The following is a 231,923-nucleotide window of genomic DNA, read 5'->3' as shown; positions in this document are numbered from 1 at the left end:
TAAGTTGAGCAAAAGCACAGTAGCAACAGCACATCCAGTGACCCTGGAGACTGGGTCAAATCTGTAGAAATGAGGAAATACTATTTATTTATTTCAGTTTATGGCCCTGTCCTTCATTATAGCATACCAGGATGCGTTGCAACCATTGAAGAACATAATAAGAACAGCATAATGGCCCATCTAGTCCAAAATCCTGTTCTCACAGTAGCCAGCTAGATGCCCATTTTGGGAAGCCCACAAACAAGACCCAAACAAAAGAGCACTCCTCCTATTGTGGTTTCCAGCAACTGATGTTCAGAAGCTTTATTGGCTTCTGTATAGCTAACATGGCTAGAAGCCATATTCAGTCTTATCTCCATGACCCTCCAGACCCTCCTATTTTCTAGGGACAGTCCTGGATTTACAGAAGCTGTTCCAGTTTCTGATTTGATCTTGCTTTTCCTTAGGACGTCCCTATTTTCATCAGAGAAATGTTGGATGGTGTGAAATAGGACGTTCCTGATTTCATCCGAAGAACATTGGATGGTATGGTCCTCTTGGAATTTGTCCAATCTTCTTTTAAAGCCATCCAAGTTTGTAGCCATGGGGAGCAAGTTCCAAATGATCTGCACGAAGAGTAACTTTCTTTTAGCTGCCCTGAATTTAAAATTCAGTGTGAGAAACAGTTTTAAGCAAGCCATGGTTACAGGAACAAGGCCTAGGTGCTCTCTTCAACGTAGGACAGGATCTAGAAGGTGCCAGATGGACCTCCATGGGAATGGAATTTCACAACTTTATCTCCCATCCTCTTGAGCTTCTGAGGGCAGAAGGTAGTTCTGTTGAGTTTAACACCAGAGAAGATAAGAAGGTGGTCTTTCAGATATTTGGGACCTAAGAAATCTAGAGCTTTAAACCACAGGTTTTTTTTTCAGCCAGAACTCACTCTCAGATGGGCACCACTGCTGTTTATAAGAGAACAAAGGAGGTGTTCATGGTGAGTTCTAGCACCTCTTTTTCTAGAAAAATAGGACTGCTTTAAACACTGTTTTGAGTCCACTGACTTGGGCACCAAAAAATGGCAATTGACTAATTGATTACCTTTTTTTTAAAAAAACTACCTTTCTCATGCCTCCCAGGCGTACAGAGTTGAGTACCTGGTTTAGGAGACCTTTCACACACATATACAGTATGATTACAACAACCCTTTGAGGTAGGTTGCATTAGGTTAGGCCAGTTTCACTTAGGGAGCTTCATTTCTCATTGGGGATTAGAACCATTTATTCTCACAACAGCTCTGTAAGGTAGGTTAGGCCGAGAGACAGTGGCAATGCAAAGGGTCACCCAGTGATCTTCATAGCACACCCAGGTGTCCCCAGTCCTAAACTCCCCCCCACCCCCACCGATCCAAGATGCCTAACAAGCTGACACACATACATCCCTAGCATATAGTTGATCTTTAAGATCTTCCAAGGAAACCTTGCTAGTTGGTCCAAAATCAGAAGACAGTCACCTGGTGACAAGGAAGCAGCCCTTTTTGGTGGTAACACCCACTCTGTAGAATGCTTATCCTTGTTCCTGAGGTTGGAGACAGTAATTCATAGAATCATAAAATCATAGAAATGGGACCAGGAGAGTCATCTAGCAATGCAGGAATCTTTTGCCCAAGGTGTGGCTCAAATCCACGACCCTGAGATTAAGTGTCTCATGCTCTACCAAGTGAGCTACTAAGGTATGCACACACCTCTCTCTCTCTCTCTCTCTCTCTCTCTCTCTCTCTCTCTCTCTCTCTCGGCCAAGCTTTCTTGGGCTCTGATTTTGTTGTGGTTGCTGCTGTTTTAGTATTGTATCAAGACCTATTTTTAAGTGTTTCTTAACATATAATTTAATACATAATTGTAAATTGCCTTGAGGCTTATGTGAAAGGCAATTCGTTATTTCTGCTTCTGTTGATTGATTTTATATTCTGCCCAGAGAGTGAGGCAGAAGTGCAGAAGAAAAACGTTAAGAGCCTGCCCCATCTAGTCCAGTATCCTATTTTCACAGTGGCTGACTATATCCCTGTAGAAAAGCTCACAGGCAGGACCTTTCGGCCCTGGACATCAGAACAGACAAAAAAAGGAAGTATTAATTAAAGGAGTGCATCACTGTTAACTTAAGGAATTTGCTGACAAGAGATATGGAGATAGCTTTAAAGGGGTCTGGACATATATACTAGTCATAACTAGCTATATACAGCTTCCAGGTTCACCCTGACTGGATACTAGTTGCTGCTGAGCACAAACCAGAGAAAGTTCTTGCCCTGTTTGTGGGCTTCCTGGAGGCACTTTGTTGGCCGCTGTAAGAAGCAAGATGCTGCCCAGATGGACTTTTGGTTTGGTTTCTTAAGTTCTTATCAATGGTGGTGGGGACTTTGGCCTTCCAGATGTTGTTGAGCTACAGCTCCCATCGTCCTTGACCACCGGCCACAGTAGCAGAGATGGGAACTGTAGTCCAAAAACATTTGGAGGGCACCGTATTTGCCATCCCTGGTCTAAACCACCTAAAAGGCATCGGATTAGGGGGATCTGAACTGCCTACTCTTGTTCATGATACAGATACCTGTGTTTTTTTACATAGAAATGGTATAAGGCTCTTTCTCTTGATTTGAAGAATAATTCAGAGATAATGGGAGTTGGAGGGCCGCAGGTTACCTGTCCTTGGGAACAGGAGGTAGCCGTGTTGGTCTGCTGTAGTCGAAACAAAATAAAAAATTCCTTCCAGTAGCACCTTAGAGGCCAACTAAGCACACGAAAGTTCATACCAATAACAAACTTAGTTGGAAGGAATCTTTTTATTTTGTTTTGGGGAAATCACTATATTTTAGCCAAACCTACTGAAATCACACACGTACACATGCATACCTGCTGCTTGGAACTCATGTCAAACATACAGAAGGGCCTGGTGTATTCTCTCTTGATTTCTTAAAAAAAAAAAAAACCCAGCCAATCTGTTCTTTATCTCTCCAGTTTCCCCTTAAGGCAGGGAGTCCTGGCTAGCAGCATGTGCACTAAGTCCAAACAAAATGTTAGCAGTAAGCTGGCGAATTGCTTTGGGCAAAGTTCAGAGTTCCTCTTCAGCCCAGCATCCAGCTAAACACTGCAGGGACAGTCAAAACCATTACAGAAAAAGATTAATTTCCTTTTACCTTGTGTTGAATGACAAAGTGCCAATCTTGACTATTTGCATTGTTTATTTCTATGGGTTGTGCCATTAATGCACCTAGCATAATGTTATATATAAAATAACTTGATATACAAAGTACCCCTCAATGACCCTGGTTCTAGTCCTTATCTTAAATGTGACCTGGAAGGCTATAAGTAAATAGCCTGCCCTCCTAATGCTGAATGTAGACTAGCATACTAATCTTTGCTACCAGCAAAGTTTGATTTTCACCCTACCCCCATAGGAAAGAATTGGGTTCCTCTTAGCCAATGGAATATTCTGCCAAAGGCAAAGTCATGCAGCAATAAAGCTGCTAGCACATTTGCAAAGCTAAGCAGGGGTCTGGTCTGGTTTCAAACTGGATGGGGAACCACGTGTTGTCATTTCTCACTAGGGTCATGTCCTTGCAACATCAAACTAAATGGAATAGCAAATAGACAGGATCTTGTAGGAAATAAAACAGTGGTATAAAGGAATAAAGGTGTTATTAACATTCACTCATCAAGGCAGACCTGGCTCCTCTCCTACAGAACAGTTGTCTCCAAATCGAACTTAAACTCCAGCTTTGCAATGGTTGGGTAGTTCATATCTCCGATGGAACCCCCTCTTTGCTTCCCAAGGAACAGCCGTATGCTTCTCTAAACCACACACCAAGGAATAGGTGAGAGGTTTCTGTTCCCAGAATTTTAAAGGAAGAGCTCAGCTTTTCTTGCAGCTCGGATCTCTGATCCCAGACTTTGTGTTCCATTAGGCTCCAAGTTCAGGTATACCTCCCTTTATCCTCTCTTCTGTTAGTGTGAGTACTGCGGAAAATTGTCACGCTCACTCTTCAGACTCAGATAATTAGGGACTCCTTTACTCTTTTAGGTCAAAGTGTATTTGTGCTGCATGATTTGCTGCCTGCATAGATAGATGATAGATAGATAGATGATAGATATAGATAGATGATAGATGATAGATGATAGATAGATAGATAGATGATAGATAGATAGATAGATAGATATAGATAGATTAGATAGATAGATAGATAGATAGATAGATAGATAGATAGATAGATCAGGAGTCAGCAAACTAAGGCTCTGCCTCTTTCATTTCATTGAATAAAACAACCTTTCTCTATGTCCTGGTGTGGGTGACTTCTTCATGGGGCATAAGGTTATGGATAAACATGTCTTTCATAATGGATGCATGTACTGACTCCAGCAAAATATTCCAGTGCTGCCAGAGTTCTGTGCTGAATGCACATGGACAAGCACGTGTGTTCAGACATGCACCTCGGACCAATGGAAGTTAAAGAGTATTTATGCCATTGATTTAATAGCTAATCAGAGGAAGATTTAAGTGGAACAGAAATCTTGCAAACAAATCCTTAATTTTCAGCATTTTTTTTTACTTACTACTCCAGAATATTGTTTATTTTGATGTCTGTGGACATACACATGTGCTGTCAAATCAAGGCTGTTTCAAGACAAACAGTGGATGAGGGTTGTCCCCCTCTTGCCTTGTTCCCCAGGTGTATCTGGTTGTCTTAAATGGAGGCAGGATTCTGCACCAGTGGACTTTATTCCAATCCAGCAGTGCAATGCTAGCCAACGTCTCTGTGCGTTTAAACCCATAGCTCTCATTTCCATTTGGCAGCTTAACTTGAATCCCCATGCTATGCTTTTCTAAACTATGTTTGTGCTCTAATTTCCTTTGAAAAATATGTTTTAAGAGATGGCACTGAAGACAGAAAAGGGGGAGTGTGTGTTCAGACCACAACAGAGTATGCAATGACACAATCACAACATTGTGTGATGCAATCTTTTAAGCAATGGGGATTTTTGCTCACTACTCTCTGTGTTTGGGAATGTTGCATTGATAATGATAACAGGGACAGAAGCCTCTGGGTAATGTAAAGAAATTGATCAGAACACCTTTTTTATATATATAAAAAAAGCATACACTGTCATGTGAAGTAGGTAATCTGACCCCTGCTGGTAGAAACGTGTAATGGAGCTGGGAGATAGCTGGAGGTTCAACTTCCAAGGTTTTCCCTCTATTAATGAAGAGAATAAGGTCACCTTGATGATAATGCAGTTGACCAAAGCATACAACTTTAGATCCTGGGGGAACTTGTCATCAAAGTGACTGAACTTTACAGGGATCTCAGGTGCTTGTCTGTGTTCACCACTGTCTTTTAAACCAAACCACATCTTGCTAATGGAGAGCTCCTGCCACCCTTAGGATTTCATTCATTTATATTCTATTTCAGTGTTATCTCCCTCTGTCTTTCTCATGCAGAGATATATGTATATATCAGTGGCGTAGCGTGGGTTGTCAGCACCCGGGGCAAGGCAAGTAATTTGCGCCCCCTAACCCATGGATTTGCGCCCCCTAACCCGTGGATTTGCGCCCCCAACCCTAACCCCCAGATGTTGCACCCGGTGCGGCCGTCCCCCCCCTGCACCCCCTACGCTACGCCACTGGTATATATATGTGTGGGTGTATCTCAAAATGTTTCTCTAAATCCATCTGATTTCCTGCACATTGTGTAATTTAATTCAGGTGCTTCAGGGTGAAAGGTGATGAAACGGGCCTGGAAGCATGAACAGATCCTGGCCATGTTCCAGCGGGAGGGATTTGCGGTGAGTTCAACATGCACGTGGTTTGGGGGTGGTGACCTGGGCTGCATGCAGCCCTTCCACATCCTCACCAGCTTTCAAAAACTTCAGGGGAACTTCAAATAGCAGCCTACAATATATTTATTTACCGCTTCACTGTTAAAAACAAACAGACAAACCCTCAAAGCAATCTACAAAAAGAATAAAGCCATGAAATTATCCGTTTAGAAACAGTAAAAAACAACAATTACAAAACTTTGTTATAAAGATCAATGATAAACTAATAACCAGATTAAAAACACATCTCCATCTTCCATGGGTCAAGATAGGCTTGCCTAAACAAAAATGTTTTCGGCATTATTTTTCTTTAAAGCAAGACTTCTTGGACTCTGCTCTGTTCGCCCTTTCTTCCTGCCCAGGGTTGTCCTGCCCTCTGCCTGCACCTCAGAGCTGGCTCATCGTGCACGGCTTAGCCTCTCTTGCTCTGCAGCAGCCCCTACGAGCTGCCCAAGGGAGGAGGCTGGCAGCAGCAGAAGCCATGGAGAGGCCATGGAGAGGCAGTGGGATGCTCCCTCACTGCTGCCACTGCTGCCGCCACCACTCAGGACGAATGCCAGCTCATCCTCCTCTCTGAATTCGGTGCTGGCAGGGAAAATAGGGACGTTCTGGGATCAAATCAGAAGCCAGGGTGGCTTTTGTAATTTTGTGTCTGTCCCTGGAAAATCGGGATGCTTGGAGAGTATGAGGAAGTTCCCTCACTTACTCTTTTATCTCCATGTGCTTTTCAAGGCACACACACACACACACACACACCACCCTCATTCTTAATTGCCCAGTCATCTGTACATATGCAAATTTACATCATGCGACTGTGGTCCGAGTCTTATAACTGCTTAGCAGCAGCCCCCTCCCCCGCCCAACACTGATGTTGAACTTCCTGACCATTGGCTGTCAATCTAACTGGTTCCATAGTGGTACATTTTGCTGCTACAAATGTCTTTGCAAAACAGATGACCCCCCCCCACAGCCTTTCACCCCTTCTGGTATCTGTTGGGGTGCTTTTGTTCCCCTATACATTACTATATCCACCCTCTTCCTAAACGGAGCTTGTAAAAAGATTTGCTGCTGCTCCTTCCAAAAGGAACCTGATCATATGAAAGGAAAACAGCTGGGAAGCCATAAATTTCCCCCTTCTCTCCCCCCCCCCCACGGTTGACAATGAATGAGAGTTATGTCTGGCGCTCTCAGCATTGACTCAGAAGCTGCATCAGCATTTGCTGTGGCAGAGAAGCATCTTCTGAATGAAGCCGAAGGAGAGGCAAAAGGCACAGAGAACAGAACGAGCATCTATTTCTATCTCTCTCTCTCTCTCTCTCTCTCTCTGTCTCTCTCTCTCTCTCCAACCACCCACCCCTGCCACCCACAGCACCCCAATACTACGGTGCCAGTGGAGACATCAACCTTCCTCAGCTCCGTGCAAGCTTTTGGCACTTTAAGAAGTTGTGAAAGCCAAGCTGATTACTCCCAATGACTGGTGCTCTACTTGGCGAAACAGAATTGCTCTCCTGTAAGTAAGCAAAGAACATCTGGCATTGCAGTTGATCAAGGTTTCCCTCAAAGCAGTGCTTCCAGGAGAATACTTAAGGGAATGTACAACAACTCGAGCCAAAACCATACTTAGAAAAGACTTGTTAGCAGACGAGTGTTGAGAACAGGTTTCCTATGCTCATCCACGCTTCCACTTATCACATGCCTAGAAAACATGGGTCCGAGTGGTTTCCCCCTTGGCCTGCTCCTTTCGAAGGAAAACCTACTCTTCAATGCAAAATCGGATAAAACATCAATCCAGATTTCCGTAACCACCATCGCTAGTATCCATAGTTAGCGTTATATCCCACAAATTTGTCCAATCCTCTTTTACAGCCATTCACCTGAGGGTGGCGTTTTCTACCAGATCATAGTCCTACCTACAGTAGAACTCAAGACAAGTTTGAATCCTTCTGTACTCTTCTTGGGACTTATCAACCTCCCAGGCTTCCACCCTCTTCTTCAGAAGTGGAGCGCCTTCAAGGAATAAATATCTGGCCTGGATCCTAACAGTCTTCCTGTTGGTAGCAAGGGAAAAATAGGTATAGAAGGAGAATTCCTGGATGGCAAGACCCAAATTTGGAGATGGTACTCTTTGGTGAGAGAGCCCCAATAGAGATTTAAAATTACAAAATATGCAGCAAAGCAAAGGGTGGAAATATAAGCTGTTAGACCTTTTAACGGGTGTGGACGCTGGTGGCGCTGTGGGTAAAACCTCAGTGCCTAGGACTTGCTGATCGTAAGGTCGGCGGTTCGAATCCCCGCGGCGGGGTGAGCTCCCGTCGTTCGGTCCCAGCTCCTGCCCACCTAGCAGTTCGAAAGCACCCCTAAGTGCAAGTAGATAAATAGGTACCACTTTATAGCTGGAAGGTAAACGGCGTTTCCGTGTGCGGCACCGGTGCTGGCTCGCCAGTTGCAGCTTCGTCACACTGGCCACGTGACCCGGAAGTGTCTTCGGACAGTGCCGGCTCCCGGCCTCTTGAGCGAGATGAGCGCGCAACCCTAGAGTCGGTCACGACTGGCCCATACGGGCAGGGGTACCTTTACCTTAAGCTAAAGTTCCCCTTCTCCCCAGCATAGAAAAATAGCACGTTTAGTAAGTTAAAAATGGTTTACTTACAAATTCTCCATAGGTCAGATTCATGTGCTTTTCCATTTAGCTAAGACCTCACACATTGAACTTCCCTGGTAGGAGAACAAAGGCTTGATAACCTAATCGATTCCAAGGTGAGCTATCCCTGGCAGGACAGGTTACTCTATGGTCTTAATTCCTTCACACATTCATAAGACTTAAGCATGTTGGTTATATGAGGCTGGTTACCCCACACTTTCAGCTCCACTTAACTCCCACATAGTTCATTGTCAGCAATGGCAAGTTGGCTGGAGAGGAGATGGGGCTGATTTCTCAAGGGAATCTGGTCCCAGGGCTGAGAAGCCCAGCTCAAGAGACTTCTTACAGGTGTGAGTACATGATGCTATTTATAATGGTGGAGAGCTGCAGTCAGTCGCTGTTGGCAACCAACAATGGACAATGGCCTTGCCAGAGAAATTATTGAAATTATAGAATGAAAATTGCAACGTGTGAGAGGGACTGAGCAAGTGAGGGTTGGAATGTCAGGGGCATTAGGGAAGGATTATTTTTCGAAGACACCATGAGAAAGGGACAGAGAGGGCATATACACAGTGGCCTTTTGCATATCCTTGGACAAACAGGAGGCCAGAATGAATAGATAAGGCAGCTCATTGCCATGCCTTGTGCTTGTAGCTATGCCTCGTGATGAACCGCCTCTTCGCTTATTTGAAAAGTATATAAATACCGCTGTTTGATATGCTTGTGTGTGTCACACCCTCAATACTTGCTGGTTGCTGAGGTTGTGGCATACTGGCCTTGCAGTGCCTAAATAAACATCCTGTTTTGCTGAGCTCTGAAGTCTGGATTTTATTGACTGTGCAGGCTGAACCCACAAGGTGTAAGGTATTGAACCCAAATATGTCCCCAACGGTACCAGTGTTGTTGAATGCTGAAGTGCAAGAGTCCCCATGTGCTGGCATTCCACCCACTTCCTTTGACACACTTATTTACACAAGCATTCCCCTCATCTCTTGACCCAAATCTCCTGTTTAAATTGCTGTTTCAATGTGGGGTGTTTTTCCCCCACTGTGATTGTGTCTCCCATTTTCCTGAACAGAGAGAAGTAGGAGTACAAATGTCTGGATTTTGTAAAGCTTAAAAGAAGCCTACTGCACAAAAGTAATAGTAGCATCAGTTGCTCTGCCCATTTTTTGTTGCTGGTAGCAGCTCTCTGGGGTTTCAAATAGTGGCCTTTCTTCATTTTGCTGGACATTGTACCTGGGGTGCTCTGCACACAAAGCATATCCTCTGTCATTGCCACTGAGCTATAGTCCCATTCAGTGGCGTAGTGTGGGGGCTGCAGGGGGGGCCGGCCGCACCGGGCGCAACATCTGGGGGGCGCGCGCTTGCCGCCTCCAGAGTCGCCGAAGAGCCTCGGGTGCAGGCTGTAGCAGAGCCCCATGTCTCGCGGAACCGACGAGCTGTGCGTGCGTCCGGGCTGAAGGCGTCCGGCAGGCAGCGGCTCTCAGCGCTCGCCGCAGTCCCCGCGCATCAGGGCCGCGGAGGGCGCGCCAGGCAGCCCCTCCTCACAGCCCCGCCACCGCCGCCACTGCTGCTGCAGCTGCTGGGCCATGTTGCATTTTCCTCGCCTCTCTGCCCTCCTCCTCCTCCGGGCAAGCGGCGTCGTTTGGGCGGCAGCGCCATCGGCAACTCGCCTCAGATCACCTGACACAGACCTGCCGCCGTCGCCGTGGCTACCTTACCGTAAATACCCCAGCCCAGGCAGCAGCAAGAAGAAGCTGGCAGCGGCGGCAGGTTAGGGGTTAGGGGCGCAAATTACTTGCCTTGCCCCGGATTAGGGGGCGCAAATTACTTGCCTTGCCCCGGGTGCTGACAACCCACGCTACGCCGCTGGTCCCATTCTACTGAGTTCAGCAGGTCTTATTCTCAAGGAAGTGAGCTTATGGTGGCGAGTTCATACACCTCATTGTTCTGATGCAGCATGATGGATTATGTAGTGTCAATCAGATGGGCCTTATGGAAATTGTAGTCAAAATGTCTGCATGCGCTATGCCAAGGGCATATAATTCCTTTGCATCAATTGTTCACTGTGATGTCTAAACAACAATAAAGATTGATGGACCTTTGGCTTCCTTTGTGAGCTTATTTATTTTGTGCCCCCCTTTAAAAATACACAATGTATGTACATTTTAAAAAAGATGTCATATGAGAAAGGACACTTGGTTTTTTGTTGCTATTGAACTGAGTTTGTGTTTATTTAATTTTACATGCGCAGTGCAAAGAGTGGGGGAAGTTCCTTGTGGTCGCTGGAGTCGCTTTGTGTTAAGAGGCATCAGTGTTATGTGTCTCCCTAGCTAACATTTTATTTGGGGTGGCTGCCCATCCCATCTCCTGTACTTTACGTAACCGCTGAGCATCGCATAAGGAGCCCATTTAATTTCTGACCTTTTGTCATCTGATCTTCCACTCATGCCAAATATCTGTGGGCACCAGAGGAATGCTTTCAACAAACAAAAACAGAAGCAGGGAAAACTAGCAAAAACTTCATCTTCTTTGGGTACATATGTATTTCGCCAAAGCCTTGGTCTACGAAGTTTATTTTTTAATATATAAATTTTATTTTTCAGTTTTAGAGATTTTTTTTACATACATACAAATTGAATAACTTCCCAATGAACACATTCCCTCCACCCCTTCTGTGGTTTCTTATAATTTTAATTTATAATACTGCATTTCCTATGTTTTTCCATTTATTAGTTACTCCCTACTTTGTTAAAGAAAAACTAGGGAGTAATGACCTCAATTGTATATGAAAACTTTTAAGATCTGCAAAGTTGAAAACTGCATACAAAACACTGAAGAATTCTGGTGGGTGGGGAGACAGGGAAAATAACAACAACTCATCATTATTTATTTATTAAATTTCTATCTCCCCCTCAAAACAATGCAATTTAAAATAAAGACATATTTAAAACATACCGCAGAGGCACAAAAGCTACATCTTATTTGTTGAGGGCGCTTGTACCCTTCTCCTCAAAGTCTCCCAGAATGGTTTTCATGCAATCAATTAAAACAAAGCTTTAAAAAACAACACACTAGCAAACAAGTCACACAAGGGGAAAAGAATAGGCTGGGAATGGAGGGGGTGGAAATCAAAACTCAGGCACCTTTTCTTAAACAGTTTTTCTTTTAATGAATAGCTGGCACGGTTAAGGGGCAGGAGGTACCCAATGGAGCTACTTCTTTGGCAAAGCAGATGGAATGAGCCTTGCTTCCTATCTCTCCCACTGAGATAGTTTGATGGAACAGCTGCCCCCAGGTGATGGTTGCTGGAGAGGTGGCCAATTCTTCAGTTGCTCAACTTCAGTTCTTTCATCTTGTAAAAAAACATGACTTGGAAGATTGGATAGCTAGACCGTGTTGGGAGCAGATTGAATAATAAAGTTGTTTGCATGATGAATTCGGCTCTCAGCATGCAGAATTTTGCTTCTTCTTTTTTAAATGCACCATCCATATAACCTTATTTCTAAGGTTTGAAATTACCAATATGTTTAGAGTAAGCAGTGCTTTTCAAGTTTGGGGACCCCAGATGTCATCAGACTACAACTCTCCAAAATTATGGGCGCTGTAGATGACAAGACACACCCCCCCTCGGCCTCATGGTTTTGGTCCAAAGGAAAGCAGAACAATATGTTTGGCATCAGCTTGGCTGCAGGAGTTGCCAGAAGGAGGCGTACAATGCGTCTTAGTGACTCCACTCAGATTGGCGTAGGGTGTACTCCGTAACTGCTGCTTCTCCCAAAGATACCTGCAAGGCAATGGGTACAGATTGTTCCGCAGGGTTTATTCCTGCAGCCCTTCTCACAAATGAATATAGCTGCAAGGCTGAAGATGTTTAGGATCAGATCACCACCATATAATTAGCTACCAGAGAACAGGTGAGCTCTCTTTCCTTTCAGCTTGGAAAGGTACTGCATGCTCTCCTTTGCTTTTTGTTACTCTTTATTGTTACTCAGCTTTGCAGAGGGAAAAACATCCTCAGTTTTGGGACATGTTCAAGGTGAAATGGGGGGGGGCATAGGTGTTTTAAGAGCATTTATTGGAATGCTGTTACTAATTACTCTGATAATGTTGTTGATCAAAGTGCAAACTAGTAAAAGTGCAAACTTTATCCTCTCTTGCTTTTATATTTCTTTATGCTTTGGGAACACAATTCTAGGCCCATTTCTTTGCTCGGCACAGTTGTCCCTGTCCATGTAGACCCTGCAACAAGAAATATTGACACTATTGAAGAATAAGCACCTGTGGGCTAAAACATGGTATGTATGTGTTTGTACATACCACCTCGAGGAGTACCCACTAACGGGGGGGGGGGGGGATGTTCTAGTCTTTTTTCTGCCTTTTACAGCAGTCTGGGAAAGCTGCAGATATCCGTGATTGAAGCTTTTTCTTTTTTTAGTGCATGAAGATAAAGTGTGACCAGATAAAGCAGCTGAGACAAAGTTGACAACAACAACAACCTGCATTCCAGCATGGTTTTTTTTAAAAAAAATAAAAATAAAAATAAAAGACTGATAATCTTCCTTCTTGTTTCCCATTTAATTTAATTGGGAGCCCTTTGTACTTCTAGATTGCTGTGCCAAAAAAGAAGAAGGGAAAGGGAAAAGATGGTCTGCAGCTGTGATGCTACTTAATACAGTGTAAAGGACATTTCTAGCTAGGATTCGGAAACCATTAGGAATTTAACAGTCTAGCTGCACTTGCAAAATGTTTCCAGTTACTGTTTTATGCTATCCCACTTCCATCCCTCCTCCTGCTCATCTTTTCCCAATGGCTGACAGAATTTCCTGTGACTTTTTTTGGGGTGGGGTAGAATCACCCTCCCTCTGTCCCTCTTCTTCCAAACTAAATGCAAAGTGGGTACCTGGACACCTTTCAATCTTGCTTCAAGCCTGGATACAGCACTGAAAACTCCCTTGGTCACCTTGGTCTGTTGGGGAAGTGCAGTTTGATGGTTTGCCTTGACCTCTCAGTGGCTTTTGATACCACAGTATCCTTTTGAAGTGGTTCTGAATGTTGGAAGTTAGGGGTACTGTGCTACAGTGGTTCTGCTTCTGAGGTGGTTTTCAGAGAGTGGGAACATGGGACTGCTGCCTGGCCCTTTGGGAGCTAAATTGTGGGGTTCCTTGTGGGGTTAGTCTTGTCGTCCCCCCATAGATGAAGTTACTAGGAGATGTTGTCAGGGGAAGTTGGATTAAAGTGATGACACTGTGCCCTATCTCTCTGCTGCATCTGAATCAGGAAAGGCAATTAAGTTGTTTCACTGTTTCCTGTAAGTGGAAATGGGCTGGATACAGACCAATAAATTGAAACTGAACCTAGGCAAGATGGAGGTACTGTGCATTGCAGACTCTCAACTCCAGGAAATAGGGAAATGACCAGTTCTGGACAGAATTGCACTCCTCTAGAAGGAGCAGGTGCATAGCTTGGGGTACTCCTTGATCCATATATATTGTTTGAGGCCCATGTAGCCTTGGCTATGACTAGGTTATTCCAGCTGTAGTTGGTTTGCTAGCTGTGGCCCCTCCTGAAAAGGAACGGCTCAACCACAGAGCTCCACACTCTGGTAACTTCCAGATCAGTCTATTCCAATTTGCTCTGTGTGGTGCTGCCTTTGCAGAAGGAGTTCAGAAATTGCAACTAGTACGGAGGGTATCTTGAAAGAGCTGCACTGATTGCCAATTTAAGGTTGTTATATAAAGATCTAAATGTATTTGACCCAAAATATCTGAGGGAGTGCCTTTCCCCACATTGATCTGCCTGGGTGTTAAGATCAGCAAGGAAACCCTCCATGTCTCATGCAGGTGGCAGTACATGAGAGGGGCTTCTTTGTGGTGGCCCCCAGGTTCTGGAATAACTTAACACCTGAAGTGCATCTTGCTTCTGACAATTGGTGAAGATGCACTTCTTTATCCAGGCCTTTGTTTGACTAGATATCTTCCTTTCTGCTGCATTACTGTGCACTGCTAGCCTGTTATTCTGTAGTTTAATTGCACGACTTTGACGTAATTTGTACTTATTTTTAATTGTTATTTTTAGTAATGTGCTCTTGGAGCATTTGGTGAAGGGCAGCCTATATGTCTGAGAATTAAAGAAATCTCACCACCTTTCCCCCTGCCCAAACCCACAAATAAGCCAGATTTCGCCAACTAACAGCAAGTTACTTTTAAAATTCAACAAGTTAAGACTGTGCCATCCAATAAACTAACCTCAAAAAAAGTAAAAGGGAAAAAAAAGTGTGCATGTGAAAATTCCACCCCCCCCCCCATTTGATCTACGTCTGGGAAGGAAGTAAATGCCGACACCAGAGACTCATTTTATTTTAATTATGCTGTTTCTTCATTAAGAGCTCAAATCAGGAAAGATCTAGTTATGATTTCAGCATAGCAATTGCTCTTTGCTGCAAAGGTAAGAAAATGTGGCAGATAAAAGCCTTTCATCCATAAACACCCTTCCCACAGCAATGGTCAACCTGCAACCTGATGGGACTTAGAGTCCAACCACATTGAGAGGGCCACAGATTTCCCATCCCTGTATTAAGTAATGGGGAATAATCCATGTAGAACTGAAAGGGTCGGCCTCAAGAACAGCTGGGGACTGGATGAGGGCAGACTGACACTGGTGGGGCAGTGCCCTAATGGGACAGCCTCCACTGTTATTTCCTTCTACTTCTGATGTTCAGTGGTAAGTGTCCACATCCATGTATCCAAAATGGCAGCACCCCCTTAAACATGAGGGGAGAATCCCAAAGGTTTGCAGAAGCACAGAAAGTATAGATTTTTTTGGGGGGGGGGAGAGAATCCCTAGAAGAGGAGGAGACAGTGAAAATTGCCTATTGAGGTTGAGCATACATTCAAAATGCTGACAGGGTTTTTGGGGGGGGAAGGGGCAGGAATGGAAAACCAGTTGCAGGATGGAATGGGGCACCTGGAAATACAAACAGAAGTGCTTCAAACACCAGCATTTTGTTGCAGGTCTCCCCTTGCAGATCTTATATAGAAGTCATTGGATATGTTAAAATGGGGGGGGGGGGGAAGCCATTTTCTGGCACTCAAAGATGCTACATAAAGCAGTGACATACCTGTCCAGCTGGCTCTCTTAAACATCACTTCACACATTTCTGAAAGTGTTTGCTTCTTGAGAAGTATTACATTTCACCAGAGTGTTCAGTCCCATGTATAAGAAAGATCTGAAGGGGTCCCCCCCCTTTAAACAGCTTAATCAACTTTGGAAGGAACAGGTCATTGTGGGAACTCATTACCAGCTCTGGTTGGGATCCAAAGGTTTATGTCGTCCCACGCAAGCCTGGTGGGATTTGTTTTTAATTTTACTTTCAGCAGCTGAACCCTCCATGTATCGTATAACAGAGTGCTTTTGAAACTCCCCCTAGTTTGAGTTTCTTTCTTTCTTTCTTTCTTTCTTTCTTTCTTTCTTTCTTTCTTTCTTTCTATAAAAGAATTTTGGTGTGCAGTATGGTGTCTGAGAAAAACAGGCTCATTTATTATGAGGAGATATATATAACATAAAGTCTGTAAATGGGGGTAAGGGCTGTAACTCAGGAATGAGGAACTCAGGAACTCAGGAAACACTTCATCTGTTTCATTTTACAAAATTTATATACTGCTTGATTTTAATGAAGCCTGAAAGCAGTTTACAAAATGAATAAAATAATAAAGCCAACTTTTTAAAAACTTCCAAAAACAATTGCAGTCAATGATAAGATACAAACGAGAACAGAACATTCTACATGTATGGATAGGCTTTCCTAAGCAAAGATGTTTTAAGTAGGCATTGAAAAAGAGTACACAGTGAGTACAGCTACCCCAACTAGGGTACTCAGGTCCGCATTACCTCAAGGACCACCTCTCTCCATATGAACCTACCTGGACCCTGAGATCATCCTCCGAGGCCCTTTTCTGTGTGCCTCCTCCGCGAGAGGTCTAGAGAACGGGGACTTCTCTGCAGTGACTCCCCATTTGTGGAATGCTCTCCTGAGAGAGACTCGCCTGGCACCTTTGTCACATATATTTAGGCTCCAGGCAAAAACATTCCTCTTCTTCCAGGCCTTTGGCTAATTAAACAATCTATGGCCTTTTAAGCTGTTTGTGGTGGAAGGTTATTGGTTTGTTTTGGTTCTTATTTTTATTTTGCATTTTGTGCTGTTTTTTAATATTGTAATTTAATGTTGTGAGCCGCCCTGAGATCTGCAGATGAAGGGTGTTATACTAATTTAATGAATAATAATAATAATACTACACAACTGACCAATTTCTTGGACAGAGGAATTTCTTGGACACAGCACCTCTCTCTTGCCAGGATTCAAGCTCAGCTTGTTCTTCCATGTCTGCCTCATCACTGCATCCAAACACTGATTCAGGGATTTCACAGCCTCTCCTGATTGAGGAGAAATAGAGCTGAGCATAATCAGCATACTGATGGCACCTCGCCCCCTAATGTCTGCTCTCAGTGACTTCCTATAGATATTAAATAGCATGGGGGATAAGATAGATAACTTTCCCAAAGCCACTCTCTGGACTTGGTCCTGAAGGAAGCAGAAGTACTATAACACACAGTTTCCTCATTTCCCATTCCCCAAAGCCAGTACAGGAGGATATCATGGACGATGGTATCAAAATCCAACAAGAGATCAAGAGGCAAAAGCAATAATCAACTCCTCCCTGTTCCACACTTTGCATGCAGATGGTTCTTGGGTCCAAACCCAATGTGATGGCCTGGGATTCGGACTCGGATGCTGAACCTGAGGGATCCCAGCCTGCACAGGATTCCCCGCCTCCAGAACCAGCTGAGCCATGGCTGGGGCATGAGCCTGAAGGGTCCTCACCTGTGCTGGATCCTCAGGTGCAGGCATCAGCTGAGTCCGCTCTGGCTCCTGAGGTGATGGAGGACCCATTGCCTGCAGGTGCTCCACTCTCAGCCCCATCAGGGGAAGCTGAGGTTGCCTCTGGGTCTGGTAACCCTCCAGCCTCTCCTGAGCTGCAGAGGCTCAGGGCAGAGAGGCGGAGGGAACTAAGTTCCTGCAGGAGGAGTGCTCGCCTCCAGGCCAGGAGAGGCGAGTCACTAGAGGATCAGGGCCGCCCTATGCCTCGGGGCAGATAAAAGCCGGACAGCCCCCGTCCCAAGTCGTGAGAGCAGCATTGTTGGTTGCTAGTTCCCTGTCCTGCTTTCCTGCCTGAGCTCTGGACCCACCCTGGCTCCCTGCTTGCATGCCTGTTCCTGACTTCACCCGACTCCCTGCCCTGCACCCAGCTTCAGCTACTACGGACTGCCTCCATGTTGCACCTTTGACCATGGACCGGACTTGGACCTCGCCTCTCAGGTAACCCACGGGACCAGTTAAAGAAGAGAAACGGACTCCTGTGTGGCTCGGATAATCCCTTCAAACCATGATCTATGTTTTAGGATGTAATTAGGTGATATCACCATTGATATCCTTGATTAATTTATGAGCAGAGGGCGATGTTTAGGTTACAAATTTATTGTAATGTACGATGGTGGTCTTTGTTTTTGTTTTGCTTTGGTTCCTGTTTGTCTTTTGTAAGTTTTGGCGGTTTTAAATTTGGAGGTTTAAGTATATTATGTTGGTATGGGAAACTGCCGTGTGACGGGCCAATGGCCGTAATAAAGATCAATCCAATCCAATCCACGGGACCAGCACACCCAGCTCCTTCTGCATCTGGGATTGTAGAGAAGCATTCCTAGTCAAAGTAGACTTCCCTGGATGAAACACAACAATTGTGTGACTTTGGGGTGTGGAAATCTCCTACGTTCTCCTATGTAGATTAACCTTGAATCTCAGAGGTTGCTCTTATGAGTGGAAGCACTTCTAGACTGTTTGGGGCTGAGATTCAATCACCTACAGCTTCCACAATTATATCTGATTGGGAGGTCTTGCAAGAAGCAGGGGAGCCCGACCCATTACAGCAAGTAGGGTGTCACTCCACCAACCTCAGTCTGCCTTCAGCCAGAGCTCCACCTACAGGATAAGCCATAGTTCAGTGGCAGAGTATCTGCTTTGTATGCAGAAAGCCCCAGGTTCAAGCCCCAGCATCTCCGCGTATGACTGAACTCCTGGAGAACTTCTGCTGCCAGTCAGAGTAGACAATACTGTGGGCCAATGGTCTGACTCAGTGTGCGGCAGCTTCTTCTGCCTGCCTTCTGACTTACACAACCAGTCCAGGAGACAGACTGCTTGCCAGCTTCCTCCTGCTTAATTTCAGTATTGCAGCCCAATAACTCTGCAGAGAAGAGGATGGGGGCAGGACTGGCATTAGTTGGCTCTGCCTGTTTCCATCTACCGCTGTCATCTCTGCCTTCCACCCACCCACCCAGTCCTAATAGGCAACAACCACTGCTGCCCAGAAGCTCAGACTTTTTGAGATGTGGTAAGTAATGGATGCGGGTGGTGCTGCAGTCTAAACCACAGAGCCTAGGACTTGCCAATCAGAAGGTGAGTGGTTTGAATCCCCGCGACAGGGTGAGCTCCCATTGCTTGGTCCCTGCTCCTGCCAACCTAGCAGTTCAAAAGCACATCAAAGTGCAAGTAGATAAATAGGTACTGCTCTGGCGGGAAGGTAAACGATGTTTCCGTGCGCTGCTCTGGTTCGCCAGAAGTGGCTTAGTCATGCTGGCCACATGACCCGGAAGGTGTACACTGGCTCCCTCGGCCAGTAAAGCGAGATGAGCACCGCAACCCCAGAGTCGTCTGCGTCTGGACCTAACGGTCAGGGGTCCCTTTACCTAACTAATGGGAACATGCACTGTGGAAGTGCAGGATAGCACTTGCCTGAGTGCAACATCATCTAAACTCCTCACAAACAAATCAGAGCAAGGGCTCAGCAAATAGTTGACACTGTCAGATCTCTCTGCAAAGAAAAAGGAAGAATGACGTGCCCCAGTGGTTTGGTTGGAATATTCCACTAGTTTTAGCAGGAAAGTACGGTATGTGTCTTTCTCTTTTTCAGCACCAGGAGCTGTTCACACACAAAAAAGTGAAGTCCTTATGGAGTTCCCCATAGTAATGACTTACGTTTTCATTTTTAACCCTTATGCACAGATTGATTTACAGATGCTACAGTGGCCAGCTAGTTCTTTGATTAATGCCAAAAGTGGTCAGGTGTACACAGGGGGAGCAACTCTATCCTTTCCTGTCTGAGTCCCTTGGCAGTTGAGGTTTTTGTAATCAAAAAAATGCAATTTGTAGTAATAGCTGCAGAACTTTTAGAAGAAGAGGAGGAGGAGTTTGGATTTGATATCCCGCTTTATCACTACCCAAAGGAGTCTCAAAGCGGCTCACATTCTCCTTTCCCTTCCTCCCTCACAACAAACACTCTGTGAGGTGAGTGGGGCTGAGAGACTTCAAAGAAGTTTGACTAGCCCAAGGTCACCCAGCAGCTGCAGGTGGAGGAGAGGAGACGTGAAACCCGGTTCCCCAGATAATGAGTCTATCGCTCTTAACCCCTACACCACACTGGCCCTCCAGTGTTGTGTAGATCCTAGAAGGAGGAAAGAGAGCATTTAAATAATTTGCACAAATTCAGTGCAGTCCTCAATAGACATCCCAGTGTGTGTCGAGTCTCATGGCAGGGAGGAAGATATGGATTTAAGAGGTTACCTGTACTTTAAAATGAAACATTATGTTTAGTGTATGGGGGGGGTGTTGGTGTTGGTGTGTATGCTGGTTGAGTCTGAAAAAACAGCAGTTCCCAGACTTGAACTGCCATGATAAATACATTAAAGCAGCAATACTAACCCCATTGTGGCAAACTGGATGCTAGACTGGGACACCTTTGGTTTGATCTGACAGTGCTCTTTTTAATTTACTGAAACTTTTCTAGAGCTCAAGGTGCCTTTCTGAAGGGGAAGCTGCTCTCTACACCCATTGCTCTGGTCTTGGTCCTTTCCAGTTGGGAAGCATATCTGGAGCAGTAATTCACACTGAAGGGCACCAGAAATAGACTGGCTAAAATTCTTACCCAGTCTCCAAACTAGCCTTTCCCTGCTTCGGTGCCCTCCAGAAAATTCTGGACTAAAACTCCCCTCAGCCCCAGTATGATGTCCACTGGTCAAGAATGGTGGGAAATGTTGTCCAACAGCATCTGGAGGCAGAGCCGACCCACCCCTTGGACAAGGTGTGGTGACTGCCTCAGGCAGCAGGATCCAAAGGAGGAGGAGATTCTGATAGGAGCTCTTTATTTTCTCTTTGTTCCTGGTGGTGATCTTCATCTGGAGGCAGAGCCGACCCACCCCTTGGACAAGGTGTGGTGACTGCCTCAGGCAGCAGGATCCAAAGGAGGAGGAGATTCTGATAGGAGCTCTTTATTTTCTCTTTGTTCCTGGTGGTGATCTTCATTCCCCTCTTCTTCCTTTTGTGGCTTGCCTCAGGTGCTAAAATGTTTTGGGCTAGCCCTGCCAGAGGACACCAGGTTGTGAAAGGCTGTGCAAAATAAACATTTTCAGGTATAAGAATGAAGCATGCCTCCAATTTTAACTCAGGGTTGGGGGAAGCTGATTTCAGAGATGAATCCACAGCTATCATAATTCTTCAATGTCTCAGTCCAGAGTAATATGTGTAGCTTCTGAGAGGCTAGTGCTATTGTGACAAAGCATTCTTTCCCATCATTCAATTTCAAACTTCTCTAACTGTTGAGTGGTCTGTGGGACCATTTTAAAGCAAATAATGGCTTGCTAGAAACCCAGAAGTGTTATTTCTCATTGGGGATAGAGGACTCCTGAACTGCAGCGTTATCAACACAGGTCAAACAGCTATTTCTCTTTCAAAGCAAGGAATTGAATGCACTTAACCTATACATCTCAACAGTCCTGATAAAACCAGGACACCCTGCTTTTTCACAGGAGAGCATGGTGCCCATTTTGGGCAGTGCAATCTCATGTCGCAATCTCATTCGGGGGGGGGGGGAATGCTTTTGTGGGGCTGCAATCCCACACAGCTCACGTGACTTGTGCAGGAGCACTGCCCCGGAAGACGTGCATCCCAGTTTTTTCACCTCAACATGTTTGAGGGTATGATTAGCCCCCACCCTTACTAAATACATAAAGTAATATCATACCATTTAAACACTTACAGCTTCCCCCAAAGAATTCTGGGAACTGTGGGTTCTCTCTCACAATTCCTAAAGTGGTTTATCAATCAATCAATCAATCAATCAATCAATCAATCAGTCAATCAATCTTCCCAGGGAACTATCTCTGTGAAGGGAAGAGAGGTTTCCTAACTACAGTACTCTCAGCACATTTAAAGACTACAGCTCCCAGAATTCTTTGGAAGAAGCCATGATTGTTTAAACTGGTTATAATACAATGGTACCTCGGGTTAAGAACTTAATTCATTCTGGAGGTCCGTTCTTTACCTGAAACTGTTCTTAACCTGAGGTACCACTTTAGCTAATGGGGCCTTCCACTGCTGTCACCGCGCCACTTCTGTTCTCATCCTGAAGCAAAGTTCTTAACCCAAGGTGCTATTTCTAGGATAGCGGAGTCTGTAAGCTGAAGCATCTGTAACCTGAAGTGTCTGTAACCTGAGGTACCACTGTAGTGGTGTAGATGTGGTCTTAATTGTGCAAAAGCATTTGAGGAGGCTGTGGTGAGTAGTGTGGCTTGAGGGGAACATGGCCCAGGGCCAGATTCAGAAGTCTGCATTTGACTTCTGGGTCTGAGGTTCCACTACTCCTGGCTTATGACAAGAGTGATTCACTTAGAACTATAGGTGAACTGGGGGGAAAAAGTGTCCCTCATTAATTATGGCCCCTGTTTTAATTCCAGCCTTTACATTTGTTCCCTTCCTAAGACATGTGACAGTGCATTAAAGTAAGATACAACTAAAAGGCTAACACTTCTTGAGAGAACCTTTCCACTATTACTTGTTGACATCCGCCTGTCTCGAGAGACAATGGAGTGCATTTCTGGGGGTGAACTCAAAATGCTGCGCGGGCAGCACCAAAGTGACCTCCACGGGTTGCAAGCCTGGGTAGTGTGCATGGAGATCCTGGACTGCCCAGATGACAAGACCCCACTCTCGGCCTTGCTGGTGTGGTCCAAAGGAATGCAGGGCAAGATGTTTGTCACCATCTTAGCTTCAGGAGTTGCTGGAAGGATGTGTACAAGGCGCCAACCAAACATCTTAGGGACTCCACTCTGGATTTGTGTGGGGGTTACTCCTTAGCTTTTTCTTCTCTCGAAGGTGTTCCATAAGGTTTAGATTAGAGTCTTTCTTCTCCTCGATGGCCTACCTTCCCCAGTTGACAAGTCCCACCTGCCCCTCATTTCCCTCTACAGCACAAGCAGAAACCGTGCCTGTGGACATGGTTCAGGTATTGGCAATGGCAATCAGCATTCAATACTTTAGTGTGTGAAAGTGCAGTCGTGTGGGGGGTATGCATCATTTACATTTTAAAATGTGACTTTTAAAATATTGTATAAGAATAATCTCAAATGTTTTTGAGTGCCAAAACATTTGAGTGAGTTTTTATCATACTGCATTGCCAAAAAAAGCATAGCTGTTCTATACATTGTATTGTTATTCATATTAACATATCCTATATTGGTGTCTGAATCTAACTTTTTAAAAGAAAGTTGGATTTTTCTTTTTGATTTTGGTTGAGAGTTTTTTAAAAATATGCAAAATGCCAATGAGATTGAGGGGTGTATGTGTGTGTGCAGTGAAATCTTTGCTAGATTATATTACCATATTGTGAATAGGCAGAGCTGTTTCAGTTGCCATAATAAAATGTAATTTTTCCACAAATCATGCAATCCCAGCTAGCCCTCCCTTCCCAAATCATTTTAAGAAGTGTCCCACTGAAAAATTTACAGTTCAATCCTTTACATGTCTATTTGGATGAGAGTCTCATGGTGTTCAGGTTATTGATTTCAGGTAAAAAGACTGTAGCCTCAAAACAGCACGAATCAAAGTATTAAACAAGTGCTTACTGTTATTTTCTGTTCATGCCAAGGAGGCTGAAATAGGCTCAACTTTGGCTAGCGTGGCCTGATTTGTTTTTCTGTAATGGCTTACCAAACTGAGCTTGGACTGGGGTTCATTTGGAGATTCATTACAAACTAATTGCTTTAGTGGTGTTTGGAGTCAAGATATTGCTGAGATCTGCGAACCATTTGTTGATGCATTTGTGAATGGTCAGACTCCTATTAAAGTTAATCAGCTTAAGCTTGCTTTGTGGTCTGTGGTCCCCAAGTATGAAATGTCTTAATGAAAGAGAAGTACTTTCCTTTGGCTGATTATTCTCCCACAGCTTTGAGCGAAACACTTTGTTAAAAGAATTTGTCTATATTTTAACTTTTCTGAAAAGAGGCAGTGGAATTACCTCTGTCTCACCAACCTTCATCCTGGTCTCAAACTGTCTCTGTAAAACTTCATCTCTGGTTTTCTTTCTAATGCACTAAATCAGGACATCTCTTGGCACCTTTCTTAGTTTTGCACAGAGTGAGTTGGTTCCGTGTGCCTTGTCTATCTCTCTTCTTAAAAACCGAAGTCCAAGCTTTATTTTTCTTTTTAATCCTGCCTAATGGGAATTAAATATAGGGAAATTATGAGCACATTAAAACCAATTTTAAAAGGCAGGGGAATAAAATAGCATTTTTATTTTCTCTTTCTAAGTGTGGCAAAAAGCATTTATTAAGTCTGTTTTGGTGAAGCGATCCAAGACCTGGAGACTGGAAAGCACCTTTTTCATTAGGAATGGAGTACATTTTCATTAGGAATGAATTTGTCACTCGCTCTGACAAATGAAAGGGTGAAATCTCACCCATGTTATATACAAGCATCTTATTAGCAGCACAAGTTCTTTTTTCTGGGGGGATGCAGGGGTACGCAAAACATTGTGTGAATCTAAATTTGGCCTCATTGAGGGGCAGTATTTCAATATGAGTAGGAAAATGAGAGTACCCCTAAACATTTTTTAAGAAAACCCCCCTGAGCTTATTTGCTCTGTTTACATGTATGTCTGTCTGTCTCCCTCAGTTCCACATTGATACATGTCTATATACAATGATGGTCAAGGAATAGCCAACTTCTGTATTTTGGGGTCCCCAAGATCAAAGGCAGCATGCAATACATTTTCAGCACCTACCCATAAGGGAAGGGCGCGGGGCTTCTGCAACCCAAAATGTTTTCAAGTGCAACCTTCAGGGACAGATTGTGTGTATAGCAAAGGTGTCAGAAGACTGCCCTGTGAGCCTGTCTTTAACTTTGCCTCTGCACATTCATACAGAGATAGTGCTAACCTACCTTAGCAGAACGTTCGTAGTTTTAAGTCCTTGATGGAGACAGTAGCTGACTCACTGATAGATGGAAGGGAGAGTACTTGGCCCCCAAGCAAGGAGGAGGAACGGGTCACAAATCTTGACTTGCCATGTCATCTGAATGTGGTTTGTTTCTTCAGGCCACAATCCTATGTTTGGGTTTAGTAGTGGGTCGTCCCACTTGCGCTGGTGGAGGGGGCGGCTGCAGTGCTTTGGAGGGGGGAGTGGTAGCATGCATAGCTCTGCTGCTTGTTCCTAGTGGTTCGTGGTTTATGGCTTCCTGTAATGTGCAAATGTGGTCGGTGCATTAAGGCAAGCCATTTGATAACTATGGGCATATGTTTCAGCTGATTTTAATACTGTATTTTTATAGCCCATACTGGGACCTTAGAGTGAAGCAGTGAAGAAATCTGATTAATTAAATAATATACAACACAATGCACACCTTTTATCTGTTACCATATGTCCACAAATGGCAACAAGAAAAATAAGATGAGTTTGACACCACCTGCTGACAGCTTGCACCCCCCCCCCAAAAAAAACCCTACTTGATAAGGGATGTGGCCCTTAACTGCCCATCCCTAATTGAAATGTCTGGGCAATGTTTTGAAGTCTGTATAAAAGTCCATATTAACCCCTAGAGAGCAATCCTAACTATGGACTGCTGGTGTAACTTACACTAGTGTAAATTACCCTTATCCAAACTCCATTCAGGAAGAATGTGGAAGAACTTGACTTGTAGCACCCTTTTTAAGGGCTATGTCTTGCCAGGTTGCTAGGTAAGGTGACTGAGGAAAGACGTTGTCCCTTCCCAGCTCTCGCAATACCCCTGTTTTGGCATTTGTGCAAGTTACACTGACTGAACCTCAGCAGACTGGTTTCAGAATCAAACCTTCTTCTTGGGGAACTCTGTGAATTGTCACTCTGATCTGAGGAATAGAGGCCTCCTAACAATTCTCAGTGCATTTAATAAATGTCCCATCAATTTGTTATCTCAGGATAGGTTTGCAGCATAAAATAACAACATCCAAAAGAGCATAGCAACCAACAGAATGAAATGGCTTAAAGTGTCCACGAAAATTAAACCTCAACACTGAATACTAAAGTTTGTACCGGTATATCTACTGTTCAAGGACACATTCCTTGAGCAGAAGCCTTTGAAGGTGCAGAGCAGGGCTGGCAGTGTGTGTGTGTGTGTGTGTGTGTGTGTGTGTGTGGCTTAGGCAGCCACCCTGAGACCTAAGCTTGAGTATTGTGTACAGCAAGCAAATCTGCAATGGATTTCTCGAGTCAAGCAGAATCTGACTAACGCGACATTCTCTCACCCACGCAAAAGTTGCGAGGGATTTGACTTCCGAAACTACACCACTCATCTTTAAGCTTACTTCTCATATGTAATAAATTCTTTAATTTGTAGTTTGATTACTGGCGCTACTCATCTTGTCACTTCAGTGCAACATTATCCTGTGCTTCTACAGAATATAAATTAGCGACATCTCTCCTCCAGACGGAAGTTTGATAAATTTTCTAACTGATATACATGCAGAGCAGAATCCTCCAGGAGTTGCCCAGAAGTGATTTAAATGACAAGATTTTGGACTTTATTATTACGATTAAGTTCCCACCATCCCTGCCAAAAGAGAAGTTTTTTATTTTATTTTATTTTTTGTCAACTCCTGCACAATCCCAGAGGGCTATAAGTAGTATTGTTTTATAGTGGTTTATTTTACACATATTGCTACTGGATGCAATCGTGTATCTAATATTTGTAGGAAGGAAATAGAGGTTGTGAATAATTTCAGTAGTAGTGCTTCTCCATGACAGCCATTTGTCTGGCCTTGTGCACTTTTGGATCAAGGCCCCCAGAGCTGTCACTGTGCAGCAGGAATGATGCTGTCATCTGTCAGAGTGCCAGGATAATGGACCCTCCTTGAGTTGACAAGTGAATTAGGTGATAACAAGACTCCTAAACTTGTTTGTGACAGTTTGGGATACAGTGAGGATGGGAGCCTGCGGGCCTCTAGGCGTTAGCGGACTCCGATTCCCATCAGCCCCAGTCAGCATGGCCAATGGGCAGGGGTGCTGGGAAACGTAGTCTAGCAACATCTGGAGGATTCTGTCCCTCTGGCACAGAGCAAGTGTGAGAGTGAGAAAAAATCAACAGAGGTTGGGCACCTTTTTCCCTTTCTTTCCTGCAGTTCCCACTTCAGACTAGCAGTTTCAGTGGCAACACTCCCCTGTAAAAATGTTTGCATTTCTAACGAAAAAGCTTCAGGTTTCTGCAATTAAGTTAGGTTAAAGCACTCATTCGTCCTACCACAACAAATCCACTTCAAAACAACAACAGGCTTTCTGCTATTGTGAAAGCGATAGTGCAATCCATTGAAAAGTGTGGGATGGTCAAATGATGAATGGGAAGATGCAGAAAGCAAATCAGGATGAATGCTCACCATGACTTTGCTTCACAGGGGCCAACCAGATGCTTTGGAAAGTCAGTAAGCAGGACCTGCGCACATCAGCACCCTTATGCACTTGCAATTCCCAACAACTGGTACTCCGAGTAGCTATTGATAGTCTTCTTGTTCCTGACTTTGCCTGATCTTCTTTAAAAGCCATCCAAATGGCTTGTGGCAGCGAGTTCCATAGTTTAACTGTGCATTGTGTTTAGTAGTATTTCCTTTTATCTGCCCTGAATCTTCCAACATCCAGTTAATTGGATGCCCATGAGTTCTAGTATTATGTGAGAGGGAGAGAGAAAAAACACATTTCTCTATCCACTTGCTCTACCCCATGTATAATTGTATACACCTTTGTCATGTTCCTCCTTACTCAATCTATCTTCAAATTTTAAAACTCCAAAAGTTGCAAAGCTTTCCTCATAGGGGAGTTGCGTTGACAACAATATTATCCTATCTACTAATTGCTGTGGGACGCGGGTGGCGCTGTGGGTTAAACCACAGAGCCTAGGACTTGCCGATAAGAAGGTCAGCGGTTCAAATCCCCACGACGGGGTGAGCTCCCGTTGTTTGGTCCCTGCTCCTGCCAACCTAGCAGTTCAAAAACACGTCAAAGTGCAAGTAGATAAATAGGTACCGCGCGGCGGGAAGGTAAACGGCATTTCCGTGCGCTGCTCTGGTTCGCCAGAAGTGGCTCAGTCATGCTGGCCACATGACCCGGAAGCTGTACGCCGGTTCCCTCGGCCAATAAAGCAAGATGAGTGCCGCAACCCCAGAGTTGGCCACAACTGGACCTAATGGTCAGGGGTCCCTTTACCTTTACCTGAGTGTAGATCATTTATGTCGTCAAAATAGCACTGCTCGTACACAAACCAAAGGTTTGGGCAGGTTTAGGAGAACCCCAAGTGACCAAAGAACAACCCGTTTTGGAAAAAATAAGGGGAAACAAAACTAGCCCAAGGGGGCGTTGAGCTAGCTCAGAATCCCCTAAACCAGTGGTTCTCAAAAGGTGAGGCATGGAGAGTATGGTAAATGTGCCAGGAAGATTCAAGGACAATCGAATAAACATTTAAACATTTCAATGTGGTATAGTATAGAATCGTATAAATATAATTTGTTTTTGGATGAACAACCAAAAACAGTATTCACACCTCAGTTCAAGAGCATTGGCTATTCTTCTACAGTTCTACATATTGTGGTGAACAGTGATTTTCAACTCTGACAAACATGAAAGATCAGAAAAGCATAAGGCTTCTTTGTGCTGATGAGGATGTGAGAGCTTGTTTGTCTCAAATTAGACCTAATCTAAATTAGATTACCCGGCAAAAGCAAGCTCATACCTCTCATTGAGTTTTTATACATACTTAAGGTACATACAGTGGGGGGGGGGAGTATTTGATCCCCTGCTAAATTTGCCCGTTTGCCCTGATGAAGAAATGACCAGTCCATAATTTTAATGGTAGGTTTACTGTAGCTGTGAGAGGCAGAATAACAACAGGTAAACCCCCAGAAACCCAGAAGACAAAAAATCAGAGATTGATGTGCATTATAATGAGTGAAATAAGTATTTGATCCCCTATCAACCAGCCAGGTGTCAGGCTACCTGGTATCTTCACTGTATGTAAGGAGCTGAGATTAGAAGCACCTTCTGTAAGGGAGAGGTCTTACCTGCAATCCCAGCTTATTACAGTACCTGTACAAAAGACACCTGTCGACAGAAGCAATCAATCCAGCAGATTCCAAAGTAGCCACCATGACCAAGACCAAAGAGCTGTCTTGTCAGGGACAAGACTGTAGACCTGCACAAGGCTGGGCTGGGCTACAAGACTATTGCCAAGCAGCTTGGTGAGAAGGTGACAACAGTTGGTGCAATAATTCGCAAATGGAAAAAACACAAAATCAAGCTCCCTTGGTCTGGGGCTCCATGCAAGATCTTATCTCGTGGAGTTGCAATGATCATGAGAACGGTGATGAAGCAGCCCAGAACTACACGGGGGGGGGGGGGGGGACTTGTCAATGATCTCAGGGCAGCTGGGACCATAGTCACCATGAAAACAGTTGGTAACACACTACGCCATGAAGGACTGAGATCTTGCAGAGCCCGCAAGGTCCCCTTGCTCAAGACAGCACATGTACAGGCCCATCTGCAGTTTGCCAATGCACATCTGAATGACCCAGAGGAGAACTACAATCTTGCATCTGTCCACAGGTGTCTTTTGTACAGGTCCTGTAATGAACTGGGATTGCAGGTAAGACCTCACCCTTACAGCAGGAGCTTCTAATCTCAGCTCGTTACATACAGTGAAGATACCAGGTAGCCTGACACCTGGCTAGTTGATATGGGATCAAATACTTATTTCACTCATTATAATGCACATCAATCTCTGATTTTTTGTCTTCTGGGTTTCTGGGGGTTTACCTGTTGTTATTCTGCCTCTCACAGCTACAGTAAACCTACCATTAAAATTATGGACTGGTCATTTCTTCATCAGGGCAAACGGGCAAATTTAGCAGGGCATCAAATACTCCCCCCCCCCACTGTATGTTAAGAGGCTTGTTTATAATATATTTTGGGGGTGTTTCATGTTACTATGTAGCTGCACTTTCTGGATGTCCCAAGATCACACTACAAAGTAGTTGTGTTGTCTGTTATAAGTCAAGCACTGCTGGGAGTTGCTTCTTTTTGTTTTCCAATGGATTTATCCAATTAAAAAATTGGTGTGGCACAATCAAATTTTTATTCTGAAAGTGTGGCCCAGAGAAATAAGTTTGAGAGCCAATGCCTTAAACACAGATTATTTTTTTGAGGGAAAACTGTAGGGTGGGGTGAGGAGACAAGGAATGAAACCCTGTAGGGTGCGGGGAGGGGTTCAGCTCAAAGGCCATATTAACTCATAGGCAGTTTGGGGGCACCCTATGACAGTCATGGGTAGAATCAAAGCTGAAATTGGAAAGGGCAGTGGCTCTGACTCTCTTGACTTTTTGAACAGTGGGCTACTTGTCTACCCAAGTCCCAGAAGTAAATTTCATTGAATCCAACAGGGCTTACTCCCATGTAAATTGGGCTAGGATTGCAGCCTGGGTTTTCTCGCTTGCTTGCTATTGCTCCAGTTCAAAGGTTTGGAAAGCTTTGCTTATCTGCTCATGTCAGTGGGAGTTTTGGTGGGAAATGAATGAAAACTCTTTCAAACCACACATGGCAGATAAGCAACTGGCAGATATCTCTCCCCCTCACTTTTCAGCAAACATTATTAGGGCAGGTGTGGCAATTACTGGGAATCTTGGAACTACCACAGGGAGGACTGGCAGGGTGAGAGAGGAGGGGTGTTAAATAGAGTGTCAATCCCAATGTGAAAGAATATTTAGATTATTGCCACATTAGGCTTCTCATAGATTTAAATTAGAATCGGATTAACCTCTGGCTTTGTAAGCACATGGGGTCTGGCAAATTCTACCCTGCAGATCACTTTTCTTCTCCATTCATAGGGATTTTTTTTAGCTACAACAGGGAATATGTTTAGCTATGGAAGTTAGAGGGAATGACCTAAGTGGCTGGACACCCAGGGAGCTGTTGTACCTAGAACATAAAAACAGAGGTCTGGCTTGAAAAGAGGCACTGGCCACTCCAGATGGGGAAATCCTCTAAAAAGAGGATTTAGTACTACAGTTTTCACTACCCATTGCTTTCCAACTTTTAGCAAGCCAAGGCAGATTTTTCTGAATATATTGCTCCTCTTATTCCCATCCCCTTAAAGATGTGAAAGAACGAAAGGTGTGCACCCAGAGGAGTCCACCTACCAAGCATTTCCCTGAGGCAATGTTCTACCCAGAACAGTGAGTCATGCAGGGTTGCAGCAGCAATTCTCAGCGTTTGTCTTGTACCTGTTTGGAAGATGGATGCTGGATTCATGGGCCAACAGAATCCTTATGTGATGGCTCTGCACATCAGTGTCTTAACAAATAGTGCTATGGATACAACCCTGCCTCATATTATAATAAAATGAACACTTAAAACCATTAAATATTTTATAATGAGTAATAAATCTTACAAAATACACATAATCTGTACCTATATCTAGCTTAAAGGTCAAGATAAAGGGACCCCTGACCATTAGGTCCAGTCGTGACCGACTCTGGGGTTGCGGCGCTCATCTCACTTTATTGGCCGAGGGAGCCGGTGTACAGCTTCCGGGTCATGTGGTCAGCATGACTAAGCTGCTTCTGGCGAACCAGAGCAGTGCATGGAAACACCATTTACCTTCCCGCCGGAGCGGTACCTATTTATCTACTTGCACTTTGACGTGCTTTCGAATTGCTAGGTTGGCAAGAGCTGGGACCGAGCAACAGGAGTTCACCCCGTCGCAGGGATTCGAACCGCCGACCTTCTGGTCGCCAAGCCCTAGGCTCAGTGGTTTAGACCACAGCACCACCCGCATCCCTATATCTAGCTTAGTTTGTTCAAAAGCACTTCCAGTGATGTCCTTTCATAAAGCGCAGTAGGCAGCCTTGAACCCATCACAGTTTCCCAGCCTAGACTTCCTTACAGGGTTGTTGTGAGGATAAAATGAAGAGTTCCTTGTTGGAAAGACAGGATATAACAGTAAATGTAAGTCCTGTAAACGTGTGAACCCTGCTACTGCTGTTACAATCTTAAAAACTGCCTCTAAACTTATTTGGAGGAAAGCTTCACTGAGCTCAGAGGAGCTTCCTTCCACCTGCACACAACTTGGCAGATATACCTTCCTCGGAAAAATATATTTGGTACGTTTATAAACTTTGTTGGGTCAGTAACTTTCTCCATAGTGCCACGCTCATTCGGGGTGACCTAACTGAAGTCTTATTCAGTTAGAATTTGACTTATATTTGGGTGTTGGGGCAAGCTAAAGTTCTGAACTTATTAAAAAACGTGCATTTTTCTAGCTGTGTAGTTTAAGCGTGGGTGGGGAACATGACAGATGAAAGTTTAACCCCATGGCATCATGCTTCGGTAATAAGGTTGTCCTATTGCTGCAGCCCGGTTCTCTTTTCCCAAAACACCTTCTGCGTGTTTATTCCCCCCCTCCCCCTGCATCCAACAGAATTCTAACCCAAGCGTGTCAGAAGAGGACTGCAACCGGGCATCCAAGGAGATCCCATGAATACACACCCCACGTTATCAGGGTATGCATTCCTAAATGCCGCTCCAAATCATTAATACGCATTGCCTCATCGGGAGAAAATCAGCTGGGGTGGTTTCTGCAAAAGTTCAGGTGTGCTGGGGCGCCAGACTAGACTCGGAGAGACAGGTGATTTGCGTACAAGCCCCTTGAACTCTGCGTGGGCTTGACTTCCCGAGCAAACACAGGTGGCGATCTGGATGCTTACTACGATCCCCGATCTTGCAAAGATGAAGATGATGAAGAAGAAGCGCCCTCCAAACCTGCCAGGGTCAGGTGGGCTGTGAGACGATCGCTCTGCAGCTCTTTACCTCAGCTGTGTGTTCTGCTATTACTTTACTACTGGCAACTCCACGAACTTCCCACCCTTTGTTTTTCCCCTATTTCCAGAGTGGTTTGTGGCTTGGGTTTTGTGTGTGTGCTCCCATTCTGCCAGGCGGGTGTTCTTTTTGAATGAATGACTTAACCGCTCGCGGCCAATAGGCGCTGGGCCCTGCTTAATATTCAGGAGCCCCTTGTCCAGTGGCAGGGCGAGGAGGTTGTTTTAAACGGCAGAGCCCCGCAGCCAATCAGGCCGCTCTCGTAGGAAGCCAACGCGAGGCTGAGCCACAGCTACTAGCGCTGAGTCTTAGCGCGTCGTGTGTGCGCCTCGCTCTCTTCCCTTGCATATCGCCTAGGTTAAAGCGAACAATACAGGTAGGTTTCGTGGAGCACTTTGCAACTTTTTTCCGGGGGGAGCGGCTGCTTTGCTAGCCCTTCTTTTTAATTTCCCCTTTTAAGAATAAAACAACGCGCTCCATTTTTAATTGGGGGAGGGAAAAAAATCTTGTGCATTTTTATTTTATTTCATTTCTCTTGTCTCTAAATATCCCGATCAACTTTTATCTCTTGCCTTCCCACCCACCACACCGTTCTTTAACTAGGCGTGGGAAATCAAGACTTGTCCCGAATCCTGGTGTAAATGGAGCTCGGTTTAATTTTTATTTATTTATATTTATTTTTAATGGGGTGGTGGTAGCAAAAAGGAATGGGGGACGGAGGGCGACGGCGCACGGCAAGGCTATATATAATGCATTCTCGTCTCTTACTCTGTAAGGGGGGGGGGGCGGCGGCGGGATAATAAAGATCCACACACAAAGTAGGTGCCGGGGCGGGGGGCACGCGTGGATTTTCCGCTGGTGCATTAACTTCCCCCGCATGGGCTGCGGGGACCTCCCGCTTAACGGGCATGCCAGCCCGGTTCCCCGCTTCTCCTCCTCCACGCGTGTCGCCTCCTGCGCTGGGCTCGCCTTCTTGGGGATCCGGGGGGGAGAGAGGAAAGTTGCCTTAGCCGTGCGCATTGCTGGTGCCTTGCTGTTTATTCTGCATTAATAATGGCTGTCGCTTGAGCAGCTGACAGGGATAAGCTCTGCGCGTCCCGGAGAGAGAAGGGATAGATGATAACACACATCTCTCTTCTCCCCTCGCCTCTTTATTCCTTTCAACTACAAATTTTTTTTTAAAAAAAATGTATATTTTTGTTCCTTTTCCCTCTCCACCGCGCCTTCCGACCCGTCCCGAACCTTTCGTTTCCTCCCCGTCTCCTTTTCCCCTGTCCGAAAAGGTGCCCCTCGTCCCCCTCCGACCGCCGCTAAGCCCCGGACCGTTTCCCTTTCGCCCCTTGCTACATTGCTTTTTGAGCTGAGCTCTTGTGTGCATTAATATGGCTGGCGTTTCGGTGGCACCGCTGAAGGAAGAAAGACGCGTAAAGGCAACAGAGAGGCGGGGAGGGGGAGCGGCGCTGGGAAAAAAAACCCCGTTGGGAGCCCCCAGAGCCCCCAAACCTTTCGCTTCCTTCCCCGGTCCTCCTTCTCTATCCGACCGTGCCCTTGGCGGGCTGTTTCGGGGCCGTTTTGGCTTTTTCCAGCACTTTTATCTCCTTGCGATTCGGCGCGGCTGTGTGCTGAGCCAGGGCTTGTAATGGCTGCATGGCAGTCTTTGTTATACAGGCTATTGCGCTAAGCAGGGACATGGGAGGAGAGGGGGGGTGGCTGCTTCAAAGCTGCTTTTCCCCCCCTTCCCGACCCCCGGGCGCCCCCAGACCCCCCTCATAGGAAAGAGCAGAGCTTTTTCTACAAGGCTGGCTTGTTTTGGGGAGCCTTGGTGCTTCGGTTTCCTTTCCTGGGGGGTTCATCCGAGCAGACGGGTGCCGGTGGCTTTGTTAGGGATAGCAGTCTCGCTGCCTTGTAGAGAAGCCATTTTAGCGAATGGAGCTGGCTGGCTATGGGCGAGGGGGGAACTCCATATCCCTGCCTTAGCAAAGCACCAAGACTATAGAGATAGCTATAGCAAGGGCAAGAACCCCGCCGCCTGCCCCAGCCCCAGCCGGCTTTGCCCCCTAGGGCTAAAGGCACCCCATAGGAGAGCCGAAGGGATTATTTGAGGGGTACTTTCTTTCATGAGTAAACATTACACAAAATGGAAGATGAATTATTGGTGTCTTTCGTGACCTGTCGTTTTCTCTCTCCCCCCTTCTCTCTTTTCACCCAGCTTACCGGAGCCACTCCAGCAAATATATAGCAATCCCAGGCATATCCCAGCTGCGTTCGCTAAGGCAATATAAGGGGCTTTTTAAAATGCAAGTTGTCCCAATGTAGTAAAGCAAAAAAGGAGGACGGGGGGGGGATTCCCCCCCCAATGACCTTGGGGGCGGGGGGAGTAAGGGACAGAATTCATTTATTTTTTTGAAAAAAGAGAAAGGAATAAAGAAACGAAATGTGGGTGGGTTTTTTTCCCTCCTTCCTCCGAAACTTTTTCAGATAGTCATGCAGCCTTTTAATAAGGGACTGAAATAGGATTTTTTAAATAAAAAAATCTTTTTTTCGAAGAAAGGAAATTTGAAAAAGGGGGTGTTGAGCTCTTTTTTTTCCTGGAGAGGAAGAAAATTAATTCCAACTTCTAAAGACAGCGTAGTACAAATAATTATTTTAAATACATTTTTTTTAAAAAAATATCACAAACAGTTTTTTCTCTCCTTTTTAACCCCACAAATGGTTGCTTTTTCAGGAAACGAGATGGGAAAGGTGCATTCATATCTAAAAAGTTAGCAACTGCTCTGGAAATTAAATAAACAGCGACCAACCTGACATCAAAAGTATGATGTTGCTTTACCAAGAGAGCCAGTCTTATAACTTGTGCTGTAATAAATAAACTCTTTAAACATATTTTAAGCTGTTTTTCGAGATATGGGTTTTAAAATGCTGAAGTGCCTACAGAAGATGCATGACAGCTACTCTGACATGAAATGCATTTTATTTTATTTTTAAGTTCTGAAGCAGTAGCAAGGGAGTTTTCCTACTGGGTGGGCCAGCCAAGGAATGCAAGTCACAACTATGTGTATTAGTTAACCCTTTTAATACTTTGGTATTATGGGCTAGATCACACATGTGCTTCACATTGGAAGTTGGGAAGCTGCCTTCTGTTGAGTCAAGTCCATCTAGCCCAGTGTTGTCTTCACTGGCTGGCAGCAGCCCTCTAGTTTTTCTGAATGGGGTGCATTCCCAGCCCTACCTGAAGATGCCAGGGATTGAACCTGGGACTTCCTGCATGCAAAACAGATGCTCTGCTATTGAGTTATGGCCCTTGATCATCAAATGTAAGCAAATCAGCTGGAAGTTGATACTCACTCAGGTGAAAATACCATACAATAACGATGTGTGCAAGCCAGCAGAGGACTTGCATGATGTCCATGTCGACTCAAAAAACACAACACAACTTCCCAGTGGACAGAAATGGGCACGTTTTGGCTGAGAACTTTTAAAAGTGGTGCGTGCATGCATGCATGAAAGTGCAAATACGCTTTGGGCAATGCAACTTACGTTTTCTTGCCTGGTATACGCAACATAAATCGCCTGTTGCGGTGGTAGGTGGTGATTTTTCCCAAATGTCTTTCCAGGGAGTAAAGATGGCTAAAGGTGACCCGAAGAAGCCGAAGGGGAAGATGTCTGCTTATGCCTTCTTTGTTCAGACCTGCCGTGAAGAACACAAGAAGAAGAACCCGGAAGTTCCTGTCAACTTCGCAGAGTTCTCCAAGAAGTGCTCAGAGAGGTGGAAGGTACTGTCTGCAAGACCCAAATTCTTATGCCTGCAATAAAGACAGCAGCCTAATAAGAGAAGAATGTGTGCTTCCTGCACTTTAAAACACACACACACACACACACACTTTCAGCTTTAGGAACAAAAGCAGCCTCCATTAATTCAACTCGTTAAGCCCCCACTTTGAGCTTTGTGGCACTTGTCTCAAATAACTGCAGAGAGATTTGCAGCCCAAGTCAAGAGGTCTAAAACCCTGCTTGAGTCATTGCTTTCAGCAATGAGTATTCATTGGGCATTGCCAGAAAACTTTCAAGCATTCTTTATATAATCTTAGAGGCTACAAACTTATAAATGAGAATTGAAGCTCTCAGGAAGCTGTATTCTGCATCCTCTGATTTTAAGGGTGGGAAGGAAACGTGGCCCTATAGGGACACTGGCCATGTTGGAGTTAAAGCCCTAAACATCTGGTGAGCACCATGTTGGCTACCCATGCTCTGTTTTGTCTGGAATGGCAGCATTTGCACATGTCTAGCTACAGCTGATCAGTCAAGAAGATGATCTTAAAATCAACATACAGTGTGCGAAAGGAGTAAAAAGAGGGTGCAAGCCACCATATCTAGTCTTAATTTGGAGCTTGCCTCCCATGTATACAAAGCATGCATCAGTGAGCTGGTAGTCCTACAGACTTGGGCAGGGGGCACTTGGAAGGTCATTTCTGTGTACACATAGCTAAGGGCATCTCAGCCAGGTTTTTGGAACATAGGAAATCTGCAGCGGAACACTAGCCTAGTGACGCCTACTTGGGAAGGCAGCAATTCTGCAGGGTCTCTTTCCCATTCAATAAATTTGTGCCTGGGACCTTCTGCATGCAAAGCAAATCTTGATATATGAACCTGCCTTTGTGGCTCTTTTGGGTGGGTGGGTGGGTGGGGGGAAGGCAGCTGAGTAACTGCCTGCATTTGCCTTTCAGACCATGTCAAGCAAAGAGAAGGGGAAATTTGATGAGATGGCTAAAGCTGATAAAGTGCGGTATGATAGAGAGATGAAGGATTACGGACCAGCAAAGGGTGGTAAGAAGAAGAAGGATCCCAATGCCCCCAAACGGCCACCGTAAGTAACTTCCTTGCATCAGTATACATACATAAACTTACTCCCAGATTTGTTAGGTAGCAAGATGCAACCTACATTCAAACAAAGTTCAGAAAGAAACAAGTAGATTTGGCAGTAGGAAGCCAAAACAGACCATTGGTCCACCTAGGCCAGTATTGTCTACACTGACTGGCAGTGGCTTCCAGGGTCTTTCCTAACCCTACCTGGAGATGCTGGGGATTGAACCTGAGACCTGAATGCTAAGCATGTGCTCCACCACTGAGCTATCCTCCCATACCCCCCGGGATATCAGACAAGCTACAATAAAGCACCTCTATTTTTTTTTTTTAACAAACCCTCTTCAGAGCTGGCTGCAACTTCTCACTCTGCTGCTTTTGGTGAGAGTTAACCCATTATCAACAACAAACTATTAGAAAGACTTGAGAGTTTTCAAGATAGTCATGCAACTGCTAATTTAAAAAAAACAGCAACAGCAACAAAGTTAATGCTTTTGAAGGCTGCTAATGCCTGATCACTTAAGCTTTAAATCTTGGCACTGAGTAGTTGATTGAGAGTGGCACCATTTGCCACTTACGTGACTATCTTGGAGGTGGGGAAAAGGAGCTTGAAATCTTGACTTCCCTTAGTGACCCTGATCTCCTAATTTTATTATTTAATGGCGCTCCAGAGTGTTCGGTGTGTCATAACATTTAATGCTTAACAACAGTCCTGTAAGATGAACCAGAAGTTGCGTCTCCATATGACGGGGTGGGTTAGGGATGCGGGTGCTGAGGACTAGTGACTCGCCAAGGCCCATCTAGTGAGGTTTTGTTTTTAAAAAGGTAGAATTTAAACCCATAAATTCCTAGCTCCTGTCTAGGTTATATCTTCTCTCACTGGTTTCGTTCTAGTCAAAGTGTTAGGGATTTCTGCTACCTCACCCCACAACAAATGCCCCGGGACCTATAATAGTGCGATGCTAAAACAGTGCTTATAAGGAGTAGCGCTGTCTGCTGTGGGTATAAGCCTCAGTCTCGTGAACTCCTCACTCGATTCTCTGCTGTGAGCAGGAAATGGGAAGCCTTTGCTTCCAGTCTTGCAGCAGCCATGTCCAGGGGAGCTGAGGGCCAGGGCTGCTGAGGGCCAGGGCTGAGGCGTGCAACGCTAAACCTCTGTAGTGTTGCGTCAGAACCAAGTAACTGTGGAGAAGAAGCTACTGTTTTTAAGGCCAGTTTTTTTGAAGTGTAGGTAAAAGACCCTTGGCCCACCACACCAGCTCTCAACTGTGGTTTGTCTTCTCCCTCCCACCCTCCACAAGGTCTGGATTCTTCCTGTTCTGTTCAGAATTCCGTCCCAAGATCAAATCCACTAATCCTGGCATCTCCATTGGAGACGTGGCAAAGAAATTGGGTGAAATGTGGAACAACCTCAGTGATGGGGAAAAGCAGCCTTACAACAACAAGGCTGCAAAACTGAAGGAGAAGTATGAGAAGGTAAGGCTCAGGTGGCTTCTGTCCAAAGGGACCCTTGTTTGCATTTGCTCCCAAAACAAAACTTTGTCTCATGGCAAACACTTCGAAGCAGACTTCTCCAACCTGGTGCACACTCTAGGTGCTTCATTGCACTACTAGTTCCCTTCAGCACTAGCTAGCACAGGTAGGAGGGCGCACTAGTTTGGCGAAGCCTGCTTTAGAGGTGAACTGCAGTGTCCCCAGTTTGGTGGAGTATTTTCCAACTTAACAGGGCATTCCAAGCCAGCTCCTTAACTGGGAACAAATTCCAGTGACATCTGCGAATGCAAACTTACCAGGAAAAGGTGCTTAAAGGCATCTCTCTTGGCTCCAAGGCCTTCTAGCACCGGCAATGTATGGTACGTTGGTCTTCATGTCACTGGAGGAAACCTAGGCTTTGGCTGGATTGGAATTAGCCCACCCCGTCCTGGAGGCTCAAGGCAGAAACAAATTACTGAAACGCTCCCAGTACTGAACATTTTAAAGCTTTCCTAACTTGCCCTGGCTCCTAGAAGCCAGTGTGCTGGTTTGCTTTTTTTAAAATAAAGTAAAGCTGCAACTTCTTTCTCCATCTCTTCTCCATCAGCCATCGCAAAGGAACAGTGATGGGCTGTGCTAAAAGGCTTGAAAGCTTCATAATTCTAAGTAAGAGAGTAGGAAAAGCCCTGTTGGATCAGGCATGTAGTGCAATATCCAGAGGTTCAACCAGATTCCTATAGGAAGCCTGCAAACAGGACCTGAGTCTCCACAAGAGATGATATTCCCAAGAGGTGGTATTTTAAAACATTTATTCCCCTCCTTTTTCTCTTCACGAAAGGGAGTTGCTCAGAGCAGCTTACAAATATAAAAGAAAGCATTAGACACAAGTTATCAAAGCTAAAAATGGCAGCAAACCCTCCACAAATACCAGCATTTGAATCAGTACAATTAAGCATCAACACACAATTCAAAAGCTTGGGGAGTGTTTTCAGTTGCTAGAAGAACACAAATAAATGAAGAGAGGTAAAAATTGCTTCTTGCCGCAAGGAATTCTGCAGATGGGGTGCCACCACATATGAGGCCCATTGCCCAACCTTATTTCAGAAGACAGTGGTATACAAGAGATGTGCAACAGCCAGTCTTAAAAGGAGGGGCAGATGCACACAAGAGACCCCTAGGAACAATGACACAATCTTGAATTGCACTTGGTAATGGATTGGTAGGGGAGATGGGTACATACAATTCCACATGTATTCTGTTAGTGAGCAGAGAACTGATGCAAAGTTCTCATCTGTTTTTTTTTTTAAACCCAAAAACCCTGTAAGGGGCTTTTTGGGGGGTCTAAGCTCTAAAAAGTTACATGCATTGGAAGAATGATGCAAGGTTCTTAGGCATATCAGTTAGGTGTAAAATTACTATGGGAGAGGTGTTCTGACTTACGCAGGTCAGTAAAGCTCTTAAGGGAAAAGCAGCAGTTAAGACAAGTTTCCAAGGCTATTGTTAAAAGCTTTTGGTTAAATACACACCATTTATATATAGCACATGGCTTCCCCCCCACAGAATCTTGCGAACTGTAGTTTAAAGCTGCTGGGGATTACAGCTCTGAGGGGCATGCTACAGTTCCCATGACTCTTAAAAGTGGTGCAAGTGTGTTTTTTTAGTATATGGTGACCGTGTGCAGAAGGGACCAAACATGAGTCAGGTTAAAGGGGCTGTGTCACATGTGTACACATACCTTACCTATCAAATCAGGACCACCAAAGCAAATCTCTTAAAGTAAACCAGTTAACACATTGAATTGGGGCAGGAAACATACCAGGAACTAAGCTCCCCAGAAAAAAAATATGTTTCTGTGGCTCTTACTCTAAACTTATGGCTCGCAATTTGGAGGTGCCTTGTGGCACCTCTTGTAAGCAAAGAGGCAGCGGGTGTCACTGATCACTGATCAACTTGTTCAGGGGCTGAGAGTTCTGGAGCATCTTTGCTCTCTTCTTCCTAACAATTAGGGCTGGAGATAATGCAACTTTCCTTAGCTCGTGTAAATCTGTTTAGTTGGAACAAGGAACATGTGGCTGTCCAGAGGCTGTTGCAGCCCCTAGCCAGCACACACCATTGTCAGGGCTGATGGGAGTTGTTAGTTGAACATCTTAAAAAAGGGGACCACTCCTCTTTTTTTGGAGGGGAGTTTACAGAATTTTGACACCGAATCTTGACTTCTAAAAAGCGCAGAGTGTGACGTTGCTAGCTAGATGCCTAGAGCTCCTTGGGTGAATGGGAGGCAGTCCATGCTGTGCGCACATCTCCAGGTGGAGTGGCATCTTGTGGGGGGGGGCGTGCAAGACGCTTGGGGCCCCTTGTTCAAGCGGCAACCCGCCCACTGTTCTCTGTAGGCAAGCCATTGTTTCTAAACGCAAGTGTTTATAGCCGCTAAGGACCACCACCAGCTTCCAGCTAAAGAAGTTGCAATGTTACAAAGTCAATCCTCCGTACTGATGGTTTTGTTGTGTGTGTTGTTGTTGTTTTTAAAAAAGATCCAGACCCACCCTGGTCATCTCCCCACCTCTTGCAAGATGTCCCATGGGTGACCTGTTCAATAGCGCTCTTACCTTCTTCCATGTGAGAGAGGCTATTCTGAGTCACTGTCCCACTTAAAGGGGGTTTGGGTGGGGGACACACCTGCTGATTATGCCAATGCCAGTGAAACTCACCCTCTTGCTGTTCCAGGATGTGGCTGACTACAAGTCTAAAGGCAAGTTTGATGGTGCAAAGAGTGCCGCGGCTAAAGCTGCTGCTGCAGCTCGGAAAAAGGTAGAAGAAGAGGAGGATGACGAAGAAGACGACGAGGAGGAAGATGAGGAGGAGGAGGACGATGAATGAGAAACTGTATAATATTTGTCTCCATGTGAATACCATAGAGTAGGGGAAACACCATTTGGAAAAAGAGAAAACAAAACAAGGCACCTGTTGCTTAAGACGGTGTCTTCATTTGCCCTTTTTATTAGGCTTAAATGACACAATTTGGATTCTGACCACGCCGTACGTAGCTCCTTTGGGGAAGGGAATTTCGAATAAAACGTGCTCTAAGGGGGGAAAAGAAGGAAGGAAAAAAGCTAAAAAGCAACCAAACCACAGTTTACGTTAAGTGGCCACGGGCGCCCTTAGGCACCCTGAAACTGTAACAAAGTTGTACATATTTCCAAACATTTTTGAAACAAAAACGAAACAAAAAAAAGTGGGAGCAAGGCGCTCTTGTGTTCTCCTCAACTCTGTGCACTTTCCTGTTGGTGTAACAAAGCATTTAAAAATGTTTCTCAAGCATCTTATTTTTTAATTTGTAAGGTGGTGTTTTAACTATATGGTTATTGGCTAGAAAATCCTGGGTTATAAAACTGTACATATCTATAGTTTGTAAAAACTAGACAGATTCTTGTGGTTCATGCTTTGAGCAGTGATGCCCTCAGGGTGGGAAGGCATATGACTAACTGAAGGTTGTAATGTTCTTCCACGGAGGGGTCGTGTCTCAAAGCACGCTCTACGAAATTAGATCTATTTACACTACAGTGGGCGTCCATTTAGCTTAAAGTTGTCTTTCTGTATATAGTGAAACTAGCATTCTGCGGCCATTCTTAGTTGTGGAAGGGGAGGGGGGGGACTTCAGCTGGCATGAGAAAATGTATGGAATCTTTTTTTTCTTTCCCTTTTTTTTAGTTAAGCGGGGTAGTTTTGAAACGGAAACTGTAGGTCTCTTCGTTGTCAGCTTAAAACGTGAAGAGAGGGCGCAGAAAACAAGTTCAAAAACACTCTGTACTTAAAAAGAGAAACAAATTTGCAAAAACGTTATGTTGGTTTTTTTTGTATGTTTAGAATGCTGAAATGTTTTTGAAGCAAAAATAAACAGTATTACATTTTTAAAACCTCTTGACAATATTCTAAAAATTTTCTGCTTTGAACAAGGTTCCCTGCAGCAGGAGCGGCAGCAAAAGGAAACATTAGCAGTTCTGGCAGCGTCAACCCAGCCAGTGGATCAGTTTAAAACTTATAGCAGATATTTTCCCCCACTTTCCCAAGGATGAACGTGAAGCACAGTTTCAATACTGGTCTAGGAAAGGTGACTGCTTGAGTTAAAGATGCTATGCAAGTTTGAGTCTCTTGCTCCTTTGTAAGTAGGAGGCTTGTGATATTAAATTGTGAGAATTACCACCATTTGGAAAGGTAGGTGACTAAGGGGGAGCAGATGTTTCTTTCTAGCTGTGTTGGGTACCATTATAGCCCAAATGCTATGCTTTGTAAATATTAAAATGTGCCTTTTTTGTCCTGTGTTTAAACTGTTTCAGACTTGTGGTGTTTTCCTGCCTTGTCCCTTGCCCACCAGCAGCCTGGGTATTGGTAGGAAGAATATTAGATGGCCATAAGTATTCATCGTTGAATCTTGCAAAGGCAGCCTTGGCCACCTTGGTGCATGGCTTTTCAGCACTTCTGCAAAGAGATGGGTTCAATGCTCTTTGGGTGGGGAGGAAGAAGGGTTGTAAGTGCTATGCTTGGTTGAGGAAGCCAAGTTACAGGATAATAACTCTGGATCTCAGCAATGTCTAGCGACCTAAAGGTTTACCCACACTTGCTGTACAGAATGAAGTTATTGGATGAGGATAATGTCACATTGGGTTACAGTGGGATGGGGCCACACTAAGATCCAGGGTAAGCTAGGCTCTTTTGGGTCCTATTGGAATCAGAGGAATTTAAAAAGACAACTTCTGTTGATCTTTGTGGAAGTCAAGTGCAGCTAACTTGGTCTCCACCCCACACATTGTATTCAGAGAAGGTTTGCTGTGCTTGGGTCACACCGAAATGAATAGGACAAGCTGGTCATGATTCAAATTCAGTTGGGTTTTTTTAGGGAGTCCCAAGTGCAACTAAAACTTCTGTGTCAACATTTAGCTGCTGTTCTGTTAAATTCTCACCGCTCTGAAGTAGATTTGGCTGAAATGGTGATGTGCCCAAGGCTATCCAGTTTGATTTAGGGCTGACCAACAATTTGAACCCAGCTCTTGGTGGCTGGAGTCAAACTACTACCGTATTTTTTGCTCTATAAGACTCACTTATTCCCTCCTAAAAAGTAAGGGGAAATGTGTGTGCGCCTTATGGAGCGAATGCAGGCTGCGCAGCTATCACAGAAGCCAGAACAGCAAGAGGGATTGCTGCTTTCACTGCGCAGCGATCCCTCTTGCTGTTCTGGCTCCTGAGATTTAGAATATTTTTTTTCTTGTTTTCCTCCTCCAAAAACTAGGTGCGTCTTGTGGTCTGGTGCGTCTTATAGAGTGAAAAATACGGTACTTTATTCTGCTTCTCTAGGTACACAGCTTTTAAAATAAAAGCAAGCGAACAGAGAATTCAAAATAAAATAAAATTGGAATTTAGTTTTAGAAATGCTTACTGAAATACATCTCAATAACCTACTTATTAATAGAGAGAGTCATTTGTACCACTCTTGGGAGAGTGTTCTGTAATCTGCGATGATCGGGAAGATCCTTTCTATTTTTCTCACTATTTACTCTGCTCTTCACCTGGGTAAAAGAACAGAGACCAAACAGAACTTCAGCTGAGCACCAAGCGGCTGAAAAGTCAACTTTTGGTGGTAGTTTGAAACTTGAAATTTAATTCCTGGACTCCACTCCTCTCTGTCCCATTCTTACCCCAGTAAAGTGTGCTAGCTACATGCATGTTTTGGGGGGTTTTCTGTGCAGAAGAGCCAGCGGCATATGTGCAGCTGGGAGTTCTATGAAACTGACCGCATTTGGGGAATCTGGAATCTGCCAAAGCTGGGGAAATGGTGTGTTTGTCTGTTTAGGGTGAATACATGTGCAATTCCTTTTCTTCATCTTGTGGAAGAATGCCACTGTATTCACACCACCCAAAATAAACTGGTAAAAACCACGCCATGTTCGTTTGTAGCTGTGGGTAGTTTTAGAGCTCCTACCTAGCATGGTTAAGACTGAGCTGCAAATAAGGAAATCTCCAATTCAGTCCCTGTTTTTGGCCATCGGCTTGCTAGAGTGTCTTGCCTTACGGCAATCTCACTCCCATCTGCTCTACGAGGAACTTCAATATGTGCTTATTTTATGATGGGGCTGTTTGTTGAATTGAACTCAACAGCCTTCAGGGATACCCCCGACATACCCTGATAGGAGTTGCTGTATTTTGGTACCTTCTGACATGTCAGAAGCCTCAGGTGATCTCATGGGGAACAGTCTTTGATTCCTCTTCCACAGTAGTACTGTAAAAATGAGGTGGAAGATTACAGAATGGGTTCCTCTACCCCCTAGCAGGCTATAACTTCTCCCACTTTTGTGGTTCAGGCTTGGTATGCCTCTAATTTTACAGTTCAGGCAGCAATGTGTTTAGCTGATTGCTAACATGTTGTTTTTAGTTTGATTGGAAAAAGCTTTGCTGCCCTAGTAATCAGCAGTGTGAAAAATGCTACCCAAGGGATCATCTAAGAAACATTACTTCTATCCCAAATGAATGACTCTTGGCGTATGTGGACACACCGCTCTGCGTGGGATGGTAATGCCCAGAAGTACACAAGCAGCAACTAAAGGCCAGCCCCATGTTTAAAAATAACAAGGCTGCAGCTGTATACTGGGTGGAATAGTGGGATGTGGGTGGTGCTGTGGTCTAAACCACTGAGCCTCTTGGGCTTGCCGATCAGAAGGTCAGAGGTTCGAATCCCTGCAATGGGGTGAGCTCCAGTTGCTCTGTCCCAGCTCCTCCCAATCAAGCAGTTCAAAAGCACACCAGCACAAGTAGATAAATAGGTACCACTGCGGTGGGAAGGTAAACGGCGTTTCCATGCCCTTTGGTTTCTGTCATGAGTTTGCATTTCGCCAGAAGCGGTTTAGTCCTGCTGGCTACATGACCCAGAAAGCTGTCTGTCAACAAACACCAGCTCCCTCGGCCTGAAGCGAGATGAGCGCCGCAACCCCATAGGTCGCCTTTGACTGGACTTAACCAGTCCAGGCGTCCCTTACCTTTGCTGGGTGGAATGAAAGAAAAAATCATGGGGAAAGAAGATGCTATTGAATAGGGATCAGTAAGTGCAGGGCCTCAACCCCTTAGAGAGGAATGAGGTTTGGAAAAATAAGCACCATGTATGTTGCCAGGTGACTTCAGAGGGTGGGATTTCAGTTGTCTTTTTCCAGCGGAACCAGTTGCTGACCCAAAACAAAAATCTCTTGTGATGGGGACGGGGGAATAATAAAAACTAGCGTTTCCCATGAAAAAGCAGAATTCGAAGCAGGATACTTTGTGTTTCAGGAGAACCCAATTTCCCTCCACTGGCCATGCTTCAGTCTATTTCAGGCTGTGTATGATTATGGGTCATTTCTAAAATATGGAAGAATTACTGATAAGAGGTGTGGATTCTGTAAAAATGCGTGGCTGGTAAGCTTTTGACACGGCTCTAAAGTGTGGGGAATCTTTGGCCCTCTAGGTGTTGCTGAGCTGCAGCCACAGCAAGCATGGCCAATGGCCAGGGGTGATGAGAGGTAGTTCAGCAACATCTGGAAGGTCAAAGTTCGCTACATCTAAATGATGGTGCAGCGCAAGAGTTGGAATGACTGCAAGCTCTGGGCTCAAAAACTCTTGACTTGAAACATATTTCAATGAGATTCTTGGCTAAGGACTGAATTGGTTGTCCATACATGGCAATACCCTAGTTTTTGGTTTATTGTGGTGTATGTGTTGGGAGATCTCTAGAGTGCATTGCACTTGCTGCGTGTTCCTCATTGCTTGAAAATCCTCCTCTTACTTTTAAGTGCTTGCAAACGTTTCTGCCCATCCAGTTACCTGATCTGTTCCTTTTATGGGCTTAGCCAATGTGGAATCCCCCAGATATTTGTCCAGATTCCATCAGCCCCAGTCAGTGTGGCCAAACAGTCAAGGGTGATGAAAGCCCAGCAACAGGTTGGGTGTCTCTGACTCAACTTCATACCTCTGCAAAGACCCTTTATTTTGCATGCTGCTTCTAATAATAATAATAATAATAATAATAATTAAAAAAATGGCAGGCTATCCTCTTTGGAACTAATGGCTGGCACCTAAATGCTGCCGGTTTTGAACTGAATGGAAATATATATATGGCTGGAAGGGACTGTAGAGATGGGGCTACCTTTGTATTGGAAGTGACAGGAGCAGCCTTTCACCTACATGATTCTATGGGAAAGACCTCCATAAAGCAAACAAAAAAGCCCCGTTTTATTCCATCTTCCCAACACTTCCTTACCTGTCAATTTTTGTGTTTTGCGCGATCTTTCACGGGACAGGAAAAGCCGCTTCTGGAAATCCAGCGGGATCTGGCAGACATTTAGCACTCATTACTGTGTTAATTGTTTCCGGGGTGGGGGTGGAAATCCCATTGCAACCCTGTTAACTCAGAAAATCGTGGGAGCTTTTTCGTCATCTTCCTTGCAGTTTACATATCATGCTGTTCCAACACCATAGAAAAAAAATTAGTGTGGTGTGCCAGCATACCGATCAAAAGCCACAGTTGCATGATGGCTGGGAATTGCTATCTGTAGCCAATCTTCTGTTCTCGGTGGGGCAACTTGCTTCTCCATGGAGTCACATCAATGCAAGTCTCGGGGCAGTGTGTGTGTTCTCAGTGACTTGTCATCCACACCTGTGCAATTAGAAGCCATTCCCATGCCAATTCTGTGTGGATCAATTCTGGGTCCCGAGTATCTAAAATATTGTCATCTTACGAACTTAACAGTGAACTTGTTGCTCCTTGTTCAGAAAATGGCATCATCCATGCACAAGCAGCATCAAGCTTGTGGGGAAGATCCAAGTTTTGCAGGAGAACAAAAATGGCGGGGTGGGGAGCCAAGTTGCTGGGGAGGGAGACGGTAGATGAAAGGGAGTCTGCTGGGAAAGGCCATGGCCGTCTGGAATCATGAGCATATTTTGCTGGAGGTCACACTCATCATTTCCAGTGTATGTATTTCTACTTAGCAACAATTATTTGCCACTTAGAAAAATGAAAGAACTATTAATTTTTTCTGCCCTGATACAGACGGGTAGGACCTCCTTGCCATAGCAATACTTTTGTTTTGCGATTGGCTGAGTGGTGCAAAGACTGGCACAACCCTCTACGAATAGGTTTTTTGCAATTACTCTTATTGGGTGGGTGGGACATGCCTTGAAATGCAATCAAGCAATCTGTTGAAGGAATTATCGGTTGCACAAAGAGGAATAAATATAGGAGGTGATGATGAGGGCAGGAGTTCCCAAACAATGTGTCACAAGTAGAAAGTGCATAAGGAACAGTGGAAGCTGCCTATATTTTTCTGATAAGCTTTCCAGAGTAGAGTTGAGGAAACTGATTAGCTCAAGTGGAGTATCTTTGACAGGTGGGTAAACCCACTTATCAATCTCTTGACATCACTATGACATCTCATGATACACGGGTTGCCACACCCATCTATCTAATCCATTGCTTGCCATCCTGTCTGAGCAGGGGAGAGGGAGGACTGAGCTCTTTTGCAGCACTCCCCCCACTTTAAATTTGCTCTTAGAGCATCTAGACTCCAGAGCCTCAGGCAAGAGGACTTTTTGACACCACCTGCCACCTGATTCCTTTAACTGGAGATTTTTGGGTTGAACCTTAGACTTTTTGCTTGTAAATTAGGTTCTGTACCACCAAGTGATCATCCCTATGAATGCCATATCTGAGCTCAAATTATCTTTTTGTAAAGGAGGCTGCTTGCTGTGCACCTGTATGAATAGTTGTTCTGTACTACCACTCTCTCAGTCAGTCACCGTTGGAGGATGTTAATTCTGTCCCATCTTTGCTTCAGGCATGACTGGAACATTTGCTTGGTCATGTAGTGGTGCTACAGAAGGAGAAGAAGGTGCCTGCTGTATCTCTGTGTGAGTTACCGCTCTGAACTTGCCTTCTTTCAATCATGCAATACACCAGGAACAGTAAGTTACATAGGAACATGGCATGGGGAACTTAATGGATATCTGATCATTCTTTATGACTTCAAAATAAGGTAAGCTAACCTGGCTGCATTTGGGGATCTGCCAGCTCATTCTGCTGGGTGCCTCAAAGCCCCATCACGATGGTACCACTTTGCAGGTGTAAGACTGTGGTGGGTCTCCCTTTTTAATTTTTTTGGGAAAGGCTGTCCCAGTGGTCAAGTGTCTGGGAAATGTCAGTCAAGGTGCATTTCAGAGGGGCATCTTGACACCTTTTTTTAAGAAGTTTATAGAACATGCAACTTTCCCCTGTTAATCATTTCCTTTTGTTCTTTGCAAACTTTGGCCTGCCAGCGTTATGCAAGAACCGGTAGCTGATTTGCTTGGAATCATTTTCATTTGAGCTATGGGAACCTCAAGAGACAGCTTAGAGATACACATAGCCCAGACGGTAGAAGCCCCTTTTAAGGTTCACCGTTTGTGCTCACGAGCTGGGCTGATCACTTTCTTTCTTTGCATTATTATTAGGCTTTAGCACACTTGAAATTTGACTTGGAGTTGTGGGTTGGTGCTTAATGCCAGAACAGGACTTTGGGGGCAGAAGTCCAGGGCCTCGCTCAGCAGAATGAACAGAGGGCCCTGAAATACAGCAGGCCTTGATAACCACAGGTTGGGTAACCAAGCTCTTGCTTCATATGGGTGAAGCAATGCATGTTGCCATCTAGACCAACTATCAAGTTCAGAGTGTAAAATAACCTGATTGCAGCACTGCTGGTGTTTTTTTTTGTATGGAGTTAAGTTTCCTTGGTAGAGGAGGTTAAGCTCTTGATAGCATAAAACTTGCTACTCCTTGAAATGCAAACAGGAAAATGCCTGCAGAGACTGCAGTGGTTTTGTAACACTTAGGTTTGCTGGGCATTCTCAACGATTCTGGTATCAAGTTGTCTCTTGGACAAAATAAGAGGGTGTGAAGGCAGGGCTAAAGGATGCACGATGCTCTGAATCTAATTTTCCAAGCCAATATGATTTTTAAAAGAAAGGAACAGTGCCTTACCCTGAGTTTGTTCGCACATAATGCTAAACAAAACTATAGCTTAGTAGTGTCACTGTACCACTGTTATAAGTCATGGTTTGTTTTGGTATGTTGTCTGAATCTGGGCTTGTAGTTTGTCTTGCTCCGGATAATCCAAGCTTTGTTCTTGGGTTTACAACCTGTAGTTTTGGAGGAGATGACAGTCTAAGCCACATCCATTGTTTAACTCTCAGCAGCAGGAGGAAGGATGAAGGAATATTGCAGAAATACTTTGTAGAAGAGAAAAGGCACCGAATGAAAATAGAAACACCTAAGAACCACAAGTGCAAAGTGTTTTTGGAGGGCTAGTTGTTTCAGTAATAGGGCACAGAAGTATTTGCTTTATTAAGGCGATCTCTTTCAGCAAGACAAAGTAAAATGCTGATGTTCATTTGCACGTGTTAATTTGCCTGCGTGTGATAATTTAAAGGTGTGCTATTGTCTAGTGCTGGGAGCCTAGGGGCTGATGGCTGAGGAAGGCTGGGAAGAGCAGAGGAGGTGATAAACTAAGAAACAGGAGACCTGGAAGGGGTTGGTGGTTTGAGGTGAGGACAGGACAGGACAGGAGGAGCATCTGGAAAACCATCATATATACAGGAACCAAGACCAGGGAGAGTTTACTCTTTACAGGGAAGGGTAAACAAATGTGATATTGAACGTTGCTGAACTTGTATTGAACCCGCAACCATATGGATTAGACATGGTGTATTTTGCAGGGCTGGTCAAAGAAGAGAATTCATGCACTGCCCAGAATACTCCTGGCTTGGGCTACTGTTCTGTTTTTACGACTTGGTAATATGCATGCATCTGCCCCCATTCATGAGAACAGAGCAAGCAGGGTGACCTCTGAACCTTCATGTGCAAAGTGTACATTTAAAGCAGAATTGCGTTAAACCACTAGAAACAGTCGTGGCTTCTTGGAACAATCCTGGGAACCCTAGTTTGTTACGGGCGCTGAGAGTTGTTAGGAGGCACCTCTTCCTCTCGCAGAACTACAGTTTCCAGCATCTACTCCAAGTGTGAATTCGTCAGCCATTATCTTTGGCTGCCGCTCTTTGTATATGACTGACTGTGTTGCCTAGCAGCCATCCTTATCCATCTGCCAATGTTCCAAAACAACAACAACAACAGCAACAACAACAACAACAACAACAACTGAGGGGGAAGGTTCTGGCCGACAGTGCTGGCTGTGGTGGATGGCCTGAAGTTATGCTAGACCAAAAAATCTTATGGAAGGGGCAGCCAGGCTGCACATGCTATATACATTTAAAAGCACATTTACCACCTTAAAATTCTGGACATTGTAATTTGTTAAGGGTTGCTGAAAGCTGTAATTCCATGAGGGGCAAACTGCAGTTCCCAGAATCCTTTGAGAGGAAGAATGAGCTTTAAATGTGCTTTGAAGGCCCCAGAAACCTGGTTTATTGTGCTTTATCAAACAGAAACTATTTTATCCATATTTACAGAAAGGCAACTGAGTAGTCATATGCCTCTATTTCACCTGGTTCTAACTGGCTAAATCCTCTGGAAGCTTTAGGTTCCCTTCCCTTCCATGATGCTGCTTTCAAGGAGGGAGTAAGGTCTTACCCACTTCCTAAATTGCACAAAATTTATTCAGCTGCCAGCCAACCCCTTAACAGGCCCTGGTAAGCAAAAGGACTAGCTTTGTTATGCCACAGCTACAAGAGAGAATGAAGTTCAGGAGCAGAACATGTGCTTTGCTTGCAAAAGTCTAAGGTTCAAATCCTGCCATCTCCAGGGCTAAAAAGAAAAAAAAAAACCATTGGAGAGCCATTGTTCAAGTGTGATCAATACTGAGCTTTATGAACCAGAAGTTTCCTATATGTCAGTTACGGGAAAATCTCTTGGCTCCGAGGGCCCAGATCCTTGCCAGAATTGGCCTCATGTGCTAAATGCATCTCAATCACCTGATGCTGCAATGATATCAGGTGACTTGGCGCTTTGAATTCCTAAAGCTGGGACTTCAAAGCACCTTGCTAAAATGGAAGGGGGGAAAAAAACCTTTGTTTTGGCAGAGGTTTCAGTGCAAAATCACTTCCTGATCACAAGTGATCTGCACTGAAACCCCTTTCTAAAACGCAGGTCTGTCCCACCCCGCCCCCCATTTTAGCAGGGTTGTTGTGGAGGCTAAGGGGTGTGTGTGCGTATAATGAATTGTGTATACGACAACAAGCTCTTTAGAGGAAAGGTGCAATACAAATGCAATAAATACATAAAAGATTTTTATAATCATTATTATTGTTGTTGTTGTTATTATTATTATTTATTTTATACCCTGCCCTTCCCAGCCAAGACCGGGCTCAGGGCAGCTAACGCCAAGTATAAAACAATTCATTAAAATACAACTTAAAAACAAGATTAAAATACAACATTAAAATGCAGTCTCATTTGAGGAGAAACTCAAATCAAAAACTTTTTGGGGATGAAAACGTCAAATCTTCACCAAGGTCAACTATCCAGGCTGGTCTTACGTGGGCGAGAAAAAAAGCCAAGGAAGTCCCCAAATAGGAGTTCCATCACAGAAGGAGAAAGGAAAAAGGATAGAGGGGAAGGGGATCAAGTTGATTCCAAGCCAAAGGCCAGGCAGAATAACTCTGTCTTACAGGCCCTGCGGAAAGAAATCAGATCCTGCAGGGCCCTGGTCTCATGAGACAGAGCATCCCGCCAAGCCGCAGCCATAGCCGGCCTGGCTATACCAGGCCTTATACCACCTTTCTTAGTAGTATCTCATGGCTGTTCATTCCTCCCAAGGAAGAGGTGTCCATAGGACTGTAGCCTCAGGTGAATGGGGTTCAGTCCTCTTAAATCTGTTATGTTTCTGTAGCTCTTTAATTCAGCACATATTGGAAGAGGGACGTTCTGAGTGGCCAAATCTTATCTAAAGCAAGTGCAAAACATTATCTTGCTCCTGTGGTTTCAAAATGACCCACCACTTTCTATGGACCTCTTAATAGTATTAAGTGCCAAGACTGATACTTAGTGCAAAGTGTCAAGTGTTTTCTTTCCTTTTTTAAAAAATGATCTTATCGATGAAACAATCTAGTGCTGAATCAAAGCTATGCACACGCTGTGCGTCCCCATTTCCATTGTATGTTGAGTGGCTGGGTACATTTGGTATTGAGTGACTGGGACACACACACACACCGTGTTCTGAAGACATTTCACACAGTTCCTGTGATATTAGGCTCTAAGGAGCACTTGGGTTGCTGGAGCACACTGAAGTGAGCTACTGCAGCAAGTGAAATATTGGAGCTGTTTAAAAAGGTGACCCCTTATCTCGCACACTGAAATAGCATGACCTACAGCAAGGAGCAGCTACTTCGCCTGCTGCGAGCTTGGTGTAAAATAACCCAACAGAGGACTCTTTCGTGCTCTCTGTGTGTTTTGAGGGTAAGGGGAGCACAAAATCATGTGGTGCTGGGTTTCGAATGAAGCAACTAGATGTGCTACCAGAGTGGTCCCTTCCAACTCTACATTTCCATGATGGTGGCTTTTGTTTTCCGCAAAGTGCATGTGCATTGCTGGCAGCCAACCAACTCTCGCTTGAGCTTGCCACTTTCGTCTGTCTCACTCTGGCATTCATGCCTTCTATTTCGTCTAATTAATTAAACCAAAGTACTGATATGAAAGGGACACGGGTGGCGCTGTGGGTTAAACCACAGAGCCTAGGACTTGCCGATTAGAAGGTTGATGGTTCGAATCCCCGCGACGGGGTGAGCTCCCGTTGCTCAGTCCCTGCTCCTGCCAACCTAGCAGTTCTAAAGCACATCGAAATGCAAGTAGATAAATAGGTACTGCTCTAGCAGGAAGGTAAACGGCATTTCTGTGGGCTGCTTTGGTTTGCCAGAAGCGGTTTAGTCATGCTGGCCACATGATCCAGAAGCTGCATGCCAGCTCCCTTGGCCAATAAAGCGAGATGAGCGCCGCAACCCCAGAGTCGGTCACGACTGGACCTAATGGTCAGGGGTCCCTTTACCTTTACCTTACTGATATGAAAAAAGAACCAGCTTAGCTCCTGGTGTAGTGGTTAAGAGCGATAGTCTCGTAATCTGAGTAACCGGGTTCGCGTCTCCGCTCCTCCACATGCAGCTGCTGGGTGACCTTGGGCTAGTTACACTTCTCTGAAGTCTCTCAGCCCCACTCACCTCACAGAGTGTTTGTTGTGGGGGAGGAAGGGAAAGGAGAATGTTAGCCGCTTTGAGACTGCTTAAAGGGAGTGAAAGGCGGGATATCAAATCCAAACTCTTCTTCCAAACAGTGATGAGAAGGTCTCTAGAGAGGAAGTTTATGGGGAGGAGGGAGAGACTTTATATTATTAATTGCTTCATGTGCACCCTGAAAAGGGCCATTGCTTCTGTATGCATCTGTTTTGCATGCAGAAGGTCTCAGGTTTAATCTCTGGCACCTTCAGTTAGGGCCTCAGTGGTGCACCTTTGGAGACTTCACCTAGGGCAAAAAGCATGTCTAGCTCCCCCCCCCCCCCGCCCAGCTACAGTTCTGCCCAGCCCTAAGTGAAGGTGCCAGAGATTAAACCTACACTCGGCTCTCAGCTAGAAGCTCCTTGAAGCTGTCAGCATGTGACAGTGGCCCCTCCCTGGGAATGGCTTTTGACTGGCTGGCTATACCAGGTGAGGGTAGCTGATGGGTCTTGAGCCCTTGGTCAGTTAAGGACTTTCCCTGCAAGCAAAGACAGGCTCCGACAGATTGAGCGAACAAGACCCAACAGTAGGTCCAATGGTCAAGAGGGCAGATTCTGCATGTGGTTTAGAGGGAAGTGAGGGGCAAAGGGGACTCACCCATCTAGGAAAAGGAAATGAAATATACTCGGGAGTCGAGAGTGGATTTCATACTCTTTACTCAGCTCATAGTGGTGAGGAGGAATGGAAATTCCCCCACAGTATCTGCTTTATATACATTATTTACACAATGGGCTGCACGTGATTGGCTAATTCCGGGATTCTCCTGTAGGCCAATCAGGTTGTGGATTCACTTCCACCTGGAGCTGGATTGGGTGGCTCCTGCAGACCAATCATACTGCTGCATTGTTCTAGGACCAGTCAGACTGCTGCATTTTGGATCCTATTCAACTCAGTACATAACAGGAAAGTTCTGGTCCTAAACTTCCGCTGCCTCGCAGGATATCTTTGGAAAAAGAAAAAAGCTAAGGAGTAAACCCTACACAAATCCAGAGGGTGGGGGGTTGTTATCTGGGGAGCCCAGGACCTCCATACACACTGCCCAGGCAGGCTTGCGCCCCCGTGGAGGTCACTTCAGTGCTGCTAATGCAGCAATTTGACTTCAACAAATGTGGTTTGTTACGGGGACAGAGTTGTTAGAAGACCCCATTCCTCAGTTAGAGTGTCAGTTTCCAGAGTTCTGGGAATGTTAGCTCAGGGAGGGGCATGAGGGTCTCCTAGCAACTCTCAGCACCCTAAACAAACTATAGTTCCCAGGAATTTTTTGACACTGCATTAAACGTAAGCTGCAGATGTGGCTATGGATGTTGCGACTGTTAAATAACTGGGAGTCAAAATGATTGCTGATCAGCTGCAAATCACCCCAAGGTAATCCAGGAGAACTTCTGCTCACTCCTGGCTTAGAGGATGCAGGCAGACTGAACAGCACACATAGCTCTGTCACCAACACCTTGCATTCAATTCCTACTTCCTACAATATGCTGTCTGAGGTAGCTGCTTCACTGTCTAACAGTAGGGCTGGTCCTGCTGCTGTCTGGAATTTGTACCCCTGCCCAGCTAAGGATGAAGTAGGCAGAGGTAGATCCCACCAACTAACGCCAGTTGTTTTGCGATGCTTTGCAGGATGTGGGAAGGGGAGAGATCCTTAGGAAGCCAGCATAAAGTGTAAATTAGCTGCCCAGCGGAGCACTTCTCTCTCCTCAGCTTGGAAAATGCAGCGTTCAGAAATGCCCAAACCAAGGCTCTGTAATGAAGAGGAGGTGGAGGGAAAATCTGCATATGGTGTGTGTAATGCCTTTATGAATTGGGTCTTTAATAATTTACATGACCAGTTTAATATGTTGAATACAAATTATCCCTCTCATATGCTGTGCTGACAAACATAAAAATGGAGTAATCAAAGGCGTAATAGCACTACAGCAAAAAGACATAAAATGTCACTAGAAGGCTTAGGATAAGTTATTGCAGGCAGAGTGTGGCTCTATGACTCCCTGGTGCAGTTGGATGCAGTGCAATTTCGTCTTCGCATTTTGCATGCGGGTTCAAAAAGCCACTGCAGTACAGTAATACAGCATATGTTTTCACATGCCGTCATTGATAACAGTGTTGGTCTTTTTAAAAAGAGAATTATTCTCTCTCTCTTTTATTAAAAAAGGCAAGAAGAGTGTCATAAAAACAGTAATTACAATGTTTTGCTTTGGCATCTTGTGGGTTGCAAAATAAAATAAAATAATTCCACTCCTATCTGCTAAGTGCATCCAATTCCCCCCTCCCCATGATTTGACGGATTTAGGAGTGTGGTATTATCTTGCCATCTTCAGGTAGTTGCTGAGAATTGCATGTTGCCCTGACAGCCGTCAGGAATGCTGGGGATGGCAGTCTGTTAACAGTGCAATGGGATGTGGGATGTGTTAGGGCTTTTCACAGTTTCACACATCAGCTGGGGGGAAATGTGTGAGTTATCCTTTCATCTCCCAATATACTGGAAACCTTTGTTCCAGGGACATAGGAATTCTAAAACTGTCTAGTCACATGTCCTTGGCTCCCACACAGAGTGCAAATTGTATTTGCTTAATAATAATAATAATAATAATAATAATAATAATAATAGCAGCAAGAGTTGGGTAGAATACAGAACTGTGGAGTTGGAAGGGGTCCCAAGGGTCATCTAGTCCAACCCCCTGCAGTGCAGGAATCTTTTGCTTAGTATGGGGATCAAACCCTGAGATTAAAAGTCTCATGCTCTACCAACCAAATTATCCGAGCTGTTGACCCGAGTCAACAGTGTGATGAAGCAGCAAAAAAAGCGAATGCTATTCTAGGCTGCATCAACAGAAGTATAGCGTACAGATCAAGGGAAGTAATAGTCCCACTTTATTCTGCCTTAGTCAGACCACACCTGGAGTCCTGTGTCCAATTCTGGGCAACACAATTTAAGAAGGATGTTGACAAACTGGAACGTGTGCAGAGAAAGGCAACCAAGATGATCAAGGGTCTGGAAACTAAGCCTTATGAGGAGCGCTTGAAGGAGCTGGGTATGTTTAGCCTGGAAAAGAGGAGACTGAGATGAGATATGATGGCCATCTTAAAATATCTTAAGCAACCTTGTTGTCTCCTGCTCCAGAGGCTAGGATCTAAACCAATGGCTTCAACTTACAAGAAAGGAGATTCTGACTAAACATCCGGAATAATTGTCTGGTGGCAAGAGCTGTTTAATAGTGAAACGGACTCCCTTGGGAAGTTGTGGGCTCTCCATCCTTGGAGGTATTTAGGCAGAGTTTGAGTGGCCATCTGTCATGGCTGCTTTAGTCAGTGGCGTAGCGTGGGTTGTAAGCACCCGGGGCAAGGCAAGTAATTTGCGCCCCCTAACCCCCATATGTTGCGCCCGGTGTGGCTGGCCCCCCCTGCACCCCCCACGCTACGCCACTGGCTTTAGTTAAGATTCCTGCATTGCAGGCGGTTGAACTAGATGACCCACTAGATGTTAAGACTTTGGGTCTATTAAGACCCCTAGATCCTTTTCACATGTCCTACTGGCAAACCAGGTGTCCCCCATCTTATATTTGTGCAGCTGGATCTTCCTACCTAAGTGTAGAACCTTACATTTATCCCTATTGAAATTAATTTTATTAATCTGGGCCCAGTTTTCCAGTAATATTGAATCCCAATTCTGTCTTCTGCGGCATTAGCTACCCCTCCCAGTTTGATTTCATCTGCTAATTTGATGAGAATCTTCTCAATTTCTTCACCCAAGTTATTCCGGGTTGATGAGGAACCATTAGTGAGCATTGTTTGGGTTCGTTCAGTCAACCAGCTACAAATCCACCTAACAGTTACCTCGTCCAGCTCACATTTTACCAGCTTCCTCGCAGGAATATAATGGATGACTTTATCAAAAGCCTTACTGAAATCAAGATACAGTATGTCCACAGAATCCCCCTGATCCACCAAGCTTGTAGCTCTCTATCCAATGGAAGGGAGGAGGGGAGAGTCATCTGGCATTACTTGTTTTTCAGAAACTTGTGCTGGGTCTTAGTAATCATAGATAATGGGTAATGAATTCCATACGAATTAAAGAGATCTCATTTTTTGGAAAGCATGGTTCTTCTCCTACTCATAGTAGTGGCATGTTATTTGGTAGTGTTTTGTAACAGAGTTGTTACAGACACAGAACAGGTATTATGTGGCACCTGCAGTAGTGCCAATTCTACTGATTGAAGTGGACGAGTTTGCACATGTGAGGTAAGGTAGTTAGGTTATTGCAAGACTTGGAATATCAGTGCAAAGTAGACAACAAACAAACTACCTTAAATAAAAAGCAAGCAACAAAATGAACAGGGTGCATATTATGTGAGCCCATGTGTTCGAAAGCACACATTTAATACACATACCTTTTGACATTTTATGAAATGTCATAAGCACATAAGTAGAGCCTGGCTGGATCAGACCGAAGACCCATTTAGTGCAGCATTTTTGTTTCCCATGGTGGCCAACCTATGGCAATGCCGTAATCGGGACATGAGTGCAATAGCATCCCTCCTGCTTGCGGTGTTCAGCAACTGGTAAAAGATACCCAAGAGGTATCTTTTATACTTCCTGCTGTTGCCGTGCTGTTACGATGTTTATCGTGTAGGTAAAGAAAAACCTTGTAGTGCTGTGTAATATTGGCCTATCAAACTGGAACCCCTTGTAAAACATGTCCCTGCATGCAACAGGTAGCCATTTATTCCTTCTTATGGGGAAGGTGCACACTGCCGTTGTGTGGAACAATGTTTTATTGCTCACTAAAATGGTTTATTATTAGATCACATAGTCATGTCTGAGAAGGAAACATTCATAGCTCCATTCCATAGTGATGTCTTTAGAGAGAAAGGGGGAAATTTCTCACTCAGCCCTTCGCATTCCTCCCCACAGAGTGTTGTGTGAATTGTAGTTTCCTAGCAGGAGGTGCCAGTGCCAGGCTAATTTGTGCCTCAGGCAAGCCTAACTAGTCCCACCTTGTCCCCCCAAATGGCTAACTTCAATTTTCAAAAACAGATGTCTTATGGGGGGGGGGAGGAAACCACAAAGCCTGAAACTTCTAAATTGATTTTAAATTGCAAGAATATGTAATACAACAGCCTTTTATTATCTTTCTCAAATATGAAAGAAAATGATTTAGCACACAAATCATTTTGAATAATCTTGTGATGTTAAGATTTAAGCCTCTTAGAAGTTTCAATTCCAGGCACATCAAAATTCACTTTGTGTGTCTTTCCTCTGCAAATTTTGCCACCCATTTCTCCTGGTCAAGCGCTGATGCTTGGGCATGTTCAGCTGGTTATAGTTGCCAAGCCAACTAGTCTCTTTTGCAACATTATTCAGCGCATGCAAGTTTTTATAAGGTTTGAGAAATTGCGTTCACCACTTGCCACTGACACTGGAAGTGTGAGGAAGATCCTTAGAGCAACAGAAACATTAGGCGCGCTATTCAGGAGTTTTTGTTGTAGTATGAAGACAAGCATTCCTTGAGGCAGCATGGACTTTGGAAGTCTTCGAGCAATTGCTATATATTCACGGTACAGATCTTCAGCATCAATATCTTTGTTTACATTATGCATCAATGGTTTTTACAAATTCTTGCAGGCCTTAAGTACATCTTCAGTATATATAATTTTTGAAGATGCCAAATAGAGGAAGCCAAATAGAGAATTACCATGGAATGCCAAGAACTCTGATAAAGCAATCAAGCATTCCATATATATATAGTTGGTTTTCCATGGAGCGGTTAGTCCTGCAGGAGAGCCACCAAGAGTGCAGTTGGATCCCACATTCCCAAAGATTAATCCCCTTTGGGTTCCGAGGTTCACAGAGCCTTTGTGTGACTCCCCCCCCCCCCCCCCGCAAAGCTCAAGGCTTCCCCAGAGGGCTAGCCTTGTGCTCCTTTCTGATGGCCACGACAGACCAGAAGTCCAAGCATTCCAATATTGGTTGCCAATGTTGTTCTTGCCTAACTTTCTGCTGGTTAATAACATCAGCTGTTCTCTCACCACCCACCGCTTTGATAAGTACAATTCAAGTTCTCTCCAGGTTTGATAAATGGTCAGAATTGTTCTCATGTGAAAACAAATTTCCACCAATGTTCTGACAGTCTTTCGAATCTGTTTGTTGCAGGTTTGATGCACCTTTTGTGTTTTGCTGAACAATTTACAGCAAAACAAAAACGAAAAACAAAACGCAATATCCTTTGAGATTGAATATATCAACCATTAATGGCACATTTCTTCACCATTTACTAGTCTCCCAGAGATATCACCTTGCCAACAAAGGCCCATATAGTTAAAGCTATGGTTTTCCCAGTAGTGATGTATGGAAGTGAGAGCTGGACCATAAAGAAGGCTGATCACTGAAGAATTGATGCTTTTGAATTATGGTGCTGGAGGAAACTCTTGAGAGTCCCATGAACTGCAAGAAGATCAAACCTCTCCATTCTGAAGGAAATCAGCCCTGAGTGCTCACTGTAAGGACAGATCCTGAAGCTGAGGCTCCAGTATTTTGGCCACCTGATGAAAAGAGAAGACTCCCTGGAAAAGACCCTGATGTTGGGAAAGATTGAGGGCACAAGGAGAAGGGGATGACAGAGGATGAGATGGTTGGACAGTGCTCTTGAAGCTACCATCATGTGTTTGACCAAACTGCGGGAGGCAGTGGAAGACAGGAGTGCCTGGCGTGCTCTGGTCCATGGGGTCACGAAGAGTCAGACATGACTAAACGATTAAACAACAACAGTCTCCTTTTCTAGTCTATAGGAGAAAATCTTCTTTTTAGTCTTTGGGGAGGGAAATCATGTGATACAACCTGCTGCAGTCCCATGTTGTATTATAAGCTGTTGCAAATTATCACTGCAATAGTTAAATCAGCCATGGCTCACTAGAAAAATGTAGACATTTTCTAAATAAGATTAATACATGACTGTAAGCTTTAAAATTAATATACAAATGCCCTTAATTGTATGTGTCTTCAATCAAAGGTCTGCAGAGTGGCAACATGAGAAAGGGCCTTTTCTGTGGTGGCTCCCCATTTGAGGAATGCTCTCCCCAGGGAGGTTCATCTGTCTCCTTCATTATACACCTTTTGGTGCTAGGCTAAGAGACCACAGGACCACAGCTTCCCTATCCTTGCTGTGCAGTCACCAAGTGGGGTTGGGCAAGATCATGGCTGAGGAACTTGTGTCCCTCCAGAATGTTGGATTCCAAGTACTATCAATTGCAACCAGCATGACCAGTGGTCAGGGACAAAAAGAGTTCTAGTCCAAAACAGGGTCATAGGTTCTGGAGGGTCATAGGTTCTTCAGCCCTGGGCAGTATAAACATAGGTCGCTTCCTCTTCCATGCTCAACTTCCTCAGAGTGGTCAGGTGAACAGACTGAGCTGTGATTGCACCTTCCTCTTGCTGCATGCTGACATGAAGTAAGCTGAGTTGTTATTATTTATTGATAATATTTATACACTGCTTACTATGCAAAATTCATAAGTGGCTTGCATAAAATCCAGTAAGGTCAGTACTAAAGAAAAGGGAAATCCATACATAGCATTGTAAGAATGGAAAACGAAAACAGAGAATCCATCAATAGAGCATTCAGTAAAGCATCAGTAAATAATGAAACAGACCAGCTTGTTGATCTGCTGGTTGTACAGCTAGGGCTGCTTGGCTGATTAGGATGATGACTTGGTCCAACAGGAGAAGCAGGGCTGGACAGAGAAAAGTGACCAGAAGCGGTGGCTGGCCGGCCTGGCAATCTGCTGTTGCAGCTGCCACCACCAGTCTTACCAAATTTTCTGGCCACCCTCCTGCACCGCTGCTCCTGGTGTGCATTCTTTCTCCTACTTCCTCTTTATTTATTATTTTGACAATTTATATACCACTTAATTACAACGCTTTCTAGGTGGTATGTAGGTAAGGTAAAAGTAAAGGCAAAGGGACCCCTGACCATTAGGTTCAGTCGTGGCCGACTCTGAGGTTGCGGTGCTCATCTCGCTTTATTGGCTGAGGGAGCCAGTGTTTGTCCGCAGACAGCTTCCGGGTCATGTGGCCAGCATGACTAAGCCACTTCTGGCAAACCAGAGCAGTGCACGGAAATCCCGTTTACCTTCCCGCCGGAGTGGTACCTATTTATCTACTTGCACTTTGACGTGCTTTTGAACTGCTAGGTTGGCAGGAGCAGGGACCGAGCAATGGGAGCTCACCTCGTCGTCGGGATTCAAACCCCCGACTTTCTGATCGGCAAGTCCTAGGCTCTGTGGTTTAACCCACAGTGCCACCCATGTCCCCTGGTATGCAGGTAACACAGCGCAATAAAAATAAAGGCTATAAAATCAGAATTCAGTTAAAACATTGCTGGAATAAAAAAGTACTCAGTAGGTGCCAGAAGTCCAACCAGGCGTGTTTGTTTGTGTGTGTGTTTGTGTGTGTGTGTGAGAGAGATCTGACCTCAAGTGGCAGGGAGTTACACACACACACACACACACACAGAGTTTTGGGCACAGAGTACTTGAAACCACTTGGTGGATTCAAGCTGCACTTCCAAGTCATGGCGATGCAGCTGCCTCAGGCAATTATCATTTTTGAATCCTGAAAGGGCACCATATATTTTTTGGTTATATAATTTCTGATTAACTTGTTTTTACTGCCAAGCAGATGTGCTTGTTGGATTTTCTTCCATGCCCAGGCTTGACTAATTTGGACCTTGATGTTGGGGAGAGGGTGGGATTTCCTGTTTCACTTCAGAAAGTGGGGGCATAGTGTGGGGACTGCTGAGGGGGGGGGAGTAGTGACCCTGGGCACACAGTTTTTGAGGGAGTGCAAACCAGGGCCCCCCAAACAGGTTTCCCCAGCCTGATGTTCCTCTCTGCCCGCCAAGGGCCAAGTCGGCTGGCCAGGCTCCCCTCTGCACAGGTGGGCAAGCAGCTCAGTGCTGCCCCTCTTTGCTCCGGTGATGGTGGGGTCATTCCAGCAGCATCAGTGGTGACGGCAGGGCTGGCATCCTCCTGCCCAGTGTGTGTGCGCCCTGCCTTCTCCCAGCATGTGAACATGCTCCCGCCCTGGGCACTGGCAACCAATGCTACACCACTGTCAAAAGTCAAAATATCTTGGGGAGATGACACGCTCACAGTGTTCATGGCAAACTAGTTTAGTCATAAAGTATTTGCTGTTTTTTATTGTTTTGTTAATCCCAGAAACAACGTGCCTGCAGTACCATCAGCAAGAGACTCCTCAGGCACACACAGAAAGCTCTGGGCTTGATCAGTTTCCTTAATAAAGTTCAGATGACTTTACACACATTGTTGTAAACCTCTTCATGCATGGAGTACCGGTAAATGTCAGAATGTGACGCATCAATGTCTAGAGCCGGCCACCGTCTGTTTGCTGTTCAGCACTAGGCGTTGGAAGGCTTGCATTCTGACAGTTAGTGCAACATCTCCATGCGGGAAGAGATTTTTAATTATGTGTGTAAAGCTATCAGAATGTTATTAAGGAAAAATTCATTAAACAAACAAACAAACAAACAAACAAACACATGCAACAGTTTTGCAGCCTGTTCTGCTTCAAAACATTTCCAAAGAGTAAGGAAACCTTCGGAAGGAAATACAGTTATCTATTCCCCCATTCCAGTCAAAGAGCAGAAATGAAAAGCTTGCTGCTGCCCTTTTTCCCAAGCTAGCGTGGTCTTATTTCTTCAGGGGAGCTAGAGGACTGCATATTGGCTTTCTGCCTTGTTTGGATAACAGATGGCAGATTGCTACTGCTTGCACCAGAATCTATGCTTGGAAGTCTTTGGCTGTGGTGTAGGGCATTTTCCTTCTTCGTGCAGGAGGAAAGACAGAATTGCAAAGCAGGAGTAAGGAACCTCAGGCCCAGCTTCTGAGACTCTGTTCCACGTGCTCCTTTATGTGCGTAAGATGTGTCATGAGGCAAATTGATTAATTCACTGCTGGGTGACAAGATGCACTCTTGAACTGGGATCACACCTCTTGCTTGCCTGGGTGAAGATTGAAGAGATGTGCAGATAGACACCTCTGGGTCTTGCAGGACTGGTATGGAGCTAACTGTGCGAAGGTAAGAGCTGTGTAAGTTGCTCCACCCAGTTTTTACCAGTTGTAAACCTGTGGTTTACAGGAGAGGAGAGTTGCTCCTGCACTCAGGGTCCTCTTTGCATGCATCCCACAGGGATCTGGGTAGCTGCTGTGAAAACAGGTTGCTGGGTTAGAGGCTCCCTGGGCCCTGATCCAATAGGGCTCTTCTTACGTTACACATGCAAGGCTTATTCTCTGCTTCCGAACGCCACAGGGACAGTTTGATAAGGTGGGGCTCAGCAGCATGGATGTTGTTTCTTCTGTTTCTTGTAGAATGACTTTGCTGTTCGTTGTCACTATCCTCCCCACACCATCGCTTGTCCCCCATTTATCTCTTCTGACCTATGCATTTTCAGCAATGCCTTTTAACAGAGCCTGCTGCTGAGAACATAATATGTTCTTGTGTACATCCATTACGCTCTCACAAAGCAATTTGTTCAGGGCCGTAAAGCCCAGTTCCTGTAATTGATGGAGCGGTTGGGCAGGGGGGGGTGTGTGCAGAGGGAGGATCAGCAATAAATTCCTTAAGAGGAAACCTCTCCAATAAAATAACAGTCACCTGCTCTTATCAGGTGGATTCTGATAATAAAAAATCAGCATTGGAAATGTTAAGCAGCCAGCCCACATTAGGGTCCCCTTTACAAGCACACTCCCTAATTAAGCGCTCAGGGTCTGTGAGTAGGGAGCGTGCAAATATTCTTCGCCTTAATTTCTCTGGCATGTTGGTGGCAGCTTTAAAACAGGATGCACGCTGCCAGGTCCTCATAAAATTTCCAATAAACGGTTCCAAATCAGTCACCGAAGTCACTGGTGGTGGTGGGAATTCAGTGGGAACTGTTATCATTTGCCTGGGAAAATGAGCCTACACAAGTTGGCTGTTAGGCAGCTCCGCACCCCCAGGTGACTTCTGGGGGCTCAAATGCTGCCGTAAGGTTAAAAAAAAAAAAGGTAAAGGACCCCTGGACAGTTAAATCCAGTCAAAGGCGACTATGGGGTTGCAGCACTCATCTTGCTTTCAGGCCAAGGGAGCCGGCGTTTGTCCACAGACAGCTTTCTGGGTCACGTGGCCAGCAGGACTAAACCGCTACTGGTGCAACAGAACACCATGACGGATGCCAGAGCACACGGAAATTCTGTTTACCTTCCCGCTCCTGTGGTACCTATTTATCTACTTGCACTTTGATGTGCTTTTGAACTGCTAGGTTGGCAGGAGCTGGGACAGAGCAACGGGAGCTCAATCCATCTCGGAGATTTGAACCGCCAGCCTTCTGACTGGCAAGCCTAAGAGGCTCAGTGATTTAGACTGCAGTGTGTCATAGGGGCATACCAGTGCTTCTGTGCAACCTGCTTGCCCTGTTTGTTCCCCTTCGTGTGGCAGGGAAGCTGACCATTCTTTTGATTTTCCCACAGTGCACCTGATATAGCCTTGCTTTCTGCCATTTGGAAAATTGAAATTGGTGTGCGGATTCTCAGACCCAGGCACTGCCTCCCGTCAAGGGAGTGTGAGTGTAAATCAACAGTCAGTCTCACTATTACAGCACTTTGCCAGGGACCTAGCATAGACCCTGCTGTTATGTATGAGGCCCCATATAAAGCATTGCCGTACACCTTTAAACAGTCATGAATCCCCCCCCCCAAAAAAAAATCCTACAAACTAGTCTGTTATTCCCCTCAGAGAACTACTACATCCAGAGCAGCTTCACAGGCAGTCCCTCTTTCCAGGGAATTCTGGGAATTGTAGCACAGATGAGGGGAAGAGTAGTCTTTTACCAGCTCTCTGCACCCACAACCAACTATAGTTCCTGGGAATTTTGGAGGGAAGCTGTGAATACTTTCAGCAGTATGATACTGCTTTAAATGCATAGTGCTAATGGGGCCACACATTCATACCCAACCTCTCCTCCAAGAAGCTCAAGGTGGCGTATACAGTTCTTCCCCTGCTCCATTTCATGTTCACAACAACCCTGTGAGGTAGGTTAGGCAGAGAGACAAGAGGCTGGGCCAAGGTCACCCAGTGAGCTTCATGGCTGAGTGTACATCCCTGGTCCCAGCTTCTGGTGCTGCTAGCCATCAGGGTCTCCCCTAGTTCCTTGGAGTGGCAAAGGTGGACAAAGTCTCTGGGCACAAAGAGGCCATGCTATGTGCTTCTTGCTAGATGTTTACCAGTTGGAAGGGACCTCGAAGGTCATCAAACCCAACCTGCCACCAATGCAATAAATCTGCAGCCAGGATCCCTGAAAGGTAGCCATCCAGTCCTTCTCTAACGGGGGAGAGCCTACCCCCTTCTGACGCAGCCACTTTTGAACACCTTGTACCATCAATAAATTATTCCAAGTGTCCATTCTTGCAATTCCAGCATATTGGTTTGGGTCCTACCCTCAGCATGGGACGCGGGTGGTGCTGTGGTCTAAACCACTGAGCCTCTTGGGCTTGCCGATCAGAAGGTTGGCAGTTCGAATCTGCATGATGGGATGAGCTCCTGTAGCTCTGTCACGGCTCCTGCAATCTAGCAATTCAAAAGCACACCAGTGCAAGTAGATAAATAGGTACTGCTGTGGCGGGAAGGTAAATGGCTTTTCTGTGTGCTCTGGCACTTGTCATGGTTGTTCCGTTGTGCCAGAAGCGGCTTAGTCATGCTGGCCCCATGACCCGGAAAGCTATCTGGTGGACAAATGCCAGCTCCCTTGGCCTGAAGTGAGATGAGCGCCACAACCCCATAGTCGTCTTTGACTGGACTTAACCATCCAGAGGTCCCTTACCTTTATCTTTACCTACCCTCTACAGCAAGTCTTCATCCATCTGATGCCCTTCAGTTGTTGTTGGACTACTGCAACTCCCATCAGGCACAGCCAACAAGCAAAGTTGATGGGGCTTGTAGACCAAATCATCTGAAGGGCACAAGACTGTTCCGAAACAGCATAAAACAAAATTGCTGTTTGTGTGTGCATCCCTCGGCATGTAACTTTCTGCCCCAAGTGTGTGTCTCTGACGGGAAGGAGCAACAGGGTACGTTCTTGCTACCTTGCCCTGTACGATATCCTGGCGGGGCAGTTGCCCGTTCATCTTCAGAGGAGGTAAAGTACTTCTTCAATTGATGGAATGGTTGATTGACTGTACTTCTGTGCTGCTTTTCATTCAAATGGATCTGAAAGCAGCTTGCAAACAATAAATAACAATAACAGAACAAAACAGAATGAAACATCACAAATCTGGCATAAATCATATGAAATAATTTACAAGTCATCATTAAAATGACTGCAATCTATAAACCACTATTAACAAAAATAAGCTAAACATAATAATTGCAGCAAAAGTCATGTTATATTATTAACAAATCAATACGGCATTTATCATCTGTTGGGATCCACCCCCAGAGAGGCTGGGGCAACCCAGCCGGATCGGCAGCATATACTAATACTAATATTGTACTACATACTACTACTAATAAGCCATATGAACAGCATTGCAGGTCTCTGTGTGATAACTGTATTTTTGTGCACATGGGGATGAGTGCTTTTCTTCCCTCAGGTAAAAGGGCCCTCGCCCACTGCAGAAGCTGTTGAAATATTTTTGCGTTAAGAGAGAGGAGCCAGGGAAGAAGGCAGGCAGGCAGAAGAAGAAGAAGAAAGGGAAGCATGAAAAAAACGGACAGGCCTGTTGTGAGTCCTGCCTCCACACAATTGCTCTCTTGTCTCCTTGCCTATGCTCTTTGCATTCCGCTTTTAAATGCATTCTCCTATGATGCGTCATGAAAAAGCCGAGGGAACGGGTAGCAAGCTGGTTGAAAAAGCTCTCCTCTTTCTCTAATTGGAGACAGATCTTGAAGACAAATGGAGCCACTGTCCTTTCTTGCTGAGGAGAAGGAGGAGGCAGCCATCTCATGTGACCAGCATAGCTTTCTCAGGCCCTCACAACTGGGCCATGTTGACAACCAGGACGCAAATTAAGTCCTGCAGTAAAACCCTTTGTCAGGCAATTTATGAGTGGGAAAGAGAGAGAGAGAGAGAGAGAGAGAGAGAGAGAGAGAGAGAGAGAGAGAGTTTCCCCTTGATTTATATAGAACCATGGCTTGTTTTAAGCTTTATATGCCAGCCACAACTTTTCGCACTAGGCCACAGTGTGCCTTTTAATATGAGTAACCTTCAGCCTGTGCAATCCAGCAGTCTGCTATCATTCAGATTGCAGAACGTGAGGGTTTGTGAGTGAGTGAGATGCTATCCATTCACTACTCTCCTTTCAAAAGTATAAACAGGCTTATTTTAGAGGCAACTGGCTCTTAGCAGTGCCTCCGATAACACCAGGCAGCTGGGAATCCTGAGAATTACTCAGAAGAATCCACAGAGTGATTTCTTCCTAAACAGTTTCCACCCTCTACCTCAGTGTCAAACACATGCACTTTCGTATCTCTAGCCTAGAAAATTCACATTTTAAAACATCTAATTGTTTTTTGCCAGTTGCATAACAATCCCTTCCATTGATTCCCAACCCCACCGACACAAATTAATGAAATAATTTTTGATCCAAAAAGCTACACATATGTCGATGTGCAGGATGGCAAATCTTTAGTCCTTCATGGACACTTCCAGACTGTTGCCATTTTAGGTTGGTGATTCTGTCACATAATTGCAAATTCAGATTGTGCAGTTAAAACTGATTAGGTGGTCTTACACGACAAACCTCCTTCTCCTGCCAAATACCTGACTTTTTTGCAGTAAGGAAAGTGATGGGGAAATGCAATGATAAGTGTGGGATAACTGTGATGCAACATCATCTAGCCTTCTCACAAGCAAATCAGAGTGAATGTTCATTGAATGGCCAGCAGGTCATCTGGAAGCACCTCAGACGTAGCTGGACTCCCATTTGTAATGGAATAATTCCATCCCTGAGTGTCTGTGGGCTTGTCCACTCTTGCTTTCCCCAGAAAAAAACCTGCTGCCCACCACTGAAATGGAACAAACGTCAGTTCCACCCACTCACCCCCATAGCTTGACATTTATTCTAATTCAGTGGTAAACAGTGAGTTTTTCCCAAGTAAAGCAGCAGGACAAATGAAAAGTCTCTTAGACACATGTTTTCTAGGCCTGGGTCAAGGGGAAGTGTGAACGAGCCCTCTGTCAGCTCTTTGAAACAAATACTAGGCTTAGGCAGAGGTCCTAACTGGACCTAATACTCCATTGTGATGCACAGACTAAAGCAGACATTGACAGCTTCTCTATTTTTGTGGGAAACTGGAAGTCAGCCTTCTGCAACCTCAGATGTGTCCCCCAGATGTTTTGCACTCCAACTCCCATCAGCCCCAGCCATCATTGCCTCTGGTCCAGGATGATGGGAGTTGCAGTCCAAAAACAGCAGGAGGGCACCAAGCTGAGGAAGTCTGGTGTATGTGCTATATCTCTCACATGCTATTTTCTATTTGTTGGGAGCAAAAGTGTAAAATAATAATAATTATTATTATTCTACGTCTTTATCAAAAGTTGGTGGATTCATCATCAGAGACCAGATAACAACAGTATCTCCTTGACCAACTGTTAGCCCCCTCTGTGTCTGAAAATTGGATTTGCAGAATCTGGATTCGAATTTCTGCTCTGCTAGGCACCCTAATGTTTGGCTTGGCCTGCTTTACAAGGTCGTTGTGAGGTTCAAAATGCTGCTCTCAGCTCTGTCCAGGAAGTGAAAACGAGGCAAACATTCCTCTGTTTAGCAGGAAGAATTAAATATTGAAGTTACTCTAGCAGCTAGCATGACCCATGACAGAGAGAAATCAGAGAAACTCTATGTATAATTCAGCCATCACCTTACCGACTCTTCTATCGTAAGAGCCTTTTGGAATGAAATACTAATTTGAAACATTTTGTCCTCAGTGTGCCGCCCACTGCGATTTCAGTGTGTCAGTTTGTAAAACTTCACATTAGAGCTGCTGTCGCTTCCTTTTAAACTCGTCCCCTTTTAAAGTGAACTAAATCTGGGTCATTCCAAAAAATTATTTCTAATGGTGCTAATTCAAACCCACCTCCATAGACCAGGGGTGCTTCAAGACTGTCATCTTTCTGTGGCATTCAAGTGCATAGTTATTTTCTGCAATTAAGGTGGAATACAGCACTCTGTAGCTCTGTCACAACAAATCCTCTTAAAAACGACAACACTGTCTTTTTGCAGTTAGGAAAGTAACAGGGAAAATGTTCCAAAAAGTGTGGAATTAACAAATTGTTAATTAGAAGGTGTATAAATGCCCCCAAAGAAAATCAGGATGAATACTAATCAATAACCACCCTTTAAACAAATAATAATGAATGCTCAATAAAGACCAGGCACAGGACAATTCTGGACTGAGACTATTTTCGAATGGGATTCTGGCAAATTCAGGTTGCACAATTATAGTTGATGGGAAGGTTTTTATTGCAACAAACTCACTTCCTCAAAAGATTAGATTTTATGCGATAAGGAAAGTGACAGGAAAATGCACAGGAATTTGCAACCCTTGCTTTGACGTAGTACCATCTAACCTCCCCGCAAACAAATCAAGGCAATGCTAATTAAATAGGCAACTTCATCTAGTCTCCCGGAAAATCAATCAGGATGAATGGATAAACAGGTGGTCTGAAGAAGCCCCAAACCTCAAGGGGAACAAACAGAGGAGTGTGGCTGTAGAATAATGCTTTACAAAAGCCATTCTCCCTAAAACGACATGCATCATTTCAGAAATCCTGAGCTATATTTTATCCTTTATAGTCTCATTAAATGTGGTATGTTTGGCGTAGAAGAAGAGACAATGGCAGATTTTTCTGTTTTGATTATGAATTGCTCAGTGAAATGTTATGCTTGTATACAATCAAGTACAATGTCTTCTCTAGTGGGTTTGTTTAGGGCAGGACTGGGCAAACCTGTGGCCCTCCAGATGATGTTGGACGCCAGCTCCCATCACCCCTGGCGATTGGCCATGCTGGCTAGAGCTGATGGGAGTTGGCATTCAACAGCATCTGGCTCCACATCCCTTGAATAGCCAAGGAATTGAGAGCCTCAACCTCAACCAACTGAGCTAACTGACGATATTATATACAAATGCGTTCCAAATGTCATTATATTTGTCCACACGAGGTGCACATCTATAAGCCGCAAGGGTCATCATAGCTTCCACCCATTGATTACAAATGGAGCCATACACTTATCTTTCCAGGGCATCAGTATCAGTTTGGCACCTTCATTGCACAGCTTTGTTGCATGCTGAAAATGCACCTCCTTACCTTGACCTTTTGACAGTTTCTCTCTTTTGTATTGATGGACCCACTTCTTCTGCTGAATGTATGTTGCTCTGTCCATTTTACAATTGCATCTGTTTTTATCATTGTTGTTTTCTATTGCTTGCAACCTGCCCTGGGACCTTGGGTGGGTAAGAAACCTTGCAAACAAACAAACAAACAAACAAACAAACAAACAAACAAACAAACTTGGAACTTGGAAAAGACTGCATGGCAGTGTGAGCTACTGTATCTAGCCCTGGTCGGCTTGCCCGGGCTTTTAGTTAGCTCAGATGCCTGTAGCGGCAGAACCAACATCTTCCCAGTCTGGCTACGAAGGCAGTGCTAGGGTTTTAGAGATGCACATGCCAAGTCGCTCATTTTCACAGGCGATTGCCCCATTGAGATACTGTATTTGTGAACTCAAGTGTTCCTCCAGTGTGTCTGTATATGACTGTAGGGACATTCTTTTCCTGGGAAATCTGCAGTTAGGGGAAAGGAATGTGAGGGCTACTGTCTACTGGAAGAGAGGGGGCTCATTGTAAGTTTCGGCCCAGCTCCACGTTGCATCGAGTTGGTGGTGAGTGTGCTAGCAGCAGGCTTAATTGTATGGGGTCTGCATTACTGCAGGGAGGACACACACGTATCCATGCAATGCCTCAGCACATGCGTCTCTGACCTGACCTGCTTGCTAGTTCAGCATCTCTTCAAGCCTCAAACTCTGCATCGGCCACCTGATTCTCTCTGCAGTTCTGCTCATCCCTTGGCCTTCCTGGCTAAGTTGCCATAAACCTTCTAGGGTGTTGAGCAGTTAAGAGACTGGAAGCTGGCAGGGTTATATTTTGAGACCCTGGATCTCTCTCTCTCTCTCTCTCTCTCTCTCTCTCTCTCTCTCTCTCTCTCTCTTTGTCCTCTCTGGTTGGCATCTGTCTGTCTTGAGAGACAAAGGAGGAGTGTAGCTTTGGGGTGAGGTCAAGCTGTTGGAATGTTGCAGCGCCTGCTTTGGCTGTAGAGACTGATACGGGAGAGGTATGCTTTGTTGCAGCTGGGGCATAGGAAGGCATGCAATTGTGCTGCTGCAGATGCACCAGGGCGTTTCTTCTCTAAGTGCTCCTCCCACTCCCCCCTTAATCAGAAGAATCCTACTGTTCTATTAACCCAGTAGGTTGGGGTAGGGAGCTTTTGGCCATCCAGATGTTGCTGATTGACAACTCCCAGCAGCCCCACCAAGGATGGCCAATGGGATGGTGAGAGAAGAAGGGCAGAGGTGTTCCTCACCCCTGCAGAAGGTTGAGGCAGCTCTTGATTCTTCAGCATTTTTATGCCAAGGTTAACTAGGGTACTGGGTAAGGATGAAGCCTCTCTAAAGCTGTGCTTCTCAACCTTGGGTCTCCTCCTGCTGTTGTTGGTCTACAGCTCCCATCATCCCCGACCAATGGTCCTGCTAGCTTGGGATGGTGGGAGTTGTAGTCCAGCAACAGCAGGGGACTCAATTTTGAGGGGAAAAGCTGTTCCAATGTAAGGGTGGGGAACCTCAGGCCAGTGTGCTGAATGTGCCCCCTCCCCAACCTCTCTGTCTGGCCTTTGGGACTCTCCCAAGATCTAGAACACACTCCTTTTCCATGGGCACAACACCTCTGCTCTGCATCCCCTTTGAGTGCTTTTGCTTTGTTGAAATGTGTCTTTGCACTCAGATAGCATTTCTAGCTTGCCTAAATGGCAGATATGGAGGGGGTGTTTGTGTGTAATTCAAAAACTTCCAGATTTTATGATGCTGGAACATAGCCTATTGTACAAAGCTAAGAGTTCCACCTGTTCTTCCACCCACTTTTGGCTGTAGCCCCTCCCACTTTGCCCTCTGGCCCTGCTCCCCATTGCCAGGTGGCACCCCCAAAAGGTTGCACGTGAGGGAATGTGGCTCCCTGGCTGAAAAAGCCCCTTAAACCTGCTGCGAACCTCCCTGGGGACATCAAGAAATCTGAAGGAAGGTCACGGGCAATATGTTCAGGGAAGGAGTTTAATTGAAATTGATTCAATGGCACAATCTGCTCAAGGAGCAGTTTAAAGGGTTTAGCAATGGCGCAAATAATGGCAGGGGTGAAACAAAGGTCAGCTAACGATTGCAAGATGCAGTCCGGCTTCTAAAAAGCGAGGGTTAGGTAGACCCCCCTCTGATGCAGATTAAATTGCGGCAAGCTTTCTTTATATGTATGTTGTGAAGGATTTGGGTTTGGACAGCAGAGATTTAAGACTGCTAGGATGAATGCTTTGATGTTCCTTAATGGTACGTGGTCCAGGCACATCTTTTGCCAGGGAAATTACAGGTAAATGGCCCAGAAAGACTAGGAAATACTTGGAGAAGCTGACTGACCCCTCTACCAGCACTTGCAATGAAGGGTGATGCAACCCAATCTGTATCTGTGCTGGATTTGAAATTGCTTTTACCTATGAAATGTATTTTATTTTTTACATATGGAAGTGTTTTTAATTGTTTTTTAATTGTCATAATTGTGTAAATGTTTTTATTGCGAAATTGTTTTGAGATATAGTCTGGGAAGCAATTTATAACTGTAAATGAATAAATCGTGTGTGTGCGCATGTGTGTGCGTGCATGTGCCTGCGTGCAAATATCTCTCCCCCAACGCATAACTTATTTTCTTAATCCATTCTTCTCCCTCTTTCCCCCCCAGTCAGTTCCAAAACTGAAGACTATGTTATGACTGCCCAGACTGTTTTTCTCCAGCCCCTACCCAAGCAGGTAGGGAGATTTCATAGCTAGTAGGCACCAGCCATCACAAACCAGCAAGGAACATCTTTAGTTTCACTCATTAGCACTGAAGGAGAAAACATCACCAGCCATCAGCTAAAGAAAAGCCATCTGAAAGGTCATGCTTAGTTGTGGTTGCCTAGGCAACAGGTACACAAAATCAAAAAGGCATTGGAGAGCTGTGAAAGAGGAATTCCTGGTCTCCCCCTCCCCATAATTTTAATGTCTTTCCTATTTCTTTCCCATCTTTTTTTATCTGCTCCCACCACCACCACCCCACCAAAAAGTTGCACTAATGTATGCTAAACTGTTTTCTCTGCCCTTCAACCTGGATTTTTATAGATGTTATTTTTCTTTGATTAGATAAGGATTTAGGATCAAAGGGAGGTATAAATAGCTGCTTACTAAATGGATCTAGATTTTGCGGGTATTGCAATCATTCAAACAGAAAGCCCTACAAGTTGGGCTAATGCAGCTCTGCGTGTCCTGTGTTTCTTTTACTGGGGTTGTTGGGGGAGGGGGAAAGAGACCTTTGATAAGATGTAAATTGCTTTTCTTTAAAATAATAGTTAACAGATAGATGCAGATTTTCCATTCATTTGGCCTTAAGTAATACTTTTTTTAAAAGTCTGCTGCATTCTGTGGTTTTGCATTAAAAAATGGATTAACTCCACATCAGATGAAAAGGACGCCCTTATTTTATTTTTCAAGCTTGCATCTTGGAAAATGTCATACTACGCAATTTGGCTACAATAGATTTCTTTAGATTCCAGTAGATTCCCGCCTCAAGTTATCTCCTGCTTTGCTGATATGGGTTGCCATATTTTGAAGAGCAAAAAAGAGGACACATTTGCTGACTTCTGCTTTTAGCACTATGGAAACTCTGCCCATGAAAAAGAGGGCATGTCCTGGAAAATGAGGACATATGGCAACCCAGATATAAAAAGCTGTTGTGCTTCTTTTTACATCTGTGTGGGTTGAGGTTGATCTGGAGGCTGCAGCTGGAGCAAGAATGCTGTAGCTAGGTTGCTTGTGGCTACTACTGCCAGCATGCAATTCCTTGCTTGTGGGATTTGCACTGGCAGCCAGTCTGCTACCGGGGCCAAGTTCAGAGTGTTGTTGGTATTGATATGAAAGGCCCTGTACAGCTCAGGACCAGGCTGCTTGAGAGACACTTTCAACCCTTATATAAGCCTAGTGGGTCACTGCAGTATGTGGGAGGGCTTCTCCTGCAAGTCCGAAAGGTATCGGAAGACCTTTTCACAGTGACTTGGGGCAGATCTTTCAGTGTGGCTGCCATTGTTGAGATAAGACAGGTGCCCATCAACTTAACTTTACAGAAACAACTGGAGATATTTTTGTTCTAATAATAATAATAATAATAATTTATTTATACCCCGCCACTCTGGGCGGCTTCCAACAGAATATTAAAATATAATAGTCTATTAAACATTAAAAGCTTCCCTAAACAGGGCTGCCTTCAGATGTCTTCTAAAAGTCTGGTAGCTGTTTTTCTCTTTGACATCTGGCGGGAAGGCATTCCACAGGGCAGCTGCCACTACCGAGAAGGCCCTCTGCCTGGTTCACTGTAACTTGGCTTTCTGCAGCGAGGGAACCACCAGAAGGCACTCAGTGCTGGACCTCAGTGTCCGGGCAGAATGATGGGGGTAGAGACACTCTTTCAGGTATACTGGACTGGCTTTTCCATGAGAGGCCTTTGCCATGGGCACGGTTTTTATCTAATGTTGCTTTTAACTGTTTTTGTTGTTGTTGAATTTTGTAAACTGCATGTGTGGAAGATGATTAATAACTAACAAGATACATAACCTGATTTCTTCCTAACTTCCACTCCAACCATGCATATATGCACCTGTGACTCAGGTTCATGCATCTGATGAAGTGCATTCTGGTCTGTGACCACATATGTGATAATAAATTTGCTAGCTTTTAAGGTGGCATTTAAGGGATGTGGGTGGCACTGTGGTCTAAACCACTCAGCCTCTCAGGCTTCCTGATCAGAAGGTTGGCGGTTCGAATCCCCACAACAGGGTGAGCTCCCATTGCTCTGTCCCAGTTCCTGCCAACCTAGCAGTTCGAAAGCACACCAAAAACTGCAAGTAGATAAATAGGTACCGCTTCGGCAGGAAGGTAATCGGTGTTTCCATGCACTGCTTTGGTTTCACCAGAAGCGGCTTAGTCATGCTGGCCACATGTCCCGGAAAGACTGTCTCCGGACAAGCGCTGGCTTTCTTGGCCTGCAAAGTGAGATGAGCGCCGCAACCCCAGAGTCATCTGCGACTGGACCTAACGGTCACCTTTACTTTTTTTTAAGGTGGCATAAGATTCTTTGTGGGACGCAGGTGGCGCTGTGGGTTAAAGCCTCAGCACCTAGGACTTGCCGATCGAAAGGTCGGCGGTTCGAATCCCTGCGGCGGGGTGCGCTCCCGCTGCTCGGTCCCAGCGCCTGCCAACCTAGCAGTTCGAAAGCACCTCCGGGTGCAAGTGGATAAATAGGGACCGCTTACCAGCGGGAAGGTAAACGGCGTTTCCGTGTGCGGCTCTGGCTCGCCAGAGCAGCGATGTCACGCTGGCCACGTGACCCGGAAGTGTCTCCGGACAGCGCTGGCCCCTGGCCTCTTAAGTGAGATGGGCGCACAACCCCAGAGTCTGTCAAGACTGGCCTGTATGGGCAGGGGTACCTTTACCTTTACCTTTAAGATTCTTTGTGGCTTTTGTAGAAAGGGGCTTTGCAGGTTCTCACCTCGGATTAAAAGGCAGGGGGAGATTAAATTACCGTAACCACTGTCCTCCTTAAAGCTTTGAGTAGGCATGTTTCTTTTCTTCCAAATAGCAAAAGAAAGCTCCCTGTCTCTGCTGTCACTCTCCCTTCCACCATGGTGTGTGTTTCTGTGTGGAGGCTGCCAATGAGAAGCCGAGATGATCAGACGCCTCTTTTAATGGATCCCACCCCCACCCTCTCTCAAATCCCCTGGTGATTGTTTGACAATCCTGACCTAAATTAGGAAGCCATAGTCTGCAGGAATCTTTTGCAGGATCCATGGTTCTGCTCCCCAGCAGAGATTGTGGGCTCTTTCTGATTTTAAACACACACACACACACACACAAGCACAAAAGAAGCAAACAAACACACAGCCTGCTTTACTTTCTTCTTGCTGGTCAATACATTGATTGACAGAGGGATTTCCCCCTGAAATGTAAGCTTAGCGTAGAGTGATTTTTTTAAGTGGCTGCAAACTCTAAATTTAGAGGTGGTAAGTGGAGGAGACCTGCAACGAAGGTCACATCTGCACCAAGCATTTAAAGTTCTCTTATACCACTTTTAACAGTCATGGCTTCCCCCCAAAGAATCCTGGGAACTGTGGTTTAATGCAGGGGCTGAGAGTCTTAAGAGACCTTTGTTCTCTTCACAAAGCTACAGATTCAGGCAGGTAGCCGTGTTGGCCTGACGCAGTCGAAATAAAATTTTAAAAATTCTCCAGTAGACCTTATAGGCCAACTAAGTTTGTTCTGGTATAAGCTTTCGTGTGCATGCACACTTCTTCAGATACACTGAAACAGAAATCACCAGACCCTTATATATAGTGGGAGGGTGGGGTGGGGTATTTCTCAGAAGGGTAGTAGGAGATGGGTGATTGGCTCAATGGGTATGGTAAACCTGTTGATGACTGTTAACGACTGCAATTAGTCCAACAGGAAAAAGCAAGGCATAGTATGCAGATGCATGTGTAATGAGACAAGAATCCAATATCTCTGTTCAGACCAGGTTTCTCCATAGTTTTCAGTTTGGAGATAAGATGTAATTCAGCAACTTCTCTTTCAAGTCTATTTCTGAAATTCTCTTGTAATAAGACAGCAGCTTTGAGATCTTGTATTGAATGTCCTGGGAGACTGAAGTGTTGTCCTACTGGTTTATCTGTCTTGAGAGCTACAAAGTAGTTTAGCAGTCAGTCCTTCTCCCCAGGAAACTGGGAATTGTAGCTTCATGGGGCTTTGTGACAACCATGGTTTGGACAGAGTGAAGTTAAGTTTTCCCTTCCTCTTTTTATTTATTTATTTATTATTTTTATTATTATTTACAATGCGCATACAACCACACATATACCAAAACTTAAATACAAACAATGCAGAAATGCCAACATAAATACTACATTTAAGTCACTTCCCACCATCATTATTTGTCATTTCTTTTTTTTAAAATGATATTTATTAAGAGTTTAAAGATTACAAAAAGAAAGAAAAAAATTAAACAAATGAAATATAATACAATACAAAAACAGAAACAAAAACACTACATAAAACATTGAATTAGTAAAACAAAACAAGAACAATTAAAAACACTTCCAATATTTTCAAGCTTATCTTTCATTCACTTGTTTCATTGACTTCCTCACGCCTCCCTTTTTGTATTCCACTTCAATTAACTGTTTCAGCAACTCCTTTCCATCTTCCTCTGTCATTTCTTTCTTTTTTTAATGTTCTTATTTACACTGCAATTTGTATGGCTCATCCTCGGTATTGTTGTTTTACTAATATTTTGTTTTCAGAGTCAACTTTACAAACTTAATCTAAACATATCAGTATGTTGTCTTTAGAACAGTGTTTGCTCATGTATTCTTCAAACCATTTCCATTGTGACCTTAGTTTCTGGTTTGTTTGATATCTTATTATTGCAGTTAATTTTGCCAACTCAATAAATTCTAAAAGTTTATTTAGCCAATCTTCCTTTGTAGCTATGTAGTTTCCTTTCCAGTTTTTAGCAAGTAGGAGGCTTTCTATATTTCTATAGAAAGAGGAACAGGACAAGGCTGTCCCTTATCCCTGTTACTGTTCATATTAACATTAGAAATATTAAATTCAGAAACAAGGAAGGAGGAAGAAATCAAGAGGATTACGTTAGGGAAAAGGTCCTTCAAGCTGAAGGCTTTTGCCGATGATATAATATTAACAGCAGAAGATAAAAAAAGCATCCCTAAAGCTTTAGAAAAAATAATAGAATTTGGTGAAGTGTCGGAATTCAGACTCAACAAAGCCAAAACAAAACTAATGGTCAAAAATATGCAGGAGGAAGAAAAAACGGATTTGAGAGAAATAACAGGATTGGAAACAGTTAAAAAAGCAAAATATTTGGGCATCCAAATTACAATGAAAAACATTAATTTGTATGAGGACAACTATAAAGAGACCTGCAAAGAAATAAGAAGGGATCTAGAAATCTGGTCAAGATTGAAACTATCATTCTGGGGAAGAATTTCAGTAATAAAAATGAATATATTGCCCATTTTTCCTCTTTCAGATGATTCCAATCATAACAAAAAAAAAAAAAGATTGTTTCGAGAATTGGAGGAAAGTTTTAACAAAATTGATCTGGCAAGGAAAGAAACTGCAAATCAGTTACAAACTATTGATGGGTAGGAAAGAGAGAGGAGGATGTGCGTTGCCAAATTTCAAAATTTATTATGAAGCTGAGTGTTTAATCTGAATAAAGGATTGGATTTTATTGGGAAAATTAGATATATTAGACCTAGAGAGCTTTGATAATATATATGGGTGGCACGCTTACCTGAGTTATGACAAAATAAAAGTCCACAAAGGATTTAACAACCATATTATCAGGAGGGCTTTATACAAAGGGTGGGCTACATATCGACCATTACTAGAACCAAACACACCATGGTGGCTGTCTCCATTAGAGGCTTTCGCGGTTAAAAAACTAAATATGACAGGGAACTGGGCAATGTATAGGCAACTATTAAAAGAAGAAGAAGACCAGATAAAATTGAAATTATTTGAAGATATAAGGCACCACTTCACAGACTGGCTTTAATACCATCAACTAAGCAACCTCTTTAATTCGGATTAAAAATTAGGCTTTAGAAGGAAGAATCAAAATTACAAAAAGTTGTACTAGGAAATAACAAAAAATTATTATCAAAAGTATATGATTTATTGTTGGAATGGAACTTAAAATATGATGTAGTAAAAGAAGTACAGATCAAATGGGCCCAAGACATCGGACAGGTAATATACCTAGAACAGTGGGATAGGCCTCTAAAGGCTGATATAAGGTTCACCGCCAAACCTTGCCAAAATATACAAGTCAAGGTGCAATCTTTGTTGGAAATCCAAGGAGGTAAAGGGAACCATGATACACTTATGGTGGGGTTGCGGAGAAATTAAAAAAAAAAAAATGGAGTTGTGTGCATGAGGAATTTAAAACATACTCAAAATTCCTCTAGAAAAAAAAACCCTGAGGCATTTTTAATGAGCATATTGAAAAGATAGGAAAGCATTATTTCTCAGGTTTTCCCCTCCTCATCCTGCCCCCATAGTCCCAGAGCTGCTTAAAGATAAAGGTAAAGGGGCCCCTGACCACTAGGTCCAGTCGTGACCGACTCTGGGGTTGTGGCGCTCATCTCGCTTTACTGACCGAGGGAGCTGGCGTACAGCTTCTGGGTCATGTAGCCAGCATGACTAAGCCACTTCTGGTGAACCAGAGCAGCGTTTACCTTCCCGCCGGAGTGGTACCTATTTATCTACTTGCACTTTGATGTGCTTTCGAACTGCTAGATTGGCAGGAGCAGGGACCGAGCAATGGGAGCTCACCCCATCGCGGGGATTTGAACCACCGACCTTCTGATTGGCAAGTCCTAGACTCTGTGGTTTAACCCACAATGCCACCTGCGTCCCTCAGAGCTGCTTAGGTTTCCCTATTTATATGGCAGAAAGTGTGCACGTCAAACGGTATGATTTGTGTAGAGGTACATTGATATTTTTAAGGCATTCCCCTTCCCCCCTTCTTATCAGCCAATTTCCTTTATTTGTACAGTGGTACCTCAGGTTAAGTACTTAATTCGTTCCAGAGGTCCGTACTTAACTTGAAACTGTTCTTAACCTGAAGCACCACTTTAGCTAATGGGGCCTCCTCCTGCTGCTGCACTGCCGGAGCACGATTTCTCTTCTCATCCTGAAGCAAAGTTCTTAACCTGAAGCACTATTTCTGGGTTAGTGGAGTCTGTAACCTGAAGCGTATGTAACCTGAAGCGTATGTAACCCGTGGTACCACTGTATTCCTTCTGTGAAGTATAAGGTACACTAGTCATTTATATTTTAAAAAATATCTTCCATCAATCAAAATGTGATTCACAATTTCTCCCCTACAGTGGTACCTGCAGCAGCAGTGTGGCACAGTGGTTAGAATGTTGGACTAGGACCTGGGAGACCAGGGTTCAAATCATCGCTTAACCATGAAGCTCCCTGGGTGACCCAGGGCCAGTCACTCACTCTCAGCCTAACCTACCTTGCAGGGTTGTTTTGAGGATGAGGAGAACTATATATGCCTCCTTGGCGGAAAGGTGAGACAGAGATGCAACAAACCAATACATATAGAAATCAGCTCAGCCCATCAAAAACCTGGAGGGAAAAAGGTAAGGCTTTGTCTGACACCGAAAAGATGTTAGCAAAGGCACCAGGCGGGCCTTACCAGGGAGAGCATTCCCTATATTCTTCACTTGTTTATTTTATTTCATTTCAGGTGAAATAAACATTCACCTGTTTATTTTATTTCATTTATTTCATTTCATTTATATTTAGATCGGGGCCCTCCAATCCTGTCTGCGGGGACACCCACTTTCACCAGGTCTTCGCTGCGAGTGATGCTGGGGTTCTCCACCTTTGTTTCCTTCATTTTCTTCTGCTGTTTGCGCTTCTGTGTGGTGTTTTATTTGTAATCCCTCCCAGGGCAGGGTCCTGTCCTCTTGTACTTTGCAAGGCACCACACACACTCATGGAATGATGCTGGCAATAGATACATAAGCAACACTTCTTTTTTGTAATTCTGCCAGGATGGACTGGTGCACTGTCATCTCAACAGTCAGGTGCAGAGGTGAGTCAAGGAGGCTAGAAAAGGATGAACAGGGTGGCCCCAGTTGGAGGAAGAGAGGTGGGTAGGGGACACTGGGGTAGGGGACACTAGGGCTTAATTGATGGAACCAAGCAGGCAGTGGCACGAACATTTAGGGACCACCAAGCAAGAGAACTCCCAGAAGTGCAAGCTGGATTTAGAAGAGGCAGAGGAACCAGAGACCAAATTGCAAACATGCGCTGGATTATGGAGAAAGCTAGAGAGTTCCAGAAAGACATTTACTTCTGCTTCATTGACTATGCAAAAGCCTTTGACTGTGTCGACCATGGCAAACTATGGCAAGTTCTTAAAGAAATGGGAGTGCCTGATCAGCTCATCTATCTCCTGAGAAATCTCTATGTGGGACAAGAAGCTACAGTTAGAACTGGATATGGAACAACTGACTGGTTCAAAATTGGGAAAGGAGTACGGCAAGGCTGCATATTGTCTCCCTGCTTATTTAACTTATATGCAGAATTCATCATGCGAAAGGCTGGGCTGGATGAATCCCAAGCCGGAATTAAGATTGCCGGAAGAAATACCAACAACCTCAGATATGCAGATGACACAACCTTGATGGCAGAAAGTGAGGAGGAATTAAAGAACCTTTTAATGAGGGTGAAAGAGGAGAGCGCAAAATATGGTCTGAAGCTCAACATCAAAAAAACGAAGATCATGGCCACTGGTCCCATCACCTCCTGGCAAATAGAAGGGGAAGAAATGGAGGCAGTGAGAGATTTTACTTTCTTGGGCTCCATGATCACTACAGATGGTGACAGCAGTGACGAAATTAAAAGACGCCTGCTTCTTGGGAGAAAAGCAATGACAAACCTAGACAGCATCTTAAAAAGCAGAGATATCACCTTGCCAACAAAGGTCCGTATAGTTAAAGCTATGGTTTTCCCAGTAGTGATGTATGGAAGTGAGAGCTGGACCATAAAGAAGGCTGATCTCCGAAGAATTGATGCTTTTGAATTATGGTGCTGGAGGAGACTCTTGAGAGTCCCATGGACTGCAAGAAGAACAAACCGATCCATTCTTAAGGAAATCAGCCCTGAGTGCTCACTGGAAGGACAGATCATTAAGTTGTGGCTCCAATACTTTGGCCACCTCATGAGAAGAGAAGACTCCCTGGAAAAGACCCTGATGTTGGGAAAGATTGAGGGCACAAGGAGAAGGGGATGACAGAGGACGAGATGGTTGGACAGTGTTCTCGAAGCTAGCGGCATGTGTTTGACCAAACTGTGGGAGGCAGTGGAAGACAAGAGTGCCTGGTGTGCTCTGGTCCATGGGGTCACGAAGAGTCAGACATGACTAAATGACAACAACAACAACAACAAGGGACTCTACGATTCTCTGTACAGGATTAAAACAAGAATAGCATAAAGAAGAGCCCAATTATCTCATTTTACTCATCAGATTAAGTACACAACCAATAAAGACCACATCCGTTTATTAACTGCAGCTAGATTAGTTATTGCGAAAAACTAGAAAACTTTAAATGCAAATCTTTTTGAAGCATGAGTTTTGCAAGCATGGGATGCTGTGCTTATGGACAAATTAACCATTTCACAAAAAGAATATCGATCTTGGGGGGGAAAGGACTCACACCTTCTGTACGACATAGTATCCTTTTATTGACTTTGTTAAGACAATCAAAATGGTTTTCACCCTCCATCGACTCATGGAACATGATGGAGAGACACTTTTATTTAATTGCCTTTCTTGAAACATCGAAAACTACAACCACCAGCCTCTGTTTTTCTTTCTTTTCTGTAAGCTGCTAAACTCTGTATTCATCGTACAAGTATGTTTTGTTGCTGGAAATTAAAAATCAATAATAATAATAATAAAGAACAAAAGAAGAAGGTGAGCTAACCTGCAGGCAAACCTTTGTCATAGCAACTTAAGGAAAGAAGGAAAAGACAGCATTTATGGGGCTGGCTTCCCCAATGGTGAGCCAAGGAGTGAAATAATTGACTTAAGGGGGATGGTAATTACACAGCTGATGATAGAGAGATTAACAGGGAAGAAAAACTGCTTTAATAGATCTCAGAAGAGCTCTAAACTGTTCTGAGTGAAGAGTTCTCCAGGGTTCCGTCCCCCCTCCCACCCAAGGCAATAGAATCCCCTAGGGCACCAAAGCCCCTTGGGAGAGGCTCTCACAAATTTTATGCTGAATAATAATAACAATAATCTAAGAGCAAGTTTGCTAAAGGCCACATGGTGGCGCCATCAAACAGCTTCCTTCCCAGGATAAACTCCTGTGTTCTGAGACTTCCAGCACTTTTGCTTGGTGAAATGTATATTCCCTCGGGGGCTCTGAAAGCTGCCTCATTCTTTTATGATCTGTTTTATGGGTTACCTCCGCCCATTCACGTCTTCTCACCACTGCTCTCCTCTCTCCCCCATTCAGCACCACAAAACAGCTCTATGGCCAAGTGCTAGAGCAATTATTAAGGCAATAGGTTTTTTTGTGTGTGTGTGTTTTAAAGAGAAGTGTATATTAGATTATGCTGAACAGCACCTGCAAATGAGAAACAAATGCTAACTTTCCTCTTCTGGGAGAGGGGGAGGGGAGGACTAGGTGCTAAATATAAGTGCCAGCATCCTGGGTGATGTGACCCGTGCTTTGAAGAAGAAGATAAACACTGGTGGTATTTTTAGCTGATGATTAATTAATGCAAATTAGTATCTGGGAGTGGAAGAGAAGTGGAAACAGCAACATGAGAACGAGAGAGGGAGCATGTGCTCAAGGGCATGCTGTGAAATGTGCCAAATTTCCTACAGACAATTGCGGGAGGGGAGGAGAGCAGGCAGGGTGCGGCAGCTGAGAGAGGGGTGAGGAACCTTTTTGGCTTACGTGGGGCAACTTTGACAGGTGCATAGGACCACCACCCCTGTCCATCATCTCATGCCATAATGAAGTACTGATAAGGACTGAGCGGAGAGTTCAGCCCTGATCTCTGCAGTGGTCTGAGCAGGATTTAACCAGTTGAAAGGTGGAGATGAAGCTGTTTTGGCTGTGCACACCAGATCCCTGATCACCCCATCAGCTAATCTCACCCACTTATCGAAGGGACGCTACTCGATTGACAGTTGGGCATGGGTTTAGAAAAATGGCTTTACGGGCCAAATTTGGACCCCCTGGGGACCAAGATTGGCCCATGACCAGAGGTTCCCCACTCCTCCTCTACTTGCGAAGATAAAGACTAAATCACACAGGTGATATTCAGACTTGTTGCTCCAAATTCATTGTGCCCATCCCTTATCTTCCTAAGGCCCACCATATTTATTGATCATTCATCCTGATTTCCTGGAACAAAACTTAGGCAGAGGTTAGATCATATCTGGACATTACTGAGCAGTTGTACTGATTTGTTCACAGGGTAGTCATATGGGCATTCCTTCTGATTCATTGGCACACTTTTCATCCCTGTCACTTTCCAAACTGCAAAAGTCCTTTTTAAAAAGTGGCTTTGTTACAGCAAGACAACAGAGGTCTTTAATCCACCTTAACTGCACAAACCTAACATTCCATAATGCACTAGACTCCCTCCTACAAAACACTGATAATCTGGAGGCAACCTTAAATGCTATTATGAGGGCTGCCCTGGTTAATTGGGCTCAAGTTTGTTCATGTGGAATTTTAATTCAAATATCTACAAAGATGGTAGGTGCCAAAACACTGTCTTAAAAAAGAGTTCTCCCTTTTTCTTGCACACAACAAAGTAAGTTCTTCTGAGATATGCCTGATGACACATACATATGTATCTAAAAATAAAAAGGCTGCTTTCCCCCCACTTTGGAATGTTTGTTTTACAAATATGCAAGTTTAATTGGTAGGCCGGTCCTACCATGAATCAGAATAATTCATCTGCCTCAGGTGGCAAATGCTGAGATTCAAGGAGTGGACAGACCTGTGTGTGCCTTCCTTCGCCCGCTAAACTAGCCTACTGCTCTCAGGTGCAGCAGACAACATTGCTAAGGAGAGTGTCAAAGGCCAATATGACTGGATTTGGTATGTGCAGTGGAGAGGCTTGCCCTTCACTTCAGGTAGCAAAATGTCTTGGACCAGCTCCTGTTAAAATTAATTTGGTTGGTTGAGCCACCCCAGTCTCATCTCACCATCTCACAAGAACAAAAGGAGAGCCCTTCTGGATCAGACCAGTGGTCCCACATCTATTCCAGCTTTTCACAGGGGCAAAACAGAGGCTTCTGGGAAACCTGCAAGCAGGACCTGAATGTAGCAGCGTTCTCCCCTCCTGCAAGTAGAGTAGGGCCAACCCAATCCAGAAATTTATCTCATCACCTTTTGAAACCATTTTTTTCGTATGGATAACAAAGGTACATCTAACATCTCTGTTTTTAGTTCATAGAGTCCTGTCTATAGGTCAGTTACATTTGGTGTTGAGACACTGGTGTGACTCGTTGGGAAGAGGTGGGGAGAAAGAGGTGGGGGGGGAAGAGGAGGTGGTAATTATTTTTCCTTCTTCTGCATTGTGCATGCGTGGGGTTCTTTGGCTGATGGGAGCCAAAACATCAGTTGAGGAAGGCTGAACTAGATGGATCTAGATGGATCCAGCAGGGATCTTATCTCCTCCAAGGTTTGCACTGGGTGGCACAGCTGCAGCATTTGGGTTTGCAATGCTTGCTTGTGTCGCAAGCTTGAAGGTCTGCTGGAATCCGAAAGGACGGAAAGCTTGAAAGAAAAAACCTTTTCTCCCTTTGCTTCTGTGGGCCTCTGTCACCAGAGCCGTCTTTCCCATAGGGCTTAGTGGTGCATCGTGCCAGGGCGCCAGCCTCTCAGGGGCGCCCCAGCAAGTGGGGGAGCTGTGCAGCTTTGCTGGCAGCCTCCCCTTTCCCTGCACACCTGCCAGCTGCGCCCTGCCAACTATAAGGCTGGGGGGGGGCACAGCTTGCCCCCCAAGCCTCCCAAGCATCTGTGGGGATCACTCTCCTCCCGAGATGGCTTGGGAGGGGTGCAACTTCACTCCTAAGCCTCTGCGAGGATCACTCTCCCGCAGTGGCATGGGGGAGAGTTGCGTCCCCCCGGATGGCTGGCAGTGTGCAGCTACGGCCACCCCAACACTATCCGTGGTAATTTGGGGGTGCTGGGTGGATATTTGCACCCCGGTGCCATATCGGCTAAAGATAGCTCTGCCAGTTGCCTTCAACTGAAGTTGCCTTCAGTGTCACTATTTACTGTGTAAGTATTCTTGTATCTGGTGCTGGATGTGCCCCTTCACTATTGATCCTCATCCTGCATTTCTCCTAGCGAGCAGACCTTTTGATTGCTACTCCATATTAACAAAACAAAAACAAAAAAGTTAAAAGCAATTGCATATAAAATGGTTAAAAACAACTGCATAATAAGGTAGAATCATAGACTCATGGGTCGGAAGGGACCCTGAGGGTCATCTAGTCCTACCCCCTGCAATGCAGGAATCTTTTGCCGACTGTGGGGCTTGAACCCAGGACCCTGTCATGAAGAGTCTTGTGCCCTACCAGCTGAGCGCTGCATGACAATAAAAATATATTAAATATATTAAAACAATTAAAACACAACCCTAAATATTAAAAAAAAACCAGTTTAAAACATCAGCACATACATAAAATCAATTCAGATTGAAGGCAGATACCAACTGAGATTTTAGAAGGCTTGTTGGAAGAGGAATATCTTTAGCAGGCATGGAAGAGTCAATATGGAAGGCACTTTGCCTCTATGGACAGCATTCACATTTCACATTATTGTTCCTGTTGTTATTGTATGGCCAGCCCCCTCCTCCAAGGAACTCAAGGGGGTGTGCACATGGGTCCCCTCCCACTGCCCATTTTCCCCTAAGAACAACCTTGTGTGGGCAGGTTAGGCTGAGAGGCAGTCCCTGGCCCAAGGTCACCCAATGAGCTTCATGATGGCTAAGTGGCGAACGACCAACACTCTTAACCATCCTGGCTCTCTCCCTTCCTTTCTGTGGCAGAGGAGGAACAGGTAGAAGTGGGAAAGCATATTTGAGCCTGCAATCCTTGCAGCTGGCTAGAGAGCAGTAGATCATCCCCAGCTCCGCGCAACGCGGAAAGCCTGCAAGGCGCACGGCAAACTAGCGTTTGCCTTATTCCAACAAGCTTCTCCAAAGTCCCCATTTTTACGCACGGCTCAAGGACAGGAAAGGAGGGCACAGCCGCGCTGTCCCAGGAGGGTAGCCCAAGGAGGCGCCCTCTGAGGTGGGAGGGTTTCCCGACTTATTCGACGCTCCTGGAAATAGGGGCGTGAGCGTCTGTGTGCGTTTTTGTCTTTTTTGCCAGCCCGCGAGAGACAAAAGCGCAACGTTTGGGTACCTCCTTCCCGGCGCTTCGGGAAAGGCAGGTGACGGGAGAAACGCCCGCCTCCATGCTACCCCGCGCAGTTTGAGACGCTTACCGAGAGAAGGGGAAGGCACAAAGGGGGAGGACCCGTCGCTCTTTCCAGGCTAGCTAAACTTTTGGAGTTGGGAACCGGGCGGCTCAGGCTCTGCAGGCGCGCCGCGGGCGGCCAGTCAGGAGCGGGTGATTCTTTGCCGATGGGGTGGGAGTCCCGGGGAGGGCTTTCTCTTGCTCGGGACCTGCACGGCGCGGCGGCGGCCGAGAGCGGCGGGGAGAGCTGGCGCGCGGAGAAGATGCGGGGAGAGCTGACAACACGCGAGCTGCCGGAATGCCGCTTCCACCCTGAGGCGCGCCACTCCCTGGCGTGCATCTTCACGATCGTCGTGGACAACATCCTGGGGAACGTCTTGGTGATCATGTCCGTGCTGAGGAACCGCAAGCTCCGCAACGCGTGAGGTTTTGGCCCATGGGAGGGAAGGGAGAGTCTTGGCTCCAGCCCGCTGATTAAGGGCCTCTTGCTAGGACAGGGAGGGATTATGCGGGAACCAGCACTTCCGAAGGCCAGCACGTGGTAAGGTGCCGGAGGGCGCGGGCCGTCTGTGTGGCCCTGTTAGGGCAAATGCCCCCTGCATTTCTGACCGCCAGCTGTACAAAAGTATGGTAAGTGTCTCATCTCTTGGTAAGACAATAATGTACATCAAGGGGAGACAGGTCATAGTGGTTTACTGCATGTTTACTGCAGTAGTTGGCTTTTAAAGTGTTTAAAGTCATTCGCACCTACTTGACTTTATAATCCTTGACAGAAATTCTGTAAGGGAGCCCAGGTTTATTATCCTCCACTCCCATATTACGGGATGGGGCGGGGCGGGGCGGGGAAGAGAGTTGAAGCTCAGAGTAAGGTTACCAGATTTCCCCCCCAATGAATCCGGGGACACTTTTCAACCTCAGTGGATTTTGTATGGGGGCTGATTTGTAAATGCGGGGACTGTCCCCGGGAAACAGGGACGTCTGGTAACCTTAGCTCAGAGGGAATTTCCTAGCGAAGAGCACAGCCGGGTTTCAAACCAAGGGCTTCCGAAAAACCCATAGCTGACAGCGCATGCCTATAGAGAAGCAATTCCCACTTTATTCAATGGGGGGCTGCCTGAGCCCTAGGAAGCGCATTTACGATTGCTCAAGGTTACAGGCACGTTTACTCAGAAGAAAACCCCAGGGCTCTGCTTTCGCGTACGGGTTTATAAGAACACCCAGGTTCTTCCCTCGCGGAATCCCGAGCATTGCAGTTTACTCCTCACGGAGTTACAGTTCCCAGCAGCCTTTCACAAACTACCGTGTCCAGGATTATTTGAGGGAAAGAACGTGACTTAAAGGTATAGGAGGGTGCATGCAACATCCCCGTGCAAACAAGACGAAAGAAGCACTATGCTGCTGCAGCAGCAGCTATCAGTCTTAAGTTGCCATTTGTCTATAGGGACCCCTCCTTTTAGCTTGGCCTGGAAGTTTGCCCTCCTTCTTGGAGTACTCAGTGCTAACCACACAAAAAAGATGTGCCTCCCGTTCTAGGAAAGGTCATAGCCCAGTCCTGGAGCACCTGCTTTACCTGCAGAAGGTCCCAGGTTCAATCCCTGGCATCTCCAGGTGGGGCTCAGAGAGATTCCTGTTTGAAACCTTGGGGAGCTGCTGCCAGTCAGTGCAGACAACATTAAGCTAGATGGATCAATGATCTGACTTGGTAAGGCAATTTTCTATGTTCCTTATGTTCCACTTTGGGGCTTCTTTGAGTGTGCACGTTCCGGTTCCTCATTTCCCTTTATTGTTGCCTTCTTTGTTCCCAAAAGAAAGTAGGGAGAAAGCACCTTTCGCTTAGGGCATCACTGTAAATTAGCCCACAAAAGTTTCTACCCCACCCCCAATTGCAAACCTTTTGGCAGAGGAGGGACACAGAGCTGCAGAATTGGAAGGAACCTCAGAGGTCCTCTAGTCCAACCCCCAGCCTGTGCAAGCAATCTACGGCTGATAGGGCTGCACTCCCAAACACACTTACTTGGCAGTACGTCTCACGAACTCAGTGGGATTTATTCCTCACTGTATATGTATAAGATTGTGCAGTTCCAGTTCATGCCCCTGAGTTTGAGCAGAGTGTTCCCCTCATTGTCTGGAGTACCATTAGGAAAACAAGTCTTCAGAGAAACCTCTGTGTGCCCAACCATCATTTCTGGTTTTTAGAAATAAAATCCTGCCTGCATGTAGGGTGAGAGCTGAAAAAAGGGCTTTTTAGAAGAAGATTTAGGCTCAGCACAGTCTAAGGACCCTGGATCTGTAGGAAATGTAATAGCTGGAACGCACAAGCATGAATTGCAGAGACAGTGCAATGCAGAGAAACATTTCCTGGCGTGTGTGCAATGCATCTGATCAGATCTTTAGACAGGGATGAGATCCCTAAGAGGGAACCAGAGTCTCTCGACTCCAACTTTCCTCCAATAATAAATTGACCATGAGATTGCTTTGAGGATGGCAAATCAGAGTAGGTGTGAAAGGGAACTTGTCGACAACAGCTTTAAAGTCTCTGTCTGGGTGCAGATGTGTGAGGGAAAACCAGACTGGTGGCAAATACCAAGAATGTTAATTTATTTCATTCATTTTTCTGTCTGTATTTATTTGATTTAACTAAGCTTAAGTACAGATGATTGAAATAATTTGCATATTCTTCCCCTGTTCATGCCGTCTAAACTTTCTTCCTTCTTGTGTTGAATTACAGATTGAAACGCCTGCGTGTATGTTGTAAAATGCCACACACATATGTCTGGCAGAATAATAACAACACTTTTACTCAAACTGACACTGAGGAGAAAGAAACAACAGCACCAAAATTAAACAATAAGAGTGAAATAAACAATTAAAACACAGACATGAAGAGCTTAGAAAGTTCTGCCTTAGGGGACAATTTTAAAGGCTTATGGATCACACTAAGCAAGCCAGTTTGTCTTTGTCTCTGGGATGGGGAAGTCTCAGCCCAGGCGCCAAATGCTCCCCATCTCGTCATGTGGCCCTTGTGATTCTTCCCAGGTCACAAACCCTACAGAACCAAACCCATTATCAGCCCTCACTCTCCTAGAGTAGTTTTCCCCCCTGGCTGGGAACAAAAATAAACCCCTGATACAGTGGTACCGGGTTAAGAACTTAATTCGTTCTGGAGGTCCATTCTTAACCTGAAACTGTTCTTAACCTGAAGCACCACTTTAGCTAATGGGGCATCCTGCTGTCGCCACGCCGCTGCTGTGCGATTTCTGTTCTCATCCTGAAGCAAAGTTCTTAACCTGAGGTAATATTTATAGGTTAGCAGAGTCTGTAACCTGAAGTGCCTGTAAACTGAAGCGTATGTAACCCGAGGTACCACTGTAATGAGTTGTACGTACCTGGGTGGAGGATAAAAAGGTGTGTGCCTGCTTGTAGAAACCTAACCAACTGTACAAAGGTAAATTTTGCATTGATTCCTCTGCCCATTTTTGCCTACTCCTGGCACGTTGCCTAGAGGAGAATGTGCTCTTCAATCTGAAAAGGTTCCTACCCTTGTTCTGTCCCGTTTGCTTTCAGTTCTCAAGGCTTCAGGAAGAGCCTAATTTTTGACAGCATGGCAGTGTCAGCCACCAAGGTCCTTCTCACAGTAAACTCCTAAGTAATTTGAAGAAAGGCCCATAGCTAACCAAGGAAACTTGTGTGTGCAGCATGCCTGTGTTTGTAATACACAGCTGAGCATCTCAGCACTGGAGAGTAGGACCCATTCTGCTAAGAAGGTGTGCCTAAGGTTGAAATCTCCTGGATGATTCAGGTTTTAAATCACCAGGAAGCACTAAAGAGCATGGGGCAGAGACAGGGAGAGAGAGAGAAAAAAACAGACATCAAGTGAAAGCAAAGAAAACAATGCGGGGGGGGGGGGGAAGAATTGTAGATCTTTGTTGATCTTTGGGTTTATTGAATGTTTCACTGAGTTGAGGAGCTTCAATGTGATGAAATGGGAACTTTACTTCTCTGCAGAGACACTGGCGGAGGACAGGGGTGCGGTGGGGGCAGTCCGCCCTGGGTGACATTGCCCCCGCCCCCTGGGATGCTCGCCCTGCCCCTGCGGGCAGCTAGCCCCACCCCTGGGTGCACAGCATGTGCGCCACTCCAGGTGCCGGAGCAGCTAGCTCCGCCTCTGCGCAGAGAGCCCTCGCTTGTTATTTTCCTCCAGCAACTCCTCCCACCCAGCATTTATTTCTTATGGCAAAGGAATAGCTTGTGGCAAAATTGTGTTTTTCTTCTCTTCAGCATCTTCTCTTGCTTTTCTCCTTTAAAAAAATAATGATAATAACAGAGCATATGGAAGGCTGCAATTGTCCCATTTGTACATCCAATAATGAGGCACTCCTCTCCAGTTTAAAAACCCTTTGGAGAGGTATATAATCAGCTCACTTCTTAGGAGCAGGGTTGGGATTTCAGACTGAAGTGCCAGTGTACCTTATCCTTCCTCAAGGGCAATTACAAAGTTCACATTGCTTTGTAGACTTTGAAAGGCACTGTCTCTAATTGCTTCGTATAGTTTTGTTTCCTGGGAACTTTATATGTGAAACTTTTTGAAGTTGGGTAAGTGTGAGGGGTTTCTTTCTTTCTTTCTTTCTTTCTTTCTTTCTTTTACTGAAGCAAAAGACAATTGAGCAAAACAGAGCAGGAGGTGCGGACCTTAATTCCCTGTGTATATAACATTGCTATTATTTATTACATTTGTTGGGAGCATTTTGCAAAAAAGAGTAGAAAAAAAGAAGGCTTTAACTGAACAAGAGGTTAAGCAGTGGATAAAAAAAACGATTAAAGCCAGAAAATTTAAAACAAGGTATAGTAACATAATAATGACAAGTCTTATTCATCCCACCCAAGGGGGGCAGCTTCCCCCTAGATCAAGTAAAACAATAGAAATATTTAACTAGCTAACCAATCACATCGGTTCTGCCCCCCCCCCCGCAATCAAGTCCTTCTCCCCCTAACAAAAATCCTGGCTATGCCCATGACTGCCATAGAGGCATCTGTGCTATACATTTGAAGCAGTGCCACACCCCTTTTGACCATGGGGGCTTCCACAAATAATCCTGGGAAGTATAGTTTGTTAAGGGTGCTGAGAGTTGTTAGGAGACCACTGTTCTCCTCACAGAGGGTCAGAATCCCCAGAGTTGCCTAAAAAGAGGGATTGATGGTTGCACCACTCAGAATCTTAGCTCTCTCTAAGTGCCGTTACAAACTACAGTTCCTAGGTTTCTCTGGTGGAAGCCATGACTGTTTGAAGTGGTATGTCACTGCTTTAAATAATGCCGATGGGGCCTTAGTTACCAAAGGCTTGAATGAAGGAAAAAGTCTTAGCCTAGTGCCTAAAACCCTGATAATGGTAATGGCAGGCATGTTTCCCTGGGGAGAGTATTCCATAGATGGAGCCACCACTGAAAAGGCCATGCAGCCACCCTCCATACCTAACTTGGGTGAGCCACACAGAGAAGGGCCTCTGATATAGACTTCAAGATCTGGGCTGCTTCACCTGGGCAACATTTATATCCTGCCTTTCCTCCAAGGAGCTTGCAGTAGTATACCTGCTTCTTCCCTCACCTCCATTTTATCCTTCAAGGTAGGCTAGGCAGTCACTGGCCCATAGTCACCCACTTAGGACCAGCTCAGCTTAGTTAGCTGAGCAGGTCCCAATTTAGCACTTTGGCAAGGGTGAAGAAGTGGGACTGATGAGAGCTGAAGTGGAATGACATACGAAGGTCCACAGAACCCCTCCATCCTTGCACTGTGCCACCTGGTTTCTCGTATTCTGTAATTATACACCAGCTATCAAGTCCAAGGGACGCAGGTGGCGCTGTGGGTTAAAGCCTCAGCGCCTAGGACTTGCCGATCGAAAGGTCGGCGGTTTGAATCCCTGCGGCGGGGTGCGCTCCCACTGCTCGGTCCCAGCGCCTGCCAACCTAGCAGTTCGAAAGCACCTCCGGGTGCAAGTAGATAAATAGGGACCGCTTACCAGCGGGAAGGTAAACGGCGTTTCCGTGTGCGGCTCTGGCTCGCCAGAGCAGCGATGTCACACTGGCCATGTGACCCGGAAGTGTCTCCGGACAGCGCTGGCCCCTGGCCTCTTAAGTGAGATGGGCGCACAACCCCAGAGTCTGTCAAGACTGGCCCGTACGGGCAGGGGTACCTTTACCTTTACCTTTTATCAAGTCCAGTGATTGTAGCATTAGAAGTTGCTTGGCCCCTTACAGTTTTTCCTCTGTTCTAGCCATTGCATCCAGGTCTGAGCACAAGTTCCTCTGTAAAATCTACAGCACCAGGGAAACGTGGGATTGAATCGCCCCCGTCCACACACACCCCGTCGCTTGTTGTCACTGCACTTGATGACTTTCAAAGGAGCGTGTGAACCAACAACCACTGAAAACAGTCGGTGTTCATTATCAAGGGTACAGCAACAGTAATTGCAATAAGTTACCAGAACCAGTAGGGGGCGGAAGGCATAAAGGTATCCTATTCCCTGGCTGATTTGTTCTTAAGTGACTACCTGTAGATTGTTTTCTCAGGCATTATTTCCTTCCTCCTTCAGTCGGTTAGCGCTGTGCCTTCAGTTGGTTACACTAATGACTTCATGATGGCCACATATCAGCTTGTACTCAGAATGGCTTTGTTTGCCAGGAGTATCACGCCTTCAGGTTATTTATTCTTTCAGTTAGCCGTCTTACCAGACTGTTTATTTCTGCACTTTGCTGCAACACACACACACACACACACACACACACACACACACACCAAACTCCAAAATTCATATTGTGTGTTTCAGAGTTCTACATTGTCCTAGGCTGGGCCTGTGCATGCAGCAGAAATGGACTGTACCACTTTGGATATTGCTTTGGAATCCTTCTCCCAACTGGGGGAGGAAACAATTACCTGCAAATTGAAAAAACACTGGGTGGTGGGGAACCCCCGGCTTCCTGGCCTTTTGGCTTCTGTGCTGGTTTTCCCTTTTTATGGGGAGGTTTTTGCACTGTGGAGTATCTGAAAGTATAACACACACACACCCTTTCCACCTGGGCTCCCCATCTCATCCCGCCTTGTTCTGTTGCTGCATGTGTTTAGACAAAATCCAGATAATCCCTGCAGTAATTACCTGGGAAAGTAGGCGAGTTTCCCTATCACTGTATTACAGACGGGGAGACTGAGGCTGAGAGAAAGATTCTGGTGAGGCTTGAATCTGGGGCTTTATTGCTCATGATCCCAGCCACTGCAGCAGACACAAGACTGCAAGGCAAGGTGAGAGGGAAGTTCTGCTAGGCCTGGCAACGGCCCATTCACACATACAAATCGACATTGGCTGCTGCAACCTCCTTGAGCAGCCCTTGGAAACTTTACATTTGTGCAAAAGAACTTTGTTGGAAAGGTGATCGAAAGTTCTGGCCCCACATGCAATTCGTCACTCAACATGGCAGTCACTGAGCAATGAGTCACTGAGCAATGAGAAGATTCATAGGTGAAGTCCTCAGATCGGAAGTGCTTTGTTTCTCTTGTTATTTGAAGTGGGCTTGACTACTAAACCAGAGGTTAAGGCAACCACCTGCTGCCTATTCACCCATGGTGGTTTGGGAGGCTCTCCATCCTAACTCCTAGTTTGAGTTGGTCTTTAGCATGTCACCTCCTCCTCCACATCCTAATTATATCTGCTGCACAGGCAAATAGGCTCTCAAGGTAACAATGAAGAAGATGAAGGCAGCTCTTCTCTGATATGTACCTGGCAACCACAGTTCTTATTTCCTGCAGTGCTCTGAAACACAATCAGTCCTGGGCACTGTAGACACTTGCAATGACAGCTGTGCATTAGAGTACTGGAAAAAGGGGCCAGGCACGGGCAGCAGTGACCCTTACCTGAGAATACTGCCTGTTCCCAAGTTTCAGTGGCCTGGGTGGGGAGAGGGAGCCCAGAGGTGGCTCTTGCACTGAGAAGCTGGCAGTAGCAATTCAGTGGCCCACCACACAGGTGAGTTTAGTGAGCAAGGATACAGGTGTGTGAAGATTGATGGGGAAAGCCCTGGCTTTTATGCCTATCTTTTAAAACTTGATACTCAGTTGGGGAAGGGGGAATACCCAGGTGATAACCTGGTCACTCTAGGTAGGGATTATTATAGAGCAGGTGGAAGTATTGACCTGGAAGAGGTTTAGATGATGGATATTGTTGACCATGGCCATGGGAAAGGGACGTGGTTGTGTGTTTTCTGCCAAGGAAAACACACCTTCCTCTCATGAGTTGAAGCTGGGCTGGCAAAGCCAATTATACTCCCTCCCCCTTTGTGTCATTGGCGTATGTAATAACTTTCCAAGTAAGATTCAGTTGCTTTTCTTGGCTGAGCTAAAGGAAAACGGATTAGAGTACATTCAGAAATAGTCACTCTTGGAGTTAATATTAAAACAACTGAAATGCATGCTGTCACTAGGTCGGAATATCCCATTACTTTTTCAGGACTTTTGCAGGCACCTGCTAAGCTTGAGATTGTTCTGGTAGCATCTGCCATTGAATTGTTCCTTTGCCTTGTACAAATTAAAACCAGAATGTGACAAGTTAGGAGGTGGGGTTGTGGGCAAGGCAGGTCCAATGGCTAACCAAAGATATCTTGTTGCCCCAGCGTGAGCAGGAAGATCCCGTGGTCAGCTGGGTTGGGGAGACTCAATCCAGAGCCTCAAGGTCTTCTGAGAAGCTGTGTGCTGCAGTTCAATGACTCACCACACAGGGGAGCTGCACACCGATCTGGCAGCTGTTAACAGTCATACAGTAGACCTGGAGGTGGAGAAGGGAAATGCCAGTTTGTGTGGAAGCCAGTTTGACTTTCTTGTCATGGACAGATACTTTCTTAATGTTGATTTGGATTGTTAGTGACTGGCTGAGAGGATATCCTGGTAACAAGGAGTTTGGAGACGAACCACAAGAGGGCCAAGGCTAGGCCCACTTCAATACTTCATATTCTGTCCCTGAATTGAAAGATGGGGAAAGGCAAGCTACATTCTTCAGGGGGCCAGGTTCAACACATAGGCTGCCAGTTGCTGACCCTTAGCAGAAATCTCAGTTAAATGCATCCCAGTGTTTATCACATTACAGTAACAATAACAAAATACTTGAAGATGCTAAGCTCTTTTAATTCAGAGAACTTTGGAATCTATCTTTCAAAAAATCCTTCATTTATTCAGATACTTAATTTTATTACATTTTGTATATTTTTATTCTTGGAGGAAAGCATGTTTGAACAATGCCTGATTCTAGAAGGGGGAGAAAATATTTAAAATTTTGTAGAAATGAGTTGGCAACTATGGGAATTAAGAGGCAGGTTTCCTTCAATGCCAGTGTGTTGGCAAGTTCAGTTCTCAGACAAAGCATAAAATAAAGCAGATCTGAACAGAGGAGGGAACAAGACGCTGCTAGACCTCAGGAATTCAGATCTACCTACCTGCTCTGAAATGCACAGTGTCCCTTTGTATAGGCTCTATGGTGATGGGAGCATCAAATAACCTTTTAATTGGACCTGCTTCTTTTAATAGTCCCATCCAGGTGGCAGTGAAAGCTGATCACCGTTTGCCCTTGTGATATCCTAAGAGCAGAGTTGTCAGCTGCCATTACTGCGAAGGGGAAGGGAGCCTGAATTGAAACATCACAGGTCAGCTGAATGGCAACAGCGGCATATCTCCCCCTTCCCTAAATTAGATAACTGAAAAGAGGAAATTTAGAGGAGAAACAGGAGTTGATTTTCACGCAAAAGAGCTGTGTGAGCTTAACTTTATGGCACTGAAAACAAATCCCTATGCAGAGCACATCCACAGAGCCACTCTACTCCTTAAAATTCAGAATGCATTTTTGTTTTCTTCATCTGGAGCAAGGCTGGGGGGACCCAAGGGCCACATTCTCAACAGGTCAACCTGTTGAGGGCCACATGCCTGTGCTGAGCGGGCCAGAGGCAAAAGTGGTCAGAGCTACTAATGTAAGCTTCCCCTTTGTGCAGTGCAGTTATACACAGAATAGCAGAATCGTAGAATTGGAAGGGGCTGCCAAGGACCCTCTAGTCCAACACCCTTCAATGCAGGAATCACAGCCAAAGGATCCCTGGCAGATGGCTGTCCAACTTCTGTTTAGCAACCTGCAACGAAGGAGAGCCCATCACCCTCTGAGGGTGTCAGGAGAACCCAAGCACTTCCCCCTCCTGAAGTTTTTCAGCAACGGGCGTCCAGAATCATCTCTGCCTCCAACCATGGAGGCAGAGCATAGCCATCAGGGCCAGTAGTCACTGACCGCCTTACCCTCCATGCATTTGTCCAATCCTCTTTTAAAGCCATCTAAGTTGGAAGCTATTGCTACATAAGGACATAGGAAGAGCTTACTGGATTAGACCTGTTTTCTCAGTGGCCTCCTTGTTTCGATCCTCCATCCAGAGAAGGCAGAAGCATCAAGGACACATCCCAGGCAGGCCAAAACCCTCAGGACCGAGCCCTGTGGGGCCACATTCAGGCCCTGGGAATGCTATTTCTTATCCCTCTATCACAGCTTCTGGGCTGCTCTGGTGCTGGAACTCCTGAGGAAGGTGGGGTGGCAAAGGCTGCGCCTGGTCTGAGATACACTCCTCTGTATTCCCAGCCTCTTCCTCTAAGGATGGGGAGTTGGGAGTCCTGGGTCATGTCAGCCGCCTTGAGAACTGTCATTAAAAGTGGATATAAATAACTCAAATAAACAAATGAGCAGGCACGGCGGCTATTTAAACCCTACCAATAATCCCCTGGAATCGCTCTCATCAAACAATGCATGCTAGTCCAGCGGTTTTCATGATGGGTAATCTTTTTATTAGAGGATGTTTGATTTCAAATCAATGTGCAGTCTGCAAAGCGGCACATACTGTTCCGGGGGGGGGGGGGATTCAGGTCCATTGAGAGGAGGTTTTCAGGAGGCAACACTAGAGAAAAGCGTAAAGATGGGCTTTAGCTCAGTGGTAGGGCAACTGCTGTGCATGCAGGAGTTTCCGGGTTCAGTCCCCATCATCTCCTCCAGGTAGGCCTAGGAGGGGCAATACTGAGCTGGATGGACCAGTGGTATAAGTCAGCATCCGATGTACCATATTATAAGGCAAGCAAGTCCTTCCCAGGATTGCTGAACAATGCTTCCTAATGAAAGCCTGGCTAGCAAATGTCAAAAAAGGGAGATTGGGGCAGAGCCAGTCTCACTTTGCATGGGGTTGGTGTCTACTTGCAGCCTCCAGTCATGGGCGCTTGGCAGCAGCAGTGCTTCTCTGAGAGAAGGGAATCCTCTGAAGATAACCAACACATTTCAAAGCTACAAGTATTGGGATTGTCAGCAGCTTGTAAGGAACCTAGAGCACTGTCTCTCTCTCTCTCTCTGTGTGTGTGTGTGTGTGTGAGAGAGAGAGAGAGAGAGAGAGAGAGAGAATTAACAAAGGCAAAAAAGTTGTTTTTCATTTCAAAAGCTTTCCAGTCCCTTGACCTTTCCGTAAATAATAAGCACCCCATTTTGAAAAGCGGCATATCCAGTCATTAAAATGCATTAAACTACTTTAAAGAGAAGGAGAAGATGCAACAGTAAATTTACAGGAATAGAACAAATGCTTGCCCTCTTAACAGGACCTTTGAAATAGTTTGCAGCACACCAGCAAGTCCTTACGGCTTCTCCAGAGAACTCGCTCAGGAAGAGAAGCCTCCTTTTTGTTTCCCAGTGGATGGCCCTGTAAGGACTTTTTCCTGCATGGGAAACCCATTTTCTACACAGAGGATTTCTTTTGTCCCTCTTCCCCCTTGGCATGGAGAGAAGAGCTAGAACAAGCAGAATTTTTATGGTCTGCTGAGAGTCCAGCAGGGGGTTTGACAGACCTAAATGTAGGAGTAGAATTGGGGGAGCAAGCTGGTTCCCCTTTAAGCTTTTGTATCATGTGCACAGCTCTCATTTCAGCATATTTGATGAGTTGATATCAGTCCAATGCCCCATTTCATGGATGATCTATGGCAAAGGTAGCCAATGTGTTGCCCTCCAGATCTTGTTGGACCACTTCTTCCAGCATCTCTTAGCATTGGCCAAACTGGGTGGCTTTGGTCCAAAATCTGCAGGAAACCATACTTGCTACTCTAGATCCATGGCATGCCCAGATCATGACTCACTATCATGGAATCAGTAGCGTGGCAATTGTTATCTTGGCTTGTTCATTATCATATGTATATATCCCACTCTTCCACCAGGTAGCTCAAGGCACCATGCATGGTTTCCTCTGTCCGGTTAATCCTCGCCACAACCCTCACACAACGTTTAGTGATCCAGAGTCACCCAATGAGCTCCATGGATAATTTGAACCTGGGTCCTCCCAGTTCTAATCCAATGCTCTGAGGCCAATGCCTGCTTGGTTCTCAAACGCCTTGGTACTCAAACAACTTGGAAGCCAAACACTGCAAACCCGGAAGTAAGTTTTCCAGTTTGCGAACTATTTTCGGAAGCTGAACGTGCTCCGTTTGGAGTGTTATGCTTCCAATTTGAGTGTTAAGCTGAGGTTTATCTGTTTTTACTATTTATTTTGCGTTTTTGTGGCTCTTTTTTGTTTTTGTGACTGTGTGGAACCCAGTTCAGCTACTGATTGATTGATTGATTGTGTGTGGCTGCAGTACATTGTTTATTGCTTTCATTTTATGGATCAATGGTCTTGCTAGATAGTAAAATTCATGTTAAATTGCTTCTTTTAGGGGTTGTTTTTAAAAGCCTGGAATGGATTAATCCATTTTGTGCTACTTTCTATGGGAAAGCGCGCCTTGGTTTTGGAACGGACTTCCGGAACGGATTAAGTTTGAGAACCAAGGTACCACTGTAACCTAAATTGAGCCTACACTGAACTTGAACTGAAAGCAGAATCCACACTTTTTAATTATAAGCTGACTTTTCCTCTAGCAGGGTTATACACTGTGGAATATTATATTTATATATATTTTTACCGAAGTGGTTCATCAGGTGGGGCAGAGCTACTCTAGTGTCTGAGTAGGTGGGTCACTGCTGCTTACCAGGTGAGGAGGTTGACACAGTGCAAATGATCCAACAGTAGCACTGAATGGGCTCTGCTGGTGCGTTTGTACCATGCAGGCATTCCCACATCGCCCTCCCGCTAAGCAGCAGCAGCCCACCTGATAGGAAGCTAGCAGAGGGGCTCTACCCCATCCATTGTGGTTTATCCCCTCGGCAAAATAGAATTTATTCCAGGTTTGCTGCAGCTACATTGCTGGAGTAAGACTGGAGGAGAAATTTGATGGTTCACATTTAAAGGTGACCTTGCCTAGTTCATGCTTCCAGAAACAATATGCAAACCGAAAGGCAGCCACCCTTCAAATTATGCACTTCTCTAAATTTTGCAATGCAGTTCCCTAGCCAAGTAATGAGCACAAAAATGCATATGCTAGGGTATACTTAAAAGTGCATTTTGTGTGTGAAAATAACATACAAAAATGCAATACTTTAGGGGAAATTGCTTTGCTAAAATGTGTATATTAGGCAAAATTGCACAGTGTATATTAGGACAAAACTGCACTAATATGTTGACTATTATTATTCTTTTTAATAATAATAATAATAAATTGATTGAATTCATTTATGAGGGACTAAAAAAAACCTGCAGATTGATGTGTACAAGTGAATTTAAGATTGGAAAAATGAGAAATGGAGAGAAACCGAAACTGAAGGATTCACCCATGCCTATGAGTAAAGCTGAAATACTGAAATCTAAAGCTGAAATCTACAGGATTTTTAACTCTCAGGTTCAGGTCTTGAGATGTTTTTTCAATATGATCCCCCTGAGATTTAGGTCCTGGCAACAGAATACTTTTGCTGTGCACTTGTTTTAGTTTCATCACACCCTAACTGTAGGATATATGCACTTGGTCCATCCAAAGATTGCATGTTTATGTGTACACCAAGACCACCTTAGGTATGTGCACCCAGAAAGGTAATGCATGAAGAGACGCTAAATGTGGCGTGCATTCGCGTCTTGTGTAATAATCCGCAGTCCAGAAGACAACACAATAGCAGCTGGATTTACCATGCTAGGAGAGATCCCACAAAGCAAAACAAAAGAGCATCAGGGTTTGATATTTATGTGTCATAATATTTTGACAATGCATTTCAAGAATGCTATGCTTGCTACTGGAATCTGCGCAAAGACTTGATTATTGCTTTTTATTGAATTTTAATGGGATAAATTGTTAAGTTTGGCTGAGTCACTTCTGCCTAGCGGGGTTGCCAGTCAAACTCTGGTGCTTTTGCACGGCTGTTTTTGTTTAGGGCTAATAATGCGTGAAGAGCAGGTTCCAGTCTTTTGCATTCCAAGACCAAAGCAAAGGCTTTTTATAGATATATCCATTTGCACAGAGGTCCATGGCATATTGGTCCTCATTACGCACATAACAGAAATAATCATTCTGTAATGTTCTGCTTTGGGTGCTGTGTAGGAATGACCAGATGCACACCTTGGCATCGCTGAGTGGCAAGAAACCACACAGCTTTATTGCGATGCATAGATCCAAAATACACAGTACAACAATGACATCAACAGTTATTAAGGCGTAAGAGTGGCCTTGCTAACCAACAGAGGAGCTTTAGTCCACATATACTGATTTCTGATCGTTACTGCCTGTGAGAGAAATTTTGAAACAGCCAGAGTAACAGTATCAGTCTTTTCCTCAAGGAACACTTTAACATAAAAGGATTCAATTACAGTTAGGTAGCCGTGTTGGTCTGCCTTGGTCGAAACAAAACAAAACAAAACAAAAAAATCCTTCCAGTAGAACCTTAGAGATCAATTAAATTAGTTATTGGTATGAGCTTTCGTAGTGTGCATGCTACTGGAAGGAATTCTTTAATTTTATTTCATAAAAGGATTCAGCAATTCCAGGTTGTTCTGTTAATATCGGTTTGATTAGAAGCTGTCTAAACTGTTTTTTTACAGACGACAGAGTAATAAAATGTGTTCCACACATTCAACATCCTGGGAACATGTGCACAGCTTAGCTTGGTATGGTATGCCAGCCAATCTTCCACTCAGCACTTCAGATGGAGACATTTAATCTGGCTTTAGAAAATAGATGGTGATAGTTTGGTACGGTCAGATACTTAAATTAGGGAGATAAACAGAAAACCCCGCAGATATTGTATTCCTAAAACAGATGAGCCACAGGTCACATATGAGCAAGGTACAAAAATACTTTACAGTCTTTGAAACATATTACAGTAAAGGTAAAGGACCCCTGGACAGTGAAGTCCAGTCAAATGTGAATATGGGGTTGCGGCACGCTTTCAGGCTGAGGGAGCCAGCGTTTGTTCACAGACAGCTTTCTGCGTCATGTGGCCAGCAGGACTAAACTGCTTCTGGCGCAACGGGACACCATGACGGAAACCAGAGTACACGGAAACGCCATTTACCTCCCCGCTGCAGTGGTACCTATTTATCTACTTGCATTGACGTGCTTTCGAACTGCTAGGTTGGCAGGAGCTGGGACACAACAGCAGAAGCTCACCCCATCATGGGGATTTGAACCGCCGATCTTCTGATCGGCAAGCCCAAGAGGCTCAGTGGTTTAGACCATAGTGCCACCCGCACCCCTGTATTACCGTATATAGAACCATTGCCACTATCGCCAACCTTAACTGCACCTACAAGTGTCCCTGTTTTCCAGGGACAGTCCCGGATTTACAGAAGCCATCCCAGTTTCTGATCTGATCCCGAAATCCCTCCTTTTTGTTAGGATGTTCCTATTTCCATCAGAGAAATGTTGGAAGCTATGAGCTACATGCTAGTATTCAGTAATGCAGGTTCAGATTTTGGATAAGCATGGCCATTTTGCCCATGCCCATTTTGCCCATTAAGTCTCTCGTCAGCTGGGAGGCATGGGGCATTATTGGCATGACAGCATAGTCTGGCAGGCTCCTGGCAGGGCCCCCTGGTTGCTTAGCTCTCTGAGGCCCAGGGCAAGTGTAATTGGTTTCTCCCCTAACCTGCATGGTCCTGAGGCAGCCAGTGAAAGCTCTTAAGCACTGGTGATAGTGTTTCGGTAGCTGCCGTGTTTTGCACCAGATGGAACTTCTGGACCAGGGCCAAGGGCAGCCCCACATAACAGTGCATTGAAACAATTGAATCTTGAAATTACCAGTGCATGAATCACCATTCCTGGAAACTGGGCGCTCCTGAAATGCCACAGGTGGGTTCTTTTAAGGGCTGTATAAAATGCTTAATATTGATGGCATGGAAGTTGAAAAATTCTTCCTGCCACAAGTGAGTGGAAACAGAATGTGCTTAAATTAGCACAACGTGAGTGAGTACTCTGCTGTAGACATGAGTCTGCCTGAGCATTTTCAAAGAAATGTGTGGAAATCCCCGAGTATATATATAATTAGGGGATTAGGATTCTATTAGTATCACTCTCTCTCCCTCCCTCTCTTTCTCTCTCTCACACACATGGATAAAGATCTTCAGTTTGACTAATATTATGATTTTATTGTTTGGAGAAAGGCAGGAGGTTCGGTTATTTTTGGTTTCACATCATTTCCATGTATTGCTCAATACCAAAGTAGGACTATGCCTTAATAGGAAGACTACACACACACACACACACACACACACACACACACACACACACAATCCTTTTAAGCCATCTTCCTAGTAACTGCCTTCTCTGTTGTCATTGTTGAATCCTCCCCAACTCTCTACCAGTAGCAGGATGAAAATGCACACCTTGATTGTACCCTGGATGGCTCTCTGTCCTCTATCAGGACTGCTGATAGATGGTGGGTTCAATGAGGCCAGAATCCAATTTGATTTATTGCCTTTAAGCTGCAGGGGCCTTCTGGATTTGGACTGCTGTTCTAGGAAAGTAGGCATTCCCTGTGTAAAATGATATTGCCAGTGACTGACATTTTGATTGTCTCTCAGCACTTGGGATCATAGAACAAATCTCAGTGGGTGATCGAAGGAAAATCTCTGCTTTCTATAAAAATAAAGTCACAGTCCTTTGTGTGCAAATTAAATTCTGTGCTGGGATAAAATGGGGATACACACATATAGGATAAAGCTCCATAAAATCTGGAAAAAGGCAAGGTTCAGTGATGGAGGCCATAGGTTCAGCCTCAGAAGTATTGGAACGACAACCAGGGAAACACAGTTTTGAATCCATATTCATCCTCCTAAGCATGAGACTGCACTTGCCCTCAGTGAAGTGACACGTTAGGTAAAGGTAAAGGTACCCCTGCCCATACGGGCCAGTCTTGACAGACTCTAGGGTTGTGCGCTCATCTCACTCTAGAGGCCGGGAGCCAGCGCTGTCCGGAGACACTTCCGGTCCCTATTTATCTACTTGCACCCGGGGGTGCTTTCGAACTGCTAGGTTGGCAGGCGCTGGGACCGAGCGACGGGAGCGCACCCCGCCGCGGGGATTCGAACAGCCGACCTTCCAATCGGCAAGTCATAGGAGCTGAGGCTTTTACCCACAGTGCCACCCGCGTCCCTCACGTTACCATGTGTTAAATTCTGTGCTGGCATTTCTGGCCTAGTGGCTGGTCTTGTGAATGTGTCAGGAAATGTCAATACGAGGCCCAGTGCGACAGAGTGGTTAGTCTAGGATTGAGGAGCCAGTCACTGTCCCTCAGCTGAACCCACTTCATAGGATTTTGGGTGTTAAATGGGGTGTGTGGAAATAGAATCATGTCCTTAGCTTAGGTTTTACTAAAGGCAAAAAGCGTTGATGCTTGAGCGTGCGTAGAATCTGGGACACATGTATCCTGTCTGCCTGGTTGTCGTTTTGAAACGGAAATGCTTCCTTGTAAAATGATCCCCATCTATTGCAATAGCACCATGACGATCCCATCATTCTTCCAAAAAAATTTCTAGCCAGTGATCACATGGACTGAGAGTGGCATAATGAGCTTATTAATTCTGAATAATACATGGTTTTGAAAGCTTCTGTCTAAAATGAGATGAGCTCTTTTATAGCGATGACCTAGCAGTACAATAAACCAAGAGAATTTATGGGGAATACTTTAACAGACAGAACAGTGGCTTGACCCATGAATAAATCAATTTGTTTGAATCAACTTGCAGGCTGGGGTGGGGTGGGAACAAAATCTGCAATGAGCTGAAAGTTTACAAGGTAGCATATTGGATAAATGTGTAGAAGGCAACAGCTGCTTCTTCAAACTTCAGCGTTTACAGCTGTGCTGCCTTTTTGTGGAATATGGAATCCAGTTCAGACTTAATGCCAAACAATAATTTGCCATGGTATCTTGAATAATGCTATCATCTGAGCCCACCAAATCAGGACCTGAAACCATAGTTTGTTTGAGGCTTGTCTGCAAATCACAGTTTCAGCTAACTGTAGTTTGGCATTAAGCTGAACCAACAAAACCATGGTTTGAGATGCTCTTCCAGCTGTTCTAGGTTACTGAGATTCATAGCGAAGTCAGTGAAGAGAGAGACTGCATAAACCATGCTTTACTTGGAACACAAATTATGGTTTGGAGTTCTACATGTAGAAAGTTTTCCCATAGTTTCCCCTTCAATACAAGCTGCTGCTTCAGGCTTGGTCACTCATTGCAAGCAACTGGTAGTTAGAGTAGTCATATAGGTTGTGCCCATTTGAAACCCAACCTGCCCCCCTGTGACTGCTGTTCACTTCCATGGACCTCAGCCTCACCTGGACTTTGCACACTTATTTATTACATTCATAATTTTGTGATTCCTCCCATGAGTTCAAGGTATTCATGTCCCAACTCTAAAATAAAATAAAATAAAATAATAAATACTATTCTGAGAAATAATACTCCAAGATAACACAACCAGCATAAAACACACCTAAAATGTAAATCCATATATAACAGTGCAGGATAACATCCTAGGATAACATCCCAGCTGCTGGTGAGGACACACCCACACACATATATAGTTTGCATTTCTCTGACATTTAGGTCATCTTGGGGACCGTCCTTAAAAGTAGCATCTCCTGACTCCAGACTGCAGTTACACATTTGAACTTTTTGAGTCCTAAATCTGTATATACGTGACTGGGAATTGTGTCTCACTCTCTTCCTGATTAATGAAAGAAGTAATAATACCAAGGTGTTCAAAATGAATCTGTTTCCTTTGGGTTTCTAAGGTGACATGTCAGTTTCTCCTTTATTGCTAAATCCCGAAGTTTGGTGCACCAGTTCTAGATATTTGGAACTGTAAGCCTTTTCCCATTGCTGCACCATCATTTAATTTGTTGCCACAAGCATAAACCTAATCAAGTCTTTAGAAGGTGCTTCTACATTACAATCAAAAGATACAGATAATAAGCATGGGCTGCAGCCTTTAAACATGTTCCCTCTGCTAATTCTATCCTTACACCGGCCCTGTGAGTTAGGTTATGACAGAGAAAGAGAGAGCGACAAGCCCAAAGTCACACAGTAAGATTTGTGGCTAAGGAGGGATTTATGTGTGTATCTCCCTGATCCCAGTCCAACATTCCACTACGCCCTTCCCTCTAACAACAGGAGTTGTACTTCAACAATATCTGGAGAGCCACAAGTTCCCTGTTCTGCATTATCTGGATGAACTAATTACTGGCAAATCAATGTTTTGGGCAGTGTTCAGCAGCAGTCCTAATAAAGGCTGTATTCTAGCAGAGCCAAAAGACACAGGTTGATGATAGCATGTTGGCAAGCTGTGCCCTCTGGGACTCACGCCTTGCTTTTCAGTGTCCGGTGGGTATCTGTTCTTTTTTTTGGGGGGGGGGGGGGTCCTCCGTTTAAGTCATTGGCTGAGTGTCAATGAAAACAGTTTATTCCATTGCCTTTAGCTTCTTGGTTGCCAGTTCCAAAGAGATACTTGGCTTGCTGCTTTCAACTGCTGCGGCATCTTGCTTGGATGAATGCGCTGGTGCTTTTCCTAAGCATATTTAAAAAACAAAACACTTCAAGAAACAAAACAATGTCTAAGTAATAATTGCTGAAAGCATTGCAGTGTTGATGGAAGGACAAGAGCCAAATTTGAAGGGCAGAAATATGTAAGCAACAACATCAAGAGGGATATTTCTTGCTTTTGTGGGTTTTATATCTTCACTTTATTGGACTGGCAGTGATGTCAGCCAGATGACTGTGTCCCTCTGTGAACTGAGAGCAAATCCCATAAAGAGAAGGGAATGTAAGAGAACAGTTATTAAAATTTGGTCCAGTAAGGTTTTGGTTGTGTGTGTGCTTTGGAAAAAATCCCGCAGTGAAGTCTTGTGGCACCTTAAATACTTAACAGATTTATTGTGAGATAAGCTTATTAGGGACGCAGGTGGCGCTGTGGGTTAAAGCCTCAGCGCCTAGGGCTTGCCGATCGAAAGGTTGGCGGTTCGAATCCCTGCGGCGGGGTGCGCTCCCGCTGCTCGGTCCCAGCGCCTGCCAACCTAGCAGTTCGAAAGCACCTCCGGGTGCAAGTAGATAAATAGGGACCGCTTACCAGCGGGAAGGTAAACGGCGTTTCCGTGTGCGGCTCTGGCTCGCCAGAGCAGCGATGTCACGCTGGCCACGTGACCCGGAAGTGTCTCCGGACAGCGCTGGCCCCTGGCCTCTTAAGTGAGATGGGCGCACAACCCCAGAGTCTGTCAAGACTGGCCCGTACGGGCAGGGGTACCTTTACCTTTACCTTAAGCTTATTTGGTGCCACCTGGTATTTTATGAATTCTGTAGTTGACTTGGCATGAGGAAAAGTGTGTGCGTGTATCTCTGTGTGTTTTTAACAAGGTGTCACATTTTTGAACTGCAATCAGTTTCAGAACTTGCTCTACCAAGTTAAACTGGGTGCACTTGCAGAAATTTAAACAATGCTAAAGAAAGGGGAAAAAACACATTTTACATCCAGGCAGTTTAAATGAATGTAGAAGTTCTATAGCCACCAATTTATATGTTACGTAAATTGAGTAAATTGCCTGAGGTCTCTTTCCTTGAATAATCTAGATCGCATCTGCACCACACATTTAAAGCAGTATCATACCACTTTAAATAGCCATGGCATCTCCCAAAGAACCCTGGGAACTGTAGCTGGTTGAAGATGCTGAGCATTGTTAGTAGACTCCCTATTCCCCTCACTGAACCACAGTTCCCAGAGTAGTTCCCATTTTTTTGGGAAACACTGTCAGTTTCCTCCTCTCTAGTCTCATTGTTGTCCCTTGCAGAACTCAGTAGGGAGGAGAATGGGGCAAAACATGCATTAGTTGGCTCTGCCTGTTGTTGGGCTTGGCTCCAGCTACTGTTTGGGCTCCCTGTTTTCTGCCCTACCAGCCACAGCCACACAAGACCCAATGATCAATAAGCTCCACCCACCTGTGGGGTGTGTGGGTGTGTGGAGATAAGGATCTTGCCTGGTGACTGGATCTGGTTCCCCACACCATTTTAGATGACTTCGTAAACACTGTGGCGTTTGCATGCAGTGTTATTTGTTTGCTGGCAGCTGTTAACAGTCTGGCAATGGCAATGACTGAGAGTTACTGCTATTCCTTCCAAAATGGGTTATACATTTTGTAAGGAAGTGGTTTTCTTATTTATTTTATTTTTTAAAAAACCATTAAACCAAGCTTGCTTAAGTGAGAGTTTGGGCCTGTTGCCATTTATGAAACCACAGGACTCGGTCCATCAGAACTTAATGGATGTGTTGAAGGAGTCTGCCTAGCTGAATTCTGAGTATCATTAAATAAGATGAAATGCTATAATCTGGTGTGCCAGGCAGCCCCCCAGAATTACACTTAATGCACGTTAACTTTCCAAGTGACGCTGCAAAGTAAAGAACTCTTAATTGGATTGTCTCGCGCTGGCAGCCAATGCATGCTGATCTGTTATAATGAAGACTTTGTGTTCTGAGAAATGTTTTCTCCTAGGACTGGAAAGTAGTTAGGCTTTTGGGACAGGCAATGGTGTTGCCATTACCATGGTTAAAATGAGTTTTAAAATATCCTTCCCCACCCCCACTCCTTTCCCCCCCTTTTTTTCGAGTTCTACACCCAGTTTTATAACCAATGATCTGGAATGGCTTGAGCAAAGATTTCCCAAACTTCTGATAGATGAGAACCAAACTAAACGACACACAGGAGATTTAGAAATGCTCTCTCTGCTTACAGCCCTGCCCCTCTGAACCTCAAACTAAATGTTAATAATTTACAGCCCACTGACCAGAAATAAAAAGTTATAGGATGTAAAATACAGAGAAAAGGGGGGGGGGTAACCTCAGAAAGCAATAATAGATTAATGGAAACAGTGATAATTTTTGCAACTTACCTGTTAAAAAACCAGAGCTCTCCAATAAAACGATCAGAGACTCTGAAGACAGGCCTGGGATGGTCTGTGTAATGGAGTATTATCACAGTTTCTCTGCCTCTCTCATCACCCCAGGATAAAAAAATCCAGTTTTTTTTTTAAAGTGCTGCTGATTCCATCTCTCTGTTATTACAAGGACAGTCTTGTTTGCATGATTTTTTGGTATATATATATGCCCTATAAACTTTTTGAGGGAAATGCATTGAAGCCTGCAGAGGGGGTGGGGACCCACTTTCCTGTATCTGGCAATAGATAGTCAGTTCAAATCAAGCAGCCTATTCTGAAAACCGGAAACTGGCAAACCTGGAGGGATGCTTTTTTGTTTGGTTTTCAGTTGAAAAGCAGTTGCGTGGAGCTCCTTGTTTCAGAGGACTGCCATGAGCTGCATATCCTCCTTCCACGCTTATCTTCTGTTCAAAGTCACCATCTCCAGGTTGCTTTTCACTCTGCAGGGGAAAAGACACAGGGATCCTGTTTCAGGACAGTTTTGAGTTGGGGAAAGAGGTGCAAGAAGCACCCTCAGCTCTGCAGCATCTCTGCAAGAGGAATAATGTAATGACGGAGTTGCACCTGGTGCAGAGATAGCATCAGAATCACCTGCCTTCTACACCTCCAACACAGGCAAAAGTAGATCTGTGGAACTTGCAGAGAAGCAGCAGAAAACACTCTTCCATTCTTTATAGCACACAGCTTTGGCTGAGCAAATAAAACTGAGCGAAGATATGGAATTAGCAGACTTAGGAGTCCTTGTTAGCACAGGTGTCTTTAGAAGCACCTTCATCCTTTATTTGAGCTTGTTGGCTTTATCTCACCATCTTCTTATTCCAGAGAAAAAATTGGGCACAATTTTTTGTGCACAAGGAGAATCATTGCTGAAGCTTGTTGCTTGTTTGTCTCTTCCTCCAGCTTCATATGCCTTGTTGGCTATTGATTCTTTTGAAGAGAGTTTGCATCGAAAGCAAGATATCATTACATTATAGGATGGGGTGAGAGGTTGGTTGGTTTAGACGTTACCTTTGGGTCCCCTCTGTAGTTTTATACCTGTAAAATGTTGAAGGAACTGTTGAAGTGGTCAAACCCGTCTCTTGGGCTTCATACACACTAACCTGTTTGTAGCACCAAAATGTAGTTTTTCCTTAATCCAGAATCGTTCATCCACAAGGTTGTGTGTGGTTACTTGATATGTCTTTGATTACGTTTCCCATACCTTTCCCTCCCTGCCCAGGTGAATGAAGAAAGAAGTGGTAACTGCAGTCTTGAGGTATGCCCTCCCACATCATTGGGCAGAACACATGTGTTTTCAAACAGACATGGTACAGCCAGTGCTACTTTTCTAGAAAAAGAGGTGCCAGAGCTCACTGTGAACTTCTCCCTTCTTCTCTTAGAATGGCAATAGCACCCACCTGAGAGGTGCCATTGCTGAGCTCTGGTGAGCTCCAGTTGGGGAAAAATACCCTGAGTACAGCGCAATGCAGAATTAATTGGCAGTGCACATTTATTTTTGTAATGCAACTAGTTTCTCTTGAAGCACTTTTCAGGGGCAAGAAATATGCAGTAAACCTAGAGTGTAGACTACATAGAAAAAAGCAAGTACTCAATCTCCAATGATTAGGTTATTCATGTCTTTTCCTCCCTACATACAGCCCAGGTGAATGAAGAAGGAAGTCATGATTGTAATCTTGGTATACACCCGGAGTCAACAGGTAGTTGAAGATACACCCCTACATTGCTAACACAGCCTAAATCTGTTTTCACTTGTTTTTTTTCATGGTCATATGGTAGGGCAGTGGTTTTCAACCAGTGTGCCGGGGTGCCTTGAAAAATGGTCAGCGGTGCCATGGGCAACATTGGCCTCCATCTCTCTCTCTCTCTTTCTTTCCCTCCCTCCTCTGATGCCCTCTCGTGTCTCTGCCTCCCAAAGGCTTGAACAGCTGTTTGTTGCAGCAGCACCAGCTATAAGCTCCACAGGCGAATGATGCCTCTGTGGCTGGCCAGGGGGTGCTGGTTGACAGGAGATGAGTAAGCAAGCAAGCAGAGGAGGGAGCCCAGCCAGCTAGTCCTCCAGCCCTTGCTGTTGGGAATGGACAGACCAGTGGGAGGCCAGGCAGGCAGGCACTGCGCTGGCCTTTCTTATGTTTGCTGTGTGGAAGGCCTGCCTGCCTGGGAGCTGAGTGCCTGGTGCTGATGGGGAGCCAGTCTGCCATGCAGGGTCAGCAGTGCCCACTGCTGCCTCCCAAGGTAAGGTGCTGGCCTCACGTTCACCTCTGGCCAGTCTCTGTTGGGCCACTAAGGCTGGGGGCATTTTCTTCCCAGGCCCCTGTGGGGCAGTGTGAGGAGGCACCTCTCTTTGGGGCAGGGAGGGGCAGCTCAGTGACCAGGGGCAGCAGCTGCTGCTGCCCGGAGGACTCCCAAGGAGAGGGGAGAGGAGGCTGCGGAAACCTTTCACAAGGGAGGGTGTTTGAATAAGGGTGAGAGGCTGCCAGCTCTGCAGGCAAGGGGTGACATAACTGGGCTCCTGAGCCCCACAGCAGTGCCTCCTCACATTGAGTGCAGAAAGAATGTAGGGAGCCGTAGACTCAAAAGGTTTGAAAACCTCTGCTGTAAGGTAAAGGAGAATCAATATGCAGCGAGCTTTTATTTTAGGCATGAAGCCAATTTCTCAAGAAGCACTTTTCAGGGGCAAAAAAGTATGCAATAGATCTTGGTTATATGTGGATTACATGGAAAAAAACAAGCACTTGATCCCCTTTGCTTCTAGAAAAAAAAAGGTTGTGTAAATGCAGCCTTTGTTAAGTTAATGGATGTAGCCAAGCCTATCATGTACCTCTTTGAGGGACTAAAAAGAGTTGACCGAGAAAAACTGTGTTGTCATAGAGACTACTTGCTTGAGATGCTTCCAGAAGAAAGGAGAAAGGCCTCTCCGCCACCTTCCATGGCAAGAGGCGATGCAAACCTGCAAGGTGTAGGAGAGTAATAGGCCAAGGATCAGTCTGGTGTAAACTCTTGCAGGAGTTCAGCAAGAGGACGTGCACCAGTTGGAAGCAAAGCAGTATGTCTAGCCCAAACCTTTTGCAGGTGCAAATGGCATCGAAATCAGATTGCATTTAACCACCTTTATACCATCATGAGCATAAGTCAAGATGTTGGCATCTGTCTGTCTTGGGAGGCAATGGAAGAGTGTGTCTTCGGGGGTGAAGTCAAACTGTTGGAAGGTTACAGTGCCTGTTATGCCTGTGGAGACCAATATGGGAGAGACATGTTTTGCTGCAGCTGGGGCAGATGAAGGTGTGTGGCTGTGTTGCTGCAGATGCACCATGGCACTTCTCCTCTCTGCGTTCCTTCCAGCAGTCATTTCTCCTCTGGTCACTGTTGTGGATACACAACCTGCCTTGTCTTCAGGTACTGTGGTTGTCTTGCAAGGGATTCCCACACAGCAGGGTTGATGTTGCCAGCCTTCACATGTCTGAAGATGAGTGTACAGTGCAAATGGCGTCTGAAGGAGCCCAGAGAGGCTTGACCTGCTTTCTGTGCTGAAACCAAAGCTATAACTTTGGCGAACCCTGGAAACCCAGTAGAGAAGCAGGGTCTGCTGGAGTGTTAATGTCATGAGCCTTCATACACTCAGTCTGCATATGTGTGTAAGTAAAACCATATACAGTGGTACCTCAGGTTAAGAACTTAATTCGTTCTGGAGGTCCGTTCTTAACCTGAATCTGTACTTAACCTGAAGCACCACTTTAGCTAATGGGGCCTCCTGCTGCCGCCGCGCTGCCACAGCACGATTTCTGTTCTCATCCTGAAGCAAAGTTCTTAACCTGAAGCACTATTTCTGGGTTAGCGGAGTCTGTAACCTGAAGCGTATGTAACCTGAGGTACCACTGTATCGCCAATGACACAATAGTCTCCAGTAACCTGCATTCCAAGGAAACCCAACCTCAGGTCTGTGCAGGCACCTCAAAAGTATCTCACTGCTTGGAGATTGGAGTGCATGCAACAGTGACATTCCTTGATTCAGTCCAGCTTTCCTTGCTTCAAAACACAGCTCCAAGCACATGAGAACCCTTCTCTTCCAAGGAACATTAATCCATGACTGGCAGAAAAGGCTTAACAGGCAGCCTAAGATTCTGGGTGGACTGTTTATGTGCAGGGAAAGTAGGGGGTGGGCAGTTTTCTTATTTAATGGTTGTTGCCACTTCAAAAAAGAAAAGAAAAAGAGGATGCTTAAGAGCAAGAGAAGGATACAGCTTTCCCAGCAAACTTTGCTTCTCTTCTTCACTGGACAATATGATCCTTGGCGGAAGATTGAGTTACTCAGAAAGGGAAACCAGAATCAAAGCCGGGGGCTTACTCCGCATGACTGACTGGCTGATCCCTAAAAAGGATTCCATTCTCAGTTCCTGAAGGCATGTTCCCAAGCTCAGCTTCTCATGTGAGCTTGGAAACAAGCTGGAGGTAAAGTGAGTTAGACTGGGCTTTCCCACTTGTAGAATGAGATACTGTAGAGAGAAGCTCTTGCTAACCTGGTCTCATAACTTGGTCTGTTACAGACTGTTTTATCCCGTGCTGCAAATGTGGAGAATTCTGTCTGCCCTGCCCTTGCAAGTAAGTCTAACAAAGTCACTGGCACGAGAAAATCTTTATCGACTCCTCTGCCCACCCTGTGCCTGCACTTAATTCACTTGTAACTACAGTACTAATATGCTTACAGAATGCATATATTGTTTTTCAGTGCTGTGCTAGCGCATAATTAAATCAATTACATACAAGCAATTTAGAATCAATATATAAATAGCAAAAACCCCTAAAGCCTGCTTTAAAAAAACTCTCACACAACAAAAATAAGCAAGATCAGTTGTAGATGACGAAAATAAGAAGTGGTGCAAACTCACAAATGCAGAAGGGCACAGAATGATATTCACTTGATTGCAAAACACCAGTACATCTTTTCAAACCATCTTCCCAAAGGTTGACTGAATGCATGGAAGAGGAGCAAGATTGCGGCTAATGAATGCATCTGAATACTACTTGGTGAGGAACAGACATTGAGCATGGCAAGATCTGTCAGAAGAAGAGTCAAGGCCAGGCATAGGCAAGCTCAGCCCTCCAGATGTTTTGGGACTACAATCCCCATCATCCCTGACAACCGGTCCGGTTAGCTAGGGATCATGGGAGTTGAGGTCCCAAAACATCTGGAGGGCCGAGTTTGCCTATGCCTGGGCAAGGCATCTGATCACCTTCAGAAGATGATTTGTCTTCAGCAGGATGAGGAGACAAGGGACAAGCTTTTCTTCTGTGCTTCCCTATCCCACTGAATCCTGGCTCCTCAAGGACCTTGGTCTCCTTCTCCAAATGCTTTGGGGACTCCCCCATTCCTTTTTGCTATGGCGGTGCTGGCCTCACACACACACTGGATTGCCACCAGCATAATTACTTTCCAACTTTCTGTGGAGCAGGAGAGGAACCCCCACCAGCGTTTCGGGAGCACAATACGTTCCGTGGAGCCCTGGCAGCCACCACTTTGTTATTGTCCACATTCACAGCCCTGAGTTCTCGCTGGAAGGACAGATCCTGAAGCTGAGGCTCCAATGCTTTGGCCACCTCATGAGAAGAGAAGACTCCCTGGAAAAGACCCTGATGTTGGGAAAGATGGAGGGCACAAGGAGAAGGGGACGACAGAGGACGAGAAGGTTGGACAGTGTTCTTGAAGCTACCAGCATGACTTAGGCCAAACTGCGGGAGGCAGTGGAGGACAGAAGTGCCTGGCGTGCTCTGGTCCATGGGGTCATGAAGAGTCGGACACAACTAAATGACTAAACAACAACATTCACACCCACTGCTGTTCCTTGTGACACATGAACCAAGACATCTGAAATTAGGCTGTGTAGATCTTTCATGTGCAAAGCACATGTGCAGCAGCAGCAGTCCAGCTATGTGTGTGTGTTACTGGCATGGCTCTTGACACTTACTGTAATATGAGAAACAGATATCAGAAAGGCAGCACAAGGCCCCTGAATACTTAACCCATCTCTCACTTGCGGAAACTTCTTCTGCCCTACCTAATGACCCAAAAGCTTCTCATTCCCAGCCATTGAGATAGATTGGGGTGTGTGTGCGTGAGCAAATGCTCCAGAAGGCATTGACCACTAGTAATGGGTTGGGTGGGAAAAGCTGTCATTGCCTTCTGCCCTAATAAGCCATCACCTACCACTTTCTGGTAGCTAAGGCAGGAATGTGGGACTCTGTGGGTTAAACCACAGAGCCTAGGGCTTGCCGATCAGAAGGTCGGCGGTTCGAATCCCCGCAACAGGGTGAGCTCCCATTGCTCGGTCCCTGCTCCTGCCAACCTAGCAGTTCGAAAGCATGTCAAAGTGCAAGTAGATAAATAGGTACCACTCCAGCAGGAAGGTAAACGGCGTTTCCGTGAGCTGCTCTGGTTCTCCAGAAGCGGCTTAATCATGCTGGCCACATGACCCAGAAGCTGTACGCCGGCTCCCTCGGCCAATAAAGCAAGATGAGCACCGCAACCCCAGAGTCGGTCACGACTGGACCTAATGGTCAGGGGTCCCTTTACCTTTAAGACAGGAATGTTGGGGGTTTGCATTTGCTGAATGACCTTCTGCCATCTGTAAGGGAGTTGTCAGGGAATGAGGTCTTGCACCAGCATGCTGTGCAGGTGCCAAGGCTCAAATATGCAAGCAGCTCCTCAGAGTGGAATCCCAAGTGATGTGTGAGACCGTGGCTGCTGACTGCTGCGTATTAGGACTTGAAGGGCCAGAAGACAGGGAGCCCCATGGTAGGTGGACCAATGGCAAGTGGAATGGGCTCATTCTAGTTTTGTCCCCTGCTGTGTTCTACAGGGGCAAAACAGAGACTAAGGAGGTGGAGGAAACTGACAGTAAAGGGCTGCCCCTTGTGGTGGTTTTTTTTTTTTTTTAAATGATCCATATTCTTTATTTGTTTCCACCGTTTTCCAAAACTGGTACAAAAATGAAAATAGCAAAGGGGAGGGGAATGCAGTCATGGGGGTTTTTGACATCGCCACCAGACATAATCGGCAAGATAGCTGCTTGTTTGAACAGAGTCCTGCAGCTCAGACATGACCCTTCCACCTCTGAAAAGAACCCCACACAGTCACCCTCTCCCACCCACCCACCCACCCACCTGCTTCATAAAAAGTCAAAGAGTTTGACACAAAACAAGCTTTGGTCGCTAGCAGTAAACATGGGAGTTACATTCGTTTTGTCTCCTAGTACACAATAATGTAGCCACGCAAGAAGTTGCCATCATCCCCCCCACCCCTCCCACCCCCAATATATTCAGTGCTCCCTATTCCACAGTGACCCTGAATGCAGACTTGGCACTGGCCTGACTGCAATGCACACGGCTTGCCCCTAATGCATAGTGTCCATCACTGTCTAAAATGGTAATGATATTGCCTATTCCAAGCAGGGATTTATTTGCAAGACCAAGCTGAAGAGTTTTAGAAACCATCTTGTCATTTAAAAAAAGGCCTGGGAGACTGACCTAAAGAATTTCCAAAACAATTCTGCAAACTAGTGGGTGGAAGAAGCTGCAATCAACATCCCCCCCCCCCAAGAACATTGTTCCTCTTGGCTTGCAGATAAATCACTGTTATTTCAGAAGTCCAATTCTCTCATTGGTTGTAGGAAGATAGGGAAATTCCCCCCACCCCTTAACCAAGGTGCAAAGGGGGTGCCCCCCTCTATGCCCCTCTGGTGCAAATGCCCACCACATGCTTTGGCTATTTCCCACACCCTCAAGTTTGTGAACAATCATCAAAAAGGAAAACTGGAAATAAGCCAGAAAGATTTACATAAGATATTTGCACATACTAAATATCGAAGAAGGGAATAGGGGGGAAACAATGCTACTGTATTTTATTTTATTTTTAAGATGGATACAAAACTAGAAGGGGTAGCATTTAAATCTTTGGACACACTCTAGGGAAGCATCCCTTTTCTTCTGGCAACTATATAAACCAATGCATTTGGCCTCATTGACACAAGGCATGTTAACCTGAGGCAGCCATCCTTGGTGGTCATGGAGAGGAAGCCGAACCCAATCCGCACGTTGAACCACTTACAGATCCCGGCGCCATGCAGGAGTGGCTGGCTCTCCTCATCTGGCTGGGGCGCAGCCACCTGCAAACTGCTGGTTAGAAACAGACCCCATTCTGCACCCCCAGTGGAAATGGTGGGCTCTGGCTGGAGCAGCCCCCCCCCTCTCCCTTGGGGTTGTTTTAAGGAAGAAACAGGCAGATGGGGTTTGACTAAGCACAGACTGAGGTTGGTGAGGCAGTGCTCCACTTGTAAACTTGGAATTTAACCTTTGTACCTGTTGTATAGTCAGAAAGATGGGTGACAGACACAGCCCTTTATTAGAGCAGTTAGCACTGCTCTAAGTCTCTGAACAACAGCGAAGCTGACTGCCTTATATAATGCTCAATAACTTGTAACACTAACGATTTCCAATGAACTACCCAATCGGTGAAAACAACTCTCAATCCTTCATTTGCATACTGGTGGCCCAGAGTGAGAACTGCAGCCAGTCTGAATACATAACAGCACCAAAGAAGAGAACTGCAACCTGTGCAGGCCAGAGTGGCTCAGGTGATACCCCCGGGGGCTGCCATCTTTTTTTTTGTGGTGGCCATCATCTGCCCCTCAGCCCTGCAAGTTCCTTGTCAAAATAGGGCATTCTGGGGCATTAAGATAGCAGCTGCTACCTTGATGGAGCTTTGAAGAGCTCCAGTAAGCTCCAGTAAGCCCCATATTTTCCAGGTGCTCAGCATTACCCAATACTTATGCCTCCCTTGATCCCAGAACTGATCTAAAAGGGAATGAGAAGCACGTGGAACATGCATCCCAGTACTACTCTGGGATGGCTCTGTGCTAAAATTAAAGACCTCTGTCTGGTTTGCATAATTCTTGGACTCAACAGAGCAAAATGGCTTCATTTTGTTTGTGTTGGGTTCCTGCCATCCTAAGCAGTGTTGCCTTGGCCTCCCAGTTATTCCCAAGTGGGGAAAAGTCCTTTTAAATACAAACATACACATAAAGGTGTTTAAATGTTTTGGACGGATGGATTAGGAATGGATTTCTATGCGAAATGAGCCACTTTGGTGGTTTATGCTCCACCACAGATGCTGTTAGTGGTTCAGGCAGCTTTAGAGGCATGTATTAATTTGAAATTGCATCCCACTGTTTCCCACTCTTAATTGTTTTAACTGCTTTTATGTATGTAATCTTTGTAGATGTAAATTGCTTTGGAATGCTTCATGGGAAGCAATTTTTCAATGAAAAGAATTATTATTAACAGAGCAGATGGATGGTGTATATTAATATATATCAGTGATGGCTGATGGATTATTCTTATTGTTAATGTGAGCTGACAATATTTATTCTTATGTTTTTTGTATTATTATTATTTTGTATAAATGTAAAGAGGACTTGGGTTGACTGATTCATGGATCTATTAGCATATCCATCCCTGATTTTTACAGATCTAATTTATTGAGTTGTTCTGAAGATAAAATGGTTATTACAAATAATTGTAATAGAGATGGGATGGGATGCACAGATGGGGTGTAACTGTGGTGGATTATCTTCTTTGCATGCAAAAGACCTCTTCTTTCAATCCACGTAGGATTGGAAGACACCCCTTTCTGAAACTGTTAAATAGTGGGAAAGATGGAGGAAGGACACAACTCTGCTGAATTCACAGCTCTTTATTACAGCAGTTAGAACTGCTCATGGAGTCAGACTGACTGCAGCCTAGCTGGCTGCTTTAAGTAACTTGTAACAGTAACAACTCCCAACTAGCTAACCAATCAGTGAGCGACAGTTCTCAATCCTTCATTTGCATTCTGGTGGCCCTGAGTGAGAACTGCAGCTAATCTTAATACAGTGGTACCTCTGGATACGAATGGGATCCGTTCCGGAGCCCCATTTGCATCCAGAAGCGAACGCAACCCGCATCTGCACGTCTGCGTGGGTCACGATTTGCTGCTGCTGCACATGTGCATGATGTCATTTTGACCGTCTGCGTATGTGCGAGTGGCCAAACCCGGAAGTAAAGCGCTCCGTTACTTCCGGGTCGCTGCGGAGCGCAAGCCGAAAGCGCTCAACCTGAAGCAACTTCAACCCGAGGTATGACTGTACATAACAGAAACCCGGAAGTGTCTAGACAGCACAGGCAACTCCCCCTGCTTTCATTGGGGATATGTTGTGGGCCTCTGCATGCATAAGTAAAATGAGCACCATCTAAAGCCTCTAAACACCTGTTTTTTTAGCTGCTCTCCATGCTTTGTCTTCAGATGGCCAGAAAGGACAGGGAACAATGCGTCTGAGCAATACAGCTTCCTGCCCAACAGCTGCCACAGTTGTGAGAGCTCCCACATGCCATTTTGGAGCCCATAAGTTTTTTTTTTTTAAAAAAAAGGAATTTAAACCCTTACTTCTTGAATTTTGGCTCGCTGAGATCCTCTTCAGGCTCTGGGGAGGGTCTCCTTATGAACCACGAGCACTTTTCAGCTCTCTCCCACCACTTCTGGGTTTGAATGCATTTATTTATTTATTTTGTGCCACCGTGCATGTGTGCATGAGTTGATTCCGCTCAAGTGGGGAGTTGCCAGTACTAAGCTAGATGGTCTCAGGGTCAGGCCGCTTCCTGTGTTCTGTTTAAAGGATGGTTGTAGCTTTCCGTTCAGCGGAAAATAATCTGATTTTTATGAGGACTCCTCAGAATTGTTATGAATACTTCTGCAAATGAAATAATATGTGAATCTATTATAAAATGTCAAAATAGGTCCTTGGCAAAGCTCAGAATATAATGAAAAAGGCCTATTTTGACTGACAGCTGATTAGAAAACCACAATTTCTTTTTCAGATTTTATGGCTGTCAAAATAATACAAAACTAGAGATTGGAAAAATCTGGTTGACAGGAGAGTAGCCAGAAATTAGTAGCAGAGATGTGCTGACTCACTCATCTGAGTCCAGCCTGGTGTTTGAGGTGATGCAGCTGTCTCCAATTTCCTTTGCTGGAATGTCATAATGTCACAAATCCAACTGAAAACTGAGCTGCTCTGGTTTGCCAGAAGTGGCTTAGTCATGCTGGCCACATGACCTGGAAGCTGTACGCCGGCTCCCTTGGCCAATAAAGCCAGATGAGCGCCGCAACCCCAGAGTCAGTCACGACTGGACCTAATGGTAAGGGGTCCCTTTACCTTTTTTTAAATTTGGGGAAAACAGGTAGAGCATTTGTTTTGCATTCAGAAGGTCTCAGGTTCAACCCCCAGTATCACCAGGTAGGGGTGGGAATGTCCTTCTGAAACCCTGGAGAGCTGCTTCCAGTTAGTGTAGATAATAATGAGCTGGATGGACTAATAGTCTGACTCTGTATATGGCAGCTTCCCATGATCCTAGTCCTCAGTGGTTCATCTGAACATTATGTTTTTGCCAAATATTGGCAATGCATCTGTAACGGGAAAATCTCAGTGTGAGGCTGCTCAGTCACCCAGCTCGTCGGGCAGAGCCCACGGGTCCCTGCGGAATAAAGGAAGGAGTCCAGCCACCAACCAGAGCAAATAGCTGTAGACCAAAGTTTATTGCGCAACAGCTTCAAAGAGGAATTTTGAACCCTGAGGATAGGGTGGCAATGACTTTTAAAAGTTTCCCACCATATCACAGAATACAGTTCGTTTAGCATCATTGATACATTATTGCCACATCACTGATATGTCACAAAAGGGGAGGGGTAGACAGGGGTTACACTAGTTTAACCTTGGCAAACATGTCCGGACAAGTCCTTGGTACAAGATTAGCATAAGCAGACACGTCAGGGCAAGACCCAGATATAAGATTAGCATGGGCAAACATCTCTGAAGTCCCAACACCCGAAGTACAATAGAACTTCCTTTGCATGTCTGCAGCCTGAGGCAAGTCTGGTGATGAGATTTGGCTTCCCTTGGAGACCAATGAGCCCAGCAATTGTCACCTCCGGGCATTTCCTGGGGTAGGAGGTGTGTATACATGTCTTCAAGCTTGGGGAGGTGGCAGGGGAAAGAGTCCTTTTTCCAAGGGCAAAATGTTGTTGGAATGGAGGAACTTGGCAAAGGTGTTGATTTTATATGATTCATAAAGCTAGGTATATTCCCTGACCTGTAAAGTCGAAAGGATACATTCAGGCATAATATTTGTAACTGTTAACAACTTTAAAGATATGCCCTGCCCCATAATTTCCATAACACATCTTTACTATTTGTCTGCTTATATATAATATGTAATGAGTTCAAGACATGATATGTAAAAGCCATACAAGGGTTATGTGGCTGCCCTTGATTGCAGCAGCCCCACATCTCCTCCCCACGTATTCTTCATAACATCTAGTAAAAGAAGACACATGGCATGAGTTCCCTGCCCACTCTAGGAGCTGCCAGAGACATGTGAAAGTCTCAGCACAATGATGCCACCACACCAGTGTTTTCTTCTGCTGGCTCATACCAGGGAGAACCAAGGGCTAGGAGAAGTGGGTCTGTTGCGGGCCTGGTGCCGGCATCTGACATGATCAGGCAGGTGCCAAGACCCATGAACATAGGAGAGGTCACTGGGAGCTGATTCTGGCTATCAATCTCCTCCCCCCCCCCTTTTAAAAAACCTTTTTACCAGGGCAATGTGTATGCCACAGAGAAACGTGCTGGCTGAAACTACAGCTGCCTACCATCTCCATTTCCCCCAAATGCCTCTGGAGCCAACCACATCAGGGGCCCGAGGCAATATAGGGAAAAGGAAGTTCCACTCAGGGCTGCTTTGCTTCTTACTATAAAGGGACCCTTGCTCACCACTGGGCAGAGGTGGGGGGGTATGGCTATCAGCCTAGCAATGCCTTGTTTGTCCCTAGAGATCCCAAAGATACTGGTGGGAAAACCTGCCTCCTCCTATGTCTTCAGTTACAGATGTCACACTTGTGGTTCCAAGGGATTTGAGAAGATACTGGTTTTAGTCCAGGAGGCAGCTGTGTTCTATCAAGATAAGCTTAGGTTTTACACCAAATGCATGTGACTTTTCCTAGAGGGAGCTGTTCCAGTTGAGATGGCCCAGCCCTGAAATGTTTCTAAGGGTGGGTTCCCTATGGAAATCTCCTGCAAGGACAGGGGTTATTTGCCTGAATTTAAGTATATTAAACTTGCATAGCAGTGATGAGCTGAAGTTTCTCGTGTGTGTGTGTGTGTGTGTGTGTGTGTGTGTGTGTCTGCTGAATCTAACTTCTGTTGGGCAAACCCCCTGGGAAAACAGTTCTAAAAACTTCTTAGCCAGTTCCAAACTTACATTGCCCCACCCCCTTCTCTTTTCCTTCCAGTTATCATCTGGCAGTGGTAACTAGGAATATTCACAACATCCCCTGCCCCTGAATGCCTTCGGTGCTGCTCTAGTAGAACCACAAGCACACAGACGTTGGGAAATGCAATCTTCCCAGGGCACGCGAGTGCTCACTCTGATCAACAGGCGCCCTGGGAATTACATGTTCCAAGGCTCCCTGCATGTTGCATGTTGTAATGTGAATGCTCAGGAACAATGAGTCCTGGGGCATGTGGTCTCTGAGGGCTCATCCAGATTTCTGCTTGTCCTGCCACTTCCCCTGGGGAAATGTAATGTAATAAGAGTAGCTGCAGTTCTCACTCAGGGCCACCAGTATGCAAATGAAGGACTGAGAACTGCAGCTCACTGATTGGTTAGCTAGTTGGGAGTTGTTATTGTTACAAGTTACTTAGTATTATATAAAGCAGCCATATACACATGCAAGTCTGTCCAGGAGTAGTTCTAACTGCTGTAATAAAGAGTTGTGAATCTAACAGAGCTGTGTCCTTCGTCCATCATTCCCACTATTTAACAGGAATCCTGTCCCTTAATGCTGAATCAGGGAAGCATCAATTGGATTTCCCCTGATTGACGCTTGCTCCAATTCAGTGCTACAGAGCAGTTTTCCCAAAGGAAGTGGCAGGGACAAGTGGGAAACTGCTTGATCCCATGCCTTCTAGGCACGGGAGAAGCAGAAGTGTGGGTAAGCCTTAAGATGCCTGTTGCAAATAGTAAGCCAGGCATAGACAAACTCCAGCCCTCCAGATGTTTGGGACTACAGTTCCCATCATCCCTAGCTAACAGGACCAGTGTCAGGGATGATGAGAATTGTAGTTCCAAACATCTGGAGGGCTGGAGTTTGCCTATGCCTGGACTAAGCTCTTAGAAGCCCTATAAAACAACATTCCCAAGTGTCCCTGGCATTAAGATGTTACCAGTGCAACACTGAAGACACCAGAGAAAGAAAGACTCATTCCCTGTATGGGGCAGCTGCATATTCCTGCATTGCAGGGGTTGAACTAGATGGTCCTCAGGGTCCCTTCCAGCTCTACAATTCTGTAATTCTTTGATTCCAAATTCTAAGTACAAGAACTTTTTTTGGGTGGGGGAGGGAGGGAATGCTGCTCGATTTGTAACACAGCTGAGCAGGAAAAGTTCATATGCTGAGAAATGTAACTGTGAACTCAGGTGACAGCATTATTTCTAACCTTTAACACTTTCAGAGTTCAGAAAATTACATTCGCTTTCATTGTCTGCAGCCTCTGCAGGTCTGCCTGCCCTATCAGTCCATCATGAGGCACATAAGACACATTGTGGTATTCCTGGGGAAGACTGCCATAAGTTATGCAGCAGAAGTATTTTCTAGTCCTTGCTTCTAGAGAGCTTCTGCCACTTGGGGGTACCCAGCAGTGGGCAAGATCCACCAGCAATCTGACTTAGGGCTCATGCAGTCTTGTTGCTTTCTCCCAGGGAAACACAATATTTACCGCTGAATCAGAGCAAACGTCAATGGGGTTTTCTCCCATATTGTTACGAAAGTTTCTTGTCACCCACAGTTTCTGCCAAGCAGCAGCAAGATTCCAGGGATTCCATGCACTCAGCCAGGATTGTCGTTTCCATTGGAGGCTAGTTCCTTTAAGAAATATGGGGTTTATTTTAAACATATTTGCACGTAAAGTCTTCAGTAGAGGGAGTGCAGAACATTATACCCCAATAATATCTCTCATTGTCCCTCTCATAGCTTCAGCAAGCTTGGCTCCAGAGCTGCAGTCAGTCATGGCACCTGGTCTCTCGGTGCAGCCTCTCCAGGTAAAGCCACTTCTGCCCACTTCCTCCTCCTTGTACCCAGAACATCTTTAGATTTGAAAAAGGACACCTGTTTTTGTGACATCATGACCCCTGTCACCTTGGCAACCTCCCAGATCTCCTGGTTTTGTCCACTCCTCAGAGTGGTAGCTTTCTGCATTGCCAAATGCCCTTTCAATGGCCCAGTGCTTCTCCATGGCTTTGCACTTAGCTAGCCTGGCCAGGCTGGTTTGCATAAGCTAACCCAGGAATTCCTAGTATGGCACAGTTCTGCAGCTTGCATTTCCCCCCCACCCACATGTGCCAAATGTTATCTAAATACTAAAAGGTAAAGTTAAAGGTACCCCTGACCATTAGGTCCAGTCACGTACTACTCTGGGGTTGCGGTACTCATCTTGCTCTATAGGCCGAGGGAGCCGGTGTTTGTCCGCAGACAGCTTCCGGGTCATGTGGCCAGCATGACTAAGCCACTTTTGGCGAACCAGAGCAGATCACGGAAACACCGTTTACCTTCCCGCCAGAGTGGTACCTATTTATCTACTTGCACTTGACGTGCTTTCGAATTGCTAGGTTGGCAGGAGCTGGGACCGAGCAATGGGAGCTCACCCCATTGCAGAGATTTGAACCGCCGACCTTCTGATCGGCAAGCCCTAGGCTCTGTGGTTTAGACTGCTTTTTATTTATTACAACCTTTCATTAACAGACTCTGGTACTCTAGATCTATGGCATTACCAGCTTCTTACAGAAGACCAGAAACCGTCACTGACTGCTGGTTTGGAGTTAAGCTTGCTGAAGTTATGGGAGGGGCAACAAGAGACACTATTGGGGCATAATGTTCTGCACCCCCTCCATGGAAGACTTCAGGTGTTAAATATGAGTAAAATAAACCCCATATTTCTTAAAGACATTAGATTTTGCTGTGCCTCAATTTTCCCAGCAGAAACACAACCCTGGGTGAGTGCATGGGACCCCTGGAATCTTGCTACTGCTTGCCAGAGATTGCAGGTGGTGCAGAACATTCACAACCATATGGTCATTCCAGACTCTCATTTGAGCAGAATTTATAGAGAGTGTTGTCAATGCCAAGTGGACTGCTGTAGCAAACCTTCATCGTTATGTCAGCTTCTTGCGAATGCTCCTTGTCTGCTGCCTTCAGTCATTCTGATGGTGATGGATGGCATGTGATCCCATGAATTTAATGGTTGCCTCTCAAGTGACAAGTACTTCCTCAGTGCCCGTGCTATGTACTAGGAAATCTCACATGCCAGACTCACTTTTCTCAGTGTCCGTTGACAGACTGCAGTGTTTGAATAAGAAAGAGCATTATCATCAAGTGGTTGTGAATCTCTGCTTCTCGTTTGCCCTCTGGCAGGTTAAACATTTGCAGTGTTACACTGGATGCTGTCAGGGGTTTCCTCCGCCTTGAACAGGGAACTGTGAGGTCCGAGGTTGAGGCCTTTGTTTGGTGAGTTCTGCCAAAGGCTCAGACCTCTGTGTCCTCATCATTGTGGAACATCCTCTGTGATTGATTAGGAGGCTGAATGAAGCCTCTGGATTGGTCAGGCCTAGGATAAATACTTGAAGAATTGTATTCTGCCTATGCAACAGAACAGTATCTTGTGCCTGCTCTACTTCTGGCTACCAGATTGGAAAAATTTGCCTATCCTTTTGATAGTGACATAGACCAGAGCCCTAGAAAGTCCTCAAATGCCACCTCCCTGGTCACTGAGCCCAGGGCATTGAGCAGGAATGAATGAATGAATCTTTATTTGTGTCAGCCATCAGCCATAGCAATAAAACACCAATACAATATACAAAGAATAGAAATCAAAAAGTCAATTATATAAAATACACTTTAGGGTTTCGAATCAATAGTCAAATAGTGGATCTTTTTCTGATTGCCCCAGCTAAAAAACCTTGCAGCCTTTGCTGTCACCTGCTCATCTGAGCAGGACTTTAGGGCAGAAGTCTACAGCTCCACTCAACGGAATGAGTGGGAGGGCCTGCTAGTGTAGCAAGCCTGACTTCTTTATTACTTCAGACAGCACAGTATGTTGGGTCTGCCCTGGAAAAGCCTAATTCTCTCTACACTCTCCTGAACTTAACTCCTCCTGAGCTGGGCTACTTCTTCTCTCTCAGCTTGCTTCCCTGGCAAGCACCATAGCTCAGTGGTAGAGCATCTTCTTTGCATTGAGAAGGTCCCTGGCCCAGTCTGTGACACCTCCAGGTAGGGATGGGAGAGGCCGCTGCCTGGAACCCTGGAGAGCTGATGATCAGAGTAGACTTGGTTGAGCTAGAAGGGCCCTGTTTTCTCAGTATAAGGCAGCTTCCTACGTCCTTATCCATCTGCACACCCAACAGCATAAGATCGGAACTGTTGTGGCTTCCTTGTTGTTGTGTTCCCAAACAACGGAAGAAACTTTATAGTTCTTTCCCAGCTGAATACTTGAAATGTGTGGGCAGCAGGAAAGTGAAGATCAGTGATGGGAAGGATCTGGAGATAAATATGTTTTCTGTAGATTTTTCAAAGTTATAGTCCACAACAAGATTCTCGTGTTTATCTTTCTGGGGCTACAGGAGCATATGGCAGGCTTATTTCTGTCTGTATGCCAAATTCTATTATCTGTTTGCAGAACACTTTTATTGCCTCCCCAACCATGCTAAATATTTACTTTTCCACTTTCTTAGCTTTTACCCCCTTTGCTTTCTTAAACTCAGTTGACCTTTCTATATATTTTTATTAGCTCTTGGCCCGCATTTTTCAAAACCTGTGTGTGTGTGTGTGTGTGTGTGTGTGTGTGTGTGTGTGTGTGTTTACAAAACCGGTATGGCTTCTAAATAACAATTTCAACTCAGAATTTATATTTTCAGATTCTTGGAATGGATCCATTTGGCAAGCCAATGGAAGGAATCAGAAATACCCAGCTGGAGTGATCTGGGTGCCCAAGAGAGTGGAGGAATTTGCAGTTGATTGAATTGATCACTTTGTATTGAGTAGAATTCTTCCCTACTCCTGCCCAAAATTACCACTACAAAGCTATATTCCCATAACAGTGCATTTCTCATCTGGCCTCTTCATTCCACAACTTGAAAGTCAGAGAAACAAATACCATACAATTTTTATTAGCTGCTACCAGTTTTAAACCAGTGGCTGAAGTTTAAATCTGGTGCAATTTTATGCTTCAGAACTCTTCTGTAAGCTGGTGGTGTGCCCTGAAAGCTGGGTCAGATGTTCTTTGGATATTAATATTTACTCAAGCCAGGGGTTTAACTATTTCTTCATCTCTCTCCCCACCCCCCACCCAGGCAATATCTTTGTGGTCAGCCTGTCTGTGGCAGACCTGGTGGTGGCTGTCTATCCCTACCCTCTTATATTGACCGCCATCTTCCACAATGAATGGACCATGGGTGACATCCACTGCCAGATCAGCGGCTTCTTCATGGGCCTCAGCGTGATTGGCTCCATCTTCAACATCACAGCCATCGCCATCAACAGGTACTGCTACATTTGCCACAGCCTCAGGTATGACAAGCTCTTCAACCTGAAGAACACCTGCGGCTACCTTTGCCTGACGTGGCTGCTGACCCTGGTGGCTATCCTGCCAAACCTTTTCGTGGGCTCCCTGCAATATGACCAGAGGATTTATTCATGCACTTTTGCTCAGACAGTGAGCATGTCGTACACCATCACTGTGGTGGTGGTCCATTTCATCATCCCTCTCTCCATCGTGACCTTCTGCTACCTTCGGATCTGGATCCTCGTGATCCAGGTCAAGCACCGGGTGAGGCAAGACTGCAAGCAGAAAGTGCGTACGGCTGACGTGCGGAACTTCCTGACCATGTTTGTGGTCTTCGTCCTGTTCGCAGTGTGCTGGGGGCCATTAAACTTCATCGGCCTGGCGGTCTCCATCAACCCTTCGAAGATCATCCCGCAGATTCCAGAGTGGCTTTTTGTGGTGAGCTACTTCATGGCTTACTTTAACAGCTGCCTCAATGCCGTGATATACGGCATTCTCAACCAGAATTTCCGAAAGGAGTACAAGAGAATCCTCCTTGGTCTCTGGAGTCCACGCCTGCTCTTTCTCGATGCCTCAAAAGGTGGGACGGAGGGGGTTAAAAGCAAGCCATCCCCAGCTGGAACAAACAACAACCAGGCTGAAATTTTATTGTAAATAGAAGGACTATTTTTTCCGCTCTGTCCATATGCACTATGTAAAGCTCATCTTCTACATGCTATCACAAGGGCCAAATTTGACTCGTACAAATGGTTCCACCACCTTCTGTCTCATTCTCTCTCTCTTCAAACAATGGGCTTGTCATTATGCTTTGTGAGAGTCGGCTTATGGTTTCCTAGGTTCTGCTGAGAAAGAGCATACACTTTTGAAGCAAGAAGCCTTCTTTGGCCACCAGCTTACAAGGTTGCCTTGAGGCAACTGCCTTAAGCTCAACTGGACCCTTTTATCCAGGCCAGGACTCTCTGCTCTGGCTGACCAAACTCTTCAGCATCTGGGGCCAAGAGGTCTATCCCACCCTTTCAGCAAACAATGCCTGGGATTGAACCTTCTGCGTGCAATGCATGTGCTCTGCCACTGACCTGTGGGTTTATCCTCTCTCAGCATTAGTGCATGCACACATGTCCGTGCACGCACACACACCTCATTCACATTCCCACTGAAGTCATGGATTTGTGTAAAGATTTGCAGGATGATGCTTGCCTGTCTTGTTGTTCTCTTCAATGCTGCTTTCCACAGTGTGCCTGATCAATTTGGGATGCATGTGCTGCACATATGCGATGACTCCCTAAGACAAGAAGCATTCCAAGAAGGGTGCATACAGCCTTGAGAATGTGCATCCAAGAATTTGGGGGGGGGCAGACTGCATTGTCCTTCTCTGTAGTGTTCTACCGACAGATGTGCCACGCTCTGCTCCTTCTGGTGTGCCTCTGCTGGAGTGTGCAAAAGCTCTAGGCCACATGACCAGCTTTGCGCTATATTAGATTACTGTATGTGTTAACCAGTGTTTTGCCACCAACCTGATGATATATCTCCAGCAATTCTTCTTTAAAGCTTAGCAACAAAGAGCTGTGTCCTTGCCAGGCTGGATACATTAGTGTGTCATGAGATGGCTGCTAATGTGGCATGCAAGGTGAATTACAGACCATTAAGGGCTCATGTAACCTCACGGCAATCATCCTGGAAGGAGGCTGCCCATTGGGCTTCTGTATGAGCCACTGTTCTCAGCTTTTCCAATACAGAGGGATGCCCAGAACAGTGGCTTGTACAGTAAAACAGTGAGGATGAGCCCACCTGTAGAAAGGTCGTTTTATTTGTATATGCTCTTAAGAACAAACCTTTTGCAATGTATTATGTAAGTGTGCCTATTTTTTAAGGAAATAGCAAAAAAACACAAAAAAGTATGCCTGTGCTGTTAAAAATTGAAGTGTCTTAACCAAAAAGCAGGGCAAAAAGCAAAGCAAATCAGTTTTTAACCTGCGGTTGATGGGTTGCTATTTAAATGTGAATACAGCAGTGACATGTTTAGAACAGCAGGATCTGTGGTAGTCCATCAGAATGTACCTATTCCTCTAGTGTCTAATTCAGCCTCAGTGGCGGAGGGAAGAGTCAATTTAGAAAGTCTGAAACAAAAAGCAGCTTTGTGTGGCACAGATTGGCTGGCCCGTTGTGATTGTCTGTTCCCCTAATACTTGGGCCATGTTTGCACTTGGAAAACAAAATAATGCCACAGATGGATGAATGCATATCTGCATGATTGTCCATGCACTGCATGTAAATATAAAGGAAGCCAGCCAGTCATCCCACCAAAGGAATGCTGGAAAAGACAAGACCAAGGACTGGGCTGGCATATGATTTGCTGGTATGAATACCTAGCACGACAAGTTCCAGAGCTGGGAATAATTGAGGTTCACTGGCAGCTGAGGGTTATGCTGTGGGTTCTCTCTTTATATCCAGGGTGAGGAATCTGCAGGTGTTGCTGGACTCCAACTCCCATCAGCACCAGCCAGGACAATGAATTTCTAGCATGCTGTAGTCCTGGCAACATCTGGAGGTCATTTGTCTTACTTTCTGTGATGTGTGTCTTTCTCCTAAGCAACACTGTGCCCTCTCTCTGCAAGCCCAGGTATGGGTAATCCTATCATTTGGGAGAAGTCTAGCTAGCTCTGCAATGTTTAATCAACAAATTGGTTGAATTAATCAGTTGAGATCAATTCTGATTGACAAAAATCAGAAATTGGGGAGAAATCAGAAATTGGGGAGAAATTGCTGTAAAATTGGAAAGCAGTTATTTTCCCATAGGAAGAAATGTATATTAGGAGAAGCTCACACACAAAAAAGGCTGATGAATTTTCATGAGGACTTTTCTTTTAAAGCAGCTCAAGCTGATGTGGAAATGTGGAGACTTGAGAACGAGGCTGCAGAACTGAAGAACAGAGAGAAACTCAAATTGACAAATTTGCTGGTACTCTACCCTCAGTTATAGGAAATTTATGAATATGGCATTGCTACAGAGGTTTGGATTTTTAGAGTGCAGAAAAAATAATGGTAGGGCTCTACCTCACCTTAGACTTATAGAATTGTAGAGTTAGAAGGGACCACAAGGGCCCCCTGGCCCAACTCCCTACAATGCAGGAATCTCTTGCCCGACCAGCCTCCCCTTTGTCCATATAGATATATAATCTGCAATACAGCAGTCTTACTAAAACTTGAATTTTGAACTGGTTTACAGCCACACACACAAGGGCAAACTGCAGGTGATATTAAATACGTCTTATCTAGCCTGCATAATGGTGTATTTGTTTTTTGTTTCTTTAAAAAATGCAATTTGCCTCAGCAAGGGGTGATAATTAATGGAACCAGAGGCTGAATGAAGGGGAGACTGAACCCTCCCCAATGTAATTCAAACAGAAAGGACAATTATAACAACAGACAAAAATTAAAATATGAAAACCATAAAATAGGCATGCAGAATGAGTAGTTGCACATGAGTCAGAATAGCAAAGTCTAAGTAAAGACTGTCAATTTCATCAGATTATCAAGTCTAGTTCCAGATTTGACAGGCTTGTGACAAGGATTGTCTTGAAAGCAATGTTGTATATGTTGTAAAGAATTTCAAATCATATAAAAGGTGTCTGGAGAATCTAAAGGTAAAGGTAAAGGACCCCTGATAATTAAGTCCAGTTGTGACTGACTCTGGGGTTGCGGCGCTCATCTCACTTTACTGGCCAAGGGAGCCAACGTTTGTCTGCAGACAGTTTTCCCGGGTCACGTAGCCAGCATGACTAAGCCGCTTCTGGAGCAAAGGAATGCCGAAACCAGAGCAGCGCACAGAAAAGCCGTTTACCTTCCCGCTGGAGCGGTACCTATTTATCTACTTGCACTGGTGTGCTTTCAAACTGCTAGGTTGGCAGGAGATGGGACCGAGCAACGGGAGCTCACCCCGTCGTGGGGATTCGAACCACCGACCATCTGATCGGCAAGCCCAAGAGGCTCAGTGGTTTAGACCACAGCGCCACCCATGTCCCTGAAGAACCTAGACCTTGTTAAAATCTCAAATTATGTGTGATTTTCTCCATTACATCTATATTCCAGAGTGAGTGGCATCAAACGCCCAGTGTCAGATTTTGGGCAGGTTTCCACTGAGTTGCAATTACTATTTGTGCTGCCAAGATAATATATAAGACCCATTCTTTCTGACAATATATTTACATTGGTATCCACAAAAATATTCAATAACATTAGATTTTGGCAACAAACAATAGTTTCTTTAGTAACATCTATTATTTCTGTCAAAATCAAATTCCAAAAATCTTACACAAATGGACATTCCTACCCTAAATGACAATATGTACAAAGTTTATTGCAACCCCTCCAACAATTAGGTGATATAGAAGAAAACATTTTTTTACCTTTGCAAAGGAGTGTGATACCATCTGTGTAATAATTTTAAGAAAAAAACGGAAACAGATTTTAAGGGTCATAATTCCCAAATTTTATTCCAATCCTTGGGAATACAGTCATACCTTGGGTTGAAGTAGCTTTGGGATAAATATTTTCAGGTTGCGCACTGCGGTGACCCGGAAATAACGGAGCGTGTTACTTCTGGGTTTTGCCGCTTGCGCATGTGCAGACGGTCAAAATGACATCATGCACAGAAGCGGCGAATTGCAAACTGCGCATGCGCAGACGCGGGTTGCGTTCGCTTCTGGAAGCGAACGGGGCTCCAGAACGGATCCCGTTCGCATCCAGAGGTACCACTGTAATTTGTGTGCCAGTATCTAGTTCCCATATCTTTTTAAGTTGTTCCATAGATCCATAAGCTAGAGTACAATTTAGAAACTAATCATTCCACCTCCATTGTGCTTAATAAATTTTAAAGTTGCCTTAAGAGTCTCAAAGCTTGTATTTTTAAATGTTCTTTTGTACTAAAAGTATGAATTTGATTAAAATCTAGTTTGTGTAAATGTTTGACAAAGTTAATGTTATCAGGTTAATAGATATTGGTTGATTATTTGTATATAAATCTTGTAATGTGTCTAAACCTTTGGATTCCCAGTGTTCAGATTGCCTCGCGGGAAAAAAATCTGGGTGGTACGATAATAGGATTAATGGAGACATAATAGGTGCAAATTTACATTGTTAGATTGTCCATATTTGGATAGTACAATTAGTAAATGGATTTGTTAAAGAGTTCAATTGATTTGGTTTAAGATCTTTAAATGCAAGAGTTTGTTAATGAGAGATGTTTGGAAAGTTTAATTTCAGTGTCTATTCTGTGTTGATTCAGTTCCCCTTTTATTATATATAATAATTGTCTCAGTTGAAATGCAGAGCAGTAGAAATATAAATTAGGTGTACTCCATTCACTGGATTTAGGTCTGCTTAATAAAAAAAAGGATTTACCTTAATCTAGGTTTTCGGTTTGGGAAAATAAAAGTCATTATTGTAAGTTGCTGTGTTTTCAATAATTTATAAGGTTTGGAATAAAAATAGAAAGCAAGGTTAAAAAAACCTTTTGAGAGATTTTTGGTTGAGAGATTTTTGGTTTTCCACATTTTTATTATATGTTCGTAATTGGATTATAGTTCATGTGAAATAATGTTTGCATGTGTGAACTGCTAAATTTTAGGTCCTAAATTTATTTTTTAAATGGTTCATTTAGAGAAGTTGACTGAGCAACCAGGCAGAGAAACCAGATAGAAACCAGATTGCATTGAGTTAGAAAACACCTCCTTTTAAGCTAGTATTTGTGTGGAAGGGAGAGAATGCCTATGCAGGATTTCCCCCCAAAGTCAATGCCAATTTTAGAAGAAGAGTTCTGCTAAGGACTTCAGTAGAGCTAAGAAAGGAAAGAGTTAGATTCTTTCTCTACCCCTGGTCTGATAACTACAGCCCTCCTGGCTGATGCAATCTAGCTTTGTTTTGGTTGTGTGTTTTTTAACCAGGCAGGTTCGAATGAGATTTGTAACTTAAAAATTCTGTAATACAGTAAAATAGTGACTAAAGAAATACAAATCAGATAAGTGGAATATGGATCCTCTCTTAAAAGTAATTATTAGCCCTTACAGACTGTAGCTCCTCCTAGCCTTTCATCCCGGGAAACCTACCTTTCCCTGTCTCTCACCCAGGGCCCTCCATAAATCATCCACCACCTCCATGAGTATACAATTTATAGACTTTAATAAAAGGCCCCAGACATGGAACTCCAGAAGAAGAAGAAGAAGAAGAAGAAGAAGAAGAAGAAGAAGAAGAAGAAGAAATAGAGAGAGAGAAGGCAAAAGAAATATTAGAGAAAGATACAAAAAGAAAACTTTTGATGTTCCACCTGCCAGCTACGTAAAAGAAAGAAAAGGGATTATTAAATGCAAAGTCTCATTTAGAAGCAATTGATGTTTGGGCCTTCTGAAGAGCACTGCAGCTTGTTTGAATCAGAAGTGAATTGCCAAATGACTCTTTGGCAGCTTCCCAAACCCATCAGAGGCTGAGATATAAGAGCCCTCATTTCGCTCAATAGCTTCCTCTAGGTGTGAGGTCAAACCGAGCCAAAAGCTGGAAAGGTTATTGCTACAAGCCAGAGTTCCATGGGGCACAATCATAGAATCATAGAACTGCAGAGTTGAAAGGGTCATAGGCCCAACCCTCTGCAATAGAGGAATCTCAGCAAAAGCATCCCTGACAGGTTGCCACCCAACCTCTGCTTTAAAACTTCAGAGGAGGGAGAGTCTACAACCTCTTTCCACTGTCAAAGAGCTCTTACTGTCGGAAAGGTTTTTTTCTGATGTTTAGTCAGAATCTCCTTTCTCAGAGATTGAAGCCATTGGTTCGAGACCTACCTCCAGAGTAGGAGAAAACAAGTGGTCTGTTTTCTCCAAAGTTGATTTCCCCTCAACATATTTGAAGTAGCCTCTTCTGTGTGTATCCTGTAACTGCTGGAGCAGGGCTTCTGTATATCATACCCATTAGTTACAAAGTGGAATGCACAATATGACAATGCAGGTTTTTTTGCTGCATCTGTAAGAGCCAATGCTTGTTTGTTCGGAGCACTGTGCTCCACCAAGTAAATGCGATCTTTAATTCATCTCTAGCACCCACCTTTTCTAGGAATTGTGCCAAACAATTGCAGCATCTCAGGAGCTGGTCACCACCAAGTGGTCTGAACAGCATACATCTCAGGACACATCAAGTAGTAACCAATTGATTTTTATTCAGAGTGCGCCTATTAAAATTAACGGGCCTAACTTAGTCATGCTCATTAATTTCAATGGGTCTATTCTGAGAAAAACTATTCTGAAGTATCACAGTAGTAAGATGATATACATCGTTTTGTGCCAGAAGGACTTGGGAGTTGGAAATGGCTGGCGCAAGGCACAATAAACCAGTGAATCTTTATTATTAGGATCACAGATCAGCCACTAAGTTATAATCAACAAATACAGTTTTACAGCTTACAGGCCAGCAAAAGACTATGTAGAATTAACAGCACAGCAAAGTGCTAGGAAGTGTGTCTTTGTGTTGTTGCACATTCAGTCACACTAGAATGGGTTGCTAAGTGCTCGTGCAGTTGGCAAGGAGATTTAAGCATCTGGTTTCCAGTAGCACGTGCAGATGCACAGAAGTTTGCCACTTTGGTGGTGATTTAATTAGTGGAGTTTGACAGAAAGAGGGAAGGGTTAAAATTATCAGATCTGCCTGGAGGTTTGGTTTAAGCAGGTATAATCAGTACTTTTTTCTGGGGAGACGCAGGGGTACACATAACCCTCCCTAAACATTTTGTGAATCTTTGTACTTTTGTCCATTTACTGTATTTATTTCCCCCAATTTGAACTATAAAATGGTTGTTTTCTTGAGTCAAAATGAGGGTACCCCTAAACATTTTTTAAGAAAAAAAGCACTGGGTATAATATATAAGGAGTTATTGTCCACATTAATATGAACAGTATAATAACACGTGCACAACTGTTTCAATGCACGATCGACTAAGACCAGACACATTGGTTGCAAGGAATGCATGAGTATCTCCCATCAAAGCAGAGGGTAAGGTGCTAAAGTGTGTCAGAGTAAAAGCTCTACAGCATAAGACACACTGCCCTCATTTGTTCAGGAGATGAGATTCCAGTTGCTTTGCTCCTCCCTGGTCATTTTGCTGCAGTGCTGCACTAAACCATGGTTGGCTTTAGCATGCCATCAGAATCTGGGTTCATAGTTTAGCTCTCCCAGAAAAAAACATTAGGTTTGTGGTTTGTCTGGAGACAGATCAACCATGAGATTCAGATGACATGCTGAACTAAACCATGGCTTATCTCAGTGCAACACAGTGGCAAAATGACCTTGGATTATTTTGATTGCAGCTCTACCAGTCTACAAAGGGGCTGCAGAATGCATTTCTTAATTTCAAAATCCGATTGTGATTGCTCAAAACAAGGAGACTTAATTTCTAATCCCCAGGGAGTCCAAAGTCTACTCCAGGTCCTTGGACCTTCCCACCTTGAAGCTTGGGTGGTCATGCCTGCACAACTTTTCTGTGAATTGTGGATGAATGGGGATCAGAGTGGCTCTTGGCCCAGTTGCCATGTGGATGCATGGAATCAACGTTCGGGAGCCTGCTCAAAGCACCAAGTATAGGGCAAGCCCCTTGAACAGCTGGTTGTCTGGCATGCAGGAAGTGCTGCAGAAAGCCCTTTGCAAGACCAGTGCTCAGCACTTGCAAGGTCCCGAGCACAGGGCTTGCAAAGCACTTTGCACTCAGCACTTCCAAAGCACTCAACAATCCACAGGCTGTCACGCAACTGGGAAGCACTTTGCTTTGACTTGTGTTGGTGATCTGATGTTGTTATGATGTCAGATGACTGACCAGCAGGGCATCCCACCCATTTGTTAAAGGTTGGCCGAAAGGGGTGGGGGACATAAATATATGGCCTCTTGGGCAAAAAGGATTCCCCACCCCTGATGCGGAAGCACCCTCAAAAAAGGGTGGTGGGGTGAATATCTTGCAGTTAATGTCGGCCAAAGCTGGTGAGAATACATTTGTGTTAACTTAACCTCAAACTCTGTTGACATCTCCGGAGAGATTTGCACAGGTCCACCCAGTGCTTTTTGCACAAGAACCCAGTAAGCCTTAATTGTTAATTAGACTCCAAAGAGCCTAGTGATTTCAGGTTAATTTATAGCTAGGACTGCAATTTGGAATCAGTTCTTGCTTATTGCTTGTATACCAAGAAACCTGATTTTCCTTAGCGCTGATTCTCACACACAGGTCACCTTTATTTTCTCCACCTGGTTAGTGTGCTCAGAGGTAGGCAGATTTGTGGTGATCTGGACTGGTACAGGGAGACAGCCACAGAGACACCATTGATCCCAGCACTTATTTCTTTACTGATAAACAATTACACGGAACAAATAAGCACGGCTAACATGTGTGAAATGGTCCATAAATGCCCTTTGCGTAAAACTGCTCAAAATTTTATCTATTTTTAAATTAGCGTTACAAATGAGAAAGAACAAATATGTCACAGGGTGAAGGTAACTGTATCACACTTTTTCTTAGAGGATGCTGATGACTGTTATTTGGAAGATTTTTAAAAAAGAAACAGGGGGGAACTATATATTGATCTGCACTGTGAAAAAAAATAGGAAAATGAAATTATATATTGATGTTGTGTCTACCTGAATACAGATTGTTGCCTTCAAAGTGTGATTGGTGGCTTTGTTAATAAAGATATATTTATTCCTTTTACCTAGCATGTGTCTGTTGCCTGTATTTTGTGCCTTTGGGATTACTGCTGCATTGATACAGGGGAAAGAGCCATTTGATTTTAATTCAGGGGGTCATCATCCTCATTTTGAGCAAATGCTTCTCATATACCTCCTCCCTCCTCCCCAAGAATGGGGGGGGGGGGGAGAAGGTGCATAACACTTCACTTTTCAATGGATGATTCCAATCCTATTTGTGGATTTCTGTCCTTAAAAAGAAATTTTATGGTAAAGACTAGTTCATTTCCAGTTCTTAGCCTGTGTATAGACAATAGCACCCCAGACTGCAGATGGGGGATAACCTAATATACCTCTCTGCAGAACAATACCCTCCGCATAAGACAATAACATGCCAAGAAGTTCCCAAAGAGAGTGGACAGACTCCCAAGTCTGAACTGGTACCATAGTCCTTTCAGGATGAGGAATCTAGAGTTACAATAGAGATGTTTCCAAATTACTTTGGAAACTGAAGCAGGAATGGAAATTGCCAGTTATTGCTTATTTGTCCCATCTCTAGATCGGAAATCAATCCTGCAGGGATCTTTGTTTGCTGCTCCTGCTGCTTTAGTTCACAAACAATGCTATGAGATTAACCACACTGAGTGGGCCAGAATGTGGTCTAAACCCCCCTTTAAATCCATATCAACGAAAAGGAAATAACTCACTCTAAAACTCACCTACAGGTGGTACCTAACACCAAGAAAACTAGGGCTAATACACCCAGGAACCTCAGCAAAATGCTGGAGAGTGTGCACCTCCACAGGCACATACCTCCACATGTGGTGGGAATGCCCCAAAATCCAACTATTCTGGACAACAGTCATAAAAGAAATATGCAAAATAACTAAGCAGGTATTAGAAATAACCCCAGAACTGGCCCTACTAAACATCTTCCAAGATAATAATGCCCACTCACATAACAAAGAACTCATAACCCACATACTCTCAGCAGCCAGAAACACCATAACCAGACACTGGAGAGACCTGTCAGGAATAAGCATGGACCAATGGTACCAAATACTATGGGAAACAGCCTTACTAGAAAAATTAACCAATAAACTGAAACTGACACGGGGACAAATAGAAGAAGACGCCTTCACCCTGGTATGGCTCCCCTTTATCACATACACAGCCCAACAAGACAACAACAAGAATCCACTGACAGCATACAAATCAATATGGCTAACCTGATCGAAAAGACCCACCCACCCCACACATACATGAAAACAAAGTTCACCACAGCCAATCACAAATGAACAAGCACATGCTAGGCCAACCCCCAACCTCTCTCAACACCAAAGGAACACAAGCGAATAGCAAAGAGAACCTGAACAAACGACGCTGACACAAAACCCCACACATACATTAAGTAGAATAGAAGCATTGCCACCCCACCCCACCCCACTCACCATGCCCCCCTCCACCTCTTTCCCTTTTCTTCCGAATGTAACACTAAATGTCTCAACAAATGAAACTGATCTGTAAAAAATGTAATTTGTAAAACAGAGACATTGCACATACTTTTGTAAACCAAGAAATCTTTAATAAAAATACATTTTAAGAAACAACTGCAAAATACCGGTATATAAAATATTATGAGTGCTGTAACACTCAACTCATCAGGAAATCAATTAAAATTTAACAAAATAAAAAGAGAAACAGAAAAGAACAATGCGTAATTGTGGACATCTCCCACTGTTTTTATTGTGCTGAATAGCGTAATGATAATCATGTAAAAAATTTCTCAGAGGCTGAACTGCAGCAGAATGGAGACAGCTCTACATGAAAATGGTCCAGAGCAGAAATCTATACCTTCTTATATCAAGTCATGAAGCCTGTAAGGATCTGGTTTGAGTTGACACAGAAGAAGGGAGTAGAGAAAGGGGCTAAGTGGTGGGAACCTGGGTTGGAGGTGGGGAAATCTCCCCTTCCCACCCCAACTTCAGTTGCTTTGGAGGTGGGGAGCAGGGATGCCAGCTCTCCCCACCCACCTTCATGTGGACTGGAGAGCTCCGTGGAGGATCATGGGAGGGGGGGTGATGAGGTGAAGGGTGAGGTGGAGCAGAAGCCGGGACAGAAAGGTGCAGTCTTGTCTCCTATAGTGAGGCTCTTTTGATTCCTCAGTTTATTTGGGACTTCAGAAAGCATAGAGTGAGGCCAGGAGACCTGGTATAGGAGTGCCAGCCTAGCCCCATGACCGTGGGTGCCTGGGGCAGTGTGTATGGCCCTGGCACTGAAATTTGTGGGCGCCCGGCCCCTTCAGGGGGAATTTTGTGGGTGCTCGGGCACACAGGGCCCCAGGGAGCAGGCACCTATGACCTGGTAGCACACCAAACATGCAGAACGTTCTGGCCTTACAATGTACATATGGAAATAAGAGACAGGAGCAAAAACCTCAATCCCACACTTCCCTCTCTGTATGTTCAGTCAAGGCATGCAGAGGACATTTACAAGGGATTTTTAAGCAGCTCTGTTTACTCAAGAACTGTGATTCCCTAATGCTGTCTCCAGGTGTCACTTTTAATTTTACTGTTCCATTATGTTCAGTGGGGCTTATTCCCAAGGATTGCACCCTTGGTCTTTTTGCTGCTAGTTAAATGGATTGTTTCTGCACTCTCACACACAAGGCAGGTCCTCAGATCTTGCTGGCTGCCAGCTAGAACCTCATTAAAGTTGTATCGAGCAATTAAAAAGGGATTGTAGCCATTAGCATTTATGAATATTTACAGCTGATGGCATTATGTAGCTATTTCGGTGTGAATGTTGAATGTTTTAATGATCATGGAGTTTGCTTTAGTTCTTGCGAATATATTCTGTTGATAAACTGCACTGCGAAGAACAATAAACATAAAGGTGGAGATTTAAACTGCACTTCAAACGTTGCACTCCGACCACTCACCAAATTATACAGTGTTTTAAAAACACAGCAGATCAAGAAAATATTATTCATGTCTATCCAGTTGTTTGAATACCAGTTAGGTCAGCCTTCTATCTGGAGCATTCCAGGTGTTGCTCATCTACAACCCCCATCAGCCCCAGCCAGCATGGCCAATGGTCACAGATGATGGGAGTTGTCATTCAACAACATCTGTAGGCCTGGAAGTTCCTAACGGGTGTCCTTCCTCAACATTCCATTCTTATTTGAGATCTAGGATCAAGCTCAATCCTTCTCAGGCTGTTTTTTTTTTTAATTTGCAAATGAACGAGCACCTTGAATACATGGGGAGTCACCACCCTTAAGTCTGCAGAAATAATAATAATAATAATAATAATAATAATAATAATAATAATATCTTTATTGTCATTGCCCCCTCTCAGGGACAACGAAATTTACTTGGCTGCTCCATCCACCCAGGTAGGGCACTCCACACAAAATCACAAACTTGTCTGTCAGCTTTGCCCAGTTTTGCTGTCCTGATGATCTTCAGATGACTTCTGTATTACATCTTCATCCCCATTTGCACAAAGCTTGCATAAAAGACAGACTATATCTGGTCTTTATAGATTTGTCTGCAGGCAAGTTATGCAAAACTACACTCATCCTGATTTGCTTATGGAGGTGGTTATATGTCTTCCTGTTAATCATTAATTCATGCCACATCTTTCAAAGCATTTCCCCATCACTTTCCTACCTGCAAAAACCTGTTGCTTTAAAGGGGGGGAGTTGCAGTAGCATGACTGAACACTTTAATCTACTTTAATTGCACAAACCAAAATTCCCCAATGTGGTCGAATACTTCGCACAAAATACTGACAGCCTGGAGGTGTCACATGTTTGCTATTAGATATAGGAATAATGAATACTTAAGTTTGGATTCCAAACCTTCATTTGTCTTCCCCACTTTTGTAATTTTCCTTTGTGTATTACTGCAGGATAAACAGTAGCATTATATAATCACTTGCCTTTAATACAATATTTATTTTGCCTATTTACTACCTTTTAGGAAATCCAAAATTGTTCTATGGTTATGCTAGATGTCGAACTGTTCAATTATAAGACTACATAACAGCAGGGAACCTGCACAAGCAACACTGACACAAAACCCCACATATATTAAGTAAAATAGAAACATCACCACCTGATCCCACCCCTAACCATCTTCCCTACCACCACCTCTTTTCCCCTTTTCTTCCTAATGTCTCAACAAATGAAACTGATCTGTAAAAAAAAAAAAAAGTTACATGGAAAAAATTAGAAGAGAGAGACATTGCACATACCTTTGTAAATCAAGAAAATATTTAATAAAAATACATTTAAAAAGATAGAGTTATAAGAATACATGTTCCTAAGATTTGCATATAACACCAAACTGGGAGGGGTGGCTAACACCCCAGAGGACAGGATCACACTTCAAAACGACCTTGACAGATTAGAGAACTGGGCCAAAACAAACAAGATGAATTTTGACAGGGAGAAATGTAAAGTATTGCACTTGGGCAAAAAAAATGAGAGGCACAAATACAAGATGGGTGACACCTGGCTTGAGAGCAGTACATGTAAAAAGGAACTAGGAGTCTTGGTTGACCACAAACTTGACATGAGCCAACAGTGTGACGCGGCAGCTAAAAAAGCCAATGCAATTCTGGGCTGCATCAATAGGAGTATAGCATCTAGATCAAGGGAAGTAATAGTGCCACTGTATTCTGTTCTGGTCAGACCTCACCTGGAGTACTGTGTCCAGTTCTGGGCACCACAGTTCAAGAAGGACACTGACAAACTGGAACATGTCCAGAGGAGGGCAACCAAAATGGTCAAAGGCCTGAAAACGATGCCTTATGAGGAATGGCTAAGGGAGCTGGGCATGTTTAGCCTGGAGAAGAGGAGGTTAAGGGGTGATATGATAGCCATGTTCAAATATATAAAAGGATGTCACATAGAGGAGGGAGAAAGGTTGTTTTCTGCTGCTCCAGAGAAGTGGACACGGAGCAATGGTTCCAAACTACAAGAAAGAAGATTCCACCTAAACATTAGGAAGAACTTCCTGACAGTAAGAGCTGTTCGACAGTGGAATTTGCTGCCAAGGAGTGTGGTGGAGTCTCCTTCTTTGGAGGTCTTTAAGCACAGGCTTGACAACCATATGTCAGGAGTGCTCTGATGGTGTTTCCTGCTTGGCAGGGGGTTGGACTCGATGGCCCTTGTGGTCTCTTTCAACTCTATGATTCTATGATTCTATGATAAGATATAAATGATGTTTAATATATATATTTTAATGAAAGCTGGCTTATCTAGGAAGGGATACAAAACACAGAAAGTATGCACTTACACTCAATTCTGTGAGAGGTCTAGGCTTTAATTATTATTAAAAGCAAGCTCGCGGGCAGTATCAATGCCTGTCAACAGATATTGGAAGCAAAGGATGATTTAATAATCCAAAGGTAATTAGAGAAAAACAAAAGTATTGCAGATGGCTTGCTATGGAAGCCATTTCAACAATGATATGAAGAGACAAAAGAGAGCTTGATGAATGAAAATGGGCTCAGTTGTGGTATGGTGATGAATTTAGATGCTGGCAGCAGCCCAGCTGGACACATATATGAGCCTTATTCACTTTCATCACTGGGCACCCGTGGCTTTAGCATATCACTTTCTCCCCCAAACCTGCTCTTTGGGGGACCTTTGTCCCATAGATGTTGCTGAACTACATCTCCCATCAGCCCCAGCAAGAATGGTCAATGGCCAGGAATGATGGAGGTTGTAGTTCAGCAATATCTGGAAGGCCAAAGGTCCCCCACACCTGCTTTACCGTAACAAGGGGCCTGCTCTCAGCACAACTGTACGGCTAGGCAAAAGGCTTTACTCTAAGCAGAATGTTCAAGCTGCTGGCCCTTCCAGGAGGCAGACTGATGCAGCCACTTTGAAATATACTTGGAGTCGAGAGTGGATTTCATGCTCTTTATTCAGCTCATAGTGGTGAGGAGGAATGGAAGTTCTCCCCAGAATGTCTGCTTTATATACATTATTTACACAATGGGCCCCACGTGATTGGCTAATTCCAGGGTTCTCCTGGAGCTGGATTGAGTCTGTGGACCAATCAGACTGCTGCATTTTGGATCCTATTCAACTCAGTACATAACACACTTCAAGCAGTGGAATCCAAGTAGCATGTCCAAAGAAGCAAGGAAAAGTGGTTGGGTTGGGTTCCGGTGAGATTTCATGAGAGCCCTGTGAAATTTCATGGGAGTGCCTTACATGTGTCCGGGGCAGATCTTTGAAGTTAATGAAAGCTTAAGCTTCAGGGCCTCTGATCTCAGAGGGGCCGCAGAAGCTACTTGCTTAACATTTTTGGGTCTAGTAGACCCAATTGGAGTCACAATGAAATGAGTGAAACTGATTCATTTTGTGTTGTATATATTTCAACAATCCCAAAGTTTGACAGTCAGTAGCACAGATGTGGCAAAGTGTGATGATCAGCCATGGAACAACCCCATTGAAGAAGACAACAGTGGTTGCCCAGGCCTCACTACTGCTTGCAAAGGGGGTCCCCAAGACAGTTCAAGTTTCAGGGCCCCCAAAATGTAGTTCCGCTGCTGCTTGGGTCTCAGGAAGGTTGCATGAGAACTCACCAGACCCTGGAAGGAGCTGCTATGCGACCTCAGTGCTTTGGCGGGGTGGCAACTCACAAAGCAACACCTTCCTGTTTCACCTTAGGTGGCAGAATGGGCTGGGCTGCCCTTGCCCTGGGGGAGCTGTTGAGAGTGTAAGCACTGTGTACCACAGGTGTATCTCTGTCTCCACTTGTGCAGTGACATTCATACCATATCATCGGGTTACTCAGATGTAGGGTTGCAGCTGATGATTGGTCATCAACACCTTTGTTCTTCTTAACAGCTTCTCTCCCAGCAGATACCTCATCTGGAAAAACCAGCTTAGCCTTCATTTTTACACTGCTAAGCCATCTTGCACTAATATTATTTCAGGGCTCCTTGGGCACATAGGAAGCTGCCTTATAGTGATTCATACCATCAGTCCATCTAGTTCAGTATTGTCCCCACTGACTGGCAGCAGCTCTCCAGCATTTCAGGCAGTGGACATTCCAGCCTTACCTGGAGACACCAGGGATTGAACCTGGGACCTTGTGCATGCCAACCAGATGCTCTACCACTGAACTACAGCCCTTCCCCTGACAGCAGCCCTGTATGGTAGGTCAGTGTTATTATCCCCAAGTGACCAATTTCTTGAGAGTAGGTCCAGCTGAACACAGTGTGACATATTTACAAATCAACAGGCATAGGATCAAGACAGTTGCTTGCTTAAATCCAACTACTGTATCCACAGCTGAAATTATTTTTGAGCTAGGAATTTCAAACCTCACATTCTTAGCTACTACTCTGCACCAGCTCTCAGTGATTCATTGTGTATACGCACAACATTTATTACAGTTCGTAGAAAGTGCAGAGTTAAATAATTACCAAATTAGGCTGATTCCTCCCCACGCCTCCAGGCTGTCTAAAGGCCACTGTAACTATTCCTGTGTTTTGTATGTTCTTTACCATAGTCAGAATGTGGTGTTGAACCATTTGCTATCTCATCTCCTATTCAAATATTTGGAACAATATCTCTTCCATAAGTTCCCTTCCAGAAGGGATCAGAGATCAGAGTGGAGATTGTAGGCTCATTTATTTCCTCTGTAATCCAGTTCATGGTGTTTGTTGGAACGATATGAATATCCCCCCACCCCTCCCAAAAAAGATCCAGTGGCCGAGCTGCAATGCTTTTGCTGTTCCTTGAGTTATGCATCTGTCATATTTAAAAAGCGTAATTCTTTCCCTCTCGCTCTCCTCCTCCTCCTATGAAGTATGACCTTAAAGGTCTACCATCACTTTTTTCTTCTGATGTGTCAGCAGCTAATGTTTCAGACAGCCAAAGGTGAAACCTCATTCCTAAGACAATGTCAGCTTTGATTTCGCTGACTCCTTATATGAGCATTGCTTCAACCAACACCATCAAATATTTGTCTGCTTTTTCTTTTTCTTTTTTGCTGTCCCAAAGAGTTTGTTAACTGAGTTGCAGAGAACTGTTGCTTGAGGGCTGAGCCATATTAATTACAAATAAAATTGCCTTGCGCCAGGGCAGAAAACGACACAGATTAATTTGTAGAGCAGTTTAGAAGCAGCATTCTCGAAGACGTCTGCTCTGCAAAATACTGAAATCAATGGGAAAGATAGAGCAGAAGAACACCAAACATCGAATGCCCATTCAACACACGTCCAAAGCAGATGGCATCACCAAAAAGAATCATGGGAACAGTAGGCAAGGGAAATGGTAGCCCCTGTGAGGGGAAAACTATGGTCCGGTCCCCAGCATTCTTTGTGGGGGAAGCCATGTGCTTTGAAAATGCACAGAATGTGCTTTAAATGTATAGTGTAAACCTTTCCATAGTTCTTGCATAAGGAGAAGGCTGGGTTTTTAAGGTGGTTTCATACCAGAGTTATCAACCATTGGCATAGCATGGGGAAAGCAGAGGAGCGGTTGCCTTGGACACAACATTGTTAGCAAAACTTGAACACCCTGTGCTGCCTCAATACAGCTGCGTGCTTCTGTAGCTGGTCTCTACTGAAAAAAGCTTCTCCAGGCGAAGCAGTACGTGACATCTCCAGACCACAGAACAACTCCTCTTTTCTTGTTTCTGTGGCTGCGATCTCCTGGGTGACACAGACACGATTAGGCAATTGAATGCGCATGTGTACTCTGCCCATTTTCCTCCCTCCCACCCCCGCTCTGTGCGCTGGCAACCCACACTTTGCCACTGGTACAACTACCATTTGGAGGGAGACCTTTTTGCACAGGCCATTGCCGTTCCACATACAAACATACTCAGACCCTGGGATTGGCATCTGACCCTCTCTGTGGGTCTCCTTCCAAGGGTGCTCAGAGGGTGGTAACATGAAAATTGGCCTTTTCTGTGGTAGGAAACTCCCCCACCCCCAACTTGCAGAATGATCTCCCTAGGAAGCTGGACTGGCATTAACTTTGCCAATCTTGCAGTGCCAAGCAGAGACATATTATTCTCTCAGGTATTTGGACAGCACTGGTGGTCAGGCTGTTGGGGTTTAGGCTGTGTGGAAGGTATGTATGTTTTGTGCTGACTGAGGTGCTGATTCCCACCCCCCTTTGATGAACACTTTTAGTACTTTGCATTGTTTTATTGAATGCATTTTGAATTTATTACTGCGAAATGCTTTGGCATACCCTTGGGTGTGTGAAGTGATGAATACATATTCAGAGTATGAAGAAGAGTGCAGAAAAAGAGATGATGTGTGGCAATTAATAAAATAAAATGAAAGTGTCTTCCTGGGTGTAAATTGACAGTTATTCTGGAGAGCTGGTTTTCAACTTGTAAGGTCCAGCAGCACTACCACCCTGCACAGAAATCCAGAATCGGGTCCCATAATGCATGTTTAGGGTAAAGGCATGTCCCAGGTGTGAAAATGTTTAAGACTGCTGCTCTAGATTATTTGACTTCTTGGTTAATCCAACTCTGAACACCTCTAGCATTTACAATTTCCTAAAAGCTGAGCAACAGAATTTTAGTCAGGGACACCCAGCGAAAGGAACTGACAACAGATTCAGGATTGACCAAGAAGAAAATGCTCCTTTATGCACCACAAAGTAGCACAGCACCAAATTCAGGCTCTATGAAGGCTCCCATCATAGAATCATAGAGCTGGAAGGGACCCTGAGGGTCATTGTAGCCCAAGCATAGGCAATCTCCGGCCCTTCAGATGTTTGGGGCTACAATTCCCATCATCCCTAGCTAACAGGACCAGTGGGATGATGGGAATTGTAGTCCCAAACATCTGGAGGGCCGGAGTTTGCCTGTGCCCTCGATAATCACAACCATGCTACCTCAGTCACACACCCTTCTTGATTATTTTATAATTATACAACAACAGTTAGAGATGTATTGCAACGATCAGTGTGTCTCTCCATGTGCTGCCTCTCAGCTAGATCTATTTTCTGTGTTCCTGCAAGGGTAAATGATTTGGAGTGCTCTAATATCTTATTTTGGAGTGGCTTCAGTTGTGTTTTCCTTGAAGTTCCATTGTACAGAACAGAACTTGCACACCATTCCCTGGAAACTGAAGCACCTTGTGTTGCCAGTGGTCTTAAAATTCTTCGGAGCATATAGAACAACCGCTCCATCGTGCTGCACACATTCTCCAGAGTGATCCTAGGAACCAATCCTCAGTGGCTGACTCACCTCCTTTCACTCTGATTGGCTCCAATCAGCACAAAAGGTAAGCTCCCCTTTCAAGCTGACTGGGTGGCTCTGGGGCATTGGAGACCATGCTGCAGAAACAGTAATGCATCTTTGAATGCTCGCAACCCCAGACCACTGCACCTTTGCTTGTGTGGCATGGATATGGAACCAGTGACCCTCTAGATGCTACTGGACTCTAGCACCCTGCATCTCCGGCCAGGGATCAGGGATAATTGGTGTTGTACTTCAGCAACACTTAGAGGGCCACAAGTATCCTCTCCCCTCTGGTTTTAGTGGAAGAAGGTGAAGGGCTTCTCAGCTGGGAGTTTGAATGCTTTCTGGAGTTAAGACAATATATGATACCTCTCTAAATTGCATCTGTTTGGTGTGGAATTTATGTGTGACATCACTTCTGATGGGCTTGGCTCTTGCCCAGATAATGTCTTTGTGATGGATAAAGCTGCAGTTGTCACTTTGGGCTTGTGACAGAGGATTCACAGGGACTGTTCAAATCTCTAAATGAGTTTTGAAGGTAATGAGCAACATAAAAGTTTTAGGAGGGTCATTTCCTTCCCATTGCAGGTTTTGAAATAGCGTCAGACTAAGAGAGTGGCTGTTGTCTCTAGGAACCAGAGCCAGAATGGGAGCAAAAGGTAACAAGTACAAAAGATAATCCAAAGAAGTTGCTTTATTGCAGGTCAGACCTTGGGTCCACCAAGTATTGTCTACAGTGAGTGGCAGCAGCCCACCAGGATTTCAGACAGAATTATATTCCAGCCCTGTCTGAGGGTGCCAGGGATCAAATCTGGGACCTTCCACATGTTCTAAACTGAATTATGGCCCCTCGGTTAAATCACAACAGTTACACCCTCCATCAGAGTTGAGCAACAGCGAATTAGTGCAGTGGATGAGGGTCAAACTAGATGTTAACAGACACAGTAGCAATCTCTCAATGGCTAAAAAGTAAGAAAAACTCCAACTGGAAGTGGAAGAAGGGAATGAATGCACAACCCTTTCCCTCTGATTATTTTGCATCTGAAAATTTCCCTTCCCCAGTTGCTTTCCCACCCACAGAGGAATATAGACAGCACCAATAGCTTTTCCATCAAAGGTGGAACAGCAGCTTAAGTGTGTGTGGGTGTGTTTGTTTGTGTATTAACAATTTGTTTCGCTAAATATAATTATTTTTAAATCTCAGAGCAGTGTGCAATGAAAATACCAGTGGAAACGCAAACAACATTAAATAAAACCATTTTTTTAAAAAAACAGGCTATAAAGCAAGATTGAAACACAGACATGTGCCACCGATACAGCTGAGCAAAATACAAAACAAAAATAAAAAATTTAAGTGTCCAATGCAACTTGGGTAAACATTTACATTTTTGAGAAGCAATGAATGGTGATTACTGTTTCTTCCTCACTAATTATCCAAAGGACGTGGATATGCTATCACTAAGGAGCCTCACTTCTGTGTTGTTGTCACGAAGTGACAATCTGCTTGTCGTGGACCAACCAAAAAGGCCACATTCACAACACACATTTAAAGAGCCATGAGATGCAGCTTGTTGAGGGTGCTGTCTACAGAGTTGTTAGCAAACCCATTTGCCTCTCAGAGCTAAATTTGCTGGACTTCCCTGGGAAGAAAGTTTGTTAAACCCCTTTGGGAACTGGAAGGAGAACAGAAGTCTCCTAACAACTCGCAGCACACTGCAGTTCCCAGGATCCTCTGAGGGAACCCATGACTCTCAGCAGGCTCTGCTCCCTGCCCCTTCTCAGGCTTTTTTCGTTGTGCATCCTGGAACAAGAGAAGAAAGAGCCATGTGGCTTGGCTCTCAGTTCAGCAAATGCTGTAAGTGAACTGAATCTCTCTGAAAGGAGATTTTATAGCCTGCATCTTTGCTAATCCAAAGATTTCATTCTCCTTTTTGTAAGGACAATTTTCCTGCCCCTCCCCCCATATAAAAACTGTCTGGAGCAACAACTGAATGGGGCGACTCTTGATGACATATACATAACACTAGAAGCTTGGTTTTCTCTTACTGCCCAGGTCCCAGTGAAGGCCTACTTGCCCCCTTTCCCAGCTAGGCCTTGCCAGATGGGTCTTCAGAAAGGAAAGGAGAACTTGAGATAGGAAAGGAAAGTTAACATGCAAAGCTTAGGGCTGGGCCTTCTGAAAATACATGATAAATTTGGGTTTCCTTCCCACAAAACTCATCCCTCCTTATGTTACTGGACTACAGCTCCTAGCATTTCTGACCAGTAGGTATGCTGCCTAGGATGATGGAGTTCAACAGTATTTGGCAGTCACCCCATCCCTGCTTTGCATTTTGTGCGGCGGAGGAGGTGGAGAATAAAATGAAAGTGACATGGCGACTCTTGGTGATCAAAAGATTTAATATTTAAATTTTCCGTTTTACAATTTAAAATACTAATTTAAACATCCTTAAAATATCAATGACTTCTCTTCTTCTCTTTCCATGATTCTTTTTGCATATCATAAATCCCTGGATATTTTACAAAAACTAATCCATTCAGTATTCCATTATTGCATCCATCAAAACTTATTTACACTGTTGAATTTATCTTAATGCTGCCAAAGTTTTCAGGTATACACAATTTCCTCCCCCCATATATTCAATAAACGTTTTCCACTCTTCTCTAAACGTATGTTCTTATTGTTCTCTTATTCTATATGTTAAGTCTGCAAGCTGTGCATATTCCATCAGCTTAAGCTGCCATTCTTCTTTAGTTGGGACCTTGCTCATTTTCCATTTTGGGGCTAAACACGGGCCGCAGGAGTGGCATACATAAATGACCTTTTGACACCAGGGAATTTTTAGTCCGAATTATCCCCAACAAAATGTTTAAAAGTACTTGCTTACAGGTTTCCTGCAGGTGTCTGGTTGGCTCCTGTGAGGACAGGATTCTGAACTAGAATTGGCCCAATCCAACAGGCTATTCTTACGTTCATACCTGTAATTGGCTAAGCACCTCCCCCATATGAAAATCAGTGTGTCTCCTATTATAAGCACTGCCATCTCCACCTGTGGCAAAACGTGAATGAGTTTCTTTTCCATGCTAATGGCTTCTTTCATACACTACTTCTTTCCCATAGGAAATTTAGAAATTACAGCAGTAGTTAAGAGTTGGCACTAAAGCTCAGTGCTATAAAACATCTTTGTTTTTTAAAAAACCCAACTTTCTAAACCTGTTTCAGTCTGGATGACAAATATATATCATTAAGCGCGATTAAGATTTCGTGATGGCCTATGCACCACGCTTAATTGTCCTGCGTTTATACTTTCCATTTTTATCCCATTAAGGCCAGGGACTGTGATTAAATGGCACTAAATTAACTCCAAGGCTCGTATGCCAGGCTGTGGACCTTCCTATGTTTTAATACATCTTCCTGTTTTCTAGCAATGTATAAGCGAATCCCAATTTTCATTTCTGTTTTGTGCAGCTGGGTCGGTGATGGGAATTCAAATGAATTCTCTGGCATGTATATTTGAATTCTTAGTAGCCAGGGACAATGGATCATATGATTTCTCTTCCAGTAATTTCCCACAGCAGAACAGATGAGGAGGTACCATTTGGGGGATGATGCCCCCAGAGCAATGGGCAAAGGATATGCAGGATATATTAGGTCCTGTATTCCAGAGTAGTATAAAGCACTTACAAACTGAGGCATTGTATATACGTTTGAAACAAGAGCTGCCCTTCCCACAGGCTTACAACATAAAGATAGACATAAAATGCATTAGGGAGGAAAGGAAAGGAGTGTGGTGTAGTGGTTAGAGTGCTGGACTAGAGTATGGGAGATCTGAGTTCAAATCTCCACTCAGCCATGAAACTCTGGCTTTGGCCAGTCACTTCCCTCTGCCTAAGGGAGAAGCCAAGTAGCACTGGATCTCTGACAGGCCATTGGGCAGGGCTGTTTGGCCTTGACCTCTGAAGCAATGCAGCTGAATGACCATTGAGAGAGAAGCTGTTCTGGAAAAAGAGGAGCCAAGTGGCAGTTAGCTGCTGCCAGGCTGATGGAGGGGGCTCCTCTGCCTCACCTCCCCATTGCAACCTATTGGGCATGTCGTCGAGGCAAGCTATTTGGGGACTGGTGGCACCAAATGGCAATTGGCCAAGCCAGTGGAGGGGGAGATGCTTTCTCACCATTGCCAGGTGGGATGCTTGCTGAAAAGGGCAGTTTATTTGGGACAGGAGGCCAAAGGGCAGCTACATCCTAATTTCAAACAGATACAAAACTAGGAAAAAGAACATGAGAAGAGCCTTCTGGATCAGGCCAGTGGTTCATCTAGTCCAGCTTCCTATTCTCACTATAGCCAACCAGAGGCCTGGGAGAAATCCCCAAGCAGGACTTGATCAGCAACTGGTAGTCAGGAGCATCACCACCTCTGACCCTGAAGGCAGGGCTCATGGCCATTGATAGCCTTGTCCTCCATTAATTTGTCCAGACCTCTTTTAAAGCCATACAAGTTGTTGACCATCACTGCCTCCACTGGGAGCAAGTTCTATAGTTTAAATTATGAAGGATGACTTTCTTTTATCTGTCCTGAGTCTTCCAATGTTCAGATCCATTGGATGTGCTAGGTGAGGGGAGAACAACTTTTCTCTACCAACTTTCTCCATGCCATGTGTAATTTTGCAAACTTATATCATGCCATCTGCCACTCATTCCCACCCCCCTCGAAACTAAAAAAAGTCTCAAATGCTGTAGCCTTTCCTCAGAGGGGAGTCATTCCATCCCCTTGATCATCATTGGTTGCCCTTTTCTGAACCTTTCCCAACCCTGAAAATATCTGCCTGGAGGCCCAAACTGTACACAGTATACCAAACACAGTCACGCCATAAACAGGTGCAACAGCATTATGATAGCAGCAGGTTTTATTTTCAATTCCTTTCCTAATGATCCCTAGCATGGAATTTGCCTTCTTCATAGCTGCCACACACTGGGTCAACACCTTCATCAAGTTATCCACTATGACTCCCAAGGTCTGTATAATAAAATTACAAACTGGAGGAGGACAAAATCTATCACCAAAATAAATGGGACACTTAAAAGAGAAAGGAGGAGAATATGGTAAGTTTAGCGACTATGTGTTGTTGTTTTTACTAGCAACAGACAGGGAGTGATAAGGGGGAGGAAAAGAATAAAGATGTGATGTCTAGGGAAATACTTGGGGTGGGGGTGGGGTGGGGTGGGGGGTTAACAAGAAAGAAAGAACCCACAGCAGAGACCAAAGAAGGGAACATAGAGAAGAATCAGAGATGAAAGATAAGCAGGAGCTGCTAAGAGAATGAATGTGGTTGAATGTGCTTAAATTGAATAGGAAAAGGAAAAGATAGTGAAATCAAACAGAAGGAGGTGATGTTATGTATTATTCAGCAGTTGTTAACACCACCAAATATGCCTATCTGTCTATGTTAAAAAAATGCTGAGGCTGTTGGATGATAAAAATTGTCTGCATCCCTGCTTTTAGGACAGGTGATGTATTCTCTCCTTGGTCCATTTTTTACTTGGATTCATCACCCAGCTTTCCTCAGAGCTCAGCTTACGTAGTTTACAATATGAAGATACAGTTCCCTGTCTCTAAAGTATTATGGTCTGATATAATATGCCAGCTATGTTGATATGTGTGCTATTATTTGAGCGATTTCCATTAATGGCAATGCTGTTTGTCTTCTAGCAGCTCAGCAGGTATCCATGATGGATGATTTCTGAGCTTCACTCAACCTTGAGGATCTTTCTTCATCATGTTTGATCTGGACTATATTTATCAAGTACTTTTTTCTATTTTAAAAAAGCCTCCTTTCTGAACGGAGCTCATACTATTTTATCTTCACGATAACCCTGTGAGGTAGGTTAGGTCAACATGCCCCTGTCTAAGTTCCCTGTTTGCACAGAGCTTTTATGTGCACCCACAAATGTGTGTGCATTTTTTAACTCAAGAAAAATTGAGGTTGTGGGTGAAACACAAGTACCTATGGACATTTCATTCTTCTGTCCAATCCTTAACGCCTTGCTTTGCTCCTAACCTCCTGAATCATGACTCCTGAGCTCTATGTCTGCTGCATGGCTCCTTGCCTGAATAATGATCTCTTTCTTACTTCCAAGTAAGAGTCTCTGTCTGCCTGTTTTGGGACAGAGGAACCAGGACGCAACCATTATTTAGCCTTTGGAGAAGATTAAAGTAGACACATGAAAGCTACCTTCAAGTATCTGAAGGGCTGTTACACAAAAGATGGAGCAGGCTTCTACTCTGTTTTTCCAGAAGGCAGAACTACTGCCAACAGGTGGAAATAGCAAGAAAGCTGACTTTGATGAAACACTGATGAAACTTCCAAACACTAAGAACAGTTCAACAGTGAAACCAACTGCCTTAGAAGGTTCTGGGCTCTCCTTTGATGAAGGCGCCTTAAGCAGAGCCTGTTATCTGTTAGAATGCTGTCATTTCATACTACATTACAGATTCCTCACTGAGCAGGGGTTAAACTATATTACCTCTAAGCCCCTTCCAAGTCTAGGTTACTATGACTCTGTGATTTCGGATGCATTGGAAATGGGTTATTTTGCATTGATCCAGTAGGAAATTAAGAGTCATCTGACTCAAGTGTGGCCATATAGATTGTGATGACTCTTTTGTTTTGAATTTTGCCAGGGTTCCAGCTTATTAGCTCTAACATCCTCCACAGCGCAGAATCAAACTCTATGAATAATACATGGGATCCTGGGAGGCAGCTGTGAAATCCAATTAGTTTAGCTGAAATTTGCATATCAATCAAGGGCAAAATATTTCTTGCTCAGCTGCTGCAGAAGTAGCCTTTTAAGAGATTCAGGGCGCACACTTGTAAATTCTGCAGGCAGTTGTAAATAGCAATAGCTTTATTTAAACGCTGGGAAAATTTAAAAATATACACAAGTCATCTGGGGGAGGAGAAACCTCTGCACTGGATGCACAAGTATCAGTTGTAAATTATGAGCTCCCAGGTGATAGCTGAGAGCCCAAGGGTTGGAGAGATAGTGTTCCCAGGTGACAGCCAGGTGCATGGAGTGAGTAAAGGTAAGATTGGTGCTAAAGAGTTCTGTCCTGAGGAGAAGTTAGGAGTGGAGTCATTGTGGCCCTAAGTGAGAGGGTGGGGAGATAGATGTGTTGGTGAGGGTGTTTGTTATGATTTAGTGCCTGGAGCCCTGGATGGCATCATTCTTACCTCAGTTTGTTTGGATCTTCAGTTAGGAAAAGGACAATGGCTTGCTCCAGAATTCTGCTCACACAATGACCAACTAGATGCCTCTGGAAAACCCTCTAGCAGGATCTGAGAAGAAGAAGAAGAAGAAGAAGAAGAAGAAGAAGAAGAAGAAGAAGAAGAAGAAGAAGAAGAACAAGAACAAGAAGAAAAACAAGAACAAGAGGAGTTTGGATTTGATATCCCGCTTTATCACTACCCGAAGGAGTCTCAAAGCGACTAACATTCTCCTTTCCCTTCCTCCCCCACAACAAACACTCTGTGAGGTGAGTGGGGCTGAGAGACTTCTAAGAAGTGTGACTAGTCCAAGGTCACCCTGCAGCTGCATGTGGAGGACGGAGACACAAACCCAGTTCACCAGATTACAAGTCCACCGCTCTTAACCACTACACCACACTGGCTCTCTCTACTCCAGTGGCTTCCAGCAACTGGTATTCAGAAGCATTGCTACCTCTGACTGTAGAGGCAGAGCACAGACATCCAGGCTAGTAGCTATTGATGACCTTCTCCTCCGTGGATTTGTCCAATTGTCTTCTAAAGCCATCCAAGTTGGTGACCATCCCTGCGTCTTGTGGAAGTGAGTTCCACAGTTTGTGTACTGCATGAATTAGGGTCCCCCCTTTGCCTGTTCTGAATCTTACAGCTTCACTGGAAGTTCATGAGGTCTAGCATTATGAGAGAGGGAGAAAAACTTTTCTCTATCCACTGACAATTTGTTGATGATTTGTTGGCTGGTACCAAGCAGTTGGGACGTGGATGGTGCTGTGGGTTAAACCACAGAGCCTAGGACTTGCCGATCAGAAGGTTGGCGGTTCGAATCCCTGTGACAGGGTGAGCTCCCGTTGCTCGGTCCCAGCTCCTGCCAACCTAGCAGTTCAAAAGCACATCAACATGCAAGTAGATAAATAGGTACCGTTCCGGCAGGAAGGTAAACGGCGTTTCCGTGCGCTGCTCTGGTTCGCCAGAAGCGGCTTAGTCATGCTGGCCACATGACCCAGAAGCTGTACGCCGGCTCCCTTGGCCAGTAAAGCGAGATGAGCGCCGCAACCCCAGAGTCGGTCACGACTGGACCTAATGGTCAGGGGTCCCTTTACCTTTACCAAGCATTTGTTTTGCATGATATGGGTTGAGGGAGTGGGGGATCCAAGAGTGCACTGACGTGATTGCATGCTGTGGGAAGGGAGGGATTGTGTGATAAATGGTAATAAAAAGTAGGGACCAAGAAGTAGTGTGTGCTGTGGGACTTACTCCCTAGTAGTGTGCTGAGGATGGCCGCCTAAAGCCTGCATCCCTAATTCACTCAGCTAATGTTTATTTTGTATCATTTGCCTCCCGTCCTGGAAAGCCAGACCAGCAGGTGTCCGAAATTATCCCCACCCCAGACTTTTTGTTTCATTTGTTTGATAATTGGGGGGGGGGGTGGAAAGTTGGTGAGAGCACCCTTTAATCCCCTCGCTTCTGAAATTTTTCCTTTGGCTCTCGCCCTGCGATGAGATTTTGCCGATTTGCAGCACAATTGAAATCCAAGATCCGCTGGGATAAGTGAGTTTGGATTTGGCAAATCTTGGGCCTTCCTAGATCAGCCAGGGTTCAGTTATACCTACACTGGTGTAAATTCCTCATGCTCACTGAGGCAGAGATACTGAGTCCCTCTTGACTCAGTTAACAAAACATACAGCAGCATAGGTCTCCCAAAAAGCCCGTGTTGGTGTGGGGCAAGGTAATGGTTAGACTAATTCCAAACTCTGTTCATTACAGCTATGTGGCCTAGTTCTAAATCCTTAAAACTCAGACCCACACTAATCTGATTGCTCAGTCAGGGACTCATAGTTGGAATTTGAAATAGAGTATCTACGGTAATCCCAGCCTAGACTTTGCTGACTTCCTATAGTTAGGATTCATCAGTTACATGTTTTTTGCTTGCTATGGACATTTTATTGTACTCTATGGTAATTTTAATACGCTGTTCAGCAGAGCTGTTTTTCTAGAGATAGAGGTGTCGGAACTCACCATGAACACCTTCCTTGTTCTCTTATAATGGCAATGGTGCCCACCTGAGAGGTGCAGGAACTGAGTTCTGGCGAATTCTGGCTGAAAAAAAGCCCTGCTGTTCAGCATTTGGGGGAGGTTTTGGGTGAGAAAAAGGTGTTATATGAATTAATTGGATTAGTAATTCTAATAATACTGCAATGTAGGTTTTCCACACATGCTTTGGGTTTGGGGTGTGACTTTGCTCTGTACTGATTATGGTAACATCACACAGACACTCCTTCTCCATGCAGATTTACAACAGGAAAGCTTCACAGTGATATTGTGTAGGCAATCCTAAAACCATCCTTTGGCCATTTATAAGACCTTTGGCCGTTTATAAGACCTGGCTGTTTTCCAGCAGAAGGAAAATGAATTAGTTTCAGCCCAGTTGCCTTTTCCCCCTCCCCAGTAACACACAGAAAAAAGCTTCTTAACATCCCTACAGGGCTTAGCAATCTGAGCCAGAGGTGTGTGTGGGGGGGCGGGGGGGGATAAAATAGAGATGGAAAGGTTCTGCAGAGAAAGGTCAGCTGTTGACTTAGCATGCTGGCTGATTGTCTTTGACCCCAAAGCCTTGGTCTGCTTTGTTTGGTGATGTGGACATGGTACATAGAAGGCTTTCTGGAAAAGCAGACCAGACATCAGATTCAGAACTATGAATCTGTTATACACTCAAGAATGATAAAGCAACTGAAAAATGGGAGGCAATGGCTGTGTCTGTTCTGCAGGCACTTTGGTAGAGCATGAGACTCTTAACTTCAGGGTCATGGGTTCAAGCCCCATATTGGTCAAAAAGATCCCTGTACTAGATGACCCTTGTGGTCCCTTCCAACTTTACAATTATATGATTCTATGACTCTGTGCATTTGTGTGTACTGTGATGAGGTCTGAGAGCCGGTGTTGTGCAGTCAATAGAATGTTTCACTACAGACTCATCCTCACTTCCATTTGTCCTGTCACTTTCCCTTTGGGGAAAACCCGCTGTTTACTGCTGAATTGGAGCAAATATCAATTGGGTATTCCCCGGACTGAAGATTTAGCACTAAAGAGTGGGTTTTCCAGGGGAAATGATGCGGCAAAGGTAAAACTGCTCAGACTCTTGCCTAGAAAGCACAGGGGGAAATGGCAAACTGCACGGACCTGTGCTTTCTAGGCACAGGACAAGCAGAAGTGTAGACAAGTTCTGTTATGTACTGAGTTGAATAGGATCCAAACTGCAGAAGTCTGATTGGTCCTAGAACAATAGGATCCAAAAGGCAGCAGTCTGTTTGGTCCTAGAACAATAGGATTCAGAATGCAGCAGTCTGATTGGTCCTAGAACAATGCAGCAGTATGATTGGTTGGCAGAAACCACCCAATCATGCTCCAGATTGAAGTGAATCCACAACCTGATTGGCTTAGAGTAGAATTCCGGAATTAGCCAATCATGTGCAGCCCATTGTGTAAATAATGTATATAAAGCAGATACTTTGAAGGGACTTTCATTCATTCCTCCTCACCACTATGAGCTGAATAAAGAGCATGAAATCACTTTGCGACTCTGAGTATATTTCACTGGCGACGAAGGTGGGATCCCGCTGAGCTGACTGCCACACACAGCACCGCAGCACCGCCACCTGCCGCACCGCTGCCTCGCACCGTATATCCAGGCTTCAGCTCCGGGACACAAGGAACTCAGAATGGCAACCAACAGCAGCTTCTCGCCGTTCAACCCAGCATCTGGAGACTGGGAAGCATACGCCTCCCGTTTCACCTTCCTCCTAGAAGCCAAAGGGGTCACCGATGACGAAGACGCCAAGAAGAGGGCAATATTCTTCAGCGTCTGCGGAGAGGAGACATTTGAAATCGCCCGGGCTCTCCTTGCGCCTGAAGACGTTGCTACTGTTCCATACAAAACAATAATGGAACAGCTGAAGGGGCACTTTTCGCCACAGCCCTCAGTGGTGGCTCGTCGAAATGCCTTCTACGCAAAGCGGCAAGCCCCTGGGGAAACCATAAATGGGTTTGTGACCTCTCTCCGCCAAGCCGCCCGGTTCTGCAACTTCTCAGAGCTGGAGAACATGCTTCGTGACCGCCTCGTCGGTGGCCTGAGGGATGAGAAGCTGCAACGACGCCTCTACGCTAAGAAGAACCTAACGTTCCAGGTCGCTCTGCAGGAGGCCCTGGCAACGGAAGCTGCCAAGAGGTCGACGCAAGAGGCACGGCCGAGCCAGCCGTCCCAACCAAGGGTACACCACGAAGACCTCATCGACGACACAGGATCTGACAGGGAGGAGGTGCACCGAGTACAGCAGTGCACTCAAGCAGCCCACATACCACAACTGCCTCGACGAGAAGGAGGGAACTGCGCAAGCTGTGGAGAAAGTCACGAGAGGAGGACCTGCCATTTCCGCAACGCAGAGTGCAGGCAGTGCAGAAAATCGGGACACATTGCCCGGGTGTGTCGGGCTCAGCCCACCCGACGCCAGGCATCAGATGACCAATCCAAGAACCCCAGGTCCCGGGGTCCAACGCACCAAGACAACTCGACGGAGCTCACGGACTTCCAGGTATACCAGTTGCCCCACCCCAACGTAGAGAAAATTTATGTAGAGGTACAGATAGAGGGGGCCCCATGCCGCATGGAGCTTGACACGGGTTCAACTCTATCCATAATCTCGGCAAGGACCTTAAGGAAACTGTGTCCTACTGGGGGTCCCAAACTCAGGCCGGCCCCATTCACCCTCCGGGACTTCCAGAAACGTAAGGTCCCCACAATGGGGGTGGGGACCTTCAGGGTGCAATACCGAGGGCGGACGCGGCAACTGGACTTGCTTGTGGTCAAGGGCCCCTACATTAGCTTACTGGGATTGGCATGGTTTGGACCACTGGGGCTAGCTGTCACCGGGGTGAACCACACTAGCTTACAAGTGGACGTGGACGCCATATGCAAGGAGTTTCCGGGGGTTTTCGATGGGAAATTGGGACAGTATACGGGCCCCCCCATTGCTCTACAGCTTGACCCCGCAGTACGACCGGTCAGGCTCAAGGCCCGCCGGGTCCCGTTCGCCCTGAAACCCCGTATAGACGAGGAATTGGACCGGCTCATGGAGCAAGGAGTGCTGGAACCGTTGCCTAATGCCCCCTGGGAAACCCCAATTGTCACACCCGTCAAGCCTAATGGTTCAGTCCGCATCTGCACAGACTACAAATGTACCATAAACAAGGCCCTCACGGCCCATGCATACCCAGTGCCAGTGGTCAGCCATGTCCTTGCCACCCTGGCTGAGTCGAAAATTTTTGGCAAGCTGGACTTGGCCCAAGCATATCAACAGCTGCCAGTACATGAGGCCACAGCAGAGGCACAGACGATTGTGACGCACAGAGGAGCATTCAGGGTAAAGCGGCTGCAATTCGGTGTCAGCGTGGCACCAGGCATATTCCAGAATCTAATGGACTCTCTCCTTAAAGGGATTCCTGGCGTCACCCCCTTCTTCGATGATGTGTTGATTGCTGGGCCCACACCAGAGGAATTTGAGGACCGCCTCCGCACCGTTCTGCACCGCTTCCAGACAGCGGGTCTCAAGGTGAAGCAGGAAAAATGTCTACTAGGAGTGCCCCAGGTGGACTTTCTGGGATTTATGGTGGACGCAGAAGGGGTCCACCCGACTGGGGACAAGATACGGGCCATTTGTGATGCCCCAGCGCCCAAGAACAAGACTGAACTTCAGGCCTTCTTGGGACTATTAAACTTTTACCATTCCTTCCTTCCCCACAAGGCGGCGGTAGCGGAGCCCCTACACAGACTCCTGGACAAGCAGGCCCCTTGGGTTTGGGGCCAGCGCCAGGAGGCCGCATTCCAGGCAGTCAAGGACTTGCTTGTCTCAAACTCGGTCTTGGCACACTTCGACGAGAGGCTGCCGATGGTGCTAGCATGTGACGCCTCGCCCTATGGCATTGGCGCTGTCCTGGGACACCAACTCCCAGATGGAAGAGAGGTACCGGTGGCATACTTTTCCCAGACACTCAACACAACCGAGCGGAACTACTCACAAATCGACAAGGAGGGTCTGGCAATTGTGAAGGGAGTAAAAAAATTCCATGATTTCTTGTACGGGAGGCCCTTCACCGTGGTGACTGACCACAAGCCGTTGCTTGGCTTGTTTGCCCCCGAAAAGCAGACCCCCCCAAGTGCTGTCTCCTCGCGTCTTCAGGTGGTCAATTTTCCTTGCCAGCTACCAGTATGCACTGATTCACCACCCTGGGAAGGCGATGGGCCATGCGGACGCCCTCAGCAGGCTACCACTACCGGAAACAGGCCCCGACCCAGCACCTGCACAAGAGGTCATGAGCCTGGAGCTGCTTCCCAACCGCCCCATTCAGGCACAAGAAGTTGCACACCATTCCAAGAAAGATAGGGTCATCTCCCGGGTCCTGGACTGGGTGTGGAGGGGATGGCTCAGCAGCAGCCCCGGGCCAGAATTCGCCGGCTACACAACCCGCAAACATGAACTGTCGGCCCACAAGGGGTGCCTGTTATGGGGAAGCAGGGTCGTTGTTCCCCAGCCGCTCCGCAAAAGGGTCCTCACAGCCCTACACGAGACACACCCAGGGGTAGTAAGAATGAAGGCACTTGCCAGGAGTTATGTGTGGTGGCCGGGGATCGACGGAGAGATAGAGGCCTGGGTCAAACACTGCCAGGCCTGCCAAGAATCCCACCCAGATCCCCCAAGGGCCCCAGCCCAGTCCTGGGAGTCCGCCCGAGCACCATGGGCACGCCTGCATGTGGACTTCGCTGGCCCCTTTCAGGGGAAAACATTCTTCATAGTGGTGGACTCCTACACCAAATGGCTGGAAGTCGCACTGGTACCGTCCACTTCTACTCCGCAGCCATCCGGGTACTACGCAGGCTGTTTGCAACCCACGGGCTCCCTGACACTCTCGTCTCAGACAACGGGACTGCATTTACGTCAGGAGAATTCCAAACCTTCACAGCGCAGAATGCCATCCGCCACATCCGTTCGGCGCCATTCCACCCTGCCACCAATGGCCAAGCAGAACGCATGGTGCGGACCACCAAGGACACCCTTCGCCGCATGACGCAAGGGGATTGGGAGTACCGCCTTGCCACATTCCTCCTAGCACAGCACAGCACCCCAGCTCAACGACTGGCCGGAGCCCCGCTGAACTACTAATGGGTCAGCGCCTTGCAATCAGATTGGACCGCCTTCACCCCGATAGAGCTCAGGATGAGGTAGTGGTGGGGGAAGGCAGGAACCCCCGGACCTTCGAGGCCCAGGACCCAGTGTACGCAAAGAATTTTGGGGCAGGCCCTGCATGGGTACCCGCCACAGTCACCAGGGTCACTGGCCCCGTGTCGTACGAGGTGCTAACAGATGGGGGGCAATGCTGGCGCCGCCACTGCAACCAGATACGGCGACGATTCCCGGGAGAAAACCAGGAGGAGGAGGACAGGTCAGAGGAGTCCCAAGGGAACAGTGGGGCAGTGAGGCCCATAGAGCAGGAGGGGCCAGCAGGAGAGGCAGAATCAGTAAATAGAGAGGACCCGCGAGGCCGAAAGGACACCGGAACCAGAACCATGACTGAGCGAGCCGGTTGCGCCAGACCAAACAGCCCCATCACAGCCAGCATCCTTGGAACACGAGCCAGAACCTGAACCCCGGACCAGGGAACACCCCAGGCCGCAACGCACACGTAGGCCGCCAGCATACCTTGAGGACTATGAATGCGACCTCCCGGGCAGGACTGGAACTTAGAGGGGAGGGGTGTTATGTACTGAGTTGAATAGCATCCAAACTGCAGCAGTCTGATTGGTCCTAGAACAATAGGATTCAGAATGCAGCAGTCTGATTGGTCCTAGAACAATGCAGCAGTATGATTGGTTGGCAGAAACCACCCAATCATGCTCCAGATTGAAGTGAATCCACAACCTGATTGGCTTAGAGTAGAATTCCGGAATTAGCCAATCATGTGCAGCCCATTGTGTAAATAATGTATATAAAGCAGATACTTTGAGGGGACTTTCATTCATTCCTCCTCACCACTATGAGCTGAATAAAGAGCATGAAATCACTTTGCGACTCTGAGTATATTTCAAGTTCTTAGGTGGGTCAGATCCAGGTTTGAATGTCGGCGTGCCCATGAAACACTGTGGGGTAACCTTGACATAGTAATAATAAGGTTGTTCCTTTGAGGCAAACCATCCTGAGGCAAGCAGGCCTGCAGAAGGCATGAAATAAACATGCAAACAAAAGCAATAACAAATAACGGGAAAAGTTATTTGGAGGACTAGTTTGACATCTCTTGACCATAAAGCGAATGACTGTGAAGTCCATTGGTCTTTAAGGGTGAGCCATAACTGCTCTTGAGTAGCAAGTGGCCACCACTGCCTGCCTCTTACAGTATGCAGCTCTAAATTATAACCATGCCATTAGCTAATAATGAGTTGGCATGTATATTTTGCTACCCCAGAACCGTGAACGGAAAGGAATGGAGGACTTGCATCCCAGTAAGATTCTCTAGCTACTATTGCAGTTACTAGCTATTATTGCCACATTAGCACCATACATTTAAAGTACATTTAAAGCACACACTTCCCCCCACAAGGATTGGGGATTTTATTTTTTCAAGGGTGCTGGGAATTGCAGTCTTGTACTGGAAGTAAACTACAGTTCCCAGGATTTTTGTGTGTGTGCGCGCGCTATAAATGCATGGTGTGTATGCATTCTGAGTAGTACTATAGCACCGAGCACTATTACTGTCATACTATATTATCTCTCCTCTAGCCAAACCTGCTGCAAACCTAGCTTTTACAACGCAGGGCACTTAGCCTCTACGAAGACCTGTGCTGTGCTCTACAGGGAAGCTGTCACACACACAAAAGAACCATCATGTTCTACTAAATTGCCAATTCTCCGTTTTGAATTACCTTCTGAACTTTTCCTCCTCACCCTAGCAGGGGCCTGGAGACAAGAAGTCTGCTCTCTCTTGTCAGGCTCTCCCGCCTGAGCCTCTTCTGACATGAATCTGAAACATCTAGGCATTCAGCTTAGTCTGAGGCAACATCAGAGCCAGTGAGGCAGGGAAATAAGACCAAAGATATTTAAAGGACATTTTCTGTGTTCTGTTTCACTCTTCTGAGCTGCTACCCTGCTTAATCAAAAGTGTGTTTTTGATTAATCAAATGCCTTTTTGAGGTGCTGTGCACATTGAATTTACCTGCACATTGCATCATTCCCATCCCACACTATTTGTCAATAATAATAATAATAATAATTTTTATTTATACCCTGCCCTCACCAACCAAGGCCGGGCTCAGGGCGGCTAACAAGCAATAATAAAAACAAGTTGAATGAATACAACTCAAAAACAAGATTAAAATGTAATTAAAATATTGAAACATTAAAATATTAAAATGCAGCCTCATCACAGGAGGAGAAAGGAAAAAGAAACACAATCTGAAACACATCCTGTGGGAATTGTTATAATTCATTGTCTGCCGAGAATAGACTTCTTTTTCTAGAAAGAAAGGTGTCAGAACTCACCATGAACACCCTCTACCTTGTTCTCTGATAATGGCAATGACTCTCACCTGAGAGCTGCAGGAACTGAGTACCAGTGAGTTCTGGCTGAAAAAACAAAGCCCTGGACTTCTCAAGCATTTGCTATGTACATGTGTACACAGAAAGAACTTCCTATTGAGGCCACTCCCTCTTTTCATGTTTAACTTGTTTGTGAACAAAACAGGCAAAACAGGAAGCAGCATAGTAACTTAGCTGCCTCCGTATCCCATTATGTATCTTCTGTATAAAGGCAAAGGCCCCCTGGATGGTTAAGTCCAGTCAAAGGTGACTATGGGGTTGCGGTACTCATCTCACTTTCATGCCGAGGGAGCCGGCGTTTGTCCACAGACAGCTTCCCGGGTCATGTGGCCACTTCTGGCACAACTGGACACCCTGAAAGAAATTAGAGTGCACAGAAATGCCATTTGCCTTCCCGCTGCAGTGGTACCTATTTATCTACAGTGGTAGCTCAGGTTAAGAACTTAATTCGTTCTGGAGATCCGTTCTTAACCTGAAACTGTTCTTAACCTGAATCACCACTTTAGCTAATGGGGCCTCCCGCTGCTGCTGCTGCTGCTGCCGCGCCGCCAAAGCACGATTTCTGTTCTCATCCTGAAGCAAAGTTCTTAACCCGAGGTACTATTTCTGGGTTAGCGGAGTCTGTAACCTGAAGTGTATGTAACCTGAAGCGTATGTAACCCGAGGTACCACTGTACTTGCACCGGCATGCTTTCGAACTGCTAGGTTGGCAGGAGCTGGGACAGAGCAACAGGAGCTCACTCTGTTGTGCAGATTCCAACCGCCAACCTTCCGATCAGTAAGCCCACAAGGCTCAGTGGTTTAGACCATAGCGCCATCTGCATCGCCATCTTCTGTATATCAGTATATTAACACAACTCTGTGTGTGTGTGTGTGTGTGTGTGTGTGTGTGTGTAACACAAAGGACTTAGCTATACCGCTGCAAATAAAACATTTTAAGTGTGTTTTAAGTGCAATATACAATGTGGCACAGATTGCGATGGTGAGCCTTATGGAAAATTAAATGCATTTTTAAAAGCGCTTTTTTAAAAAAGCATTTTCATAACGGTTTTTATATGTGTGTAGATTCCATCTTAGTGCCTGTAGAAACACTAACTGAGCAGAATAGAGAACACAATTTTTGTTGTGCACTAGTTTGAAAGCATGTCAAACTGTGTGTACACGGATAGCTCCTGCCACTTTGGGTGATGTTATCGTACAAATGTGTGCACAATCTCAAATCACTATGTACAAAAGTGCACCAGGGAAACCTCCCCTCCCCCAATGCCAAGTGTGTGGACAGGCTCAATATCTGGAAAACAAACATTTTTAAAGAAAAGGGGGGCAGAGGGGCAAATGATTGTGGCTGAATCTGTACCAGGGAAACCTGCAGTCTTCCATATTTTGCTGGCCTCCCTTAGTGACCAACTCCCAGTGACCCTGGGTCGCAAAGCTAACCCAAGACATTTTAACACCTGAGTTGGTCCCAAAATGGCACGCTCCCCCCTCCAGGGAAGAAGGTGTGAGGGAAGATCTACATCAGGAGAAAGCGGGGGTGGGGAGGGGGCAATCAACCTGTCACCTCACCTTGCCTTATGGGTGAGCTGTCCCTGCTGGGTTCCATGCTATCTGAGAGGGATAGTGTTCCTGGCTAGCACAGAGTGAATCCTCTACTCATGCCTACTCTCTCCCTTTAAAATCCACAGCTGCTATTAGACAAAGGATGAATAATATACCCACCCATTATCAATTAGCTGCCAAATTTTCCTGTGGTCTCTTTAGGTAGTGAGGCAGATCAAGCATGAGGGTGTTAAGATACAAAGAGGCTATTATGGCAGGTTTATGGAACAAGTTCTAAAGTTTACTAAAACAGGAGGAAAATATGGATTATTTTTTTTTAAAAAAGAAAATGTTGCGTATGAAAGCAACAAAAGCCCAGAAGCAGAACTTGCTTGCAGGCTGGCTAATGATAAAAATGTTGCAAGTTGGTCTTATGCTGCCTGCCCAAATATTTCATCATCTCTTCCCTTTTAAAATATGCTGCTGTGTTTATTATTGAATCTATACTCTGTGAATGGAGAAAGGGGGTTGGGGAGCATGGATAGTTAATAGCATTTCTCGATTTTAATGAAGGAAAGTCAATTCACCTTGAAGGAAATTCCCCTGGACTAAATGAGATTGAGCTATGTGTTCTCCCCTGAGAAATTCCCCATGGTAATTTCATTACAGAAAGAGATTGTGGGTTTTTTTCCTGGTGTGTGTTTTTTTAAACCCTCTCAAAGTCAAACTCTACTGCAATTGTTGTTTGAGCTTGACACAGATTGTATGCATTACTCTGTAGTGGATTTCATCCACTTTCAATGAGCTTGAGAAGTCAGATTTCAGACTGTGATACTGAGCAGCAACATTCATAGAGTAAAAACAGAATACAGTGGTACCTCAGGTTACAGACGCTTCAGGTTACAGACTCCGCTAACCCAGAAATAGTACCTCGGGTTAAGAACTTTGCTTCAGGATGAGAACAGAAATTGTGCTCTGGTGGCGCGGCAGCAGCGGGAGGCCCCATTAGCTAAAGTGGTGATTCAGGTTAAGAACAGTTTCAGGTTAAGAACGGACCTCCAGAACGAATTAAGTTCTTAACCCGAGGTACCACTGTACTTGAAGATAATGAGATAATAGTAAAAATAATTTATTTTTTGTACCTGCCCATCTGACTGGGTGGCCCCAGCCACTCTGGGTGGCTTCCGATAGAATATAAAAGAACACATAATACACCACACATTAAAAGCTTCCTGATACAGGGCTGCCTTCAGATGTCTATGGAAGGTTGTAAAATTATTTATCTCTTTGACATCTGGCAGGAGGGTGTCCCACAGGATGGGCGTCACTAGCGAGAAGGCCCACTGCCAGGTTCCCTGTATGGTGATACGACCTGCACGTGGGGTTCTCTGATAATACATGGGATTCTCAGTGCCTTTACTTTTTCTTCTCTCTAGTTTTCCACCTAGGCTTCCACTCTTATTTAATCTGGAAATGGCACCCTCCATTCTCTCACTTTTTATGGAGAAACCAGACCATGTAACTGCTAGCCTCCTGCACCTCAGCTTTGTTCTGCATTTCTCGAATTGCATAAACTAAGCGATGACCTCTTTTAAATGCATGTGTCTATGAAACTGTTCAGTGCTCTATTCACTGACTGGCAGTGGCTCGCCAATGATCTCAGACTGGGATCTTTCTTACTCATACCTGCAGATGCCAGTGATTGAACTTGGGGTCTTCTGCATACCAAACATGAACTCCTGTGCTACAGCAAGAAAGAAAGAAAAGCAGTAAGTCAAGCCCTAACCTTCACCCATCAATAACAGGAACAGGCTCACTAGGGTAGGGTTTCCCAAATGTGGGTCTCCAGCTGTTTTTGGACTACAACTCCCATCATCCCCAGCTAGCAGGCCCAGAGGTCAGGGATGATGGGAATTGTAGTCCGAAAACAGCAGGAGACCCAAGTCTGGGAAACCCTGCACTAGGGGACAACCAGTAGCACCAAGACCAGTGTAAATCAATAAACAAGATTAAAATTCTGTATAAAGAACTTGGGAAATAAACAGGTCTTTGCTGGGTGATGGAAAGATGATCAGGTAGGTGCCTGATGGCTTTAAAAGAAGATTAGATAAAATTCATTGAGAATAAGGTTAACTTTGGTTGCTAGCCATTTCTGCCTCCACTGCTGGAAGCAGAATGCTCCTGGATACCCTTTGTTGAAAATCATCAGGGCCCTGTTGCCCTCAGGGCCTGTTTGAGCATCTGGTTGGTCACTGTGTGACCAGGATGCTGAACTAATTGTCCTTTGGCCTGATCCAGCAGAGCTCTACTTAAATTCTCAAGTGTCGAATTTAATACGATAGCAATGCCCAATCCCAGTTACTAATCAGGCAGCTGCATACTGAGTTTTCCAAAGAGTCTTCAAAGGCAAATCTAACAGCCACAGTTTTGCTAACATAAGCAGAAGGGAATGGCCCTAATGACCTTTGAATACTAGTGTGATGCTAATCTACAGTGTTGCATCTCTTGATATTCAAGGAATCCATTTTATAATCCAAACTGATAATGGGCTGCAGTATTCCAGGGAAGCTAAATCAATGCTGTCAACAAGAAAGCCTCTGAATACAGAGAGGATTATAAGAGATTTCCTTTACACAGGCTGGGGATTTGGAACTGATCTATCACCTCAGTAATTTCCAATGTTATGCCTGCAATCGTATGCAGTCCTACCTAATAATAAATCACTTTGAACTTAGTGGGTCTTATTTCTGCATGATCATGGGTAGGATTGGGCTGTATGTCCCCAGTTGTTGTGTTCTTTTACATTATATTCTGAATGTCCAAAATCCAAATGCAATGCCATGTTTTTTTTAAATAAGCCTTTCTCAATCTTAGGTCTCCACATGTTGTTGGACTACAAACCGCATCATCCCTAGCTAACTGGACAAGTGGTCAGGGATGCTGGGAGTTGTAGTCCAACAACCTCTGGGGACCCAAGGTCGAGAAAGGCTGTTTTAAATAGTGTTATGTGGTGATCAGCACCATGGATAGCACTGTGGCATAATAATAGACTCTTCCATGCCATTCTGGTGCTATATGATCATAGAGATAAACAGTTTTCATCTGTGGTGATATGGGTAAGGGAAGGGTAGCTGCATGGTTTGGGCAAGGAAAGCTCGACGTGATACAGGAAGGAACATCAGCAAAGCATTTTGGAATGAGTGTTCCCAAAGAAAGGTATCTGAAGAAGTGTGCATGCACACGAAAGCTCATACCAAGAACTAACTTAGTTGGTCTTTAAGGTGCTACTGGAAGGAATTTTTTTATTTTGTTTTGACTATGGCAGACCAACACGGCTACCTATCTGTAACCCAAAGAAAAGCATCGCACAAATGTTCCATCTTGCTCTCTCTCAAATAACTCACAAGAAGCTTTTGTGACCATTAAATTTAGTAGAAATGGTGGCTTTAAAGTAAGATTAGACAAGTTTGTGGAGGATCATGGCATTAAATAGCTGTTAGCCATGATAGTTGCATGGAGCGTCCAACATCAGGAGCGGTATGCCACTGAGTAAGTGACTGGAGGTGGCAACAGCAGGGAGGGCAATGATTTTATGCTCTGCTGAAAAGCTTCTCAGCAAGCATCTGTCTAACCAGCTATGGGAAATGGGTGGCTACACCGACATAGCTTTGTCAAGGCTACTCCTTTTGTTGGCATCCGTCTGTCTCAGGAGACAATGGAGGAGTGAAAGCTTAGCCCTGAGATCACCACCCTTAAACACCCTGCTGGTGCCCAGCAAGACCCACTGTCCGTTTTTGTCTGCATTTTATTTGTTTTGCGGTGTATATTGGTGCTTTGCCTGTTTATTAGGTTCTGCCAGTTTTTTGTCTGTCTTGTGGTTCTTAGATTTCCTAATATGCCCCCAGACCTAAAAAGTCGAGGAGCCTTGGCATAGGCACAAGCAGGTGCATGGACATTCTCATTACAGACAATCAGGGTAACTCCTGGGTGTCTAATTGTGGGGCCAGACAAGGTGCCCAACACTGGGAGCAGGGCCAAGAGCAGCGCCCCGCTGCTCTGCACTTGTCTGATGTCCCCTTCCACCTTAGGATGCTATTAGCTCCAAGGTGGGCTAATAAAATCCCTCAACAACTGTTTGAGGTTTTACTGCAGGACTGGGGGATGCTTTTTAACCCAAGGGTGACATGCCTTCCTAAGCAGCCTTCAGAGGGACACAGTGGTGGGTGGAGCGAGAGGCAAAAGTGGGCAACGGACATACTGTTAATTTTACCTTTCTGAAGTAGGCTGATTCCTAGGCACACTCACACACCTTTCCCTGTTCTCCACCCAGACAAGAAAGAGTTGTTTTCATAGCTGAAGAACAGGTTCCACCCAAGCAGAACAAACAAAATAATACTTGAGGTGTGAAGAAGTGGAGGCTGTTACCTAGGAAGAGATTTGAGCGCCAGACAGAGGGGTCTGGAGGGCCACATCTACACCCAGGCTGGAAATTCCCTTCCCCTGCTTTCTCTTGTACATAGGAATAGGGATAGAATCATGGAGTGGGAAGGGACCTTGAGGGCCATTTATTCCAACCCCATGCAATACAAGAGTATGTTTCCTTTATTTTCTGTCCAATCACAAAGTTATGTTCATTATTACACAGGCTTCAAATTCTACATGCAAGTTATTTTATAATTTTCATTCTTTGACGAAACTTTTAAGCTGGCAGGAAAACTGAGTCGAAAAAAGATTTAAAACTTGGATTGGTTAAGCAACATGCTTTTTTGTTTCAGCAAAAACCTGTACTGAAATTGAAAGTGTTGTTTTGTGAAGCACAGTACCAATAAATTGGTTCTTGGTCATGTGAGGCCTTTATTTTCTAGTCTTGCATCACATAGTTTTTTTGGGGGAAAGAGAGGTTTCCGCACAAGTGCTAACTCAGTGCCCAAGCAATGACATATATTTATGGGAGGTGATGGCCATTGTAAAAATGCTTCCTAGCTGTCTACAGCCTTCAAAGGAACCACAAGCTGAACAAACACAAAAAACAGGTTGTGGGAGGAAGGGGGACTTTTAAAGAGTAAGCATACTTCACAAGGACAACATTACTATTATGGTTACTGCTTAAAAGCAAAGTTTGTCAATCACCTGATGACATAATTTTTATTGTATTTTTTGGCTGCATTATTTGATTTCAAAAATGCCTTGGGCCCCACTGTGATCCTGATCAGAATCCACCCCACCTATTTGCAGTGGGAATAAAGTGCTGCTGGCGGCAATGGCTCATTCCTCCCGTCATACATCTGTGGTTGCCGGGTTCCTGTCCCAAAACATGACAGCAACTCTCACTTGAAAGTAAGGAAGGAATATTTATTCAGGTGAATGGCAGCACAAGCTCAGCAGCAAGCATGGAAAGTCAAGATTCCAAGGCACATGAACAAGGCAAGAAGTTCACAACCAAATGGAAGCTACAAAGTTGTCCCAACAGTAGACAACCCCTTTCCCTCCCAGCCTTTAACAATGAAGCAGGGTGGATTCACTTATTAGGCTTTCTCTCACTGGATTCTAGACACATCAAAGAAGCATTTCAGTTAAACGCGTTGTAAACTTTGTAAGAGAAATTGGCAAAAACAGAACTCCCATAGCCCCATCTGGTGTCAGAGTGTTATAATGTATATACAGCGCATATGAAGCGCTTTTTCTTTGCCAGTGTAGCTGAGTCCCCTGTCCCTAGGGTTCTGCGCTACAGACTACTCCTCAGAGTTGCAATTCCTTGCTACCCTTAATAAATGGCAATGTCCTGAATTCTTTGAGTTGGGGGAGTGTGCTTCAAAGGTATGGTATACCTAGCCACAGTCCTGATCTATCTTCCCCACCCCACTTTTCCATGCTGGCTACATACCAACCAGCAACCAGGTACACAGGACTGCACTACATGATGAGCATGACGACTGGCTTGACCTTGAGAAAGCCAGTAGTAGCCAGTGCTGCTTGTGGGGGAAGATGAATCCCAGGACAGGAATACAGGAAGCTGCCTTATACCAAGCCAGACCATTGGTTCATCCAGCTCAGGAATGTCTACTCTAACTGGCAGCCGATCTCCAGGGTTTCAGGCTGGGTTTGGGGTTGAACCTGAGACCTTCTGCATGCAAATTAGATGCTCTTATTACTGAGCTACAACTCTTCCCATAGCTAGGGGGCTGGCCGAGGGCAGGCTGAGATTAGTGGGGCATTGGCCTAATGGACCAACCTCCACTATTTGTTCTCTTTCCTTTTTTATTTATTAAAAAAAGGTTATTCAAAAAAGATTTATTCAAAAGTAACAATACAGTTATAATACATTTTCAATCAATACATTCCTCTCCACAGACAGCTCTGTGATGATGATAGCATTAAAATATCCTGTTCTTCTTCAATAAAAGAGAAAAGCGGAGACACGATCTGGTCTCCCTTCTTTCCCCATCTCATTCCTCCCTAACCCACTCTTTTTAGAAATGTAGTTAGATTGTACACAAGAGGAAGTACCGTAGATGCTGTGCAACGTGTACCGGACATCAAGCTATGTGGTGTTTGAGGCACCATAAACCCCAAGTTCCTGATGTACAGGCTGATAACTTGACCTGGAGGTCCAGCCAATTTCTTTTGAATCCAGTTCTAAGGCACTATTAACACACTCCCCAGAGCACCGAGAAGTCTCTTTGAGTTCCAGCAATGTCATCTCTGAGCAAGCAATAATAGGAGTAAAGAGTTAGAATTGTGATGTCCGCCTAAAGTGTGCTCTGGTTGGTGTATGGGTTGGGTCCAAAGGGTGACGGTAAGCTATACTGCGGCCCTAAGTGGGACTTTCAAATCAGAATGCCAAAGGTGGGGCCTGAACAGTGGGACCTTGAGCTGGTGCAGCATCTAGGACACCATCCCCTTCCCTTGTGAGTAATGCTGCTTTAATACTGCATCAACCACACTGACTTGTTTCCCAGTTGAATTAAGAAAGGAGCTTGATGCAACTTACTCTCATGTAGGTAAGTAGACAGAAGACTGCAGGCAGCAGACATCATTCACCAAAGTAGAAATCACAGCAATTGCTCCAGGGGCATACAGTGGGCTTAAAGGCTGAGTGAGGTTTTGAACCCAGGTCTCCTAGGCCCTAACCTGTACATTGCAGCACCTCTGTAAATCACAGTACAATATACCATATTTTTCCATGTATAACATGCCCCCGTGTATAAGACAACCCCTATTTTTGGGGACTCAAAATTAAGAAAATAGGGGGAGATTTCCCAGAGTTCTTAAGCTTTTTGGGGGGGATTGCCCAGAGTTGTTGAGCTTTTGGGGGGGATTGCCAAAAATCACTCACCCCCAATTTTTAACATTCATTTACAGTAAAAAAACCTTGTCTTATACACGGAAAACTACAGTACTTAGAACCCTTAATGAACTACAGCTCCTATAATTCTTTGAGGGAAACCATTACTGCTTAATGTGGTATCATAGTTGGATTATGCCTGGCATTGACTCTGGCTGCAGCTCCTGTTGGCTCCTCTGCCTTCCAACCCACCGGTCCTAGTGATCACCAGATACCACTGCTGGGAGCTGCCCATTGCTGGCCCAGTAAACCCAGATCCTGGGTCTGAGAATTATTGCTAAACTACCAGTTTTAGCCCAGCAGCTAAAAGTGATTGCAAAATAAGCATTTCCATATTATTGTTATTATTATTTCTCAGAATTGCTTTTTTAAAAGAGAGCAACAGAGGTGGAAAGTCTTGAATGCTATCAAGAGGGTGCTGAAAATTTCTCCTTTCTTTCCTTCCCCTTTTTTTTTTCTGAAAGAAAAGAAGTGCTTGGAAGCAGAAGGTGCATTTTGAAATACTGCTCCTGTTATAGTTGAGTAGGTCTCTCCAGCATTGATATTCATAAGTCTTTTTGTGTCTGTGTACCCAGGTTTCATTTCATCATATTTCTAATTGCTTTGCAGGAAGTTGTGCATCCATAATGCCTCCAGCTGCAGGTTTTCTTTTAGGAGGAAAAAACATATATTGCAAAATGTTAATGATTACCTCCATGCCCCCACTCCCAATTGGCTAATTTTAACGCAGTTGGTGGGCCCCAGCTACTAGCAGCAAAACTGGAACATAGGAAGCACATTCATTCATTCTGTATACGATCTTTCATTCAAAGATCACAGGGCAGTTCACAACATAAAAAGTACAAAATGAGAACACAAACTACAAAATAACATAATAAAACCAAACCAAACCATTAACCTCCCTGCCAGAAACACATTTAAAAGGACATAGAATGTTAATCAGCCAAAGGCTCAGTTGAAGAGAAACGTTTGAGCCTGGCACCTAAATATATTTAATGAAGGAGCCAGACGAACCTCTCTGGGCAAAGCATTCCACATACTGTATGGGGAGCCACTGCAGAAAAGGCCCATTTTTGTGTTGTCCCACCCCCGGGCCTCAGATGATTATTTGCAGGGTCCAGGTAGGTTCATGTGGACAGAGGTATTCCTGGGGGTATTGCGGTCCTGAGCTGTTTAAGGCTGTATAATGCAAAACCAGCACTTTGAATTGGTCCAGGAAGCTAACTGGCAGTCAGTGCAGCTGGGCCAGGATCGGTGTGATATGTTCAAACCATTTTGCCCCGATGAGCAACCTGACCGCTGATCTTGCACCAGCTACAGTTTCCAAACCCGTTTTCAGGTAGTACCAGTAATCTAACCTAGAGGTTTCCAGAGCATAGACAACAGATGTTAGGCTATCCCTGTCCAGATAAGCGCACATCTGATGGAAGGCACTCCACTCCATTGGGTTATTTAGCTCAGTATTGTTTTCACTGACTGGCAGTGGCTTACACGGTTTGCTTTGAGTTAATCACCCTGCCAACAAAGGTCCGTATAGTTATAGCTATGGTTTCCCAGTAGTGATGTATGGAAGTGAGAACTGGACCACAAAGAAGGCTGATCACTGAAGAATTGATGCTTTTGAATTATGGTGCTGGAGGAGACTCTTGAGAGTCCCATGGACTGCAAGAAGATCAAACCTATCCATTCTGAAGGAAATCAGCCCTGAGTGCTCACTGGAAGGACAGATCCTAAAGCTGAGGCTCCAATACTTTTGCTATGTCATGAGAAGAGAAGACTCCCTGGAAAAGACCCTGATGTTGGGAAAGATGAAGGGCACAAGGAGAAGGAGACGACAGAGGGAGAGATGGTGGGACAGTGTTCTCGACGCTACAAACATGAGTCTGACCAAACTGTGGGAGGCAGTGGAAGACAGGAGGGCCTGGTGTGCTCTGGTCCATGGGGTCACGAAGAGTCGGACACGACTAAATGACTAAACAACAACAACCTTGGTAAAACAAACAAACAAACAAACAAACAAACAAACAAACACCCTCTTCCTGTAGCCTTCTGAGAGCAGTACTAATGGGAAACGTCCCAAAAGGTATGGGAGCCAGGCCATGTTTATCTGACAACAGAGTAGGCATTATGCATTGCTATTTGGCAAGGTGCCAGGACCTTCCTGTAATTCCCACCTCATCTTGACACGTGCTGCTTGTTTTTCATTTTTCGTTTTGCTCCCCACAACCTATAATGCTGGCATGCAGCCATCTTGACCTGCACTCAGTTTGCAAGATTAACGAATAAAATTGTGGCTGCAAAAGCAAAACTAATGATGAGAAATGTAGCCAGTGCACGGAGGAAGCAGGGCAAGAGAGGGGTATGTAAATAAATGTCAGGCTGAGGTATGAGGAGCCTGCAGACATTTAATCAGAAAGGGAAAACACTGCTACGATAAGAATTACCTTGAGTCATTTGTGACAACGTACAGTCCCCGTTGCTACACAAACACATTGAAAAACAAATGTGGTGTGGTAAGAAAATCAGGAAGAAATCTCTGCATGGGATAAGATCTGAGAGTATATGATGCAGCTATCCAGGCCTGGCGTCAACACCTCCTGACACTAGCAGGCACCTGCCAGGGCTCCAGGGCTCTTGGAAGATCCCAGTGATGCCAATGCCAATTCTGGGGTTCCCACTCCAGGTAGCAGACAGTTCATACCCGCCAACATTTCTCTGATGAAAATAGGGATGTCCCATTCCATAATGATAATTTTACTATTTATACCCCACACACTTTACTGGGTTGCCCAAGCCACTCTGGGCAGCTGCCAACATATATAAAAACATAATAAAATGTTAAAAAAAACCCAAAACTTCCCTATACAGGATTGCCTTCAGATGGCTCAGGGGTTGGATAATTCCATACGTTTCTGCAATGAAAATAGGGACGCCCTAGGGAAAGCGGGACATTCCAAGATCAAATCAGAAACCGGGACGGCTTCTCTAAACAAAAAATGTCCCTGGAGAATAGGAACACTTGGAGGGTCTGTTATGAGCTGTCATTATACATTTCCCCAACTGCCCTGAGGTGCCTAGGCATACAGATAGCAAGCTGAGTATGGAAGCCCCAGGACTCAGAATTGTAATTAAAATGTAACATTGAATTTATTCTAGAGTGAATCAGAAATCTCCCAGAAAGTCAGGACTCTTTCGACCCCAGTTCCAGCCCTGCCAATGTTATTGTCGCACACTTTGATGACATCACCTCAAGCCATGGGAAAGTAGAGGGGGAGACTTGCTACAGATCTATCAGCATTGCAAATTTAATCAACCTTAATAACAATCAGATGCTTTTTCGCATCCAGCAGGTGACAAGCAATTGCTTAAGCATCAGTTGTTGTTGCTTGTCCTTCTTACAGCAAACACAAACAGGAGCTTTGATTAAAGACTTCAGTCTTTTTCCAAGCCAAACTTCTCTTTAGGAATTAGTGTCAGGTTGCATGCATGCCATAAAGCACATCGAAACCACTAAGAATCCTGAGAACTGTAGTTTACTACTTGGAGAGCTACCATTCTCAGCATTCTTGATCACCTACAGTTCTCAGGATTCTTTTGAGTGGGTATGACATGCTTTTGATGTCCTTTAAATGTATGGTGCATACATATCTGAAGACTAGGAAGAGAGGGACCTGAATTTAAGTCTCCACTCAGCCATGAAGCTCACTGGGTGATCATGGGTGGGTTACTTTCTTCAAGACAAACCCATCTTACTTGATTGCTGTGAAGATTAAAGGACTGGAGGGGAAAGTGTGTATGGTGCTTAAGCAAAGGTGAGATAAACAAGCAGTAAATATCCTTCAAAGAAAATCAACCATCACTTCCTGGGACATCTGTTTCTTCTATCGATTTACCAGAATGATAGATCCTTCCCTTTTATATTACAGTGATAAGAAACACAACATATTTTCTTTTACGTCTGCTTATGAAATTAGTCACAAAACCTAGTATTCTGCTTTTCATGTTTCTGGGGGAATTTTAAAATTTATTTTCTAGGATCATAAAATTGTGTGGCTGGAAATGACCGGGCTGGTTTTGATAGGCACAGTAACAAAGGCAGGTTCGTTCTTCCCCACACAACATTCCTAGATCAACCCAGATAATGGAAATGAGAGCAGGGATAAGCCACATTCCAGATGGACAAATTCAAAAGAGCAGAAGGATCAAAAGCATCCTATTTCTAACATCCGCAGAGGGACAAGTGCAGAGCAGGTTCTAGCCTGTACTAAATAGCAAACATTCTCTCTGAGATTGCTTTCAAACAGAAATAGAAGTATCTGTCCATTTTGACCCTGTCCGTTTCTCATTTTTCCAGACTTAGATGTGGTTCTCTGCAATTTGTGACCCCCCCCCCGCCATTCTCATTTTCATATAGTTTTAACTTATGTACACTTTTTTGCAAGCTGTTTCCCCATATACAATGCATTTTGTTATGCCATTTTCCATAATACATTGTTTAATGCATACTTTCCCCTAATATTTTTGTACCCATAGTTTGACCGGACAACTACATCACAAAATTTGGGTTACACAGAATTCTAAAGGATAGCTGTGTTTTCGTTCATGTATTATTTCACTGTGATTTTTTTTTGTAGATTCACCATTAAATGCAAACTGAATCAATCTCTCCCTCACCCATACTTCCAGACCACCTGTTTAGAATCAAAGAATCATAAAATCTTAGAATCTTAGAACTGGAAGGGACCCAAGGATCATCTAGTCCAACCCCTGCAATGCAGGAATCTCAGCTAAAGCATCCATGATAGATGGCCATCCAACCTCTGCTTACAAACCTCCAATGAAGGAGAGTCCACCACCTCTCGTGGGAGTCTGTTCCACAGCCAAACAGCTCTGACTGTCAGAAAGCTTTTCCAAATGTTTAGTTGGAATCTCCTTTCTTGTAACTTGAAGCCACTGGTTCGAGTCCTACCTTCCAGAGCAGGAGAAAACAAGCATGCTTCCTCTTCTATGTGACGGCCATTAATATATTCGAATATGGTTTTCATATCTCCTGTCAGTCTCCTCTTCTCCAGGCTATTGAGGATTCATTCTGATTTGTTTGTGAGGAGGTTAGATAATGTTATGTCACACTTTCTACTGCACCTCCTGTCACTTTCCCTATGGGGGACGGGGTTTGTTGTATTGTGCGGGATCTCAAAATCAACAATCTACAACTCCCTGGGGAAGCCATAACTGTTGAAAGCAGTATGATACCACATTGCATGTACAGTGCAGATGGGGCCTATGATGCTGTTGGCATCCATCTGTCTTGAGAGACAGTGGGGTGCTACTCTGGGGTTAAAGTTACACTGCTGCATTAGTAGCACCAAAGTGACCTTCCCAGGATGCAGGACTGGGCAATTTGTCTGGTGGTCCTGGGCTGCCCAAACGACAAGGCCCCCCTCTCGGCCTCACTGATATGGTCCAAAGAAAAGCAGAACAATATGTTTGGCACCAATTTAGCTGCAGTTGTTGCTGGAAGGATGCGTACAAGGCACCATCCAGCTGCCTTAGGGACTCCACACCAGATTTGTATAGGGTTCACTCCTTAGCTTTTTCTTCTTCTGAAGATATTCTGCAAAGCAGCAGAGGTTTAGGATAAGAGTTTTCCTTCTCCTAGATGGGCTACCTTCCCAGGTTGATGAGCCCCATCTTCACCACTGTGAAGAAATTGCCTTCTTGACCACTGGTCAAGATATTGGTCTTGTTTACTCAATCTGCCAGAGCCTGTCTTTGCATGCAGGAGAAGTCCTTAACTCACCAAGACCCACTGCCTACGGTCAACTGGTTTAGTCGGCCAGGGTGTGGCTGCTGTGGCATGATGACAGCTTCCAGGGGCCTATGATACCGACAGATTAATTATAATCATTGAATCACAGAATAGTTGAGTTGGAAGGGACCACAAGGGCCGTCTAGTCCAACCCCCCGCAATGCAGGAATGCATCTGAATAAGAAGGGATGGCAGGCATTATTAAGGGAGGAGGAAACCTAGAAGAGAGGTTCTGGGGCAGCCTACTTCAGTGAGGAGCTAAGTGGCAGAAATATAAATAAACCTAAAAGTGTGGCTGGGGATGAAAAGGACCATAATCTTGAATAACCAGTTGGCTTTGAACATACCAGACACAGTGGGACTCTTAAGGTACTTGAGGAAATAAGATACATTAACTCTGATCCCTACTGCCTTTGTTCTCGTGCTCACAGAGCTACAATGGCCAGAGTTCCTTAAGAAGGGAGTGACTTTATTTAAAAGCTGCAGAAGATCCACACTACAAGTTCAAGTGTACTGAGGTCAACAACTGAGAAACAGCACATTACATAAAACCTATACATTTCCCACCTTTACAACGGTTATTTTCATAAAGCTTACTTAAGATTTTATTTGGAAAGGCTGCTACGTACCTTGGAGAATATGGCGTTTTAGGTATACTGGGAATTTAATGCCTTTTGATCTATTATATATCTGAGTTTCAAAAAGACCACTCTCGTCTGAAGCCACGGATTTACGAAGTCTTCCCCCATTTGTAGAGCAAATATTTTGATTCAATTACAGGGAGAATATATTGTATTGTTCTAAGGTCTGGGATATATTTGCGGTGTTTGTTTTAACAGCTTTCTCCCTTTTGCAAGAAAAATCCACACCAGTCCTCATCTCTTCTTCCTCCTGAGTTGCTTCAAGAAATGTTTTAGCTTGGATATGCCAGATGCAGAAAATTCCTGGAACCAAATCTTATGCCTCAGTAATATTATTGTAAAAGGATGGCAACTGTACAAATCACAAAACACCTTCTGTTGGTGTAAAAAGCAGCAATGTCACAGTAGGCAGCCAAGAAGAACAGATCAATATTTGTGTATGTGGTAAGAGAACTGTCTGTTTTCCAAAAAGAAAATACAATATTAGGAGTTGGGACTTCACTCTGAGTACTTTGCGCTATATGTCACAAGCTGTTTTGATTTTCAGGGGGAAGCAGTTAGCAGTGGGAAAAGAACATCCAGGGACTCACGAACTCTGCTTTCCTGGGTACTTGCTTTAGATTTCACATTTTTACCTTTTTTGTGGAGTGGTGTGTGTGTGTTGTTCTTCCAAATGTGTTTTTGTGTGTGGTTGAATTTATTAATCCTGAGGGTTCTATCCAATGCTCAAAATGATGCATAGGTGGTATTTAACACCAGGAAAATTAGCGAAAATGTATAGAAGTGCTTCTAATGTTTGCTGGAAATGTAAGGAGAAAGAAGGCACATTCTACCATATGTGGTGGACGTGCAAGATGACTAAAGCATTCTGGGAAATGATTCATAATGAGTTGAAAAAAATGTTTGAAATAACATTTGTGAAAAAAACAGATGCATTTTTGTAAGGCATTTTAGGTACAGAGATTCTGAGAGAGCAAAAAAGATTATTCATGTACACAGGGACAGCAGCGAGAATACTACTGGCCCAGAGATGGAAAGAAGACGAAGTTCCAGCCAGAGAGGAATAGCTGATGAAGATGATGGACTATGCCGAAATGGCAAAAATGACTGGGAAAATCAGAAACCAGGAAGAGGAAATTTTAAGGAAGGAATGGGAAAAAATTATAATGTATTTAAGAGAACAGTGTAAACAACTAAAAAACTTTGGCAGGATTTGAGTAATGCTTGTAATGTGCAAAAAAAAAAGAGGAAAATGGACAATATACTTTTAAAAATTAGAGAAAATAAGATAAGCAGATAGAAAATTGGATTGATAATGATAACCATGGAAGGGCAGAGGGAAGTCAAGGGATTCAGAGAATCCTAAATGAGGAGGTGATGGATGGATGTGAATTTAAATTTGTTATGTAAAAAATCAATAAAAATATTATCCAAAAAAAATAGACCCACTGAAATTAATAGACTATCTCAGGTCCATTAATTCCAATGGATTTACTCTGAGTAGAAAGTAGTTGGATGCAACCCTTAAACATCACCATGGAACATCACCAATTTTGGAAATGATTGGTCAGATTTGTGACTCTTGGGCTGCTGAAATTTTGCTTATATGCAGATAGAGTTTAAGCAGCAGGATTGCAGCCTGCATAATTACTTTTAAGAATGAGGGTAGTTTGAATATTGAAATATTCTGATATTTATATATACACCAGTATATATCATTAGAAAGAAACATACACATGTATCTTCATTTACTGGTCTTCCAAAATATGCTGTCCTTAAGTTAGGGCTTCTTTGTCATACTTAGCTTTAAAATGGGAAGTAGTCAAATTAATGGAGAATCATCTATGAATGCCCACTGGCATTTACACATGGAACCTGCAACCCAGTGTTGCAGCATAAAGTCTCCTCTTCAGAGTTGCAGCCCCCCCCCCCCCGTGCCATGTTCCAGGATTATGTTCCTTGCATTATTTCCATTCTCCCTTCTAACAGGCAAAGTATTCTGGGACACATGAACATACTCAGACCCCTTTGTACTGTTGCCGGGGGAGTGGGGAGTGACCTTAGGGAAGGATTTTGGCACTTACATAAAATTTGGGTTTCCCCTCACCTTGCAGACACCTCTCTTTTGTTTCTCAGAGTCCCCATTTTGACTGTCAAACCCTGTGGTTCTCAAACTATTTTTCTCTGGGCTACACTTTCATAATAAAAATCTGCCCACACCAAAGCAATTTTTTAATTGATAAGATATGCATTGAAGGGGAAAATCACAAACAACTCCTAGCAGTGCTTGATTTATAACATGGAACACAACGACTATATGATAGGATCATGAGACATCCAGAAAGTTTGAAACAATGCAGCTACATAAGAACAAGATTCATTCCCAAAATGTAGTTACAAACGAGCATCTTACAAATGTACCCTCAGTATGTATACAAACTCAACGAGCGGTGAGATACTCTTGCTTTCACTTTGAAAAGATACCTATCTATATTCGGCAAATAAAGCATTTTTTTAATGCTATACCATACTACATTGGAATTTTTATGTTTCTTTAATTGTCCTTGAATCTTATCACCACACTTGCCATCCTTTTCTGCCACAGTAATGCAGCATGCCACACCCTTTTGAGAATCACTGGGCATTGGCACTCAATGCTTGAGCTTGCTGTTAAAGGGAGGGGTAATAAAAAGGGATCTCTATGTCAGATGATACCTCTGAATGATAGATCCTAGAGGACAAACTGTGGCACAGGGCTCACGGTGTGCATTCAGCTTAATCCAGAGGGACTCTTCTTCAGTCATTTAGCTCATTACTGCATAAATGTTCCATCCCCTTGCAAATCTTCTGCTGCCATTGGAAAATAATAGACAGGAGTGTTAACTTCCAGCAGCGGGGAAAATAATTCTTTTTATACCACCTTTGATTCTTCCTTCTGATTTTGTCCTGGCTAGCAGCATGATGCAACATCGCTGCAACATGACTGCCGTTGACAAACATGCTCAGCTCCTTGAGGAGAAAGTCAGTCAAGGAAGTCATATAAAGTGAAGGAAATGTGTGGACCGCCTTGACTCACCATCAGAGCCAATGAGCAGAAGAAATCTGCTTGAAAAGCCAACAATGTTCTCTGCTGCGCAGAAATAGTTTCACTGATCAGGATAGAAGTTTAGTGTCAGTCGGTAATGAATGGATGGCTGGGGAAAAGAAATAAAGAAAGTTGCCTTGCCTTATACTGTGGCCACAGTCTCACCATATATCTAAAGCTCTATGTTACCACTTCAGTCAAAGATTTCTGGAAGCAGTGGTTAGGAGACCCTTATTTCCCTCCCAACTACAACTCCCAAAGTGGTTTAACAGGCAAGCCCTCTTCCCAGGAAATTTGGGGGATTGTGGTTCTCTGAGGGGAATAGGGTCTCCTAAGAACGCTCAGCACTCTTATCAAAATGCAGCACCCAGAATTCTTTGGGGGAAGCTGTGCTTGGCTGGATCTAGACACATCAAAATAGAAATTCAGTTAAACACATTGTAAACCTCATATTGGGAAATCACGTTGGCAAAAGACAGGACTCCACAGTGCCATCTGGTGTCACCGTGTTATAATGCGTACAAAACACTTTTTCTTTACTAATGTAGCCGAGTCCCATGTTTGAAGTGGCACCACAGTGCTTTAAAAGTATGGTATAAATGTGGCCTGAGTCAAACTCACTGATTGATCTAGCTTTGTATTGTCTATAGTGGCTGGCAATGATTCTCCATGGCTTGAAGCAGGAGTTTCCCCCAACGCTACCTGAAGACACACCTCTTTACCCTGGCCTTTGTCCAAATTACATTAGCCACAAGCCATAGGTATTCTGTAGTTTCTTGAGAAATACTGCTGCTTGGTGCATTATCCCTCAAACTAGCTTCCATCCAACATAAACTGCAGTTAAGCTGAGGTGTGAATCATAGCTGTCAACCTTCCCTTTTTTTGCGGGAAATTCCCTTATTTCAGCACTGTTTCCTGCTGCTTCCCGCTGCTATCCCGGATTGTTAGATATCCCGTAGACTGTCCCCGGGACAAGTGAGACTGCTGATCCCTTATTTTCGAGGCTGCTGATCCCTTATTTTCAAATCTGAAAGTTGGCAGCTATGGTGTGAATATTTGAGATACCATTGTACATGTGCAGCCAACAACTTTGTTGAAAAATAGTTCAGGGGGTTGCAGACATGGGGAAACAAATCAGGTAATGCACATTTGATGAAGACACCCCTGCCTCTCTCTGATGTGTACAGCAATGTGAAAATGCAACTTAAATAGCAGCATGAGTGGAAACAACCCCACTGTATTTTTGCCACTAATATGCACAAACCCTGATTTAATTAAAACGCTTTAAGGAAGGGCTCTCTTCTCAGGGATAGAAAATGTGCTTGTTTATTTTCATATCCCTCCTTTTTAAGTTGGAAGCTTACAAGTAGATGACCACAGCAAAAAAAAAAATAAAAAAAAATAAAAATCATTTTGTTTTTTTTAAATATTTGTCTACAGTGTACAAATAATCAGGGTCTAATTGACTTCAAAAGCTTCTCTGTAATATAGAACAGTGGGTCATTTTCTAAAGTGGGTTTTGAAATTTGTTTGCCTCTTAAGACATGTTCTGCAGCAAAACATGTTGTTGTTCAGTGTTGTGGCTAGTTTCAAATCTCTTATTCCTATAATCTGCAATGGAAGGATTTAATGGTTTATTATTAATGTCTGCTGAGCGATCCTATTTTGTACAGAGATAATCTGCTACCCTCTTTGGCACTTTGAAGTTCAGCCTTGTAGGAAATTAGTTTGTCGAACAGATGAGGATTCAAGTGCTGCAGGTAAGATGTCATTTGCAACCCCATTTGAGACTATATTGGACAGATGAAGTAGATACAAAGAGCTGTCTGCATTTAGAGCTCAGGGTCACTTTCTACCAAAGACAGCTTAGGGAAGTACTCCCACAAATATCTCTGTAATTGGAAACAACGGTACTACTACTTCTTCAAATTCAGTTGCATTAGCATTCCTCAGACAGAAGAGCTTTTGCTTGAAGATGGTAATAACATTGCTACTTCTTAAACTTTGGCTGTTCCTTATTTTTCAAACAAGATTTTCAGCCTGATGCTATGTTTGTTTACTTGGAAGAAAGTTCCACTGAGCTCAATGGGAATTATTCCTAAATAAATGTGTTTAAGATTATAGATATACACTGCAATATCATACATGCCTACTCAAAAGTAACATCCATTGTGTTGAATGGGACTTTTTCCTAGCTAAGTGTGTTCAGGAGTGCAGCCTGAGGAACATAAGTTAAGAACACTGAGGTTTATTCAGGATACTTTTAAAAATGAAATGTCCTCTACTTTTTTTCTTTCTTAAAATTTTGTTAGGTTAATTTTTCTATACAGTGGTACCTCAGGTTAAGTACTTCATTCGTTCTGGAGGTCCGTTCTTAACCTGAAACTGTTCTTAACCTGAAGCACCACTTTAGCTAATAGGGCCTCCTGCTGCTGCCGCGTTGCCGGAGCACGATTTCTGTTCTCATCCTGAAGCAAAGTTCTTAACCTGGAGCACTATTTCTGGGTTAGCGGAATCTGTAACCTTAAGTGTATGTAACCTGAAGCGTATGTAACCCGAGGTACCACTGTATATAAAATCTGATGACTGTTTGCACATTGCAAGTAGCTGTAAGCAATACCCCAGGTTCCTTGCTGCTTTGAAAAGAATGTTACAGATTGCACGTTAAAAACCTTTTCTCTAGAAAAACAGGCCCGTTCACCTTTAAATATTCTGCTCTGCCTCCACTCCTAACTTGTGGCTTTTGCAGGTGCTCACACAGTGCCTTCAGCCAAGGGGTGTGAACCTGTTGCCAACCAGATGTGGTTGGACTGAAACTCAAACTCCCATCAGCTCCAGTCAGCATGGCCAATGGCCAAAGACAACGGAAGTTGTAGACTAACTACATCACATTACCTAACCCTTTATGTGTGATGCTTTTCGTGCCCTTAGTCTTTGTTGGGTGGAGTGGACCTGTAGACCTAGAGATATTGTTGGACAGCAACTCCCATCATCCCTGAGCACGACAGCTGAGGCTGATGGGAGCTGGAGCCCAACAACACTTGGAGGGTCCCAGGTTCCCCATCCTTGCTTGGAAGGGGCTATCTTAACTTGGCTCTCTTTCTCTCCTCTTTAGTTGCGCTCCTTCAAGTGGAGTGCCAAGATGAACTCCATCCTCTTGTAAACCATCTGCATGAAATTCCAGATTGTTTGATGAGACCTCTGTCTAACATCTGTCACAAATGCAACCAGGAAAATCAATAGCAGCAAAGAGAAGGGTCAATAGAATCATAGAATTGTAGGGTTGGAAGAGGTCAGTGAGGGTCATCTAGTCCAACCCCCGGCAATGCAGGGATAGTTTGCCCAACATGAGACTCAAACCCACAGCCCTGAGATGAAGAGTCTCATGCTCTACCCACTGAGCTATCTGCCAAAAAATCACATCACTGATTTAATCTCAGTTTGACAAATGTCAATGCAACTCAGATCTCAGAGCCGCATTGACATTTGGCCAAATAAAAAATTAATTTGTGCCAGAAGAAATTAGAGGAGCTGCCAAAAGCACAGATACACCAACCAAGCTCTAGAAACACTCCGTAACAGAGTGTCAGCAATGATCCTGCCTCTTTGTTCTTGTCTCTGTTCAAAATAAATTCACCTTTGTTCCAAAACGAGCTCTGTTACGTCAGCCAGGTAGATGCCTAAACAGGGGTCATGTGGAAAATTTTTGAGATCTATAATAAGCAGCTGATGGCATAGGATAACCAGGTTCCAGTAACCAAAAATGGAACAAAAGAGCTATTCTGAACCCTTAACAGAGTTTCATTCAGCAGAAGCTGCCCCAGCATTCTCAGCATCAGACAAATGGTTGGCTTCATGTGAACTTTTCTGAACGCTATGGGGATGCTTTATCACCTTTGGATCTTCCCCACTAAAGGAACATAGGAAACTGCCTTATATCAGTGGAACTGTCAGATCATTGTTCCACCTAGTTCACTATTATCTATATTGACTGGAAGCATCACTCCCATGGGTTTTGGACAGGGAGTTTTTACAGCCTTACCCAGAGATGCCGGCAATTGAAATTGGGACCTTTTGCATGCAACACAGATGCTCTACAACTGAGCTATGGACTTAACCCATCTTCAGGGGCATGAGCTCCAGCTCCTTTGCCCCCCCTCTATATATTTGGAGTTGGGGCTGCCCCCCATGTCCAAAAAGAGCAGAGGCGAAGCACAGAGCAGAAGGTGGTGCAGCTCCAGTGGCTGGCTCCTTCTCCTCCTCCTGCAGTCTCCCACAGGTGTGTGACACAGAGCTGAGCTAGAAGCAGGCAGAAGCTGGTAGAAGCCAGAGAATTAGAACCATGCATGATTTCTGCTTAAATCTAAGGCTATGACTATGGGAGAAGCAATACCTTCTGGGGTGTTAATGCTGTGAGCCCCTCTATCTTAGGATCAGGTTGTATATATGTGTAAATATCACACAGACATATCACATAGACATCACAATGTCCGCTGTCCTTCACTCCAAGGAAACCGAACCCGGCGTAAGTATCTGGTAAGTATCTGGGACACCTGCAATCGCACACCACTCAGAGATTGGGGTGGCATGCAACAATACATTATCTTTCTGCCCATGAGGCTTCATCTTCCCCAGCTTTATAAGCAACAGAAAACCATTGCTCAAAACAAGGCTGCAGGAAAACATGGCTTAAGTGCGCAGTCATTATACACAAATTATGTTTACTTTGCAGTTGTTGCCTCCCACCTGCTCTTCTGGAAATCTGGGCTATAGAAAGCTTACAGGTGGGTGGGAGACACCGCCAAAGCTTTTAGTTATGTTCTGAAGACAAGTCAACAACAGGAGGTTAGCTACTTGCTTGCAAGTGTCATTTAGGTCAAACATGGCCGGAATTGCTAGTAGAGTGGTTTGCCATTTTTGCAAAAGGACACGGCAGGTTTATATTTATATGAAGACCTGTTTCCTATTATCTATTCTGCCCTAGGGCTGAAACCCAGCTGGCATTTCCAACTAGCTCAAATCACATTTACTTTGTTGCCAAGTGCAGGTCCTTAATGGGCTGCTGCACTTTAACAAGTTGTATAAAAGGTTGGCTTTTGCTAAATGCATTTTTTTCTTGGCACTATGTGCTGCAATAGTAGGAAAACATGGAGCTATCTATCAGATTGTGCAACCCTTAAAGGTTCCAGAGAATTCTCAAGGTTTGAACCCAATTTTTTTTTCATCAACTGCATTTTCATGTACCATATACTTGCTTTCTTATGTTTCCTTTAATATGCAAAACAGCATATTCTTACTGTCCATCACATTTTACTATCAGTCCAATTTAGAAACCAAGGTGACCACATATGTATCACCAAAAGAAGAGTACACAAACTTGCATAAAATAGTATATGCTAATTAATTTTATATATGCAAACTTAGAAATAATGGCTGAAATTTAACAAGAAACAGACTACATCTCACCATAGCAAAAAAGGACTGTGGTCAGGTTACCTGTCTGCCTGCTCAGAGCTGTATCCAGCTTTCTCTGTCCACTAGGGGAATTAGAACATTGCACAACACAGGAATCCAATGCAAGAGTTGTGCCCATGGAAGCTCATTGCCCAATAAACTGCGCAGAGATTGCAACCTGCTTATGCATTCTCTTGTGCAGCTGGTACAATACATTTCACCACTGTAACAAGCATGCTGCTGAGCGACTTTAACTTAGCGCTACAGGATACAACTCTCAGTCCTCTGTCCTGAGAGTAACAGTTGATGGGCAACTGCTGCTGCTCTCCCTACTATAGGCACCAACTCTATGGGGTTGAGGACAGCTCAGCCCCCCCCCCCAGTATGTCGAGATAGAACTGAGCCTCCCCAATCTTAAGAGGCCAGGCCCTGTCCATGGTGGTGGTGGAGGGCCCTGTCGTGCCTACCCACAGCAGCAGAGGTCCGCCCCGGGCCTTGTGGCCTCCTCCCAACATGCATGGTGTCACGTGTGACATCACACACACACACACACACACACACACACACACACGCAGCCAATGTTATTCCCCAATGTTGTGTGGAACTCGGTGCCTCAGATTACTCTTTATCTTGACTAGACAGCCCTTCAGAGAGAGGAGCAGGAGTGGGCAGACAACAAGGTTGTTGAATCAACTTGGGGTTTTTTAACTGGAAAACTGCAACTGGAGCCAGGTGCAAAAAAACAAAACAAAAAAAAAAAAGGTGCAGGAGAGCAGATGTGGGCGAATAGTTAAAGTACAGGGTAGGTAAAGGTAAAGGGACCCCTGACCATTAGGTCCAGTCGTGGCCGACTCTGGGGTTGCGGTGCTCATCTCGCTTTATTGGCCAAGGGAGCCGGCGTACAGCTTCCAGGTCATGTGGCCAGCATGACTAAGCCGCTTCTGGCGAACCAGAGCAGTGCATGGAAATGCCGTTTACCTTCCCGCTGGAGCGGTACCTATTTCTCTACTTGCACTTTGACGTGCTTTCGAACTGCTAGGTTGGCAGGAGCTGGGACTGAGCAACGGGAGCTCACCCCGTCGCAGGGATTCGAACCGCCAACCTTCTGATCGGCAAGTCTTAGTCTCTGTGGTTTAACCCACAGTGCCACCCATGTCCCTCTAAAGTACAGGGTGCCTCTGAGCAAATGCTCGGCCCAGGGTTTTGTTTTCAGTACCAAAACTGAGTTCAGACCCATCACACAAAACTTTCTTCATCTCAGCAGCTTAATTTAGCAACAACAGAAATCAAAAGCTTAGAATGCACACTCCCATTGCTAGTTTTTAAAGCAGCGCTCACCCTAAGAATGGTATGTACACTTGAGATAACCACTGTGCATGCTCAGTGGAGCGTTTAATGAATGTTGTGGTGTTATTTGTGCAGAATCAAAAGATCTACCTTCTGCATACCCTAGAAACGTACTATTATAGCATGTGGGATGTTAGCATCCAAAATGCATATGTAAAGGGTTAATTGCAAGAGCTGTAGAATTCTGTGCTGTCATTCACCTGAGACAGTTATGCCAGTTGGTATAAACAGTCTTAGCAGTTAGAGCAGCAGGTATGTTCTGATGTGCTGCTGTCTGCCTCAGTTAGTTAGTCTGCAACAGTTTAATCTACGGAAGACGTATTAGCATTTTAAAAAACATCCACCTGCACAGTATAATTAATCTGCAACTGCAAGTACAGTAAGTAAAAGCTGCATGTTCTTTTAAACTTTAAAAGAGAGTGTCTTGCGTAGTTTTTTAAGGAGGGGAAAAGAGAACTAATTAAAGGGTGAAACGAACCAGGGCTATTTTTCGCATACTTTGCAAATGGGAACCAGAGTCTAATTCCCACAGTTACAGGATTGGTGGGTCAGACTGCATGATTTCTAAGGGTCCCTTCCAGATCTATGTTCTTGTATCTGTGGGGTTAGAATAAGAGGAAACATACTAAACCAGTCAGACCAGTTTCTTTGTAAAAATAATTCTTTTAGCTGGCCAGTGAAGAACCACCCTTTACGTGTCCAAAGAGTTTGCCCTGTTGCCATAGAGACAAATGGAAGTTGGAAGTGGCATCAACTTGTAAGGTAGAAGAATAATAGCCACAGTTTGTGTGGGGGTGAGTTTGACTGAAGCTTGGGAGTGGAAAGGAAAAAGAGGATTCTTCTGCTCTGTGCTTGACCCAAAGCAATGATCTGGGGAACTCTGTGGGAACCTAATGGGGAATCAAGATCTATTGGAGTGTTAATGCTGTGGGCCCTTCCTTCCGTGGTATGCTCAGGTTATATATGTGTGTAAATAAAACAGTACCATATTTTTCTGTGTATAACATACGCCCCATGTATAAGACGACCCCTTTTATTTGGACTGCAACAAAAAAATTGGGGGAGGAAATTGCCCAAAGTTGTTGAGCCAATCGCTCTACAACCTGCCCACCAATGCAAATTGCACACATCACTGCAGCTGCCAATCGTATGAATGCTTGCTGCCCAAAGCCCACCTGCACATTCAACAGCCGATTGCACCCATGCCTCGCCGATGCCGTAAATAGCCCGCCCAATTGATGCAGCCACACCCAATTGTCAGCAGACCTTGCCACAGCAACCAATCACACCCCCAATCGGCGCTGAAAATCTCCTGCTGACTACTGCCACCAATTGCCCATCCTCTCTCTGCTATCTGTGTATAAGACAAAACACAATTTCTGACTATTATCTCTAAGGATAAAATTGTTGGGATTCAAGCCTATATAAGTAGAAGCTGGCAACTCTCCAGGCACCCGGCTTGATCTCCTGTTGACCTCCCTGTCTGCATTCCTCAGCAAGATCCAGGCAGAGGTCACGATAGGCGATCCTTCTCAGCGTGAGAAAGGGGAAAGAGATAGACAGAAACGTATTTACATGCCTTTATTTCTGTCTTTGCAGCATTACAAAAAACATGACTGCTCTCTTCAAGCTCCAGCAGTCGAGAGACAAACACTTCCTGTACTTCCTGGACAGGAACAAAAGGAAGAGCTCATATTACACTCTGAGCTAATTCCGGTGCTTCGCACTGTGAATTGACTGTCCCTCTGTTTCCCATGGACAGTCCCAACATCATGTGATGTATTCAAGCTAGCAGCTCGCAGCTGCATTGCTTCTATATCGTAACAAAAATATTGTCTTATATTGTCTTATACACGGTAAAATACGGTATATTCTAAAGACATCACAGTCTACACAGACTTCCATTCAAATGAAACCGAACACTGGATAAGCTGTGGAAAACATGGAGTATCTCACTGCTTGGAGATTTGGATGCATACAACTATACTTTCTTCTGGAAAGTAAGACATATGGATATCCTAACAGAGACATTTAATGCTCACTTGACCCCCTACTTGTGCTATCCCTTGGGACACCATCTTATTTTCCCCGACCCTGTTCCAGTGCCATTAATACCCACCATACCAGAAAAAGCCAATTAATCAACATAATCTCTGTCTTTCAGTCTGGGGCTGTTATTTTTGTTTTGACACCCCTACTAGCAAATACTATGAATCACTTCATTTTTATTACCCCACAAAACCATTGCACTCAACCTGTTACATCAAGTAAATGCAAACTGGACTTTATAGAGAACTAAATGCATCTCCAAAGAACATTCAATTCCACATTTCGTTTAATTTACGGATGTGGCTGAATGTTCCCTACCTGAAAGGGGAGTAATTTATGAGCTGGCATTAGAATGAATGTAAATGGGATAGATGCTGGTTTCTCTTTCTTTCTCAGAATTACAATTTAATCCACCACGTTGCTTCAGCATGTTAGTTAGCTATAATTTTAAAAAGAGAAAACATATTAAAACTATATCTTGTCTGCGCTTTTCAACGCTTGGTTGCTCGGCTAGTTTCTGAGAAATGATCAGACAACCACTTAACTCCAGCCACAGCCAAAACTAGGGCAAATTTAGAGTGGCTCCTTCCCACACAACTCTCAATATCTGCTTTGTGCTGTAAGCATTCAAGCGGCAGGGTGGATCATGCTCAGATTAAGAACATAAGAGCAGCCCTGCTAGATCAAGCTAGTGGTTTATCTATTTCAGTGTCCTGTTCTCACAGTGGCCAACCAGATGCCCACAGGCAGGACCTGAAGGCATTCCTGATCTCCCTTTCTGTGATTTTCAGAAGCTGCCATTTAGAAACATAATGTATCCAGACTGGTGGGTTTGTTCCCCCAGGTATTCTGCAACTGCCATGGGAGAAGCAAGACCCTCTTAGGGTGTTAATGCTGTGAGCCCTTCCATCCTAGGCTCAGGTTGTATCTATGAATAAACAAACTATAAATCCTAAAGACACCTCTGTTGTCCCTTATTCCAAAGAAACCGAACCCTGGGTAAGCACCTGGAACCTCTGGAATTTTGTACCACTCAGAGACTGGGGTAGCATGCAACAATGTATTTCCCATTTGCAATGAAAAGGCCTGTCATAAAATCACACTTTAAAGATATTATCACAGAGGCTCTAGTCTTTGTTATTAAACTGCAGCAATATTACATTTCCTAAAGTATAAAGGTTGTTTTATTGAAATTACTTGTGCTGGACTGATTCTTTCCAGAAATAATTCACTGGGCATGTAACTAGACTGATGCAGATGGGGCGTAATAAACTTTCCTGCGCATGCCAGGCTTGATGCAAAGTTAAAGATTAGTGAATAGAATGGGGAAAGTAAAGCTGGAGATAATAGGGAGAAAATAGAGAGGCAAAATTCAGTGGCCTTTCAAGGTGGGACTTAAGCTGATTTGAGTGATCTTAACCTCACTTACCTGGAAGCAGGGAAGGGAGAGTCTGCCAATTTCAGTTTATGCCAGTTTTCCATTTTATATACTGTATGTTAAATTCACATTAGTGTGAAGTTCTCCTAATACACTGGTGCCTCTGGGTGTGAAAGGGATCCATTCCAGAGCCCTGTTCGCATCCAGAAGCGAACCCGCATCCGCTCGTGCCGCGATTCGCTGCTTCTGCACATGATGTCATTTTGACCGTCTGTGCATGTGTGAGCGGCGAAACCCGGAAGTAACATCACCACAGCACACAACCCAAAAATACTTATCCCAAAGCTACTTCCACCCAAGGTATGACTGTATGCACATTTGTGTGCAATTTTGCCTCGTGTGCCCATTTTCGCAGTGCCATTTATCCTAATATAATGCATTTTGTATGTTTGTTTCATGAATGTGTTCACATTTTGAACACATTTCACGGCTGGAGAACAGCACTGTAAAATTCATATAAGTGTAAGTATCAATGGAGCACTGTTTCAGTTTGTGTATTTATTTTAATTTTCATAAAATGTGAGTTAGGCAAGTCTGCCTTTAAATGCAAACTGAACTGAACTGAATTTCCCTCCTGCTCTTACCTGAATTCAATGTGATTTACGTCTGAGTAGGCATGGTTAGGATTGCTCTACAGGTTCTAGAACCAATTTTTCAACATCCGCACCACACGTTTAAAGCACTATTCTACCTCTTTAATAGTCATGGCTTCTGCCAAAGAATCCTGGAAGAGGGACTGATTGTTAAATTGCTCTGAAAATTGAAATTCTGGAAGGAGAAATTGAGCCTCCTAATAACTCTGAGTCCTTAACAACATACACATCCCAGGATTTTTTATTTTTTATTTTGGAGGGAGGACAGCCAAGACAGTCAAACTGGCATAATAGTGCTTTGAAAAATGTATAGTTCTCCAGCAGATGATGATGACAACGGTGATTTTTACCCCCCGCCCCCTTCTCCATAAGGCTCCAGAGCAAATTACAGTAATTTAAAAATGTGATGTTAATGAAGACTTTTTTCTATTCCAGCAGGCATCTTAACTGAATTCTGATTTTATAAGTTATAACTGTATCCCTCATTTTTTAACTAATTGTACTCGACTTAGAGACAATTGCAATTAAGCAGTATATATATATATATATATATATATATATAGTCTAAAGTAATAATGATAAAGTTGTAAAACAAACATGAATAGGGTGGGTACTAAAACATCTCCCAGGTGTTCCAGTAAAGAGGGCTCGGGTAAAGAGAGACAGCTTCAGCATGCAACAGAAAAGTACTTAATAATAATAATAATAATAATAATAATAATAATAATAATAATACTTTTCATGTATATATACATTACAACAATTATTCAATCATAATTTTAACATTTCAAACTCTGCCTCCCTTACCCCTCTTTCTGTGGTTCTTTACATTTCTTTTCATCTTCCCGCATACTCAAATTATCTTAACATATTCTTTTATATATTTTGAAACTGCAGGTTTTTACATTAATCCTGCCAATTTCTTGATCTGTTTACAGTTTGTTTGTAAATACTCAATAAACCATTTCCATTCCTTTCTACAAAAAATTGTTATCTCGATTTCTTATTCTCCTGGTATGTTTTGCTATTTCTGCGTAGTCCATTAACTTCTGTGTCCATTCTTCTCTTGTTGATACCTCTTCTTCCTTCCTTTTTTGGGCAAATAACATTCTTGCAGCTGTGGCTGCATACATAAATAAATTTCTATACTGTTTCGGTGGTTTTGATCCAATAATTCCCAAAAGAAAAGCTTCTGTTTTTTAAATAAATATTATTTCAAACATCTTTTAAAGTTCATTATATATAATTTCTCAGAAAGATTTAACCTTACTACAAGACCACCACATATGAAAAAAGGTACTGTCTTTCCCAGCACATATTCAATTTGGATTTATACATTTTTGCCAATCTACTAGATGTTAGGTATCATCTATATAACATTTTCATATAGTTTTCTCTTAAACTATAACATGCTGTAAATTTTAAATCCATGTTCAATAAATGTTCCCATGCATCCATTTCTATATTATAACCAATATCTATTGCCCAGGGTATGACTGAAGATTTCACTTGTTCATCCTTTGTCTCTCATTCCAATAACTTCTTATACAGTTTAGACAGCACTTTAACATTTCAATTTAACAGGTCTCTAGTTGTGATGTTTCTTCCCCAACCCCCTGCTTTATATCCTTTTTAAATACTTTATTCAGATGATGATATTGTAACCATGTTGCTAACATCTCTGGTATTGACTGAAACAAAAATAACACCCGTGGCAATACAGTGGTACCTCAGGTTAAGAATTTAATTTGTTCTGGAGGTCTTTTCTTAACCTGAAACTGTTCTTAACCTGAAGCACCACTTTAGCTAATGGGGCCGCCTGCTGCCACTGCGCCACTGCTGCACAATTTCTGTTCTCATCCTGAAGCAAAGTTCTTAACCCGAGGTAATATTTCTGGGTTAGCAGAGTCTGTAACTTGAAGCATATGTAACCCGAGGTACCACTGTACATTCATTTTAATGGTCAACACACTACCCAATAATGAAAGTTTCATTCTACTCCCTATTTGCAAATTCCTTTTAATATCCTCCCAAGTTTTCAAGTACAGTAGAACCTCAGCTTATGTTATCCTTGGGTAACATAAACATCGGGTTGCAAAGTGGCAAACCCAGAAGTATTTTTCCAGGTTTCACAGCTCGCATATGCACAGAAGTGCTCTACACGCAGCACAGAAGTGTTCTACGCATCGTGTGCATGCGCAGCCACTGTCTATCGCGCTACACATATGCGCAGAACAGGCACTTCTAGTTGCAGAAACCTTGGGATCTGACAGGAGCTCCGGAACAGATCCCATCCACAACCAGAGGTACCACTGTAATTATCTTTATACAAATTTATATTCTTTGCTGTTAACCACATACCCAAATATTTAATATTGTTTTTGATCTTTAAGCATGATAAACTTTGTAATTTATTTTTACTCTCAACCTTCCTATTTTTTACCAGGAGTTTGGTTTTATCTTTATTAATTTTAAGACCTGCTATTTCTCCGAATAAAGCTGCCAAATGCACCCCTTGCATTGCAGCTTCGATGCTCCCAGTGGCTGTGTGAAAAGTCTCCTGCCATATTTGCCCTTTTAGAAACCAATAAACACATCAAGACTTGACACCAATGGTTGGTGTTTATAATACACTGGCTTGTGCAGCCCATTCCTCTATAAGGTCATGATCCACCTTCTCCCTAGGGTTTTGGAAACTGCTGCTTGACTCCAACTATGTCTTCTTAGGAACTGGGATGAATTGCCAGGTGGGATGATTGACATTTATTGGAGCAACCTTCTTGCAAAACAAACAAACCTGATTTGGGCAGCCTGCAAAATGTATTGCAAGAGGAGGAAGAAAGTCTGTGGCTTCGTTAGAATTTTCTAATTTTCACTCCTTTTAAAAACTCTTTGCAAACATCAACACATGGCTTGCTACCTCTCTTGAGATACTGAGGGAGCAATGGAGATTCCTGCCTTTTCAAACAAGCTGGCCTTCATTTCCTTCTTAGCAGCTCCATCTAGAGGACCTTAGAGGCAAGACTACAACCAGGATAAGACAAGCAGTTACCAAACACCCCACCCCACGGCACTTGAAAACTACTCATGGCCTTCTCAGAGCACAAAATACCTGTTGCAGCAATTGCAGTGTCTTGTGCTATATTCTGTATGGTTTTAAATGTATTTAAATTGCTTCTTTTGTTCATTGTACTACAATTTACATTCAACAGAATTCAAACCGTAATACAGTCGGACCTTGGTTGTCGAATGCCTTGCAACTCGAACGTTTTGGCTCCCAAACGCCACAAACCCGGAAGTGAGTGTTCCGGTTTGCAAACATTTGTTGGAAGCCGAATGCCCGACGCGGCTTCCGCTTGAGTGCAAAAAGCTCCTGCAGTCAATCGGAAGCCGTGCCTTGGTTTTCAAACTGATTCCGTTTGAGAACCAAGGTACAACTGTACAATAAAATAGGATGGATTAAAAGAAGCAATACAAGTACAATTAAAAATTGATATTGATATTTAAGGTGGACATGCTGTGGACTGCCTGAACAAACCTCATAGACTACTGGTGGTCCATTTACCACAGTCTTGGAACGCCTTGACTAGGACTAGTTTGGGCAATAGTACAATATATGAAAATTAGGGTGTTTTTCCCTATTAGGAGGAAATACAGATATATGAAAACAGGAAAATGCTTGCAACACCCAAGCAGCACAATCCATGTTTATCCAGAAATATGCCCCAATGAATTCCACTTCCCAGGTGAGTAGAGAATTGCGCCCAATCATATTCCAAGGATTCATGCCCAAGCCCCACCTACACATGTATGTACAAGCACACACACAGATGGGTGTAGCCGGGGAGGGAGTAAAACAATAGAAATATTTAGCTGACCAATCATGCTGGCTATGCTCATGCACACACACACACACACACACACAGAGAGAGAGAGAGAGAGAGAGAGAGAGAGAGAGAGAGAAGGCTCTACTCAACCGTTATAAGTTTTACTGCCTTTGTTTTCTGACTGATGTATGGAAATACACATAAATCTGACCTTTGGAGAGTTTCTAAGTAAACCATTTTAACTCACCAAGCGTGTGGTCTTTTTCTGTACTAGGGAAGCGGGAAACTTTGGAAGTAACTCAGAAGGGCATATTTTAAAGGTCTAACAGCCTACATTTCCACACTTTACTTTGCTACATTTTGTGATTTTAAATCTCTGCTGGGGCTTTCTAACCATATAGTGCTTGCTCCAAACCTGGATCTAGGTAAACCAGAGAATTCTTGTTTTATTTTACCATATTTATTCTTTTCCTTTTACCATAAACCAACAGATGCAAGAGAGGGACAGGGTAAGTGTCCTCTTCGTACCACTGTAATCACATGCAGGGGAATGCCTCAAAGGGGCTTATTACATCTCATAATGTGGTCATTATGCTTCTGTTAATGCAGTCTGGTGGAAGTTTTTTGGCTGGTATATTCTGCTACATATCATTGATGCAGTAATAGTACTTTAGTGGTGGGTTTATACTGGGACATCCACACATCATTCCTCTTTATAAGTTGGTCTGTGATGCTTCCCCATTGTTATTGTATTATTGCCACTGGGAGGGTTATTTTTGCACTACGGCACAGCAGAAGCAGGACAAAATAAATACAGAAGACCCTTGGGTTATGTTACTCTCGAGTAACGTAAACTTTGGGTTGCGAAAGTGGCAAACCCAGAAGTATTTTTCCAGGTTTCACCACTCGCTCATGTGCAGAAGCGGCGCCTCTGGCTACGGATTTTATGGGGTGCACACGGACTCCCAGAACAAATTATATTCGTATCCAGAGGGTCCACTGTAAATAGATAGATAGACAGATAGATAGATCTTCTGTGGTATAAAAACTGGACTTTTTTTACTGGAAGTTACAGGACTGAAACAAGTTACGCTGATTGGAAAGAAAGTAGTGTGTCCATCCCAAAACCTTTGCAGGTCCAAACAGTATTGAAAGTGTGATGGCAGGTAACTGTCCCAATACCATCATGAGTACAAATAATCATGAATGCATGGATAACAAGGACATCTGGAGGGCACCTGAGATTGCATTAGCTTTATTTGCAGCTGCATAACACTGCTGGGTTATATTCAAGGTAATCATACCACTGCGAAAAGCATCTCTCTCCCATCCTATACATATGCCTTTGATTTGTTCTCCCTAAATGCAGGGCAGTGTGGAAGTGAAGGAACATACCTCTCTGCCTTTTTTCCTGTGTTGTCTCTGATGAAAAAGCACTTTCTAGGCAGGGTTATTACAGTAGTAATATCAAGGAAATTTTATGAAAAGGGAAACAATTCTTAGCATTTTTATTTTTTTTCTACTGCCATTACAGAAGATGACAGCTTCAGAAAACGGCTCACAGGCTTCTATTTTCAGTTCTGATATACAATATGCTATTTGGATAACCATCGCATACACAACAGTCTGTATGGAGAAGCAATCTTACTAAAATATGAAAATAATTGCTAATTATTTTCCTATTTCCAGTTAGATTGTTTCTCTGTTAAGACTGATGTACAAGAAATGTCTCATTCCAATGCTTTTCTTGCTGGTCAGAATTGATCTTTGAAAAGCATGCAACCGTTATTTTCAGTATATTATTTACTCTGTTGGCAGTAAAACATTTGCTGCTAAAGTAAATTATTTCAGATGGAGTCTTCAAATCATTATGAAGAGTGCAATTAAAACCCAGGCCCAATTAGCAAACTAAATGTACACTGCTAATCTAGCTTGCATATATTTAATTCCTTGTAATTCCAGATCGCTCTGAAGATATTATTATTTTTTTAAAAAATTAAAAATTGGCAAGTGTAAATAACTGACCTGTCGCCACAATGATTAATAGCTTTAGAGCAGAGGAGGGGACGTGGATCAGGTTGTTACTACCTTCGTGCCATGTATTTCAGCTAAGTAAAAGAATCACCCTGATAACGCAGTAATTTCTATACACTGTGCCACAATAAATAAACGTAATGGCTTTTAAACGGGGATAATTTGACTGATTATGTTGCTGGTTTATTGGCTTTGGCTTAAGCTGTCTTTTGATTTCATTTCATATGGCGTATATATCCCACCTTTCGTCCAAGGAGCTCAAGATGGCATAGTTCATCCCTCCCTGCATTTTCTCCTTACAACAATGAGGTTAAGGTGAGAGACTGTGACTGGCCCATCTCCACCCAGTGAATTCCATGGCTGAATGGGAATTGGAACTCTGGTGTCCCAGGACTGAGTCTGACACTCTAAATACCTAGACCACACCAGCCCTCAGTGCCTTTTGCACTGTTGCTTCTTTTTGATACCCCTGCAGATATGGGAAAATAATATCTGGGATACAGCAGTGTCTGAACATCTCACCAGACACAGGAAGGCAACTGAAGGTATAATGAAGAGAAACACCTTCCGTTATGTACCGAGCTGAATCCTAGAACAATAGAATCCAGAATGCAGCAATCTGATTGGTCCGCAGGAGCCACCCAATCCAGCTCCAGGTGGAAGTGAATCAGCGACTTGATTGGCCTGCAGGAGCAGCCAATCAGGCTTCTGGATGAAGTGAATCAGCAACCTGATTGGCCTAAAGGAGCAGCCTGGAATTAGCCAATCACACAGGGCCCATTGTGTAAATAACGTATATACTGTATAGCTAGACTTTTGGGGAAAGATTCATTCATTGCTACTATGAGTAGAATAAAGAGCATGAAATTCACACTCAACTCCAAGTATATTTCACCTTCCAAGAAACGTGGACCCTTTCTTTAACTATGTTAATGACCAAAACCAAGATCTTGTTATACCAGCAGCTCAGTCTTCTCAGTGGAGAGGTTACATTAACTAATAGATTTGAACACTGAATGTGTGAGCTTATGTCTAAAGTTAATGGATAGAACAAACACCATAAGATGTACTGCTGGATAAGTGTTTAATGGTTCTTGTACTATTATTATTTTTAAAAACCCAGTAAATATTTGTTTAAGAACATCACATAGTTATAATTCTGTGAGCTTAAATTGTGTTGTGTTGTTAATATTGTGATTTTATGGTTATCTTGTCATGGTGGAAGATGCAATTTCAGTAAGTGTTGCCAAAACTCCCTCTTTTGCATAACTATTCAAGGTGTCAAAGCCCTGCCTTCTTTTGCATCCAACCACCTAGCTGCTTAACCTTTCCTCTAAAGCTGGGGTGCTTAATGGAGCACCCTCAGGCATCCTCCTATGACCTAGGCACACCTCCAAGGCCATACTCCCAACTACTTTTAAATGAGTATATTGGCTTTGCGGGGGGAGGGGGTTGTTTGCTTGGGAAGCTGCCTGTTTTGGGGGAGATATTGCCAGTTTTTCTGTCAGTGTTTTTGTCTTTTGTGGGGGTGTAGGTATTTTGCCTGGGGTTTTTTTGGGGGGGATGTTGAGCATTCTTAGGTTTTATTATGTGAAATATGTATTTACTACAGTTTCTTAGGTTTCCAAATATGCCTCCAAGGTTCAAAAGAGCCGTGCTGTTAATTGCATTGGTGTGTTTCCACCCTCCACCCCACTCAGAAGCAGGGCCATTTAAGCAATTGTTTTATTTAGTACATTATCAGACAATGTTCAGTGAGCAGAATCTGCCTTCCAGCTTCTGGGCTTTGAAAGAGTAACTGTTATAATTTCACCTGCACAGTAATGGGTATCACTACATTAATTTTTTTAAAAAAAATAAAAACATGCCAAGAGCAACAGCTTGAGAGAAGTTTATGGGCTGGGATGCATAAAGGAATTAAGTGAGTTCTAAAATGACTGGGAACCTAAAAGCTTTCCATCAAAGCAGGCTCATTCACAATGAAGAGGGTAATGCAGATTACTTCCACAACTTGAACTGCATCCACTTGTATGATTAATAAGAACACTATTGATTGTTGTCTTAGCATTTCTTGTACTGATGGCTCTTTCATTTGGCAACAGAACATTTTGTTATGCTTAAAGACAAGCAGAGAAGAGGCTGAAGAATCTCAGCCCTGATGGAACTGCTTTTAAAGGATGTTAAGTAACTTCCTCCTCTCAATTTTTACTAAAGAAGAGTGCTTCTTAGCAACTCGGAAAAGTGGTTGCTCATCACCAGCTTTGTAAATAACATTCACAAGCAAGTTACTAGCAGAGTCTTAAGACAAGTTGCCTGTGCATTTCTACATTACGACTTAAAGCTGAAATCCTCTTTTGTAAAGATTAGGAGTACGTGAATATTTGTTGTTTAGTTGTGTCCGACTCTTAGTGACCCCATGGACCAGAGCACGCCAGGCACTCCTGTCTTCCACTGCCTCCTGCAGTTTGTCAAACTCATGTTAGAAGCTTATATGTGAATATAGGAAGCTACATGATACTGTTACAAAAGTTGGGTCCCTCCCTCTCTCTCTGCTGAGTGGTGGCAAGAGCCTATGGTGCTCCAAGCACTCCCCCAGAGTCTGTGGTCCTTTGGAGAATTAAGACATAGAGGAGACTGTAGTAGCTTTAAGAAACATGGTTTGTTCACCTCTTTACACCTGAAGTCTGCATAGAGGGAGTCCAGATCTTACAGCATGGTCATTTCAAGAGGGACTTGTCCCTGCAGCAGTGCACCCTGCCTTCAGCCAGCCTGCGCCAAAATGGATCCCAGTCTCTTCTTCTTTCTCATAACCCCTTGCTACCAGTCTACCTTTTCTTGTCACCTCAAACACAACTTTCCAAACCCCTGTTTCTGTTCGCACCTCAGGGCAGGAGGGGAAGGACAGTGCTCTTGCATTGCCAATGGTCCTCTTTTGTTTCTTAATGGCCCCAGCCTGGCCAGGTCGTTTTGCATAGACTAGGCCAAGAATTCCTCTGAAGTTTGTATTTCTCCCTTCACGTTACAAATCATCAAAAATCCACCACTGATTAATTTCTTGGGTTGCTTTGGGGGGGTGTCCCCCTCCCAAATCTATAACACTACTGAATTAGACCACTGGCCCATTAGCTCAGTCCTGTCCACATGGACTGACAGCAGCTCTCCGGGATTTCTGAACCGTCCATCCTAGCATTGTCTGGAGATGATGGGACCTTATACCTGCAAACCAGATGCTCTATCACTGAGCTAAGGCACTTCCCCAAATGTTGGAGGGCATGCTTGAGCTCCATGCCAGGAAATGCTTCACTTGCTGCTTTATACTGAGTCAGATCATTGGTCTATCTAGTCTCCTAACTCCTCTCAATACCCTTAAACTCCTGGGGCAGGGGGAGTCATGGCTGTTTAGTGGTGTAACTCTGCTTTAAATGCATAATGCAGATGGGGCCTGGGCTAGACCCATTTTGCCTGAAGAGCCTCTTCATGGGTGTGTGTATTCTGCTATGCATCTAGACCAAGCATGCCCTGTTGAATGAAATGCTACTTGAACCACATGTGGACTGGTTGAAATTCTTTCAGGAACAAAGCAACCCACTTGACACATACACTTATCTATGCCACTTACTTGCTGTCTTCTGGCAAGGGGCTTTGCAAAAAGGTCACATTCTTATGAAATATAATTACTGTATGATATTGCACTCTAATCCTAATTACAAATGAATTATTATTTGTAAAGGCACTTGGCACGCAGCACAATACCAAAATAGAAGACAATCCCTGCTGGCAGGCATGCCTGTTAAAATGTCACAAACATTTGCAGAGAAATGTCACAGTCTGTACCTCTTGCATCTCATGACCTTTTGGCCTCACTGTTAACACACACACCCCTCCCAGCTATACATATGTGAAACCTGCTAGGGTCTATGGAAGCCTCTGCCAGCGTATGTGGTGCTCTGGCACTGCACCCAGCTCCTCTGTATAGTCTTCCCACTCTTAACAAAATGTACAGTTCTGATCTGGGTTTCAACGGATATTTCTATAGCCTCCCTTTATTCCTGCTGCCACCACAGATTCTATTTATCTTAATATTCCACTCACAGCATAGCCAAATATGAGACATGTGGTATAACACAGTCATTTGTTAAACATCAATAATTGAAAAGGTTTTATAATTACTTGGTGTAAAGTAGAGGTTCACAAACTTATTTGGCCTACCGCCCCCTTTTTAGAAAACAAACTTCAGCACCCTCTTGGAAATCTACCTTCTTTAAGCAAACTAATAAAAAGATGCGGCAACAAATTTGCGCTTCCTTTAGGTAACTATATTTCTACCTGTGTCCTACACATAGTAAAGAAAGATGTTGTTGTAAATAAGACACCCTGAAGCTAGAAGAATCCATGGGATGGACAGGAGCAAAGTCTGCTGGTTCAGTCTGATCTGCCCCAGGGGCAGGGCTGGCACCGCAGCCCACCACCCATTGGCCAAATAGGCAGGCAAACTGCAATCCAATTCCTGGGCTTGAATGAAGCCAAAAAGAGTTCACCCTAGGCTGGGAAACACACACACACACACACACACACACACACACACCCCAGCATGACCGCTAGATCCATGGGAGGTGTTGTCACCATTCCACAACAGATGCCCGACCTGGCAGTAAGTGTCATTACACAATAGATGAAACATATTTTTTTCCCTAATTTCTCTTCTCTTCTTTCTTTATGCTTCAATAGCCCCCTTATTTTTATTCAACGCCTCCTGATTGCACCTGAGGATACTACCGCCCCCTGAATCATTCCAGCGCCCCTGGGGACAGTATGGCCCACTTTGGGAAACACTGATGTAAAGCATATGTTTCAGTTTATCTTGTTACCTTGTTGTTTATACAAAATGGCTAATACACTACTAATCCTATTTTAGATAAAATAACTTTCCTCCCCATCCACCACCAACTCTCAAGCTATCAACCACCCACTCCCAAACTCAACTCCAGCTCAACTGACTCCAAACTCAACTAAACTGAGCCTCCACTGTCTTGCCATCAGTAGTCAGACTTGCTTTATAAACTCCAATCCAAACACCATTCACGACCAACATTCCAAACCCACCCTCTCTCGTTCTCTGCCTAACATTTTCCTTACTTCCTCTAATATACTTACCTGTACATTAATTGCTCTATTAAAACACATGCACACAATTATTTAGTGGTGTCCGCCCTGTGGAACGCCCTCCCATCAGATGTCAAAGAGATAAACAACTACCTGACATTTAGAAGACATCTGAAGGCAGCCCTGTTCAGGGAAGTTTTTAATGTGTGACATTTTAATGTATTTTAAATCTTTGTTGGAACCCACCCAGAGTGGCTGGGGAGACCCAGCCAGAGGAGCGGGGTACAAATAATAAATGCAATCCTAAAAAATGTTTATTCCGAAGTAAACCCCATTGAGTTCAATGAGAGCTTACTCCAGAGGAAGTGGTTTAGGACTGAAGCCTAAAAGAGTACCTTAATAGACTTGCAGGAGAATCATATAGCCATCCACACAGAAGTAAGTTACATTCTGTACAATGGGGCTTCCAGTGTTAGGCTGCAATCCTGTGCACATTTACTTGGGAGTCACCCCCCCCTTCAATACAGTGACTTCTGAATTCATTGCATATTCTAAGCATTTTTGCTGAGAAATCTCATTGAGTTTAACGGGTCTTAGGTTGCAATCCTCACCCCACTTACCACATAGTAAGCCCCACTGAATTAAATGCAACTTATTTCTGAGAAGACATAGGACTACAACCTTTCTAACTAGTAAGCGTGCCTGAGGTATAGGTTCACTGTGTGCATAACGTACTATATCATTCACATTGGGACGATGGTTGCCAGGTCAGGAGCATCCCAGACCCTGAGATTTCATGGCCCAAACCTGAGAACGAGAGTCAGGCCCCAGTGATGCCACTAAGCATGATTATATTAAGTATTAATCACAGTCTCTGATAGCATGTCATTCCAATAAGAAACACAAAATCAAATACAAATGAGCAAATATGTCACAGCCTGGAAATTAAGATCCATAGCAAAAATGGATCTACCCAGGTCCAGCTGAAGTGAGGGGATCATTCCTTCTGAGCCACTTATAGAGCCTATGCTTGCCATGAACGGTGCTTGTGAACAGCTGGTGCTAATGATGCAATTGGCAGTCAGTACCTTATGCATTTAATTTCCTTCTGAGCTGACTAACTATACCCTCCTCACAAAAACTTATGCCAGAACTTCCCAACCCAAAGTTTTATTTTCTTCTGCCTCAGAGGCAGCCCACACCTCTCCTGTTTTCTCCCTTAAATGATTCACCTCATCCCCACTCCACTCCACTCCACTCCAAATGAAAATAAATAATCAATACCTCCTCCAGTCCAGACTTCAGTTTCCATGGTCTCTCAGCATTCTGGTCTCCCCTGATCAATCTTTCCGCTTGCTTCCTCCAGCTCAGTTGATAAAAACAAAAGGCCATCCAGGAGTTGCTGTGGGCGGCAGAGGCAGCACAGCTCTTGCTCTTTATGCGCTCCTCTCACTTCACACCAGGTGCCTATTAGCACTCATGGCTCCCTCCACTGGAGCCCATTTTGATCACATTCGAAACGTACCCTTGACACCCGCAAGCAAACACCAGCTGACTGCCATGAAGAACATCTTGTACTGTGGCTATTCTTATTGTAATTATTTGTATGTTTTTAATAGATTTTAGATATGTATACTATATGCTAACTTAGCAGTTCAAAAGCACACCTGTGCAAGTAGATAAATACATACCACCACTGCGGGAAGGCAAACGGCATTTCCATGCACTCTGGCACGCGTCGTGGGGTTCCATTTGCGCTAGAAGTAGTTTAGTCATGCTGGCCACATGACCCAGAAAGCTGTCTGTGGACAGACACCAGCTACCTCAGCCTGAGTGCCATACCCCATAGTCAAATTCGAATGGATTTAATCATCTATGGGTCCTTCACCTTTACCTTTTAGATATGTATACATTTGTTATTCTATCAATGTCTTTAATGGTTGGTTGTTTCTGAGTTTTCAGTGGTTCTCATTTTTGTCTGTAAGCTTCCTTGAGTCCTTTCAGTGAAAACGGCAGGGTATACAGTGGTACCTCGGGTTAAGAACTTAATTCGTTCTGGAGGTCCGTTCTTAACCTGAAACTGTTCTTAACCTGAGGTACCACTTTGGCTAATGGGACCTCCCACTGCCACTGTGCTGCTGCTGCCCGATTTCTGTTCTCATCCTGAAGCAAAGTTCTTAACCCGAGGTACTATTTCTGGGTTAGTGGAGTCTGTACCCTGAAGCGTCTGTGTTATGTATTGGGTTTAAAACATTTTATGTTACAAGGCACGTTCTAACCAATCGTATAAGCATTGGTAGACGAACGTTCTAATGGCAAGTAAGTGCATGCACTTTCAACTGTCAACTGTCAATGGTCAGTTCATGCTCGTTATTATTATTGTATTGTCCAGTCAGTTCGGTTCTTGTTTTCCTATGAGTAAGCTGTTGTCACTGACAAATGTTGAATAAACGTAGTTGAGGAACTTATACTGCCTTGGACTTCTGACTTTTTCTGAACATTTAACATTGGCGACTAGGATGGGATAGATGAGCTCCCGCTGGCTGCCAAAGGCCCAAGACCGCACCGCAGCACCGTTGCCTGCAGCCTCACAGTAAGCGCAAACTCACCGCCACGCTGGACTCAGCAAATAGTCGCGGGAACGAGACCGCGCCTGCTGCATCTTCGCAACCACGCACAATCACACAAGTGACTGCTCCTGTCCGAAAATGGCCACCAGTCATAGTCGGCTGCCACCAGACTTCGATATGAGCCATCCTGCAGAATGGCCGCAGTGACTCCGCCGAATAAGGAGCTACGTCCGACTACAAAGCTGCTACCGACAGTGCTGGGAAGTTCCGCCATCACTCTACTGGAAGGTCTGATGGCACCCAGGGACATAGAGGCATGCACTTTCAATGAGCTGACACAGGCTATGACAAGACACCTCGCGCTTCAGCCAACTAAGAACCACTGCTGCTACGACTTTGCGCACAGAGAGCAACAAGCACAAGAGTCAGTGAGTGAATACATCGCAGTGCTCCGGGCGATTGCGATGTATTGCCAATTCGCTGACATCAAGGAACGACTTCTCGAAAGGTTCATCAGTGGCGTGCGAGACAGCCGTCTCCACCACAAGCTGCTGGCAAAAGACAACATCACGATGATGGAAGCAATGAATACGGCCACTGCCTTTGAGAAGGATAACACCCACGAGGCAGCCCACAGCCCACGTACCGAAAAGAGAACTCACCGCACCCAGCGAGACGGGTCATCTTCTGTAGATTCCTACAATGAGGATGTCCACCGAGCTTTGGACCAATCCGACCGACACCACCGCTCCCAAGCTACTAGAGCATCGTCGAACCAACGACGTGCCAGCTGTGGAGAAAACCACGAGCAGGTTTCAGGACGCCACATGTCGCCACTGTGGGAAGACTGGCCGCATTGGTCGAGTCTGCCACTCCAAGACCTCCGGAGCACGACCCAAGCAACGTGTCCACGAGACCTACATAGAGGAGGAGTTACAGTCCACCTCTCTAGCTAGGGTACTTCAACTTCCGTTCCCGGGGTCCAAAAAGCTTAGGGTACAACTCAAGATAGAGGGAACCCAGGGGTAACTATGGAGTTGGATACTGGCTCATCCTACTCCATAATATCTGCTAAGACTCTGAAAGAGCTTTGCCCTAATGGTGGTCCTCATCTCCGCCCGGCCCCCATAGTGCTGTGGGACTTCCAGAGAAAAAGAATCCAGCTAAAGGGGATGGGCACCTTCAAGATCCAATTTAAGAAGTACACCAAGAATTTGAACCTCATCATAACTGGAGGCCCATTCACTAGCCTTCTAGGCCTAGCATGGTTTGGGCTGTTAGGCTTAGGTATTTCAGGGCTTAATCAGATTTCCCCAGGGGCAGATTTCAAATCGATCTGCCAGGAGTTTCCATCAGTCTTCGATGGAACCCTGGGCCTGTACAACGGACCCCCGATTTCCCTATGGCTCAACCCCATGGTGCAACCTATTTGGGTCAAGGCCCATAAAGTCCCATCTGTGCTTAAACCCAAGATTGATGAGGAGCTTGATCGCTTAGTCACCCAAGGGGTCTTAGAGCCGGTAGCTTCGGGAACCTGGGAAACTCCACTCGTCACACTGGTTAAGCTGGACGGCTCAGTCCGTATCTGTGGCGATTACAAATGCACCCTGAACCGGGCCTTACAGGACCACATGTACCCAGTTCTGGTGGTGAGCCACGTGTTAGCAAACCTGGCTGGAGCCAAGATCTTTGGGAAGCTGGATTTAGCGCAAGCTTATCAGCAGCTAACTGTTGATGAGGCCACCGCAGACGCCCAGACAATCATGACTCATGGGGATGCTTTCAGGGTCAAACACCTACAGTTTGGAGTTAGCATGGCTCCAGGGTTATTTCAAAGTCTAATGGACCATCTCCTTAAAGGCATCCACGGAATCACACCGTTTTTCGATGATGTGCTGATAGCCACATTGTAGAGAGAGGACTTTTCTGCCAGATTACGGATAGTGCTCCAACGGTTCCAGGCGACAGGACTTAAGGTAAAACAGAAAAAGTGCCTGTTGGGAGTGAGCAGCGTGGATTTCCTGGAGTTCCGGGTTGACACGGACGGCCTTCATCCAGCAGAGGACAAAGTGCGCACCATTTGCGATGCTCCAGAACCAAATAGCAAGGCAGAGTTACAAGCCTTCTTGGGACTTCTTAATTTTTACCACGTGTTCCTGCCACACAAGGCAGCCGTAGCTGAGCCTTTGCACAGGTTCCTGAACAAAAAAGTGCAGTGGGTCTGGGGCCCTCGACAGGCCAAGGTGTTCTAAGGGGTCAAAGACCTGCTTGTGTCCAACTCAGTGTTGGCACACTTCGATGAAATGCTACCTGTGGTGCTGGCTTGCAATGCTTCCCCTTATGGGGTAGGCGCAGTACTGGGCCACCAGCTTCTGGGTGGGAGGGGAAGCCCCAGTGGCTTACTTCTCCCAAACTCTCACATTGGTGGAGTGCAACTATTCCCAGATTGACAAGGAAGGTTTGGCAATAGTTAAGGGAGTCAAAAAGTTTCATGACTTCCTTAATGGTCGGCCTTTCACTATCGTTACTGACCACAAGCCACTACTGGGACTCTTTGCGCCCGACCACCAGGCACCCCAGATGCTTTTGCCACGATTATTGCACTGGTCCATTTTCCTGGCTGGTTACCCATACTCGCTACAGCACTGACCTGGGAAAGCCATGGGTCACGCAGATGCACTCAGCCGCTTGCCGTTGTCAGAGAGCAGCCCTGACCCTGCTCCTGCCCACCAGATCCTGTGGCTGGAAGACTTAACGGACCAGCCCTTGCATGTGAAGGACACTGCCGCTACAACCGTGAAGGATTGTCCCACATCTCGGACTGGGTGGGGAGGGGGTGATCCGGGAAGCCGGGTCCAGAATTTTCATGCTACACAGCTTGCAAGGACGAGCTGTCTACTCACTGAGAATGCGTGTTATGGGATAGCCGTGTCATAGTCGTCCCCCCTCCAATTAAGGAAAAAAGTCTTAGAAGGGCTGCACATGTCTCACCCGGGGATCATCCGGATGAAGGCATTGGCCCATAGCTATGTGTGGTGGCCAGGCATAGATGTGGAGATAGAGGGCTGGGTGAAACATTGTGAGCCCTGCCAGGTCTCCTGGCCAGATCCACCCAAGGTACCATACAGTCCTGGGAGTCCACACAGTCCCCATGGTCCTGGGTGCACGTGGATTTCGCAGGGCCTTTTCAGTGCCAACACTTCCTAATAGTGGTTGACTCTCAGTCCAAGTAGCTTGAGGTGGTGCCAACTTCAACCGTGTCCGCTAGAGCAACTATAAACGCGCTCAGGAAGCTATTTGCGACACACGGCTTGCCAGACACACTGGTGAGCGATAATGGGACCACTTTTACTTTGGTGGAATTCAAAGAATTTGTAACCAAGAATGGAATCTGCCACATTTGTTCCACTCCTTTTCACCCGGCCACTAACAGCCAAGCTGAACGCATGGTCTGTACTACCACAGATGCGCTTAGGCTGGACTCTCTGGTTAGCGGAGTTCTTACTGGCCCAACACATCACCCCAAGCGCAGTAACCGGCCAGCGGAGTTGCTTATGGGGAGGAGGCTCATTACCCTCCCTGATCAGATGCACCTTGATCGGCCTCTTGAGCAACGGCCATCCACTGTGGTGCAGGGGGCTCCAAGAGGGTTCTCCCCGGAGGACACTGTGTTATGTCCGAAACTACGGGCCTGGACAGGGTTGGGTCTCTGGTATCATTGCTCGCTGTACAGGTCTGGTTTCCTACGAGGTAGGGTTGGAGGGGGGACTGGTTTGGAAGAGACACCTTGACCAGATCAGAGTCAGGGCACCTCCGAACACGGAACTTCAAGCAGAACCAGAGAACAGAGAAATGGGTACTTCGGGAGATTCTGTGCCCAGACCAGGGTGGGAACCGGATGGGTTGCTGGTGACTGAGTTACCCCAGCAGAGCGACTTCAGGCTGAAATCCTCAGAGGCTCCATCGGCAGTGACCCCTTCGGAGTCAGCCTAGCTGACCGCCCCACTCAGACCGCGGGTACCGGAGGAACCTCCTGAGTCACCCACTCCGACACAGGAACTGCGACGGTCCCAGCGGGAGTGGAAAAGGCCAGTACACCTTGATGACTATGCTTTTATGTAACAAGGCACGTTCTAACCAATCGTATAAGCATTGGTAGACGAGCGTTCTAATGGCAAGTGCATGCACTTTCAACTGTCAACAGTCAGTTCATGCTCGTTATTATTATTGTATTGTCCAGTCAGTTTGGTTCTTGTTTTCCTATGAGTAAGCTGTTGTCACTGACAAATGTTGAATAAACGTAGTTAAGGAACTTATACTGCCTTGGGCTTTGACTTTTTCCGAACATTTAACAGTCTGTAACCTGAAGCGTCTGTAACCCAAGGTACCACTGTAAATATATAAGAACAACAGACACCTTCACTCATCTTCAGTGGCAAACTGCATGCTCCAGCACCGGGGGGGGGGTGCGTCCCGGAGGCATGGCGTGCATCCCGGGGGCATGACACCCGGCATAGTGGGGGGGGGTGCCCGGCATGTGTCCGGGGGGGCGGCTGCAATGGTACCCCCCTCCCCAATGGTGCAGGGGGCGGTGCGCTCCTCCTCGTTCCTCCGCCAGTGCTCATCTTTTGTTCTCCATTTCTTCACAATCATGCCCCAACTTCAATATCCACCTGTTTTTGTTGATTGGCTTCCAAAGCTAAATGCCAACCAACTGACATCCACAAACCTCAGCCTGCTTCAGCCTTGAGGCATCTACGTACCTGTTTCTGAATGCTGACTTTACCAGCTTCCACCCACTAACATCTGCGAGGTCCATCATTAGACATCAACCAGCTTATGACCATGGATTATCAGATGCCTTCAAGACGTGATCCTGCTCAGCAAGTGAACTTGCCTTATTATTGCTCCACAACATCCTGCAACCAGATGTTTGCCTCCATCCACCTGCTCAGCAAGTGAACTTGCCTTATTATTGCTCCACAGCATCCCATAACCAGATGACTACCTCCATCCACCTGCCAGTTCACCTTACCCAAGTCGAAGAAGACTGGGCAACCCTGACTCTTACAACCGTTTCTGCTGTGTTCTGTTGGAGAAGAGAAAAAGGCCCACCTTTATATCCACTCAGTTGCCATGTACAGTTATGATGTCACAGGTGGTCTGCAACCGACGGCAACCCTGGAGGTGCATCACCATAATCTCCTGAGGTTCCACAATGGTGGGTGCACCTCAGCAGGGTTGAATTCATGTGCTTGTTTAATATTAAAAAATATAGACCAACCTTCATCTCTACAGATACCATGGGGGGGTGCACCACTAAATGGTTTTAGGGGATCATTTCAGCACAAGGACCACATTCCTCTGTAGGCAGACACCACTGCAACCCCCCTCTGAGGGTCTGTGCAATAATTTGCAACTGGCTCTTGCTGGGTTGAAACTTGCACAGTCTTCTTAATAATAATATAACTAAAATGTCAGGCGCTCTCACCTACCAGGATATACAAGCTCTCCTCCTGCCACCTGGGAGTGGCCAGGCAAACCTGGAGAATTCAGTTCTGGCAAGCCTAGTTGTGTTACACACACACACACACACACAGAGAGAGAGAGAGAGAGGTTGAAAACATGGGAGCCAAAAGGCTATGAAAAGAGATACAGCCTGACAGTTATATGCAAGGCTGATATTGTTAAAAGCCACCACAGAGTGTTCTATTAATGCTTATTATATCGTATTGCATAGTAGAGTGTTGCACAAACATAGCCAATGTGATATTAGGCCAGTAATTAGCTGTCAGCCTACACCACAGAGTTGCTATAAGGATAAAAGGGGCTAGGGAACAATATATGCTACTTTATGAGTTTCTTGGAAGAAATGTGAGACATAAATGTCCTAAATAAATAATACAGTTGTGATTACTTTTTAATCTTATGGCTTTGATTTTATGCAGTGTTAACTTCTAACTCTTCATAACATCCACTGTTTTGAGGCATCTAATCATAAGCTTGCATTTTTATTAAAGCTTATATGTTTAATCAGGGCTTGTATTTTAAGAATGAGCTTAAAGATCTTCAACTGTTTCATGCCAGGCAGAAGACCAGCTGCCTAAAAACCTTGGCAAGATGTTTTTCTCCTAGACAAGGGCCCCCCCTGATTTATAGCAGAAAACAATTCTCAAAGTCGTAAAAAGGGAATTACAGGCTGAGAGCCAAGGTTACACTGACCCTACAAATTAAGGGTGGATAAATAGTAAAATGAGCCATATCTTCTTCCTAAGGTTAAAAAGGTCAAGAGCAGTGAAAAAGCAACTGGTCTGGCTGGCAGAAACAGAGCATTTTTGGGAAGTCTTTTCTAAAGCTGTTTCTTTCTTAAACTAAGATCCTTTTAAGATTTCTTTTCCTTTTAAAAGGTTATTTATGTATTAAATATATTAGCTTAAATATAATTATGCAAAGGATTTAAGAAATGCTAGATTCTTATTTCATATAGTTGTAAGAGTTGTAACTATCCTGAAATTAAGTCAGCCACCAGCCCAACCTCCTGCCAGACAGGAGACGCCATCGAGCACTCCTGATATATGGTTGTCAGGCCTTTTGTTTAGAAACCTTCAAATGAAGGAGATCTCTCAATGTTGATGTGAACTCAAAATCCTTGACATATGTTTAAGATAAAAATTCAAGATTAATCATCTGTTTTGGAAGGCAATAGGGCAAGGAGGGCAAGAGGTGAGCTGGTAATTAAGATTCCTTGTTGAGACACATGTAAGATATATTACTACTTATTTGTCATTTATAGATAGAAGAATATATAGCTTTTTGATTTCCATAAAAGGGCAAGAGGAAATGGGTGTATCTTTTGTGATTGGTTGTAGCAAACAGCCAATAGGAATTTCAACCAGGCTGATTGGACAGAGGCAGCCACAGGAGGAGCAAGGGGGCTGGATTAAGGAAATATAAGTGCCGGCCAGAATGGCAAGAGGCCAGGCCAGAGCTTGGTAACCATATACCACTGTGCCTCATATTTATTTGTCTGACAAATAAATTATTTGTCTGACAAATAAATTACTATTTTAATTTCTCTATTGCTGCGTTGAATATTTCATTCCAGCTAAGCGTTAACCACAAGCAGGGTGCTACAGTTTTAGTAATAATTGTTGCTGCTAATTGGATGTTTTAAGAGCTTGATTTTAATTGTTACCTGCTCTGGGAACCCCATGTTGAAAAGTGGCAAGCCTGCTCAGACATCTAATTTTTTAATGCACTGTTTTCAACTACATTTTGGCCAATCTGTTATATCTACCATTTTAAAATCTTTTTTATTGCTGTTTTAAAATGCATCTTATACCATTTCATATCACCCACTTATGAGATTGTTTTAAAGCATTCTATATATAAATCTTTATATGTATCAATCAATCATTCTTGACACAGCTTTTTATTTTTTGAGAATATCTTAATTGCTATTTAAGATATAGTGTATTAATATTTTCCCAGTGAATTTGTACTGCTGCTGGGGTTTTTTTAAAGTACAAATGATAGCTGCAGATGAACCTGTATGAAACAGGCTACACTGGCCACAAAAGTAATTAAAAATTAATAAAATATATAAAATATTGGGTTATTACCAACTAAAGCTGTGTACACCACTGTATCTCAAAAGCACCATTGAAACGAACACACACAAGGATTCTGGGCACTATGATGCATTAATTGCTGTTGAGAATTCTGTGAGGGACAAACTACATTTCCCAGAATCCTTTGAGGGAAAGAAGCGCACTCTGAAATATGAGGTGCAAACAACATTTCCCATAATACTTTGAGGAAGAGGATGTGCTTCGAACGCGTGCGCACGCAGCCTAGACTAGCCCACCCCACCCCCTCCACCCCGATATTAAAGGACCCCCCCACCTCGATATTAAAGGATTCTTTAGGCGGGTCTACTCCGAGTAGGACTAAAACCGGTTACACCCGCTTGCCGTCCCCAGTCCCTTACAGCCCTATTCACATCCGGAGAATCCGCAGGCTTTTCATTTATCATTTCTACCTCTACCTCTGGTGCTCACAAGAGGGCGCTCTGGGAGACGGTCTAGGCATTTCCCGAAACCGTGAGAGACAGTCTAGGCAGCTCTCTCGCTCTCCTCCCTTCTGCAAAGCGACGCCGGCGAGCCTTTTTTTTTCCCGTCGTCACGTGACCGGCGGCCGCGGTGGAGGATGGGAAGGGAAGGCATCAGCTGACCAGTATGCTCTCTGCGCGCGCAGCTTCTCCTGTTCCCTTCGCCGCTGCCGGAGAGGCAGGGGGTAAAAAGGCTCATATCGTCCCTGTCATGGAGCGCTACGACAAGGCCGCCCTGAACGCGCTCTCGCCTCCCGATCCCAGGTTATAAATTAAAACAAATAACATAAAATGAGGGGGGGGGGAACGGGTTGGAATGGAGGGGGAAAGTGCTGGGTATGCCTACTCAGAGGTAAGCCCCGTTGGCTTCGATGAGGTTTACTCCCAGGTAAGTGAATGTAGGATTGTGGCCTTCGCTTGCTTTGACGGGGGCGGGGGGCGACGTGCGTGTCGGGTTGGGAGTTCCCTGCATGTCAAAATAAGGAAGCGAAACAGGGACATAGGAAGCTGCCTTAATACCGAGCCAGGCCACTGGTCTATGTGGCTCAGTGTTATCGATTTATTTGCAATAAAAAGTTAAAGGCGTGGGTGGGTGGGAAGGATTTTCTTTTTAAAAACAACACCCAAAAGGCTGTTATTGGGGGGGGGGGTAGGGGAAGCTCTCTTTGATTGCCTGGCGGAGTAGCAGAGATTGGTACAAGAAGGTGCCCTCTGAATCTCTACTGGCGGCAGGGTGTTCATTCAGATACCTGAAGGCTTGGTTTCTACACTGGCTGGCAACAGCTCTTTGGGGTTTCAGATGTGGGGCCTCCTCAGCCCTACCTAGAGGTGTCAGGGATTGCTGCAGAGACTTCTGTCAAGGGGAGAGGGATGGAGTGGAATGTTCTCTCATAAGAGTTGGGAGGGTCATCTTGTGCAACCCCCTGCAATGCAGGAATCTTTGCCCAATTTGGGGCTCAAGCCCACGGCCCTGACATTAAGAGACTCATGCCCTACCAACTGAGCTATTTATCTTACCATGCTAGCTTTTTGGTGCAGCCCATAGGCATAAGTGGGGATAGTCACTAGCTATGATGGATTTAAAGGGTGATTTAGGCAAACCTGGAGGAAACATCTTTATCAGCAGCTACCTGATGATTGGCTGTACGGAACACCCATTTGGAGGAAAGCTGAGATGATGGATTTAATGAATAAATGAACACCCTGGAGAATTGGAGGCAGTATGCTGCTGAATACCACAGTAGGGGCGGTGGAACAGTGGGATAGGGTATTGTCTTCATTTTGGGCTAGCATGTGGTTTGGTTTTGGCAGGGTGTGTGTGTTGTACTTCAGTTTGATCATGCAGGCCTCTGGAAAGCATGAGGAGGAGAAAGAGGATTGGATTGAAAATTGTCCTGGTGTGGGTTGGATATGATAATCAAAAAACCAGAAGGGCTTTTTCAAAGTTATCTTTTAAATATGTTCATTACTGAAATTAAAATTCAGTTATTTAAAACAAAAACAAGTGTTCCTGTTGCTACATGTAGTTTATGACAAAACAAAATTTCTTGTCAGTTTTAACCTTGACAGCTGATCATGACTGGAATTCATATTACTTCTTATTCATGGTGGCAGTCTATAGCTCTTTAAACAGTATATCTTATGGATATATTGGGCAAGGTCACCCAGTAAGGTTTGTAGCTGAGTTGATGTTTGAATCCAGTTCTTTCCAGCCAAAGTCTGAAGCTCTGACCACACCATTCTGGCTCACTACTTAGATCTCAAGGAGCAAATGCTGTTCAGACAAGTCATCCCAGAGTACCTCTGTATGTAATCAGGAGGTGACCAGTATAAGCCAGTTTACATTATCTAAAAGCACCTGTTTTTGACATTTAGACTTGGCCAGGTCACTTTATTTTGGTATAAACAACTAACTCAACAAAGCAAGCATTGACTAGTGGAAGCCGACATAAAAATAAGCTGTGATTGGTGTATCAGATTGAATGTAAAATCTAACATAACAAACCAAATGCTCTATTTGCTTATGGAGCCTAAAGTACTACTAAAATCTGCTTGCATTTGTGATTCACAGTAGCAGCTAACAAATTCCAGTTCCCACTAGGGTGCAATGTTGCACCATTGGCATTCCAATGCTGAAACAAAATTTTATTAAAACGGTATCTTTATTTTATATTTTTCAATTGTTTTTGGTTAACAAAGACTTCTATGGACCATGGCCCTTTTGTGTCAGAATGCAAGTGGCTGAAAGCAAACAAAAATATAGAACAATGTTTCTTTACAGAGTCTCACTCCATTATACTGGCTCCAGTATAACTTGTGAATGGTTAAAATGTATTGGATTTCTTACCATCCCTTCTCCATAAGGTCCCAAAGAGGACTACAACAATATAGAAACAAAAGATCAAAATCTGTTAAAACAATATGCAATCAGAAGAAGAATTTAATGGACCCCCTCCCTTTTAGCTGTTCTTATTTTATCTATAAGCCACTTGGAGTCCCTGTTAGGGAAAAAGGCAGAATATAAGTAAATAAATACAACAAGAACAACAATACTCTGGTCAAGAGTAAAGAAATGCATCTTCAGTGTATGATGAAAGGTGCCAGAGTGGGAACAGCATTCCACAGTTTAGGGGCTGCTGCAGAGAAAATCCTCTTCTAGTCTGCCATTCCCCACATTTCAAAAAGTGGGGGAAGTACCAAGATGGCTCCCTTTGCTATTCTTAATAGCTGAGAGGGTATGTAGGTAAGGAAACTTTCATATATTTGGGTCCTAAGTCATTTAGGCCTTTAAAGACTAAAGTGATAAATTGGATGCACACAATTCCCAGCCATTTGCCTCATTCAGCAAATTTGGAAGCAAGCCCAGTTACTCCAGTATGCCTGTAAATCTATCATGCCTAAAATAAAGATGCTTAGTGTAAAGTGCCACATAGGGTTGTACACAACTAAGTTATACTCAGTGTAGAATTACTGAAATTAATGGACCTAAGTTAGTCATGTTCATTCATTTCAGTGGGTTTAACTCTGAGCAGGACCAGCATTGGATACAACCCATACTCACGTGCGCATGCAGGTTGGCTCCTCCATCAAATTAAATGGAGATTCCTGTGTGGAAAAGAGAGGTGCTGGTATTTTTCTGCACACATGGATCTCTGTGCTGGGTCACCAGTTGTGCAGTTGTGTTAAATTGGTTGTGAGATTCAGTCTCACAGCAGCATCTGAAATAGCACTTGCTTCTGTGAAAACATGCCCTTTAAAATGCAGGTGATCTATGTTTAAATTACATATTTACCTTCCTCAATATGTATACAGCTGGTATCTTATCCAGAGGGAGCTGTTTGATCACTTGTTAATCCATTGAGAGGTATTTGATTGCTTGTTAATTCTGGTTGTAATACTTGCCAGGAATGCAGCTTTCACTTGATAGAAAACTTTAGTATTAGCATTAGAGTAAATGTTATCTTGTTTGTAGACTTTGATAATTTTTAAATTCCTATCAATACAGTCATTAAATTGAACAATATGGCATACATATTGGCGCATTTTCATAGTGTCTGTCAAAAACAATAGCCTTAATTGTTTTCCATAGGTAAAGGTAAAGGGACCCCTGACCATTAGGTCTAGTTGTGGCCGACTCTGGGGTTGTGGCACTCATCTTGCTTTATTGGCCGAGGGAGCCAGCGTACAGCTTCCGGGTCATGTGGCCAGCACGACTAAGCCGCTTTTGGCGAACCAGAGCAGCGCACGGAAACGCCGTTTACCTTCCCGCCAGAGCGGTACCTATTTATCTACTTGCACTTTGAGGTGCTTTCAAACTGCTAGGTTGGCAGGAGCAGGGACTCAGCAACGGGAACTCACCCCGTGGTGGGGATTCGAACCACCGACCTTCTGATCCCATAGACAGTATTAATTACCAGTAGTAGACTTGTTCAGCAGTTCTGAAAAATGTGTTTAATTCCACAAGTAAATCCATTATTTATTGGTTGATTTCAGAAGAAATAAAAGTAGGCTACAATCCTAACCCCTGTCTAGCAGTGGCAGGGATTCACAGAGCAGCCCTGCTACTCATGTTGGTCATGACAGCAGAAACAGGAAAATGCCCCTTCACTACAGCAGCAGCAGGGCTGGTACAGCAAAGAAGCCTGGATTGGGCTCGTTACCATCATGTGAGGGCAGTGGGGCCAGCTAAGGTTCCAGTGGATCCGGTGCTGCCTAGTCTGTTTCTGGGTGGGACTAATACAAATAGAGTCCTAACTCTAAAGCAAAAACATCTTCATTACTACTGCAGCAGGATCCCCTGTCCACCCAGGGTGTGGTGGGATGAAGAGATGCCTCATGGCACAGTACTAAGACATTGTATTATTACCTTCTTCTTAGCATTCTGATTACTGCAGTATGAGCCTGCTTAGTTATTCATTTTCACTTATCAGTTGTTACACTCCTAAACAGCAAACACTGTTTTGCCTGCTTCCTTTCTTAACAGTCTTCCTTGCACCTCATCCATCCTACAAATGCCAGGTTAAATGAACGTTGGACGTTCCATATGTCGGGCCTGGCCCTGCTCAAGTTTCTCACACTGTGATTTGTTTCTTGCAGAAATGAAACTTCATTAGCTTCGACCCTAAGAACGCTCCTGTTCTTCACTACTTTAATGATTATGTTACCCATTGGGCTGTATTTCTCATCAAAGGTATACGTATTTGAAGGTAATTTTCTTTATTACTACCTGCTTCTTTTTGTTATCATTGCTTTTTTTATCTTAAAAGTAAATCAATTATTTGGATTATTTTTTAAAATTACATATTGTTATATGGTAAGCAGCATTTCTTTGGGTTTTGTATTTTCAGGATTTGAATAATAGCAACGATCACTGAATATTTCGTTGAAGCATTTGTCAAGATGTTAAAGTATCAAAACACTGAAGGAGGAGGCTTTTCTGTGCCATTCTAAATTGATTGTGCAATGGAGAAACCAAATTCTTTGTAAAACTTGTTTTGAAAGCAATTTATGGCAGTGTCTCCCATAAAATTGTCTGTGACTTGTCAATGGTTTTGTGGCTGAAGTTGGAAGACAGGACACACATTGCATTAAATATTCATATTGATTTTTCATTGTGTTTTTATTGCTTCTTTCATTTCTTATATTGTATTTTTATTATAATGTAATGTTAACAAAATAAAAGAAATAATAAAAATGCAATTAAAAGCATCTAGCACAGTGCATTACAATTGGGACTGTGGGCTGAAAAACCCCTAAGTGGCTTCTTATAGCTCAGTCGATAGAACCTGAGACTCTTAATCTTGGGATTGTGTATTCGAGCTCCAAAGATTCCTGCACTGCATTGCAGGGATTTGGACTAGATGACCCTCAGGGTCTCTTCCAACTCTAAAATTCTATGATTCTATGATCCTCAACAATGTCCCAGTGCTCCACAGGGGGAAAGTTGGAAAACCACTTTTTTGGTGGTGTCTAGATATATATTTTGTGTTGGAGATAGAGCAGTGCTCCTCGTAGAAACCAGAAGTTATCTTATCCTTTCAGTTAGAAAATTGGCACAAGCAGAGCTCCTCCTAAATTACTAAAGTGAGTTTTGGAAATTTCCAAATACAATTTATTGGATGAAAGGGCAGTTGTCATTACATAGCTGAACAGAAGCAGCTTACAAATTTTCTCCGTCCTCTGAGTCATCCTCTGGTTTAGACTCTGGAAATGGAAAAACGTACTCATGAAAATGTACCCAGAAATGTAACATCTGTTTTCTTGGAATATATGTGGTCTCTCTTTTTTATGTATGTTTTCCAAACAGCACTGCAAAATCTGTTCTCTACATTTCTTTCTTTATATTATTTATATCCCACACCTTCAGTGCAAATACTCCCAGTGTGTACTAAAAACAATTTTAACTTCAAGCAAAAACATTTTAACAAAACATGCATAACTTCACCCAAGGAGATTCCCTCTCTGCCTGGCTGGCGTAGTGCCATTGGCAGACTGTTGTTCCTTGGCACACGAATTATCGGGGGCTGCTTTTTCCCACGGCTGGTACCCACTGCTAAGGTGCCCTGCCACTTAGCAGCAGCCCACAGGCACTTGGCCTGTGATCTTGCTGGTGTCAAAAACTTGTGTTCATTTTTTTTAATTTATTGTAACCCATCTTGAATGTTTGGAGCATAAACACTGAAAATAAGGGCGTGGCTGATATATTTGTGTATGTTTTGGTAGGGCTGCTAAGTTGTACCCTCTCTCCCTTCCCAGTAATAATAATTTTAAAATTTGCATAACTTAACTTCAGAGCTTCTGTTCGCTGCTATTAATGGGCAGAAAAAGGTATTGAATATAACTGAGGTGGTGTGTGGCAGTCTTCTCCAACCTGGTGCCCTCCAGATGGTTTGGATTACAACTTGCATCAGCCAATGGATGTTGTAGTCTAGAACACTTGGGGGCACCAAGTTAGTGAAGGGTGGCATGGAGTAAAGAAGTCCATTTTATTTGCATATGTTGATCATGGAAGAATGTCAATATACATGATTTACCTCTGTGTGTTGCTTTCTTCATAAGTGAAACTTATCATAACTAAAAACATTCTTGCAGCACAGTCTTTGCATGTCTACTCAGAAGTAAGTTTCATTTAGGCTTACTGTCTTGTAAATGAGGATAGGATTCAAGACTCAAGCACTGATACTCTTCTCTAGGTTGCAGCTGTTGTGTGAACCATAGAAAACCCTCAAATCAAGGACATATTTATGACTCTGGAAGAGTTTTATAGAAGCCGAGGGCCTTAAAAGGAAGACATAGTTTTACTTTAGCCACTTCTGCCCTGATCATACAATCTTTTTATCATTTAAATAATTTGGTCACTAGAAAATATGAAGTCATTGGCTGATTTTTTTTTACTGGCTTCCTGTAAGTTTTAATGCTTCTCTCTCCCACCCCCCTTGTTCTTTTAGGTTCCTTTGGAATGTCAAGCAGAGACAGCTATTTTTATGCCGCAATAGTTGCTGTGGTAGCTGTTCACGTCGTGCTCGCTCTTTTTGTCTACGTGGCATGGAACGAAGGCTCACGGCAATGGCGGGAAGGGAAGCAGGACTAAGGCTCACGGCAATGGCGGGAAGGGAAGCAGGACTAAAAGTCGCCTCTGCAGCGTGGCAGGCAAGGAGGGGATGTTTCCAGGTGGAGCGAAGCCCCAGAGTGTAAAGTCTAATAGTCGGTGTTTGAAATGGGACAAGATGGGGTTGCATCATTCCCCCATTCCAGTAGCATTTTTAGTTTTTTAATTACAGCTCTGACTTCGTGAGCCTCAAGAGTTGGGAAGACTAGAAGGGAGCCTCAACAGGAGTACCCTGGAATCAATTTTCACAATCTGTCTGCAGAGAGCTCCTGGGAAACATTTGCTTGCTTAGTAACCTGCCTAGAACTGCTTTGAAATGAACATCTAGATAATTCGTGAAGTTGAACATGAAGAATTTCAGAGTTTCACCAACAGAGTTTGGATCAAAAATGGTTGAAGTTCTTTTAAATAGATTTTATTCCTGTGTCTTTTAGATTGGGGGGGGGGTTCAATTTCAGGAGCCTTGACTGACAGTATGCTGGCTACACTTCATGGTTAAACAGAACACCAGGTGCTTGAAAAAGTGGCTCCGTATACTTTTTGATGCAGAAGGAAGGGTGCATTGAGTCCTGTCCAGGAGCTTGTAACTTCAGTCCACCTGTTAGCACATTTTTGCATGGTGGCTTTTAATGTAGGATACTTTTCTCCACAAAGTATAGAGTCTACCCTAATCTTGCCTCTTAATTCAGTTATCCCCTTCCAAGAAATGCTTTTCCTCAACAATGGAATGTTTTGCCTAATTTCCAAGAACTGTGGTAGAATTACCACTGACAGCTTTACCACAGATTTCGGTAATAGCGTTAGGCAGTCCTAAAAATGTTTGTGCATTGTTTGTTGAGACCCAGGAATGTATCTGTTTGTTAGTTCTACTTGGAGTAGGGCCATTGAATTTAGTGGACTTGATTAACTTAGACCCATTAATTTCAGTGGGTCTGCTCTGACTAAAACTTGAGTGGATAACACCCCCACAGTTTGTTTTAATAAATGTACCTGATTTGTGTTGCCCTCTCACAACTGATACTTTTAAATATCTTTAACATTTCATACTGTCACCTTTTCCATAATCTTGCCAGATAGCCATTGCTCTTCTTCCTCAACCTGTGTCTTTGTCGATAAATGAGTTTCTTAGTATAGCTACGAATGCATGTGTAATCATGGACAAATGCACAAATCTTTTGAACAAATTGCCACTTTTATTGATTAGACTGGTGGGAGCACTGATCCAAAATCACTTCTTGATTTCACTGGAACCTGCTACACAGGATTCAGCACACAAGCACAGCTGAAATGCAGCAGTGTGCAGCTGGGAATTGTACCTGTTTCAGTAGCTAATGTGAAGTGCTGCTTAAGGACAAATTTTTCCTTAAGGCGAAATTAACTTCCACAACTTTCCTGAATCTTGAATATTTTATCATTATGCTTCCAAAGTTTTTACTCTGTTTTTAAATCCTAACCTAAGAGATAAATCCTGGGATTGAAAATGTTTACAAATGAGAACCTCCTACTTGTATTACTATAAATCACTAGGAATATTTTAAAACGTAAGGATGTAGAATAGTGACAGTGTCTTAAGGGAGTCTGTAAATAAGATGTATCCTTTTTAAAGGAGGAGGAATCTAATGTTGGGCAACATGCTGCTGGTTCATCTGAATTGCAAATTTATTTTGTAGTATATTGTGTTGAAATTTCTCTTTCCTTCCCTTATCTATGGAATTGATGTATTATGAACCTTTTTAATAAAACATAAGCATATAGCATAAATTAATTGTGGACTCAAAAGTAAATGCAAAAAATGAAACGGTTGCTGTTGAATCATCACTTGCTAGCCAGCATGTTTACAAAGTAATATCTTACCTTCAGTTCTGTAGTTTTCCTGATTACTTTCTATACATTGGCTCTTATGACACACTGGGTGAGGATCATTGGTGCATGCCTGTATTAAGCCCTGTCCACCAGAATAGGCTTCCTTCAAGTGAGAAAACTTCTTTCAGCATAGCCATGTTGTCAAGTTCCTAATATGTACTCAGCATACTGTTTGGGAGAATGAATGCTTTTCTCTTACAGTGAGTCTTATGTGATTTTTCTTTTTTCAGTAATTGGCTCCTGTACTCCTTTCCATAGACAAAGATTTCTGCTTGCTGCTTGTCATTCCGTCCTGTTCCAACACACTCTTAATAATGTGGAATAGATAATATGGCATACATGTTTGCATATATTCTGGTTTCTTCTGATCTGTGTATGTGTTTGGGACAATGGAATGACAAGCAGCAAGGAGGTACACTTAGATGTTCTTGGAAGTATACTTATATTGGAAACTGAAACTTTTGATATGATTCAAACAGTTGTTCTATGTTATTTCATTCTTCAGAAGTCATAGGGAAGACCTTTGATTTAACACTGGAAGAATACAAGTAGTGTATTCTTGCAGATGAAGGAGCAGGAAGGGGATTTGCCTAAACTTTTAGCCAGCTTCCAAATGAGCTTGGAAGAACTGCAACCCTTTGCTTTATAAATGTGCCTATTGCTGCCTACAGTATGTTATGATAATCGTAACAGTGGCTGGTGCTGACAGTGTTGGGCACTAACTGGGGTCCAGACGCAGTTCTTAAAGTACCTATTTCTGGGATACAATTACAAAACTCTTGAAACCAGAAGTGGTCCTTGGGTAGACAATGTGCTGTGTTCTTCCTCTGCTTAACCCACTCCAGTAATAAGCTTGAATGATGGCTCCTCTTGTTCTTTTTTTGAAATAGGAAGTTTTACAACACATACTTTATCTGCTAGCTGGCAAAGGATGTAATGCATCTTTTAACACTTTGCTTCCTGCCATTAGATCAGGAATGCCATGCTTGTCTGTTAAGAGTCACTCAAATGGAGGCAGAGGAATTAAGTTGAATAAAAACCCTTGAAGCTCAATTCCATTTTAAATACTTTACACAGCAGTCTCTTATGTGTGACTAGACAGACATAGCTCAGTGTTGGAGCACCTGCTTTGCATGCAGAAGGTCCCATGTTCAATCCCTGGCATCTCCTGGTAGGGCTGCGAGAGAACCCCACTTGGAAGCCTGGAGAGCTGCTGCCAGTCCAATACTACTGAGCTAAATGGGCCAAATTTATCACTTGGTATAGGGTAGCTTCCTATATTCCTTCTTGAGTACTGAAGGTCCCAGGTTCAATGCCCAGCATCTCCTTGTAGGGCTGGGAAACAGTTGGTGTGGACAATGCTGAGCTAGATAGACCAGTGGTCTGACTGTATCAAATAGCTTCGTATGTTCACAACATTTTTTTAGTCGTGCAAGCAACTTCCTCCAATGCATCTTGGCGTGAGGTGGTGAGAGCTCACCCACCTGTTCCCCCTACCAAAACATTTTCTGTAAAAATGCTGCCTTTTCTCTACCATTTTCTCTCTTTAATTGTTATTTTTATTTATGTATTCATTTATGACTTGTTTATGTCTCTCTTATGGGCAAATATCTGTACACAGCAGCTTACAAGTAAAACAAAAGTTAAAAGTGCAGAATTTAAAGTGGTACAAAGGCAACGGTAGGGACAAAAAGTATGGAATCACAGAGAACCTAATTGACTCAGACTATCGCCCAGTGAACATAGGGATTGATTAGTGATAAAGAACGGCACCTGGGACCTTCTGTTAAAAAACAAGCCTGGATATATGATAAATTCCTGCCTGCATTCACTTTTTCCTATTTTGTGACTTCTGGTCAATGGCTGCTGATTGAGCTCTGAATTTATCCTCTCTCCATGTTTTCAATGGGAGAACAGCAGCTTTTACAAAGAAAGAAATGAGTGGAGCTGCTGTACTGAAGTGCTCCACCACTGTTCCGAGCATGCTTGGCAGCAGCGACGCTCAGCAGGAAGGGAGAGCAGATGTTTAAGCACGATTTTCATTAAGCAGCTCTTAGACTTTTCTAAAAGGAAGACGTCATGAATGAGAACGGCGACCTTTTTCTTCATCATGTTCCAGCGGAACAACAGTGGGAATACAGGCTCCTCAACTGAGGGCAATTCTCCTGGAGGACATGTATGTCTTGTGCATCCTAAAGACAAATGGGCTTTGTATGCTTGTTTGTGGTCCAATCAGGTGCCTATACCAGAAGGCTGTGTCTTGAAAATGAGATTTGGTGGGGGGTGGGGAGTTTCTAGTGCAGGGATGAGAAACTAGTGGTCTTCCAGACATTGTTGGACCACAGCTCCTATAATCCTTGCCCACTGGCTGTGCTAACCTGAGACTAATGAGAGTTTGAGCCCCAAAAGCATCTAGAGCAGGGGTAGGCAACCTAAGGCCCATTGGCCACAAGCGGCCCATGGGGTCATTTAACCAGCCCACGAGCTGCCCCCAAACCGAGCCGCCCACTTGGCGAGTCCCCGCGCGCTGCGCTAAACTGGCAGTGCGTGGGGACTCTGGTGCCAGAAATCGTGTGCGCGCTCACACACGCGCAATCCGGCCCACAGAGAGATTTCTGCTGGAATGAACCAGCCCAGGCGAAGTAAACCTTGCCGACCCCTGATCTAGAGGGCCAGAATTTCCCCATCCCTGCAGTAGGGAATAGGAATTAAGAGGTTGAGTGTCTTAGAGAGCGGGGTGTGGAGAACCTTTGACCTTCCACATAGGCCCAACTCACATCATCCCTGTGTGTTGGCTGTGATAGCTAGAGCTCAACAACAGCTGGAGAGCTGAAGCTTCTTGATCCCATATCTATTCCAAGGCAATGGTGCTGTTGTCAAAAGTACGGGAAAAGACATGTCCATCAGTCTTACATCTCTCAGCTACTCCTCAGTGAGCACCCGATGAGGCAGTTGTCCCCAAAAACCCTCTTTGAAAAGAAATAAATCCCCAAACAGGCTCACATTCTGCTGATATTTTCTTCATTATATTGGGATGTTTCCCCCTATGTTCTTTAATAATAAAGATGCATTCCCATCTACAGTACAACCCTAAAAGTTCCTCTCCACTGTCCAGTTTTCACTGAACAACTGGTGGAACAGTCTGCCACCCACTCCAATCTCTTTCATCCTCAAGAACCTCTCTGAAATGTACAGCAGAAACAATCAATTGATTCTGAGACACAAGCCTGAACTTCATATCCTCTTACAGCAGTGACTCACATGTTAAAGCCGAAACTTATCTCTATTCCACCCCCAGCTAACAAGTTAGAAGTGAGATGTGACTTCTTCTTTAAAAAAAAATAAAAGCTGACTTGCCCAGTCATTGAGGTTCTTGGCATATTGAGTTCTCAGGATAAGAAAATTCAGAATTTCCTATCTCAGTGGAAATCGATATGTGTTTGTGCCTGTGTCAGAGGAAGACAACCACTTCGCTATTTGCGGTAAGTAAAGTGCACTTTAGTTTCTTACACAGCTACAGAGAGCTGTGGTGTGGAGTGCTCTTGTTGAGGCTTCAGGACAACTCTGCCGTTTTATAGAATGTTCCATTTACATCCCTTTCATTTTCCAGCCCCCTTCCCAAACGATGAACCTTCTGTAGCCACTAATTATACTCTGCCCTCACTGTTGTTATTTTTGGGAGGTTGGGGTCTCTCCAGTCCCCGTCCCCACGTATAGTGGTGGTGCTGCAAAAAACTTGGACTTCCTCCAAGTCTGCTAATGCATCCCTCTGTCTTATGCATGCATGTGGCACCATTTTGCCTGCGTCATCAATAGCACTCACAGCCTGAATATTGGAAACAGAGGGAATGATAAAGCTGGGGGAGGAGAGAGAAGGATCTAGTTACTGGATTTGTGAGGATGCTTCCGAAATATTTTCATCCAGATTTCTCAATTTTTGAAGTTCCAAATCACCATGGCTTCCATTCAGAAGTGGGACCAATGCATTAGGAATCCCCCATTTTTATTTATTTCCAGTTCATGTACAGTGCACACTGCATGCACAGTTCACCATAGCTTTTGTTTCCTTCATTTCTAGTCTGCCAGTAATATTACCAATGCACAGAGCCAGCCCTACCAATATTAGGCAGATTGAGGCAATCACCTTGGATAGCAGATACATATAGCCCTAGCCATTCCCTTGACCCCCTTGACCAATCCATTTCTAATGGAAGTCAAAGCTACGTGTTCCGCAGTGCCTTGTCATGCAAGTCTTAAACTTGCCTGCTCTCCCTCAGGGCAAAGAGTCAACAACCAATCAGCTTCTGGACACACCACGAGGGGAGGGCACCATCTTGTCAATTTGCCTCAGGCAGCAAAATGTCTAGGAATATCCCTGCCCTAACATGACAAGGGGGGGAATCAACCTTGCTGTGATGGTACTTTGGAATCTTGCAAACATACAGCAGGCTATATGGACTTTCTCCTGATCCAGTAATGCTGCTTCAGTGCTCTTGTGTCTGTCTTGACAATTTCTGACTTAAGGAGCAGCAAGTACCCCTTTTTTTGCAGAGCTCAGTATGTTCATAGGTGTCCCTATGGTTTTGCGGGGGAATCTCAAAACTGGGGATGGGGAGTGGCTTTCCAAGCCTCTGTATCTGGCCTTCAGGACTCTTACCAGAGCCTGCTTCTCACCCTCCTTGACTGTTTCTGCCTGGATGTGGAAGACAGGGGTGTGTGAGCATGTGTAAAAACTATCCACCTGTATAAAGGTTAAAAAACAATAATTCATTGCCCCACCTATTTTCCCTCTGGTCAAATCCACAACTAGCATTCAGTTCGCAGAAGTTTATGCAGCCCTCATGCAGAGAAACATTCCTCACTCCTGTGCTATGGTGTGCTTCTTCTGTTGAAAGGTGAATCAGCAGAGGTTTAAACTTCTCCTTAAGAAGAGTCCTGCTAGATCAGACCAACTTGCCCTATCTGCTCTAGACATTTAAAGCAGTATCATTCCACTTCAAACCATCATGGCTTTCTCAAAAGAATCCTGGGAGATGTAGTTGTTAAGAGTGCTGAGAGCTGTTCAGATATTCCTATTCCCTGCACTAAGCTACACTTCCCAGAGTGCTTTAATAATAAATCCCTCTTACCAAGGAACTCTGGGAATTGCAGCTCTGCAAGGGGTAAACTACAGTTTCCAAGATTCTTTAGGGAAAGTCATGTGCTTTAAATATGCATTTCACTTGCAGTTAACTTGCGCAATTTCAACCTTGCATGGTTGAAAGCTAGCTAGTTGAGATTGCATAAATCAATTGCATGCAAAGTGGGAAGATTAAAAGCTC

The 231,923-nt window shown here is 44.4% G+C and overlaps 3 protein-coding genes and 1 long non-coding RNA gene across 10 annotated transcripts; 3 read left to right on the top strand and 1 right to left on the bottom strand.

Annotated features, from left to right (window-relative positions):
* The first annotated feature begins 32,975 nt into the window (after positions 1 to 32,975).
* HMGB3 (high mobility group box 3) lies at positions 32,976 to 42,998 on the top strand. The gene is made up of 5 exons (XM_079963021.1): positions 32,976 to 33,127; positions 36,366 to 36,524; positions 37,476 to 37,615; positions 38,913 to 39,087; positions 41,809 to 42,998. Exons 2-5 carry the CDS (start codon positions 36,375 to 36,377, stop codon positions 41,959 to 41,961), a joined length of 618 nt encoding a protein of 205 aa, XP_079819147.1. The 5' UTR covers positions 32,976 to 33,127; positions 36,366 to 36,374; the 3' UTR covers positions 41,962 to 42,998.
* A 20,915-nt stretch (positions 42,999 to 63,913) lies between these two features.
* Positions 63,914 to 132,000, top strand: GPR50 (G protein-coupled receptor 50). 4 transcript variants are annotated; one of them, XM_079962933.1, is made up of 3 exons: positions 64,378 to 64,443; positions 115,693 to 115,747; positions 129,635 to 132,000. In XM_079962933.1, exon 3 carries the CDS (start codon positions 129,733 to 129,735, stop codon positions 130,498 to 130,500), a length of 768 nt encoding a protein of 255 aa, XP_079819059.1. In that variant the 5' UTR covers positions 64,378 to 64,443; positions 115,693 to 115,747; positions 129,635 to 129,732; the 3' UTR covers positions 130,501 to 132,000. The 4 variants fall into 4 exon arrangements, 3 of the variants coding, with proteins under 3 accessions (XP_079819057.1, XP_079819059.1, XP_079819058.1); XR_013835042.1 differs by lacking the exons at positions 115,693 to 115,747; positions 129,635 to 132,000 and adding an exon at positions 67,989 to 68,435 and having other exon boundaries at positions 63,914 to 64,443; XM_079962931.1 differs by lacking the exon at positions 115,693 to 115,747 and having other exon boundaries at positions 63,914 to 64,443.
* LOC307208318 lies at positions 108,581 to 217,683 on the bottom strand. Of its 4 annotated transcripts, XR_013835083.1 has the most exons (6): positions 217,563 to 217,683; positions 215,017 to 215,088; positions 159,066 to 159,162; positions 157,020 to 157,124; positions 111,107 to 111,591; positions 108,581 to 108,737 (listed from the first exon to the last, which is right to left on the bottom strand). It is a non-coding gene; the product is annotated as an uncharacterized lncRNA (long non-coding RNA). The 4 variants fall into 4 exon arrangements; XR_013835084.1 differs by lacking the exon at positions 159,066 to 159,162; XR_013835085.1 differs by lacking the exon at positions 159,066 to 159,162 and having other exon boundaries at positions 217,569 to 217,683.
* Positions 217,684 to 217,727: 44 nt separating this feature from the next.
* On the top strand, positions 217,728 to 226,504 carry VMA21 (vacuolar ATPase assembly factor VMA21). Its single transcript, XM_079962976.1, has 4 exons — positions 217,728 to 217,895; positions 222,228 to 222,337; positions 224,579 to 224,721; positions 224,758 to 226,504. Exons 1-3 carry the CDS (start codon positions 217,759 to 217,761, stop codon positions 224,719 to 224,721), a joined length of 390 nt encoding a protein of 129 aa, XP_079819102.1. The 5' UTR covers positions 217,728 to 217,758; the 3' UTR covers positions 224,758 to 226,504.
* Positions 226,505 to 231,923: the final 5,419 nt, after the last annotated feature.

This window comes from Podarcis cretensis (assembly GCF_951804945.1).
Source record: "Podarcis cretensis genome assembly, chromosome: Z".
Classification (NCBI taxonomy): domain Eukaryota; kingdom Metazoa; phylum Chordata; class Lepidosauria; order Squamata; family Lacertidae; genus Podarcis; species Podarcis cretensis.
This window is presented reverse-complemented; position numbering and strand designations above follow the sequence as displayed.

Coding starts and splice junctions, on each gene's coding strand:
- VMA21 (XM_079962976.1), top strand. CDS start 217,759: ATGCTCTCTGCGCGCGCAGCTTCTCCTGTTCCCTTCGCCGCTGCCGGA. Junction 217,896..222,227: donor CTCTCGCCTCCCGATCCCAG/GTTATAAATTAA, acceptor TGTTTCTTGCAG/AAATGAAACTTCATTAGCTT. Junction 222,338..224,578: donor AAAGGTATACGTATTTGAAG/GTAATTTTCTTT, acceptor TTGTTCTTTTAG/GTTCCTTTGGAATGTCAAGC.
- GPR50 (XM_079962931.1), top strand. CDS start 129,733: ATGGGTGACATCCACTGCCAGATCAGCGGCTTCTTCATGGGCCTCAGC.
- HMGB3 (XM_079963021.1), top strand. CDS start 36,375: ATGGCTAAAGGTGACCCGAAGAAGCCGAAGGGGAAGATGTCTGCTTAT. Junction 37,616..38,912: donor AATGCCCCCAAACGGCCACC/GTAAGTAACTTC, acceptor ACCCTCCACAAG/GTCTGGATTCTTCCTGTTCT. Junction 39,088..41,808: donor TGAAGGAGAAGTATGAGAAG/GTAAGGCTCAGG, acceptor TTGCTGTTCCAG/GATGTGGCTGACTACAAGTC.